Below are 288,358 nucleotides of genomic sequence, written 5' to 3'. Positions count from 1 at the left end.
TGGGGTGTTTTATCATCTTTATATGCAAAGGAAGCTATTAGTAACCAGCTCAGAGTTGCTGAATGTCCTTGGAGAAGGGCCCTGAGACTATGAAGGTCTGAAACAGACTGGATTTGAAGTGCCGTGGGTGTGCTCACTCAGATGTCACTGGGCCCTGGTGCAGGGTGGGGTGGAATGGACTTTGATGCCCAGCCTGTGTCTTGTAAGCCCATTGGCTTCAAATCTCAAAGGCTGAATTTCTAAGCAGAAAGTATTGATAACTGAGAAAAAACTTTCTTGTTCAGAAGACCCCCAGCACTCTAGAAACGATGTAAATGTGAGACAGCCCCTGCATGCCGAAAGCCGCATGAGCTCTGTGCACCGAAACAAGTCTCCCTCCCTCCCTGTCTCGCTCTGGGGGTGGGGCGTCAGTCTCTGTGTTTCTCAGGCCCTTGAACATCCTCGAGATGTGCCTTTGGGAACCACCAGCAAACTGAAGGGACGGGCAGACCAAAGGGAGACTCGAAGGAGGCTGGTAAAGGAAATGGGGCTGGGAAGCCACAAAGGCCTGGAGGCAGGAGAGAAGATGAGAGTGGGTGAAGGAAAGGACGGTGGAGAAATGCACTCAATTCAGAGGAAGAAAGATGGAAAGAGGAAGCATTTTCAAATTAACATTTTCTCTCTCAGTTCAAAGAGACATCAGGGCTGCCAAGCCAAGTCCATTGGGCTCTCTGCCTTTCTCTGTTACCTAATATGGTAGCAACATAAAAAATATTAAACACTCTATCCCCTACTGTAGAAATTTTGTCTTTTGCAGCTCAGGGTCTAAGATTCCCCCCCTTATATTGTATTAATCAGTTTTAGCAAAGGGGTTGGACATAGCATGAGAAGCGAGAGGACAAGTGAACTGGAGACGAAAGCCCCGTCTGGGAAGGTGCAGCTGGTGTTTGCAGAGGCCAGGGTCAGGAGCCGGAGCACAGGGGGTCAGGAGGAGGCTTAATTTGACCAGGGATTTGGTGAGGATCAGAGTGAACTGGGCAGAGAGGCCTTGGAGTGGCTGTGGGCTTTAGGAAAAAGGGTGAGTGCAAAGACGGGGGAAGAAGATGGCAAGGAATTTTTCTGTGTGCTGTGCGTTGGAGGTCCTGGTACAATGTCATCAGGGAACAGCAAAAGCTACAGTTGCCTGTCTCTGCTTCTGGTAGCTGTTTCCTGAGTCCGAGAGCAAAGACCAGATGCGTGAGATGTTTGTGTTCAGATTCCTCAACAGGTGGAAGGGGATGAAGACGTTCAGAGGGTGAATGGGAAGAAGACGTACACAGAAGTAAGAGCATGGTAAAGGAACTGGGACATATTTCCTGTTTCTACCCAAAATTCAAATTTCCAAGCAGGATAATGTGGATTGGATCTAAGTGCACTCCCCAGTTGTAGAAGTTGTTCTGTGACATTGTGTTGATGTTCATATCACTTGACAAATCCGATTCCTGGCATTTTGGGGAAAACATCAACAGCGGCACCTTTCTGGTCCACTGCGAGAGTGTCTTCTGTGCGAGAATAAATTGAGCCGATTTCCTGGCCTTAGCATTCATGATTGAATGATTCAGCACCTTTGAAACAAATTCTAAAATAGTCAATACCAATTCTCCACCCGTATCTCAGCACCCTGCTTTCACTAACTTCCCTCCTCTGAGATGTGTTTCCCATCAGTGTTTCCCACGTTGCTTCTTTCCTATGTCCTGGGCTGCATTTAAAGAGCCTGGCCATAATAGAATCTCCATTCTGTTTCTTTTTCTGTAAATGACCATCAGGGCCTTGCAGGGTCAGCAGTAATCACCCTGGAACTCTGTGGCGATTAGTGTACCAGTTGCGCTGTTAAAGTTCGGTATCGTTTTAAGAAAAGTATCAGCCCTGGCTGGTATAGCTCAGTGGATTGAGCGCGGGCCAAACAGCCAAACAATCAAACAACCAAACAACCAAACAACCCAACCGCGGTTCGATTCCCAGTCAGGACACATGCCTGGGTTGCAGGCCAGTTCCCAGCAGGGGACGCATGAGAGGCAACCATACATTGATATTTCTCTCCTTCTCTCTCCCTTCCCCTCTAAAGATAAATAAATAAAATCTTTTTTTTTTAAAAAGAAAAGCATCAGCACGAGGAATTGTTTCACAACTGTGATCCACAAGACACTGAGCATGCAAGATCCCGTTCAGCAAAACGATTCCAGCATCCAGTTGGTGTGCACACTTGGGGCAATCCTGGCATGAGATGGAAGGCATGGGCCTCAGAGTGGGGGGACTTGGTTTCTAGTCCCGGGCACTCGGCACCCTGTACGACCTTGACAAGCCTCTGAAGCTCTGCAGGGCTGCAGGACGATGGCCACACTGGTTGTCTTCTCTGCATGGCAGGGGTGGAGCCTGTCTTTTCACTGTAGTTAGTGAGTTAAAGTCGTGGATGTCTGGTTAGAGAATGTGCACTGGAATTTCAGCTCTCCTGCTAAGGCCATGTGACTGCGTTGAGGTATTAAAGTTTTCTGAGCTTTAGTTTCTCTTTAGATGTGAACGTACTTATCTCATAAGGTTGTGAGGATTAGATGAGGTAGCTGATGTAAAAGAAATAATTACCCTCATAGTACTGCTTAAATATAAGGCCAGTCACAACCAATAGCAAACTATAATTAGCAATGAGAGTGATTACAATTATTCAACTGATTTTGAAAACACTGGTAATGGTGTCAGTAACAACAGCAGGAACTACTATTAATCAAGCACTTGTTTCTTTCCACAAATTATTCCAAGAACTTTATTATGTTATTTGGTTCACAGAAACCCTTGTGAATGAGGAATCTAATTAGCCCCTTTTTACAGAGAGAGGTGCCCTGGTTCCCAGAGGTTAGAGTCGCTCAAGGTCTCCCAGTCGTAAGGGGCAGAGTGGGACATGCTCCTGCTGTGCCAAGTGCCAGCGACTTTGAACCTGACCTCTGTCCTGAGTTAAATGTTCCTTTTGCCTGGCCCTTGGTGCTGTCAGCCTATCCTGGGGGCCAGGGCAGGGCTCTCTCTGCAGGCAGCATGGTTGGTAACCCTTTTCAGAGGCCACCGGCAAGTTGTCCCGAAAGGAAATTCCACAGGTACAGACAGGATGAGAAGCACTGGAGGCATTTAGACTTTCTAATCATTTTTTTTCCTTCCTCAGTGGCAGGTTTTAAATTTACATGTTAATTGTGATGGAAAGGATAGTGTGCCCTACCCTGACTATAAAGAGAGGATTTGCGTAAGTACTGATTATTGATTCAAAGAACATGGAGTGCACAGCACTGAGCTCTCAGAGGGCGCCCTGCGTGGCCAGAGTGGTGATGGCAGGAGCTGAGGCCCTGGAGGTCTTGGAAGAAAACATGAACAGGATTGCCATCTAGTGGAGTCTGAGTCAACTTCAGCTCAAAAAAATGAGCTGTTTTAGTAAAACTTACCTAAAATGGAAAAGAACACTAACGGCTGATGCATTTAAACATGCAACGGAGGGCAGACACCAGGTCAGACTGACACTCAGGCTGAATTCTGAGTTGGCTGACCTCAGAAGACAGAGGGCATGTGATGGGTTCAGGTGCGCAGGACAGGCACTCAGAGAACCCGAGACTAACCTCTCCCTGCTTTCACAGCCCAGGGATGTGAAGCAACCATCTAGGACCACCCAGGTGTGACGATTTGTACCGGGAAGTCCTCCTAAGTCCAGTGCTCAGACTTGCACCTGGTGTATAGAGCAGGCATTGTCCTTTCTACATTCAGCAGCAAAAAAAGGGACCCATCCCAAATTGTATGAATTGTTCCAGTTAGCCACTATACACTCACAGTTACGGAAGAAGACGGGTGTCAGCAGTGATCAACTTTCCAACTCCTCCGGACACATCTCTGCACATCAGAAGCAGCCCTTACCACACGGTGTTGGAACACACCACTATCTCGTCGAGGGGTCAGAAGTATGTGCTGCTTGGGGGTCTGCCAAGTACACACACATGAGTATACTTTGGGGCTCCGTATGATTTTGTCCACTTTTACTCCATTGCCATTCTTGTATTGACTCTTTCTTCTGTGCCTATGTTTTTCATATAGAAGAATTAGGGAGGAGGGGAATTATAAAGGATTTCCCACAGGTAAATGTCAGCTTAGGTGTTTAAGGCACGGAGATGTCATGCAGCCCCTATCTTGTGTCAAGGCTGTGTTCCTTCCCGGCTGCACGACCTGGAATTGTGTTTGTTCATTTGTTTTTCCTTCATTTCCGGAATAGACTGTGGTGGCACGCCCTTCAGCCCGAGTCACGCGACGTTCCGGAGATGAAGCACAACGTGGTGCCGCTCTGCGGGGGCTCCTGGGCTGTCTCTGTCTCCCTGTCCCTCCCTGAGGGAAGTTTTCAAATTTTAAACTCTTTTCCTGGTCTTTGCTCCTATGATTTCAAACCTGCAGAGAAGTTGAAAGAATAGTTTTCTCTATACCCCAAACCCTTCTCTGTTACACCCTTTATTCCCCGATTCTTCTGCAGGCACTGCTAAAAGTAAGGGCATTTCCCGCTATAACCACAACATCATAAAAAGAACAAAGAAAGTTATTAATATTTTTGTAGTGTTGTCTAATATTTACATTCACATTTCTTCATTGTCCTACAAATGTTTTTACAGAATTATTTTTCAACCCAGGATCCAACCAAGATTAATTCGTTGTCTTGGATCGTTATGTCTCTGGGTTCTTGTGTTCTGGGACAAGTAAATGTTTGCATTTTCATGATGTTGACTTTTGGAAGATTTCAGGAGGTAGATACACCTTTTGGTGATACCGAGTTTGATCACTTGATTAAATTGGTGACAGCCAGCTATCTCTGTTGCAAAGGTATGTCTGGTTATATTGAGTATTTGTGAGATGTTTGAACATTCTGTCCCCAAACAGTTTTGACCCAGAAGTTTTATGCACCACTGATGAACTTTAGCTGAAATGTTAATGCAATGGAGGTTGAAAGTAGTCATTTCTTTTTCTTTTTTTCTACATTGTTTATCTGTCAGTCCTTCAAAAAGAATTTTCCACCTTCTCTTTCTTGGGTGCTATTATGGACCCAAGATTTTTTAACCCAATGGGGTTTAATCCACTGCCATAGTTCTCTGTGTATTAAAGCCCAGAGTGGCCCAAACTTGTCGATGAAAGCCCCTTCAGGCTCCTTCGCGTACTTGCCTACTTCCTCACTCCCTGGCGCACTGTCCCGGGATCATCTGGTACTCTTCTTAACCCAACGTGGCATTAGTGCTGAAGGAACGGGGAATGATATTTAGAAACTGAGATGTGAATGTGTGGATGAAAACTGAGATGAAACGCTCTGTAAAGGTTTTAAAAACCCTGTTATTGATGAAAATAAGGTGGGGGAAAATGCAGCTGGCTTTGGGTAGTTTGTTAAATGACCTTTCTGCCTGGTGAAGTCATGCTTCAAGGTAATGACTCTTTCTTCATAAAATACCCAAATGTCCTGGGTCCCTCAGGATTAAGATCATTTTCCCCTAATATGAATGCCTTTGGAGCCTTAAATTTTTCAGTACTCGCCACACGTCTGAGAGTTCAGAGTCTGTGTCACCTGAAAGCTCATCTGGGGAAGAATCTGCCTCCAAGGTCACGGGGTTGTTTGGCCACACTCGATTCCTTGCAGGCTACCCGACTGATGGATTCAGTTTCTTGCTGGCTGTTGGCCTGAGGCCACCTCATCACGTGAGAAAGGGCATTTCATGACATGGCAGCTTGCTTCTTCAAAGCCAGCAAGGACGTGAGAGTTCTGGCAAGAGACACATTACAGTTGTGTAGTCAAGAACAAATTCAATCTCATCTCCTTTATTGTATTTTAATGGGAATAGTTTCAACCCACGTTCAGGGGAGGGGACTACGCAAGGGTGTGAACATCAGAAAGTGGGACCGATGGCAGCCTCCTTCGGGTCTGTGCTCATGCCTGGGTTTGCAACTGCGCTGTGAGGAAGTGGATGACACACACAGGAACTGTAGTATGGGTGGTTATACATCTATAAAGAAAATGCCTGGAGAGGTACGATGGAGAGTCACTGGAGGAGGCATCAGCTGGAGTGGGCAGGTGAGGCCTCTGCAGGGAGGCGAGATTAGCTGCAATTTGAAGATGAGAAAGGATTAGTTGTGAACGTGCGCAGTAGACAGATGGTCATGTGCAAAACCCTGAGATGATGGTAACTTAGTGATACAAGGAGGCCAGTAAACGTAAGAGACCACAGGAGTGGGTTAGAGAGGTGGGCAGCGACCAGACCATTTGGGATTTATGGGCCATATGGTGAAGGCTTTAGACTCTCGTTATTTCCAGTTCAGTGCCAGTAGAGGGGGTTGATAGGGAAGGTGAAATGATCTATTCTTTACTCCCATAGGATTCATTTTGTGAATGGACTAAAGGGGAGGGTGGGAGCAAGGGAGTCAGTCTGGAGGCAATGACACTGATTCATCTGAGAGGTGAGGACTTAGCCTGGGGTGGAGGCAGTGGATTTGATGGGCAGTGTTCAGATTCTGCACATATTGGAAAGTGGGGTCCAGGGATTTCCTAATGGGTGACATAAATGACAGAGAAGTCAGGAGGTGGTATACACACGGTGTCTGAGCATTTGGGGCGATCAACACAAACGATCAGTGTCTTCCAGGATTTTCTTTTTAACAGACTGCACATGTAAGAGAAACTTTAGGTTCCCAGCAAAGTTAGAGAGACTTCCTTTGTATCCTGCCCTCTCCGTGCACTGCCTCCCCTGCTGTCCACATCTCACATCACACTGATACATCTGTTACAGCCTCTGACACCACCATTGGCACGTTGCTATCACCCGCAGCCCAGAGTTTGGGTTAAATGTTATGTGGGGTTTGACAAATACATAATGACATGTATGTGCCATTATGGTATCACACAAAATAGTTTCACTACCTTAAAAATCCTGTGTTCTGCCTAGCCATCCCTTCCTCTCCCTTATCCCCTAACTCAACAGTTTCACTTGTTTTCCAGGACATCACATGTCTGGAGTCGCACAATGGGCTTCTTTCCCTTCATAACATGCATTTAAGGTTTCTTTGTCTTTTCGTGGCTTGATAGTTTTTGTTTTTAGTACTGAAACATATTTCATTATCTGGATGTTACCTCAGATTGTCCATCATCTATGGAGGGTATTTTGGTGGCTTCCCACTTTCGGCAACTACAACCAAAGCTGTTCTGCATGCCAGTGGGCAGGTTTGCGTGTGGGCGTGAATTTTCCACTCATCTGGGGCATGATTGCTGGACTGTGTGTAAGAGCACGTTTAACTTTGAAGAAACCGTGTGCATGTGATTGTACTAAATTCCATACACAGGTCCTTGAAATTGCCTCGTCTGTCATGGATGTGCCACCACAGCTAATAGGTCACCTGCTACTGCCACTTGCACAGTAAGGCCTTTTCAGTCACATTACAAATTTCTCCTCCCATTCCCCAGTGTTAGTCTCGTGATGTGGGTGCCATCTAGTGGACATAAAGAAAATATGTTTTCATAGAGCAACAACTGCAAAAAAGATTCATTAGGAATGAAGAATGCGAAATTGGATTCTGTTATGCAAAGTAAGAAAGCATTTCAGTGATTTGGACACTGAGCAAGTCATTTGGACTGCAGTGGAGTCCAAAATGAGGAGAGGCATGGTAGAGAAAACAAATCAGCAAACATTAATCAGCAAGTTAACATCCTGAATCTCTGAAATTTATTAATCAAAATGATTTGGGATCTTCATAGATATGCAGAGCTTTTCCAGGGCATGTGTTGTGGTGGTAATGGGGGGTGAGATAAAAAGAGAATTGAAGGCTAAAACATGGCTTTTAGGTCTTCTAATTCTGTTGTGGGACGAGACCAATTGTGGACACCTGCAGGATGTGATTCAACATTAAACCACAACCGGAGCTAGGGGGAGAAGGAAACCCAGAGGGCAGAGTGCTCATGCAAGGCGTCCCGCAAAACTGTGGCCTGACATGGGTCCTGGAAACAGAAATAAGAGATGGGTAGGTAACAGGAAGGGCATCGTGAAGAGAGGGTAAGGTCAGTGCAATAGAAGGAAAAGTGTGAATCACAGAGACCCATCCAGGGTGCCTGTATCTACGCGTTCTAATCCACTGGGACTTAAAAGGAGCCAGGGTTGGAGGGGTAAGTGAAGAACAGAGCTCTCTCTAGTTAGGGGTACTGAGAGGTGATTGGAATAGCAATGAAAGGTATCACCAGTATTACAAACAACGATCACAGCAGGAGCACACACAGAATGTACAGTCACTGTTCTAATGACTTTCACACATATTATCTCATTTAAACTTCACAACAAACCTATAAATTAGGCATTATAATTTTCTCCATTTCAATTTGAGAACACTGAGAGATCAAATTTTTTGTAACTTTCACTACATCACAAAGCTAGTAAGTGGCGGAGCCTGGATTCACACACAAAAGTCAGATTTCAGAGCCGATGCGCTCTTGAATTCTGCTAGACAGAGCGAGAGCACCAGGATGAACAGATTTAGGGACTGAATTGTGGACCTGTTTTATCATTTATATACATCTTGGGAAAATCTCTTTTTGTTTCTGGGCATTCATTTCTTCATCTATTTAGGGAGACTCTTAAACCACACTACTTCTAAGGTATGTCTTCTAAAACACGTTGGTTATATTTAACCAGAACGTTCAGTGTTTTGTGTTGAGAGTTGGGTAACTAAAATAATCTGCAGTTAGAGAATCCCACGATTTAAGAATCCATGTTCGGATTCACTGGTGATGCTCTCCCGTGGATCACATCACACCTCTTTCCGGATCTAAACTGTCGAGTCAGTGTGGCGGGTGGTAAGAACGTTCTGTGTGGAACCCCTGTTGCTCTTGTGGGGGAGGGTGGTCAGCCCCGTTCTGGACAGCGGTACTGTAGGGTCAGCTCAGTGGAAAGGGCGCAGCGGCAGCTCACTGTCCTCTGCTCTCCCCTCCCTCTGCACTTGTATCGGTTGAGTCCGACTGTTGCAAATCGCGCAGCTCTCTGGAATCCATGTGAAGCTCCATTGAATGGACACAATGTTCCTCGAATCTTCCCAGAGCGCTCGTCTCACCACCTTGATCCTAACTCGGGACGTAATCCTTGTCCTTGGGAACTGCCTACAGCGGCTTCCCACCAGGTCTTCCTGCCTCCAGTACCTCCTCCTTCCAGTCCCCCTTTTCACAAGTGGGCGGAGTAACCCTTTCCTGCCACTCAGCAGATGATACCCTCCAGCCGTTTGTTGGTGCACTTGGGACAGTTCCCAGGATTCTCATTTCTCGAACAAGGTTTGGGAGGTATGTCCTGTTCTGAATAGAACTCACTTTCCCCTGGCTGGATCACTCCCTACCTTGAATTTTACCTTTCAGTCACTTCATAACACACAGCCTCTCACCTCCAAGCTTCCATTCAGGCTATTTTGGAACAGGACCCTCCACAAACCCCTACCCAGTGGCTACCCCTACCCATTGCACCTGGCACTAGGCTTCAATTTAGATTTCACTGTCATGGAAAAACACACCTTGCGCTTGTCCTTGAGGCGGCTGCCTGCCACGCCCCCCCCCCCCCCCGCCCCCCCCCCCCCCCCCCCCCCCACCCCCCCCCCCCCCCTCCCCCCCCCCCCCCCCCCCCCCCCCCGCCCCCACACACACACATGCTACCATGCACTTCTCTACACTGCCTGTGGCGCCCGCCTCACTGTGGCGCCGTTACCTTCCTGGCCCAGTGGACTGTCAGGACCACGAAAGCAAGAGCTGTTTGCCTCACTCCGGATTTTATTCCCACTTCCCACTTCTTGGCTTTTAGCCAGCCACCATTTATATTTGGGGCTGATCTTTAAGGTTTTCTCAGACGTTTGGGATCTCCCCCACCCTTTTTCCCTGAGAGCGGCGGTGCACTTCGCATCTGGTGGAAATGTTGAGGGTGAGGTTGGTGATCGTCTGCGGTGGGCTCTACTGAGGCTAATCTAGAGGGACCAGCATTGGCAGGTTCCCAAGAACGTCAATATCTGTAGGTCTTTCCTCTTACAACTCGTCAGATTCCTGAGAGGAGATTCTTCTCATGTCCTCCCTGCAGGCATAAGCCTGGCTGCTAGTTCCCCCTAGCGCCCAGAAGAGGCAGGAGGTGCCAGGACTCAGCCTTCAATGATAACCGTTGGTGATCTGGGAAGGGAGGGGCATCTGAAAAGGAAAAGAACCTGGTGCCCCTCCCTCAGGACCACAGGCAGTCTGCCTATGGCTGGATCCAGCTTGGCTCCTTTAAGAGGCAAGACAACTCATTTTGCCCTAACGATGAACACATGTGACTGGAAACTGTTATTGAATTGAGACCAGGTTTTGTGTTCTTCAGGATTGCCTGACTTTTTAGTACCCAAAAGACAAGAGAAAAGTCTTGCGGGCTGCACCAATTTCATCCGAGAACAGAGAAAGGTCCCCCACTGAGCAGGAGAAGGGAGGAAATTGCAACTTTTATGTTAAATCCTCACGGTTCCTGCTTATTTCAATGCACAGTTATCCATAGTTAAAAATCCAAAGACAGCATACCAACCTTCTCTGCTAAAATGCAAGGACCTCAGTGGCGTTTTTCTCTGCTCACTCTCCCCGCGATTTACAGGTAATTTTCGTGAAGCATTTATCACTCCGGAAGCCCACAGGTTGGTATTATCATTTTCGTACAACATTATGTTTACTTTCACATTTACCAACTTCTTTGCTCCCTTTTTAAAAATCTTCCAACTTTGTAGATCATCTTTTAATTTTTCACAATTATGAAATAAAGCCTTTAAGAATTTCTCTATTAAAGTTTTGCTGCAGGTGGCAAGCTCTTAAGAACTGTCTGAAAAACGTGTTTAAGTAGTTTTATTGGCTGCATATTTCCAGACTGACACTTGCTTTTCGGTTTCCATTTCTGATATTAAGAACCAGTGTCAGCCTAATTGTAATTCATTGCAGGAAATTCATCTCTTCTCACTGGCTGATTTTAAATCTTTCTCTTGGATTTAATGTTTTACAATTACATTACCATTTGCCTAGGTATGTGTTTCTTGAGATTTTTCTCCTACTTGATGTAAAACAGTACTTCATCTTTCTTTTTTTTTTGAGACCTATTTGATATATAACAGTTTCTGAAGTTGAATGTAATGATTCAATTTAATCTATTGCAAAGTGATCACTACAATGAGTCTGATTATCATCCATCACCACAGAGTTACAAGTTTTGCTCTTGTGATGATAACTTGTAAGATTTATTCTTAGCACCCTACAAATGGGAAACAAAAGAGTGTTATACACTGTGGGCATGAGGCTGTACCTCACACCCCCTAAGTTAGTTATTTCATAAATGGAAGTTTGTACCTTTGACCGCCTTTACCCTGTTTTTGCCCTCCCTCTCCCCTCCCCCACCCCCCTAGCACCCCCCACCTGCTCTCTGCATCTCTGAGGCTGGTTTGGTCTGGTTTTAGGCTCCACATATAAGTGAAATCACATGCTATTTGCTTTCCTCTGACTAATATCTCACTTAGCATTCTGCCTTCAAGGTCCCTCCATGTTGTTGCAAATGATAGAATTTCCTTTTTCTCTGACTAAATAATATTTCCTTTAAAAATATTTTGTTTGTAGAGAGAGGGGAAGGGAGGGAGAAAGAAGGAGAGAGAAACATTGATGTGTGAGAGATACATCAATCAGTTGCCTCTTGCAAGCCCCCAATTGGGACCTGGCCTGCAACCCAGGCATGTGTCCTGACTGGGAATCGAACTTGAGACCCTTTGGTCCATAGTCTTGCACTCAGCCCATAGAGCCACATCAGCCAGGGCTGAATAATATTCCACTGTGCTTGTGTGTGCACATGTGTAAATGCATGCACACACACACATTACATTTACTTATTCGTTCATCCATCAGTAGACACTGAAGTTGCTTCCATGTCTTAGCTGTTGTAAATAAAGCTGCAACCAGTGTTTTCCTGAAAGCTTAGCAATGAACTTAAAAAACTTTGTTGTAATTTCTATTATAAATTATCTGGGTCTTGTTAAAAACCCAAGTTTGCCACATTGTTTAGAAGCAAAGCCTATACTGGAAGTTTCCATTTCCTTTGTGAAATGAGCTGAGAGTTTGCATATCTTTATGTTGTTCGATCACATTTTGCGAGTTCCCAGTATTACTGTTGCTGCTTCCATTGTCATATTTGGTTTTGCTTTTTATTACTTATTTCCAGTTTTATTGCAGATACGAGGAAATAAAGTTGATATTCTCCCTGCTCTATAGTTTTGTTTTTTAAAGTTTTTATTTGTGCCTGATACAGTAGTTTTGAAAAAATATTAGTGCTTGAAAGCAGTGTATTCTATCTTTGCAGTGCATACTGACAAAATCCTCTTGAGAGTAGTAAATTATTTTTACCCACTTGGAATGCCAAGTGAGATGGGTTAGTTTCTCACAGCTTTTTGTAAATTTCTCCTTCATTGTCTTCAGATGCTACTTCATGTGTATCATTATTGTGTCTTTTGGTGTCAAAGGTTGATTGATGGCAACTTGTTTTTTTGTAGCTTGTTATCTTATCATTATAAAGAGATCCTCTTTCATGGACACTTTTATGATCTAAGTAGCATGTTGACCACTTTAATACCAAAATTTTGTTTTATTTTTGTCTGTATTTTTATTTCAGACTTGTTTTATTTAAATGGTATAGTTTATAATAATGACTGTATTTTTATGCATATTCCATCACAAATGTCTCTACAATTAAGCAATGCACTGCTTAATTTTACAAAGTTTGGGATTGTGTGGAAATAGAATGCCATTCATTCCTGCAACAAACATTAAGCACCTACTCTCTACCAAAACCCCGAGAGACTGAACACATAAGTGGGAAAGGGCCAGACGGTAACAGAAACTGAACTCCGACCTGCAGTGGCCTTCTTGGGGCTTCAGTCCCTCGTCTGTGCAGACCAGCAGGGACGCCAGCCTGCTGTGGGGCAGCCGTGGAGGAAGTCAGACAGTGCTATTTCTCCGGGCTGCCCCCTCGGACTCATTGTTTTCTGTGAGTGCTCATTCTGCTTTGGGTGACTCCTCGTCCTTTCATTGAGTCCGAGTCGTGCCAGTGTTTCCTTGCTCTGCTGGTTTGCTTTTCCTCGTGTGTTAGGGGCTCATTTCCTGTTCCAGGGCATTTGTGTTTCGCTTTTCTTGAGGGAGAAAGGCATTGGTGCTGGACCGTTTTCTTCACTATCTTTCGCAGTCCGTGTCTCCTCCCTTCTTTCAGAGGTTTGGTGCTGGGTTCTTGCCTTTGCTTGCTCATCTTTCAAAATGGTTCATCATACTCAGTCCAAAACAGTACATATGGCTTATTGAATGAACTGGATTGGGTAAACCTCAAACTGGAAAGCATTCGATCATTTTTTGCCCTCACCATCCCCTGCGCATGTCAAACCTCTTCTCCACGTCCCTGACGATGCCTTGGGCATGTATCATATACCCTGGCTGCCACTTTCAGTGATAATCAACAGTCTTATTGATTGTTCTTATTGATCGCCACTTTCCAACGTTTCCCATCTCTTTCGGTTGGAGCCCGATTCAGCCTGGGGTTCATCCAGTGTGGAGGTCTGGATATGGTGGCTTAGCTTTGCCACTTAACTGGTTTGCCTTTCTCCTCTTTAAACTCCACTCACACAGCTGCTTTGGGCTTCCACAGGACTGCAGAGGGGCTGTGAGGAGAGGAGAACAGTGAAGTTAGGGCCGGTGTGGTTTGTAATCCAGTGTTGGAAACTTAGGTAACTGGAGCCTGGAGAGGAAAGGGGGCTTGCCTATTCTCTTGGTGCCACCAGCCAGGACTGCAATATGGGATCTCAACTTTGGCCTCTAGACTTGGGCCTCAGGGACCGCAGGCTCGCTCCCTGAGGTCAGGTGCTCCATACCTTGATGACTTACTGAGTGTAGAGGGATTTCTGCTCATCTGATCTCACCTGATTCTTCCTGCTGTCTTGGTGGGTTGCCCAGGTGTGGCATATACCCTGATGGAAAATGCACGTTTTTCTCCCAAGACCAAACAAACCTCACTTATAAGCAAGTGCATATTTGTGAAACTTTTAAGAAACAGCCACCAGATGTCACTCTAGACTAGCATTTGTCAAATGAGAGCCCGCTATCCATTGTTTCCAAATTTGCTTGAGAGGGTGGGCGGAGAGAATGAGAAAAAAAATAGATGCCATGCATCCTAATATTTTAGGGCATAAGAATTTTCTAGAGCTGTCTTAGGATGACAACCAACCATGAGAACCAAATGTGAAAAGGTACTACGGATATGGCTCGTGGGTTATCACACTTGGTGGGGTAGGATCAGTCAGGCATGCAAGACACAGAAGGTGTTATCCTGGCCTCGCTGCTTGCAAATGAATAGGCTGAGTCAGGGGAGATCAGAGTGAGTGAAGGAAAAACACAACCTCACAAGAGAGGAAATCATGAGTCTTGAAGGGTGTCCTAGGTTCAGGCCAAACAACTCTAAGACCTGGAAGAGGCCACCCGATGGGTTGGCGGGCAATGGAAGGGCTGGTGGGTTGCAGTCTTAGCCACATGTGTGACTGAGTGGTTGGAAGGTCTGTGAGGAGAAGAGGGAATCATGCTGGAAGGGTGAAGTCAGAGAAGAGCGAGATGGTGTGAAGCCAGCAATGCAGCATGGGCATGAGGGCCTGGGTGCTCGAGCCAGGCTGGTGGCCCAGGTCCCAGCTCCGCCACACTGGCTGCCGGCAATGCTCTAGGACACACTGTGTAGCCTTACTGCACCTCAGTTTCCACAACAGCAAAGTGGGAAGATGATATACCCACTTCAGAGGGTGGTGGAAAGCTGAATGAGTTCATATCTTCCAAGTGTTTAGAAAAATATCCAGCACGTAATAAATGCTACCTTAAGTATTCGTTGAATAAATAAAATTTTGCAGAGGACTAGGGCCTAGGAAATCAAAAGAAGGCTAGTGATTGAACATAGACCTGGGGTATGCCCAGTTCAGTGCCTGTTCACTAGCACAAGAGCCAGTTTTTGTAGCAGATACTGCATGACACTTAAAAATGTAAAAAAAAACAAAAAACAACCCCCCCCCAAAAAACTATGTGTTGACATTAACTTCTACTATGTACTGAGCTGTACCTAGATGCTAGCAACTAGTTTAAGCCATTTAAATGCATTGCTTCATTTAACCTTCTCTAAAAGTCACAGGATGTGTATTATTGTTACTATTGCTATTTTATAGGTTAGGGAGAGAGTAATCTGTCCAGGGCCATACCAACAGTAAGTGGCAAGGCTGGGATTTAAACCCAGAGCCTGATGGTTCAGCCAGGACTCTGAATGCCCTAGAGGCACTGAAGGATCTTATGAAATCCTGTTATTTCAGAGCCAACAGGGACTTTAGTGATGCTTCAGTTTAACTCTCCCATTTTCGAAATGGAGAAACTGAGTCTCATAGATAGTGAGAGATTTATCCAAGGCCATTTGGTTGACAGGTGACAGTGTAAGAGCCTACACGTTCTGTTCCCAGCCCAGTTCTGATAATCCGAGGTTTGGAAAGTAAGCTGAGGGAGCATCCGTCCAGTGCATTAGTAATTGTGTTATTGTTTGAAGAGACTAAGTCCCACAATGTCTCCTTCACCAGGGCCACGAGTGAGAATGCGGCATTTTCTTTTTTCAATATGGCAGTCTGCCAGCCATCAAGCATCTATTTCCACTGTGAATGCAGATGAAATACTCCCGTGTCTGGTCTGCCCAAGCACAGCATGCTGCTCCTTGTTTCAAGCGCTCCTCTGTGTATTATTATTATCTGTTCTGTCATCCACCCCCCCCCCCCCATTAGGAGGCTTGTTTCTAATAGCAGAGCTGAGGGGAGGGTGGGCAGATGTCATCTTTCCACAATTTTTTTTTCAATCGCACCAAATTTTGCCCTTCCACCAATTACACAATGAACAGTGACTTTGCCCTGCACACTCAAATCCAAGGTAAGTCACTTACCTCCCCACCAAGTCCCCACTCGTCCCAACTGTCAGCCCGATTGCCCTGTGTGTACAAATCCTGGAGCTGCCACTGATAGCCCTTCGAGGCCTGGGCAGGGTGTTTTGGTCCCTGTCTGTCCTCTACCAAAGTGCCTGTCATAGACTCACATAAAGGGAGAAAAATGTCTACTGAGGGCTGTCTGCACTAGTTCTGTGTGTTTGGATTTCTGCTGGCATTTTTATCTTGCTCCTGGGCTCCTGTGAGATCTGGTTGTGTTGCAGAGTTTTGTGTTGTTGAGACCTGTGTCTAAGAACAGGAGCAAACAGGTGGAGTGGGAAGCTGCTTGGGGAATGTAGCTTTTAATGCAAAATGTGAGTTTGGTAGTGGACCCGGGTTTCCAAGCTATTATACCCTCAGGGTCACCTGTGCTAACAAGCATTGATGCAGTGAGATTTGGGGAGTAACTTACAGTCTGTTCCATTCTGAGAGGCATGGAGCACTTTAACAGAGTAAAGCCACCGAGAAAATGGTTTGAGTGATGTTTCCCAAACTTGTGGAGAGCGTGGAACCCCTATTACCTAACGTCTTACAGGGATACTGCTTCCTGGAGCACTGTAGGAAATGCTTGTCTGATTCAGTGAATAGCGATTTGGATACCTGAGAACTAATTTTCAATCTTGGCTTTGTACGCTACTTAGTTGCAGTTAGTATTACTCAAAATGCCCCAGGAAGTCTATTGCCTTTGCCAGATTGGGGAAGTTCTTTATCATTAGTTCAAATAAGTTTTCCACTTGTCACTCTTCCTCTTCCCCTTCTGGTACCCCTATAATTCGGATGTTGGAATGTTTAAAGATGTCCTGGAGGCTCCTAAGCCTCTCCTCATTTTTTTGAATTCTTGTTTCTTCATTCTTTTCTTTTTCCAGGAAATCTAGAAAGCTCAGAGAGTACCAAAGAAGTTGGACCCAAGGAGGAATACACCAAGGCACATCATAATTACATTAGCCAAGATTAAAATGAAGGAGACAATCCTAGAAGCAGCAAGAGATAAGGCGACAGTCACCTACAAAGGAGTTCCCATCAGACTGTCGGTGGATTTCTCAAAAGAGACCTTATAGGAAAGAAGGGACTGGAAAGAAGTATTCCAAGTCATGAAATCCAAAGACCTATATCCAAGATTGCTCTATCCAGCAAAGATTTCATTTAGAATGGAAGGGCAGATAAAATGCTTCTCAGATAAGGTCAAATGCAAGAAGTTCATCATCACCAAGCCCTTATTATATGAAATGTTAGAGGGATTTATCTAAGAAAAAGAAGATAAAAAAATATGAACAGTGAAAGGACAGCAAACTCAGTTATTAACAACCACACCTAAAACAAAAGCAAACCAAGAGGACAGCTAGATCAAGAGCAGAACCACAGAAATGGAGATCACATGGAGGGTTAGCAACAGGGGAGTGGGAGGAGGAAAGAAGGGGAGAAGGTATAGAGAATAAGTTTCATAGATGGTAGGTAGGAAATAGACAGGAGGAGGGCAAGAATAGTATGGGAAATATAGAATCTAAAGAACTTGTGACACATGGACATAAACTAAAGGGGGGATGGTGGGGGAGGGGATGTGCAGGGTGGAGGGGAATGAAGGGAGGAAATGGGACAACTGCAATGGCATAATCAATAATATATATATATATATATATATATATATATATATATATATATATATATATTAAAAAACAACCTAAGGATTGCCAGCCAGTTTGCAAACAGCTTGAGGCTAGACTGCATTACCCAAGGAGCATGTGCAGATTGCCAATCAGTTACATCAATTACGTCACTAAGCATACTGTATGGGTCAGCTGATTTTTTTCTTGGCAACACTTTCTTGGTGTGGGGAGCCATATCTGCTGATTTATATTCTATTACAAACCTGGCACTTTGATTGATATTAGCTGCAGTGATTTTGAGTAAATCACTTGACCGTTTTGATCATAATTCTACTTTCTCTCAAATTACTGGGTTAAAAAATAAGCCAGTTCTGTACTTCTAAACTTAGTGATCTTCTGGGAACTCAGTGTTTCGGAAAAAAAAACCCCGAGTACTTCTGTTCTAAACCTCTAATGTAACCTACGAGGACTGTAAGGTTTTGATTTGCAGCTTCACATCCAGTTTGGGAGAGAGAGGCATTTAATATTTTCTTATTCTGTCCTAATCATGTGTCCGACAACAATGACCCACAGTTACTTTCTTATTGCTGTTCAAAGTCCGTGGATATTATGGGTAAACACAGAGGCTGACCATCTACTGTAGCGATGCTGACTAGTATTTAAGTTGCACTCGCTGTAGTGGCGTGTCTAGCATTCCAGATGATGAGCAGATTGTTATAGAAGTTTCTGGCTTGGTCATAATCTGAGCTACAGAATGAAAGTGATTGCAAGATGGAATAGGATTTGAAAAGCAGCATGGTATTCTGAGGAGCCTGGGTTTTTGAGTCAAGTAGACTTGGTTTTAAATTCTGTCTTCATTACTCACTATCTCTGTGACCTCAGGCAGTTTTAATAGCCTTTATGGGCATTCATCTTCTCATCTACAAACATCATAGGTTCCTTAAGAAGATTAAATAAGATAATGCTTATTTAAATCTATAAATAAGTACCTATTTATAGATTTTAAAAAGAAAAATGCTCAGGATGGTGTGACTCAGTTGGTTGGAGCATTGTTCCATAAACTAAAGGGTCACAGGTTCGATTCCTGGTCAGGACATATGCCTGGAGTGTGGGTTTGGTTTCAGCTTTGGTGTGTGCAAGAGGCAACCCACTGATGTTTCTCTCTCACTCTGGTTTTTCTGTGCCTCTCCCCTCCCTTCCTCTTTCTCTAAAATCAATAAGCATGTCCTCGGATTAAAAAAAAAAACAAAGAAAAGGGAAACCATCAGTGAGAAAACAGAGAATACCAGGTTAGAACACAAGAAGTATTCAGAAAGAGCATGTGAGGATCATACAATGATGGCTCTGAAAATTCTGGTTTAACACAGAGAGGGAATCGCCCACTAAAATTGCTCAGATGATGCAATGGGTGAGGAGCATAGCTAGAGGTTTGGGGAGTATGGCACCTATGTCTGTGGGCCAAGGAGAGAGTCAATGGTGGAAGTGTGGGCAGGGGTGGGAAGACAATCAGCATTCTGGGATAGAAAATGGCGACATTAATAGGTCCTATTCTAGTTGGGGATCAAGGCAGATCAGAGCGGAGCTCCTGAAGGAGCTCTAGTGGCTGCAGGTAGGTTGGAGCAATGCTGGAAGGGGGACGGAGAGAGGCGTCCTGTGAGTCAGTGCTAGAGCGCCCTCTAAAGGCATCACCCTGTGTGGCAGAATAGAGCTTGCTTAATTGTAAGGGCAATAGACCTGTAGGGGCCTGTAATTGCACAGTATCTCTCAATGCCACATGGTAAGCTCTCTGTAATTCTTTTCATTTAGCAATAACTCATGTTTATATAGCACTTCTCAATACCCAATGCACTTTTACATGTGTTATTTCTATGAGGGAGTCACCACTGCTAATAGTCTCTCCAAGGTATGGAGGAAGAACCTGAAGCTCAGGGAGGTCCAGCGGTTAGCACAAGGACACACAGCTTATTTTGGGGAGGAGCAGGATTGGTATTCAAATTTCAAACTCATACACTTAGCTATTCTCAGAATGTCATGTCTCTTCTGGAGAGTGAAGGTCATCTGTTACCACCCATCCTGCTCACCTGCACTAGAGGGAAGGAAACAGTGGCAGAGAATTGTCCCTGGAAAGGGTAGCAGAGGTGCAGCTGATGACTGACATTGCCGATCACACTTAAGGGTTACTTCTCAGAAGAAGCCCATTTGTTGCTGTTAGCTCTGAAATAATGGCCCAGTTGAATGCAATTATTTATTACAGAGTTTTGTGTTACCTCTGGATAGTTAAGTCAGAGAGGGTAAGTTCAGTTGTACTTAGGCTACAACTCATCCTTTCCATGACCATGGCAGACATCAATAATCGATCATGATATCTTCTCCCATTAGATCCAGATGGGGCTTCACAGTTCTCAATTTGCTGTGCTTGGCAGGTACTGCTCATTGTTCAGAGTTGGCCTCCCTGCACCCCTTTTTCTTTGGCAATCACCACACTGTTGTATGTCTTTGAGGTTGTCTTTTTACTTAATCTCTTCACCTTTTTCACCCAACTCCACAAGCTCCCCAACCTCTGACAGGTATGTTCTATATCTATGAGTTTATTTCTGTTTTGTTTGTTAGTTTATTTTGTTCATTAGATTTCATATATGAGTGAAATCATATGGTATTTGTCTTTCTCTGGCTGGCTTATTTCACTTAGCATAATGGTCTCCAGGTCTATCCATGCTGTTGCAAAGGGTAAGATTTGCTTTTCTATGGCTGAGTAGTATTCCACTGTGTAAATGTACCACAGATACTTACCCACACTCAGCTACTGAGGGGCACTTGGGCTGCCTCCCAGTCTTGGCCATTGTAACTAATGCTGCAGTGAATGCATTTTGGGGTTTCTTCAGGTATGTTCCCAGAAGTGGAATCACTGGGTCACAGGCAGTTTCATTTTTAATTTTTCTGAGCTAACTCCATACTGCTTTCCTCAGTGGTTATTTGTTTAACCTCTTTGAGGATATTGTCATTTCTGACAAAGGGCCCTCCCTGGTAGTCGTTGGTGAATTTCCTTCTTCAAAAGCATGATTGTTATGCACTTACTTCCTGCAATTCTAAATATTAATTTTATTCCAGGGACCCAGAGAAGTGAATCATTTCCTTTAGGAAATAATTTTTTCACACATTGTTCATTGTTAGTAGCTCAGAAACCAGCTATATTTGACTCATAAAGTGTAAGGCAGTGCTGCAAATGAGTCTCACGTCTACCTCATCATGGAGCCCTTGGCATTCAATGCAACAAAGCGATGTGAGAGCGCAGCGTTGTTCTATAGAGCCAGGCGTGTGTCAACCACTTGGGGAGCTTCCTCAGAGTATACCTGCTCATATTTTCATCCCCACATGCTTTCTCTCCTCCCACCTCCAGTCTTCCTTTAGTCTGGTTCCCTTAGGTGGGAGGGGGAAGGGCAGAGGACTACGGGAGGTCAATGTACATTTCTGAAAAGTTCCTCCAAGTGATGGTGATGCCTAAACCTCTTTTCCCTCCCAAATGAGAACATCCCTATAATGGAAAGAAAAGTTAAATTTGAAGTTGAGAGACGTTGTTGGAATTGACTTTTTTGATCCTGCTACTTCTCCTTGGTAACCTTGGTCTTTACTCCTATGTTATTTGGTTGCAAGTGATAGAAGCCCAAGTCAAAATGGTCTTAGTAGAAAAAAAGAGTATGGGGAGAGTTTGGGGTTCACATGCTGAAAATGTTCCAGGTTGATTCTTTCTGGCTTCAGATACAGCTGGATCAGGAATCCAAACACTATCACAAGGACCTATATTTCTCTGTCTCTTTACCTCTTCTTCCCTTTGTATTGGTACTCTTCTCAAATTCTGTTGGTTAGCCTTAATCACTTTTTGGGAGGGAGAACATTTCTTTCCTAATAGTCTCCCAAAGGCTCCACTCTTTGGCTTGACTTGTCTCTTGTGATGTATTCCCAAACAAGTCACGATAACCAGTGTGGGTGAAACTGCATAGTTTGCTTACTTCTGGGCAGGGAAGTTACCACCCCGTATTTTCCTCTCTCATTTGGGTTGCCTGTGGCTGGCATCTATAATGTTCCAGATGTTAAACACTGTGTATATTTCTCCTCTTCTTGGATGACAGGTTCTCTCTTAGATTTGAGCAGGTGTGATTTCTCCTGAACTTGAAAATCTATTATTGGAAAAGTAATAGGTTTTCCAAGGGAAAATAACACCAAAAGAAAAGGAAATAGGTACACATTTTCTTAAAAAAGATATCACTGCTTTGGGTCCTACTTTTTCCATACGTAAAAAAGAAAATATAAGGCAGTTGATCTTATGAGTGGACAAAATTATTTTCATTGTGCATGAAAAGGACAGTTGAACTTTGTAGCCTTTTCCAGTACATATTATATACATACATGTACCTACATAAAATAAATGTGTGCATGTGCCCAAGCCCGTGTGTGAATGCATGTGCACATGTCACTCAGCTTGCATGGAAGGTAACTGAGACTCAGAGAAGCCCCATGGTCCCACTGGCAGAGGTGACAGTTCTGTGTTTCCCAGTGAGGAGCTTTTTTTGTAACTAGATTATGCTCAAATGTTCATTGCTTACATTTGGCTTGTTAACTCTTTAAGAGGGTTTTACAATTTATGATAGTCTCTTGAGAAATAAGTCATAAAAGTATGCTGGAATTTTAGGTGCTGACTGCTGGAAGTGGTCAGGTGGCCATGACATTGAGAAGGACCCTGGGGGCCAAAAGAGGGCTTGTGCCATGGTTTGGGGAGGGAGTAATTCGTTTATAAAACATCTGCCTTAGTTTAAAAGCCTCTGTCTATTTTGACTGCTTTTTTATCTGTCTGGCCACACTCTTCTTTCCATGAGAGTCGTGTGTACTCTCCTAAATGACCTCTTCATCACATTTTTAACAATATTTTCATCCCAACCCATTATCTAATCAAGCGATGAAAATCGTGCTACTCTTATAGAACACAGCTTCTCCCTGCTCCCTGGCTGTGGCCCTTACAATGATGTGTCAGTATGAGTGAAAATTTAGATTGGAGTTTTTAAATAATTTTAAAATCATACTATATTAGGTCCTTATGTATTTTATCTTAAGTTCATTTGTTGCAATTATTGTATATTCATAGGACTGGAATGCTCTTTCTCTTCTGCATGTTTTGCAAAGGGTTGACACAGAAATTATTAGGTAAAGATTTGGAATCCAAGCCATGGGCCCAGAACAGCACACTGTGCCTGGTTCATGTGGAAGTCACTTACTCAATGCCTATTCTGGGTGAGGCGGCACAGGATGTAAAGATGAATCTCTGTCTTGCAGAGGTAAGTACTGTGCATAAATCACTGCAAAGCAGGGTGGGTAGCGATATGTGTCATAGGAGAGGAATGGATAGATTCCTATGAGAGGTGAGAGGATGGGGAAATTACTTGGCCATGGAGGCGCTACGGGCTGCTGTGGTTTGGCATCTTTGAGCTAGAAGTAAGTGACTTATTTTCAAATGTGTTTAATCTAAAGTCAAAAGCATGTTCACGTTTCATTCTGGGCATAAGAGAAAGTCTTTACGGAGGAGGAGAGGTGTAGGCTGAACCCCCAAGAGATGATTAAGATCCAGAATTAAGACAACTCCAAGAAATCTTTGAAGAAGGAATATTTTAACCCATTTGCCTCCATTTGGTGCTTACCTTGGGGTGAGAGCTATGAGTCAGAATTGAAAGTAGACACCCCAATATTTATGTGGGTAGAAAGAAGAAATGCTGACCTGGAGCAGCAGGTCACCCTGAGGTGTGGGGGAAAGGCCGTGGGAGCTGAGGAGGAAACCCTGCAAGTGCTCCTAGGTGTGTGTCAAAAAGGCACCAAGAGCAGCAAGAGACCTGTGGATTAAGAGAGAAGAGACAAATAAAGTGGGAAGGCAACATGAAGGGCAGTGATACAAGTGGGGATGTTCAGGAAATGGATGCAATCTTCCCTAAATGAAATCGTCACTTCACTTTTACACGTGAAAATAAGTTTATGGGACAGGAGAAGGTGGTCTGGATTTTCTCACCATCAACAGGCTCCGTTTGGGGTGTTGAGAACACAGCAGTGAACCAGAGAAAGCCTTTACCCGGGGGGAGCTTGCACTGCAGTGTGGGAGCGGGTAAGCCAAGCAGCACCAGTGAAGCAGGCGGTGTGCTCCGTGGCGAGCCGTGTCTCAGGGATGGGCTCGAATCCTTCTCAGATCTGCTCCTGCTGTCCATTCTTGTTCTCAGTCCCCAGAGTTTCCTTCCTGGTGGTCATTCACTAATCATTTTATTATTTCTTCAGTTCATTCACTTATATATTTATTCCACAAATATTTGAGCATCTACTATGTTCCATCCATTGAGGTGGGCACTGAAGTGTGACAGTGAGCAGAACAGACAGTGGAGCCTGGCCCTCAAGGGGCTTTTAATCTGGAACAGTCATCCTCTCTGATGGAGGACATGTCCATGTGCGTGCTACCAGCATGGCACCCACAGGCCACTGCAGCCACTGGGCTTTGACATGTGACTAATGTGACCAGGAGACTGAGCTTTTAATTTTATACCAATTAAGTGAAATAGCCACATATGGCTATTGGGTACTGAACTGTACAGCATAGTTTGTGAAGGAGTGCTAGATAATAAACTAGTGATAGTTTAAAGAAATTGTTATGGATTATTTTAGGTGCTGTAAAAGAAAAGTGAGATCCCAAGTTAAAAACAAAGGGAGAGGGTGTATTATTATAAGACGTCTGTTTAAACTTTGACCAGATTTAAGTTGAGATCCAAAGGCTAAGAAAGAGTTACAAAAAAGATTCTTGAGGAGGAGACGGGGAGAGAGTCCACAAAGTGGGAAATTACTTGGCATGTTTGAGGGACAGACAGAAAGAGGCTGGAGCCTGCCATGTGAAAAGTAGTGTGTCCATGGGGAAGCTGGAGGGGAGGCAAGAGCCACGGCCTTGCAGAAATCAGTGTGCGGGCTGCTCCCATGGAGCCCAGTTCTGTCTCCCGAGGCATGGCTGGCCCTGTTTCCCAGCCCTCATGGCTTTCTCATGGATCCTTCTCCACAGAACCCCAGTGCCAAGGTCACCTCATAGCACCTGTTCCTCACATGGGGTCACCTGCCTCCTCTCTTGTGTGGTTTACTATGAAAATATCCTCACCTATCCTGTAATAGTGCGTTAGACAAGATGCCTGCTTGCGAGAGTGTAGCCAACTAAATACTAGTTAGAAATGTTGTTTTAATAAGAGTAATCAAGTAGGATAAGAACTATTTTTTTTAAAAAAACACTGCTAAAAGGTACCTGGCTTACAGGGTCTAGGGACCTGAGACCTTTGAGAGAAAACATGGGGAAGGAAAGAAGACAATAGGAAACTGACCTAAAATCACTTGACTGCATTTAAAGCTGCCAGTCCCTACATGGAGGTCCATTCACACTGCAGATGAGAGATGTGTGCAGGGAGACACAGTCATTACACAGAAGTAACACCCGGGGTGGGGGTGCTGGCGAATAGCTGTGCTTCTCAGCTGCCGCTTTTGTCAACTTCATTGATTTAAAAATTGTCAAAACATTGCATTTTGGACTGTAGTTTACTCTGGGGCAATGTTTATGTACTTTTTTCTCCATAAAATCATAGTACATTCATTTGGGTTCTAGAGGCAAGAGAATCCTCTTTAATAGGTAAAGATGAAGAAAAATTGCAAAATATCATGATGCGCTTTGTTCTATAGAAATAGAACTTTTAGTAAAATAGCGGTATGCACTCCAGCTGTTAATTATTAATCTCTAATGACTAACATTGACTTGAATGATTTTTTAAACTTTATCAACTTGACTAGTCCAGCACCGAATTATACCCGTATTCTGTATTGGCAGATATGTTTCCCATAACTCAATATGATGCTAAATAAAGCATATAAATAAGAGCATGTGCTTTGAGCTAATCATCATATCAAATAGTTCTATGAGGCTGTGTATCTGTCATAATTGTTTTCCAAGCACTGTGTCATTTCACACTCCCAGCAGCCCCTGCGAGAAGGTAGGACACGGGGCAGTACCTGCCTCCTCCTTCCAGGGACCCTGAGGCCAGTCCTCCTGGGCCCAGGGAGACTGAGTGGTGGACGTGCGGACAGAACTGGAAGGCAGGATGCAGGCCACTGGGCCGTGTGCCCTTCCTTCTGTGGAGGGAAGAAGGGTGCAGGTTGGCGTCCACACCTTCGTTAATGTTCAGTGTTATGTGCTAGTAGAGCCATGGACTGGGATCGGGAAAAGCCTTTGGGTGTAGAGAAGGAAAAGTCTATCAGTTAGGAATTTTTGTATTACAAGTAACCAAATTACAACTCATGTGGGTCTAAAAAAATCAGGGGACTGGATTGGCTCCTATAACTAAAAAGTCCCGAGATAGGACTGGCTTCAGGGCTCAAACAATGAAATAATGGGCCCCATGTCTCATCTCCTTGAACTCTGAATTGGTCCCATGGTCAGATAAGCCCCGCCCCCTCACTTAACTCATGCCCTACCAAGGGCATTCCACGTTTTATGGAGCACAGGAGCGGGAAGAGCACAAGAGTAGCAGTTAGGACATCTGATTCGAGCCTCAGCGATGCCCCAGGCTGTGAACTTCAGCTGTCAGCACTGAAGTCGGAGAGGTGAGCCTCAGCTCCTACCCTTGGCATTTCCAGATGGTAAGCTACCATGTGGAGGGGGCATTGGAGAGGAGGCCACCTTGGCCCCAGCATTTCCAGGAAAGATGGTTTTCCGTGTTTTACATGCCCACCCCAGAGCGACCTGTTTGGGTTTGAGCGATGGAGTACCAGCTGCACATCTGTGTCCCCTAAACCATGGAGCAAGTGCAGCAGGGGACACCTTGGAAAAGGGGGTGGCTGATGGCTGGAAGTACAGGGAAGGCAATCCCATGGCCCTCCACCCCAAAGTGCACAGCATGCAACACTGCACCCACTGATGGACAAATCGACCCCCAGTCTCAGCCTTTTGAGTGTCATGAGCTAATCCTTCTGGCTAACTGTTCACAGAACCAGAATTCACCCCTCCGCTCTTCCTCTCATAAGGACTCCCCAGTCGTGAGCTGCCCGAAGGGGAACTGGGCGATTCCAGATGGCTTTGATCCACGCCAGCTCTCTTCATTATGTAAACTTGCCTTCTGACAGCTCACGCAGAACTGTCACATCTTGAAAGAGGAGTTTTCATTAACTACTTTGCCGCTGCCAAATGGCATCAGTGTATTAGGCGGCCCCTGCCAGGATGTCAGGCCTTCCTCAGCCTGCAGCTCCTGCCTGGCGCCCACCATCCAGCCGAAGCCTCCTGTTTTCAAAGATCAGTGAATTTCATGCCTCAGAGTAGAATAAGGGCTCCTTCGGCGGGGGAGGGTCACGTGGCCAATGGCAGCACCGAGGACAGAACCCGAGTTTCCTGAGTGACAGACTGTGCTGTGCTCTTTGCGTGATACTCCTCGATCTTCAAAATCTGAAATGTTATTTTAAAAATACGAATCCTGTGAAGTTTGATAGAGGGTGTGCACTGATGATGAAGAGAAACTTGGCCACCGCCTTACTTCTCTCTCTCACCTCTCTGCCCCTGCAGTCAATCGGTACATTCTACTGTTTTCTGTCTGAAGTAATTCTAAGTGTCTTTTCCTGCCTCCCGCTGTCTGGGCCCCGTCGTTTCTCCCCTGGGCTACCGTGCAATATCATCAGGGGGCTCTCCACTCTGAGCCGACCGAGGTCTTGTCTGGTATATACAAGTCTAGTCCTGCTGGTCCCCCCCACAGAACCGTACAGTGGTTCCCGCCACCTTGGGCTCAACTTTGACTCCTGAAGGCGCTTGCTTACACCTCCCCAGACCCATTCCCCACAACAGCACAGTGACCTTGATTTCTTAGAAATAGCCAACTTTCATCTCTTCTAACTCAGGGCCTTTGCCTACGGGATTGTCCTTGCCTGGAATGTTATTCTCCTCCCATCCCACTTCCTCTAAGTGAACAGTGCCAGCTCATTCTCTGGGACTTGGCCGAGAGGTCTCTTAGCCAGCCAATCATTTCCTCGCCTCTCAGTCTGGCTTAGCTGCCTGTGCGATGTGCCTCCACAGCATCTTCACGGTGCTTTTGCTCCTGTCAGCCTCCTGGCACACACCGCACATGCACGTGCACACACGCACACCCTTCACCGCAAGCACGTTTAATGTGGACTTGGAAGCCACGGGGAAGGAGCACATCGGGGGAGCTCTGCCTTCCACAGGTTCTCCCTTTCCTCCCTCACTCACGTCACTGCAGGGCAAAAGGAAGCCTCCCCCGTAACAAACGCACATGGTCATCCCTCACGTCGTTTCTCTTTTGTTAGCAGTTTCCTTCAGCTTCCACACAAAGGAAGTGTTTCTCCTGGGACATGAATAGGGCAAGTAGCCTCCCTTTCTACCTCCAGTATCGGCTCTTCTCCGTTAAGTGACAATTATTTACAGAGTCTGGGCCCCAGGGGTGATTCACATCTACACCAAAATTGAATTCTTGAAAAGAATGGCTGCATTCCAGCGGTGAAATGTCAGGAAGCACCCTCAGAGCGCCAGGGCGGTGGGGTGGGCAGAGCTGTGAGCCCCGCCCCCCCGCCCCCCCCACGCCCCGGAATCTCGCCTGGCAGTTGCCTACCCAAGGTCCCGGAGCCTGGCAGGCAAGAGAAATGCCGATGTCATATTCACGATCCCATGACTGGTTCTTCCAAAAAAGTCTTTTTATCCCCACTCTCTAAAAATAAATTAAGTCTTTTTTTAAGTCTTTTAAAACTCCAGTCGTGCATGTGTGACACCATGATTGTGAGTCACTATTAATTCTCCACTGGATCCAGTGAATAACCTCTTCAACAAGTTTATGACTTTAACCCTTGTTCTTCCATGGTTGGTTCTCACCGTAGTAGCTGAAATAGTATTTTAAAAACTTACCATAACACTCCTCAGGACAACCCTCCAAAGGCTTCTTACTCCCCTCCGAGTAAAAGCTAAGCACTTAGGGGAGCCTGGAGCCCCCGGGACCTGCCCTGCACTACTACGCTCATCTTCCTCACTACTCCTACCCTCTCACCCTGCCACACCGGGCTGTGTGCTCCTCACACCTGCCGGGCCAGCTTCTCATTCATGACTTACTAGTGGTTGTATCCTTGGCCAGGCAGACTGCACTCTCCGCCCCAGCTTCCACATGGTCACTCCTGCCAGTCTGGGCTCCCTGCCCCTTCTCAATGGGTCTGCCTTGATCACCCTATGTAAAACTCTCTCCTTCTCAGTGCTTCTGACCCATCACTGTTCTGTTTCTCTCATCGCTCTGATCTAATCTATGATACCATTTGCCAGTTTGTTAGGCTTGTTATCTCTTCCCCCAGATAGACTGTGATCTGCAGAGAGACAGGGGCATTGGCTGTTCTCCACTGATGTGGCCCTGTCATCTAGAGTCACTAAATACTGGTTGGATAAATTAACTGAATGTTGATTACTTTATACTTTCACCAACTTATCTTAGCTTTTGAGAATTTATAAAATCCTTCAATTCAAACTTCAGTTGGTCCCAGCTGAGGATGTCACAGCTATTCTTGTATCATTCAGTTCATGTTCAGAATTGACATTCTATTTTGAAAACACTCTCACAGAGAAAGTTCTCAGCTACCTTGTAAATCCTCCTAAGGTCCCTTGTTATTTGCCATCCTATTGATCTTTCCTTTTACCCCTTGCACTGGTTTTGATTTCCTTAACCAGTCTTGCAGGGGCAACTTTTCCCTTGAGCCCCACCATCTGCCACGGATGAAAGTAAACATGGCATGACGTGATCTGCTTGGGGAGGAAAGGTGGCCAGTTTCTTTGAGGAAAAAGGCCTTGAGCCCCTTCTTCCAGGGGCTTTTATTGGGTTTAATACACAGAAATACAGGGAAGCAAGGATCAAACAGTAGATAACATTTCAAAGAAATCTGAGGGCTTAGTCCGAGTCAGAGTTTGTCAGGAAAGGGGGTTTTGCAGAAACTTTGGGAGACATACTCATTTCCTCTCGGACCCTTATTATGTGAATGAAAGCACTCTTACCAGAGCAGATTTCACAGGTTTTTCAGGAAGTCTTTGTGATGCCAGATTGTTCCCCAGGACACGCTGCACCTCTCCCAACAGGTATTCAGGTTTAAGGGGATTAGAGCCAGGAAGCGCTTCTTCCAGAGGGCATGGGGACTTGGGTTTGTCAAAGCCGGGGGCGAGAGTCCATCACTCCCTCTTTGTCACAGCCCCCCAAGTCCTTCCATTATGGCCTCCCAAGTGATCGTGTCTGGCCCAGGTTGCCTCTCTCTGAGGGGTCTTACTCACCATGGACATTGACTAGGCTTTGGGGGCAGGGAGAGGAAACTGAGGCAGTGTTTGCTACCAGAGACAAGCTTTGTCTCCTGTGGCTTGCATTCCGGAGGTCACTCACAGCCTTAGCCACGGGGGGAAGAGGGGTTAGGGTTACAATTCCTGAAACCAGGCAGAGCAGTCCACAACAGTCTCATCTTCCCATCTGGCCTCATACCATGTCCAGCCCTGCCTTTGCTTCTTTTCCTTAGACACCTTCTAAGAACACACTTCTCTCTCCTTTCTAGAAGTTTCCCCATTCATTCAACAACACCAACTTTATAGAATATAGGCATAGCTAGGAAGATGAGGAAATTAGTTTTCTGGCCATTCTAAGTAGATATCAGAGTCTATCACTAAATATAATATGTTTATAGGGCAACCCAATTGTATCCTCAGAGCTTCTATATTTTCATTATATATGATTTCAAAGTGTTTACTACTTGCCCCAAACTCAATGGCTTCAACCCAAAACAGTTAATTTTCATGCACCTGAGCTTTGCTGGACTCACTGGGGTGGGGGATGGGGGGGCTACTTCATGTGAACTGAGGTCACTGAAGTCACTGAGGTTCACCGGGGATCTAGAACGTGGCTGCACGTCCACTAGGATCCCTGCTCTTCCAAGGCCTCCTCTCCCCTGTGGCCTCTCAGCGTTCAGTACTTTATGCTGAGTTTCTTTACAGCGTGGAGGCTGGCTTCCTAGAACAGCATCAGTTCTGGGGAATTCTATCAGTTCAAAGCAGATCGTAGGGCTGAACCGGATTCAGATCTATCTGTGGACGGGAGGAACGGCAGGCAGCCCTAGATGTGGATACACTACCAGGCCTTTTTCTGAGAACCCAGGTGATAACAAGATAAAGAGTACGATTGGAAGGTGGGGCAAAGGCAGGGACGCAAACGGCTGCAGAGGCTTTGGCCAATCAGCTAGTGTGTGTGTTGGTGAGAGTGTGTGTGGGTACGTGGGTGGGTGGGTGGGTGGTGGAAAACAGTAAGTGTACATGAGGCTCAAAGCTTCCAAATCATAGCCCTTTGTGGGGCATTTAGTGTCTCCAAGAGACCCCTGCATCACGGTGCTGCGTAGTGATCACAGTGTGCGGCTTGGATATCAAGTAGGGAGCTTGTCTAGTTACCCAGGTACTCTGTTTGCATAAATTTGGAGAAGTTCAATTCATTGGAGAAACTTTGGAGGAAAAAAAGACTACTTTTTAAATTCAGTTTGGGGATTCAAAGGGATACACTTTAATTAGGTGAATGAAATTCACTCACAGATAATAGTTGATTTCCTATGCACATGAGGAAAAATGAGTCTTCTCTGTAATTTACAAAGTTTACACATTTGCGCACAGGCCCGCACACACACAGTAGGTGCTGGATAAATGACTACTGATGAGAATTGGATCACGAGAAGAAGCCAGAGGAATATGGGTGTTATCATTGTGTCTGAAGGCGAATTTCCTCTCCCATAAAGGTTAATCTTACAGCTTTTAACAACATGAACAATAGACTTTTGCACAGAAGTGGTGGTACCTGGGTGGATTAATGATGTTTTTGTTCCCATTAACTTGTGGCTGATATGCAGGGCCCACTGCACGGAGCCTAGGAGCTGCTATTAGTCACACTCTTGTTGCCAATCATGGGGAAGAAACTGTGTTAATGAGGGGGCCTGGTGCTTGAGCACCAGAGTCTGTGGTGGATTAGACAGTGAGTGATAGGATGGAGGAGGAACAAATGCATGGTCTGAAAAATCAAGGGGTAATTGAGCGATTTCCAACAAAGGAGACAGAAGGGAAATTTTCACAGGAAGAAAGGCAGTCCTATGTTGGAGAACTTGACTTACCTCTGCCGCTCTGCTCAGCTGTTATCAAATGCCTGGAACTCAAGTTCAGCTGACTTTTAAACCATGGACTGTGTCACACCAACTTTCTGTGAGAACAGCTGCAGGCGTCTCCATTGCCCAGCTCCAGCCTTCAGCAAGAATCTCACACTCTGTGTCACAAAGCTTGTTTCTCTGTCCTCTGCTCAGACACACCCACTGACAGTGAACTCACTCCCTGCTTAGTTAAGGATGCAGTTCCTGAGATTAGAAAGGCTTTCCTGAATCCTGGGTTCAGAATAGACTAAGTGCTTTCCTGAGTAAGTGACTAAATATCTCCAAACCTCAGACCGCAAAATGCTCACAGGGGTGGAGGAAGGGACAGTATTAACATCACAGGGTGGATTCAGGGATTAAACAGGCAATGCAATGCAAAGAAAGCGCTCGTAAGTGTGCCTGGCCCACATTCACTTCTCTGTAAATCATTACTAATTTGTTAATTCAATCACCCAAATGTTCAACCTTGTCTTCCCATTGGAATAGCACATGGGAAGGTAGTTTGCATCTTCACCTTCTTAGACTTTTGCAGTGGTTCTGTGTAGAAGTCATTGCTCTTCATCTGCTAATGAGAAGGCCATGACCTTGTGCTAGTGACTCTGTGCACTCTCCTCCTTTTGCTGACAACAAATGACATTCTATCTTGCTAATGAGGCTTGCTAGGCAGCATTGTTCTTGGACAAAATAGTGCCTGCATCACCTGTGTCTTGTCCCCTTGGCCCTATTCATGGTGCCTCTACCCCACAAGTCAAGACATTGCATGGTATTTCTCATCATCTTCACCCAGAAAGACTCGGATGCCAGTTGTATGTAGGTTGGAAAGGTGACCTGTGAGTCCTCTCTCCTAAGGGTTTTAACACTTTAAGTAGGACCCTGAGGGCATTAGGACTTTTCTCACTAAAATGAATTCCAGGCATGAGGGGACAGGTGCAAGTAAAGTCCAGGATCATTCAGGTCCATGGCATGGGGGTGGCTAATACCTTCTACCTGTACAGACTGACATCCCTTTTCCTGGGTAACTGGGGGCCATTGGGAAGTTCTGGCCACTCAGCAGCCACAGGAAAGGAACCAGGATATTTAGACATGAACAGATTTTCATGGAGAGTAGGAAGGTCGTAGAATCAAGAATTACTAGTGCTGGAAGAGAACCATTCTGTTCTAATCTTCTCCTGCTCTCAGAGGGGATAGGTTAGGGGTCTAACCTGAGGTCCACAGGTAAAATCACTGTGCTCAAAAGTCAGAGGGACTGTGTGTCAGAACCTCCTCTAGGACCCAGGATTTTTAGCCCAGGAGCTAGGGACTCCAGACCTGCAATTGACATCAAAGGTCAAAGACCCCAACTTCCCTCTGGAGTGATGAAGAATGTGCTAGTCTTTTCTTTTGGAATAACTTCCTGAGAATGCTTAGGTACCAGTCCCATCAGGAGTGGTTCTGGAGGCACATACAGGTGGAGTGATCTTGTTTTATAAGGAGAAGTGGAAGGCTTCTCCACGCCCCAGCCCTGCTCAGCACCGGGAGGCTGCTTAGGCTGGAGACTGGCCAAGGACATGGCATTCTCTTTGTCTCTGTGTTGCTCACACTGCCCTGCCTTTCGCACGAAAGCAAAAGGTGAAGGAAACGTGGATACGTTCGGAGATTTCTTTCACATAACCAAAGCAAGGCTGGAGCCAACAACCTGAATTTAATTACTGTTCTGACAGCTGGGAGGCAATTAATTTTTCTTTCATTCCTCCTTCCTCTGCCCTAGCTTCAAAGTGTCATTTCTTTCCCCCTCCCTCTTGTACTAATTAGAACATGCTGTAGGGTGAAAGGTGACCAGTGTGAAGCGAGCACAGTGTCGCCGAAAGCCCCTTTGATAGCAGAGAGGGAGCTCACCGCTGCAGGAGGCTGATCCCTCCAACAAGAGGGCATCTGCTTCCGGTGCCGAGAGGAGCTGGGTGGGAAGCTGGCCCCCCTCTCACTCTTGTCCTGCCCACCCCCTCCGTGACCTGAACAACTCACTTATCTCCGTGTGGGTTTCCACGTCTGGGAGTTAGACTCCCAGGTTTTCCATTGCTCAGTGCGTATCAGAACATAAAATAGAAGCGAACATGCTGAGAATAGTGAAAGCATCATCCCGGTGTCTGAGAGGGAACTGATGTCTCTGTCAGCTCAGCTGCCATAACAAAATACCCCAGACTAGGTGGCTTAAACAGTAAACATTCCTCACACTTCTGGAGGCCGAGAGTCCAAGACCCAGGTGCTGGCTGCCTTCTCCCTGTGTCCTCCAACGGCTTTTTCTCTTCAACGCATGTCAGAGGGAGAGAGATGGAGAGGTTTCATTCTCAGAAAGCTGCCAACCACGTTGGATTAGTATCCTGACCTTATGACCTCCTTCGAAACCTTCATCAATTCCTAAAAACCCCGCCTCCAAATACAATTGCATACTGGGGGTTAGGGCTTCAAGATAAAAATGTTTGGAAAACACAATTCAGTCCACAGTGCCTGAAAAAAAATGGCTGCCTTCAAATAAAGCCATAGACTAGACGTAGAGACCCAGGACCCAGACTTTTGGATGATGAAGAATACAGAAGTAATGCATTTACATGCAAGGCTAAGTTACACACTCCTCTCTCTTGGTAAACTGCCCCCTTCATGACATCTTACCAGCAATGACAGGCCCAGCTTCAGCCGCAGGACCAGAACCTTGACAGTACTGAAGAGAGATTCAAGATTCAAGGTCAAGGGTAAGAGGCCCATTGGCACCTCCTTCACGGATCCTTCCAACATGGCATTGAGCTTTCTGTTGTTTGCCTAGGGGTTAGATCACTAGATATCTGTTTTATTTTTTTTAAAAAGAAGTTGAACAATTTTGGAATGAAGAGTGGGGGAGACTAATCACCCGAGGGGAGCTGTAGTGGGTGATTAGTCCCAGTCGCTGGCCAGCTAGATTTCAAAATGAGGCTGTAAATTTCCTAAATCCCAGTTGAAATGATAGATTGTTAATTAGCTCCTCCATAATTCCTTTCTCCTGCTTAAAGATGATTATGGCCCCAAATCTCATTACATTAACTGGATAATTCTTTCCAGATGTAAACTACTTGTAGAAGTGAAAAAAAATAAAAACCCCAACACAATAATTCAGCTTAAATACATCCTTCTTTTCTCCAAGTGCTTTCAATTCATCTGGGCCACATTTCTTATTCACACCAGCAGCATGCTGTGCCCTGCCTGCCCAGCCCCCCGAATTGGTGCTTTCTGGAGAACCATAGGGTCTATAGATGAATTCTCTGCTTGTTTCATTGTAGTTGAGACTTTTCCCAAGTGCCAGAGGTATCAAGAGGTGTGAGAGAGAAAGGATACCACCCAAGAAATAACTCACCAGTACCCCAATATTCTGAAGTGCAGATTGTGCTATTTTCTGCTGCTCTCTTTACTTCTGACCAGTCTTTCAGCCTTTGAGGAACCCCTTCCCCATGCTAGCCCTCAGGCCCCTCTCTTTAAGCTGTGGGGACCCAGCTTGGGCAGAGTGCTAAACAGGAGGTCTGCAGGCCGAATCTTCCTTTCCACTTGCTTTCTTTGGTCTTCACAGTGTTTTTAAAATTTGAGGAATGTACACATTCCAGAGTTCTGGCTTCTCCTGGAACATCTGTAGGAATGGTCTGCATCCGTACATAGAAACGATTGGCCCGTTCCCATCTGTGGCTGTCCGCTGCTGCACCTTGTCCCCACCACCATGCCAGTGCACTCGGGTGTGTTATCTGCCTGGCCTTCGAACAAGTGACCCCGAGGAGGCAGTCCTCAGGCCCCTTGCAGCTCCAACTCCACATTGTGTGACGACTTGCCTCTCTGTCCAGTACACGCTCCCAGCTTAAAGGCCAAGCACGTGTCTCAGGCTAACGTCACACCTGAGGTAGCCCCGACACTGTCACTCATTTTGACCTGACAGGTTTTTCTTGCGGTTTGTGTGCTGACTCTACATGTCATGGATTTCTCTGGGGCTGTGTTTAAATTGATCTGCAAATATAGTAGCATGCTTTGAACCAAGCTTATGAATTTGGGGGCTACCATTATCCACCTGAGGACCATTTTAAGCAGATCGACTCCAAGTAATAGTGGTAATAATTATTACTTAATAATAATAATTATTATATGATTAAAGCATGGACTTAAAAATCATTTATTGAATCTGATGGTGAGTCAGCATTGGTATTGGGAGGGTGGGCACCCTCACCTGCCCTTCCCTGCGGACCTGGCCTAACATCTAAACACGCCCCAGTGTGCAAAGGGAGGGAAAATGTGGTCCTTGGGAATGTGCCAGATCTTTTGAAAGAACACAGAAATACAGTGTGATATGAAAGTCACAGTTCCACTTGTTCTGTAAGAGTGTGAAAACCAGATTTTCCCCCGCCAGATCAAAATGAAAAGCAGAAGTACAGAAGCAGTGGTTTATGGGACAACTTTCCGTTGCCACCTCCGAATGACAGCTGCTAGCCTTCCTGAGGTCCTGCTGCCAGTTGCCTGACTGGACACTTTACTACCTGATCTTTTTTATTTGACTGCAAATGCAAACTAACTTGATAATCTCCATCACGTCTGGGAGATTCAGGCGAGTTGAGTGACACGCACAGGCTGTGCAGCTGGAATGTGCGTCCTTGACACAGGAACTCCTGATCACAACCTTATTTTACTGCCCCTGCAAATGGGAGGGTTTGCTCCGAGGTCTTTCGGAGCCCACCCAACACGCCCAGCACAGCCAGGCTATGGCAGAGTGGCGCAGTGGTAAGACTGGGCCCATTCACCTTCTTTCCCATGCCTGTGAGGAGGGTTCACGATGAACCTGGTGCTCTTCTTTGCACTCAGTGAACTTCAGCCAGGATCATTGTTACAGGGTCCAGCTTAAATAACACTCCTTTTTTATTGCAAAACCTTTTATTACAGAATCATAAGCATGTAATTCTGTAACATAATAATATCACACTCAAGCACACCATATGACATTTTAGGCAAAATGTTCAAATTAAAACCATAAATTATCACACCTATATTATTGCCCCACCAACCACTCTGAAGCAGGCGTTACTTCTGCCAGACCCGGTTTATATTCCTAGGACTCACAAAATAGCGAAAACAAATTAGACAGCAGGATCACATCTGTTTTTCCTATAGACACCTCCAGTGTCCAGAAGAATCCTGCGTTCTTAGTAGACAACTGATAAATATTTATTGAATAAATGTATGTATCTGTGATGAACCAATGAAAAGATTTAGTAACAGGGAAGATTGTTCGCATCTAAAAGAAGCAATGTTATGTTTCTGAGATGTTCACTTTGTCAAACAAGCTTACTGCTGCAAGTTATTGCAATTGCCATGTGAGCAGGGAAAAAGCAGCTTCATAAATCAGCACCATCAATCATGCCAAACGCTTGTTGGATCCCATAGAGGGTGCCTGAGCTTGCTCCTGCTGCGGACACTATTCTGTGGCCTCGTGTGACCACCAGGGGGCAGTGGGTGTTCACGCAAGCCGGTAGTTGAATCCGTTCTGAATGATGCGGTGACAGTTTGTGTGGTCTTAATTCCTCAGAGATATCTTCATAGTGCTTACAAGCACGCAATGAGATTGCTTTTTAACTACCTGCGCTTTCAACAAATTGCATTGTTGTTATTGTTTAATATTTAATTAGCGAGGGTAAGAAGCAGGTTTGATACTTTTGTGAGGCTGACAGTAATATAACACCGTGTGATAAGAAGGCAGTAAATGGGTAAATGACATACCTTCCCCACCGTATACTTCCTCTTTAGGGCTTACTCCGGTGAAACCATCAACATATGAAAGGCTGGCTCGGACTTTATTCCATGGCTGCGTGTAAGCAGCACCCAATTTCAGGAGTGAAATTGGTACCGTTATTTATGAAGTAGAAAACAGAAGGCTAGAATCTCAGGAGTAAGAAGGAGTCTCAGTGTGTGTCCGCCTTCCTGGTCCTGCAGCAGCACTTCCAACAACAGACCCCAGGATGCTTTGCGGCCTGTGCTCATCTCACGGACTTTGGAGGTGTGATGGACGAGGAGCCTCCTCCCTTGCTGTGGAAGGGTTCATTGTTGCTGTTTGGAATTTATGTTCAGTCCCTTTGGTCTTATTTCTACTTTTTCCAAAATGAAAAAAAAAATTTACTTGTGTGCCCAATGCGTTTGGGGAAGTTACTCTCACAAGCAGGATTTTGAAGCGATGCGCAGGACGAGGTCATCGGGCCGAAGAACCAAGGCCTCACTCACAGCTGCTGGAGCACGGGACAGGTTGCCATCCACCACCGCCTGAGCCTGTTTCAGTGGTTTGATTTCTCCTCCATTTGTCCTTAGAAATCTGTGTGTGTGTCTGAGTTTTTCTTATTTCCCTACATGTGTTTTTACTTTTGTCCTGGTTTTTTGTCTGGACTCCTGGAAACCCAGTTGCATGGGAGTTGGCCAGGGCCGCCATGCAGTGCAGCTCCAGGGGCACCACCTTCCGTGTGGGCCCTGTGCCTGGAAGCACAGCTCCAGCTGGAGGGGACTAGAGGTGGCCCCCAGAAGAGGCCCTGGTCTAGATGTTCTCTTGCAAGATCTAGCAAAGGCATCTCAAACTGAGGCCCATAAAGTGTTCATTTTAACAAGCTTTGAGGGTCATTCTGATACAAGTGATGCATGGACCGCCCTATGGGAATTACTGTCTTTCCTAGAAAATTCCTTCTAATAAGACAGGGGAATAAAAGCAGGAGTCAGAAGTACACTGGTACTTATGTAGTACCAGTTTTGTCTCAGGTGCCGAGGTGAGCATGTGTGGTCTTATTAATTTACCTTGATTAAACTCTGTTCAACTTTCAAAAGGAGAACTAGAACCCAATTAATTATGAAGTAGCTCTCCTACAATCCAGTGGTTTCAAAGCTCAAAAATGCCTGTACTAACAGCCAGTCGAGTCCCAGATCTGTAGCTGGCCACCTGGGAACACTGTCAGTCTCTAGGGAAGACACACGTTCCCGGGACCCACCTGCGGCTGACTTCTGGCTGGTCGCAGGCGTGTGTTGTTGTTCAACAGACCAGAGTTTTGAAGTGAATCCACAAAGACATATTTTTTAAATGTGGAATTTCTTGGTTTTAAAATGTTGGCTATAAGATCAAATTTATAAGAAGCACAAGATGGGATACACAAAACCTGTCCGTGGGCCAGGTCCAGTCCTGGCTTGCCAGCCTGCAGTCCTAGTCTAATCTTTGGTAACCGCTGCTGGGTTTTCAGTGCAAAGAGGCCCTTGGGTACAGTGCACAGTGGGAAGCATGCAAACTGCAGTCAGGGGACTTGGTTTTAGTCTCGGTTCTACAACACATTAGCTATGAGACTTCAGTACTTTGCCAGGTCCCTCTATCAGCATTTTATCTGAAAGAAGAAATGAGATTGATAATACCTTCCTCAAAGGATTTCTGCAAGAGCAAAGTAAAATACTGTGTGTCAACATTTTCCAAACATTGGTAATTCACAACCAGCCTTCACAATTTTTGCTGTGTCCAAGTACCACCTCTACTATAATGTACGGAATATTTTTTGACTCACTTTTTAAAATCTAAAATATCTACATTGCTCTCAGTCAAAGCAAGCATATCTGTAGAAAAATGAGTTCAAACTACATGTCTTTCCCCTAATCATATGATAAATGAAAACAATTTCAAAATGGTTTGGCTATGTACCTTTTTATACCTTCACAGTTTTCAATGCTTTCATAGACTAGTGCATTTATAAAGTAAAATACAGTGGAATAAAATAGCAATGTGTGGGAATAATAGCTGTAGTAGTAACTTTACAGTAAATGTTGGGCATTACTTTTAATGAGGTAAAAATAGATTTTATATTTATGAAGCTATTTAAACTAGGAGCACTCAGTTTTATTTATTTATTTTTTTCATCTTCAACTGGGGGCTTGAAATTTCTCTTCTACTTTTAATAAAAACCAACAGAGGGTCAGTAAGATCCAATAACCTAGGACATGTCTGATATTGTAGTTCTCATTCAACATGGATTTGTACATTAATACACTTTTCAATTTTTTAGCATCTCCTTTTATCTTAAAATGGATTTTTGTGTTACATGGTTTGTGTCTTTAAGATTCCGAGGCTGGAGGTGGCTGGTGAGGGGAGGCAGTTACTACGTTTCCGTTCCTAAGCCTGACCGACGGTGTTTGTTCAACACAACTGTGTTGAGATATACAATGGGCGCTGGAGGTACAGTAGGGAACAAAGCAAATTGTTAGTCCTCCTGAAGCATCGGTCTGCTGGGGAAGAGGTAACTGAATATATTTACCCCACCAGACGGCAATAAATGCTATGAAAAAGAAAAGCAGAGGGAAAAAGACCGATAGCAGGGATCGGAGACTCTCCGTGGTGTTTGTCTGGGAGGTACTCTTACCATCGCTGTTTCGTTTGGACCTGAGTAAGGGGAGCAAGTAAGCTGTGAGCTCCCTAGAAGAACGGTCCGGCAGGAGCCAGAGCTGTGAAGGCCCAGAGGGAGGCCCATGCTTGGCGTGTTTGGGAAGATGAAAGAAGCCTGAATAGCAGTAGAAGGGAGTCTGGGCAACGTGAGGGCTGAGTAATGGGGTCAGATCAGGAGATTCGCAGTCTCGTGTGTTTTTCTCCAGTCTGAGTGAATGGAGGGCCTTTGGGGGATCTGAGCAAAGGGGATGTGATCTGATCTGATTTTGCACCATTTGTCTAGTTACTGTGTGGAAAAGGATTGCGGTGGGGGCGGGGGTAGAGTGGAAAGGGGGGACCAGTTCAGAGACCACTGGCCTGGTCTAGTGTGAGGTAATGGACTGAGTGCTGGAGTTGGAGGTGGGGGTGATACAAGTCAGATTCCAGGTACATTTTAAAGGGAGGGCAGATGGTATTTTCCGATGAAATTGCTGTAAGATAAAAGAGAAAGTAGAGTCAGAGATGTAACTCACAGGTTTTCGGGAATGGAAAGAGCATCAGAATAACAGTTTCAGTTTACCAAAAGTGTCATCTCTGCTAAGTCTTTCGGGGCTTTTCCCAGAGGGCACCCTGACATAGCTTGCTTCCCTAGGTGGCAAAGGCTAGTTAAAATTCATGCCTTCTTATTTAAGTGCAACAGGCCAGTGACTGGCTTTTGTTCCAATGGCAAACTCATCAACTGCAGAGCTCAAAATAAGCCCAGGATAAAGTTTGCTTTTGACAATTGTTCTTTTCTGTGTGGTCATTACAATGAGGTACAAGCCGTACCTGCAAGGAGGAGCATTTCCCCAAAAGGCTGAGTATCAAGTGAAATAATTCAACTCAAATTGAGTTATGTGTCCCTTTCTTGCCCACTTCTTACTCCCATAAACCTAATCACTCCGTTTCCTGGCACAATTCATGGACATCAGTCAGGACTCCTCCTCTTTGTCTTCTTCTAAATAATCTGTGCCTTCACACTTTAAATGTTATTAACAAGCCTACTAACCTGTTCCCATCAACAATAACTCCCTTGTATTACCCCCTTTCACAGCAGAAGAAACCGAGGTTCAGAGACTGTGATGGACTCCATGGAGCTCACAGATCCTGGGAACGGTGGTGCTGAGGCTTTGAACTGGGAGTGTCTGACCCCCCACCCCCACCCCAGCACTGGCTCTCAAAGGCCTCGCTGTTCCTCTGTTGCTCTATCACATCAGCAACAATCACGTTCCTCCCACTGCCCCGCTTCCCTTACCTTCCCAGTGGCTTCCATGAAGATGCTTTCTTAGAGAATGGGCAATGTGTTTGGAGCAGGAGACCCATTGCTGGTATTCAGCCTTGGCATTTTTATGAGCCTCATTTTTCCCCTCAAATACTGATATTCAAATATTGTCATTGACCTTCCTAAAATATTATCCCCTTTGTAAAGCCTTCCATGATTACTCTCATTAGAATTTCTCCCTCCTTGCATTTTCCTCTCAGGGTACTTAAGCATTTCTATGATGGTACTTATCAGAGTCTGCCTCTGACAGTACCGGCACTGTGGTAATGTAGTTTCTTATTAGTGTCTGCTCTCCTATTCAATGTGAGCTCCTCGCTTGTGGTCAGGACCATCTCCTTCTATTCTTCACAGCCCAGCACTGGCACTTAAAATATCAAATTCCTAAAGCATAAGAATACGATACATTTCTTATATGGCTTCCCAGTGCCTGGCATAAGGCTGGATACAAAGTCAGTATTAAATATATCTTGAATTAACAAAGGGAAAAAGAGAGTTCCTATTTTTCACATTTGCTTTTTTTAAAAAACGTGGATGGTCATCTTCTCTGGCCTTTGCAGTTTCATGAATTTCCCTTCACACTGATGTTCATATTTGTGTCAAACGAGTTTCTCCAGGATGCACACAGCCTTGCTGAGGTTCAGCTTTCTCTTTCATGCGGCAAAGGCTGAGTCAGCAGGGAGACTCCTGCCATCCACCCCCAACCTACTCCAAACCTCATGCAATTTTTATTGGCCTTCTCCTGGCCAGCCAAACCAGTATGAAGCTTACATAAAAATTCAACCCTCTGGCATCTGATAAATAAAAGAACTCCTTGGCCAAAATATACTTTTGGCAGGAAAAGGACCCAAAAGACATCCAGCCATCCATATATTCATACTTAAGTATCCATGTATCCATGCATCCACCTTGGTGGGGCACAGTGCCCATCGGGAGTCAGCCCTGTGTCATTTGCTCACCTGGCAAGTCTTGGCAATGACAGGGGGCCAGGTAGAAAGGTAAGAATACCAGGCTTCAAATCAAAAGATTTGGTCTGATATTTCCTAACTTTGCCAGCTCTCTGATGGTTTCTGCCTCTGCAAAATAAAATAAAAATAGCTTCAATAAATAACATGGGTTGCTTCTAGAAACAACTGAGGATGCATGAAAGTACATACTCACTAATGATAAGATCCTTTTATTCATAAGAGAATCCTGACTTGATCTCTCTTTGCAAGATGCTCATTAGGGTAAAGTGGCAAAGAGGGGCATGAGTGCAGAGGCCATGGTACATATAAAGCATTCGGCACAGTCCCCAGTCTGTGGTCAGTGATCGATGCAGCTGCAGAAGTTGAGTTGCTGCTGTCACTGATTGAGTCATTGTAAACAAGTTTCTTGACTTTATCCCTACCATGTAGATGGTACCATTTGTAGAGTTGTTAATTATTAGGAATTTGGAGTCCTTTGGATAGATTTTCTCATTCAATGCACATAACAACCATCTTCCTTCTCCTCCTCAATTACAAAGAGGGAATTTATACTGAGAGAGATTGTAAGTTATTTGCTGGTAACTTTTAAATCAGCAGAGCTCAGTTAGTGGTGTTGAGTTTTGAACACAGTCCAACTCCAGAGCTCCTACACCTCTTGGCTGTGAGTATTGACTACTGATGACTGCGTCTCTGACAAAAAAATATAATTCTGGAACTTTATGGTAATAATCTGCCTTTGATCTGCGAGGTAGAGAGGATATGTTTATAAATTGTATATTCATAAATTAAGAAAATGAGGGTTAGAGGCTTGAAACGACTTGATCAGTAAACTGTGCTACTTTTCAGAATTCTAGAATTCTTGGGGTTCACTTTGTTTAAACCTGTCATTTTATTATTTTTTAACCCTCAACTGAAGACATGCTTATTGATTTGAGAAAGAAAGGAAGGGAGGGAGAAAGAAAGCAGGAGTATATCAACATGAGAGAGTAACATCAGTTGGTTGCCTTTTTATATGTGCCCTGACCAGGGACTGAATGTGCAACCCAGGCATGTGCCCTGATTGGGAATTGAACCCTCAGCCCTTTGGTTTGCAGGATGATGCCCAACCAGCTGAGCCAAATTGGCTGGGATAAACCTGTCATTATAATGCAGAGACTTTTGCAGGGAGGTGGTATCATTTATTCAGTGTTATATAATGAGCTGGTATTAGCCTCATGACTAAAACATATTCTCTTTTTAGTCACATTCATTAGCAAATTGGGCAAGGAGCATTTTCTATGGCTATACATTGAATAATATTAAATGATGTATGCACTTTTGAAATATCTAATGAACATTCTAATCCTTCTTAATTTCTTGATTATATGCAAATATGGTAGCAGTTCAGTTATTTCCCCCTGCAATTTTAGATTAAATTGTAGAAAGATATTTGAGGATTCACCAAGAATCTTTATTAACACCTTGAACAAAAAGAACCTTACAGATGGACCCTTTTGCAGGGGAAAGAATGATTTGTAGAGGCCAGCAGGGAAACTGACTCCTTTCTTAAACTGGAGACACAGGAGATCAGAGTTCCATTGACCTTACAGGTCATGGAAATAACGAGGAGGGCTGAGTCTTTGTGATCTGACAATGGGATGCCACCGTTCTGTCTGTAACCATGGATTCTGGAATTATTTTTCCCCTATTGAAACAAGTCAGCAATTACCAGAACATTTTTCCCATGAAAATGCTAACAGTTCTTTTTTTTTAATCCAAAATTTTAAGTCCTGCCAATGATAATTTTGAGATCAGGTTTCCCCCCTGTTTTTTCTTTTCTTTTTCTCTGCATTGACACCCCAAGTAATCATGGTGATACTTAAAACAAGTAATAATGACTCATAAAAACTGTCACTAGGCAAAAATGAAGATGCCAAGTTTGAGATTCTCTTGAGATTTGGCAGCAATTTTTTTTTTTTTTTGCCATTGACTGAGGTGCTTCATCAAGAGCTTGCTGTGTATCTCAGCAGTAGCTTTCAGAGGGGAGTTTAGGGCGTGTGAAATGTGGACACTGAACCTGAAAATGCTACCGTAGTTCTTATGGGAGAGAAAAACATACACTCATGGGAGCGAAAAACATACACTCGGGATTGTGACAACTGCTAGACAAAGGATGCTTGCTCACATCTCTGGGGAGAATGGTACACAGCCCATTGTGGATGAGTAAGTAGAGCTGTCCGTGGTGCTGGACAAAACCCAAGAATCTGGGCAAAGCCATCTGGATTATTTAGGCCTTCACAATGGGGGCAATCAGACTTCCTCTAAGAGGACTGATTGCCGGTCTTGTTAACAGGGAGGAGTTAGTAATCAATGTGTTTAATCACAGCCTGACAATAACTTCTAGTAAACAGGGACTTAAGAAAGGAAAAACATTTAAGACATGAATCAGGGTTCTATTGTGTTTGAAAAGTTTTGTCTCTTGCTTCATCCTTAATCTTCCAACGCAGGCAGGCTTTTTTCCTATTCACTGTCTGACTCTTGTTTTGTTTTGTTTTTTTTTAATAGTAAAATGGTATGGACAAGGGATACTAAAACCTATAGGGCACAGGATGTTCACTTCATGGAAACGTAGCAGTGGAGTCTCTAGCTGTGGAGGTGACTATGGTTAGTGCTTACAGTTGGGCCAGAATAGTCACTATGCATGGTTATCCTAAGTCAATGAATACAAGGACACTTCTAGAATTCTTTTCTTTGGGGCTGATTTAGAAAAATTCAACTCAGAGTTCTAAATAATATTGGAGCTAAAGAGCTATAATGCACAATCCCTAGTGTCAGAATATAAAATAAGGTAAAACAAATACTTGATTACCTAATACATATTCACTGCAAAGCAGAAAATGCTATTTTCTTTACCCAGAGGTGCAGTGAATGTAACAGAAATGTAAGCCAGAGAGAGAGGTTGTATATTATGGTAGAAAAAAAGATTAGATGTAGAAGCTGGAATTAGAGAGGGTCTTTGATAGGAAGACCATATTTAAATAATTATTAATGAGTCATGCCTAAACATTACCTGTCTAGTAATGTTCTATTTTAATTGTGAAAAGAGAAAAGAGGCATTTAGTATTAAGTACTCAAAGTTTAAACCAACAAAGGCAAACTGGTGACTTAAAAGTTTTACAACTACTCCAGGTGTTTTGCCTAAGTATTTTATCACATATATCTATATAGGTTTTCAAAGGCAATGAAACTAGATAGTGTTTTGCTGGGCTGAAGGACAAGCTGCTTAGTACACATTTTTGTATACCCAGCAAGCAGTATGACAAGTTTATTAACCTGCAGGCGTTTGAATTTGTGGCCTTTAGCTTAAATGGTAATGAGTTTATCAGATTTATTTCTTCTGGAGTCAGGGCTAATGTGGGCAGAATGGCAAATTGAATGCTTTGCAGGAAACATTGAGGGGACATTAAAAGAAAGCAAATGGTTATAGAAAGGAGATTATGAGATCCCTTTCTATGGAAGTTACTAGCTTCTCTCTTATTATATAAACAGGAAACTGAAGCCTAAGGTTATAATTAGAAGTACAGAGTGAGCCCATGGCTGAACTTGGAGCTTGGTCAATAGACTCACTACCTGCTGTTTTACACCCTGGAGGAATCTGAGTTCAAAGATATGTTCTTCCTAAATTTAAATCTTTGCTTAAGAACCAATCATGACAGGATTAGCCAACAGGAGAATTTCAGATTCGGGCACAGAATTGATATTTATGGTGATGATGGTGGTGATAACTTGAACCAAGCAAACCACAGGAAAACAGGATGTGAATCAGTGAAAGAGGGTACAGATTAAAAGGTGTCATCAAGTTCACTGTTCTGATTGTTTACTTGAGTGAGGCACTAGGCAATCTATTCAATGATTTCTTCTGGTGTTGCTTCATGTTGAAATATATTAAGCAGAAACATATTTTTGTTCATTATTTTGCACTGAGAGAGAAAACTGTCCTCGCTACTTCCTTGTCACTTGTGCTCTGACCTCCAACTAGCAATGCATTTTTATTGTTTGTTCTCTCTGCAGGCTGGATTTCTGATGTTTAAGACCATTTATGTATAAGGAGAAATGTTGACATTAGCAATGATTCATTGAGTAAATTGATCTAAATTTACTGGGACTGTAGGTCAGTGTGCTGATATCAATTCTCTCAAACAAAACTGCTTTATCAAAATACAGATCAGTGAAGAAAAATTTCCTATTGTTTTCCCCTTGAAGAAATCATTCCTGAATCTTTTGACACAGAGTGCTAAATATTTCTGAAAGTAATTATTTTTTTAGGAAAATCTGGCTTTGATAGTTTCATCAGTTGTCAATAAAAAAAATGCCAGTGAAAAATGTCTGATTTTCTAGCTACAAATAAGACATTCTCTATTCATGAATTTGTAATGTTCTCAGGGTAGACTGAGGCATACACAGTATGGATAAAATATAAAAATAATGTTCAAAATTGATTTCCTAAGGAGGAACTGCTGAAATGCCTACATTGGACCCTTCTGTCATTAGAGTTGCATTAAATGTTTCAATCTCATGCTTCGATCTTGGATAGGTTCTATTGGTACATCAATAATTAGTGGAATAGACTGAGAAACTTCAGAACTACCTTCATTAATTTGGTAACATTCAATAAATATAAACTACATTATGGGATGCTCTTGATAAAATGATGGGAGGAAAAAGCTACTTCCCTCTAAGGCAGAGATTAAGAGACCTTTCCTGGAATGGACTAGGCAGTAAATATCCTAGGCTTTTTGGGCTATATGGTCACTGTTGCATGCACTCAACTTTGTTGCTGTAGTGCAAAAGCATATAAACAATATATATAGACAATATGTCTATCAAAGGACATGACTTTCTTCCAAAAAACTCTTATTTACTAAAATAGGTGGTGGACTGGATTTGGGCTATAATTTGCCTATTTCTTTTAAAAAATGGATTGTAGTGGAAGAGAAAAGATGTAGAATGACAGATAATAATAAATGTCCCAGGACCATGATGGAATCATATAGTGCGTAATATGGGAGTACAGAATATAAGTCTAGCCTAGTCTGGTAACAGTGATGCTTATGGAAGTCTTCCTGGAGGAGGTGGTATCTGAGATAAATTCTGAAGTAAAAGGAAAGTTAGGTGAAGAATTATCTATGGGAAAAGAGAGGAGTTAAAGAATGATCCACTAATGGGCCCTGGCTGATGTAGCTCAGTGGGTTGAGCACGGGCCTGCGAACCAGAGGATCGAAGTTCGATTCCCAGTCAGGGCACATGCCTGGGTTTCAGGCCAGTTCCCGGCAGGGGACACACGATACATTGTGTGTCCTCAGCAGAAGCAACCATACATTGATATTTCTCTCCCTCTCTCCTTCCCTTCCGCTCTAAAGATAAATAAATAAAATATTTTTTAAAAAAAAGAATGTTCCACTAATGGGAAACAATATGAGCTGAGGCATGTATAGAGAATTACATAGAGATGTGAATTTTTTGAAGCTTAAAAGGGTAAGCCAAGAGTTAAGTTTTCCTATGTAGGTGTGGTATTCAAGTGACAGAAGAGGTCGAGAAAAGTTAGATCAATGGGTATCCAGTGAAGGGTCTTAGGCAAAGTACCAGGGCATTCAGGTTTTCATCTTATGTAAATACCTCTGGGGACCATGCAGAAAGGATTAGAAGAAAACCAGCAGAGGCCATGATATCATCAAGATTCTGTCCAGATGAGGAGTTCTGTCCAGAAATAGGGCAGCAGTGGAAGGTATAGAGAATATAGGGATCAGATTGAAGAAGCATTTAGAAGCCGCAATCAGCAGAGTCCAGAAGGGGTGATTAGCAGAATGATTAGACTGCGTGTAAAGGTGAGAGAAAGATGAAAGTCAGGGATGACTCTTTGACTTAACAGCTTTGTGATACCACCAGGTGACCTGGAGAATATTGGCAGGAAAAAGCAACTTAGAGCAGAGGGAGTAAGTTTAGACAAGCTGTGTTTCAGGCAGTTCTGGGACATCTCGCGGAAGTTGTCCAGTCTACAGTTGAATTTATGTAACCGAAGGGTTAAAAAGGAACAAAAGAGAGCAGCTTCTGGAAGGAATACAGTATGTTATTTTGTAAGACTGGAGGAATGAAGGTGAGGGCTGCTATAGATATAGGAAAGTTAATGGTTGGGGTTTGGGAAGAATCCTTTCTGTTCATTCTACTTCACTGCCGAGTGGATCTTGGTTCCCAGATGTTTCAGGGACTCTTCCTACATAGCTAACACATTTCATTGTAAGAAAACCAGGCTTAATGACAAACTAGCATATGACAAAACAGATATAAAAGAGGCATACCATATTTCCCTCCAATTTTTCCCTCTTTTTGTATTGTGGAGACATAAATTCACTTGGCGTTCAGGAAAGCACCAGAGTCAACAGTGATTTGCTGGAGCCATTCCAGCACTTGTGTGGGCTCTCGAGTTCAAACCCCAGCTCCCCCCCTGACTACCTGAGTCCCAATTTAGGTATTTAAGCTCACTTCCTTTTACATACATATGTGGGTAATTTCATGTAAAATAAGTCTTATAGGATTGTCAAAATGCAAATTATATTTTTTAGGTGTTATTAGCTCTCTTAACAAATGAGGAAACCAAGAAGTACAGAAGTTAAGTATGCCATAGAATCGTGCTCTGGTATGACAAGTAGCATTTTTGTACTCAGAAAATAATAGTGTCGAATGTTCTTCTGGTATATTGTTTGTACGGGCAAACAAAATTTACAGTTGATTTATAGGTACCATTAAAAAGCATTTATCTATGTAAACTGTTAAGTCAGGTCAAGAAAATTAGAATGGAGTGAGGTTGACATGTTATCTGCCCTGTAGGAGTTTTTACTTGGCTCTATGCCCCATCCCCCTTGATGTGGGAAGCATGTGCTCATACTAATGTGTGTGGGTGCCGCGTGCTTAGCTGCAAGAAGCCAGGGGCAATCCATGACTCTAGTCAGGGCCACCTCTAAATTCGGTTGCTCCAAGCTGACTGAAATGCATTTACTCCTCCTTTTGGGCAGGGTCTCTATAGAGACATAGTAGCTGTGAGTCCATGGCCTCATCTGGTACAAAACTGCTCTCTAATGAAAGGCCTAGAGCCAGAGACCTCATTTCCTGTCCCCAGAGTCTTCACAGATGGAAGTTAGGATTTCTATTTCACAAGGCGAAAGTCGGAACTACAGTCTGCTGCTCCACGCAGTAAAGCACATTCAAAATCTAATGTCCCCTGCTGCTGACCTTGTTACTGCAGCTGTGTTTTTTCAGCATGGTTATGTCCCCCTGTGGCTGTGTTTAGTTCACTGCAGGGCCAGACACTTGCCGGCCTGGCAATAGCATTGCACAGAGCCCAGGGCTGTCGGCAGCGTCATGAGAGGAAAGGGATGTGCACAGGGGCCAGCAGAACCTGGTAGCTGCCCATGGCTGGCTGTAGGGACCACTATTCACCACTCTGGATGTTCCCTGTATGTCCTGTACAGTAATGACCTCTAGAAATCCATTCATAGATCCACCTTCTTATGTTATAAACAAAGAATCTGAGGCCCAGCAAATTAATCGCTTGCCTAATTTTATACGGCTACTGGTGGAGGTAGATCCCAAATCAAGATCCCACCTGAGAAACTTTTCACAGCTCTGGGCTGTTAGTGTCCATTTACTCATCTCTAGTTGTCACTCAGTTTATTATGAATCAGTGTTTCTTTGAGGTCAGGGTTTCTCCAAGTGTGATTCCTGAGAAATCTGCATCGGAATCTCCTTGTGTGCCTACTGGTATGCAAATTCCCAGGCCCCGCTTCAGGGTTGTCATTTCCATGGCTTTGGAGCCGGAGAAATGTACGTTTTCAATGTGCACTTGAGATGATTCTTGTGGGATATAGTTATTTTTTATTTTTAAATAACTTTAGATTTACACAAGGGTTGCAAAGTTAGTACAGAGTTCCCATGAACCCTTCATCCAGCTCCTCATGATCTTACCACCTTCCCTAACCATATAGTATATCTATCAAAACCAAAAAGTTAACATGAGAAAAATACTGTTAGCTGATTGACTTTGTTCAGATTTCACAGGTTTCATACTCCTGTCATTGCCCTAGGACCCCACTTAGAGCTTCACATTGCTTATAGTTGTCATGCAGGCCAAGTATTACTGCTCTGGGTCATAGTCCCACTTTTCTCAGTTCAAGTCAAGTACTGGTATGGCTGTTTAAGTGAAGGCTGCAATGATAGTTCTGTGTAGTGATGCTGTGAAGACTCAGTTAGAATGAGAAGAGACATAAAAGATCACTCTGTCTTGATCCGTCATTTCACTGATGGGGACACTGCGTTGCAGAGAAGAAATGTGACTGAGTTTGCAGAAAGATTGGAACTGAGCTCCTATCACTGGTAATCTTTGTAAATTACCTGTTTTTGATTATATATTTTTTCTTTATTCTTAAAGTGAGGATTGTAAACAGATTTTAAAAGTCATCCGTGATCTCATATGGTTCCCCAGTTATCCATGAGAGGAATGTGAAGAGTCTAGTTTCTCCCAATTTGGGGGTCAGCAAGCAGGTTCAGAGAGGGAAATGGGGCTCCCCAAGGTCCGATGGGCAGCACACACATGTGCCATGTCCACACCCCTACAAGCTGACTCCCGAGTCAGGGCTGCTCTGCAGTGCATGTGCCTCCAGCCCTGAACTTAGGTAGTTGGCGCTGAAATGGATATTTTGTGTATTCAAATGGAACACTTGGAGGAATGGTATTTATACACAAATTCACACAGAGCACTCAAATGGGGAAACTTTGAGAACCCAGCCTATTTAGGGATTGTAAGTGGGAGGTGTGGCCGTGGGAAGGGAACCCACATGAATGGGTGTGCAACTCTGCACTTGGCAGGAAGAACCAGATAATTTCATTTTTATTTTAAATTTAGGTATCTCGCTGTTTGTCCTGAGAATGAAATGAATGATTCCTATGAATTTTGTCCCTCCTCACAGCTTGGCATCCTTCTGAGAAAACAATTCTTTGTTTCTGGGAGCATAAGTACAATTGAAGACCCTGTCGCTCATGCAGCTACTAGCAAAGTTGCGCACAGGAAAGGCCAGGCTCTACCCCTGCTGTTAGCACTAAAGCTAGTTTGGGCCCATAAGCAAACAGCTTTTTCTTTTGATGCTATGCCTCAGTCACCCTAAATGTAAATGGGTGGGTGGAGTCGGCAATTTCTTGGGTGAAGCCATAGCTAAGATCAGTTACGGGAGGGTGGTGGTTGGAAGGAGCTGGCAGGTTGAGCACTCTCTATACCGTTGACCAATGGACACAAACTCACATAAAAAGGTACCAACATTTTTCTACATTGTCTGTGATTCCCAATGTCTTGCTTAACACTCTTTCCTCCAGGATCTTTCCATCAGAGTATTAACAAAAGCTATTTCCACACATGTCTTTATGTTTAATTCTTTAAAGGCATAATGAGTATAGAAAGGTCCCCCTGCTTCCCATCCAACCATGAGTCCACTCCAGGTCCTGTCCTGAATTCTTGCCCATTCCAAGTTTCTAGGGCTGAAATCTCTCTCAGCAAGCAGAATGAAGTGGCTTCGCCTTCTGGGAGGCTTCCGATAACAAAACAGTGGCCGAGTGGGAAGTCCTCTGGGAGGAGCCATAGAAAGGCAGCTCTAGAGGCGAAGGGAGCAGCCTTGGCAAATTGTGAAATGTGGCTATCGTGTCTAACATATAACTTTGTATTTCAACACCCTGCCCCAAATAACAAATAGGCTTAAGGGGTTGCCCTGCCAATAGAATTTGACTTCTAACAGGGGAAGTTAGAAGACCCATCAGCTCCAAATGGTCCATCTTTAAAGGTTAGTTGGCCCGGACAACCCCCAAATCCAACCATAAGGGGATTTACTTTTCACTATATGCTTAAGGTTAACCCCAGGAGTTGGCTTGGTAAGTTTAATGACACCTGAAACACATGACAAACAAAAATTCACCACCACTCTCTTGTATTATCCTCCATGGGTCCCATATTAACTCCCATCTGTTCAAACCAGGACCACAGTTAGAGAACAGTGATAGCATCAGGTTCTCTGTTAGAGAGTTCTGTTTGGGCTGGAAACCTGTTTGGATGCTGACACACTGTTTTGACTCATATATTTATTTGGGGTAGCTGGAGTAGAAAGGCACCTTGCCAAGGATGCAGACAACCATAGATATTACTCCTTCTGACCTTTCCTTACATCGATGTGAACATCAAGTTTAAAGATGAGGAGTTAATTGCCCAAGAAAACAACTTAAGTCAACAGAAGGACTGAGGTTGAAAATCAAGTGCCAAATATGGAGGAAAGCACATTTCCTATAAACAACTACTTAACTTCATAGCTTCAACAAGAGAGAACCTGCTTTCTTAGATGAGTAGCCTTTTTCCAAGGCCTGTTCAATTCCAAATGCATTGCAATGCATTGATTTTGCAGAATACCCTACGCAAGGTGCATAAGAAGTTCTCATTTGTTTGTTTTCAAATTCTCAGTCAATAGTATTTTACAGGTATTCTGAAGGAAAGGGTGGTTTCTGTTTAGCCTAACAGATATTTTTGAGGGTCAGAAAGAAGCAAAGGTCATTGGAGGAAAATTCAGTTCTCAGATTATTGATGGCATTTCAGGGTGTTGTATGAAACGAAAGTTTGGTGGACCAGCAGATCAATGAGGACTGACAAGGTGGTCCAACCTCATCATGGAAGAGCTGGGCTGTCACTTAAGCACGTGAGGCAAAAATCGAGTTTAGTTAAAATAGCACTGAAAGTGTCCTAGGCAGGTGGCATAATACCTCAAAAGTCCAATAGGACCACTTTTCCCTCTCCAGTGACATAATGCATTCCTATTTTGGGGGGATGAATATAGTAAAGTATTCTCAGAGTTGTGTTATATGAAAAAAGTACAGTGTGTCTTTAATTGCAAATTTTATACATCCTTATACGATGCTCAGTCTGAGAGATGCAGTTGAGAAGGCAACCTGCTGAGGAAACAGTCACTTTGTCTCCCATCTCACACTCTCCTGGGCACTTTGCTCATTGGGGGGGATGGAGTGTGGAGTCATGCCCTCCGGATCCCCCACCCTGTCTCACCTTCTCATTCCATTCTTCTCTCCACTTCTCCAGAATGGGTCCAACTGATTTGCCTAAATGCATGTAAGATATAGGAAAACGTAAAACCCAGGTTTCTGACTATGGCTAGGCTGACATTTCTCAACACCCCTACTTCTCTCTCCCCTCTTCTCTTTCTTCCACATATATTTAGTTCGTGCCAATTTGTACCAGGGACTGTAGAAAGTACTTGAGTCAGGGTCCTATCCCTATGGAGTTTGGAGACGTATAAAGAGAGTGAAAACACCATAATTGCTGATATACTCATTCTGTGGAGAAGAAATAGAAGTCCAGAGTATTAGGGATCATGTAAGTGGACAACTAACTGCACCAGATTCAGGTCTGGGGGAGCAGACTCATGCTACCTGATACCTTTGAGACTTTAAGCTTATCACTTAAATGACTCAACTATAGTTTTCTCAACAATTGCATTAGTAGGTTGCTAGGGGAGTTCAACTGAATTTGTAGGAGTACCTGGTGACCTATGAATTGAAACCTAAATTATTTGTGCTGTTGTCAACCATTTATCCTGTATCTGTATTTGTGTAGGGCTCTACCGGAAGTGCCTGGCAGGTAGAAGATCCAGACTTGCCTTTTTATTCTTGGGAAATCAGATTAGTTCAGGAGAATAATGAAGGGATTATAGTGTAGGACTCAAGCTATATACCATGCATGAGTTCAAAGAAAGGAGGAATCCATCAAGGTGGCTAGAAATATAAGGCAGTCTTCAAACAGGTGGCTGGATTTTGTGAGTTCGTCTAGAGTGAGATGAATCATCTGGCGTATTATTACAGGAGGTGTCGGGGAGGAGCATGCTTCCCTTCTTTCCTCCCAGGTTTTTTTTGGCGGGCCTAATAATTAAATTGACATAAAAAAGATTAAGGGAAGAAAATCAAATTTAAATTTGTATATACAGAAGCCCATAGAAATGTGAGACTCAAGGAAGTGACCAAAGCAGGCAGATTTTATGCTCTTTAGACAAGAGAATAATACACGTGTGAAGACAGAACAAAGAGGTTTGGTTTGGGAGTAGCAAATTAGTGAAGAGGTAACAGGGTTTGTTTATACAGTCTTCTCAGACCTAAATCCCCTCTCTTTCTANCAAGGTGGCTAGAAATATAAGGCAGTCTTCAAACAGGTGGCTGGATTTTGTGAGTTCGTCTAGAGTGAGATGAATCATCTGGAGTATTATTACAGGAGGTGTCGGGGAGGAGCATGCTTCCCTTCTTTCCTCCCAGGTATTTTTTGGCGGGCCTAATAATTAAATTGACATAAAAAAGATTAAGGGAAGAAAATCAAATTTAAATTCGTATATACAGAAGCCCATAGAAATGTGAGACTCAAGGAAGTGACCAAAGCAGGCAGATTTTATGCTCTTTAGACAAGAGAATAATACACGTGTGAAGACAGAACAAAGAGGTTTGGTTTGGGAGTAGCAAATTAGTGAAGAGGTAACAGGGTTTGTTTATACAGTCTTCTCAGACCTAAATCCCCTCTCTTTCTATCTCTGGTAATACAGTGTCTTCTAACTTCCTGGTAGCTTTCACATGGGAGATTTCCTGGGATCAGAGGCACAGAGGAGGCAAGAGTGTCTTTCACTGGCTGTATCTTAGCTAACTTCAATTCAAAATCATCGATATGCCCAAGTGACATCTTTTGGGGTGGCAGATTCTGCTCTCCTTTATAGGGGGCATGAGATGTAATAGGTACCAGTATAAGGATGCTATCACAGCTGATTAACTTATCACGGGTATGGAGAAATGACCTCAATGTCAGCTGAGCAAACTACTGTGGGGCCAGAGTGTCTGGGTTTCCATTTCAATATTTCTTCTCACATTTTTTTTTTTAGAAAACATAAAAAGGCCCAGCTTCCAAATACAGACTGCTAAAAGAAAGTTGTATCACTCTAGTGTCCTTATCTGTAAATGCATATGAGAATGTTTTCTCTACTGGTCTCCAACCATTAGTTCCGAAGTCACGAGAAAGACAGAAATCTATTGCTTCTTTTTGGGACCGCTGTGACTGTGATGAAAGGTTCCACGCGCCCTTCCCTTCTCATATCTCGTTGTTTTCTATTACCTTATTATTCCATAATTCGGCAATTTCAAAAGTAGGTGGAAACAGTTTTTGAGGTTCTTTTATGAGTTCTATATAGCATGTACTTTTTCTTAAGGTAAAATAATTCTTTCTTTCTGATCACCAAATTTCTTCACTGCCAGTCAAGGCATAACTTCGGTGGTTACTGAAATAGAGATTTATAGTCATACCCATCTGGGAAGGTGTTCAAAATTCATTCTCAAGTATCATTATTTTCTTATTTCTCCCAGCAAACATTTTCTGGGCCACACAGTAGAACATGTAATTGTGTGCTACCGTGAATTGTATTCTAAAAGGTTGCTTGGTAATTTTCCTATTTTCAAAGACATTTCAAAGCTAAATCCTATATGATCTTTGTATTTCCCACTTAAAATGTTTAGCAGAGAACTAGGTATATATCTTATTTTTCTTTGCTGGACATTTTGATGGACACTGTGTTCAAGTTTTTTGATTAATCAAATACTTGACATATCAAGCTATATGATATGACATATCAAGCTAAATAAATATCGGCTGAAGGAATGATTGAGGTTGCTCAAAAGACACGAAGGGGCTCAACATGCCATGATCTTGGGTATCTTCATATTGGACGAAACTTTAGACCAATGTGCATGCAGGGTGGCTATGGATAGTCCAGGGTGGACATCTTCATAGTGGACTAAACTTTAGTCCTCATGTGGCCCAGGATGGCTATGAAATACAGCCCAACATAAAAACTGTAAATTTACTTAAAACCTTTTTTTTTTTTTTTGCTCATCAGTTTTTGTTAGTGTTTGTGGATTTAGTGTGTGGCCAAAGACAGCTCTTCTTCTTCCAGTGTGGCCCACAGATGCCAAAAGGTTGGACACCCCTGGACTAAAGGAAAACAGTGATTGTCTTTGAGAATGCACCTTGTGTCTGCTCTGGAGTAAGACCATGTGAAGGTGAATCCCAACTCCACCACTTACTAGCTGGGACACTGGCTCTCTTAGAATGTGGACAATAATGGTAACTGCCTCACGGAGGTATGCAGATTAAATGAAACAATGCACATAGAGTAATTTGCACAGCTTAGAATATTATTAGCACAAATTAAATGTTAATTCTCAATATCTTTGGAGTGTCCTATATAGGATGACTTTATTTTTAATGCCTAATTTGGTAGGGGGATTTTTCAACCCATTATTTTCAGAAGGAGTCATCAATCCATTAAGGTTCATCTCAGGCATTTCCCCCTGAGGATCATTACAGTGGAGGACAAGACCTCTTCGGTCTTAATTATTACCTGTCCTGCACACTTCAGTTAAATTAGAGCATTGCATGGAAATCGCTGAAGGCAAATGGCCTGGAATTCCAGGCCTTTGGGCAGCTGTCTCCTCCTTACAATTGAGGGTTTAATGTTCCCTTGCTTATTGCATGGTGAACCGGAGCTCACTCACTCTGATTCTTTACTTGAATTTCAAGATCTAATCAGTCAATATTTGCTGGACCAGGAAGCCAACCACCCATCCCTTGGATCGTGGGCCTAAATTGTTTCCTCTCCTTCAAGTTGTACTTCATCAGTGTGGGTATCCTCAAAACTTGCCGCGTGAAAGTCTTTAGACCTGTCAGCTTGAAGAAATGTCTTTTTTGTTATTGTTGTTGTTAAATTTTAAGTCCTAGAGGTATCTAACAGAAATAGCTCTTGGGTCAACTTCTGGGTAAGAAGAAAAAAAAATGGTCTCTATTCAAGGGGTCCCTTTAAGAGCAGCTATATTTACTGGGGGAGTTGGTGGGGTTTTGTTCAGTAAGAGTTATTGCAGGTGTCCAGTTGCTCAGAAAGCCCACCCAGCACAGTGCTTTCATTCACACTGTGGGTGCTCTGCTTCAAACTTTATCCCAAATCCTGCTGCTTCTTCCCGTCTTTTTGGCACCTCTTCCAGGCCATCATTTTCTCTTGCCTTAAGGTACTACAGTCACCTCTTTCCCAACTTCCCTGAAACAGTTCATTTCTCACACAGTGGCCAAATGATCCACAATAAAAAATAAAGCTACAGCAGTCACTAGGCACTGGATCCTGTTTGTTTGTTTAAAGTAGCTTTATTGAGACATACACTGCACATATGATAAAATCTGCCCCTGGTGTCCTCAAATGATTCTGTTTCAGAAATGTAAATTCACTGAGGGACAAATCCTGTTTGCGGTGGGGCACACTCAGTTCACAAGGTCTTGGGCGCCTGAAGGGAATGGATTCTTCTCTGTGGAATTACCTTGGAAACCACTGAAGTGTCTGTGGAGTCAGTCCTGCCATGCAGTGTTTATTTCTTTGTCTCCCCCTTCACCCATGAGGGGAGCGGGGCTGGAGGCCTGGCCCTGAATTCTGGCCCCCAGTGAGACTCCTTTGCATTTCAAGTAGAGAATCCCACAAGTCACTCGGTCTATTAACTCATGTAGAAAAGCTTTTATGGCTTACATCAGCCATTCATTGAAGGCACCGTCTTGATTTTATGCTTAAAAGATATACAGATAGTAATAACCTTGGAGAGCAGAAATATATTTGTTTATTGACTTTAAGGAAAATGATTTTAAAAAGGAGAAAAAGTAGTGCAGTGTTTTTCCAATTAGATTAGGAAGTATCGCCCTGGGCAAGTGTTGGGTTCATTTAAAATGTAAATGAGCTTCCACCATCATTCACTCCGAGCCCTCTCAGCCTCCATTATGTGAAATCAAATGGGTTTTTATATTGATAAGCTGTTCCGCTCACAGCAGGCTGTTCCTTCTCCACATACTGACAGTTGTCCTGCTTCACGTTCTTGCTGGCTTCCTGTTAGAGAGGAGGCCTATTCTGCCTGGTGTAACCGGGGCCAGCTCTGTAGGAGGGGGACATTCATACCTGCAAGAGTCACAGCAGCGGCTGTCATTTACCAAGCCTTTCCAATGCCACCCTCTGAGGGGACCCAGGGTGAAAAGGTCAGTAAAAAGAATGCCCCAGTGAGGGACAGAGGGTTAAAAAGTGATGGTTCCTGGGGTCCAGGGTTCAGAGGAACGGGCAGGTGAATCACGGGAGAGGCAATGGGTTGGACTTGACAGTGAGTGATCACAGTGTGTGTGTGGGCAGCACAGAGAGGAAGGAAGAGCAGCAAACTGCAAGCATGGGAACTGGGTGCGCGCCTCCGTGCAGAAACTCCATCTGGGGAATCGGTGCAAGTCGTTCTGCTCAAGTCGTTCTGCTCGTAGGTCCTCAGTTGGTTTTCCCGTCTGTCACGTGGGTGGTTTGGATGAGCTGACTTCCGAGGCTGCTTCCAGCTTCACTGCTCTGCTGGACAGACAAGGCCGTGCATTTCAGTTTTCATCTGGTGACGTGTTTATGGTGTCATCCACATCCCTTGTATTTACATGAGGTTTGTTGTCTGTGGGACAACTTGAATTCATGTCTCAGCACCCTCTTTTGTAATCTGTGGTCTGTAAAAGAGACCAGACTCTGTGTAAAGTAGACAGAGTGATTACTACCTGGAACCTGGATGCCCATGAATTCGACCAGTGCTTCAAGGCAAGGGATTAAGGAAGAAGCACTGCCGGGGAGAAGGGACTGATTACCTGGATGACCTTGGAAAGATCCTTCCACCCCTTTGAAATGCACAGTGGTGATGTCTGCTCTGCCTGCAAGCACAAGACACAACCAGGTTATCATTTTAGGGTGTCCGGAGTACCAAATTCCCTGTTGTGGAACGCATGCATAGCAGTCACTGTGAAGAACTGAACTTCTTCCCTAGATGCCTCTTGCTCTCATTGAAGCCATAACTGTCCGTTCAGTCTACCTGGGGAGGCAACAAGATGCAGTGACTGAGTTGAAATTCCCAAGTTTAAATCCTGATGATGTCACCTACCAGCTTTTTAACCTCGCATCTTTCTGGGCCTCACCTTCTATACCTCTAACACAGGAGCTACAATGATAATAAATGTATGAGTTTTCCTAAGAGTAATCTGAAATCATTCATGCACATTGCCTGTCTCAGGATCTGACACAGAGTAAGAATAGAGTAAAAAAAAATGTAGTTCTCATTCTCACATATTTCAGAACCAACTTTAAATGCTACTTTCTCAATTAAGGCACTTTTTACTACTTTGACCCATAAAGATCTATTCAGTCTTAAATGATAGCAATTAATACTTTTACAGCCTAATTTAGCTCTTGCCTACACACTATCTTGGAATAGCCCTAACGGCAAAACTTTCGAATCATAATAAGCTCCCTAGTGAAAGAGAAGGCGCCTGAGACAAGTTAAGTGTCTTGGGCAAGGTGAAGCAGCTAATAAATTGCTCTGTCCTTATTTTCTGGCTCTGAGGCCACTCAGTCCCTGCTGTTTCTCAGAACACTCCTCCCCTTCTTAACCTGGTTAAGTCTGGTTGTGTTTTCTCCCAGATGGTGTTAAGAAGAAAGCACTTTTTCTGGCCCTTGGTAACCAGGCTCAAGAGATGCCACTGCTAAACTGACTTGTCCTGAAAATGTAGGCCTGGAGATTTCCTCTTCTGAGCCCCAGTTTCCCTTTCAAAGAGGATGGCAGCAGGAGTGACTAGCAGAGCTCGGGTACCAGAGCCAAGCAGAGCTGGTGCTGTCTCCAGCTCTGTGGCACTGAGCAAGTTACCTGCCCTCTCCAAGCTCATTTCTCCTGAGCTTTGGCAAGATATTGACCCCACAACCCACAGGAAGCTGTGAGGCTTCAGTAAAATTGTGCACGTAAAGCACTTGCCTCAGTGGTTGTATTTTTGTTGGTGGTGGTGCTGTTACCTTAAGAGCAATACTATTATCTCTGGTAATTGGTATCACACAATGGGGAGGAGCATAGGCTGTGGGGATAGATCCCACTTGGAGGTCAAGACCACATCCATTTCTCACCAGCTCTGTGACTTTGGGTTACTCAGGTGTAGGATGCGAGGTATGATGATGCCTGCTTTACAGGGTTGGCATGAGGATTAAATGAGGTGTTTTAAGGGTTTTGCACATCGTGTGTATGTGAACATTAAAACATTAGCTGATATACATCACAATGCTAATATCTACCAAGCTTTAACTTCTGTGATCCCCTGGTGATAGAATGAAGGCTTTGGGAAGGAATCAAGTTTATGCAGTAGAACTTGGTGAAGCCATCTGTGGGTAGGCGTGCAGTAAATAGCCTCAGATGTAGCCTGCCAGACATCTGTCTACAGCCAGGGCAGTGGCCTTTGCAAAAAACAAATGGGATGTGGAGGCTTTTGGCCTCCTTCCCCAGGACCTGCTTCTTGGCACTGATGCTCAGACCTTTGCAAACCAGCTGGCTAAATGAAATTTGGCCGGCACTCCCCACCCTACTCCTCACATTAGCAAATGGAGGGAAATGCACAAGAGGGCATTTGCGAGGAGATGTGATGAAGCTGGAGACTCTGTGGTCAATAATGAAATGCAACATTGATGAGGCCTTGCTGGAGGGAATAAAGGAGACCAGGCAGCAGTGGCCAGTAAGAATAAGTGCTCTTTGCAAAAGTACTTCCCTTTTATTACAAGGGGCCTCTGATTAGATGTATTTTAACAAAACCCTCAGGTAAATCATAATAATGTTCAGAAAGCACAGGACTAAAGGATTTCTAAGGTCCCTTTCTGTTATAACTTTTTAGGACTCAAAGGGCTTAGAATAGTAAGAAACAAAAACCAAGCAGCATCAGTGATACTGCTGTTTTATTCCCGCAGAAAAAGGAGAGATATTGACCCTGTTAGGTAGCAGCGAGGCATGAGCAGCCGGGGTGGAAATAAAGCAGGGCCCCGCCTACTGCAATCTAACAAAGAACTTAAAACAGGAGGCTAGGAACAAAAGGGAGACTGTCTCACCAATTAATTCAGCAGCCCTGAGCCTGGCCCAATAAGACTGAGAGGTGTTCTGAAAATCAAAAGAAAAACCATGATAGCACAAGAGGAGGGGAACCCTTGAAGTCCTATATGCATTGTTTCTACTATCTGGGAAAGAAAGCCTTTGAAACTGTGCATAAATCCCAAGGTCTGGAAGGAGAAGGGGGAATCTAGAAGCTTGTTACAATCATAAAATCCCTAAAACCCCAATAGTTGGGGCACTCAGACTAGTTGGGCACCTACTTGCAGCTTTGTGCTCAAGTGTATTTCATAAATAAACTTACTATCTCATTTCCACTATACGTGTCGTCTCTTGCCTGAATTCTTCTCTTGCAAGTAACGCAAGAACTGAGGGGGAAGAGTCCCCTAACTCGCACCTACCCAGCAACAACCCCTGTTTGTGCTATCTATTGCAAGCTCCCTACTGATGCAGTGAATAGATTTTCTTTTTTTTTTGTTAGTTGAAAACTAGGGAGGCAGAAATGTCAAGGGACACAAGATTATTTATTGTATTCAGAGATCTTACAGCTCTGTTGTAGTTTCCAGCCATATCCTTCCTTTTCTGCTCCCTGGATATTCTCATCCATCAGCTACTCAAGGCTGCTTTCAAGAATTCAATTAGAAACAAGCTAAGAGAAGGAAGGTGACCCCTGAAAGGTAGTTCGAGGTAGTGCTGAAAATGACAGGAGTAATGGATGGCAACAGTACCACCAGAAAGAGCCCCCCAAATATGCAAGGAATTTAGGTAAATGAAGCCTAGAATGGTAAGTGGTATTCTGAGTGATTTATTACATGGTCTAATAAATATAGGAAAGAGAGTTACTTTATTCATATGTTTAAAATACTTCTCCCTCTTGGTAGCCCAGTACTTGGAGTCAGTGGGGACTATTACCGGTGAATTTATTCTTTCTTTAGCTTTTCCAACAAATGTTTATTGAGCATCTATTAGGTGTCAGGCATTGTACTGGGAAAAAGAACAGGGATTTCATTCTTTTAATAGCTCTATCAAGATATAATTCACATACTGTTCAATACACACATTTAAAATGTTGGATTCAGTCTTAAATATGTTGAGGCTAGTTTTGTGTCCCAACATATGGTCTTGAAACCCACATAATCTTGTTGACCATTGTCATCCCAATAAGTTTAATTAAAAGTTAAAGAAATAAAGTGTAGAATTCAATGGCTTTTAGTACATTTAGCAATATATGTAACTACCACCACAGTCTATTTTGGAATAATTTCATGGCCTCAAAAAGAAGTCACATACCAGTTATATATGGCTCCCCAGTCTCTGCCAACTTCCATTCCTAGGTGATCACTGGTCTACTTTTTGGCTGTACAGGTTTATCTATTGTGGACATTTCATATAAATGGAATCATATACATGTGTTCTTTGATGACTGGCTCTTTTCATGTAGCATAATGTTTTTAAGGTTCTTTCACATTATAACATGCATTAGCACTTCATTCTTTTTTAAGGTAAAAAAATATTTTATTATTTGGATATGTCACATTTTGCTTATCCATTCATCAGTGGGTGGATGCCGGGGTGGCTACATTACATACAAGTTTTCTGGGTGGACATGCTTTCATTTGTCTTGGGTACATAGCTAGTAGAATTGCTGGGTTGTGTGGTAACTCTATGTTTAAACACTTGAAGAACTATCAGACTGCTTTTTTTGCAGTGATGGCGTGAAATTTCACTCTTGATGAACTTAAAGGAATAGAGTCAATTGGAGGTGGCGGCATGTGGGTGTTTGACAATATGTAGTCTGTCTCTTGTCGCCCATCCACTTCATCCTTCCCACTTCCATCTGTTTAGGCTCCTTAGATCATCTCTTTCAAAATGTCATTCTTCTACTCAAGAATCTACTATGGAAATCCAATCACTGGTGTGATTAAACCCTCCAGGCTGATAATCAAGGCCCCCATATTATGACATAAACAAAGCACAGTGGTTTGAGCATAGCAATTAACACTAAAAAGACTAGGGTTTTAATTCAACCTTGAAACTTTCTTTGCCTTATGATCCTATTTATATAATTAATTTATTTCTGCCTCAGTTGTTTTGTATCTTAACTAAATCACTGTAAAGATTTTAGTACAGAATGTTTGGTACAGTTTCCGGCATATTACAGCTACTCAGTGGGTAGTGACAATATAACAGCAATATAAAATAATAAGTTGTATTCCTATAAATGAGCTACAAACATTTAGAAAATGAAATTAAAATATAACATTTACAAGAACATAAAAGATACTTATAAAATCTAGGGATTAATTGAACAAAAAGATCTGTGAAACCCTTTTGCTACCAGCTCTAAAATGTCCCTAAAGGATTTAAAGAAGACCTAAATCTATGAAGATAAGATGTTAATGAACTGGGAGATTCAATATCGTTTTGATTAAACACAATCTCAAGCTAAATGTCAAGATTTTTTGGTGAAAACATAATGTTATTTTTAAATTTATATAAAAATACAAAGCATATACAGCATTCAAAGACATCTTGAAAAAGAACAAAGATGAGTTATGTTGCTTGATATGAAGATTTATAAGCCACAGTAATCAAGACAGTATTATATTAACACAAGGCTATACACATTGATCAATGGGGCAAAGTAGAGTCCAGAAATAGATCAATACACATATAATTAATTTCAATAAAAGGTCAAAGGCAATTCAATGAGAAAAGTCCTTTTAAGAAATGGTACTGGAATAACTGAATAAACATATGGGAAAGATAAATCTCAATCCAACTTCACACCATTCACAAAATTACTATAGAAAAATTATAGACCTAAACATAAAAGTCAAAGCTTTGAAGCTTTTGAAATAAACATAGAATAATACATTTATGATCACTGGGTAGACAGAGGATTTTAGAGATGAAAGAAAAAGCAGTAACTACAAAAAAGCGATAGGTTTTATAAAAATAATCCATGCTCATTGAAAGAAAATAAAAGGGTCTAGCTATAATCTGGGAAAAAGTATTTGCAGAGAACATTTTACAGTGAACTTGATCCAGAGTAAATAAAGAACGAGCCAGAAATACAAAGATAAGGAATACAATTAGGCAAAAGATTTGGACTCTTCACAAGAAAGGATGTGTGAACCGTCAATATGTCCACAAAAAAGCACTTAAGGGCAGTAGTTATCAGAGAAATGCAAATTAAAGCCACAGTGCAATACCACTTCCCTGTGGCAGCAACAACTGCTGGTGGGAAGAGGGAAGTGGCGGAACCAGAATCCTCCTACTACTCATGGGGGTGTTTATATAACAGAGCATCCCCTTTAGAAAATAGCGTAGCTGTTGCTCCGAAAATCAAACATACTCCTATGTCTGCTGACCCAGAAATTCCTCCTCTAAAATTGACCTCTAAGTATCCACCTCCAAGTTCATTTCTAAGAGAAGTGAATTTATATCTTCATAAAAGGATTTGAACAAGGTTATAGCAGCTTTAGCAGTATATAGCCAAAAAGGCCTTACTAATGATAGCTAAATGACCATAAACAGGGCAATGAGTGGACAAGTTGTGGCATATTCATATAAAAGAATCCTCCTCTGCTACATAAAGGCAACAAACTATTGATACTTGGAAAAATATGGATGTCAAAAAGATTATGTTGAACAAACCAGTAAGAAAAAATGAGAACACATCATCTGATTTTATTTATATGAAGTTCTAGTTATTGGTGATAGAAATCAGAACCATAATGGCTGAGGAGTGGTGGACTGACCAGAAGGGGAAGTAGAGGAATTTTCTACATATCCATTGCAGTGTTGGTTATATGAGGGTATCCATTTGCCAAACTCAGGTGACTGTTTGCTGAAATCTGTGCATTTCTCTTCATAGACATCTTACCTCAAAGAGACAGCTTTAAATTCATCCTTGGAATTTTATTAGCTTTGTGTACTTGGCAATATAATTTATCTCTCTGCATCAGTGCCTTTATTTCTTTAATGGATTGTTACAGGATATAAAGAGTAATGTATGTTAAATGCTTAGCTATTTTTGGCACATTATAGACACTAAGACCCACTGCATCATCAATGCAGCTAAATTTCCAAGTACTCAGATACTTGCTTTAATCAAATAAGCATCTTGACAACTTTTGCACACCCCCCTGTGCATTTTCTCTGTGCATGCTGTTCCGCGTGTGTGTCTTCTGGCTTGGCAGAAAGTTACTCAGTGATAGCGAAGGCAGCACTTGCCGCCTGCTGAGTGCTGAGATGATCTTGAACAAATCCTTCTACTTCTTTCAGCTTTAATTTCTCATCTTGTTTTCTCATGCCTGGCTGTATATTAGAATCACTTGGTGAGATTTTAAAATTTCACTGATGCTTGGTTCTCCCATCTATAGATGCTCATCTAATGGATCTGGGATGTGGCCCAGGCATTTGTATTTTTCAAAAGCTGTCCAGGAATTTAAACATGACATCAGAGTTGAAAGCCACTGGGTCAGGTGGTCTTTAAACACCCTTTCAGTTCATATGGAAGCCTACAAGATGAAAACATTCAATGTGTTGGTTAAGCCACATTTTTTATTATTGTTTATCATTAAGGTGACGTTGCACCTTAGTGAAATGGCAGAATGCAATTTCCATCTGAATATCAATACTCTGCTTTCTATTGCCTCATACCCAGTCTTTTCACCTCATTTTTAAAGTAAAGTATTAGACTTTCTTACTTATGGTATTATTCATGGTCTTTGCTTCTAAATATATTCAGTACCTCCTATAAGGACAGGATTTTTTTCTTTTTATTTTTGTAGCCATTGTTATTTTTATTGTCCTCTTCTCTGAATGGAAGCCATGATCTTACTCATCTGGAAAGGCAGACAGACTGTGATAGTGAATTCTGAATACAATCTTTCATACTGCATTGCCCAGATGCAAGAAAGTTGGCTAGAAAATTGTCCCACGCAGCTGTTGTGTCTACTTGCTGTATCAGCAAAGTAAGGCAAAGGAAATCTGATATAAAGCCTTCTGAAATGCAGAAAGATTTATTTGTTTTTAAATCTGGAAATTACAGAACAGAGAAAAAGTAGCTTTATTCTTTTCTTTCCATGTATAATAAGGTATTCAACTGGTGGAGCAGATGAGATCACTAACGGCATTGCAAATAGCTTCATGAGGTGGACTGATTTTGCAAGGGTAATGATATCAAATTCACAAAGAGAGGAAAGAGTAGGATCGTGGGATTGCTCCTGACTCCCCTTTCAGTTCCAAGGCACTGGGCTATTGGTGCCCACCTTTGAAAAATAATTTGCTATTGTCCAGATTTACCGAATGGTTGACAGTACAATTTATCGCTCGGAAGCCAGTGTGGGTGGGATATATTTTTGCTCTTTCGTAGGGAGAAATAAAGGAGTAAATCCTATAGTGATTGAAGTAGGTGGTATGTGATCTCAGTCATCATGCCCATTCAGTAAAGTGACATGCTGCCACTGTTCTTAATTTTGATTAAAGAAAAAAACCCTCACTCCTCTATTAATTTTTTAATAGAAAAAAAAACACCCCTCTTCCCACCTCATAACTTCTTGTGCTTAGGAAAAAAAGCACACCAAAGCTTTCAAACTGGTGCCTAGTAAAGATGAAATGACAGCATGCATATGATTCTGAATTACTTAAATGCATGATTAGTAAATGCTAAATGTCAGGCCACCTGACATGAAGCATTTACAGAACGATTTGTAAATGTACTGCTCCTTGAACAGCTCAGCTATTAGTGGTGCTCACTACTTCATAGACATCTTTAAAAAAAATTTAGGACAGGTTTTGGAATTTCTACCAAGCCGTCATGTATAATCCCTCTTTAACATGATAGAGCTTTCTCAGTATCAGGTAAAACATAGTAATTCTTTTCCAGGTCTTAAATCTTTCTTGAAGCAAGGCAAGGAATAAATAAGTAGCTGTCATTATTTAACACAGACTTAGATTGCATAAAGCTTTTGGGGGATTGTTTTGGCAACCTCATTTTTTTCTGTTTCTGTTCACTCACTCTCCATGGCTGCTTAATTCTGTCACTTGAGAGTGTGATTCAAATGGAGCCAGGCTGAGTGTCAAGATGTCCCAGGTTCAAGACCACAGCCCTCTTTCTTGACAGCCATCAGCCCATAGGTGTTGATTATAGGAGAGATTGAGACATGCTTGGTGCATCCCGTCCCTCCCAAAGCAAACTGGGGGCCATGGGAAAGATAAGCTGGTTTTAGCAGCTTGGGGTAATAGTTCCGGATCTGCTCGGAATGGCTGGGTGACCTTAGGTAAGTTTCCCAAGTTCTTGTAAACATTAAGTTGACAGCGTGCCCTCATTACCATCTCAGAGTTCAGTATTAAGCATACTGTTCTTTTAGATAGGTGGGTATATCATTGCATTTTTGGACTGGCAGAACTGTGAAACCTTTTCAGCATTAAGTGTTAAAATTTCAACTGCTCATTTCTTTTCTTCTCCACCGAATTTCTTTGAGCATGAAAGTCCCTTTCTTTAATGGTCTCATGACTTTTGGACATGTGTTTCATCTTCACTGCATTGTAAGCACACAGAAGAACACTATTGGTTGTTAAATTCTGTTATGTTTAGTTTTAAACACAGGGATGGGTAGAGGAAAAAATAAAGGCTGCAATTGTAAAACCCTGTTGTAAACTAGGGGATAACAATCTACAATCTCAGGCTACTGAGCTGTCCTAACCATTTAGCTCTGAGCCAGAAGGTCCTCATATAAGTGTTTGACCCATAAAAATGTTGTCAAGAGTGACATCATATTTGATTCCTCACTTCTCTCTCTTCATTTTTGGGCAAGGTAACACATTCAGTTAGCAGTTGCTAACCTTCTGGAAGCCAGGTCAATGTTCAAAAACTCCCTTTGCACATCTGCACTCACCTCCCCACTGGAGACATGCTCACCCATGGGCTGCAGCGCCCTTTCGTGTGAAGCCCCAATGCGGGCAACTGTACTGCTCCATATTGGCTTTTATAGTCTGTTGCTATCAGCTGACAGCTGGCATGGGAATGGGTATCCTCATTTTAGCTTAATATTCTAGAGCCAGATCACCAGGGTTCAGGTTGAAGCTCTGCCTTTTCCTTGGCATAATATTTATGATATTATACATAGTAGGTCCTCAGCATAACTTCTGTGTGTTAGTTCTATTATCCACAAAATGGATATAATAATAGTACCTATTTCTTAGAGTTGTCAGGATTCCATGAGATAATGTGAAGATGTTAGAACAGCCTCTATACATAGTTAGTTCTTAATAAATGGTGGCTCTCAAGTGAACCACGTGGCCCTTTCCTCTATGGTAGTGAACCACTACCTTCAAATATACAACTGAAAGCCCATTTAATCACTCAAGGTGGGATATGGCAGTGGGTGATGCATGTGACAATTACAGATGTTAAGTGTATGCTTGTATTTTGGGTCACGGTTGATTCCTATGTGCATTTGGGGAGAAGACTCTAACAAGATAGTGATTTATGTTTCTACAACTTACTATTTTAGCTAGCGTTTGAATAGGACCAAGATGGGCACCAACCCAGCTAATGATAGAAACTCAGGTAAACAGCTGAGCGCTTTCATCCTCAGTTCTATGTTTAGAAGTGCAGAAAAATTACTAGTTGCTTTAGGAAGCAGGAGTCGGTCATGCTGACCTTTCTACCGGCATTTCATCGGGTCTTTCCGATTTCCTGATTCACTTGTGGTCAGCTAGCTTCTGTCTTCATGTCTGTGTTTAGAGTATGTGTGTGTTCTGTTTCTGCACCTATTCAGACAGCTTTGCTGAGACACATATGGGGGAGTGCGTGTGTGTGTGTTTGTGTTGTGCCTGGACACATGAATCGCACCTACTGAGAAAGATGAGGAGACTGTGGATTTACCCAGTGCCCTCTGTGTGGGGGGGAATGTGCACCCATGCCTCTCTCTATGTTTGCATGTGAGAGTCTAAAGAACAGCCACTCCTCAAGTCGGTTTTTTCTTTAAACTCAGCCTGTTCAATGTGGTTGTTCATTTTCTTTCTCCCTCTGCCTCCGCTTTTCCTATTTCCTATTACTTGTCCTGCCTTGTCTCCACAAAGTTCACCCTCTCAGATGGTACCCCCTACTCAACTATTTGTACTGTGTCCACTTAGAGCTGAGTGCCTCCTTGCATTCACCTGCAGAGGTCTTCCCACATTGGATCCACCTAGTTTCTCAATGGCTCTATGTACAACAGTTCTTGTTTACCCAGCACATGCATCACTTCAGGGTGTCTTGGGTAAAACATACCCGAAAACTTGAATTTCAACTCTTCTCTTCTGCTCCTTGACAAAACATTCCCTGTCTGCCAGTTCCAGCAAGGGAGGTGGATATAATTTTGCCCCTGTAATGGTGGGGAGTCGAGACCCATGGGTGTAGAGTCATAACTAGACCCTGGTGTTCTTTTTACAAAGTCGTGTCTATGGAGGGTGGAGGAGGAGGGAGGGTTCAGGTCAGACATAGCTGTGGGACAGGGCAGCGTCTATCAGTAAAATACTCCCAGAACATTGTTTCACATCCGGGCCCTTTTCACAGTCCCAACGTGGTTGAGACTTTGCCCATCACAGGCCTCTGTTGATCAACTGACATGATGTCAGGGCTTGACTGAGGGGTGTGTCGGTTCCCTGTTAGTAGCTGTCCTTGGAGAATCAGGTTCTGGGCAAAGGAGTCTTCTGTACTTAATACTTAGCACCCATGTTGACAACATGCCTCGCAAAATTAATAGTAATATTAATCATTATGGCAGGTCGTGAACAAAATCTGTCAGTATCGAAAAAGATTCCCGCTGTCTGCAGCCCTTACGTTCTGTTTGCAGTTCTCATAATTAAGTGTCTCAGAGCTCTGTTAGAGAAATAACAACTGAGTTTATTAATGATAAGTATGAATATGAAATTATACAAGGTACCATTTGCATAATGCAAACAATGGAATTAATTACAAACTTAGAGAGGGAGAGGGTTCTGGCCTGTCAGTGAACTCTAAGCCTACCACATTCACATTAGGAAAGTTTTGTGTTTGTTTTCTGGCAACAACATTGACCTATGAGGTGTCCATGGGAGGAGGACACAGCTTGGGAATCTAGAGGATATAGGCTTAAATATGATTGCTTTATGTCTCATTTCCAGGTTGACAAGCATTAAGCTAGTGCCTGAGAGAGGTAAAGCCCTTTGCATTCCACAATACTTTTTTTTGTCTCTACATGGTATCGTTTAAGACTTAAACCACACAAGGGAAGATAGGTCAGGTTTGATTGTTGAGGGCATGAAGTTCCACAAGCTAATGGACACCTGTGAAGATGCTACCTTAGCTCACAAATACTCCCCCTACAATGGGAGCCGACCCACCTCCTATTGGGCCATAGAAGTGGGCCTCAGACGTGGTCTCTCAAATTGATGTACTCCCTTTGTCTGCCTTTTGGGCCTGGGGAAGACAGCTCACGCTAGCTGCCAATGAGATCATTGGCTGGGAGTTAGATGAGGAAAGGAGAATGAATGAGAACTGAGCATCAGTCTTTCCTGGTGGTTGGACTTGTACCGTGAAAACTTGGGTTACCTTGTCCTCCACCATGAGAACGGGGCGGGGGCAGGAAAGAGAGAAAAGAAACAAGCAGGTTGACAGAAAGAAGCAATAGTGAAAGGAAACACATACCACTCCCTCTCAAGCCTGCAGTGTATTTTTTGTTCCTTTTTATTTACTACTTAGAAGGCCTTGCTGTGTTCCTGCCCTTGGCTTCCACAAAATGCCCATGGATCTTTGAAATATACAACTTGTCATATGTTTTTGGTTAAGGGAGCTTTAGTGTGTTTACTGTTAATAAACAGATCCTCAACTAAGATAAATAGTTTGCCTAAGTCACAAAGCTAGTGAGTAACAGTGTGAGCAAAAACTCAGGTTTTCTAGGCACATCTCGGCAGTTTTCTGTAGCTCTGAGGCTGCTGCCCTGGTCCACAGTCCTCACCCTCTAGTCCTGAGGGTGGAGCCCACTTCAAGGTTCCCAGATCTGAGTTTGGGATGATAGCATTCTGCTTGGCTTCTCACATGTCCAGACGTTTTCTATCAGGATGCTCCTCAATGCATTCAAAGTCTACAGGATAGAAATGCAGACAACTGCCATTCTCCTTGTTCATCATCTTTTCCTTTTTCTTAAAGATTTTATTTATTTATTTTTAAAGAGGGGAAGGGAGGGAGAAAGAGAAGGAGAGAAACACCAAGTATGGCTGCCTCTTGCACGCCCCCTACTGGGACCTGGCCCGCAACCCAGGCAGGTGTCCTGAATGGGACTCTAAACTGAGACCCTTTGGTTTGCAGGCCAGCACTTAATCCACTGAGCTGCACCAGCCACGGCCTTGCTCATCATCTTTGCTGGTGTCACTTTCACCTTATTGCATTTGGCAATGCTTTTGACATGAATGACATTAGCCAGAGCACAAATCAGGTAGCATCTGCTGAGGAGTAGGGAAAAAAATTACAAACACATTTATAAATGGGAAAACAAAATCAGGTGACAGCCAGGTTGTCTTTTTGACAATCTCTTTTTCTGAGCTTGTTTTTAGGATGGACAGCTCCAGTTTTTAGTGTTCAGGTTTAACTGTTCCAAAGGCTGTCTCTAGCGTTTATCACAGAGGAAACTCATAACATTAAGTAGCTACAGTAGAACATAGGGTTATAACCAGGATAGCCACATGGTTCAACTTGTCCAGGATTGCAGTTTATAGGTGTTGTCCTAGCAAAATTCTTAGTAGGGCCCTTTTCCTTCTCAAACCGGCCCTGACTTGGATGACAGATATTTGATCGCGCTGGTCATTGTCTCCATTTGACAAACCACCCACCAATACTATTTACTGAGCTCCTACAAGGCAGGGTCACAGGTGGTGTGAGCTCTGTGTGGAAGTACTTGGGGTTACAACAATAGTAGAATGGAAGCATAACTTCTTAATGGTGGGACTGGAGAGAGTCTGGGTAGATAACTTGGGTTCACATCCCAACTCTGCCATTTGCTAACGGGGTGATTACGAGAAAATTAACTCCTCTTCACAAGCCTCTAGTTTCTCAAGTAGACATGTGGACCATAACAGTATCTTCCTTTGGGATGTTGTGGGATTGTTGTGTATGGAAGTAATTAACATAGTGCCTAATGGAAACTAAGAACTCAGTAAACAAGAGCTAAGGTAGGATTTGTAGCAACAGGTCCTTCCTGGATTAAAAATCTTTGGACTCAGCCCTTGTGTCTGCCTGCCATGCCAACTCTGTGACATGTTGGATAGGGCTAATCACAGAATCCCAGAGCTGTACGACTGTGCTCTTATCCAGCACCATCCCTACCACTCACTGGTGGATGGTTGGTAGGTAAACAGCATTCCTCAGAATCATTCATCACATTTCTTCTCCACATTTTCAAATAGAGTTGTGACAGCAAGGCAAACTGTGCCGTGGGCTTAGGAGAACAGATGGTGTCAGGAAAATCTAACGTGTGATGGAAAAACACGGTATGCTTCCTTCCAGCGTAGGGACGGTGGAAACAGTGTGTACTAAATAATTCCTCCTTCCAGGTGGGGAGGGGTGGGCAGAAAAGGGAGATTGTGGGGTACCAACACCAAACTCTTTTACAGAAGAGGTCTAGACTGCTGCCTCTCTAGAATTTCCTCCCTGGACCTGGAAAGTTACTAAATTATATCTGAATATATATTTCTGAATATATATTTCTTAGACATGCACTAGGAACTCTTTCCATGAATTGATTGAGAAGTTTGGGACATCTTAGGACCTTGGCCAAAGAAAATGGATCCCTAAAAAATAAGATATAACATAAAATATATAATTTGAATTACTATTGTTATTATCATTAAAATGAATGACCAACATTTACTGGGCCCTATATGCCAGCTCTGAGCTAAGAGCTTTACAAGCACGATTTCATTAAATACTTACAACCAGACTCTGACATGGGTGCTATGCTAATTCCCTTGTTGCTTATAAGAAAACTGGTTTGAAGAGGCTAAATGTCACGCAGTGAGTCACTAGGAAAGAGGAGAGGCTATTTCCCTGGGTCAATCTGGCCCCAAATTTTATGCACCTATTATGTCATATGCTGTGATAAACTTGCCCTAACAATAATAGGTTATGAAGTAGGCAAGCAAAAAGCCTTTGGTGACCATCATATGCAAGTGTGGAATAATACTGACTAGATGAAGGGGAAGTAAAATACTGAGGGCTAAGGGGACATTTCTGGGTTGCCTCAGTGTTCCTCCTGTTTGTGATCTGAATGACATAAGCCCTGACATTGCACTTGGCTGGCCAGTCTTGTTTCACAGGGAAGACTTTCTACTTTTCCTCTGGAAGACATTCCCAGGTTCCAGCAATACTAAAGTGCCAGAACAGTGTTCTGGATTTTGAACCTAAGGTGATGATATTTAGCCTACCTAAATGACATGAGGCAGGAATTGGAACACAAACTCTTTTTGCCATATTGGGTAACACAGTTCCTTATTTTTCTTCATTTTTATTCTTTAGTTCTATAAATATTTATGATTTGATCTCTATGTCAGGCTCTGTGGAGGCATACATAAGACACAAAGGCAAAAGGAATAGACACAATACCTTTCTTTTTTAAATTTATCTTGCTTTTTGCTAGGAAAACCCAGAAGATTATGAAACCTTGCCCAATAGTGGGATGTATCAATTGCATTTTGCCAATCATCTCTCTTTGAAATTCTTTCCTTGCATAGCTTTCTAGATGCATTCATGGGCTGTCTCCTAACAAAGCCACAGAGACATCAGTAATGGAGTGTTTAATGGTTGATTGCCTTGATTCAGGAAGATAAGAGGGTCACAGCTTTGCTGAGTAACCCAGAATAAATTGTTACATTTCTCCAAGCTTATTTACTCATTTAGAAAATGAACCCCTGCCCTCTTTTCTCTGCAGGCAAGCCACCAAAATCAAATCATCATTCACGTGAAGGTGCATCTGTCCCAGAGTTGAAAAAGCACCCAGATGCAGCCTGAATGGAGAGGATGCTGAAAGCCTGGTGTTAAAGAATAAGCTTCATCTCCTTTTTCCTGTATACCTTCAGGTGAGTCCCCTCTTCTTCTTTTAGAAGAAGAATGACATTCTCTCCTCTGCCTGGTGCAAGGTGAAAATCAAGTGAGATGGATGCAAGGGTTTCTACTGAATGGAGTTTAAATCTGAGCCACTCAATCGATAGGCGTGAAATAATTTCAAAGTATGTTTGTGTATCTTGCAATATTAGGTGACTTCTTTGGGGCTTCTGTGGGACAAGAAGTTGGCAATGTGAATTATTCTCTGAATTCAGATGTCCTTGTACAGAATGCCTTCTGTAATGTAATGTCTGGGGAGTGACCAAGTGGAAAGACAGGCAAAGTCATCTATCAGTGTATGAAATAGACCATGCAATATGAGTTGGTTCTCAAATGTCTACTCTCTCTCCCTGTTGAGGAGAGATGTCTGTAGCTCCTGGCTCCAAGTCCCCAAAGCTCAGCAGTATGCTGAGAGTATGCTCAGCAAGGAGTTGTTCCCTGTCAACAATGAGCCTTAGTGCAGCAGTTGGACTAGTAGGAAAAGCCTTTTGTCTATTAGGAAGCCTGCAGAGCTTGGTTGCTAGGCAACCCAGTTTGGAGGCAGCAACCAGTGTGCAGCACAACGGAATCCAGGGGGGTGCGCCTGGGCAGTCGGGAAAAGCAATGGGTAGAGTCAGCTGGGGCAGAAGAAGAAAAAGCACTGCCTGCTACCCAGGTAAAGAAGTGGTGCATATCCCGAAATGAGTTGTGCGATTTAGCATCAATTTGCTAAGTGTGAACATTCAGTGGTAACTATAGTCAGCTGGAGAACTATGACCTTGGGTAGGTGACTGTCTCCAGCCTCGGGTTATCTGGCAAAAGCAGCAAGCCAAGAAGCCAGGTACCACTACTCTCCCCATTCCTGCTCCTGCAGCAACCACACCCCACTCCTTAAATCAGAGAAACAACATTCTGATCTGTATAGACTGTATTCACATGAAAAGATGGGAAGAGGAGGATATATTACAAGAAACCCAGGAGCAAATGGTCTTTCAAATTCCCTAAGCTTGAATAAATAAAATGACTACTTGTTCCTAAACATAACTAAATATTTACACAGGACAGAATATGCCAAAACACAGATATGGGGGAAGTTATTATTCATATAGCCAAGCTCTTATGACTCCTCTCTCTTAAAATATATTCTTGAGTAGCCTGCCAGCAGACTTAAAAAATGCAAGAGTAGATACTTTGGGGGGAGATAAGGCAGGATCTACTCCTGAGTCCCTTGATAGGTCTGACATTTCAAGTAAACATTCACTAATTCTCAGTTTAAACCTGACAATGAATTTGAACTGAAAGGAATGAGGCACCCCCCACAGTGGAATTTGCTCTTAAGGAGTATCTGGGGTTGAGAATTGGCTGAGGCTGGCGCATACAGGCCCAGGAGGGTTGAGGCGTTACAGAGAGAAGGCAGCAGATCCTAAGATTTGCAGATCAGCAGATAAAGATTTGAAGCAGGACGTGTTCATCATTTTTGCTGTTAACCTCGGACCTGTTAATTAAATTCTTTGATGGGTGGGTTATTGAGAACAAGAATAGTATTTACTTGTATGAGGTGCTATGAACTTGAAATGAAATAATGCGTACGAGTCACTTAGCAGAGCACCTGACGTATCACAAATGGTGACTAGAGGCCTGTGCATGCCAACACTGGGATCAGTGCCACAGAGTAAAACTGGGTCACATTATGTGTTTGGGTTTTTTTATTTTTAAAGAAAATGCACTCACAGTTTGGGGATAGAATGTTGGTATGGGAAGGTACTATCGTAGGAGTCGGGAGACCAGGCTCCTGTGGAGGTCAAGGTCACTGCCAGACAATTAGAGTTTGGGTGCCTAATTGTGACAGCTCATAGGTTTCCCCAAAGCACAGATACACACCCAAGACCACCGCCCAAGCACTGCAGAGCTCTAGTCTAGATGGAGTTCAGGAAAACAGCTCCAAACACAGACACTTTTCGGCGGAAATCTTTGCAGACACCAATCCTCTCTAAGCACGTTTGGAGCCTTTTGTGTTCTTCAGTCTGGGCCTTGCCCTTGACAAGTGGTCTGCCTCTCAGAGCAGCGAATTTGCAGACTATTCCCTTTAGGGTGGGCCTTGCTCTCAATATGTCCTTTCCCTACCAGGCTGACCATTCCCTCACCCATAACAACAACAGCTGGCCTAGATGGTCTTTGAATCTACTCCAGCTTGTTTTTCATATAGTTTTCCTAAACCTCTCTTAGGAGTCTTGGAGCTTTTTATTCATTCATTCACCAAATTTTTGTTGAATGACTACCAGGTGCCAGGCCCTATTGGAGGCAGAACAGTGGCTCATAGAAATCATAGAAAAAGACCCACAAAGACATATACTAAGATGTTAACCATGATGGTGATTCTTGAGTATGAGGTAATAAATAAACATAAAATGATGGATGGAAAGGAGGCTAGAGTAGCAATTGGGAGACAAGGGAGGAAGCCATTACAGATGGGGATAGGTTACTTTTAAAGGCTGATTCAGGTGGAGTTGGTGAGAAGTTGATATATTGGAGGTAAAATTCAGAAGTCTGGGGGCAGGACTAACTGATGTTCTCGGAGAGGCGTAAAGTAGTCAAGAAGGATTCCTAGATGTTTGGTCTGCGATACGGATAGAAGGGGCAGCATGTTCTGTGATGAGGCAGAACTGAATCAGTCTAGTCTGGTCTGGGGGTTTTCTTGGAGGGTCAGGGTCATGTAGACACCCTGTGGATGGGTCATGTGTAAAGAAGTGTGTTATTTTTGGTTTCTCATCTTCTTAGATGAGTTCCCATCAGTCTTCGGAGTTTCATTCAGGCCAAACATTGTCAAGCAGTTACAGGAACATGTGGTTAAGAAGAGGCTGAATGAATGAGGACATGTCTTAAAAAGTCACCTGAGATGCTAGTAGGCTATAAGTAGTGTAGCACGGGATGCTCTGTGGAATAATGGTCGCCTTCTTAAGCCTCTCCATTTTAGAAAGCCAGTGGCCAGTACTTGAGATGGTCCAGTGAAGTGCAACTCAACTGCTCTCCACAGATAAAAACGAGACCACTGAAGAGCAGAAAGAGGAGTGAAGGTTGATATGTCCAGAAAGCGAAATCAGACATTTTGGAGAGAGATTATCAATGTTTATAATCATTGTTTGGAAGAAGGGTTTTTAGCCTGCAATCAGTTACCTGAAATTAACTGTTGAATTACAGTTAATTCAACTTCTAACAGCTCTGTGATCATGAGTACATCATGATAATTTCATAGCTTTGTAGAGCTACCTGGAAGACTTCCCTCTCTATGCTGAAGTGAAGGCAATGTGGATTTTTTCATTAATTGTAGCAAGAAAATGTTTGGTTAGTTATGAAGAAGAGTTTCCCAAATAGTAAGTCAAGACTAGAATGGGTGATTTTTTGAAAGGGATTTCATCCATTGAGACTATTTCCTAATTTACAGTTTTATGGCCAAGTCTATAAAAAGCAAAAACAACCAAACTCTTGAAAGGCAACTCCATCCAGTATATATTTTTTAAAACCTGGCCCATACCCAATCTACCCAGATGCAGCACAGCTGAATCAATCCAGCTGGTTCTGTGAAAGAGCCAAACTGAGCATTTCAGATGTGTCACAAATTTGGACACTGAGATTTCAGACCCTTGACTAAATAGGAAATCTGAGATGCCAGTTACAGGAGCTCATGGGCAACAAGAATGAAAAAGATAGGGGCATAATGTCAAATGGTGAGCAGGTGTGGATTTTAAAGGAAAAAAAATTCCCCAGACTTCAGTTGAGTTTGGGTATTCAACCTAGTTCTTTCAGTAATGCTCAATTAAATTTCCTTAATTAAAAAAAATTATAGTCTCTGAACAACAAAGTCTCTCAGGGTACATGCTGTTAGCATTCTTACTTAAGAAGCACAATGTGTAAAACACTTGGTTGTCTTAACAGCCTGTACAGAATATTTGGGTAGATAGCCCCGAGGTTGGCTTTCTGTAGCAGAGGCAGACTATTAAATTATAACTGCTCTAAACATTTGCTTTCAAAAATACCCACAGAAAGTAATAATTTTTCTAACTATCTCACTTAGAAAATACCTAAATCAGATAAATGGTATTTCATTCCTCAGTTATGAAATGCAGGATTGGAATGGTATAGTTGTGTTACAATAATTCATGGGATTGCATGGGAGCACAAGTCAGGTTAATCACCAGGGCTCCAGATGTTTCCAGTGGGTTTCCTTGGTGAGTGAAGGACCAGGAAACATGCCAGATTGAGTGAGAGGTTGTAAGTAACGCAGATGTGCCCTTAGATGCTGTGTGAGGGAGCCCAGAAATAGGACCCAGCCCCTGAGTGTGATCGCTCCTTGTTGGTAGACCTGTTCTTAGAAGAAGAAAGAGCAATGCCAGAGATGAAATAAGGCAGGTCACAAAAACTCTTCTGACAGAATCATCCAGAACAAAGTTCATGCTCTGACTCTGTCAGTCAGATTCAGTGGGGCTCTAGACAAGGGGATCTTGTATTTCCTTTCTCTAAGTTTGCATGTTCTCATCTGTAGAAGGGCTGAATTAACTATGCTATTTCTATATAAAGTATTTGTACACGGTTTGCTATCTAAGAAGTCTCAATGTTAGCTATTTCTAATATAAATACAATAGTAATAAAGAGAGTAGATGAACCAAAACAAAAAATCAATGAAAAAGTGAACACGTAGTACAGATTTTTCAACTTAATGCCAACCACATTTCTGAGAATGCTACTCAGTAGGGCCCCTGCTCTCCTCTCTGATGGAGACTTGTTCAGACTTTGTTGTTGACTGAGAGAGCTGCTGAGTGATGGATGGGCAGGGAGCACATACAGCGTGGATGTGGGGGGAAGAGACATTTCCACACCCAGGGCAGGTGGAGCAGGATGGTGCAGGAGTTCATCGAACTGCTCACAGTGGTGTGTGGTCTAAAACTTGTGAATTGCTTATTTCTGGATTTTCTAGTAAATGGTTTCAGAACACTGTTAACCATGGGCGACTGAAATCAAGGAAGCCAAGGATAAGTGGGGACTATTACATTTCCCTCAGGTTGGGTAGGGAATGAAATTATATTACTACTTGCATGGGTGTGGCTCTCAGAACATGCATGGTCATCTGTCTTTTTTTTTTATTAGCTCTGAATTTTTTAAACCCATAGTCCAAATGTGATTTAAAAAAAAATCAAACAGTTGTTTTAGAGCTTCATGGGCCCTACAGAAATAAAATGACTAAATCCTATGGTGGATTCACCCTTAGCTCCCTGATTTTCTGGTTTTGTTTAACTACTTTTGGTTGAGGACCCCTGACATCAGTCTGACTCTATCCTGGGGCAGAGCCCCGTCAGGCCCATCACAGGTCTTCTTCATCCCTAACTATGCTAGATCTTAGTTCTGTATCTTTCTCTGTATGCCTGGAATCTGCTTTTACTTTCCATGGAATTGGCATTGAACACCGGTAACATGTCAGCTCTCTCACTTTATCTTAACTGCATTCCTCATAATCTTCCTTCTCTGGTAGGCTGGTCAAGTGTCAACAAACCATACACACAGAAGACACATGGTGTTTGCAACTTGCTGTAGCCCTAATAGTGTAACAGGGCACAGCCAAATGGGGGCCCCCTCAAAAAGGGATTTGGAATGGGGTCCAGAACTCAGGGTGTCCAGGAAATATTAGAAAGACATATAAGATGTCCTCACCACTTACCCCCGCCCCCCCATCGGTGTCAGTTGGGGGAAGGGACAAATGGAGCAGGACCATTGAGAGCTGTTTTGCATAGCAACAGTTTCGCAGATAACCTCTAGAATGGTCATTTAATGTATCTATAACCTTTAACTGGTTTCATAGATAGGTTAAATAGCTGTGGCATTGCTTTGAGCCAGGGAGAAGGGAGGGACTTCCACCCAAGGTATAACTGGGAGGCAACTCCCAGCCCCCCCCCCCCCCATTACAGTACTTGCATGAGAGCTTGGAATTGATTGGCTCCACACCACCGGGCCACACCTGTCCAGACTCACTATGGCAGCCCAGTAAAGCTGGGAGGATATGGGGGTCCTGGCGGGTGTACCCAATTATGGGAGGAGTTGGAAATGGGGCTACAGAGGAAGATTGGTGCTGGGATTTAAATGCAGGCACAGCAGCCCTTGGAGAGAGAACCATGCGCTTTTGGCCAGAATGGGGACTCCTGCGGTCATGTGAGAGAGAATCACCATGCAGCTTTAGCTGAGAGAGCCACATGCTTTTGGACAGAGTGGGGACCCCTGCAACTGGGGGTAGAAAGAATCACCATGTGGCTTTAGCAGAGAATTGCCACTTGCTTCTGGCAGAGTAGCAACCTGACCCTCCCCTGCAGCCAGGTGAAGAAGAAAGCCATGCGCATTTGGCAGAGTGCGGACCCCTGCAACTTTGGTAGAGGAGGCCCACGCAGCTTTGGGGTGTTCCCTTTGGCCCTGTGGCCTGGGAAGCAGGAGAGACTGTGCCTGGAAAATGGGTACAAGCTCTTGCCAGTGGGCCGTGAGAAGGTGCCACACGACTTTAGATTAACTGGAGATCCTGCCTGGATGGTGACACAGGTGACAGTGCCAGTGGCCTGAAACACAGACGTGTGCTTCTTCTCCTGAGTTACGGTACCCGAATTAGGACAGGGGGGGCAGGAAGCTCTATGGGTGGGCATCTATGTTTATCCTAAAGGACTTTGATATTTTTATGGGGACATGGGTCACTACTTTAAGTCTATACAGCTTTAAATAAATCTTTCCTTTTCACAAATCTCTGGCATTGAGAGATGCCTTTCCTCTGGCGGTGGACAGATGAGCCCATTTGGTGGTCAGGACAGTATTAGTACACCATCGTTGGAGTGGCGGGCCCTGTTGATATTGCCCCCCCCCCCGACCTCTGTTCTATAACAATAGCACACACATATCACATGGTATATGATACCATGTTTTACTGATGGGGGACTGAGGGTCAGTGAAGAGCCAGCCAGTCACATGGCAGAGAGCAAGGGAATTATCATCAAGTTAATTGGTGTTCTGACTATAAGTTCGGTGTTATTTCTATTTCGTCATTCTGCCTGAATGTTTCGACTCGCGAAGTGTGGGTACAAAGATGTGAGCGTGACGGGGCTGGTCAGCACCAACTCCGGGCAGAAGTGAGTCTCCAAGGCTGTGCTAGGCAAGGGCTGAGTTGGGAGGGCATTGCCAAGTAGGCCAAGCCACACACATCCCAGTTTGAGGGTGATCACTCACACCTTGTGTTTTGGGGAGGAAAATCCTAACCCTCCCATTTGAAATTCTTTTTATCCTTATGATGGTAATGTTATGTTCTAGCGAGGAATGCTTTCCTGCCCAGTGGGTGGTCGAGCTGCATTCCCTAATCTTTTGTTAAATATAATTCCTCCAATACAGTATCTCAGTTGACAGTTATTAATTGCCTGGTTGACACCAGACATCAAAGAATCGGGAACAAATAGGAGATGCCGCAGATTCATTTAGCAATCAAAGATAACTGCTGGATAAATAATGCCCAGAGCAGATGTGTTTTCAGGATGAATGGCCAGTTGCTGTGTGAATTACAGTTCCTGAATTTCTCCTCCTCATCAGCCTGCCAGAACACTCCAGAGGCACTTGTTTGAGGCATTTCAGAAATTGGCTTTTAAATTCTTACTGCTGCTTAATGATCAATCCTCTTGGATGCTGAAATACGTTTTCCTCTCTCGTGTCTTTCCCCCTCTACTGTGCATAGAGTTTTTCTGGTCATCCTAGCTTGTGTAGCATCTGTTACTGATGAATTCCTGGGCACTGCGAATACCAGTGAAAACAGGATTTGTCAGTGATAGGATCCCGTCCCCACCCTCCATCCCAGTCTCAGCAGCGTCCTTTAAAGAGCAAAGAAGACAGTGGCAGCAGCTCTAGAGGATCAGGCAGTCTCAGAAAACCATGCCCTTTGCTTTGTTGTTCTTTGTGTTTGGAGTTGAAAATGTGGCTAGAGGTCTGCTTTCCCAAATTTCTACCGCCTCACGCCACAGTGCCTGCCCTGTGCTCCATTAGCATTTACAGGAGGTTGAGTCAGTGAAGCTCGCTGTGTGCTGTCTTGGTTATAGAGGATGACTGGCATGTAGTAGGGGGACAAACAGAAATGCCTGCAGAGGAGAGGCAGGCAGCAGGGAGAGAGAGGCTGGGACTGGAGGGACCATGGTGGACAGAGGAGTGCAGGCCCTGCAGAAACCAAAATCCTCCTCCCTCATCAGCATCAGCATTGTAAATCTCTGGTTTTCAAAGGGCCAAACTTGCAACATCTGTGGCCAAGATTAGCCCCGGGCCTCCTTTTTGTAACTTCTTGGTTAGTACTTTCCAGTTTGCAAAGGGTCTCTTTTTCTGTCTGTGAGCCCAAGGACAACCTGAGATAGATAACAAGGCTGGTTCTCTTATGCAAATGACAGCATTCAGTTCCCAGACTTAAAGAAGCCCAGGAAGGGGTTAGACTCAAATCCAGTCTCTCTATCTACACCTCCAGAGTTCTTTTCACTGTGCTTTGCCCATCTCTCTCTCTGTCTCTCTCTCTCTGTCTCTCTCTTTCTCTCTCTCTCACCTTCCCCTCTGGTTCTCTTTTCTTGTCTAGGCAACCAGAGTCACTACAGTGAATCCAAGTCTGGGAGAGCTTGTCTGGAGTCCTAATGTTACAGAACAATAGGAGCCCCTCCCAAGGATGGTATACTAATACCTACTGGGCTTGTCTGTCTGCCGCCAGAGGAAAGACATCTCTCAATGCCAGAGATTTGTGAAAAGGAAAGGAAAGGTTTATTCAAAGCTATACAGACTTAAAGTAGTGACCCAATGTCCCCATAAAAATATCAAAGTCCTTTAGGATAAACATAGATGCCCACAGCACTTCCTTCTCCCCCTGCCCTAATTCAGGGTACCTTATCTCAGGAAAAGAAGCACATGTCTGTGTTTCAGGCCACTGGCACCGTCATCTGTGTCGCCATCCAGGCAGGATCTCCAGTTAATCCAAAGTCATGTGGCACCTCATGGTCCACTGGCAAGAGCTCTTTGTACCCATTTTTCCAGGCAAAGTCTCTCCTGCTTCCCAGGCCATGCAGCCAAGGGGAGCACCCCAAAGCCTCGTGGGCCTCTTCTACCAGAGCTGCAGGGGTCAGCACTCTGACCAAAAGTGCATGGCTTTCTTTTTCACCTGGCTGCAGGGGTCCCCACTCTGGCAAACCCATGTGGCTCTCTCTTTCACCTGGGCAAGAGGGAGTCCTAACTCTGCCCAAACCGCATGGCTCTCTCCCCAATGGCTGCTGTGTCTGGGTGTAAATCCCCACACCAGTCTTCCTTTGCAGCCCCATTTCCAACTCCTTCCACAATCGGTTACACCTGCCAGGACTCCCATATCCTTCCAGCTTTACTGGGCTGCCATAGTGAGTCTGGGCAGGTGTGGCCCCATGGCATGGAGCCAATCTTCTCCAAGCTCTCACATAGGTGCTCTAACTCAGGGGACCAGCCCCCAGTTATACCTTGGGTAGAAGCCACTCCCCTCTCCCTGGCTCAAAGCATGGCCACAGCCATTTAACATATCTATGAAACCAGTTAAAGATTATAGATATGTTAAATGACCATTCCAGAGGTTAGCTGTGAAACTATTGCTATGCAAAATAGCTCTCAATGGCCCTGCTCCATTTTTTCCCTTCCTCCTGGAGGTGCTGAGGACACCTTAATGTGTCTTTCTAATATTTCCTGGACACCCTGAGCTCTGGACCCCATCCCAAATCCTTTTTTAGGGCCCCCTCCTGACTGCTGCCGGTTACAAGTCCACATCACTCAGATTTGAGATGGGCACCTAACTATGTTGCTGTACTGGATGTGAGACATTAGGTAAAATATTTGACTTCTCCAAGCTTCAGTTTCATAGTTAGGTCTCAGTTACTGTTTGTGAAAAAGTTAGCATTGGTTAGCATACCTTGAGTGCTAACTAGTTAATTTCCTTCAAACCTAATCATGAAAAATCATGTAGATGTTAGTTTTGACCTTTCGTGCATGCTCTCTCTCTCTGTGTATGAATGTATGTGTGTGAAAAGGAAAAGCATATTGAACATATTTGGATAAATAACTTAGACCCTGATGCTATGTCCTTCACGTTCTGAGAGGAAGAGTGAGCAAGACAAATGTTGAAGTTGTTAACCTGAAAATGAAGGCAGCATGTATACCTGGGGGCTAGCCCACTCATGAGAAGTTTTCTGTCTCTGCAAGTTTAATACCAGAAGCCTAGATGATTTTTAAGGGCTGTGTCCTCACAGTGTTCCTCCAAATCCCCAAATCAGAAGAAACTGTATAAAGGACTCCAAGGGTCCCCAGGTAGGAGAGCTTTCAGAGTAATCTAGCATGATCCAACCCCAGGGCCCAAGTGCCCCCCTGCAGACCCCCTGTCTGCTGCTGCTTATGTACCTCGGATAGTCAGGGACTGGTTGACTTTCAAGGCTGTTTATTCTCATCCAAACTTGGACAGCTTGGGCTGTTCCATGCAGATCTGGTATAAGACAGACATATTTGACTCCTCAAAACATTTAGAAATTCACTACTTGCTGTCACGAGGCACACAATGAATCTTTCCTCATCAAGGCAGTTGCCTCCTTTGATTCAAAGAGGAAACCACAGACCTTTGCACCTTTTCTTCCCAGTTAAACCACCTGAGGCTGTCCAGCTCCTCTACATGCACCATGGTTTTACGGTCTTTCTTCCTCGTGGCAATTGCCCTCTTAAAGCACTGGCTTGGCAGCCCAGTGTCTTCCTTTAGGCCAGCACCCAGAGAAAGTGCACACGCTGCTAACCTGAATCCTGCACCTGTCTCACAGTCCTCAGCAAGTAGGAGGACAAGTAAAACAGACCTCAAAACCTCACGGGCACATCCAGAGTCTCAGACTCCTCCTCACAGAGGTCCTCCCAGGTCACATCTTCTTACCTCCTTGGGGTACCCTTGGTTAATTTATGTATTTAAGATATGTGTGTCTTTTTGTCCACTGGTCTGGAGATAATTTTTATCTGGGTGTTTTTTTTCCCAGACAGAAAAATAATTGCTCATCTCAAAGGATGTTTTACACAGAAAAGGTTTGGATTTTATAACATTGAGCTAGGTCCTTCCACTCCCTGAGCCATTACTTAAAACAGGCAAAAAGCTAAGAACTACCAAACAACCCCAAACGATTGCTGAGAAGATTTAAAGAGCTATATACATTCTTGTGCAATGCCAGGCCCATAAGTAAGGACTCAAGAAATGGTGCAAATTATACATTAATAGTGGTAGATGGTGACTCCCAGAGAAGTCAAACCCACAGCCCCTCAAGTAAATCACTTTTATTTTTCCATAATTTGCACATACCAGAAGTTATTTGTGTCTACCAGCAGCTTTATTGCCTCTGGTTTCATTCTAGAACGATGACCAACCTCTGCGAATAACCTTTGTCTAATACTTCAATCCTTTATCATCCTGCCGAGGTAAAAGAAATGTAGTTCTTGCCTTAAAATTCATTCTTTGATCTCAATTTTAAGGCACATGAACTTCCAAGAGAAAGAGAAAGGAAACATGTAGGAGTCATGGGAATTTTATCTTCAGCCTTTTGAAGTAACACTGTTCCTCATTTTCTGTCTTAATACTGTAGTGGGAAGATATAAAAATGTTATCAGAAAAAACTAGAACCATCTCTTTAATTATAGAAGATTTTAGTCTATCTATGTATATACTATGTTCACTAAAAAGATTTTCTTCTGAAAGTGAATACTCTTGACATAAATTGATTTAAGAGCCTATGTTTTAGCTTTGCTCTGAAATTACACAGCCTACTTGTCTATATGGAGTCAGAATTTCACAAATATTGTCCTGCTTCAATGGTTTCTGATGAAAAATGGGATTTTATGCATAATTGTAAGTTTTGTTTTTTCTATATGTTCATAATACTTCCCTTTAATAAGCTATACCATATTTTTAATAGAGTGTTTAACTTATTCTTTGAAAACAAGCAGTTATTTTCCCATTTTATAGCTGAGCACATTGAAGCTACTCTAATTTCATAATCCAGAGTTTTTTAGATGGAGTTTATCATGCTCTTCTTTTAAAGGAGAGACACAATGATGACTGTTAAGTGAATAAGAGTCATTAAAACAGTAGCAATCTGGTATTATAATTCAGGGATGATACAAAGGTTCCAATGGTCATAGGACATTTGTTGTGGGCAGTAAGGACCAGCTTCTCTGCAGCATTGTTTCAGTTCCTCAGTGTCCATAATCGACAGAGTGGAGCCACGGACGGAAAAGGAGTTTTTGAAAAGTGATTTATGGTGTGAGATGGAGCAAGCAGATGTTTGTGCATGGTACCCTGATCCAGTCCCTCTATCCTAGCTGAAATTGAAGGTTCTCCCCTCCTTTTAACTAGGCTCGGGTGTCTCACGTTGCTTCACCAAGGGCCTGTATACGGGCACGAACATGGGTGCCACACATAATGTGATGAGTTATATGAGAAATCAGCCTTGCCCTGGAGGTCCCCAGTGTGGGGCGCCCCAGAAAGGATTGCGAACCTTCTGAATGGACAAAGCAGAAGCAGTGTGGGGTGAGGGCTCTGGACAGGGGAACATGCATGTGGTAGTCAGTCACGTCTAGGTGGCATTTACAAACTGAAGTCAGATGAGACCAGTGGGGCAGTAAGTAGAGAGAAAGAAGAGGAGGGAGGCATGGCTCAGTCCCACAATAAGAGGTTGGGGAGAAAGCAGCCTAGGGCATGAAGCTGGAAGGGGGTAGGAGCAAAGCCAGGACCATGTGGTATCCTGGAAACCCAGTGCGGAAAGTGTATCAAGGTGCATCTGATTTCATAGGCAAGAAGGAAGGGGAATGGGACATGGATTTAGTGACACGAATTGAGTGACATGGACTGAGCAACACATCTAGAGCAATGGTGATCCTAAAAAGAAAAGTTTTGTGGGAAGGGTGAGTAGAAATCTAGTTGGAGTGGGTTCCGGAGAACACTGGAGGAGAGGCTTGGAAAGAGGGAGGGTTAGCTCCTTCTAGGATTCATGCTGCAAAGATGAGCAGAGACATGGGGAGGCAGCTGGAGAGGAAGGTAGGATAAAGTGTGTTGTTTCAGTGTTATTGGGCTTTTGAAGATGGAAAAATGTCATGTATGACCTGAGGGAAAACATCCAGGACAGAAAGAGAAAAAAACCGCTGGTGATGCGAGAGAATGCCTGAAACAGCATCGGGCGCACAAGTGTAGGGATTGGTGGAGGAGAACTTGGAGAGAGAGGGGAGGCTCCCATCACCTTGCCGTGGAGTCCCAGGGAAGTGGCCTGGACCAGTCTGCTGTCTGTCATTCAGCACCAACTCTGTTGGGTTTTAGGAGGGGCACATAAAGGTACGCATATAAAATACACAGAACAGTGACTGGAACATGTAAAAAAGCTCAATAATTAGTAGTTGGTATTCTTCCATTATTAGGCAAAAAGTCAGCTTCTAGGATCATAATGGGATTTAGTATGAGGTGTAGCCTTTTGCAGGCTAGCAAGATCTGCCTCAGCTTCTTCTGAACTCTGACCCAGAGAATGGGGATGCTCCTCATCCATGGGAGAAGCCAGGTGTGGCTAGAGCCTGAGGTCTGTAGTCTCATATTCTTACTAACTCTTTGTTAGGCTCAGTCTAAAGACGATAAAATTCTGTAGATGTTTAGCTGCTTTTTACATAGGTTATTTAATTCCCAACAACCCTTTAAGATGAATAGTATTATTTTCCAACTGTTATATGTAAGGGAACGAAAAGTCAGAGAGACGAAGTCCCTTTACAAGGTGTGACATAGGTGATCAGCAGGGTTGTGAATCCATGTGGCTTGATTCTACTGCCTCACCAATTAGTCCCTGAGTAAGTATTTACAATGACCATGATGCCTTCTTGGTCTCAGGCATTCTTACCTGAATGTTCCTGTGCAGAGGAAAACATTAAAGTAGCGGCGGTATGCCTTTAGCAAAGAAGGGAGCACACTCATTAGTCATCAGCAAATGAAACAGAAGCCAAAGAAGGCTGCTGGGAAGAAAGGAAGAGAGAGTGAGCCATGAAACTTTCCCCCAAAGGATCCATGGGAAGAGAAGAATTGTGGAAGAATTATTGGGCAAAAGCTTCCTATGCTGAACTAGTGTCTCTTCCAGAAAGGCCTGGGGATTAATGAGTTAATCATTTGGTGACATTTAATCATGAGCTGGGAATCTAATCAATGGCTGACCCTTAGAAACATTGGGGTACTGGTCTGGCTGCTTGCCTGGACTGTCCACCTGTAATTAGCAATTATCTCAGCTGAGTAACCCTGTGCCCCCTGGGAGATTTCAACAAGGAATAGCTGTCTCTAAGTGGAAATTTCACCCTTTGCCTCCATCACTTGTACTAGGCAGTATGTTTATTCAGTTTTCAGAGTCTTATTGGGCCCATTTGATGGAAAGAGCTGGCATTAGACCAACAATTACTGTAATGAGGAGAAATAATGAAGCCCTCCTAAAGGCAGGTATAAGATCTCAAATGTCCTTTGCTTTCATCTCCTTCGTAGCTTCCTCCCCTTCTGTCAATCTGGAATGTGGCCTTATTTAATTATGTTAATTGTAGTTCTTTCTGGACTAAGCAGAAAAAGGAGCCCAACCCAACATGAAGCAAAATTTTAGCCTCAACTCAAATCTGAGAGTTTTCCACGGAAACTGTTTCCTCGGGATAAAGAGAAACCCTGACTCTGCCTATTCCAATGGCATCTTCACTGGACCCCGCTTTGGAAGGCACAGATTCACATCGTTGCTTTGCCCCTCTGTGTCCATGGCCCAGCGACCTAATCTTTTCTAGGCCATTTCAGAGGGGATGGTCAGGAAAGGCCTTTTGTAGAGGTGGCATTGAGCTGGGTGCAAAGGGACCCCTGTTCATGATAATAGGGAATGAGTGCATTTACAGCAAAGGGAGAAGCTTTGGGTCAGCGTGGCTGAACACGTGAGCCCCAGACAGAGTGGCATGTGCCAGGTCAGAGGGACGGACAAGGACAGGGAGAGATGTGGAGGCTTGTAGTTTCCATGCAAGGGCGCCCTATGATAGGGTGTTAAGACCTGGAGTGACAGGATCCAAGGTATCTCATCAGAAACTCTGTTGAGTTTCTGCATAGATGCCCTATTAGGGGTAAGTGCCAGTACAGCGCTTAGCACAATCTTTGAGAAATGTCAGCTGTTATCATTATCTTGGTGGCTGTTCTCAGTGAGAAGCGTAGTCCCGAGGAGGGCATGTTGAAATTTTCCATGAGAAGGGCGCTCGGTCTCAAACCACCAACTTCTTGGCTCACAGAGCATCTGGTCCAGTTCTGTGGGATGATGCCCTCTCACCACCCCCTTCACACACACCCCTCTCCTGAGCCTGCTGTCCATCTCAGGTGTATTGGGTGGAAATAAGGGTGAGGGCTCCCTCACGCCCATCTCATCTCCTCCTGCACAATCACACTGCCCCTGGGACCATATCCAATTCTGGTTTGGGACGCGGATCATTAGAGAACCCATTTCCGAACCAAATGGAGAAACCCCATATTTGCAGATAAGGCACTTTTCAGGGAACTCATTATAACCTCGATTGTAAAAACTGCATGATGGAAAGCAAGTTATATTTTCTTACTTGTTTATTTGCTGCTGTTATTAATGCCAAGAAGTGGCCTTGGATGACCCTGGGTGCCCGGGAAAGCATCTTAAAAATTTCATCTCATTTGACCTCAGCACTCTGGTGACTCAGGTCAAGTCAGATTGATGATTTCCAATTTGGGGGGTAAACGATAAGAACTCTGTGACATGTCCAGGCCCACAGAGAGCACTGAACAGGGACTCATCTCACAGATCTCATTCTGGCGTGGTTTTCCTTGTCCCCAGTGGCTGCCACGTGCCCTGTGTTCACTCCCTGGCGTTATGGAGAGCAGGGATCATTTAAAGTGCTGCCCAGAGCTGAGGTATCTAAAAATGCCATGTGGAAAGCATGCCAGTATTAATTTCACGGTATTACTAGAGGGAGGGAATTCTGAATTTGTGTTCTTAGTGGAGAGAAAATGTAAGTTTTCCTCATGTACAAGAAGCTCAGGTTTCATTTAGAAGCCAAATGGGTTTGGAAAGGGTTTGCTCTCTCTGGCACCTGGTCAAGCCCACAAGGGGGAGAGAATGAGCTGGCTGGATCTGCTGTGTTTTCAAGCTATAACACCCATTGTCTCTTCCATGAGGACCCCCAAATAAAGGCATGACTGAGAGTTTGAAGAAATTTAAGGAGTAGACCCCCACAGGATTCTCTCTTCTGACATGGGTCACTACCCTGCTGGTTTTTGTGTTTATTTTGTGAAGCATTATGAAAGGGCACTTACAAGGCAGCCCTCACAGTGCGAGCACCTGAATACTGTCTGCCCAGTGAATACAGCCACGTAGTTACACCCAGCTGAGGGGGTAGAACATCTCCAGCAGCCCAGAAACTGTTCCTGAAGAAGGTAAGGATCCGTGTGGTCGAATATGTAGTGGGCTCGGCATCGCCTGCTGAAAAGAGTTCCCCTTCCATTTCAAAGTGCCCCGACAGGAGCGTGATGTACTGGTGAGCCCTGGACCGTCTGTCTGGCCTGTGGACCTGCATGCTTGTCCTTGTGTCAGCACTGCACTGTCATGATTGCAGTGCCTTCAAAGTGAGCTTAGAAAGTCGGGTAGTGTTGGCCCTGCGCTGTGTTGTTCTTTCAGTGTTGTTTTGGCTGTTCTGGGTCCATTAATCCATTAGGGCCAACTTGTCAGTGCCTTCCTGGCTCCCCTGCCCCAACACTCTAAGGCAAAAAGAAAACCTTCTGAAAGTATGCTAGGAATTGCATAAAACCTCGGTGCATTTGGGTAGACTTGCTCTGTTCATCATACTCAGTATTGAAGCCCATGAACTTGGCTGTCTCTCTGATTACTTAGATCTCCTCTAACTGTGGTTGGCAGCATTTTATAGTCTTCAGCACATAGGACTGCATTTAACAACAATGAACAAGCCCAAGGATTTGATTCTTTCAGATTCAACTGTAAATGGAATAACTTTCTTATTTGTATTTCCACGTGTAATTGTTAGGGTATAGACTTGGAATAGAAGTAACACCAGCACCAATTCCAGACGACAGTGTCAGAGATCAGTGACTCCAAGAGGGCTGATGGATACACAAATGAATTGCATTTTTGCACACAAGCAACAGTAGTGAATGCGTGTTTGAGACCCCTCATGACATTACTTATCTAGGAAGATGTCCAAGGACAGATGCACAAACCCCCTCCTCAGAAGACTACACAGCATTCCTGAGGGCCATACAAGAACACCTAGGTAAGGGAGACACTTCACACTCATGGATCCAGTGCCCACTCTTTCACAGATGTCATCCCTCTCCGTATTTCATCCCAATAAAAATTACTGCAGCCATTTTTCTGTGGAAATGGACACTCTGATTCTAGACACCCATATAGTCCCAGAGGCTGGCTTCCAGACATCAACACTAATCTGCCAGCAGCAGAAACTACAAAGAATGATGCTGATGTGGGATGATGGACAGACAACAGGACAGCCTACAGAAACCTCCAACCAATGGACATGTATGCGGTTACCTGATTCGCACACAAGGCACCCCTGTTGACTAGTGGCAAAATCCTCTGTCCAGACATGGTGCATGCACAGCTACCCCCAGCAACACAGCTCCCCCTACCTTACATCACACCCGCCAGCTTTGGAGTGGCCAGAGACATAACTATCAGAAACACAGTGACCAAGTCCCACATGGTAATGGATAGCAGAATGGCTTCATGGCCTGGAGGGAGGGAGGTTGTCTAACAAAACAGAGCCCAAACAGCACTAATCATTGCAAAAAAAGAGCAGTGCATTGGACTTCATTAATATTATGCTTTAGGGTCTCATTTATGTTACTTTTTTTGCCCATATGCTGAGAACCTTTAATTTAAAGATGCTGGAGTCAAATATAAATGATACTCATTTTCTATCCATCCTGATACATTATTTACCAATTTAACACATCACGGAACTTAATATGACATGTGCCTTTAACTGATTATAAAGCACTGCATATCTTTGCACGAAACTTTTCAAATTACATTGCCATGTGAAGTTCATCCCATACTACTACCTATTATGAAGTAAAATACTCTCACAAATGTATCACTATAGCTCCCTTGAAACCATTTTCTCCTCTGCTTTTGGACAGCTGTAGGTTTTCAAAAATTGTCCCTGCATTTATAAAAGAAGATTGAAATTTGACAATAGACATTAGAAAGAAGAAGTCAATTACTGTCTTCTTCTGTCACAACACCCTCCCCTCCACACTCCTCGCTCATTCCTGATTGACTGCCCAGAGAAAAACAACTTTCTCCACAACAACCATACCTGCCATTGACTGTATGTAGTTTGGTGATTCTTCATAAGCAAAGCCGTATTCACATTTAGAAAAATAATTGGATGACAGCTTCCTTGAAGTCAGGCACTACCTCAGATACATCAGGCAATTGGTCCGAGACGAACAGCCATAATGTCCATTATGGACTTAACCTGCAGGGCTCCAAACAGGACAGCCGCTGAGTGAGTCCCACTGGGGCCTATGAAGCTTGGCACCTACCTCTGAGCATCCTTTGTCACTATGACTAAGGATAGGGAAGGTGACTAGGATGATAGGCCACAGGGGCCAGCCTAAAGACTGGTGCCATACCTTGTTTTCTCGCAGCAGAAGAAAAGGAGCACCACATAGGCTGGGCTTGCAGAAGGGCATCTGTGGCAGAGAAAAGGGCACTTCCCTGTCTCACACAGAATGATGGAAGGAGCAAGGGGAAGGGAGTAGGGGTGAAGATTTCCTGGAGTAATAAATGGTAGGAGAGGGGATTAGAAAATTACATTGAGATGCTGGATTACGAAGGGCTTTGTCTAAGCCTACCAATGCATTTGGGTTTCATTCTGGAGGCTGCGTTTTTGAGGAGGGGGTTACTACTTCTAAATCTCCACATCTGATGATTCTTAAAACACAAACACAACAGCCTAAATGAATGCTGGAAGCTGGTATGGGACCCCCTTTACATTAGTTGGCAAACCACATGCTCCCTGTGAAACACTGCATGGGAGCCGGTGTGTTGGAGAAAGTAGATGATGTCCTCTCTCCCCCAGCTGTACCTCTTAGATAACCAATGTTAGAATCCAGGTATTTATCACTTCATACTTTTATCCACAATCAGAAGACATCAAAATATATACATGCATGCGCACTCAGTTCGCTGTATAAAAAATAGATATTATACTTTCCAACTTCAAAAAATAGTCATTACAAATACTGATAATAGTACCTGATATTTTTCAGATTTCACTAGGTACCTGGCCCTATTTTAAGGGTTTTATTTGCATTATCTCCTTTAATCTTTACTGCAGCCCTGTCCTGAGTGCCATTATTTTCTCTACTTACAGGAAACTGAGACTCAAGAGATATTACATAACTTTCCTAAGGTCAGACCAGCCAGCCAGTAAGTGATGGAGTCAGACTCCAAACCCATACCCTGAGCTGCTAAGCCAGGGCCACTGTTCAGGTGTCCCAATGAGAGAGGGAAAGGGCTGCAAGGGATTCTGTAATGATGGAGTCAGCAGAGAAGGGAGCCACCAAGAAAACTGTGGAGGTAAAAATCTCCACGTCCCTGTAATTCACTGCCTGTGTTGATGAGAGGGAAGGGGTTGAAGGTGACGTTCCAGGTTTCTAGCCCCACAGTCTAGCCTGAAAGGGTGTTGATTTTCAGAGAAATCCATGACCTGGAACCAGTTTGAGGGGTATGTTTGGGGCTGGAAGAAAGGCCCCTTTTCTCCACCTCCCTGTATCCCTGCTGGTTCTCAAAACAGAATTAAGGAGGTGTTCAGGAGAAAGTTCCTATCCTTGTTTCCCTCCCCTTAGACTCGCTCTCCTTCAAAAAGAACCTCATCTGATCTTTTCTCGAGGTAAGATGAAGAACTTGGCAAATACTTAGCTCACCTCCCTTCTTGATTTTTTGTTTGGAGACCTGCACACCCACACACCGCCTGATCTCCACGTGCTGCTTCTCCTGTGCCACGTGCTCCTTCTCAGGCCGGACTCCAGCCCCACACCTGAGCACCACTGAAGACCCTGCAGTGCTTGTGCTATGGGGCTTGGGGCTGGGCAGCTAACTGTACCTGGGGGAAAGGCATCCGTCCCAGGCCTCCTCCTTCTATCCAACTTTACCAGGAATATGCTAATACTTTTGGCCTCCTCTTCCTCCTGTTGTTTTTCTCCACTAGTTCTGACCTTGATGAGGAGTTGGGGTGTAATCCATTGCTGCATTGAAAACCAAATAGTTGTCTCCTGAACCAGATGCCCTTATAGGATATTCACATGGAGATGTTCCCATAAGAACCTTCCCACACAAGTGCTAGGTGTTGGCCCAGGAGCACTTGGAAATATGAGTCTATAGTTGACAAGATCTACATGAACAGAGAAGGACTGTGAGAAGACAGATGATGGAGGGTCCAGGATTCCCAAGTAAGTTGTTTGGAATGTATTCTCTGGCTTATTGGAAGACAGGGAGGCTCTAGTGAATGTATATTTTGACATCTACTGAAACTTGGAAGTAATATAGTGATGGTTGATCTCTCTCCTTTCTCATCTGCTGCAGGCCTTTCTCAGGGCTCAGAGAAACATACCTCACTCTGGCATTTAAAGAAGAGGAAAGAGAGGGCACTCACACAGATGTCTGCAAATAAATTGCTATAACACGGCAGCTGTATTAATCTGACATAAACAATACTCCCATCGGGCCCGTGGGTACAATGCTGGCTTTCAGCAGTGTCTCAGCACTCTGTGTAGCACCCTAAATTATGTCTGGCTTTGCCACTTGTCACAGAGCCCTGTGGACGTCTGGGCATCAACCATGCCATCGGAAGCCCTCTGGAATGTCGACAGACATGAAACGTGTAGACACAGTGCTGTGCTGCACACTGATACAGTAAAACACGAATCAGGGGAGAGGCAGCTGTGCTCGGCAGAACTTGGCCTAGGCTGACTTCCTGTGGCTTCAAAAGCCAGGGAGAATCCCCAAGCCTTTCCACTGGTCCACGGAGATGATGGCGTTGCCTGAGCCGGAGGTCAGAAAGGCCATTTCTAGACTCATGTCCACAAATGGAAGATCAGTGGCTATGATACAGGTCTTCTCACCAAGAATGAGGTTTTAGATTACAGGAGCCCTGTGGCAACTTACAGCTCTGAGAGGCTTCTGTCAATGCCAGTGCTGCTGCTGCTGCTGCTGCTGCTGCTGATGATGATGATGATTATAAAATGAATAGGGTTTATATTTCTTGAAGTCTCAGTCTTTTTCTGCCAAACATAATTATAAGAAACTCAAACGCTAGTTCAATACTGTTGGTTTTCTTGACTGTGATGACAGTGGTGTGCTGATGGAAAAAAATATCTTTTTACTTTGTGAGGCAATTCAGGAGTGAGGAGTTATGCTGACTAGCAACTTTCGATGTTCTACGGTATACAGGCCTCTTTTATTTTTAATGGAAAATATTATGTAAGTTGTGTAAATAACAACTGTTCATGCTTTATGACTTGCAAAGTAAAACTTTCACATTCGTATACATTATCTTGTTGGCCCTTGGCTCCCTAAGGCCCTTAGGATTAGAACTAAAATTCTGGACGCACTTACAAGGTTACCTACATCCTCTGTAAGACTAATTAGACTAATTCTTCAGTGTCCTCCTGCACCACTCTCTGTTGACTAGGAGACTTGAGCCTTTTGGGATCTACAGTATCTCATGTGTCTTACTTCCTCAGGGTCTCTGCAGACTCCATTCATACTAAGCCTACGCTCCTACTCTTCTCAACGTAAGCTCACAGCCCTTCAGGAACCAACTGTTACAGCACCGCCCAGTTTTGGCTTGGTTATGCCGGAGTAACAAACAAATGCCCGATCACAACAGCTCCCAAGAATAATGGTGAAGTTGTCCAACTGGTTTGGACTCTCACAACAGCCTTCTAAGGATGGTGGGAGATGTGTTGCCTTCACTGGGCTTTCTCCCTCACCTGTAAAATCCCTCCACGGCATGTTCGTTCTTCCCACTTCATAGACCTTTCCCCTGTCCTCGGTTAGAATTGCGAGCTCTTTGTTGTGGCCTATGTCAGCTGACCCTAGCCCAAAACTCTGGTCTTGCTTTGAATCCCCTTCACTGCCTCAGTTTGCTCCCATGACCGTCGTCTCCTCCTGGCTCTTTGCAAGTACCCCTTCTTTCAGTGATGTTTCCTGTGTCTAGAAGGCTTTGACCTCCACTGCACATCTAACTAGGTTCTCTTCAGGTCCCAGCTGAAGCATGTTCTCATGGACAAGCCTTCTGAGTTTTCCAGTTTAAAGGTGCTTTATTGCTCATCAGAATGAAATTCCTTTTGTAGGAAGAGGCAGTGAGTACTGTGGCCAACCCTGCAGGCTCAGGAGTCAGATTGCTTGGGCTGGAACTTCAGCTCCGATGGTTCCCTGAACTTACCTGTCCTCATCAGTAGAGTGGGTGTAAGAAAGGTGCCCACCTGCAGGTCCAGTACAAGGGTGATGTTAATTACTATGAAGGGGTAGCATAGTGCCTGGCAAATATTAAGTAGCTAGTAAGTAATAATTATTATTGAATAACTTACAATATTTCTAATAATTAACTGTCCTAGCTTTGTGTGTGTATTTCCTGAACACTGCCTTTTCCAGCTGAAAGGCATTTAAAGACCTTAACTGAGCATTCCCCCAACTCAGAAATCCTTTCTCTGATACTTCTGACAAGCCCCTAGACCTTCTTTCAACAATTCCTTTAAAGATTTCACTCTATTACAAGGCGGCCCTCACTTTATGTGGATTTGTGTGCCTGTATATTCCACCTCTTACCTCTAGAACTAAACAATGACACTCCTGTTTCCAGATGACACCTGCAGTTTACCTGGCAGCAGCCCAAGGAGCGGCATCTCTACCCCATCACTCTGCCAGGCAACTGTCAAATCTGGGGTGATCTTGGATCCCCCTTCCCCATGCCATGGGAACCTGTGTGTTTTATGGGGTTCAGAGATGAATGTGTGGAGAGGCAAGGGAGGGGTGAGGATGAGGAGGTAGGTGGCCCTGCAAACGTGAAGGGTTAGGGTTAGGTCTCTCGGGGACTGAGTCCACATTGGCAATGCAAGCATATTGACAAGGTCTGAGGACAGGCTCTCATCCAGTGAGATGCTCCCAGATTCCTCCTCCTCATTTGCACACCGTCATCCCTCCAGGGCACCTGCAGACTGCACCTGATGTGCAAGGCTGTGTTCCGAGCATGGGGTATGGGCACTCTGCACTCCTGGAGACGAGAGGTATGGAAATTTCCAGTCTGGATTGAAGAATGCATATGTGAACTCACAATGGAGTTTGGGCTTTTGCAGGCATTGGTTTCTATCACAAAATCACTGAGTTTTTGTGGGCCTGTGGCCCATATTTGTCAAGTACCTGCTATGTGCTTGTCATCGTCAGTGCTGAAATAAGAAAGGAGGAGGGAGGAAAATGAACTCAAGTCAATGGAGAGGGGAAAAAAGAGTAAAAATGTGACATCTGGAGGACCATCCTTCAGGTGGTGTTCACGCCTACAGAGGGGTGGCAGGGAACTGCCTCAGCTGTCAGAGCAGAGAATCCTGGAACTGAAAGGAACATATAGCCACGTGCCTCGTCCATTCCCAGTCTACAGGAAGGTGACAATCTGCTTTTTCTGTCAACTCTTGTGGCTGACTTAATTGTTCCATCTATTTTTCCTCCTTTCTAACTTTAATCTCTTCTGCTTCACATAAGTCCTTTCTCTCCTATTCCATCTGACAATCATAGAGACAATCTAATCAGCACACACTTCTATTGGAGAACTGCCAGGGCCATGTAGCAGCAGGAACAGACAGTTTCTGCTAAGCAGGGAGGCCTGAGGTTCTGACTTAGCTCCCGAGCCCACTTGCCTCTGTTAACATTGGTCCAGAGAGGTTGCCAGTGAGAAAGCCCAGGGAATAACAGCCAACTGCGCCTGAGTATCAGAGCCCTTAACAAACCCCCATCTTTCCTCCCCAGAGGGAGGGAAGAGTTGTTGCTTTTCTCTCTCAATTATTTTTCCAGGCTATTAAATTGAACAACCCCTGTGTCTTTGTGCGAGGTAGGTGTCCCCACAGCTCATCTCCCAGAGATGGGTTACAGTGGTGCCAGAGGAGTCATTCTCTGACTGTGACCATCACCAGAGATAAGAAGGTGTGGACAGAAAACCTCGAAAGCTTGGCTGTACATGTCCTGGAGAGATTGATGGGACATGCAACAAGCAGAACGTGGATGTGTGTGCCATCAGGTTCTATAAAATATGCAATTTTAAGCCATTAAGCAGTTTATCTTTTGCACAGCTTAGTTGGCTGGGATAATTACTTTCCCGAGCAGACCATGCCATGTATGAGGTAGAGTACATGCAAAATGCAAAAACAGGAGCATGCCATCGAAAACTATGGCAGGGGGAGGCATACTCGCTCAAGTTTTAGAAAAACGTACTGTAGTCAATTAATCTGGGCGGCTGGCTGAAAGTTTCTCTTTTGTTGGGAGGAAAACTGTTAAGCTTTGTTTTGTCTCCTACCAACAGCTAATCAAGCCCCGTGCTGAGTGCTTTTCAAGAACCACCACGGGTTCAGAGAAGTTAAACCGCTTACAGATTTGCAACACGGCATGTGTGGGCTGATTCTGGACCCCAGAGACTCCGCCCTGGAGCCCTGACCCCCGTCCCTGAAAGGAGCCCCCTGTACTTCCATCACAAACTAACTGTGTTACCGCGCGCACCAGCCCGTCTCCTCCTGTCATTCTCCCCAATGCTCTCCTGAAACATTCTTCCTCTTTCCTGATTGGATCTTTCCAGTGGGCGGGCACAGTGCCACAGTCTCCCACATCTGAAAGAACCTCTCAGACTTCATTTTTCCTGTCAGTTATCACCTAACTTTTCTGCTCTTCTTCATAGCAAAACTACTTAAGCGACTTGTTGATGCTTCCTGTCTCCAGTTTCTCTTCTCTAATTCTCCTGAGCCCATTCTCACCAGGCTTTTATCCCACCGCCCTCTCCCCATCCCTCTGATGTTCACCTACACATTGAAGCATTGGACACTGATTACTCCCTCTTTCTGGCAACAGTTTCTACACTTGGCTGCCATCAATCCATATCCTCCTTGAGTTCTTCCTTATTTATGGCGCATTCCTTCATATCATCCTTTGCCAGCTTCTCTCTATCTCCCTGAAATTTTTATCGAGTACTGGAGAACTGATTCCCGGGATGCCTTCTCTTTTGTGCCTACACTCACCCCCTTTGCTATACGTGAGTATCTTCATGTGAGTGCCCAGCAACCATCTCAAACTTATCTAGTGACACCCCTGGCCCCCAATTCTTTGCCAAATCAGATCCATCTGTGATTATCCACATCTCATTGGATGGCAACGCCATCCTTCCAGTTGCTCCAGTGACAACCACGGAGTCATCTTTGAGCCCTTCATTTCTCCTATACCTTGTATCTACCCTTCCCAGAATGCTGTTGGTTCCATCTTCAGGATATACTTACACTCTTATTGCTACTCATCACTGGTGCTGATCCTTCTGTTAGCCACCTCAGCATCACATTTTACCTAAAACACTGCCATTGCTTCCCAGATGCCTCAACGTTCACCCTTACCTCCTGCATCTCAGTCTTAATATTTCCAACACATGATGCTTAAAAATTTGCCAGTCAGATCCTGTCACCTCCCTGCTTGAAACCCTTCAATGGCTCCCATCTAACTCAGAAAACACAGACTCCTTACACAGGTCCACAGGACCCTACCTGAAACTTCTCATCTCTGGATTGCTCTGACTGAGACTCAATAGCTTCCTTTGCTGGGCCTCCTGGCTGTTCTCGCTGCATGCCAGCCTCTTTCTCCAGAGGCCCATGCACTTTGCTCCTGTGGTTCCTTCTTAGTGATGCCTTATGTAACTATTGAAAATTGCCCCTTCCTACATTTGCACACGAAACTTATCCCCATCCCCTGTGTTATTTTATACATACCACCGGTCGTCCTTTACCTTAACATCCCATTTAGTTATGCATTTGGTGTTCCATCTGTTCCCCTCAACTGGGAGAAGAGGCGAACTCCCTGAAAACAGAGGTTTTGTCTGCTTCCTTCACTGCCCTACCCCAGAGCTTAGATCAGTGCTGGAAACCTCACTAAGTGACTGGTGAATAACTGAATAAATCCATAGGTGACTATGTCTTTGTTTTACCCAGAGATTGGTAGAAATGACATCGCAATCACATATTCACGTTCTAAGTGGGCCGCGTGGATTAGTATTAGGAACTATAGCATAACCTATTAGTTATCCTGTCGCTGGTCCCTTGTGAGAGGAAGAGAGTGCAGGGGTTACGTGTGCATTGCTGAAGCCTCAAGACTTGCGTGCGGATTCTGTCTACCTCTGGCCCTCACTAGCCCTTTGATTCAGTTTCTAAAATATCTTGTGCCTCGTTTTTTCTCATCTGCAGAATGAAGGTAATACTACTACTCCCTGAGGGGGTGAGTCAACAAGTTAATATACACAAAGTCCTTATACCAGGGGCTTTCACAGGGTTTAGATCGACACCCAATAAGTAGTGTTAATCATAGCAATGGTGATGCACAAAAGATGGTCCCATTTCTGCTCCTCAGGAGAGGTCAAAGAGCAGAAACTTTTGGCAATGGGATGCATGAGCTCTGGGGCCCAAGGGACACCATGGTGACTAATGCTGCTATGAGAGCGGAGTGCCAATCTTCTCCCCAAAACAACAACAACAAAATGGTAATTATTTCAAGTACAGGGTGTGTGCGCTAACCTCTTTGTGGTAAACATTTCACAGCACACACACACATGTCAAATCAACACGTTGTAAATTTTAGACTCACAGTGTTAGATGTTCATTGTATCTCAGTAATGCAGGGCTTGAAAGCTCAGAGGCACCACAGACCATTCTGTACAAACCCTTCCATTTCTAAATGAAGCGACTTAAAACATATGCCGTAGCCCATGAAATACATCTTAGTAACATTATATGGAGAAAACATCCATATCAAAAAGTGACCTGTGAGTGTAATAATATCAACACCAGTGATGAAGATTATCGAGCACCTGCCCACTTAGGCACTGATCTAAGCACTTGACAGGTGGTGACTCAGTGCTCACAATGAGCCTGTGATGTATGTACTGCTATCAGGCCTATTTTCAAAGATGCAGAAACTGAGGACAGAGAAATTAACTAGCTGGCCAAACTGTCATAAAATTATTGAGTAGTGAAGCCAGAATCTACATAGTGACTCTGATAGAAAAAAAGTCTTCCAGGTGTAAAGAAATGGTATTCAGTTCACGACCCAAAACTCAGGTTACCAGTAACAAGCAGGACAGGCCACAAATGTAAAACGTCACCTGTAGGCCCTGTGACCTGCCCCCTCACCTCTCCCACTGCAGAGCTCTCTGGGTGTCGTGATGACACTGAGGTTTTTGAACATGGTGAAATGGGCTCTTGAATAATTTTTTCTCACAGCAAAGTACTGAAATTTGAAAATGACTTAGGCAAATCATTTGAACAGAAGTCAATAACTACAGATACAAAGAAGCCACAAGACTGGAAGGAGGGGTGGAGATGCAGAATGAGAAGGTTTTATACCCACAGTGCCATAATTAAGAACCCGGAGGGATAACTTGGCTGCATTCAATCGAAGTAAGAAGGTGGTGAGCATTTCTTAGGAGGGGATAAGAGGGCCCCATTGAGGAACAAAGGTCCCAGTCACATACCAGGCCAAGCCACCAGTGCTGCGAAGAGGACTCGCCATACCACCTCGCTGTGAAAACTGCTGGGGATTGCATCTGAACAACATAGAAGGCTATGGGAGTCCCCGGTGGTCCTCTTTAGGGGCTCACATGCACACTTACTAAAAAACTCAGCCTCTCTGGGTTTCAGGGTCAGGACTGCAGGGGCATCTCTGCCCTAGGACATGAATGCTGGCAGCCACCACCGTCCCTTTGTTAAGCACTCCTCCCACCCTGCTGGCACCAGATAAGAGCTGTTCAGCAACCGAGCTAACACCGTTCACCCCACACAATTCCCATGCCTGGCTGAACCTCCTCCAGTGGCTTTCCCATGCAAGAACCCACCTCAGCTCAAGCTGTATACTTTCAAAGGTGCTCAAACCCAGACAAGGAGTGGCTGGCCTCGGCACATCCCATACCTTTGGCTAAGCAGCCCCAAGCCAGCAGATTCAACTTGGATTGTCACTCTAACAGGTGGCCCCAAGGCTGGCATAAGCTGCAGCCAGTGTTGTTGACTTGGAACAAAGCTACTATGCAGCCACAAGCCCAGCAGCACAAGGGCAGCTGAACTCAGCTCTTACCATGGTGCCCAGCACTACAGCCAGCTGGCCAGCCATGGCTCACAACATAGCCTCTTCCAGGCATCTGCAAGCAGCAACCAGCCTCAGGTAGCTCCCAGCAGGAGGGCCCAAGCCAGGCACAAATGGCAGCTGCACTTGAGTGAACTGGAGCCCCTCCTAAGAAATGTTCATCACCTTCTTACTTTGACTGAAACCTGGACAGCCCATGAGGACATTGCTCCTTCTGAAGCCTGCTTACAGTAGGCAGTCTGTCCCCCATCTCTCCTTCCAGCAGCCTAAGGTCGGGGAAGTGCTCTCCTTGCTATGTATTGCTCCTTCCAGACCTTCTCTGCTGTTTCCCCTAAAGCTCCTACTTGAATGTCATATTATTGTGCTCAAATACATGTTATCCCCCTTAATATATCCCTCAAATAAATCTGTGATATCACATTTCTTAAAAATGTGCTTTACTATCTTTTCCCTATTTAACTTTGCTCCTGGATTCCTTTTTAGTGAACTAAAAATTCACCAGAGGAGAATTTCCACACATACCACTTTTCATAGGCTTTCAATTCCAGAAATTTTCTTCTTTGATCTTTTTTCTCCTATTCACTCCTTATGAGTAGCAAAAACCACAGCTCCTCCATAGCCTCACTTTCAAACATTTCACTCACAACTCACCATCCCCTATCCCTCTAGCTCTTTCTACACTGTAAGCCATCTTCATCCTTCTGTTGAGCCTACAGTGACCTACAGCTCCTGCTCTTAGTAAAAGAGATTCCATGTTGCATTATCACTGTGCACACACCTAACTTCACGGGCACTGCAGAAGAAGTATGTGGAAGGGGAAAGTCGAAGGACATCAGCAAAAACAGCAGAGTAAGGATGTCTAAAAATTGTCTGTTCACAAAAACAACAGTATACTAGAGTAACTGGTCAGCATCAGCTGTTTCAGAGCCCTGGAAATTACAGCGCAGTGTAATGGACACCCTAGGAACGCTTACTTAAGAGCAACAGCGGCATCTAGGTAAGAGCAGTAAGTGCTGTGTGGTTCTACCTCACCCTGTTTGCACATTGGCCCCAGCAGCACAGTGGCCTTGAAAACCTGCAGCCTGCAAACACTGTGAAAATGTGTAGCCAGGCAACCACTAGAGGGATAAGGATGAGACTGGAGCTCTTTCAAAACCCCATTATGAGAGAATTTATCATTATTTGACCTGTTTGGTGATTTCCTGGAAGACCCCACTAGCAAAGCTATCTTTATTTGATATAAAGGAAGCTCAGCATTTGAGGCAGTGGCTAAGAGTTGGGGCAAGTAATAGGCTAACTGAGAAGCTTAAAAGTAAATCTAGGGAATGAGGTGGCCACAGGGGGCTTTGAAAAAGCCGGCACATTCAGCAGAATCCAGAAAGTCACACTTGCACACATAGGGCTGGGGGCATGCTCAGGGCTATGTGAATACTCAAGAGACACCCAAGACAGCCTTAACCTCTCACCTGAGGCTAACTGGGAGTTTTAGCTGGAGAAGGATAAGCCAGGGTGGCTGATTGCCAAGCAGCATGTTAAAGGTGTACTCCTCCAACCTGGGCACAAAGGTCCTCAGCGACTGCTAGCAGACTTACGGTTCCAGGAATTGCAGGAAATCTCTATCAATCTTTAGCTGACAACTAATCTACAGAGCAGAGGCTGCAGTGCCTACACAATCAAGAAGTAACTCAGGGAAGTCACTAAACAAATGACAAACCCTGATAATGGGGAAGAATCTGATTGCGAATCGCCACATTTTTTTTTAAATGTCCAATTTTTAAAAACATGGGACATACAGAGATACAAGAAAACTAAAGCCTATATTCAACAAACACTGTCATTCAGGAAGCTCAGACATTGGGTATATTTGAAGAAATGATGCCTAAAATTATATGTAAGAAGTTTCAAAAACTCTAAGGATGAACTCAGAGATGTACAAGCACAGACAAATGATAACAGAACTGTCAAAAATCAAAGAAAGACTTCTTAAAGTAGCAAAAGAGAAGAACCTGAGCAAGTACAAGGATCTTCCATAATGATTACAGCTGATTTGTCACTAGAAACCACAGAGAAGGCAGTGGGATGATGTATTCAAAGTGCTAAGAGGAAACCAATCCCATCCATATCCAGTGAAACCACCTGCCAGGAATAAGCAGAACTGTAGACAAAAACGGAGAGACTTCATCACCAACTTGTCCTGTCCTACAAGAACTTGACCTGTCCTACAAGAAGTACTACAGAGATCTTGCAGGCTACCCAGAAGGCACCCTAGGAGCTAACTCTAACCTAGGTAAGTAAAAGCACTGGTAAGGCAACTACATATATCAATACAAAGGGGGTATGTTTGTTTACAACCTTTTCTCTTCTCTGAATTAAAAGAACACTGCGTAAAGCAATAATTATGAAACCCACTGGTGGGCATATGATGTGTACAGAACTGCTCTGTGTGACCACAGCTGCACAAAGAATGGGGTGAAGCTACAAAGGAGCAAAATTTTGTGTACTATTCAAATTAAATTTGATTAGTATAACTGGAGTATTTTAAATGGACATGATAAATATAATCCCTAAGGCGACCTCTAAGAAAACTCCAAAATATAGTAACAGCAACAATGAGCAGATGAAGTTGGTCCACTAGAAATATCTATTTAATACTAAAAAGGCAGCAGTTGGAGGGTGGGGCACGTGAAAGACATGAACCTTAAAGGGAAGAATGGTGCTACGTCATCTGTAATCCCACTAAACTTGAATTTCTCAAGTTCTCAAGTTTAAGAGGCAGAGATTAGCCAGACGGACTGAAAGGAAGTGTGGTCCAACTAAATGGTGTCTGCCAGTCCTGTACTTCACGTTCAAATGCACACATAGACCAGAAGTAGAAGGATGTGAAGAGAAACCCTCTGTGGACACTGGCTAAAAGACAGCTGGAGTGCTAGCATAGCTAAAAGACTATGCTAACAGCAGGAAAAATAGACTTTAGGACAAGTACTGTTATTAGAGATTAAGAACAATATTTTATAATGATATCAGAAAATTTGTCAAGAATATATGGCACCTAACAACAGGCCTCCAACATAAAGTAAAATGTATCAGATTGACTGGAGGGCTATAAAATAGTTGTAGACTTTAATGTCCCAATGTAAACGATAGATAAAACTAGACAGAAGATCAACAAGGAAATAGAAGACTTAAATGACATAAGCCAATAGACATAAAAACATCTATAGATCATTCCATTCAATAACAGTTAAAATAAGTCTATTCTTTTCAAATATACCTGGAACACTGTCCAGAACACACCCTATGTCGGGCAACAAGATATATTTTGGTAAGTTTGAATGACTGAAATCACGAAGAGTACATTCTCCAAACACAATAGAATGAAATTAGGAGTCAATAACAGAAGAGAATTGGGGAAATTTATCAATACGTATAAATGAAATAATACTCTCCTGAATAACCAATGAGCCAAGGAAGAATTCACAAGGGAAATCTGAAAACACTTCAAGATGAATGCAAACAAAATAACGACATACACAGTTTATGGACACAGCTGAAGTAGTGCTCACAGGGAAATTTACAGCTGTAAATGACTCAATTAAAACAGAAAGATGTTTCTCTGAAGAAGACCCATACAGATGGCCAGTAAACCATGAAAAGACGCTCATCATCATTAGTCATCAGGGAAAGCCGATCAAAACCACAGTGAGCTATCGCTTCACACCCACAAGGATGAAAAAATTTCAGACAATAACAATGTCAGAGACTATGTGGAGAAAGTGGATGTTCACCCATTGCTGTTGAGACGGTAAAACGATGCAGCCACTTTGGGGAATACGTAGTTTGGAAGCTCCTCAACAGGAGCCTCAACAGCAAATGAAAACAAGTGTCCGCTCAAGCACTAGCACACGGATGTCCACAGGAATGGCCAGAAAGTGGACATGACTCAGCTGTCCAACTCCAGTTTTTTATAACTAATACATGGACATGAAAAATAAGGTATATTGACACCTTGGAATATTATTTGGCAACATAAAGGATGAGGTACTGATTTATGCTATAGTATGGATGAATCACAAAAGCATTATGCTAAGTGATGAAGCCAGATGCAAAAGACCATTCATTTTATTTACTTTTAAATGAATTAATGAGTTTACACTGGCTAATAAAATCATATAGGTTTCAAGTGTACAATTCTATAATACATCATCTGTATATCGTACTTTCTCTTTGCAACCCAAAGCCTAGTCATATCTCTTCTAGGAATCCTCACTTTGCAGACTTATCTACTTATTTTTTTCCAGAACATTACCTTATTCTGTCCCTCTGAAAGGATCATCTGGAAAAAAGTAATGCATGACAAACCTTCCATAAGATCTTAACTAATGTAGACATTCTTAGGGCCTGATGCTGGGCTGATCCCAGTGGAGGGATGACCTCATGGCTTCATAGAGCCTCACTGCAAGAAGTCATCCCGGAGACCATTCTCCAGGTGCTGCGAAAACATGGTCTGGATTGCCCAAGGCTCCCTCCAAGAATGACTTGTGGATCCCTTTGGGAATGAGAAGGGGAGAAGGAGGAGCCAGGACTCTGGCTGCTCAGACTCTCCATCCAAACACAGTGGCTTCACCTTCTGGTGCTGGTGATAAAAATTTCCACATAGTTTTCCAGGAAAAAAATGATACTAGGAACAAATACAGTTAAAAAATCACTGATACCATTATCCAACAGTTCAAACCCTGAGTGGTGGGAGAATACCAGCAATTTGTAACTTTCTGAAGATGGATGGTTTCACAGTAGGTGCTAAGAATTACACATAAACCAAAACTCTTATCTATGCCACAGCCTGACACCTGAACTAGCTGCAGAAGAATGACACCCAGAGACTACTGGGGGAGAGTCAAATGGGGAAAGGGGCTTCTTCAAGGACACATGGCAATTTGGGCACAGGAATAGGACCTGTGGCCGGGCCTCCTGACCCCCTCTGCCATGGTGCTCCTGTGACTGAGCTAGACTCAGACACAGTGCAGAAAGCACAGCAGATGCTGCCGAGAAGGAACTATCAACAGCCATTAGCACTGACGTAAAAAAGATTTCCTAAGAAGAGGTGGTACATTTACACAGTGGAATACTACTCAGCCATAAGAAAAGATGAAACACCGCCATTTGCAATGACATGGGTGGATCTTGAGAATAGAATATCATGTTAACTGAAATAAGTCAGACAGAAAAGGTCAAGGGCTATATGATGTCACTCATATTAGGGTTATATAACTGAAAGCAACAAATGAACAAACAAAACAAGCACACAAGCAGACACAGAAACAGACAAGAGCATGGTCATTACTAGAGGGAAGTGGGTGGGGGGTAATAAAGGTAAAGGGGGTCAAATATATGGTGACAGGAGAAGATTTGACTTTGGGTGGTAAACACATAATGCAATAGACAGATGAATTATACCCTTGAAACCTGTGTAAATTTGTTAAACAACGCTACCCCAATAAATTTAATTTTTGTTTTCTTCATCCAAGCTCCTTGAGTAGAACCCTTTTTTAACAGAAAACCTGGTGAGGAGCCACAATACAGCGAACAGTAAAAGCTGAGCCACTATGATTACACTGGGGGCTGGGGACCACCGGAGTGAGAGGCTGCCCATCCTACGTGATCGTTCTCTTTCTTCTCTTCCTGCTTCATAGTGGCCCCTGATCCCTCGGGAGAACTCTTGGCCTCTCAGTGACACAGCTGAATACAAAGGAATGTACCAAAACTCAGAATGGCATGGCCCGTTTGGAGTTATAGGTGGGGTAGTTGTAAAATGAGCTATCTCATTGTTCCAACCCGCAACACAACACTGCCTTTGAAGACAACTGCTGTTAAAAACCAGAAAGTTTAGAAATGGAAAACTGGACTTAGCAGGTACCCCTTCTTGTGACATAACTTTGAGCCAGAGAGCAGCCACTAATTTGAAAGAATCTGTGAAGTTTGGGCAAGCTTTGGAAGTTGACTTCTGCACATAAACTAGTGTGGAGAGGAACCTATCTCCCCAGAGTGGTGGGTCATGCAAATCAGCAAAGCAATTTACATCTGTCGACCCCTTTCCCTCTTTTTGGAGCAGAAAATGGTCTCTCTACTTACTAAGGTGGCAAGAAGCACCAGGTTTGGGAGTGAACCCAATTACCTGCTGAAATGTCTATTACATTTTAACTCCCTCTTATCCTTATGACATAAGAGGATTTAAATTCCATTCTCTGTCTTACTAACAGGCTCAGCTGCTGACCGGTCCTGCAGAGTGAGTCCCTTTTCAGATGAGTATCACACAGCCCCGGGAAGTGTAAAGGCAGTTAGCTGGCCACAGGAAAGCCCTCGCTCCCTGGGTTTCCTACTGATTGCTCTCTCCTCAGCCCTACCTGACCATCCCCACCTGCTTTTACTGCCAGGCTTACACCATCTCACCCCTGGCTCATCAGCCCTCCAGAGATGTGCTCAGAAGGACCATATTTGGAGCTGCTCAGTTTCCCAAGCCAGAAAATCTGATTAGATTTCCACACCTTCCAAATACAATACCACGTGTGGTCTGCCAAGCAGATCGCTGGGCACTTTTAACCAGTCATTTCGTGGCGCAGGTCTGGGGACCTTGGGCAGCAGTGGCCTTCCAGGAAGGAGGTTTAGGAACCAGTTGTGGAGAAGCAGCCCAAGTTGTGTAGGCCCAGGTTTGGGGGATGAATGCCTGAGGATGAAGCAGGTACAATCCCAGAGTACTTTACAGTTTACAAAGCACAGTCATGCTCATTATTTCACTTCAGATTCTAAACAGACCAATGAGGTAATACACAAAAAGAATATTTTTCTGAAATCCTTTTTGTCAGTTAAAAAAATTGTGTTCGCACAGTCGCTAACCCAATTCCATGCAGTAATTGACACAGCTGAAACTCGAAGCAGGGATTCTGCAATCACAAACCCCATGCTGTTGGTATTTCCCTGCACGATGTCAACACCCGCCACCATGGCTAATGCAGCAGTGGACACGTTGTGAGTACTACATGTCAGGTGCTCTGCACAGTGCTTTCCTGAGTTATCAGCACAGACACCCACCCTGTGAGATGGGTGATGACAGGTCCTCTGTCAGAGAAGTTCTGAGAGATCGCAATGTGTTTAAGTTTCCCTGTCTCCAAGCTAACTGCAGTCTTAAACTATGATGCTAAATTCCCCTTACCTATACAGCTATACCTTCCTTAACCTCAGGGAATTCGCTTAGCTCAATTTCTCACGTCCACCATCAACATCACACAAGTGTGTGAGGGTCTCACATACCACACTCCCAGCATCCCCTAACGTGGATAGCTCCTTAGAAGGCTGGAGAGATTGTAAAGGGTAACCACAGAAATGTGGTTATGATTCTATTTTAAGTAACCAGTTAATAAATGTTAGCAATAAGACAGGACTCTTTCTACATTAAAGAAGGATACTGTTCTTCTCATCTTATCCTTTTTTCCTTCTCCCAGTCCCCACAGTCTACCTCAGTGATAATGTCACCACTTAGGAAGAAAGCACAGGGACACAGTGTTCCATGTGTGCCTTTGACTTGGGTGATGCACAGCTGAATCCTTTATTGTGTCCACTCCTTGAGAGGCCCTTCCAGTTCTAACATGTTGGAGTCTAAGGTGGGAGAAGGCTAAGTAGGAAGAGCCAGAGGGGCCATCTAGGAAGAGGATCAGGGGAAGGTGAGTGTTGACCTTCTGTCTGGGAATTTTGAGTGAGGTGCGTGGAAGGGGCACCCTACCACTGTGTTGTCTTGAACTGAGCAGGCCCTGAGAACCAGCGGTCTAAATCTGATGCTGTTTCTTTTCACTCTAGACAGTAGAGCAGGGTGTAAATTGGGGAAATGATTGTCACTGTAACTGTTTTGTAAGGAGACATTTCTTTAAAGAGATGAAAGTATACATTTGAGGATGTTGTGTTTCCTTTCCTCTCCTCACCACAACTCCCCGTCGTGCCTCCATCAAGGTCCCCTGATGCCAAGGAAGCCTTCCCTAACTCTTCCACCTGTCCACATAACCCTGTTAGCACTTACCAGCATCAGAACCTGACAGAGAAGCATGGGCTGTAGGTACCTTCTGTTCTTCCCTAGTTATTCATTTAGTCTTGCCTCATTTAACCTCAGAAACCTTGAGGTTACTGATCACATTTGTCATCTTCTTCCTATTGTATCTTATGCCTTCTGTAATTTACTGCAGTCTGGACACACAGTGATAAATGAACCTTAATAAATGCCTGTTAGTTGTAATATACATAAAATTTTTATCCCCCAGTTGTACATCTTTTATATACCCAAGCACACATCCTATGAACATGAGTTCGAATGTGGGTTGATAAATATTGATGAGAAAAGGAAATTTGCAAGTTCACTATTACTGCAATACAGTGCTTAATTTTCAATTCCTAACACTAATGTTTTCATACCTAATTTCTTTCTAAACCTGAGACTTCTGAACATGTGTACCTTTCCATAGTATTTGTGGATCACATTTTGTTTTCTACGCTGATCAGGAATCCTGACTGAACAAATATTTTTGTCCAAATGATTCCAATTAAAGAAGAAGCCCTTTGTTAAACAAATGGAAAACAGGCTCAAAATACATATCCTTGGGGGTTAAGTCAAGCAAAACCAATATATTGTAGATTAATTTGTGCCTACTACTGGAGGAGAAGGGCTATTGCTGGATTTCACAAGTATTTTACATTTCTCAATTTCAGGGATCAATTAGAAAAACAGAACAATGCATGAAATATCTATTTAAAAAATAGCAGAGAGAAGATGCCAAGGCTAAGTGTTAATTTGCTATTATCATTCAGAATATAAAGCCTTGGTGCTATAGCATGGAAGATCTGTAAGAAAGAGCTTGGAGGTGAGCTAGTCTAATCTCATGTAACAGGTGAGGAAACTGAATCTTGGAAATGTTTAATGACTCCTCAGGGTCACATGATTGCATATTCAGGAAATTGGTTCTTGTTCCAGTCCCATCTCCCATAGATGGAAGCACATTAGGAATACACAGATGACAGACATTAATGTAAGGGAGAATAGCTTAGGAAAACCTGCAGAACCTTTTCACTTATACTCATTTACTTTGTTTCTTCAAGGAAAGGGGAATGACAGGTCTTTTCAATATAGAAAACTCTATTGCCCAGGATGTTAATACACTATAGTAAATAGTCTGAGTGCTGAGAAGCCAAAGAAGGCCTCATCCCTATTCATCAGATGTAAATGTAATGGTTTGACTGCAGTTGTCATTAACTGGCTAATAACTATTTATGACCTCAGGATGCAGTTTCTATCCAGTTAATGGGCTACGTAGTACAGCTATGATTTTATCTTAGCTATTACAACTCTGTCTCAGTTGCTTGCATTAAGGGATGAGCAGGTTCTGCTGATTATCTACGTAATAAAAGATCATGTTCCAAGAGCCTTCTGAAAAAGTCTCATTAGACAAAATTGGAGTTGTGTCTGAGAACATGCCTTAAAGAATAACTTGTTGATTGCCCTAAATAACCCTCACGAATCACACTTACAGGAAACTTATGCATTTTTCTCAGGCACATTTTCTAGCAATTGTGAATCACTAAGTGCTGGGGATTGTATCTGCTGACAGTCCTCAAACAAAATTTTTCCATGCTGCTTCCACTTAGCCTTAGAGATGGCACCCACTTCTTGTAGACACAATTTTAAGGAAGATGTAGAGGGTCGATTCTGGCTGAGCTGGGTTCAGAGTGCAGAGTCTGTTTCCAAGTGGTCGACCAGATGGCTTCAATGGAAGAATAGGCTTGGTAATGCTGATGTCTACTATCCTCACTTTCCTTCAAACCAGTCTGCACCTTCTCCTCCTTCCCCATTTTCCCCCACTCAAGAAACTGTTCTTTTCAAGGGATCATTTCTATTTCTTTATTCTACCTGTATTTAATGACCAAAAATAATGTGTCAGGACTAGGGAAGACATGAAAAAAAGTTAAGGTGGGTCCTTCTTCATTCTGACCTTGAAATTTAGTTTACAAGAGGAAATAGACATGCAGGCAGTTTTCTGGAATCTGCCTGCTACTTCTTACCCCCACCATTTCTGTCTTGTTGCAATTACCATTCCCTTTTGCCTGGATGATTGCAATGGCAAGTCCTAACTGACGTACCTTTGCCTATTTTTGTTAAAACATCAGTTATGTCCTATCAATTCTTTGCTAAAAATCCCCCATGGCTTTGCACCTCATTCAGAATGAAAGTCCAGGTCCTCACCTTGGCCTGATATAAGGCCCTCAGTAAGCTGGCCCCATTTTTCATCTGATATTTCATCCTCCCCCCTGTCCCCTCACTTCATTCTGATTGACTCCAATGGCCCTTTGCTGTTCCTCCAACAGTAAAGATTCAAGCACTTTAGGGCTTTTGCCCTCACTGTTGCCTCTGCCTGGAATGTTTTTTCCTCTAGGCACACACGGTGCTCTCCCTCACTCTTATTAGGTTTCTAGTTCAATACAAACTTACCAGTAAGTACTTCCTTGAGCAACCTATCTCAAACACATTCGTCTCTCTCTTCTCCTTCTGCTTTATTTATCTTTTTAGCATTTAAACCACTCAGATGATTGATTGATCTGCCTCCCCAAACTATGTAAGCTTGATGACAGCATGAAATTTGCACAGTTCCCTAGTATGTCCATAAAACCCAGAACCACACCTAGCACATGGTCAACTGCTAATACATTGGCTCCTCTGGAAAATCTAAATGTTACAATGGTGAAAGGAGATGAATGTATGGGTGGGTGAATGAATGAATAAAAGGCTAAGATGAGCTCCCTGCTTTCTGCTAAATGATGTTCTGTCTCTTTATTCTGGCTTTCCAAGTCATTCTATTAGGAATGCTTCCACATTCAAATAACAATGTATTTAATCAGCAGTGGTTTCAGCCATAAAACCACCCAATTAGGTCATACAACAAGAAGGCTGGAGGGAACCATCTTGGCCCAGGAGGTGCTAAGAGATGCATCACAGAGAGAACCTCTTTTATCGGTATCCTCACTACCCTTTCCATGTTGCCTTGTAGCCTCATGGTTATGAAACGGTGGCTGTACAACCAGACAGCATGCATATATTCAAGGCAGGCCAGGTGGGAGGGGCAGTCACAGTGACATCTAGCCTATTTTTCAGGAAAGCAGGAGCTTTCACAGAAGCTTTTCCTACAAGACTTGTTATGATGTCTGTGTCATGTATCCATTTCTTAGTGCAGGAAAGTTTTCATTTTCCCAGCCTCTACAGTGAGAGTGGGCAAAGGACACATGAGTTGTGCATGGTTATGGTGTAGTCAGTCTCTACTGTCTGTCACTCAACACCTTCTGTGGTATAAGCCCTGTCTGATTTTCCATGACTATACTATATACATAGTCCCTACTCCAGCCCAACTCAGGTACTTACTGTTCCCCAGATACTTCTGTCCCCTACCCTTTTTTCTAATAGACATTTTTAGAACAGTTTTAGATTTACAGAAAATTTGAGAAGATAGTACAGGGAGTTCTCATATACCACCCCCACAGTTTCCCTGGTATTAGCATCCCCCATTGAGATGGTACATTTCTTAAAACTAATGATCCACTACTGCTGCATTATTATTAATTAATGTCTATACACTTTTCACATTTCTTTAGTTTTCACTTTATGTCCCTTTTCTATGCAGGAGCCCACCCAGTATGCCACATTACACTTAGGTGTCACATTTCCTTAGGCTTCTCTTGGCTGTGACACTTTCTGGCTTCCCTGGTTTGTGACGACCTTCACAGTTCTGAAGAGAACAGGCCAGACTTTGTAGAATGCCCCTCCATTGGAATTTTCCTGGTATTTTTCTCAGAGTTTTTATAGACTGGAATCCTCTGGGAAGAAGACCCAAAAGAAAGTTCCATGTGCACCATGTCATATCAAAGTGCAGCATGAGGGGTTTGTCAGGTTTCCCCACCATAAAACACCCTTTTTCATTCTTTACATGCTGTGTTCTTTAGAATAAGTCACTGTGCACAGCCCACATGTGAGGAGCAAGGAGCTATGCTTCCCCTCCCCAAGGGTGGGGTTCTCCTGCATGGGAGGCTTGTCCCTTCTCCCCCACGTATTTTTTAAAAGATTTTATTTATTTATCTTCAGAGGGGAAGGGAAGGAGAGAGGGAGAGAAACATCAGTGTATGGCTGCCTCTTGTGTTTCCCCCGCCGGAACACGGAACTGGCCTGCAACCCAGGCATGTGCTCTGACTGGGAATCGAACTGTGATCATGTGGTTCGCAGGCCCGCACTCAATCCACTGAGCCACACCAGCCAGGGCTCCTCCACTTATTTTTTTAGTCAGTTACTTATATCAGCATGGACATGTTGATATTTACTTTATACTTGGGGTTATAGTCTAATACTTTGTCTTGTTGGTCACATTAATTCTCTTTGCCTGTGGCAGCTCTTTCAGTCAGCTTCTGTGGCCCATCCATGTTGGTGTTTAGTCTCAGGGCACTTTCTTACTTTTTGGCACTACACAATGCCCCAGGTCCATCTTGCATGTTTCCTGCCCTGGTCCTAAAGTCAAACATTTCTTCAAGGAACCTGCTTTAACTTATTGGAGGATGGTATTCAAAACCAAGATCAGAATGCTAGATGTGCTCATAGCTTCTGGGTCTTCTCAAGTAACAGAGCAAGGAAATTTATGTATGTATACTGAACTGTGAATAGTATACAGAGATCTGCAAATATTTCTGCATGTACCCATATGTACTAATACTGAACTAAATATTAGTTCAGACTGATGTCTCCAACTCTAATCCACTACCACATGGATCATTCTAGCCTCCTTCCCTTGCTAATCTACAAACTCCCATGCCTACAGTGAAAAACCTGGCTCCCCACCATCTACCAGCCATGTGCTTAATCATTCAAGTTTACATGCATAACAATATTGGAATTGCTCATCTATTGGCCTGTGTGAAACAACTTCATCAACTACCGTACAGCTATTGTGATGGTTCCTTCCACCTTTAGGCTGACAGACCCTACTGATTCCTAAGTTACAAAGGTCAGTGCCTTGTCCTATTCAGTGAGGCTCTTTTGTGCATCTTTAATACAGGTAGATTCTCCTGATAAAGTTTTCATTCCTTCCCGGCATAACTCAACCTTCTAAATGTTTTTTGAATTTAGATAGATTATGGTCTACTCCTGTATGGGTTTCGACAAATGCAAATCATGTTTCTACAATTACAGTACCATACAGAATATTTCCACTGCTCTAACATAGCACCCGTGTTTCACTTATTCAACTCTGTCCCCTCTCCCTGAAACCCTGGGGACCACTGACCTTTTACTATCTCTATAGTTTTGCCTTTTCCAGAATGTCATATAGATAGAATTATACAGTATATGGCATTTTCATATGGCTTATTGTACTCAACATTATGCATTTAGGTTCCGCCTTGTGGCTTAATACCTCATCTCTTTTTATTATTAATAGACCACAGTTTGTTTACCCATTCACTTATTGAAGGGTATCTTGTTTGCTTCCATCTATTTATCCATTTCTACAAATAAATCTGCTTTGAACACCTAAGAACGGGGATAGTGACTGCATTTATCTGTGTCTTTCCCAGTGTCAGTCTCATTTTGCTTTCTCACCAGTAACACGTGAGAGAGTTCTATTGTTTTACATCCTCAACATTTGGTATTGCCATTTGGGGGCATTTTAGTCATTTTGATAGGTGTGTAGTAGAATTTCATTGTTTATTCACTCTCCTTACATTTTATGTTCCTACTCACAATAGGAAAACACTCTCCCCTACCATGTTCTGTACCCACACTCTTCAAAGCCAACTTCAATGCCACTACCCCATAAAGCACCTTTGTCCTACTCCGCCGCCATCTTCTCCTCCAGTCCTCCCTTTAAAAAATTTTTAAAACCTTTATCACTAAAATAAATTTTAGACATTTGAAAGAGACTATGACATCATATCACTTTTCACATAAAAGTCAAAATTTTAAAATTAAAATAGTTTTCAACACTTTAGATGCTTATTGATAGTTGCTCTAAATGCCAGTGAGTTGAAAGCAACAAAGGGGGAGGGAAGTCAGTTGGGTTCATTCACAAGTGATGCGATTCATTTCCACATCCCAGTCTTACCCTACAGGGAATGCAGTCACTTCAGAGTCTCTCCTGCCGTAGGCCATTGCAATACTTTCAAATGGTTGAAACAATGAATATTAAATCCGTGCATGCAGAGTTTCTACAGACCTTTTGCAGGGCACACTCTTTCTTTTTGCATTATAGTCATTTCTGCTCATGTCTTATTTTCCTTCTAGACTGCTAGCTCTTGAGTATAGAATGTCTCCCATTCATTTTCTATTAATAAAATATTTATCAAATAAATAAATACAAACAGTAGTTCCATAGAGTTGTAAAAGGGAAAAAATATTACCCCTTCTTACAAAAGAATTACCCATAGTTTAATTGATTCCTTGAAATTCTAAAGAAACCTGAAAGAGAATAACAAAACTCTAAGGTAGACCCCAGATTTAGGCATCTTGGAGAGAAGGCAGCCCTGGCATTACTATCAGAGCCCTCAGGAGGGGCATTGTGCCCTTTGTCTTCATGAAGGCTGTGGCAATGGAGTGGGTGATGGTGCCCAATGATCAGCTTGCTCGTTGCCATGGCAATGCAGCCACCCTAGCTGCAGTCAGCAGGTCTCCCTCTCTGCCACCCCTGCAGAGGGAAACTGCTCACGTGTTTTTTCTCTGTGCTTTCCACCAGGCACGCTGCCTTTTACTGAACACAGAGCAGGGCTGTGGCCTTGGATCTCCGCTGTGGACTAATCACATGCCAGATATAGGTAAGTATAAAAGGGTGGCCTAGGGAGCAGGGAGATCAATAAACCTCAGAAGATTTGGGGATATTATCTCTGCCACACAGCTAGGGATCTCACTGCGTCTTTCTTTGAAGGAGTGAGACATGTGCAAGGAGACACACTATTCGAGGAAATCTTCCTCTGTCCCCAGAATGTGGCTCCACCATGTAAGCGTTTCCAGAAGACAAATGGAGAACACAGGCGGAAGCCAGACCTTGCATGGTGCTAAATGGGAGGCAGTTGCTCGGTCAGGGGAAAAGTCAGTGTTCTTGGGGGCCCCCAATGCTTTGCACACACAAGCAGGTGCTGGTTATGACAGTGACAGTGAACACACCTCCAGTGGCAGTGGAGGGTTAGTAAGTCATCTACTAGCTATCAAAGAGCTAGCATTTTCTTTTCCTATTTAAAGTATTTTTAGCATCTACTTCCTATCAGGCACTGGGGACAGAGCATAAATCAAGACAGATAGGTCCTGTCCCTTGTCAATCAAACAGATCTTTAAAATCCAATTTCCTAAGCTCTTCCTTTGAGTTACATTATTATATTTAGACAGTATTTATTACAATTCATATGTTTCCTGGAAATAATTATTAATGCTCTTATCAATAATTCTAGTAACATAATCTCTATACATTTATAGTACTTTATAGCTTTCACAAACTCAACCATCTCCTGAACCACCCTGTGAAACGGGTCAAGCCAGAGTTTTCAGCCCCATTTTGCAGTGGAGGAAACTGAGGCTCAAAAAGTACCTAACTTGTCCAAGTAAAAACATCACTGTTTCAAGGTGTGATCTGAGAATTATCTACATTAGAATGATAGGAGAGGTGCTTGTTGAAAATGGAATTTGGGGGGTCAACCCAAGAGCTACTGGACCAGCCATATGGGTGGACTCAGGGACTTTCATTTTTCATAGTCTTAACTCTCCACTAACCCACTGACACATTCCTTGGTTCATTCAGGATTTTAACTCACATCTTCTGCGCTTGATACATGTCCTGCCCCATCACGCTGACCAGAGTGTGACCTGGGAGAATTGCTGCCTCTTGCTAACCTGAGACAGGTTAGAGACTTCATGTGTCTTTCCCATCCCTTTTCCAGCTCAATGCTTCCATGCAAATGGAAAGGAGGTCTTCAGGATCCTGATTCAATTTCCTCACCACTACCCGTTGCCCCCAGAGGCAGACCCCTTGAAGCACAGAGCTGCAGTGATGCACTTAGACCACCAAGAGCCTCCTGTCATTGAACTGGTGGCAAAATTTTTGTCCCTGGTATTTCCTACTTTGACAGCTCATCAGCAGAGCCACTGGAATGTGGCAGGAGCCTCGCTGCTCAGTTAACACTGAAGTGTCACCAAAGCCTGTGGAGGAGAAGAGGGAGACCTGTGTGGAGGCAGTGGAAATGAAAGAGCTTTAACAAGAAGACTAGCCATCCTTCAGGAGTCAGGGCCTCCCAGGACGTCAAGCACGGAGCCCATGTGCAGTGGGGCACACTGTCGATTCCCAACGCCCCTGTTTTCCTGATTTACATAGATTGCTCTTTATCAATTATTGTGTTCCTCAAAAGTAAGGAATTATCATCAGTTTACCAAATTTGTGTATAACATCTACCCTGCTATGGATTATAGCCAAACAACATGGACAAGGACCCTACCCTAGCATCATAGCACATCAATTAGCAGGGACTACAGACTTAAATGAAATAATTTTAAATAGACTTAAAATAAACAATACGAGAGTCCACGGAGAAGTTAAGAAAGGCACATCCCAGAGCGAGGGAAGTTACCATCACTCAGGGCTTCTCAAAGTGCAGTCTGAGAGCCACTGGTCAGTAACCCCTGGGGATGTTTGTTAGTGAAAATGCAAAATGCGTAGATTAACCCACTTGTACAAGCACTCTGGGTATGGGCCTGGCAAAGCTACATTTTTAACAACTCCTTAGGTTGTTCTTTTGTACAATGAAATTGGTGACCTCTGGGGAGCATTGTAATGAGAGTGGAGGAGAGGGTGTCAAGAAAGGCCTTTGGGAAGAAATGACATGTGGGCAAGGCAAGGCACAGAGCAAGGGGTTTGGGCATAAGTTTCCCAGGAAGGGAAGCATCTGTGTAACATTCAGAGTGCATGAAAGAAGGTATACAGTCATCTGTGGGCTGGGAGAGAAAAGCAGAGATGGAGAAAGGTAGGTATAAAGCCGGGACTAGGAGGAGGAAGGAGTCTGTGGCAATAATTGGGTAACAAGTAAAGCTATCTCGACAATGAGACCAGAGAGAAATGGGTGAATTCAAGAGGTATTTAGGGAGTAAAATCAGCAGGATTTAGTGATGCTAATGGCACCAAATGTTGTGATGACCCATGTTAACTCACCCCTCAGTTCTGAGGAGAGCGAATGACTTGAACTGCCACTGTGAAGATGAGAATTTGTTCTCTCAGGAGAGCTCCTGCCACCAGTCTCTTTTGAGGCCAAGGGCATGCTTTGGTCTGGACAGGGAAAGACTGGCTGTGGTAAAACTCCCCAGTTCAAGAGCTCAGAAGACCTTTGGTTTGTCTGGACTCCACCAGTAAATAAATCCCTTTGGCTTCATCGGGCCCTCAAGTTTCTCAATCTTGCCATTTGTATATACTCTTACCGCATTGTGCAATTTTCCTCCATAGCACTTATAATGACTTACAGTTAAGAAAGAAATACCTCCAATTATATGTTAAATATCCATCTCATCCATTAAACTAAAGCTCTGATGGTTGGGAGCCAGTAGGTCCTTGCCGTTACCTCCAGCTCTGAGTGCACACAAAGGACCTGTGACTCCTGCCCCATGGGATCACTCTTTTCAGTACGAAAAGGTCGATGTGACACCAAGGAGGCAATACGTGGCCAAGTCCACAGACAGTTTAGATGTACAGAGTAAGAATGAGAAGAAAGGGGAAGTCTGGGAGGGTTTCCATGTTTTTAGCTTAGGTACCTGGGCAGACAGCATTGCCACTGACTAAGGTAGAGAAATCTCTCAGAGAAATACAGATCTGAATCATAAGACAAGTTGGAGCATCTCAACTATAATACGAAAGGAAAACTCATCAGAGAAATGCACGTTAAAGTCACACCTGTAAGAATGACTCTCATCGATAAATCAACAAACAAGTACTGGCGAGGATGTGGAAAAAAGGAACCCTTGTGCCCTGCTGGTGGGAATGCAAATTGGTGCAGCCGCTGTGGAAAACAATATGGCAGTTCCTCAAAAATCCAAAATAGAACTACCACATGACCCAGTATTTATCTGAAGAAATCCAAAACACTAATTCAAAAAGCCGTATGCACTGATATGGTCATTGCAGCATTCCTTAAAATAGCCGAGAGATGGAAGCAGCCCAAGTGTCCATCCATAGATGAATGAAGAGGAGGCAGTGCATATACACAATGGAATACTACTCAGCCATACAAAAGAAGGAAGTCTTGCCATTTGCAGTAACATGGATGGGCAAATGCTTTTCAGGACATCTCACTTCTGAACCATTAACCGTGTCGTCCTCATTATCATTAGGTAACTTTTCTTTTTGACTGAATGCCATGGCTTCCGCCTCTTGCCTCTGGTAGAACTCCTCTGTGAGTGACCCATTTGAGAAAGCAATTAGAAATGTTCATGTGTCTTTATGGATTCCCAAGCTTTTCAGCTTATTCCATACTGCCATGCCCATAGCAGAGCCGCACTGAAAACAAAAGGATAACAATGCCCCTCCCCCAATTCAAACTCATCTACCTTAATTTTATGGCATCCTTTCTTCCAAAGTATCAACCATGAAAGATTTCCTGATTACAACTAGCTGCAGCTGACAATTTGGTTTCCTCTGTGAATGAGGAATTGCATCGCAGCAGGTAACTGGATGGAGTTATACAAAAGAAGAAAACATGAAATAATTAAGAAGATAGGAAGCGGCATGTATTTGTTATTGCTGTGATTAGCAATGTTCTGTGCTCTGACTTCTGAATTTTTGAGAAGGATGCTCCCATTAAGAAAGGCACATTGCAGAGCCATCCAGAAAAAGAGACAAAAATAGCCACTGGGGTCCACAATTCAGTGCCTGTGGAATCTATGGGTTTCTTCTAACTGTCAGAATCATAAAACAGCTTCTGTTTAGATGTCACTTCACCCTATAGAAAATTATAGCCCTCTCTGGATTCAGTAACTGGTAACTTTGTAGAAGTTGATAGTTATACGGCAATAAATAAATAATGTACTCTTTATTTTGCAGCCTGAAGCAGAGACTGACACACAGAATTACATCTCACTTTCTCTTCTCCACTTAGAATCAAGTCTATCCTTAGGACTAGAAAAAGATTCATATACAATAAATTGAGAAAGTTATTCTTTCCATTTTCATATCACAAAGGGTAAAATCAGAGAAACTCCAGCTTTTGCAATGCAGAATAAGCATTTTTCTCTTTTATGCTTATTGAAACTTGAGCTCTTTTTTAATCACCATTGTGAACATTTCTTGCTTATTATTTCCTGAACATCCCCTCCCCCACAGGTACAGTGAAAGTCAGCAAATATTTACACAGTGACAAAGACTGTCTCCTCAACCTCACTCTACACACATTCCGCTACTTAGGCCTCCAACAGGATATACATGGACTCACTTGTTTCAGTTGCCTTAGATTTTTAGCATTGCTTCTGACTTGCTCTGATTTTATTATTATGTGATTATGTGTCATCAAAGTCAAATTTACCAACACCTCTGCCCCATTACCTCTCTTCCCCTATGGTTAATGGCTTCTATGTATTTGATAATGCATTTTCCATTTTTATAAATATCAGCAAATATGCAATTCTATTTGTATCTCCCTTTTCCCTTGGATAAGTGGTAATATACTTTTTTTGCCTTTTACACCTAATATATCCTTGTGCTCACACTATGGTCTTTTGCAGAGCTGGGGCTCCTTCCTTGTTACCAGACTGTGAAGGGCAAATGCATCAGATTATTCAAACATTCCCCCACTGATGGATGTGTAGGTGGTTTGCAGTCTTGCAACTGCAAAGTGCTGCAACGCATACTGTGATACATGTATCTTTTCATTGTTTTGTCTTGAATACCTTAGCATCCATTCCTAGAGGAAGATTGTTGGATGCAAATATAACATGCATGTATTAAGACACGCCCCAGATAATGTCACTAACCTCCCCAGAGGATTGCAACAGTTTGCATTTCCACTAACAATACATGAGAGTGACTTTTAAACTCCCCACACAGCCACACCAATAGAGATGTTGTCAGACTTTTAGAAGTTTGCCAATCAGGGAGGCTAATGGTATTTCAACAGACTGCAGAGAGGTCAAGTGTAAACAAAGGGTGGAGCCATAGAAAGATATAGGCATGGCCCAGGGGACAACCGAAACTAACTGGAGTTATAATCTCTTCAGGAGAAAAGAAGGGCAGGGCTTGGTGTATGGTGGAATTCAGAGAGAAAGGGAAGGAAATATTAGAACAACAAAAAATAGAAATAGATATTTTTACTTGTAGAATAGCTTCCTCCCCATCCCTGTTCTTTAAAGAGTAATTTTTGCATATTTCCCTTTCTCTACGTGGACCACTTTTCTCTTTTATTTGTGAACCTGTTTTGATAACATTTTTTGAAATATATGAAAATACATGAATTAAATTGTGCTAAAGAGATTTGAATGGGTCAGGATGAATGTGTAATATTTGAAATGTGTTTAATGTGAATTCCCCAGCTTCCCATCCAGGAGTCTTCCCTCCTCCCCTAATCTTAACTGAGGTAAATAGAAAACCAAAACACACCCTGTGCTCCAAATAGATTGTGAGAGAGTTTCATTAATTAGTACTGATTCTTGGGTAGAAATACACAGTATGGGGTGAATTTCCTGTAGTTGTTTCTGGCATCATACCTCTTTTCTTCCTGCCCTCACACTGTCTGTCCGGCTGTAGGTGCCCTGCCTGGTGGTACCTTCCTTCCTCCGTTTCTATGGCACTTCTCTCGGTTCAACTCTAATTCAAACCCTACCTGCACTTTAAAGTTCATATTTTAAAGGTTCACCTATATTCTTAGAAACCTCTTGATATACCCTTAGTATCCACACAGGCCCTTTTCTTTGAAGTCTAAGGAGCGCATAACGCCGCAGTAAAGGGAAGACAGGACAAGCTGGGAAGGGGACTGGAATACAGAGACCAGGAAAAAAAGATCCTGTTAGAAGAAGAGCCGGGCTTTTGTTGTTTGTTTGTTTGCTTTTTCCTTTGAATCTGAAGATAATTTAGTTTAGTGAACTTGAGACCATTTAACTTTTTGGAACCCAACTTTCTTCATTTGTGAAATATTGAGAAACATACATTTCCTGGTCCTTCCTTGTTAAAGAGATGTGATTGTTAAAGAAAAACTTATGAACATGTATAGAATGGTACAAAAAGTAAACGAATGTGAAGAATGTCTTACCTCCTTTTCACATGTCTGTGTTAAACTTGTTTAATCTGGATATACGTTCAGAGGTTCAGACCAGTCATTTTCAGCCTATACTTCAGAACACAGACTTAGGAACATTTTCTAAAGAATGCAATTTTAGAAGTTAGATTCTGATTAAAGAACATAGGCTTTTGTTATTTAATCTGAACTATATTAGAAATACTATGCATACACACTCTGTGTATGTGTATATGTTTGTCCGTGCATGTGTGCACATGTGCACAGTACAACATAGTGAATGGCAAAATTGTAGAAAACATCTACTAATAGGTGCTAGAAATAAAAGTTAGTAAAAACAATCAAATTTAATCAGAATGATAATTTTTAAAAATTAATGATTACTGGTACTTGAAGAAAAGTGGATTTAATTAGAGGAAGTGTAGGAAGTAGATACCTTTTGCAGGGATTCTGAAGGACATTTCTGAACACTTCAATGCACATATTTATAATTATGCATTATTTGGTATAAGAACCTTCAAGAATAATCATTAACATTAGTTTTTTTCACGTTGTCTTGATGAAAGGTGAAGTGGCAGAATGAGAGAGGGAGGTTAATTCCTAACCCATTAGCAAGAAGTAGAAATAGAAAAAAAGGTTTTAAGGAACTTACTCAATAGGCACCACTCAGGGATTAATATGAGCCAGAGAAGTGGTCTTCTTACACTCTCAAAGTACTGACATTCTTATTTGTTTGCTTTGGTTTATGGTCAGGTTGTTCTATCAAAAGGTAACATACATATTTTCAAAAATGCACACGTTCTGAGTGCTCCATTTGATAAATATTCATAATTTGAAAATGTCTGGTATGTAACTAGCAACCCGATCAAGAAACAAAAAGTGACTCAGAGATGCCTGCTGTTTTCACCGGTCTCAGGCACAGAAACCCGCCAGGACTAAGCACTGTTCTGACTTCTAAAACTGCAGGGCAACGGGGCTTGCTTTTGAACACTGTGTAAATGGAAGCACCCAGTTCGTGCGCTTTTGTGGCTGGCTCCCATTCTGTTTAGCGACTGGTAGTCATCCACGCCTTTGTGTGCAGCTGCCACATACTCATTCTCATTGCTGGATGGATAACGCTCTTTTGAGAAAGTGTCTTCTCACATCTCTTTGATTATTTTGGTTGGGATGTCTGTCTTTTACTTAGCAATTCATAGAGTTCCTTGGAGGTTGTGAGGTCTTACAGTAAGTCAGGACAATACATGACTATGCACGCAGGTGATTATTTTTTCCCACTCCATGGCTCATCATTTCACTTTGCTCCCACTGTCTATTGCCATCACCCAGAAAGAACTTCTTTAGTTTTTGTTTTATGTAATGCTTTATTACATTAAAAGTAGTACATTGCTTTTATTAAGCCTTTATCTATGCCTTGCAGAGTTTTGCTGTTTGAGAAGTTTTGTCTACTTCAAGGTCATGAAATTTTTTAAAAATATTTTATTTATTTATTTTTAGAGAGAGGGGAAGGAGAAAGAGTGGGAAAGAAACATCAATGTGTAGTTGCCTCTCATGTGTCCCCTGCTGGGGACCTGGCCTGCAACATAGGTATGTGCCGACTGGGAATCGAACTGGTGACCTGTTGCTTCACAGGCCCGTGCTCAATCCACTGAGCTACACCAGCCAGGGCTGAAAATATTTTGTCATATTTTCTTTAGGTGCTTGCTCACTTCCTTATTATTTATTTATTTACCTTTTCCTATTTAAATATGCAATTATCTGGAATGAAGCTTTGAGCACAGTGTCAAGTCAGGGACTAAGGTTCATGCTGTACTATACTGGAACTTGTATTAATTTACACTGCTCCTCTAACACATGCCTGCACACTTGGTGACTTCAAACGATACAATTTATTACCTTACAATTCTCTGGGTTCAAAAGCTGACGTGAGTCTCACCAGCTGAAATCACCTTGTTACAGGGCTGTGCTTCCTTCTGGACCCTCCAGGATGGAAGCCCTTTCCCTGCCTTTTCCAGCTCTCATTCGTTGCCTCATAGCCATCTTCCTTCCCCTTCAAAACCGGCCATAGTTGAATTCTTCCACATCACCTCCCTTTTCCATAGTTGGCTCCCCCTCTGCCTCGAACCAGTTCTTTCTCCTTCTCCCACTTCTAAATACGGTTACAATTACATTGGGCCCACCGGATAATTCAGGAACACTTCCTTATTTTAAGATCAGCTAATCAGCAAATGAATTTCATCTGCAATCTTAACTCCTCTTTGCCACACAATGTAACATTCAAATTTTGGAGATTAAGAACTGAGCATCTTTGGGAGGCACTGCCCTGCCTGTCACAGCACCCAGGTCCAGTCCTGCCATCGCAATACAGTGTCGTGTCTGTCACAAACTGGCTTCACTGATTTCTACTCTTTTCTGTTCCAACACTATTCTTGTATATTCCTGTGTTAATAATAAATTGTATTAATTATTATGCTCAGTAGTAAATTTATTTAATAGTTTGGTTCTCCAACTTCATTTTTCTTTAAGATATCTTGGTTCTTTGCCTTTCCACATAAATTTTCATGTCAGCTTATCAGTTTTAACAAATTGATATTGTTTCAGACTGCAGTGAAATGACAAACTTACTGACAAAGAACTAACATTTTTGTTATATCAATATTTGCATCACATGTGCATATCTTCCTAAAATTGGGGAACAAAGGTATCTTCCTTAACTTCCCATATTAATGTTTTGTATTCTCTGTGTACATGTCACTTGCAACTTTTGTTAGATTTATTTGCAGGTATTTGATTGTTTAAAGCAATTGCAAACTGTTTCTTTTTTTTAAAGTTGAATTTTTTATTTTTAAATTGTATCTTGAGATGGTATGTTAACTTATTAGTTCTTATAATTTACCTGTAGATTCATTTATTTTTTGTACATACACTATTGTGTTGTCTTCTAGTGTGATACTTTTACTTTTTTCTGTTTTTCCTATTACACTGCCTAAAATTTCCAGCAAAATATTGAGAAGTGGTGACAACAGGTTTTATTGTTTTATTCTTGATACCAGACAGCAAGTTTTCAATATTTCACCAGAAAGTAGACTAATTTCTGTGTGTACTTTGTAGATAATTCATAATCTGATAGGATAAATGTTAAGAGTTTTATATCTGTGAATAAGCATTGAATTTTATCAAATCTTCCTTCTGCTTCAATTGGAATAATGACATGGCATTTCTCCCTTCTTCTTTTAAGAAGGTGATTTACTCTGATTGGTTTTGAAAAGTTAAGCAAATCTTACATTATTGAAATATACCAGTAGTGTAACCAGCTACATTATCCTTTTTCTATATTACTGAATTCAAATTTCTAATGTTCTATTTAGGATGTTTATACCTATGTTCATGAGAAAGATTGGCCCACAGTTTTCTGTTGTACCTGAGTCTATAGGTACTCAGTTTTCCTTTTGCCTCTTTGTAAGCCTGACAACTTTTTATTGAACGCTAGACATTCCACCTGGAAAACTTCAGAGATTCAGGGTGATGGTGTCTTTTCCCAGATATAACTTAGTTCTCTTACTGGTAGGCAGTTAGACTGGCACAGAGGTGCAAGCACCTGGACTGAACCAGGAATTACAATTGTTCATGGCTGAGTTCTAGTCGTGGCAAGTTCTCATCTCTTCTGGTTTGCTTACTCCATTAGTTTAGTTCTTTAAGGTCGTCAGCTGAAAGCCAAGATGTTTACAGAGCCCACCCCAGTAGCAGACCTGAACTCCGACTGCTTGTCTGACAGTGTTCCCTGTCTTTCCAGTTTCTCCCTTATGCTTGGATTATCATAATGCTGCTTTGTGCATTTTAGGAAGAGATAAATTTATTGATGGGGAGAGTTATGCACAATATTAGAAAAAGTTCTTTGCAAATCTATTTTCTCTGAGAATGGGGTCTCTCAAGTCCTAGGTGCCTTGGTTGCCCTTCAGTGCCTTCAACTGCTATTCATTTTTATTTTATGCAATTTCTGTAATTGTTCTCAGCAGGAAGCCTAAGCTGTTAAACTGCGCCATCATAACCAAAAGTGGAATTCTTTCTTTCATTTCTCCTTACAATATTCTATAATATGTTTATTATTACTTTCATTTGACAGATGAGAAAATTGGGTCTAAAAAAAGTGATGTAACTTATTCAAGGTCACATGAGTGAGTGGTTGAGCTATTCTTATTTTTCTGATCCTAAAAACTGTTCTATTTAGAAAGCAACGTAGTGAGGCAAAGCATAAAGAGTTTCTGGAATAGAATGAAAATATGATGTACAGGAAGTATTTAATGCCATCAAAAGGTTCTTGGAAACTGCTACTTTAACTGAAACAGCATGTAATGAAACTAATTTTCCCCACAAGCTAATCAATACAAGCAAGAGTTAAGCTCCTACAGTGTATTTCTGGCCACAAAAACATCATCAAATTTCTAAATGAAGACCCAAAACACTGCTGGTCTTGAATACTGAAATAAATGGGAGCTATAAATACATTTGAGAAAGATGAATAAAAACAAGTAAGATAATTCTTTCCTGACCCACTTTTTCCAGTTCTGGGTTCTTGGTGGTGGGAGCCAATCCTAGCAGCTCAGGGTACAAGGCAGAATCCAACCCTGGACAGGGCGCCCACCCACCACAGGGCCGCTAGCACACCTGCACTCACTCAGACCGGACAATGCAGACACGCCAGTGCACCCAACATGCACATCATTGGGACGTGGGAGGAAACCGGAGGGGCTGGACGAAATCCACACAGACATGGGGAGAACATGCAAACTCCACACAGACAGTGGCCCCTGCTGGAAATCAATTTTTTTCTCATCAGCATTATAATAAAATGGTGTCAATGAAATTACATGGTTTGAAAAGCTGCTGCACTGTACAAATACGAAAGAAAGTGGTGGAGAAAACAAGGTCTCTGAACCAGTTAGTAATTAACACCTTGGGTCCATCATGAATTGGTGGCAATGTCAAGAGGGAATGACAGTTAATCAAAATTTAGTCAATGCTCATATGACCTCTTCACTCGGAAACATTATAAATTTCTTAAAAATACAAATTATTTACTCTATGTGTCATTATTACCACTAACTAGGCCAAACACAGCATTGTGTGAACTGCAGGCAACTTGAACGGTGACGAGTTTAATTAAGCTGCCATGGCAGCCTTGCCACCTATTCTAGTTCACACTTTACAAACTAAATATATATTCTGGCTATCAATGTTGCTAATCACGAATGTTATGTTTAAATATAATGTCACGTGGCCAGTTACAGAAGAACACCTCAAGTGTCTTCTCATGGAAAATCCAAGCAAATTTTCTGGACTCTGCATTCCACGGCAACAGTAGCTCTGTGTCATCTAACTTTACCTACCCGCAGCGAACCTTAGGTTACATTGGCTGATTGATAGTTGATGGACACACAACAACTTCACATCTACACAAATCTTAGGCAGCGGGGGAAGATACAGCCTTGAGTCAGTGGAGTGACTGCATAGGTAGCAAGAAGACACCAGAGACTTTTGAAAGACTTGATCTTGGTTTCTTCAAATACCTCCTACCTGCCAAGTTCTACTAAGTAAATCATCCTCTAACAAGACAGACTTCTTCCTCTTAAAATGTTGCCAAAGCTGCTTAGAAAGTTAATCTGTTATTGATTAAATGCATGTTGCCAAGAGCAGGCTTATTACTTTATTTACACATTCAGCATATATTTATTTAGTATCTGTTCTTTGAAGTATTAAATTTGTAAATTGAGTACAATATAATCCCTGCCTTCGTGAAGCTCTAGCTCATGATTAGGTAGACTAAAAATAGCTTCATCACAGCATAATAAAGAATTTTGATTTGGCAATAAAAATACTTCGGAATAAAATTCTAGTTTCACTACTTCATAGTTTGAGTTTAGATGATTCATTCAACTTCTCTAAACTTAAGTTTCTCCTCTGCTAATTAAGCAACCTTGGAGTTGCTTTAAGATTTTATTGAGATAAAATATTTGAAGTATTTAGCACTTTAAATATTGTGCTAGCTAATTACAAGCACATACTAAAATTGTGTGGAACCATAAGAGGACAAATAACTAAAACAACATGAGAAAAGAACAAAGTTGGAGGCATAATGCTCCCGGATTTCAAACTACATGACAAAGTCCTAGTTATCATACAGGACTGGGCGCATTCAGGGTGGTGTGGCCATGGACAACAAAGCCATAGTTTTCAAAACAGCATGGTATTGACATAAAAATGGACACATCAATCAATGTAATGAATAGAGAGCTAAGAAGTAAACCCATAATTATATGGTCAATTAATCTATAAGAAAGGAGCCAAGAATGCACAATAGGGAAAAATAGTCTCTTCAACAAATCATGGGAAAACTAGATAGCCACATGCAAAATGATGAAACTCAACTAGAATATCATATCACCCTTACATGGTATGCCTAAAAATTTGAGTTAATTTTAACTCAAAATGGATCAATGATTTGAACATAAGAACCGAAACCATAAAATTCCTAGAAAAAAAAAAAACAAAGAAAAAAAGCTCCTCAAAATAGGTTTTCCCAATTTGTTTAAAACTGAAACCCAAACCAGACAAATGGGACGACATCAAACTGAAAGGCTTCTGCACAGAAAAGGAAACCTCCAACAAGATGGAAAGGCCACCTACTGAATGGGAGAAGGTATTTGCAAATCCTACATCTCATAGGGATTAATATCCAAAACATATAAAGAATTCACAACTCCATGGCAACCCCCCCCCCAAACATCCTGATTAAAAAATGGGCAGACAGTCTGAATAGACACTTTCTAAAGAAGACATACAGAGGGCCAAGAGGTGTATCAGAAAGATGTTCAACATCATTGTCAGAAAAACACAAATCAAAAGCACAATGGGATATTACCTCACACGTTTGAGTAGTGATTAGCAATAAGACAGGAGATGACAAGTGTTGGTGAGAATCTGGAGGAAAGGGAACCCTGGTGCACTTTGGTGCAGGTGGTAATTGGCACAGCCCAAAACAGTACGGAGGGTCTTCAAGAAACTGAAACTAGCTTAGCAGTCCTAAGTGTTCTCCGAGTCCTCACACCACCGTTCGGCTTCTTCAGCCACTCCTGCCTCCCTGCTGTCCCTCCGGTGGTCCATGGGACTGGTCCCACATCTTTTTTATGTTTTGTAAAGATCTCATCCTTTCCATTACCACCCTGTTTAAAATGGCTATTTTAAGAATTCCTTCCCTGCATTGGTTTCCAATAGATCATTTAGTGGCTGTCAAACATGTTAAATACATCAGTTACTTATTTGCTATTTCCATACAGGCAGGGAATTTTTCGTGTCTTTTGTTTACTTCTATATTCCCACTCACTACAACAATGCCTGGAACAGGGAGGAGACTCAATAAACATTTGGTGACTAAATGGTTGGTAGAGAACTCAAGCCTCTGTCTTTTTGGTGATTTTTCCTGTGTTGCTTAATTCACATGAGGCAGATATGAGTCATCGGCACTAAATCTGTGGAGAGCAGAGCATGAACCATTTTTACCTCATCTGCAGTGAGAGGAGAGGAAGCAAATATATTTGAGAGTCAGACACCCAGCTAACATCCCCGTGAAGCTCTTTGAGTAATGGAAATGGTCCTTAAGCGCTCTCAAGCTGAGGCTTCCTCTGCCCTCCCCTGAAACCCGAGGTGATGCAGGCTGTCCATGGTTTGTGGGTTCGGGACAGAACAGACAGGAGCAGCAAGGTGGAAAACAATACATCACAACAACTTAATTTAATCTGGGTGGCCATATGTTGAACATTAAACAAATTTCAATGGTAGTTTAAATTGAAAATAAATATAACTAAAAGTAAATCAAAGAAATTGGAGCACAAACCTCTTGAACTAATTTTTCTATGTGCTTAGAATAAAAAAATAGTATATTTGCTCTAGTTTTCTCATAGATAACCTTTGTCAGGTTAAGAAAATTATCTATTTTTACATCAATGATTTTCTCTATTAAAAGTGTTGATTCTATTGAACACTTACTCTGCATCTACTGAAACAATCACATGTTCTGTTCTATCTGTTAAAGTGGAATGTTTCACAAGAAGACTTTCTAGTTGTGAACAATCTTTTAATTCTGGAGATAATCCCTACTTATTCATTGTATTTATATATTTACTTATACATACATGCATAACTTTACATACAGTGCAAGTCAAAAATAGGTTTCCAGTTATTCATATGGAAAAGAATTCAATAATTAATAACTAATAATAAAAAATAAATTGTCTCATGTACTCAAAACCATAAGCCTACTTTTGCCCACTCTGTATTTAATGACCATGCTTTTGAAGCACCTCTTAGAGAAAGACAAGAATGGTCTTTCTCACTACTTCTTGACAGTGTATACGACACCCAGCCATACAGAATGAGGAAACCGGGAAGAAGCAGTACAGGAGTCGTACAGGAAGATGTCTTTGAGCTTACCTCAAATGCACTGACTTCGTACGCTGATCTACAAGGTCCCATGTGACTGGAACTGCCTGCCTCTCCAAGCTCCTTTCCTAGCACCCCGCCAGCTCTGCCTGAAGCTATGTTTTCTTACTATTCAATTTTAATTTAGAGTCTTTAAACTGAATATATCCCCCTCTTTTTCTAGAATGTTTCCCCCCTGGCTCTATTTATGACTGGCACCCTAGGCTTTACTCCCATCTTAAACATACCTCTTCTACCCCTAATTATTTCCCCCCTTGCACTGGCCACAGTCTGAAATTTGCTTCCCCTATTACCGCATTTTTCGGAGTATAAGATGCACCATTCCCCCACCAATTTGGGAGGAACAATGGTTGTCAGTGCTGCTGTTGAGTTCTGTTTACATTTCCATTGGTGAAATATTATGTTATTTATACTATTAAATATTTTGCCACATTTTTGGCTTCGAAAATTTTTTTCATATTTTCCTCCTCTAAAATCTAGGTGTGTCTTATGGTCTGAAAAATATGGTAAGTTGTCAGCTTGGTATAAAAAGACTTTCTTGTTTACTGTCACGTCTTGAGAGCTCAGCACAGTATGCAGCACAACACATACTGCTCCATCAGGACTGGCAAAGGAGTGAAAGAGTAAATCAACACCTGTCTTGGTGTAAATCCTACCCATAATGTACAACATTTTCTTTCCTGGATATTTTCTGAGATGCATTATCAGACTTTATTCCTCTGTCTCCACTTTTATAGAAATATAGATTAATTTTGTTTGTTTTTCAGACTGAGCATGGTGTCATTATTTGGACATAATTTCTCTTCATTACACTCATAAAATCATAATACCATTACATTGCATTGAAAGGCTGAAGTTACACGTAAGACACCTAGGCTGGATCTGAGGTGCTCAGGAATCATTTCCTGTCATTTGAAAAGTGTCTTCAGAGGACAGCTTCCTGGGAGTGACATGTACTGACTGCATCCTGGTGAGAGGAACAGGGCGGAAATGTAAGTATCATATAAGTATCACATACATGGGTAGCTATGTACACACACACAGAAAAGGATCTACACCTGATTCCTATATAAACTATAGTGTTTTATTTAAACTGGGGCATATTTTATCATTTCTTTATAGATTTTTGGATATTATCTGAAAATAATTTATCATATAGTTATATAAAGCATATAATCATATTATACACAATACATAGGTAGTAGATAACTTATGTTACCTATCTAGTAAATACATCATCTCGTTTTCAGACAAAATGGTTTTCCCTGGAAAGCTGTTACTGAAACAATAGTGACTTAGAGTTGAGAAAACAAGATGACCCAGACTCAGCGAAGTGTTAACCAAATGAACTAGTCACAAGGATCTACAGTTACATATCTTCAATTGGATGCCCCTTCTCCATCAACCCTTTGATACAAGGGGCAAATGGTTAATACTTGTAAGTCAATCACACAACCTCTCACTAATAAATTAAAAACCTCTTTGTAAAGACCATCCAGTTCCTGGCTAACAACGTGACAGCTGACTTGACCAGGCCTATGCAGGAGGTCGATGTCAAACAGTGAATTCAGATTTTTCTCCCCACCTCAGGGAACGTGGCTCAGCTATAAGGGCAACTTACATGACGATATGCTTTGTTCTGCTGTGCTTAATTTTTTTCAACCACTCTCTGTGAAATTTTAAATGAAAATGGCCAGGGGATTTCTGCTTCATTCTCTGATTTGAAGAGACACAGATATCGGGACTTGCAGGAAGAAGCCGACTGGGAATCTGAGAGGTCAGGTGGAACTCACCTGAGATACCCAGAAATGCAGAGGCAGCGTGACTACACCTCTGGCTTCTGGGGCCACAGGACGAAGTGGTTACCACTGGTCTTTCTCTCGATTTTGCACATGCCTAGGGGATGGTGTGGAAAACCCAGGGAGACCACAGCAGAGTCAAGAAATCTGGTCAGGGAGACACAGGTGAGAGTGGAAGAGGTGAGCTCCAGTTTCATGTCAGAATCGAATGATGCCTGCCATGTGCCACACACTTTGTCCCATCACAGAGACACCTGCAGGTTTGCTTCTCAATGAAAGTCATAGCAATATCACATGAGTTTTGGGTGTACGCCCCAGTGATTAGACATTATGTAACCAAGTGATCATCCCGGTAGATCTCGCTCCCATCTGACACCACACATAGTTACTAGAACATTGTCCACAATACTCGTCTGCTGTACTTTACGTCCCCATGACTGTTCTGTACCTACTGATTTGTACTTCTTAATCCTTCTCCTTTTTCACCCACCCTCTAAACCCCCTCTCATAATATTATATGTCAACTATAATTAAAACATTAACAATGATCTAAAAAAAGAAGTCATAGCAAGATTGATGAAGGAACCACTTCAAATAACCTACTAGAGTTAATTCATGGTTCATCAAAAGTCGGTGCTGAGTGGCTGGTTCTGAAAGCTTGTTTTTTCATTCCCATGTGCAGTCTGAGTCTCCCCCGTGACCAGGCCCCTGTGGTCTGATCCGTGATCCTCCTTCAGGGCTTCAGTGTGCACCTCACTCATGCTCACCTGGTCCCCTGTTGAGTTTCACAGCAGGCAGCGGAATAACGTGAGCACGGAGATGATGGTACCAGGTGCGAGGATGGGGCCCTGCCCTGGCCTTCTGCTCTGTGCAAGAGCCATTTCAAATCCGGATGCCCTGGCTTTCCAAATGGGATCCTGTTCCTGCTGCAACATGCAGGTCTAACAGGAGCATAGCCCATCCTCTTGACTTGGGGAGGTTAGGGTCAGGTTGTGCCACATACTGCTTTTATCTTCCATAGCATTGTGTTCTAAATCAGAGCTGACAGAGCATCGGTTTGGGAGGGGGCTCAGGACCCAGTGAGTGACAAAGTTCCTCGTAGCCCTGATATTCTAGGCTTTTGTAGCATCCCCCATGTCACATGGAGATAGCTCACTGGCCAATTTGGTTACTGTATGCCCCCAGCAAGTCACCATAATGATCAGGATTGATGTGATCCTGCATCTCTATAAAATATTTGAGCTCTAAAGTGTTCACTAGAACAGGGCAACTCAGTCGCTGGGTTGTGACGTTGTATGTGGGGGCGGGGTCAAAGAGGGACAATGGCTCTCACTGGTCTTGCAGGGCAACTAAGTCGCTGGGTTGTGATGCTGTATGTCGGGGCGGGGTCAAAGAGGGACTATGGCGTCCTGTCCGCCGCCTGCCGCCACGGCCCTCACCGGTGCCGCAGTTGCTGCCGTCACCGGGCCCGTGCGTTTCGTCCCACTGCACGCGAGTGTGCCACCGCCATCAGCCCTCGCCCCCTGGGGCCTGCGTGGTCTGTCTCACTGTGCGCGAATATGCGCCCGCGGTCTGCCCCGCACCCCAACTGGTTCTCCTCTGCCTGCGCGCCTGGGTCGGGGGCCCTGTCCTGCCCGACCCTGCTCGCTGCTGGCTCCGCCCCTCTTACCGTCCCCGTTGAACGGTTAGATGTAGTTGGACTTCCATATAATTCAATTTTCTGTCCTTTGGCTGTGTCTTTGTTTCTCCAAACCTTTGTTGTATTCAAACTTGGTTGTGGGAGAAGGCACAGTGTTTCCACCTATGCCTCCATCTTTAGAGCTCTGATCCTGCTATGGAACAGGCACGAACAACCCGAAAGATGGCACAAGAAGAACTCAAAGTCCCAGAGCCAATAACTCTAAGCGACGGAGAAATTGCCAGCCTCTCAGAAGCACAATTCAGGACACTATTTCTCAGGATGCTCACAGAACTGGTTGATTATAGTCACAAATTAGAGGAACAAAGTTACAAATTAGAGGAACGTGTGAGGGCTGGACTGATTGAAATGAAGGGAGATGCACAGGAAACCAATAGTGATGGAAAGGAAACTGGGACTCAAATCAATGGAATGGACCAGAAGGAAGAACAAAACATCCCACCAGAAAGGAATGAAGAAATGAGAATTCAAAAAAATGAGGAGAGGCTTAGGAACCTCCAGGACATCTTTAAACGTTCCAACATCCGAATTATAGGGGTACCAGAAGGGGGAAAGAAACAGCCACGAGTGGAAAACGTATTTGAACAAATAATAAAGGAGAACTTCCCCAGTCTGGCAAAGGAAATAGACTTCCAGGAAATCCAGGAAGCTCAGAGAGTGCCAAAGAAGTTGGACCCAAGAAGGAACACACCAAGGCACATCATAATTACATTAGCCAAGACCAAAATGAAGGAGAGAATCCTAGAAGCAGCAAGGGATAAGGGGACAGTCACCTACAAAGGAGTACCCATCAGACTGTCAGCGGATTTCTCAAAAGAGACCTTACAGGCAAGAAGGGGCTGGAAAGAAGTATACCAAGTCATGAAATCCAAAGACCTACAGCCAAGATTGCTTTATCCAGCAAAACTTTCATTTAGAATGGAAGGACAGATAAATTGCTTCTCAGATAAGGTCAAGTTCAAGGAGTTCATCATCACCAAGCCCTTATTATATGAAATGCTAAAGGGACTTATATAAGAAAAAGAAGATGAAAAAGATGAATGGTGAAAGGACAGCAAACACACAGTTATTAACAACCACACCTAAAACAAAAGCAAACCAAGAGGACAGCTAGATCAGGAGTGGAACCATAGAAATGAAGAACACATGGAGGGTTAGAAACAGGGGGGTGGGAGGGGGAGAAGAGGGGAGAAGGCACAGAAAATAGCATAGATGGTAGGCAGAAAATAGATAGGGGGGAGGGCGAGAATAGTGGGGGAAATATAGAATCCAAAGAACTTGAGACACGTGGTTATAAACTAAGGGGGGGAGAATGGTGGGGGAGGGAGGGTGTGGGTGGAGGGGATTGAAGGGGGGGAATAGAACAACTGTAATGGTATAATCAATAAAATATATTAAAAAATATTTGAGTGGGTAAGAGTGACTTTTTTTCTGATTAAAAGGGGATAAAACCTTAAGTGTGAGGACCTAGGGGAAGAAATAAAACACCCTGATGCTGGCCAGGCTATCAGAACCACTCAGGATTAAGATCTTTGCTCTGCTGCTGGTCACCCCAGTGAACCATTTCATCTGTATGTGCCTTAATGCCCGCTTTTTTATAGGATGGAAATAACACACTTCATTCATAGGGTCACTGTAAAATTAAATAACATGCAGTGCCAAGCACTTAGTGTGGTGCCTAACATTTAGCAAGTACTCACTTAAGTTTTGCCATTATTGTTATGTAATTTATTTATTTCCAACTATTTCCCTGTCACACCTGTACTTTTACTTCAGTTCTCTGGGATTAATAACCCATTGGTGTTAAGGTTCTTCTCTCACACAAGCTGATAAAACAAGCTCTGATTCACTTCCTTTTCATGAAGACTGTAGCTTCCTACAGGAAAATAGCAAACTGGAAAACAGTTCCTAATGCTGTGCATTACACGTGTCGAAAACCAAAGGGAGGGAAAAATACTCTGTCAGACCATCTTTAAATTGAGCATTGTGTGTTACTAGATTTGGGTGTTTAACTCAGTCGGTAATTGACATTCCTGAAGCTGTCTAAGCAAATCCAAGGTGTGACAGTTTTTGTATTTCCCCTGTGTTATATGCAGTCATTCACTCAGAAACTATTTTATTATACAGCAGAATCAAATAATTTTGATGCTAGAAGGGAGCTTAGAAATGGTGCATTACAAAGCCTCTTTTTGAAGAGATAGGTCCAAAGAGGTTAAGTGCCCTCTTTTTAATTCCATAGTGACTAGAAAATAAACAAAGCAGAACAAAGCATCCTGCAAGGCAGAATGGGAAATAGGATGATGAGCAGGAGATTCCACTTAGTCTCCAAGGTCTCAAAGGTTAGCAGGAAAATGAGACGTGTACACCGATAACTGTAATACAGGATAGAAAGTTGTCAAATGCTATAGGAATTTTAGTAGGGCAAAATATTACTTCCAGCTAGAAGAAATGATTGAAGTAGAGTCTTTTAAAAAAATCCTCACCTGAGGATATGTTTTTACTGATTTGAGAGTGACAGAGAGCCAGTCAGACAGATGGATAGACATCAATGCGAAAAAGAAACATCAAAGGGTTGCTTTCCATATGGGCCTCGACTGGGGGTTGAACCTGAAACCCTTTGGTTACAGGATGATGCTCCAACCAACTGAGCAACAGGGCCAGGGCCAGGGCCAGGGCCTCAGGACATATTCTTGAGGCTGCTGGAAGTCGTATTTTGCTACCTCAAAGGGTAATCTTGAAATCTATTTATACAAAAGTCATCAAGGATGGAAGATAGAAACATACAGATTCTTAATGACACCATTTGAGCAGCTAGATTCAACTACATTGTAAATGAATGCAATGCTTGATCTTTTTTCCCATAACTATGTAAATTTACCCAGTTTAAGGTGGGATTTTAATTTGCAAATGAGAGCAGTGGTATTTTCACTTGGCCTTGCTGGGCTGGCAGACATTAAAATTCTGTGTACATGAGAAACAGAAAGTAGAGCTATTACGAAGAGGCAGATACAGGGAAAGCATCAGTTTTTTTTTTTGGGGCAATACAAAGCTACTGTTTGGTTGCAGCTAGAGTGAGTGAAGAGACACAGTGGGAAGATGACTTCATAAGTGTGGGACGGGATGAGATTTTGGCAAACCTTCAATCCTACACCAAAGGGTCTGAACTTGGAGGAGAACTATGAGACACCAGAGACTTTCAGGAGTTGACTGGCAGAAACGGAGCTGTGCTTGGAAAGAGTCAGCAGAATACTGTACCCAGGGTAGATTTATAAGGAAACAATTTTCTCCCTTTGGTTGGAGAAGCCATGTGATAGACATGTTATTAATGTTCTTGTAAAGTCTCTCTTCTTTCTCAGAGGCAGCGCTACACTCCTATTTCCTTCTTGACATAAATTTGTATTCTGTGAGTCGATTTTTTCCACTGACGTTTTCAATTGCTTAAATGTCACTCTTGGTTCCTGGAAAATTCCAGGGGTGTCATTTCCCATTCAGGCACACACGTTCACTTCCAATGGTTATTTATAACACCTAATTTCTCCTCCTTGCAATTGTCTTCAACTCAGTCTCTCTAACCCATCACCATTATCTTAGGCTAACATGGGAAACATTTTATCCACCACAAGCTTGACTGCTTTGGTGTATCAGTTTTTAATACTTCATGTTCTTATGAAATTTTTTTCAGTTTTTTTTTTTGTGGAGCCTTAAAAGCTATTCCTTCCTTTGATCATCCAAATAACCTGTCAAATAGCTAGGAAAGTTTTTACCCTACTTTGGACAATTAGGTGACCATAGCCCAAAATGCTAAGCTAAATATTTAGAGACAGAAGACACTAATTACAGAGCCGGGGTTTTAACGCCTAACCTCGGATACTACCCCAGAACTTTCCATGATTCTAACATAATTTTTCTAAGAAACTATGGAGTTGAAAGAATAAATTCATGTTGGGACATTTTTGTTTTGAGATGAAATGTGATTAAGAATTTTGTGATAGCAAACCTTTTAGAGTATAACTTTACTAGTGATTCTTGAGGGTTAAGATTTACATGACCTAATGTTTATATTAACTATGGAGAGAGGGTAGTTTATATTAACTAAAGAGGCATTAAAATATGTTATATTAACTCCTTACCCTGTAGCCACTAATTTGACAATGACCTAAGAAAGAAGGGCTGGTCAGTTTTGCTCCAATAGGGAAACCTTGCGTCCTTTCAAGAGATGCCTAAGAGCATTCCTTCTGAAACAGTGTTGCACAAACTTCAACAGACATCAGAATCACCCAGAGCACCTAGTAAACATGCAGATGCCTCAGGCCACCTGCAGAAATTCTGACTTGGTGGGCATGGTGGGGTCCTGTACTGTGTATGTAGTACATAACTGACACTTTGCAGATGCCAAGGCCCCCTGCCCACATTGGCCAAGCAGGTTCTAGAGCCATGTCATTGCAGTGAGGTTCCTGTGGGGAAAGCATGAACAGTTCCTCCAACCCACATGTACGTACTACTGTCTGCTGAGAGTTTAACAGTGAAAAATGGATTCTGTGGGAGGTATGTAAAGTCACTTTAAAGAGTCCTTACTGACAACCAGAGGGGACACTGGGGTCAATAAACCTAAACAGTAATGTGCCCACCGGAAGAGATCACTCAGAAATAAAAGCACAGGACAACCATGCCCCAGCACAGAGAGGAGCAGCAGCTGTCCAGGGCAGTTAGTTCCTCAGCTCACTCATGGGGCTCCCAGCATCCAGGGTGGGCAGGATCTGAGCATGGACATCAGCTGTGCAAGGCTCTGCTAAGCAACACCATGACACATTTGAAATTAAATTCCTTTTTCTGGTTTAGGCTTTCCAAGAAAACTTTGAATGGTTTTATGGTTTCTCGTGTAGCTTTCTGTATAGAAAGCTAATACAGATACCCTAGCTCATGTGACATTTTATTCATTTACAATGATCAACACCAAGGTCATTCTGGAGTCTATCAGTTTCTACGATCTTGACTAATGATGACAATACTGAAAGTTGGGTCTATACTTTGTTTAGTAATGAAAACAGGGTTTCTAAATTTGCAAGACTGGATCCTCTTCTGATTGGACAATTGGGCTTTTTTTTTACACACTGTTGGTATGTAATTAATACAACTTAACCAGGAAGACAAACAATCCAATTTAAAAAGTAATTTTAGGCCTTCCCCCCTAATTGGTGCCCCCCAATTTTATTATTGCACATCTGTGTGTGTAGTATGTTTATCTGCAATGCACATGTCAAGAGTAAAATCTTTTGCTCCTCCCTTTAAGAATCAATTTTTGCCTCTTTGGTGTCAATATCACACCTACTGAGCATATGTGTTCTCAAGACATTCCAAACTCAAAAAAATGATACTCCAAACTTGATCTCTGTTTTTCAATTAAATGTCAGCAATATACAACATATTTTTCAAATTCTACAGCATGCTTTCATTTGTATGTGCAATTATTTTAGGGGATACTCTTAGACTGATGCTCTAAAAACAACTGTGAGATGAGATTATAGTTATTTTCTTTTTATGAAATAAACTCTTATCCATACTTAAAAATGTGGAATTGCAGATACTGACTTATTATTTAGCCCAATCAACTGATCTGATCTTAGGTTGGCACCTGTCCCCCTTGTTGAAAGTCACTGTCAAAGAGAAAAGGACCTGTTTTGTCTTGCTGCTAGTTCTCAGTTACTAGAACCACACACAAGTCTTTATAGACTTTGTAACTTTACTTTGCTATCACTCAGATTTGTTAAAAATCTCCTCGTCCATTTCTCTGGGACAAGAGACTATTAATGTCATCCTCATCCCAGTACATCATCTATTCCTTTCTCTGTTTTTTGTTACTGCTTCACTTCTTGCCTACATGGTATCCTCTTTTCTACCATCAAAATTCAAGGCATATTTTTTTGTAAAGCATTCACAGCCCACAGTGACCTCCTTCTTGTCTCTTCCAGCAACATGCCATCTCTCTAGTGCTCATTGGTATGCACGTATGCACTCCTCACGGATCAAGAATAGGACCCACGCACACTGCACCAGAGTGAAGATGGAGGCTCTTTCCACTGCTTTACCCACGTCACATCACTGGTCAGTCACCTTGATCCCACTGAACAACAAAGAAACTCAAGAGAGACACTGTAGTGATGCCAAGTTAATATACAAATAAAAGCTAATTGCCTCTTGGGCTTTGTTATCTTTGTAGCATCGGAGCCCCCAGCAAAACCTTCTTCACACAGACTATGCTGAGAAATAACTATTTCTTTGGTGAGCAAATGTACAAATGCATCTAACTAATGTGGATGCCTCCAAGAAAGTGACAGCTCACATCTCAAAATCCAATGCAATCCTCAATGGCAAGGTCAGAGAGACATGAAGGCATTAGGTGGGCAATAAATATTAATCACATCTGGGTGACATTTGTCTGACCTCTTACTGTCTCTGAATTTCTATTTTTTTGAAAAATGCTGAGTAATTTATTCTAGGACCAAATCCTTAAGTTTCCCTATATCTGAATTCTTATAATAATTCTTTCTCATTAGCACCTTGGATGTGAAGACATTTGCAGAGAGAACAGAAGACTTCAGTGGGCCCCAGGGGCTGCTTTCGAATGTAGGGAGAGAAGATTGAGCTCCCCACTCAATGCAGAGAAGAATTTTCTTACAGCAAATGCTGGTCAAGGTCACAGCACACTCCATTTACAGAGCAGGGCCCAGGCACCGGAAGTGCTGAAAACATCTTTGAATCTTTGAGAGGAGCCATTAGGAGGCACTCCAACATGAAAATGGGGCAAGAAGAGACTGGGTCGCCATTAAGTTCTTCTCCAGCCACATGAGGCTGTGACTTGGACGGTCCAAAGGGGTTCAGAACAAGTCTCCCCAGAGTGAACCACTTTGGCATTTAGACTATTTTGAACTGAAGACAATTAAGGCCCCAAAGACCCAGGAAGGGCTGCCTCTTTTTTTTTACCCTCCTCTTCACTTCATTGCTTAAAATACTTCAGAAGGAGGGCCAGGCTCAGGAAGAGAACTGTCATCAGAGAGAATTAAAAAGAGTAAAGGCCGAGTATGGTAAGCATGTGGGGAAAGCTCAGAATGGCCTGGAGCTGAAATTCCTCTCCGTGCCCCATTTTGTCTGCATGGCATGGTAGAGAAGTACCTTCTTCCTGTTAATCTGTTGTATGCCAAACATTTGCTCTTTCTATTTCCTGTACATTGTCTTCCTCCCCTTTGAAGTCCCAGACTGTACCCCCTTCTTCTTAGTTCAGGATGGCATATAAGCCTCCTGACTGCTTGTGGGTCTCATATTTTTCTTGGGCCCCCATATGTTCATAATGAAATTTGTTTTTCTCCTGTTAATCTGTCTTACATTAATCAGATGATTAGGTCAGCCAAAGAACCCAGAAGGGTGGAAGAAAAACAATTTTCCCCCCTATAGGTTAGTTCCAGCACTGGCTATGCAATTTACTGAGAGTGTCATGTTCAAACAGTACAGGCCATTCCTGAAGGGCCCTATTCCTCTCCTCTCATGCAGGCACAAGCTGTACACTCGGACCTCACCACTTCCTATGCTCAGTGACAATCAAACAAAGCAATCATCACACTGCAGAAAAATAGAAAATAGCTTTTAAAGATATTACTGCTGTAAAGAAAAGTGTTTGCTAATTTCCACCTTTGTCCTACTCACAAAATTACCAATATGTTTATCCCAGATATGAAGTAGCTGTTTTGATTACAAGTTGTTCAAATATTACATTTCTCCCCAGACAGCAACTTTGTACTATACATAAATCGAGCCATTTCATGTAAATATAGCCTATGTTTCAGCAATATTTTAATTACCAACTCTAATGGGTACTTGACCTTTTTTTTGCATGGTTTTATACATTGACTTTTCTATAAATGTAACTATAAGAAAGTGAGGGTACAAACTATGTAGGGAGGATCCCTGATAATAAAAATCCTAGAAGAAAACATAGGCAGTAAAATCTCAGACATCTCTCATGGAAATTTCTTTGCCAATACATCATCTCACAGGGCAAGGAAAATAAAAGAAAAAATAAGCAAATGGAACTACATCAAACTAAAATGCTTCTGTACAATTAAAGAATGGGAGAACATATCTGTCAATGATACATTTGATAAGGGACTAATTTTCAAAATATATGAAGAACTTATACAACTTAACACCAGGAGGACGAACAATCCAATTAAACAATGGACAAAGGACCTGAATAGACACTTCTCCAAAGAAGGTATACAGATATGGCCAATAGACATGAAAAAATGCTCAGCATCATTAATCAAGAGAGAAATGCAAACTAAAACCACAATGAGACATCACCTCACCAATGAGACATCATTCTCACACCTGTCAGAATGTCTCTCATCGATAAATCAACAGACAAGTGCAGGTGAATATGTGGGGCAAGGGGACCCTTTTGCAATGTTGGTGGGAATGCAGATTGGTGCAGCCACTGTGGAAAATGGTATAGGGTTTCCTTAAATAATTAAAAATGGATATGCTTTTTGATTCAGCTATCCTACTTTTGGGAATATTTCCTAAGAATCTCAAAAGACTAATCAGAAAAAATACATGCACCCCTATGTTCATAGAAGCATTATTTACAACAGCCAAGGTTTGGAAACAGCCCTAGTACCCATCAGTAGGTGAGTGAGTAATGGAATTTGACATGGCTGTAAAAAAGAAGGAACTCTTTTCCTTTGCAACAACATGGAAGGACCTGGAGAACATTATGCTAAGTGAAATAAGCCGGTCAGAGAAATAGAAGTACCATGTGATTTCACTCATATGTGGAATCTAATACACAAAATAAACTGAAAACCAAAACAGAACCAGAAGTATGGACACATGGAACAGACTGATAGATCTCAGCGAGGAGGGGGGACTGGAAGAGATTAGCCAACAAACACATATGCATATATGCAAAGGCAATGGACAGAGGCAACAATGTGGTAAAGACTGGGGCAGGGGGTACTTGGTGGAGGGGGGCAAGGGGGGAAATGGAGGATATCTGTAATAGAGTCAACAATCAAAAATAAAAAATAATAATGCTGAGAAACCTTGTCCTCATAAATAAATATGGGAAGAGATGTCAAGTTGTCAAACTCCTTCTGAGTCATGTGCCAAAAGTCATACACACATCTACCATAAAATTATGTTAATGATGACAAGAAAATCAAGGGCAGATTGCATTTGATCTCATTTGGCACTTTACTGAGAATCATTTACCGCTTCACCAAACCATGCGATCGACAGCGATGCTGCTCGTGGTGTCTGGCTTGCTGAAGTCACACACACGCATCAGCCTGCTTTTGCAGCTGGGACAGTCATTGGGATTCTAAACCTGTGTGTGTATGTGTGTGTGAGTCCTAATTTCAAAACAGCAACTGTAAGAAAAAGTGTTGATTATATTCCGTTAGATATTGTCTTGCTTCTCTCACATTCGAACACATTCATTACATGTAGATATGTGTTCTAGTATAATTGTACCCAGGCACTGCATAATATCTGTGTATTATAAATTGATTTTCTTTTATTTCTCCTTTATGTTCTATTTAGATCATTATTTTGATTTTTATAAAACTATACCTCAAAGCTGGTTGTATTATCTATAAACTTTGTATGAGGATATGAAAGGAGCACATTACAACTACTTGTTATATAACGAGGGCTTCGGGTCTAGTAAGGTTGAACATGGATGAATAAACGGTGATGTTTGGATGTTTCTTACTCAGATTATCAGCGCCACAAGCCAGGGGTCTGTTACATTTACCAGTGTAGCCCCGATGCCCAGGACAAAGCATCTCGCCTGCTTGGACCCTTTACTTGCTCCACAGACATTGGCCGAGCTCTGGGTCAGGCATCAGAGGGAATATGACCATGGGTGAGGCAAGCAACCAATCAATGAACAGATAATGATGCACACAGATGGCAGGGATGTGCCAGGAGGAAGACACAGATGCATAAAGGTAGCAGATGGGAGGGGTAACTTACAGAGCATGCCAAAGTCCAGCCTCTGTGAGAAGGTAGCTTTTAAACCAAGGCTGAACTATGAGGAGGAGGCAGCAGTGTGAGAACCAGCAAGAGCATTCGAGGCAGAAGGAGCAGCAAACACAAAGACTGGAGCCAAATAGGGCTTAGTGTGATCTCAGCACAGAACACCTGACATGTGGCTGGAGGCTGGTGAGGAGGAGCAGAATTTGTCACCTCTTTGGCACAAGGACTATTTCAGGTTCATTATTTTTAAGAAAGAGCGGACACAGAAGAAGCTCTGGAAACAGAAGTCACCCTTTTGTAAGGGCCATGAACACTTACAAAGGAAACCTCCATTTGGAAGGCTGTCTGCCTGGCCATGAGAGAAACAGGGGGTGACTAAATGTCTAGAAACTTTTTATCAGTCAGGAAGCCAGACACTGACATCTGCACAGCAGCCACGCCCTCCTCCACCTGCTGTGCCAGAAACCCTCCTGTGACTGGCTTCCTCCCTGACATCTTTTTTTTTGTCTTTAGCTGGAGATGGTATTTAAGGTGATGGCTTGGCCTTTTTGGGAAGTTACTAAGTTTTCCTGGGTCCTCCCATGCATACAGGATGTATACATGTTATTAAACTTGTTTGTCTTTTGCCCATTAAACTGTCTTTTTGGTATAAGGGTTCTCAGCCAGGAACGCAGAAGGGGAGAGAGCAAATTCTTTCCCTCCCTAGAGTGGTGATGGAGATAGCGGGGAATGAGATGAGCTGACGGAGGCAGGCAAGGGCCAAATCCTACTTGGCTTCATAGGTCCTGGCAAAGGATTCAGATTGTGTTCCAAGAATAATTTGAAGCTACTGAAGTGTTTTAGAAGAGAAATGTGGAAGAAATAGCAGTATATGAAATGAACCCACTGTAAACAAGCTACTAAAATTATTAACACTGTGAAGGTTGAGGCATGAGGAAACGGTCTTACTCTTTTTCTAACTAGCCTGGGAACTTTACTTTTGCACTTTTCTGCATTATTGCCTGGACATACATCATTTCATTGTGTCTCCATACCTGGATGTACATCAGGCCTCTGATTACCCCCTGAAGGACTCACATAACTGGACCACCTGACCTCCACCAGACGGACACCTGTTATCCAGAGCACTGGGCGTGCCCAGCCCTCCTCGTGTGCATTTTCCAGACCATCTGGGATCTACCATCCAGACCCCTGACACTTGACTGATAACGGCCTTGAACTAATCCAAGGACTAAGAATGGAACACTGATAATTCTCAAGAATGCTTTTTTGACTCTAAGGACTCTAACTTTCCTTTCTCCTTTAGAACACTTCTGGGTTTTCGCCTAGTGGTGTTTCCAGTTTGCAAACTCTAAGACCCTTCAATAAATCTTTATCATTTATTTCTAGCAAAGATTCCAGACTCTTCTTGAGTTTGACAGAAATATGATCCAGTTTCCATTTTTAAAAGATGAATCTGGCTGCAGTGAAGAGAATGGATGGATCATTGTCATTCATAGATGCTTAATAAATAAATTTCCAGTACATACATCCATACATGAGTGAATAAATCTATGACTTCACTGGTGCACAAAAAGCCAAGGGCTGCAGCCCTACACAGGGCTCTTCTGCCTGACCCACTAGTACTTTCCTGAGCCTCAGGTTCCTCACAGGAGAACAATAGGCCTTGAAGATCCCCCTCCAACTCTGAAGTAATTTAGCAACTCCTGCCAAACCATCCTACTGCCAAGGCTCTCAGGCTTCAAGCAGCTGTAAAGAAAAGCTGCTGAATGCCTCTGCTGTTTATCATCCTCCGTTTGGCATTTCATCTGCAGCTGGGGCCCTCTCTATAAGACCACTCAGCATCTATAAGCTGACTAATTTCCATGTTGATTGCAGAGCTGGAAATGTATGCGCTTGTCATTCTTATTCTTGGCCCAAACGCTCAGTGCTGACAGTAGCTCTGACGAAGGGGCATTGACACCACTTGCTAGTTATTGTCTGATGTGCAATTGACATGAGTGGGTTTGGGAGGATGTACAATTTGATAATCAGACCCCATCTGCAAAGTAATCACGAGTCACATCATGGAGAGAATGCAAGTAAAAGCTGGGGGGTGTGGCTCTCATTTTCAACTTCCCTTACCCTAGCAAAGATTGTGTAAAGAGATGCTGCTGTGCAAAACGACTTTATATATTTTTTAATACAATGAGCATCTCTTAGTGTTTTGGATTTATACCAATGTAGCAAGCGGCAGACTATGAAACAAAATGCTTTCACGTTTACGATCTCACTTTGCAAATGCATTATATTAATATGGAGTTATAAAGAAAAGTGTGCTTGATGAAGACATTCAAACCACACAGAAGCACATACGATTTAAAGATAACACACTCTGCTACCCCAGCATGATGCTGGGGTGGAGAGAAGGCTCTATATAATCAGAGTACATGGATTTAGATCCTGCTTCTGCCTCTGGACAATTATCTGTTATAACCTCAGAAATATCATTTTACTTCTCTTACTCCAGTTTTCTCATCTTAAGTAAAAATAATAATAGTACCTGCATAATGAAGGATTAGTTTATGAATGTAATATAAAATGTAGATGTCAGGTTTAGGGTAGTACCTGACACATATTACGAGCTTCATAATATTAGCTACTCTCACTATCTATTTTATTATTCCTCCTCTCCAAAGCCAATGGCACCTGGCAGGTATGCTACATACAGTGTTCAATCTAACCATCTACTCAAGAAACCTTTTATTTCTATTTTCTTTCATTAAAAATGGGACCATAAGCTAAAACTGGTTTTTTACATTTCTTTTCTTCCTTAGTCAAAATGTATCATGGTGATTCTTGTTCCTATCAGTATATAGGTCTGCAGCGTTAATAGTTTCATAGTACTAATTTAATGGATGAGCCAGAACTTACTTTTCTTCAGCTGATGAGTATTTAGGTTGCCTGTGACTTTTTGCTGCTACAAATAGTGTTGCAATAAACTTCATTGTCACCATCTCTGCATGTTCCTAATAGTTTCTCTGCAGGATAGAAGGATAGATCCTGAGAAGCGCAAGATCCTCTGGGTTGTGTATGTGCAATGACTCTAAGGGGAAACAGGGTGAGTGAGTGCTATTGTCCACAAAAGAGCTGAATTCCGGAAGCTTGGGAATTTTGCTAACTCCTCACAGATAGCACTCTAGTGCACTGAGAAAATAAGACAAATACTCGAGTTTTCCGATTCCAAACCCATGGCTCCTTGTATTGGATGACACAAAATTAGATATTCTCTCCAGGTAGCTGATAACCTCTGTAACCTGTAGAATCTTTCATAGTGAATGACTGCACATAGCAAACGGAGCGGGGAGTGCTGGAGGAGGAGGGTGTCTTCTACTCTTGTAGGTTTTATGGCTCATCTAACCAGACAGATGCACAGGAGGAAAAAGCAATTTTAATTTCATATGTACAGAGGCCCCCTGAGAACGAGAGGGCCCAAGGACAATCAGTCAGTTGAGGCTCCTGTGCCAGCCAGAGATAAGGAGAAGATGTAGAAGTCTGAGATTCAAACAGGAAGAAGGCAATTCACAAGGCTGTGGAAAAACAAATGTTTGGTAAACAAATGTCCGCCATGCTATGAAGAGCCAAGGGGACCCAGGGAGGACATTGAACAAGCTTGCTTTGCCAAATTCCCCAGTCCACCATGCTCAGTCACGAATTATACGACAGAAAAGAAGGTGGTGGAGGAGAGGCAAGGAGGCACGTAAATATATTATCACCAATATCTTAGTTAATAGCTACTTACTCTAGGGTATCAAAATAAAATATTTCCTGAGACCTTGCAAGCATCTGAGAGTTTAGCAAGAAAAAAAAAGGAACCATGTGACTGGTTCATTGTAAATTAATCGGAAACATATGTCTTGGGTTTCTCAATATGGGAACATTCACTTACGCTCTGCGGAGCCCATGGGATATGAAAAGGAGCGTGGCAGGCCGAGTATATATCTGTGCTGTCCTGTAAGCCAGACAAATAACTCTTAAATTAAGCCCAGACTTTCCCCCCCGTGGGCCAGGGAACCTAACTGCATGAGAGCAGCTTGCATTTTCATAGCTATGATTTTTCTCCTCAACAATCCTGAAATACTGTGAGCCATGCACCCATTTTCTCTCTCTCTGCTTATACAGCAAGATGGTTTCATGTGGCAGAACAGACATGAAAAACTTATTTACATATGCTATATGTACATATATATACACATATATTAATCTATTCTATATATAGAAAAAATAAATGACATTCAGTTAAGTTCAAATTTCAGATAAACAACAAACAATATTTCAGTGTAATATTTGGGGTCACATTTTTATTTTAAGAACTGTTTAAAATAATTTTAGTATAAATATGCATCACGCAACATTTGGGATATGCTTATACTAAAAGGTATTTGTTATTTATCCATAATTCAAATATATCTGGGTATTCTGTATCTGTATTTTCAATATCTGGCAACCCTCATTCTTTTGCTTTCCCTGATTAGATCAATGAGACAAGAGATGTGGTTTTTGAATTAGAGAAGGTTGTCTTCCTTTAGTGGAAAAAACACCTGGAATAAGGAAGAAGCTGGAGGTGGCAGAAACTGTCCATCAATTAGTGGGGTCAGGAAGAAAAGGCATCCACAACTTGTACCATAGTTTTATACACAAGACTTGACTCGCGTTCTCCTAGAAGCTCCTTCCTACTTTCAGTACTAGTATGGGATGGTCAAGTATGCTTAGAAGGAGCATGGCGTGCATTCTATTTGTGGGACTTGTTAGGAAGGCAGAGCCCAGAAGGTCACTGGACAGCTGAGTGGGCAGAGAAGGACAAACTTTGAGTGAAGAAGCCTGGTAGGAGTGTGGGTTCTCCAGGGACAGTGGTGTCTCACAGAGGGTTGCAAGGTCAAGAGTCCTCGTGAGGCTCTTACCCTCTATTTTGTTACAGTCTCAGTTCTCAGCACAGAGCTTGACAGGTAAGTACTCGGTAACTTTGCGCAGTAGATGAATAAGTGGACTTTCCTGCCTACAAAGTCAAAAAGTGGAACCAAGTCATGTAGAACTGTCACATTTTGAACCAAGTCATGTTTTGAATGGAACCTCAATTTCCAAAGACGTTTCTCTGGGTTTCCCTAAACAGAAGAAGAAGCAGGCAGAGACACGGGCACATGGCTTCTATGTCAGCTGGAGCACCTCCTTGTCTATTTTTCTTTTGCATTGAAGTTCCAATGAGATTTAGTTTAAATATGGTTCTTTGCAAAAATTAAATGGTTATAAAACTATGTGTAAGATTTAGAGGAAATATCTCAGTGCTAAGTTCTTTGACTCCACCCACATCCTCTTCTTCAAAACAAAATGATCCCCATGTTTGCTCAAAGCAGGAGCTGACTGAGAAGACACAGCCTGGAGAACAGGAAGAAAGAGCAACCTGCAAAAGGACTTCTCACTCTGGTCTCCAGCTTCCCAAAACGGTTCCTCTCAGTAACAGCAAGTCTTGCCCGGGGTGATAATTACTTCCTGAATCCCAATACAAAAATGAGGAAGAAAAATAATCATGTGCAATCTCTCCAGCAGTCTGTCATACTGAAAACGCTGCCTAATTGATTCTGCAAATGCACCCAGGGAATATAAAACTGTAATCAGTTTTTCCGTAGTGTTTATATCCATAGTGACGGAAGGCTAATTGCAAAATTTATCATTATGCAATAAACTGTAGGGATCACAGGTATACATGACAGTTAGCAGGATGGTGGTAGCGGCTTTTGTGCAAATCACTGTTGGCATTTTCTGTGTTCAGTACACAAGCCAGTCTGGGACAAGCTCAGTTTTGACCACATACAATAATATTCCAATTACTAAGTGTTCCAATGATCTGTGTCATCTATTAAGTGTGCTTTTTCTGTCCCCACCTCCAGGGAAGCTCTACATGTCTCTAGCTTATCAGTTCAGGTAAGGATGTTACAGGGGGGAAACCCTGAAAGTGCCTTCGAGCTATGCTCTGGTCTGAGCAACAGGCCTCGATGGCTGCCCATTAGCACAGGAGAAATCCAAGCCATGAGAGGTCCTCGCCTGTGGCAGCTTCTGCTTTGGTTTCACTGTGCACCCATTTCTTCACAGCTCTATTGGAGTGCTTGCCCATCCCTGAAAACACAGTTATCTTTTTCTTTTCTGGTCCTTTCTTCATATTCGCTGAATATGCCTTAGGACTTACAGGCACATTAAAATGTCTGTGTGTAACCATTTTGACATCAGGCATTCTTCTAGCTGCCCTTCAGGGTAGGGTAGCAGACTTCTGCTTGGGTAAGAACAGAATAGATGTATTTTTCCCCTATTTCTCCAGTAAGGACTTTATATTAGAAAAACAACCAGAAGATGACTCTGAAAGGTGAGGAGAGGAAGGCAGGGCAGGCAGGGCACAGTGAGTTCCCTGGGTTTTCCTTTTGCCTCTGTATCCCGGACTGGGTGCTGGAGCAGCCTGTGACTGGGAAGTGCCAATGGATACAACAAGAGAATAAGACACAGAAAAGTCAGCCAAAGGGAGGGGGAAGACAGGCCAAATGGAAAACTTCCAGCCAATAATTACTCGACTGCAGCCCAGCACACAAACCACATACAAACCGTGGCCTCACCTGTACCTGAGGCTGAGTGGGCGCCTACTGCTACCCTCGCCAGGCTGTAAGAGCAGCCCTGGCCCACCCCCTCACCCTCCAAACCCCACCCTGACAGGGTGGTATCTGGGAAGGTCAAGCAGGAAGCTGGGGCTTTCATCCCTGCTGGCAGCAATAACCCCCCACTTTACATCAGTGCCAGAACAAACCCCTGGGGAGCCTGAATGAGCACCCGCACATAGCAGTAAGGAAGCACTCACGCCTTCCCCATCTGGGCGCTACAGCAGGAGGCCTGATGGAGAGTCTGGATTCAACACCACCCAGTGGTAACAAGGCCAATCCTCCACCTCGGTGTCAGTGGGAGCCACTGAGGAGCAGTCAGGGGTACTTACTCCTCCAGGAAGGGAGATCTCAGTGGAGGCCTAATGGGGAGCTGAAAGTCCCAACAGTGCCCAGCCAAACTGAGAGGGTCCCTCCCTTGGGCATAAATGGAGGCCATCTGGGAAAGCTGGACACCTACTCCTACCTGGCGGCAATGGGATAGAACCTCTGGCACTGCTCTGCCAGACTGATGTCAGAAAAACTAGTTAAAGCAAAAGGCGTAAGTAAGATCCAGAGACACACAATATCATATTCCAAACATTCAGATTTCCATTAAAAACCACTCATCACACTGGGAATCAGGAAGACCTCAAACTGAATAAAAGAGAATTAACAAACACCAGCAATGAGATAACAGAGGTGAGGCTTGTCTAGCACAGGCAAGACTTACCCGACAGTCATCATGAAAACGCTCGCTGAGTAGTTAAAGACACACTTGAAACAAACAAAAACAGTCTCAACAAAGAAACAGATGTGAGGGAGAAGCAAACGTAAATTGCAGAACTTCACATACGATAACTAAAAGGAAAAGTCTATGACTTGGCCCAGACTAACATGGAGGAGAAAGAAGGGAAAATTGGTGAAATGGAACCCAGAATAACAGAAATCACCCAACGTGAACAATGCAGAGAAAACAGGCAAAAATAATAATCAGAGCCACAGGGACTCCTATGTCCTTGGTCCCAGAAAGAATTCACGTGACGGGTTTTTTTGTGACTACAATGAGATCAAACTACACATTAATACTGGAAAGACACCAGTGATGTCTCCAAACACATGGACACTAAACAACATGCTTCTGAATAATCCATGAATCAAAGAGAAAGGTGCAGGAGAAATAAAAAAACCTATTAAATTGAATGAAAATAAAAACCACAACACATATTATCTAAGAAGATAGACTGATGACGAATAAGCATCTGAAGAGACTGAGGCTCCACGGCATATGTACGTTGTCAGGGTAATGGACGCTAAACCACACGGAGACGCCACTAGACGCCTAGAAGCACTGCGTGCATCCGGCGCCGGTGAGGAGGAAGAGCGGAGGGGACTCTCATTCATGGCTGATGGGAATGCAAAATGGTACGGCCACTTTGGGAAATTGTTTGCTGGTTTCTTATAAGACTAAATATTCCTGACACACAATCTCATAATCACATTCCTTGGTATTTACCCCATAAAGTTAAAGACTTATGTCCATACTAAATCCTGAACACAGATGCTTTTAGCAGTTTTGTATCCATAATTGCCAGAATTTGGAAACAACCAAGGTATCACAAACTGTGGTACATCCAGACCGTGGAATATTAGTCAGCACTTAAAAGAAATGAGCTATCAAGTCATGCAAAGTCATGGAGGAACCTGGAATGCATATTACTGAATAAAATAAGCCAATGTGAAAATGCTACATATGGTACAATTCCAACTATATGACATTCTGGAAAAGGTAAGACCACGGAAAAAGTGAAAAAGATTGTTAATTGCCAGGAGTAAGGAGGGAGGATGAGATGAATAAGCAGAGCACAAAGAATTTTTAGGGCACTGGAACTATTTTATATGACACTACAATGGTAGATACATGTCATTATGCATTTGTCAAAACCCATAGCATGCATAACACTGTGAGTGAGTGTAATGCAAACTCCAGACTTTGGGTGATGTATCAGTTCATGAAATGTAACAAATGAACCTACCACTCTGGTGGGGATGTTTTTAATGAGGAGATTACACAGGCATGGGGTGAGGAATGTATGAGAAATCTTTATAACTTCCTCTCAATTCTACTGTGAACTAACACTACTTTTTAAAAAGTCATAAATAAATACACACAAGCATGAGTGACCACACACATACATACAGGCCCCATGCCAAAAATTTGCGTAACACAGCTAAAGCAGTGTGGCGAGGAAAACTTGTAGCACTAAGTGTCTTCAGTAGAGAAGAGAAAAACTCTCACATCAACAATTCCTGCTCCCACGGAAGGAAGGAAATAATGCATGTAAGGGCAGAAGTAAATGGAATCAAAACCAGAAAAAGAGAGAAAAATCAGTGAGGTGAAGCGCTGGCTCTTTATGAAGATTTTAATGAAATTGATAGACTTCTCGCAAGACTGACAGGCACCCAGAAAACATGAATTACAGTGATCAGTTTTGCCATGGGCTGTTCTTACAGACTACACAAACAAATCTACACAAACAAAGTTGGAAATTTAGATGAAAATGACTAACTCCTTGAAGCTACCATAATACTCAACACAAAATAAAGATTTTGAATAGCTCTATAACTATTAAGATAATTTCATTCATAGTTTAAAAGCTCCCAATGCAGTAATCCCCAGGCTCAGATGGTTTCACTGGAGAATTCTACTAAATTATTAGAAAGAAGTAACACCAATACTGCACAATCTCTTCTAGAATCCAGCAGAGGGAAAAACACTTCAGTTTCTTTGTGAAGCCAGTGCCACCCTGATACCAAACTAGACAAAGATGATACAAAGAAAGAAAATGATAGACAAATATCTTTCATAAATATAGGCACAAAACTTCATGCCTGGATATTAGCAAAAGAATTCAGCAATATATAAGAGTAATCAAACACCGTGACCAAGCAGAGTTTATTCTGGGGATGCAAGGCTGGCTCAATATTAAAAAAAAATATCTCTTAATATAATTCACCATATTAACAGGTTAAAGATGCAAAACATGATGATATCAATCCATACAGAAAACACATCTGACAAAATTCAATAGTTATTCATGATTTTTAAAAACCCTCTTAGAAACAGGAAGAGAGAAAGATTTCTTCACCTGATTAAGAGCATCTAGAAAAAACCCTATGGCTAATGCAGAACTTAGTGGCAAAGGATGGAAAGATTTCCCCAAAGATGAGGAACAGGCAACAATATTTGTTCTCTTTTCTCTAATTCAACATGGGGCTGGAAGTTCCATCTACTGCCATAGACGGCAGGGAAAGGAAATAAAGGTCATGGAGATCAGAAAGAAAGAGATTAAACTGCCCATATTTGCAGATGATAAGATTGCCTATAAAGAAAATTGCAAAGATTCTACCAAAATAAAAACAAAAACAGACAACACCTAGAACACATGAGTTCACATGAGTTCAGCAAGGCTGAAGACTATAAAATAAACATACAAAAATTGGTTACTTTTCTCTAGTTTATCAGTGAGCACATGGACATCAAAATTAAGAATAAGATGATTTATAATAGCTCAAAATGAAATACTTAGATGTGTATCTAACACGGCAAATATAGGACTTGCATGCTGAAAACTAAACACTGTTATAAATCAAAATATACCTAAATGAAGAGACAAACTGTGTTTCTGCATCAGAAGACTCAATAGAGCAAAGCTGTCAATTCTCCCCAAATTGATAGATAGGCTCAGCGTAATTCCTGTCAAAACCCCAGCATGGTTTTTTTTTTTGTAAATATAGGCTAATTTTTCTAAAATATATATGGAAATGCAAAGGAGCCTGGATAGGTAATTCCATTTTGAAAAGAAGAGTAATGTGGAAGGAATTGGTCTATGTGATTTCAAGGTTTAACATATAGCCTCCATAATGAAGACTGCGTAGTATCAGCAAAGGCACAGACATACAGATCAATGGAACACAACAGAGAGCCCAGAAATAGACGTACACAAGTGCGCCCAGCTCGGGTTTGACCGAGGTACAAAAGGTATTCCATGGAGGTGAGGGAGGCTTTTTAGCACGTGGAACTGCTGGGTATCTGTGGCCAAACAAATTTAGTTTTTCAACCTGCATCTCAATCTCACACCTTATAAAAAATTAGCTCAAAACAAATCACAGACTTAAATGTCAAACGTAAAGCTGTAAACATTTTAGTTTAAAAAATAAGATAAAATCTCTAGGATCTAGGTCTAGGCAGAGTCTCCACAGACTTGACACCCAAAGCATGATCCATAAGAGACAAAATTGAGAAAGTGGACATCATCAATATTAAAAACCCTTGCTCTGTGAAAGACTGCATTTTAAGAGATAAAAAAGCAAGCTATGGAGCAAAACTTTTATCTGACACATAACTCCTATCTACAAAATAGGAAGATCTTTTAAAGGGTGCCACTAAAGTATTAAACAGTCAGATGAAAAAATAAGCAAAGTGTATGAATAGACACTTCATGGAAGAGGAGAAATGGGTCACAAATAAGCAGATGAAAAAACTTTCAATATCATTAGTCCGTAGGAAAATGCAAATCAAAACCACAGTGAGGTATCACTACGCAGCTAGCAGAATGGCTGAAATAAAATACTGTGAAGCCCCCAATGCTTGTTAGAATCTAAAACGATGTGATCACTTGACCCCATTATTGGTGGAATGTGAAACAATACAGCTACTCAGAAAAACCTTTTGGCAGTTTCTTAAAAAAAATAAAACATGAAACTATGGTACTGCCAAGCAATTGCAATCCTGGGCTTTGTCCCAGAGAAATGAAAATTTGTGTTCGCAAAGTCCTGTGTATGAATGTTTACAGCAGCCATATTCATAACTGTTTCAAACTGGAAACAGCTCAGATGCCCTCCAACAGGTGAGTAGTTAGACTGTGGTAGCTCCGCACCTTGTGATGCTGCTCAGGAAAAAAAAATACGAACAAACCCTAAAAGGAACTGCTGATGCCTGTGACCCTGTGACAACCTGAATGAATCTTCAGAGATAAATTCTAAGTGAAAAGCCAGTCCAAAGTGTTTGCACATATGGTGTGCTTTCATGCATCTAGCATAATTGTAATGACAAAATTACAGAAATGGGATACAGATGAATGGTTTCCGGGGTTAAGAAGCATCTGAGGATGGGAATCGAGTCGGGGTGGGGTAGACGGGCAATGTGCTCCCTGAGGTGGGGGGAAGGCTCTGTCATCTGAGTGTCAGAGGCAATGCCTAAGCCATGAACCTGGGCTACAGTTTTGAAGACGTTAACTTTGGGGTAAACTGAATAAATAGTACATAGAATCTTTGTCTTATTTCTTAAAACTGCCTGTGAATCTAATTATTTCAAAAGGAAAAGTTCAGTTTAAACATCCAGTAGCATGGCGTAGCAAGAGGGGTGTATTTCTAAAGAGCAATAAGGGACGGCCGGTGTGTTGGAAGGAATCCACAGCACCCTTCCTCTCCTACCCGTTATGAGACCCTAGTGCGCGATCAGACACCCTGACCGCCATCAAGCCTTCCACGTGACTGCTTTTCTGTGTTCTTCCGGCCCTCTTTGGTGCTCCTCTCTCCTCACTTTTCACCGATCTCCTCCACCTTCTAGGCCCACTGGTCAATCCCTGTTAATTTGCTCTCTGCCAACAAGTCTTCCAACAAAAATTTCAATTCGTGTACTGTGATTTAGTTCCTGTCTATTACGTTTAAGGCCATGAAGAGACAGCCGATTTTAGGGGGCTTAGCCTCAGAACAGACACCTTGGCAGAAATAACCCTGCCTTGGGGTGGGCATGCTCCAAGGGCTGAAAGAAAGGCACAGCCTCAAGGGAAACAGAAAAAGTGAGAGCTTGCACGTCACTGACAGGTCGGGGGAGTCNCTAGTGTGCGATCAGACACCCTGACCGCCATCAAGCCTTCCACGTGACTGCTTTTCTGTGTTCTTCCGGCCCTCTTTGGTGCTCCTCTCTCCTCACTTTTCACCGATCTCCCCCACCTTCTAGGCCCACTGGTCAATCCCTGTTAATTCGCTCTCTGCCAACAAGTCTTCCAACAAAAATTTCAATTCGTGTACTGTGATTTAGTTCCTGTCTATTACGTTTAAGGCCATGAGGAGACAGCTGATTTTAGGGGGCTTAGCCTCAGAACAGACACCTTGGCAGAAATAACCCCGCCTTGGGGTGGGCATGCTCCAAGGGCTGAAAGAAAGGCACAGCCTCAAGGGAAACAGAAAAAGTGAGAGCTTGCACGTCACTGACAGGTCGGGGGAGTCCTCGCGGTGATGTGGGGAACGTCCCCCCATCTCCAGGGTGGAGAGGACGGGAACTGCCAGAGGTGGGAGAGAGAACCGTCTGCTCCCAAAGCAAAGGCAGTGCGTGGAGGGGCTGCGTGGCGCACACAGGGAGAAACATGCTTTACTCTGACTGGTGCACAGGGGTCTGAGGAAAATGGCCAGGGAGGAAATGGAACAGGAAAACAGGGGCCAAATCTGGGAGGACTGCAGATCAAACGAGGTAAAAATTGCTGTGCTTGCCAACGCCCTCCGTGTAGAGATGCGGCAGACTCATAAACACATCAATTTTAAAGCCAGAAGAGATGTTGAGGAAGGGACCTTCTCTTTACTTTTTATACAGAGACTAGGTATCTGGGTCAAGTTCAAGAACTGGGATGAAATTCAAGGATCCTGCCACTTATTAAATACCATGATTTTCCCAGTTCCCACATATCTGCTCCCGGGCATAGAAGCAGCCAGTAAAAATGACCTTGGTTCCTCCGCTTGAATGCCACTTTCCCCAGACCCTGCACCAACAGCGACTTTCTCCTCAGAGTTCAAGTCTCAGCTCAGAAGTCCCCTTCCTGGGGTGGCCTTCTCCGACCATGCTGTTTGAAGCAGGCCCCTCCTCACAGTCCAGCCCACCAGCCTGATGGTCTTCACAGCTGGAACCACACTTTGAAACTACTTTTTACAAAATACATTCATTTACCGATGTATTTTTTTGTTTGTTTTCTCCTTTCGGAAGCAAACTCCATCCTCTCTCTGGTTCTGCCATAGTGACATCTTGGATGACCAGCATTATTCTGAACCTAGGAAAGAGCAAGAGCGAGAGACCAGCAGCAAGGCTGAGAAGGAGAGAGGAAATCTGCAAGGAAGTTACGACAGGTTAGCTGGTTCACTCCGAAAATTGTGAGCACCCACGGTCTGTGAAACACTGCGCCAGAGGGTATCTAGAGGAATACAAGAGTGAGCAGACATGACGGACACGCTCCTTGCTCTCAAGAAGATTAAATCCCAGGGTGAAGTCAAAATGCACCCAATTCATTCACCAGATAAAAATAAAACTCCAGCTAGGATTAGGGCAAAGAATGAGGAATATAAGTTGCTATGATTGCATATGATAGCAAGACTCGACCTTATCAGGGAGGGGCGCACTTGGAAAATGATGCTTGAGCTGAGATCGGAGAGCAGGGGTGAGGAAATGAGGTGAAGAGAAGAAAGAGTACACCCGCGGGGGCGGGGGTGGGGAACAGCATCCCAGCCTCTGAGTGTACACGTCTTCTTATGTTTCCAGCAGCGGTTCCCCGGGCAGCCCAAGTGCCCCCACAGTCTGGGGCATGTCGGTCTAGCTGGGTTCCTGGACAGATCAGGGCCATATGAGGATCAGCGATGCCAATTAATTACCATTTTTGCGCTAAAATCATCATTTGTTAATATCAGAGTCAACACTGACTAGCTAATGCAGCTTTATCTGTCCACAGCAGAATTTTAATTTGCATGCTTTATGACATTAATAATTGTACAGTATCCAGTAGATAGCTCTTAAAGTCTGCTTTTTCTCTCCACTCTTTTAATGCAAAGTGGGAAGAAATTAGATTTTTTTCTCTTCTCTCTCCCCCTAGAATTTCTCTTTCCTCTGGGCATTACTGTTTTCTTTTCACATTTCTGTTCATTTACTCAATTGTTAACTTAACTGACGTTTGCTAAGTCCACAGTGGGCAAGGTCCATGGCAGGAATAGGGGGAATTCTAGCTCCCAGGAATCAGGCACATTCACAGGTTGAACATTCTCTTTTCTTTTACGCTGAAGACAAAAACCCTCCTCTACTCGCCAATCCCCAAACACGTGCTGCTGCTCCAGGCCGTGGTGCGCGGGCCTCGCTGCTCCCTGTGCCGGGCTTTTCTCGCCCCTCCATGGCACACCTGACGGTCTGTACGACTGGGCTAAGTTCTGTTTCTTCTTTGGAGCCACGAGTCTCTCGGGGTTATTTTGATTGCAACTGACAAAACGAACCAATTCTAACTAGTTTATGTTTTAAAAGGAAATTTATTATCTTATATAGGTGAACAGCCCTGGGGAAATCTGGCTTCATAAATAGCTTGTTTTAAGGTAAACTAACATCATTAGGAACCAGGTCTCTCTTTTTCTTTCCTATTTTGGTTCTTCTGTTACACATACCCCAGCCCCTATAAAGTGCTGGTTTCACATCTGATAGGGAAAACAAGAGTATTGTCTCCTAAACCTCAGAGGAAGGTTGCGTTCTTTTCCACCGGCCTGTTCTCAGGACTGGTCTTGCACTGATTACTGTTACCAGGGGAAGCTAAGGCTCTGGTTAGGCAGGCCTGGCCCACGATGGTCTTGTTGGCCTGTGGGGATTTCTTCAGTCCCTCTTCATTCCTACCATGTGGCCCTGCTTTTCTCTAGCCCCCCAGGCAGGTGAGTTGGAGAAAGGGATAGGAGTGCCGTGACAGGGATGGTAGAGTCTGCAAGAGACTTAGCTGCAAAAATGTTAATAAAGCAGTATTCCTTTGTTAGTGGCTTTCTCTGTTCAAAGTATCATAGGAACCACACAAAATTGTAGTTTTAAAGAGGAGATATTGTCTACTCTCAAGAATCTGGATGACAGTGTTACCAAACATCATTATAACTAAAACATCATTAGCACATACATTATGGATCAGATATTTTACTGAGGGCTTTAGTGACATTTTGCATCTAAAACATAACCATACATCGATTCGTAGATGGAAAAGAGAGACTGGAAGCTAATAATTTTCTCCATCTTTCAGCACCTATATGACTATATTAAAATGTGAGTCCCATGCCGAGAGATGAGGATGCAGCCATGCACACAACTCAGAAAGGCACTGCCCTCACAGAGTGATGCAGCCTCGGCGAGAGGATTAGACACCATTCAAACGATCATGCCCATCCAGATCCACGCACAGAGAGAGCAGTTGACGGCAGAGAAGCACAGGGCGTCCTGAAAACACACAGCAGGGCCTCTCTGGGGCGTCGAGCGGATTCTTGTTGAGCAATTATGTATTCATTGAGGTTCTGGGGACAGTTTAGGGTTAAAAAGATGAAGAAAGGAGGAGTATTCTGGACAGAGGACTCAGCGTGGTCAGATGTTCCGAGGGGCAAGGAAACGCAGTGTGTCTGAGAACCTGAAGCAGGCCAGAGCAGCTGGGGCACTGAGAAAGAGCCTGGCCTTGGAAAGGACTGCTGTGAAACCAAACTGTGAAGGCAGTGGCTGACTGTGCAGGGCTCTGGTGGGCTATGACATGTATTTTAATTTCAGAGTAACCAAAAAATATTTGCAGGGTTTGGAGCATAGCAGTGACTTGATTGTATTGAACTACAGAGCAAGGAAAGAAAGCTAGGGAGCAAAGTAACTAGGGATGTGTTGTATGATCTGGAAGGCAGATTGCTGTGTGTTAGCAATGGAGGTAGAGACATGGACTGACTCAAGAAAGTACCAGGGAATAAGATCAGGGGTACTTAGTCATGGCAGTAGGTTTCAGACTGAATAGGGGAGGGGAGGCTAAGAGGGAGGGAACTGTTGGCAGGAACCAAAGGTGATAGGAAGGCAGCTGAGTCAGGTGACCACTTCTACAGGGGAACTGAGGAAGGCAAAGAGGACCCTGAAGGGGAGGCAACTGTGTAATTAGTTGAAAGGTGAGCAACAGGCCCATCTGGGGTGATTTCATAAGCAGAAAATTGGCAGGGGCCTTTTGGCGAGCATACACAGTGGGAGATAAAACAGGAAGGCAGGATGGGACTAGACCAGGCAGGGTCTCAGGAACCTGGCTGAGGTGTTTATACATAATCCGGTAGCAGGAGAGAACCTTCGAAAGTTGCCAAGAAGAGGAATGTCTTGACCAGGTAAACATGTCAGGAAACTTCTTGTTGCATCGTATAAAAGAAGAACAGAAGGGCCCAAGGAAGGGGAGCAGAGGTGACCTGGTGGGGAGAGGGACAGTTAAGGAAGCTGAAGCCACATGTTCAGAGAAAGACAGAAAAGGCTTGAAAAAGGATAATGGAGACAAAAACAGACAATCGGAACCAAAGTCTAAAGTGATGTGTATGTTCTATCACATGGGTACTGTGGGGTTTATAGATAAAAAGAGCTATTCTCTGCCTGAGGGAGTTTAAAATTTAGGGAAGAGTAGATTTGGTTTCATTTCTAGAAGCCCAACTAAGTCGTAAGAGATAGAAAAAAGCAACAGGATTTCAGAAGACAGAGGCAGAGGGGTGCCTCCCCTTGAGGGGGTCATGGAAGACCTCAGAGAGAGGCTAAAAGAACTCAGAATGTGGTTTTACCTGGCTGGTGTAGCTCAGTGGATTGAGCGCAGGACTGCAAACCAGAGGATCGCAGTTTGATTCCCAGTCAGGGCACATGCTTGGGTTGCAGGCCAGTTCCTGGCAGGGGACACACGATACATTGTGTGTCCCTGGCAGAGGCAACCATACATTAATATTTCTCTCCCTCTCTCCTTCCCTTCCCCTCTAAAGATAAATAAATAAAATCTTAAAAAAAAGCTGGCGTCCCAAACATCACAAACTACAAAAGAAATAAATAAATACATAACCTAATATTGTAAAAAAAAAAAAAAAGAATGTGGTTTTAGTTCGGTGACGGAACAACGAAAGTGGTTTTCGAGGTCCCAACTCCAATGCCATGTCTCCAGAAGGCGGTTTTGACATTGGCTTAGACTTGTGCCCTAGCACGTCTGATCCCTTGGTATGATTTTGCACCTCTTTGTTTTTAGCACCTGCCAAATAAGCACCCTCTGTAAATCACCCTGAGACGTGCAGCCCTATTCTGAAGTAGTTAATGAAGACGGTAATGAGATCGGGCTGTACTCTGATCCCAGAAAGGCCCCTGTGGACACTCTGACCTCCCTGCAGCCTGGGAGGCCGCTCATTATCACGCTTTGCTAGCTTGGCCGTTACATTCTTTGACAGTTTTCAATCCTGACAACAGTGCTTATATCCAAGCTGATTTACAATTAATCTCGGAGGCGGGCTCCCATCAAACTCTATCACACAATTTCTTGAGATGCCAACATGCAAAACACAGTGCATTTGTTTTATGTATGACAATTATAATTGTGTCGGAAAACCAGTTAAGGATTTCTAGCATTTCTGTCCTCATAACTCTAAGTAGCATATCCATTTACATTCATAGCCATGGGTCTGATGGCTTTGTTAGAAAACGAAGTCCTAATAACCAGTAATTTTTCTAGAATCATAGAAACAAAATATTTTGCAGTTGGAAGGGGACTAAGAGGTCATCTGATAGTGACACTGTAATTTGTTCAACAGTTTTGCGGGTCTTCAACCGTTCTTCTTATCTGCCCACGGGACACCCTGGGAGAGAACTGGGGTCACCACTCTGCAGTGGGAGGAACTGTGTCCTTAGAGAGGCAACACCGGCCCGTGCGCCTGAGCCCAGGTCTTCTGATTCCTGGCTGACTGCTAACCTGAGTACATCAGCGTGCTGTCTACCAAGTGTGAACACTCTCAGAGGGCTGTCCGGTCAAACAGCATCAGGGGACCGGGAAGCAGAAGCATCTGAAGCACGTGGGTGTGAGCCAATTTGGGAGAGATAGAACTGCAGCCAATGAGGAGAGCGCACGTCTTGTCTAAAGACAATAACACAAAAGAGTCCAAACCACTCTTCCAGCTGAACACACCTCATCCGTGCACTGGATCTGCCTTCAGGCCGCTGGGCCCTGGCCCTCACTCCAACAACAACAAGCTCACTCAGTTCCAATTCCCTCTGCTTCTAGGATTCTTATATAACATTTTGTTTACCTTTGTGAGAATTTTTGATCACTTTCTCCCTATGTTTCTTTGTCAAGTATTTGCATCTTCAGGTTTTTATATGAGCATTGTAGAGTCACATTTGTATCAGGGAAGCTCAGGCATGTGGCTGTCAAGGTCATTAAGACGGTACACAACATGTGAAATAAGAGGCGCAGCTGAAATGGCCAGAGGAGCCCAGCAGAGCTCCGAGGCCCTGATGTGATTGACACGGGCTTCCTGGAAAAGGCAGCCCTTTGGCTGAGCTTTAAACATGGGTAGCTCAGCCAGTAGCCTCTCCCATGCAGTATAAAGTGAAACAGGTTTGGGGCAAATACAAATATGGAACTCGTGTTGAAAATCAACTATGCTCTTTTAGAAGGTGCAGCACAGGGTCCGTGATTGGCAACCGGAGAGGGCCCTAATAGCAGATTTCTTTGTTTTGACAGGCCTGTCTGACATGGCTGCCACAAAACCCTTAATGACCACAGGCAGCAGCCACCTCAGGAGTGTGTGTCACAGCACACTCTCAAGGACTCCTGGCCGTTTCTGCAGGCTCAGCTGACAGAGCAAGACAACTGCATGCGGGTTGCTGATCTCACTGTGCATCCAGGGCCCGTACACAAGCAGCGGCGAGAGCAGACCCTCATCACCCAGAACCAGGACTTATCTCCCTACAGTTACTGCTGTGAATCCTCCTGTCCCCCAGAGTCTGTGTCCCACAGGCCTCAAATTGCATTATTTTCAGTTTGATACACTGAAGTTTGAGAGGCTAAGGAGCCCTTAAAAACACACTGATCGCGTAGGTTAGTCTATGACCCCCGGGAACTTACATGGAAATACAGTCCAAAGAGTCAAAATTAATTTTTAAACATTATGTTTTTTGGGTATGTTGCTGAAGAAACATTAAAAGAAGACTCAGTTCCTATTAACCTTCTCATATGACTCTGCCTCTTCTCCTGCCTTGCAGCGTAGCATGCATGCGGAGTTCTTAGAGTCTGGATTTTCCTTGTCTGTAATGTCAGTGACCCTAACATATTTTATTAAATCTTTCCTCTCCTCTCTCTTCATTTCGGTTTTATCTCTCTTGGACCATACATTTCCTTGTCTATTACAGAACCCTGAGACTCAGCCCAGGAAGGCAGGACATTCTTCGAGAGCAGTGTGGAATAACTTGGGGGGAGACTGTGAACACACTTTTGGATTTCACCATGGCTACCAACGCTTTTAGAGAATTGTCTATTTCTAGAGAGTTAGCTTTTTAAAGTATGATACTTAATGTAATGGAAAACCAACACCATTTTATCTTCCAGCAGCTCAACATTAAATAGACACTAATTAATAGAATTTCTCAATGCCTCACTCCATTGTAGGCATGGGTAATGTAAGTGCTATTTTGTATTCAGGACCCAGAGGGCAGAAACCACACATTTAAACTTGGGCAATATGTATCCAGTTCCCAACACTGCTGAAGAGCTGTCGGAACCGGAAATGATCTCAGAGACCACCAGGCCCCATGCGGCTCAGCCTGGAGTGAGTGTACTGCTGGCTCCCAGTGGGCGCCAGGGCACAGACAAAGCTACAAGGAAACAGTGCATAAGTTATGGGAAAACAATTGTATCTGACAGTGAGTACAGAATGTAACAATAAGTTTCAGAATAAAACAAGCACAGATACATTTTTTCCCAATGAAATAAACAATTGGAGGCTACTTTTAAGATAAAGAAATTAATATTTTGCACTGGGATATGCCCCCACCCCTGACTGGAGTGTAAATCCATGCCCTTTTCACTCAGGGCAGTGGTTTCCAAATCTTCGTGCACACTGCAGTGACCCGGGGGTGCTCTGAAGGGGGGGGTCCTGGTGCACATGAATCCCACCCACCCAAACATGCTGGAATCAGGATCTCTGGACAAAGTGCCTGGGCATCTGGGTTTTCTTATTGTTGTTGCTTGCTTTGTCTTTAACATTAAAGCTCATTGGGCACTCTAATGTGAAGTCAGCGCTGAGAACCCCTGCCACAGGAGACAATTAGCAGACCACAGGAAAAGCACCATGTAGCAGAGTCTTTTCATTTCATGCCCACAGCACCTAAGGCTCAGAATAGGAAGAATCTTAACTTGAGTCACACAACACATTGCTGTCAGTGCTGAAGCTGAGACACAGATTTCCTGTGGCCTATGCAGTGTTCTTCTCTCTAGTACATTTATCATCACAGCATTTGTAATCAGCTGGTGTCAGTTTCATAGACATTAGCTACATGGCACTACTTAGAGAAAAAATCTCAAGCTTAAACCGTTGAAGAAAGCATATTCCTATATGAAAATAATTAAGCAACCAGAAGTATCTGGGCTGATGCCCACAGATTATTTCCATGGAAAAAGCCTGACTTAGAAGAAGTACGGTATCTCCCCACTTCCAAGTATATGTTTATTTTTTTAACTGAATAAACATGCATTCAGGCACACACTGCCCAGTGCTAGAAACCCCAAGGAAAGCAAAGAGGATCCCAATGTCCAGGGCCATCAAGGGCCTTTCTAGTCCAGTGGACGTGGCAGGCATGTCCACGCCTGATACCAGTTGAGGCAAGGAACAATGAGAGACCCAAACCTCAGATACAGGCACAGGTGGATGCTGGGGGGTCAACAGAAGAATGATGCTTTAGACTGGGGCAGGGGACCAAAAATATTTCCTGGAAAAGGGGCCTTTGAAGTTGGCCTTGAAGACTGAGGAGCATTTGATTTGGGTAGACGGAGTGTGTGTACCCCACCTACAGTCATCAGAGAGAAGCTGGGGGTGGGTAAGTGCAGGACTTACAGCGGAGCTACATTTCACAAAAGGTTTTGCTCTTAACCAGATATAACGAGAAAAATCACATAGAAAAAAAGTGCCCTTAAAATTATTTAAATCTCCCACAGAGTAGGATACATATGACATTGTGCAATTAAACTCATACAATAATTCTCATGCACAGGTGCAGAGAAGGAATGCTGAGCAAGCCTAAAGAACAAGAGAGGAGAAGCCTCTGTGATTTCCTGGTCATTCAAACTGTCTACCTTCAAGCTAAGAGTCTTAGCAGGGTGGTGACTCCCTAAAGGTTCTTGCTTGCCTGAAGGGCTTGTGAGGCTGTGTGGTGCACAGGACAGCTATGTTTGCTGGGGCGAGGCTTACGTGGGGTAGAAGAGTCATACTTGGCTCAAGAAAGCGCAGTTTGCACTTTTCCTATGAAATAAATATCGAGATGAGTAGTGAGGGCAGGATCCTAGGGTGTGTGAAGCACTGATACGTACAGAGTCTATCCCGAGGAATATGCCTCAGAATCTGTTACAAGGAGTCAATGCAGAACGTGCAGGGGAACAGAAGGCCCGGGCGCAGCATCAACCCAGCTATTTCAGGAGGTGAGATTTATCACAACCAGCAAATGTGGGACTCAATGCAGAGTTGACTGTGAGTCCCCTCTACTAACCAGAATGACCTGTTTTATTGTTTTTCCTAGAAGTCAAGGAAGTGGGTGTGGCTGAGCAAGGTGATGGCTGGGCTAAGGAGTGAGGGGTCTGGGAACAGAAAGCAGAATCCGTCAGGTAAGATGGTTCCTGACACAGTGGCGTAGGACTGCTCCCCACCACCCAGGAGAGCTGCAGAAAAGGAGCCGGTGTCACAGGACCCGCGACCGAGGCTGCGGTTGTCAGGAGCTCCAGACTTGTCTTTCCCTCACTTACTTTTCCCCTGGCCTTTAAAAAAATGTTTTTTTATTGTTGCTCAATTACAGTCATCACTTTCGTCCTCATTTTCCCTCATCCTTCTCTCCTGCCCTGCCACTCCCACCTTCCACATTCGATCCTCCTGCGCATTGTCCCTGTCCAGGGGCCCTTTACACATGTTCCTTGACTCTCCCCTTGTCCTTCTTCCCCCACTATTCACCTTCCCCAACCCCTCTGGTCACTGTCAGTTTGTCCTTTATTTCCCTGTCTCAGATTCTAATTTGCTCACTTGTTTGTTTTGTTGATTAGATTCCACTTATAGGTGAGATCATATGGTATTTGTCTTTCACTGCCTGGCTTATGCCACTTAGCATAATGCTCTCCAGTTCCATCTCCAAGCACCTAAGATTTAGAAGCAATCCTGGTGCCCATCAATATATGTGTGGATACATTTACACAGTGAAATGGTACTCATTCACAAAAAAGAATGAAATCTTGCCTTCTGTGACATCATGGACGGACCTAGAGGGTATTATGATAAGTGAAATAAGCTCATCAGAGAAAGAAGTACCCTATGATTTCACTTACATGATTATGTGTGGAATCTAAAGAACAAAATAAACAAACAAGATAGAAACAGGTGCACTGATGCAGAAAGTTGGTGGTTATCAGAAGGGGCAGGGGTGGGGCAGCTGGGTGAAAAGGGTGAGGGGACTAAACAATAACACTGGTCGCTACAGAATCATCATGGACTTGGAGACTCCAGCACGGGAAGTGTAGTCAACGATACTGTGGCAGCTACACGTGGGGCTGGGGGGCAGTGCTGGACCAATTGAGGTGACCACTCTGTAAAGCACATGATTTTCTAACCACTTTGCTATACATCTGAAACGAACACAGAATAATACTGAATGTAAACTGTAATTGAATAATTAAAAAAAGAAAGAACCAAGCTCATAGAAGAAGACCACATTTGTGGGTACCAGAGGTGGGGGTGGCGGGAGGCAAAAGCGGCAGAGGCGTCACAGGTGCAAACTTCTGGTTAGAGGACAAGTCAGTCACAGAGACATGACACGCACCAGGATGGCTGCAGTTATCACTGCCGTGCTCTGTGCGAACGCCGTGAGGGGAGTAAACCCCAAGAGTTCTCATCACAGGGAAGCTCTTTTCTTTCTCTTTTGTACCTATAGGAGATAATGAATGTTCACTAAACTTACTGTGGTAATAATTTTACAAAATATGTAAGTGGAATCATTGTGCTGTGCGCCTTAATCTTACACAGTTGCTGCCTCCCATCAATTATATCTCAAGAAAACGAGGGAAAAAACAGCAAGTGAAGGTTCCAGGGATCAAACCCTCGGAGGCAATTGAGAAGAAATGTTGATAAGTAGCCGGGAGGAGAGTTGAAACACAGATTTTTTTTCCAGCTTCATGGAGATGACTGGGGGAAATGTATGCCTAAGGATCAAAATGAGTACCAAGAGGAAGAATCGTGGAGACACAAGACATTCTGCAGGAATACGTCACGTGTGTGCATCCTAATCTGTCACACATGCCCCTAAATACAAGGGTGTGTTGTTCCAAGCGCTGTGCCACCACTAGGGGGCCCATTCCTCCTACCAGGCTGTGACACGTTTCAACCCCCAAGCCCCACCCCTGCCTACCCCCCCCCTCCCCCGCAGCAAGGGTAGGGACAGAGCCCTGAGATNAAAAACAGCAAGTGAAGGTTCCAGGGATCAAACCCTCGGAGGCAATTGAGAAGAAATGTTGATAAGTAGCCGGGAGGAGAGTTGAAACACAGATTTTTTTTTCCAGCTTCATGGAGATGACTGGGGGAAATGTATGCCTAAGGATCAAAATGAGTACCAAGAGGAAGAATCATGGAGACACAAGACATTCTGCAGGAATACGTCACGTGTGTGCATCCTAATCTGTCACACATGCCCCTAAATACAAGGGTGTTTTGTTCCAAGCGCTGTGCCACCACTAGGGGGCCCATTCCTCCTACCAGGCTGTGACACGTTTCAACCCCCAAGCCCCACCCCTGCCTACCCGCCCCCCGCAGCAAGGGTAGGGACAGAGCCCTGAGATTCTTTGTATTCTCAGCTTGGTACTGAGAGGTGTTTGTAGATGTTGGAAAGAAAGAAAGGAGAGAAGTAGGAAGATTAGCTGACTAAACACCTGCTTCCCAAGCTTGTTATACAAACAAAATATTTGTGAATATGTTTTATACTGTGTTTTATACACAGTGTGCCCATAATAAATATGAGCTGAATTTGAATGTGACTAACTCTCTAGAAATGCTCATCAGGAACGGGAAGAACGTTGCTTCTCGCATCTTTAAAAAAAACCCAGCCCTCGTGGAAACCGGGCATTCCTCATCCCGATGGAGCCCAGCGTTGCCCAGGGACCTGATGTGAGCTCTTCCTTTGCTCCTGGGCCTCTGAACCAAGAAGGCAGAGCCTGGCACCTTCTTTCCCCACGTACCTTCCTCGTCAGCACAAGCATCGTGTTTGCTTGTACGAGAACGCTCGCCTACCATCTTCCCAAGCACTCAGCTCTCTGTCTCACTTGTATCCTTTAGACAGCTTCAGTTATAACTAATGCCTCCTTCCCGTTCTGAAAGAAAAATTGTTACAAAGCTTTCTAAGAGCTAATATAAAAAATGCTATTCTTTTTTTTAAAGTGAGGTGCTAGCGCTCACATTGTGCTAAACTATAAAATGTTCCATGTATCCTTTTCTCCTCATGCTGCTCCGTCTTGTCTCTGGAGCTTCCTGAGTACATACGTGTCTATTATGCAGATTGCCTTGGGCATGATAGTGACATATGCAAATGGAAAAACTGCTGGTTTCTCGGAGCTTTTATAGCCAAACTTCAAAAAGGCAACAAATGAACAAACAAGGCACACAGACAAAAACTCGCAGGCACAGACAGCAGGATGGTGGGTACCAGCGGGAGGGCGGTGGGGAGAGAAATAAAAGGCAAAGGGCATGAAACATATGGCGATGTAAGAAGATTTGACTTTGGGTGGTGGGCTTAGTGCAAGTACAGGTGGTGTATAATAGAGTTTTACACTTGGAACCTATATAATTTTATTAACCACTGTCACCCCGATATTTGTGAGAACACAACAACAAAGAGGTACCACTTGAAAGATGGCAGGGGAATGCAGGTAATCGAAAGGCAAGTGAGGATGAAAAAGAGGACGGCCTGGGTGGCACAGATGGGTGGGAAGTTGCCTCGGATGTGGCACATCACAGCTGCGTGAGCGAGCATCCAATGGTGGGCCTTCTGAAGGAAAAGGAGGAAGCCCCTCACAGGTCAAAGTGCTTGGGAAGGTCAGGGCACAGAGGCTGTCCTTTGGGGGTCACCCTGACATAGCTGCCATTGGCACCAGATTGGATACACGCATTTGAAAAGCTGGGGGATAGGGAAGAGAAAGGCATCCCCTAGCACATTCCAGCAGAATGCTAGCAGCTTAATGGCACATGAACTGTAACTGCAGTCAGGATTGGTTTGGGGAATTCATTAAGACAGATTACATGTGGGTTACAATTGTCTGGAAAGGCACAGATTTGAATGTCTAAACTCCCCAGTGTTCCACATTCGGCTCCCCTGACCCTGACCTCTATCTGTCTCCTCTCACTTCCCTTCACTGCTCTGAAAACTGAACTCCATGCTCCAAAGCCACTAAGCTTTTTTCAGGCCCTTATTACTGGATTTTCATGGCTCTCTCTCCTGTGATCGAATCTCTCTCCTTCTTTGAAGAGTCAAAAAAAAAAAACAAACCCATAGAAAGAGAAAGAGGTTTTATTTTATTCATGCATAACCTTAATAAAAACATTTTTAAATATATCAAAAGTATAAGATCTAGGTTCTCCTTTGATTTTTTGTGCCTGTCAGGGATCAACTTTTTCACATTAGTCAACTATTTTTTAGAGCAGTTTTAGGTTCACAGCAAAAATGAGAGGAAAGCACAGAAACTTCCCATACACCCCCTGTACCACACAGGCACAACCTTCCCCACCCTCAACATGCACTAGAATGGCACATTTGTGCAGGCACACACAGTGAGGCGTTGCCACCCAAAGTCCGTAGTGTACAACAGGGCTCACCCTCAGTGCTGTGCATGCTTTGGGTTTTAATAAAGGCATAATGGCACATAGCATATAAAAGACTTTTAGCGCCCTAAAAGTCTGCACTCTGCTTATCCCCCCTTAACCCCTGGTGGTTTTACTGTCTTGATAGTTCTGCCTTTCCAGAATGTCCTCTAGTCGGGAACATACCGTAGGCAGCCTTTGCAGACTGCTTTCTTTCACTCAATAATAAACATTTAAGGTTCCTCCACGTCTTTTCATGGCTTAATAGTTCATTTCTATTGCCTAAAAACATCACAGTTTAGTTATTCACTCACCTACTGAAGGATGTCTTAGTTGCTTTAAATTTTTGGCAATTATGAATAAAACTGCTATAAACATCTGTGTGCAGATTTTTGTGTAGGCATGAGTTTCCAACCCACCTGGGTAAATAGCAAGAAGTGTAATTGCTGAATCGTATGGTACAAATATGTTTACTTCTGTAAGAAACTGCCGAAATGCCTTCCAAATGGCTGCAGCGTCGTGCACTCCTACCAGCAGTGAAAGAGCTCCTGCTGCCCCACACCCTCCGCAGCATTTCTGGCTGTTTCCTTTGGATTTTGACTTTACTGATAGGTTCGTAGTGGTGTCTCATTGTTGTGAGCTATCTGTTCAGATCTTTTGCCAATGTTTAATAGAATTCTTTGCTTTCTTAATGTTGAATCTTAATGATAATTGTCTTCTTCTGCCTGCTGAAAGATAAGAACATTTTCTAATTCGAGGGCCTGATTTTTAATTTCCAAAATTAACAAACACAAAATTAAGTTCACATTTGGACTAACACATGGAACTTTTATCTGAAAGCAAATGGAGATGGGTAATCACACACACCTGTGTGTGTGTGTGTGTGTGTGTGTGTGTGTGTGTTTGGGGTCATAATAAGTGATTATTTCCCATACAACAGAGGTGTGCACATGGCTCAAGAGGAGTCTGGCAAAGCAGAGGATGCGGCAAATGAGAGAACAGCCTGTCACGAAGCAGGAGTGAGTCCTCTCCTTGAAATCTATACTTCCACGCCTGCCCACTGATTCATGTCAGTCTCTGTAACCTTGTGGTCCTGCCAGGAGCTTCCTCTCGGGCTTTCCTGACTTGGAATCTCATAGTTGTGTACTCTCTCATTCCAGACAAGAATGGAAAATTAATCAGTGAATTATTAATTTTACTAATAACATAAAATCAAGAAAACTCTTTCTAGGCTAAGGAGAAGCTGCCTTCTAATTAAAAGAGCAATTGCTGCTACCATCTTAAGAGAAATGGGGCAGTCATTTATCAGGAGGAACATTACTGTTTTAGTAGAGGCTGAAATGAAATCACTAGAATACAATGTCCTCCTGAAATTGTTTTTATCTTAAAGAAACACTACCATCCAGTTCCACTGAATTTCATTTTTCCTGGCAACGCCTAGAGTAGATGTGGTATTAATGTAAAAAGCAGTGATGCAAGAACAAGAAGAAAATAATACCCAAATTTATATTTTCTCTATGCTCTCTTTACCATCCACAACAGAGGAATTGTGGAATAAGGGATTCCTGTTTGAATCTTTTGAGACATTATCACTGACAACTGAGAAACCAAGATAATGTCATCATTTTTTAGACCTTTTAAGTTGGTGTTCTTTTCCTTCCAATTTGTAGAAACTGACTTCAAATATCTCAAACCAAGTAAGTGAGATATACAAGAAAAATATTTGTCGATTTCTTAAAAGCCAAGGACAGCTAAAGATCTAAAGGCACAGACTGGTAAGTGATTCAGAAGTGTGGCTATAATCTACCTGCATTTTCCCCCATCTTCTTCCCGGGTCCTTGGATGAACATAACTTCCTGAGAGTTCCAAGATATATATTTCCTCTATTCAAGCAAACAAGCCAGAATGAGACGTATCTCAGTCCAAATGCCAAATACCTAAGAAAATCCAACTGATCCACTGCAAGTCAGGTGTGTATCCTGGTGTGCTCAGTGGGTTATGGCCACGAGAAGGGGATGGGATCACACCATAGCCACATGGCTGTGAGGGCTCACCCCCCGGAGTGGCACTGGCGGCTGTCCGAGGTACAAGTCCACTACGGGCTGCGAACACACTCACAGATCCACCGAGGGCTTTGCCCTGGGACAGGATTTCTCTCTGCAGAAGTCTCTACCCTAGTCAAGAGTCATTCTAACACCACAGGGACCCAATGGTGTGCAGAATGCAAATTAATCCAACAGCTCTCCATGGTAACCAACTTACCACCCATCTCCACATATTTATTGTGGTTCTTTGATTTCTCTTTGGTTGCTTTTTCTTATTTTTTTTCTTTGAGAAGCAGATGTGCCCTCTGACAATAGGTTTGATATAGTATTGTCTTTGGTTTATCTCCAGATGTGGCCAATTTAACAGCTCAGTCATAGAATGGCAAATAAACGCTTTTCAGGGAGAAAGCAAATGATGACATTTAAGCCTTAACTGCTGCTTATAATAATACCCTTTTTAATGTTTGAGTCAAATAAATTGATTCTTGTGTTTTTTTTAAAGTTTAACTTAAAAGAATTGAGTAAAAAATTATAACAATTCACTTCTATAGCATTTCTTCTATAGCATTGAAACTAAAAGAAATGTAATTTGAACAACCATTTTTATATTCATGAAGCATGACTAACATGTATTTAGTTCTACCATAGCTTATATCTCCCACATACTTACTGATGTACAAAATGTATTTCTTTTTGTAACACGCAATCCTGCAAACATCTGTCATCCTGTGCACCCCACACCTACGTAACAATAAGATCTGGCATTTGGGAAGCAGGAGCTTAGCATTCTTTTCTCTCTGCCAGCCTGGTGCCTGAAATCCTGCCCTCAAAATGCAAATTATTTTTATTTAAAGGATGTGCTTTTAGGAGCCTCCTAAATATCACTGGAAGGGTCATTCCATTAATTCATTAGCTGAGTAATGCAATGTAGTTGAATATATGGTGGAAATGCGCAAATCCGTGCTAATGGTCCTGCCCAAGGGGAAAACGGGACACCTGAATGGGAGATGAATTTCCTCTTGTAGGAGGCTCCCAAGCAGAGGCTAAACACCACCTGGAAGAGATAGTAAAGATAACTATTTAGGCACTGAATCAAATACCATGTTAATAAGTATGATGATCGCTGATATTACTCCCACACATGAAATCCTATTAGTTTGCTTCTCTGTTCATGTATCCACCCTGTACTCAGTGTCTGCTACTATTATGAGCTCTGGCCCATCAGTTGTAAACAGGAGGCAGAGCTGAAGAGATTATAATCAAAGCTCTATGATTAGCCATTGGTATTACAGCATGAAGTAGTTTATGAAAAATTTAGGCATGTAACTGCTCAAACAGTTGCAGATAATTATATGGTGGGAAGACTGCTAAATTTGGTCCAGCAGATGCCTGACTACATCATAGGGATGGGGGTCCTAGGATAGAAAAGGCCAGAAAAGAACAGGACAGTAGTGGAAATGTACTGGAGGTACCTAGAGAATGATGCTGGGCAAGTGCTTTTAGAATCACAGGGTTATGAACACGCATGACCTATGTTCAAATCCCCTCTGAACCTCATCTCTCCTCACTTTTAAAAATTAATATCCAGTGACAGCTACCTTATTTCTCCTTGAAGCAGCCCCATTTTTAATTATATTCTAGAGCTAACTATTAATAGCACTAGTACATCTAGCAATTATTGAGTGTGTACTATGTATCAAACATTGTTATTAATTTGCATGTATTATTTTACTTTAATCTGTATGAGCACTCTCTGAGGGAGAGTCTAATATTACTCCCACTTTACAGATGAGATCACTGAGGCTCAGGGCACTGAAGCAATATAACAGGATAACAGTAAGTGGCGAAGCTGGGACTTTAACCCAGGCCCATCCAATATCACAATCTTTTCTCTGTGATTTTAAAAAAATACAGGGTTGCTCTGGCTGGTGTAGCTCCATGGATTGAGCATGGGCCTGCAAACCAAAGGATAGCAGTTTGATTCCCAGTCAGGGCACATGCCTGGTTTGCAGGCCAGTTCCCAGCAAGGGATGCACGAGAGGCAAGCATACATTGATATTTCTTTCTCTCCTTCCCTTCCCCTCTAAAGATCAACAAATAAAATCCTTTAAAAAATACAGGGCTAAAGTTAGTTTCTTTGGAGCTTCAACCAGTGAATCTGATTCTGTTTTCTGGATTTTCATAAAAGGTGTTCTGATCGTATACTCGACACTAAAGACGTGTTCCCAAACTACAGTGGTCTTCTCTTCTGATTCAATGTTACCATTTCCTTCACTCCATATCTGTAGTCTGTGCCTTACAATCGCCTCCCCTGCCTGGTCTCCTGTGTCTCTGTCCATTAGGATTCAGTGACACTCTCCTCTGATCCCCTAGAAGTGTGTGCGAGAACTGAGCTGACGAGCCCCACTTGGAGGGGAGTCATGGTTGTCGTCATCACCACCCATCGACCATTGTCCACTACCACCAGCACGAGAACAAACAATACTCAAATTCAAATTAGAATTTACAAGTGGATTGAAACACACAATAGCTCTTGATCTACGCAACTTCCTACTTGGTTCTAGGCACTTTTTGTGCAACTGAAGAACATTTAAGCTTTTTTTTTTTTAAATAGAAAATTCCTCCTTCTCATGACTTGAATCAGCCTATCTTCCTATGGCATTCAATCTTTGGTCTCGATTCTTCCAGAAGATCACAATGATAGTGAGTGGAGGTGCTTGGCCTCCCGCCTAGGTCTGCATCTCTCCAAAGCCTGTACTTTAGCCACATTGCAGTAACGTGTTTAGCGCCATGCGAGGATGTAGTCAGCATGCTCAAATCACTAACAAAAATATCAGTAGAGACAGGCTGAGCAAACAAACACTGTTAGATAATCTTCACGTGCTTTTGTGTTTCACGAGGGGCTGGGCTCTCACACAGAACTCCCTTTGTCCAGCGGAGAGCTCGTGAGCGCAATTGAAAAGCCAGTTAGACTCTCTCCGTACCACCTGGCAAATTACATGTCCCTGTTGCCAACAAAGTGGTAAGAATGGAGCCTGCCATCTATTAGACACAGTGAAACAAGCCTGTTCTCTGGGGAGCAGCGTGCTGATTGCCTCCCACTCAGGTGAGAAACACCGAAACCAGAACCTCGGAACAAGACTGCGCCCGGGTTTTAGATGCTTTTTTAATCTCAGTGCCAGATACTTATTTAATAATTAATTACTCACCCCTTGGAGTTATGTTTAGCTCTTCTAATACTAATAACTGAGAGTGGCATCTAAAATTATGTTATCTCTTTAATTTTATATCTACAGCTCCCTTTTTTCTCATAACAAAACAGGTACAAGAGGTATTATTTCCCCCCAATGACTATGAAGGAATTGAGACACGGGAACAATATTTATAACTTACAAAGAGTCTCATGGTAACAACATTAACAAAATTCAGGTGACTTGCAGCAGGGCAGGTATTACTTGAACTGAGAGCGATGACAAAATAATAAAATCCATATAATTAGGATATGGGGAAGAGTATCACTGTGGAAGAAAACTCACACTAGCAGGAGCTACCACTATTTTCCTTGGACATTAACTCCAGGCTTATTGGCAGCCAGAGGGAATGAAGGAAAACCAACCTTCCTTTAGAAGGTTTGAATAATTCCAGAGGGAACATCATTTAAAGAGGAACAGACAACATAGCACTGGGCAAGGGATATGTGAACCATAGAACTGATTACATGAAATATATCATTTAAATATAGAACCATACTTTCAAAATGGGGAGGAAATTGGAAACTTCTTGAGTGACCTAATTTTATATATAGACACACCTGGGCACACACATAAAGTTCCCAAGATTGCTAAAGGCATGAGATGGATATTGTTAGGACCAGGGGCTCAGCCTCTGTCACACTCTCTATGTTATTACTTTATCTACTTAGGTTGAAACCCACACAGCGCCTCTCTGGGGGAGGAAGGAGGAACCACACGGATCCTGATTCTTAGTCCTGTGTGAAGAACTGGAAATACAGAACCAAGCTAGGTCAGATTGAGAAAAGGCTAAAACATATTCCCCTTTTTTTTCTCTTTTAAGAAGTCTAAGTTTAGAGAGCTTTCTTTAATTATGTCTTGGTTGATGCATAGAAATGAATTAAAAATTACAGGGTGCAACGACTCTGTAATTCTCAAGGAAATATATGACAAAGGAATAAGAACAAAAAAAATGGTGTATACCAATTTTAATCACAGAAACAGAAACAATAGTGTTCATAGCCAAAACCAATGGTAAGTGGATGCTGAGTATATGCCAGGCACTGTATTAGGTATTTTAAAAATTATCTAATGTAATCTTCATAGATTTTTTCTCAAGTAGGATCCCTATTTTTAAAAAAGATTTTAAAAAAACAGGCAAAAAGATTATAATCATTTTGTGGATAAGGAAACCGAGGCAGAGGTTACATACATTTTCTAGAGATAAATAACTTAGGGATGAAACCAGAACCTGAGCAGAGGTCTGCCTGACTCAGAACCCCCACCTTTCTTGCTTCTCTGTGGCATGACAAGAATCTAATTAATGGGAGAGATGGAGTCTATCTATGGAGGGGGGGGGAGGCTGAGTCGGGTCGGAAGCAGCAGGAAGAGTCTATGAGGAAGAGATTCCTAAGAAAACATACTAGGATCCTTGGCTTTATGACCACAAATGGATGTTTGCTCGTTTTCGAACTACTTTTTAGCTTTTTGCTTTTGCTTTCAGTTTTTACTTCTCCTCATAGGGAAACTAAGTTTCTGTTTCCAGTAATGAAATGAATGCTGACCCACGAGGAAGCACCTCTTTGTGCAGGGGAAACAGTTCTAACGTCACAACCCATACCTCCACAGAAGCAGGACTGCTGCTTGAAGAGCAGCAACCCGCGTTGGCGCCGGTTCGAAGCCCGCCCACTCCATACATCCTCTTCCCCACTGCAGTCATGGCTCTTGCACGAATTCTAACCACCAAGAAAGGACATTGCTTCCTTATGTCTGTCCTACCCATGTATGCACCTTGCACGTATTTTACATAATTACAAAGTGAGAATGCTTTTAATTTCCAAAATCAGGAGGAAAAGTTGACGAATGAACTCCCATGTGCACGAAGTGTGCATAAGCACACAGAGAGGAATGTGACAAGGACAGTGATCTGTCAGCACAACCTGTTCTTAAACCTACATTTTAAGAACAAAGGAAGCTGCAAAGATGTCTCAGCAGCTTTTAATTATCATCCTGTCGGTGTACATACTATGGCAATGTAACCCTGATCCAATTTTAAATGAATTATAGGACAGAGCAAAGAACATCACAAGAATCAAGAATTTCAGCATAACAGAGATGAAGTATAAATATAAAATCAATGAACTTCCAGTCCTGTAATTCTAAATTTGAATTGGAAATAATAGTTCATAGTCAGGAAATGTTTCCTTTCTTTCTTTTTCCAGCGCTCACTTCCTAGCTCTGTCTATGGAAAAGACCTATGTATGACACATTAGCCTCATAGCAGTGAGCACCCTACCGCCTCTACTGTGGTCTCCAACAGAATTTCCTAGCCGAAAGGAACCGGGGCATTTTTGAGAAAAGGCCGATTCTGGGTTTGAGATAACAAATGCTTAAGAAGGCCCTAGAATTTCTTGACATATCAGGTATCAAAGAAGTTTATCAATTACTATGAGTATCATGTCAAAAAGACTCAGAAGCCAATTTAAATAGGCCCAACTAGGGGTATTATGGGACATTATTCATAAGAGTAATATCTAAAAGTTAATTATAAAAATATCACACTAGGAAAAAATCAGTTTCATTAGAAAATATGAAATACATAACTCATAAAAATTAAATTGGGAACAGCATCTTCTCATATTTTTACATTTGAGGTTTGAGTAAGTAATATATTCACAAGATTCAGCAAAAAGTCAGTATGAAGAGTCGGAGTAACAGCCTTCCTGTCATCCTTGTTCCTCACCCCCCAGCCCCACCTCCTGTCCCCTGTGGAGTCACTGTGTTTCGTCTCACGTATCCTTCCACAGTCTCTCTAGGTGTACACAGCAAATTTAAACACAGCTTTATATCCCCCTTTATATTGCTGTTGCAATAATTGCAACAGCTTTAAACATATCTAATAAATTTACAAACATATCTAATAGAGAGAAGTATAAGGGGACTAAACAGTAATGGAAAAAATACAATAAAGATTAAATAAACAAATATCTTATAAACGTGTAAGTTCATAATCAAACTAGACACCAACATACAAGAAAAATATAGGATCAACTTTAGAACATGATAAAAAACAATAACAACAACAAGGCTGAGTTCAACAGCTTGAAAACTGGTAAGTAACGTAAAAAAGCATCAAGTGTTTGCTTTGCCTTTCCTCTCTGAACAGTAACTGCAGAGTCAGCGAGTTGAAGTTTCCAGCCAACCATTACCAATGCGATGCACACAGTAAACAAATAAAGTCACTATTTTTTTTCTGTTTGTAAAGTCACTATTAGGTGTCACCTGAGTGATCTCTACATTCCACTTATGAAGATTCTTGCCACCCCAAATACTGATCTTATTCACAAATCACAGATGAGAGAAAAATATGAAGTCATAAAATCAAGAGATCATAGGAGATTTTATAAAAACCCAAATTGTTTCTTTCAACAAATTAGAAAACAATGTAAGAGATGACATGATGGGGAAACTATTGATTAGAAAACTTAAGGAACATAGCAATTGATTTAAGTGTATAGACCTTAGATTTATATTTTGAACAATTTGTGAAAAACAGCAAAGTGAGACACAGAGACAGCTTTGGGGACAGTCAACGGAGAAAAGTTGAATAGTTCAGTAATTATTGTTTGTACAGTATCTATTTAGATGTGCTACCAATATGGTAGTCATTACATTTTTTTGAAGAGTGATTTTTTTACAGATATTTGCAGGTATATTTGTAGATGAGATGACATGATAGTATTTGGTTAAAATTTACTCCATATGGGGGTATACATATAAAACAAGATTGGCCATGAGTTGTCTTTTTTTTTTTTTGACTTGTCTTATAAAAATAATTTGGGAGCTTTTCTACATTTTCCCATTGCCTGAAATAAGCACCAAGGTGATGTGACCTTTACGTCCTTGACATACTTTTGCCATGAATCCACTGGGTCTGGAGCTGTGTGTGTGCGTGTAAGGAGGAGGAGTGAGTAGTTTTAAGAGAACACCTATGGAGGCTGCTCATGACTTCGATTTGGTCCTGCTACTCCCCATCAGAATGACCCTACGTCTGTAGTTACTGAAGCGCACCTAGCTCCTGGTCAACAGCAAACTGAAGATAATAATGCCTAGATCCCAGGACAGTTGTCAGGATTCTAGGTTCCTGCAACTGCTGGGTTCCTTCATCATCTAGGGCATTGATGTGTAATATTTCTTTGGTCTAGATTTCTCTTTCTCTCCTGTGCTGAGTTAATGCTACTGAGCCTTCTATGTCAATGTCCATTATTACTTCTTAAGGAAAGTAATAATTCATTCCTTTTTTTTTTCCTAGCCAGGTCAAATTCCTTTCTTACATGTTCCTATAATACCATACAGCTCTCCTTTGTAGCTCTTATCACAACTTCGAGTTTGTATTTGTTAGTTGATATTTGATTCGTATTCCATTTAGACCCTAAATCCCCTGATGTCAAGGGAAGTGTCTGTCTTCAGCACTGAATCTCTGGCAGTCCACATGGTGCATATTCAGCAAGTATTAGTTGATTAGATAAGTGAAGGAATAAATAGGCCAGTGAATAAAGTGCTGGGCATAGTCACTACTCAGAGCCAGCTCAGTCAATGCTGATTGTTACTGTTACCTCTATTGTTATCGTTTTTCTGGTGTTAGACTTTTGTAGTGGCTGAGAAGAAAGGGAAGGGCTGTCGAGAAAAATATAGGATGTTAAAGGCAGGGCATCAAATGCAAGGTGATGAGATTTAAAGCAGTTCTCCAAGCTCAGTAGGAAACAGGAGTTTAAATGGTAACTGAACAAAAACCCTGTTGTTTAACCTGTTCATCATGGACCTGTGGCTTGGAGGGGCACTAGCCCCAGCCACAGAGGTACTGGGCAGGTTAGGTACAATGGGAAAGGCAGGGGGGTGCCTTCTCCACCTTGGTTGCCCTGCCGAGGGAAGCGTGGTTTCCTCTAAGTTGTAAATGAGCATGTGGAGTCGACTATGAATGTGTTGAACTCAGTGGATGCAGAGCAATGAAATTTCATCAGAAAATGCTGATCACAAAAGAACAAAAGCTTCGGCTTTTGATTTTAAAAGTTTTCTGAAATAAATGGATTGATCCAGTTTCATTAGGACTATTATTTTCCCAAACTTCACCCCCTGCTTTGAGATATAGAGGAAATAAAATAATGAATATAATTTTTGTAAACTGCTAAGAACAGAACTAAAATATATCCCCGTTCCATCTGCTAAAAGTTTGTTTTAATTTGGCAAGTTGGGAATGGTTTGTAAATATTTTATAAAACATCTCAGGCAGCGTTCTTAAATTTTGCAGGTTACAGTTCTCTTTGAAATTCCAAAGACAAATAAAGATACTTCTCAGAAAAATTCCAATACCAACACATTCGTGTTAGGTTTATTGTGGAATCCTTGGAGCTTACACAGAGATGCTAGGGCAGGGAGAGCTACTGTGGCACTGTGGCCCTGCACACGTGTTCCGTAGGTTAAATCTAGCTTTCCATAAGCTGATGGCTTTCACGCCTGTCAGGTCTGCTGATAATGGTCAATGTTCACTGAAAACAAAAACACAGGAAAAATACCTGAACATCCTGCTGAACTAACAATTGTGTCATTTGGTTTAAATGGATTATTTTAATTCCTTGCAACAATAAAAGTACTCTGTATCTATAGGTATTAACATGTTTTAAAATCATTTAGGTGAAACAGCATATGATTTGTTGATTGTGGCTTAATGTTTTATATACAATAAAATGCAAAACAAAAGGTATAATTTTATGAATATATAAATGTGTAGCAAGAAAATAATAAAACTTTCACAGAAAATGCAAACACTCAAATTCATAATAATGTTTACTTCTGATCAGAGAGGAAGGGAATTGAATACAAGTAGAAAATAGAGGATTTTAACTGCAATGTCTTTTTCATAAAAAAGAGAGAGAACTGGGACAGATATGAAATTAAAACTTGATAGTCGTGGCTGATGGGTCCGAAGTGGTCCGCTCTGTTATTGCTCCTCCTTGTCTATGAAGATTTAAATGATAAAAACAACACACGGCCTGGCTCACAGGGACGTCATTAAAAACCCATGAAAGAGTACGTGAAAGTGCTTTGGAAAGTGCAGATGACACACAAAATTTAGACAAGTGTTTCCTCCACCGAAATCCCACTCACTAAGTCTAACCCAACAGATACTCATTGAGCAGAGTTAATATCCCCGTTAGACCCAAGGGTCAAATGAATGTAAGCTAACAGTCAGAGACTCCAGATTCTACGAGGCCTTACTATTCGACTTTCTCAATAGACTCCTAAGTGTTCTCAGGCTCTTAGGGCGATATATAAATTGGAGTAAAAAAATGTTTAATTTGTTAGATCCCTGGGCACTCATAATGCTTCAACCAGAAGAGCATCCCTTCTTACTGTACATATTGTGTCAAATATTTTGTTGGCAACACTGATCCACTGTTAAAAATGCACTGAAAAGTGTTGATCTAATCTCATCACTTCTCTAGGACTCAAGTTGAAAACTTGTCGTGTTTGCTGCCAACCCTTTCCTTCTCCTCATGCCACCAGAGCCCAGATTTTATTCTGGGTGATGCCCCTCACACAGGATACTGTCTGCTGAGATACTGGAGACACTTCTAAGCCGGAGTGGGAAGCTTATCCAGACATGGGAATCGGGCCATGTTAAAGGTCATGGGTTGCAAACTTCTTTACCTCTGAGCCAATCCTGAAACTTCTACATGAGCACTTGGCAAAGAGGGTTGCTTATTTCCCCTAAACTCAAAACTGACTGTGTCACCTGTAAATCTGAATGTTCCAGAAGCCATCTTGCCAATATGAGGGGCCAGGACTTGCTGGAGACAATGGAGCTGACAAATAGAAGCTCCATGGAAGATAAGAGAGTCAAGAAGCAGGAAGACATTAGGTCCTAATGTTTTGATCCCCTGGATCCAGCAGGGACTGGATTATTTAGCCACTTGGAACGATAAATTCCCTCTTTGCTTTACACAGTCTCTTCATTTGTTGTTGTTGTTATTTTCACTTGAAATCGAAAACAATCCAAATCAAGTGGCTTTCGATGCTGCCTTACCCCCATTTTACCCCAAGTGACGGAGAACTTAGGGAGTTCCACCTTTTGGCTGACTTTAGAAAGTTATTTATGTTTAGCTAAAATTTATCCCCTCTACTTTATGCCCACTGCTCTTGTTCTTTCATTTGGAGTCAGATGAGATATGTCTCACTATTCATGTAGGTCTGTAGATATTTGGATATAACGCTATTCTTTCTTCCTCACCCATCTTTTCTGCCTATCCCCTGTCCAGAGTTTCTTACATGCTAAAACTTTAAGCCTACCTTATCCACAAAATATATTTAATAGGGCATCTTAAAATGACTATTTTTGTTATGTTGCAGAATTGTTGGAATTAGGATTCAGTTATCTTTAGGTGTCTACACACACGTTGAAATTTTTCCCTTTTTCTAACTTCTCAATCTGCTTATAAAATGTAAGCAGTTGAATGGGGAATGATTAATACATTCCATTTATACAGAATAGCGCAAACCCACTTATCACAAAGCAACATGGAAACAGATGCTAAAACTACTCAGTTCATTTTTCATGGAATGAGAACAGCTGCTGAGTATTTCATAAATTTCTAGGGCAAGACATAAAGAAATTGCAATGGAAACCCTTTCAAAGCAGGAAGTATATGTTCCCAAATCCTTGAAAAATAGTCTTAGAAAGAGATAAAACCAGGCGAGAACTTAAAAGTTAGCACATGAGTTCCAGAGGAGAGACTGTACCGAGGTCAGAAAGATCTCAACTCTGAAGATCTTTGCATTCTGTTTCAGTGCCAATTTCACACCACGACATATAATCAATTATCAGATAAACCATTCAGATACCAACTGTATTGAATCTGAAGGAAAGAGATAACAATACCACATGTCCTGAAAAAATAAATGAAATCAACAGGCAATTTGTGAGTTTGGCCAGTGGTTGAGATTTAGCCTAATCTCAACAGTAATCCAAGTACAATGAAGTTGTATGTACAAGGGAAATTCTGAGCTGAGTTGCTCAAGCACTCATATGGACGCTGATTCACCAAATATCTTTGAGAACCAGAGACAAGGCACTGTGGTAAATGCATCACGAATGTTTCAGGGGCAGAAGGTGTGGAGGTGGGAAGGAATGAGCCTGGTCTTGAGAAGTTTACAAACTCTGAGAAGGTTCCTAAGATATACATATATTCTCCATGTTAACTAACAATAAATGCAGTGTTACATTTGCCCCAGTCTCTCTACTATAGTCATGGGGATCTCCTTCTGTCCTGAGAACACAGTAGAGCACACTGGCCTTAAGCGTTTGCTAAATGCATGTTTGGATGAAAAGTTGAGAATCTTAAGTTATGATGGTAAATGCTGTTTCTCCTCTGTTTTTCCAAATACTACCCATGTTTAAAATCTATCCCAGTTCTCTTCTCATCTACAAAGCCTTCTTTGAAGTCTCCTCCACTGACATTGACCTTTCCATGAGCCCTTGCAACATGTATTACTGGCATATTTTTTTTTATGCTCAAAGCATATGCTGCCTAATGCAGTTATTTAACTGCTTTCTACATTAGGGCTTATTTCCCAAAGAGACTGAGCATCTGGGAAATAAATGCCTTACATTTTTTTTATTTATTTCTTTTTTCTTTTTAGTTCCCAGAACAGCATAATTTAAGTGCTCCACATATTCGAAGGAAAAAACTGAGCAAATGCTACTTCCCTTTGCTTTTCAATGGCCAGTCACGTCTACGCCAGAAGCCTTTGCCTGCTATCCATCTAAACTGGGTCATGACTCAGTAACTAGAAAATGGACTGTAAGGACAGGGGCTAATTTTTATTTCAGTTTGCCACAGTTTCCCTGGATGAGGAAAGCCATTTGTTTCACTTACTTCATCTTCTAGTAGCCTGAGGGATGTGTGGGAAAGAATGAAATCTGGTGATCAGAAATAATTAGAATCAAATTAGTCAAAATGGCATAATACTGTCTGGTATTGAAGCACAATGTATCCTGGAGAAGTCAAGTCTGAACTAACGAAACAGCCACGGGAAGCTACAGCTTACTCACCAGACCGTCGTACCTGAAAATGTAGACTATTCCGACTGTGCAGGGAATGGAGAGATTTTCAGTGCTGCCAATGGAAGCGTGGAGTCCACGCTTGGAGGAACAGACAGAGAGATCAGTCAACTGCTAACGCAATGGCGAAAGCAGTTGAGGAGGAAAAAGAGGTCTAAACTGTAATGACAGTTAATAGAACCTTAGTAGGCAGGCTACTGTAAGTTTTAGATGTACAAATGTCAAATATACATCTCTCTCTCTGTGCATATACACACACATATATATCTAGTTTTTTAGTGATATCATGACTTTTACCCATTAAAAAAGGGGTGCTTACACATTTGGTCACTAAGGTCCCAGTGGAAGATCTGCTTTGCAGGTAAGTAACCAACCTGGTGAATCTCCTCTCAGACAGAGGCAATTTTTAAAAAGACATCAGCCATAATTAATGCTTGTGAACTGCCCTCAAAGGAGCCACCATTATGGAGAAATTTTATCTCTTTTTGACCTATTTCATTTCTGACATAGTGAACATGTTAACAGAAATAGAGTAAGAAGGAACAATACAATCTCAAAGCCCTATTCACAGCTGGAGCATAGCCAGAGGAATGCTAATCCAATTATTAAATGCAACATGTATTTGTTCTAAATAAGTAGCTGGGTTTTATGGAAGTAGCAGGTCTTTGCAGACTCGAACCTGCTAAAAAGAACACCCCTGTTTATAAGGAGATGCACATTTCAATCTCCCAGTAAAGAAAGCCAAGACTGTAACTCATCTAACACCTCGTAGCAAGCAAAGTTCTCACCAGCTTCCCTCCGATTTCCAATGTCCCATGTGCCTCTCTGCCTCTCATCCTCTGTGCACATTGATACTTAGTCAAAACTGCTTTCCCTTCAAGCTGGATGACTATGGAGACCGTGCTTCCAATCAGAAAAAATGGGATAGTGAAAGGTAATGTTAAAATTATAATTTAAATAACACCGAAATATTACTGACCCTTAAATTGGCTTTACAGTATGCTTAGGGTTCAATCCCAAAACTATTTTCAAAAATACAAATATTTCTTAAAATTATAAAATCACCTATCTTTGTATACATAGGCAATTTTTTAAAACTTTGTTATTTAAACATTAAAAATAAAGTGAGCTGAATTAGCTTTCATTAAGTACTTTCATCAGTTTCATGGCCATATTTATCTTTAAAAATGTGTCACTGGTATTTTTTCTGAGAAATGTATTTTTCCTCAATAATATGGTTTCATTATTATTGTTTTCATAAAATTGCCTGTATCTTCTTCAAAGTTGCACTATGTGTTTTAATAGATTTGAAATTTTTGACAATTCCAACTCCCTCCTCTTCATAAAGCATATTTTTAAAACTATTTTGAAAATTCTCTTTCAGATGTTGCACAAGCTGTTTCCATTCTGCTAAATGGAAAATGGTCTCTTGTACCCAAGTATTTTGTGCTCTTTTAGCTTCAATTTAGAGTTTACTGCTTCTCAAACAGTTTGATAGAATACAATCTTATAAATAACTTATTTCTATGATTGATTTGATACTTTGTTGATAAAGCAAACTCATATTTCATCTCAATTTTATTTTGTTCCAGGGGAAAATAAAAATCTATTCAATTCAATATAGGAGCTCCATAAAAAAGTTTTTCTTCCAAACGAAAATCTTCCCAAACCTAATTGTAGATTTTCAGGTTTAAGTGCGGCATAACATTTTAGCTCAATCATTTAATTTGTCTGCATCCTTTTTGTTTTAGAGGAAAAGTTTTCACTATCAGTTTGCAAGTATAGTTTCAGTAACTGTAATCCACTAAGACATTTGTGCAAGTCTATGTGCTGATGCAGCCAGTTTAGAAAAAGTATGGTAATGTCATATATGGTTAAAAACACCTACACGTAATAGTCAGCCCAGTAACTGCCCCCCCCACAGATACTTATACAATAGAAATAAAAAGTTATATCACAGAAAAGCCTGCACATGAATATTTATAGCAACTTTATTCATTATTGCCAAATGCTGAATACAACCCAATGCCTTCCAAATTTCTAATGGATAAAACAAGTGTGGTGCGTTCACACCAGGCAGAAATACTCAGCAGTACAAAGGAGTGAACCACAATGCATATACAGCACGGGCGGATTTCAAACATGTTACTCTAAGTGACAAACACCAAGCTCAGAGGCCACTGCTGTGTGAAAAGGCAAAATGAATACTAGCATTAATGTTGAGAAATCCTGACAAAAATTTATAGTATTTTCCCAAAGTGTTTTATTATAGGTAATACTCAAGCCACAAAACAACCCAAAATTCAACCTTCTGGGGTTAAAAAAAAAAGCTGATGTGCTTTGTGTTCCACTAATTGAATGCTTAAAGATTTCCTACATATTTTTAGATAATAGGAAAATTTAGGATGATCAATAATACCATAATACACTAAAACTGACCTTAATAAAAATTCAAATATATCTTAAATCAAACTGAATTTGAGCAGCAAAGAGAAAAAGTGAATATGAGCACATTCAAGATTTTTAAAAAATATATTCAATATCACTTATCAAGTAAATGTTGTGGTTTAATTATTCTAACTCTGCCTGTATAAAAATGCTTGTAAATTTTGACAGTGGTGTGTCTATTTTGATTGGTGACAATTGCATCTTTTTTAAGGCAATTATAAATGTGGATATTTCACAAACAACAACAAGTACATTTCAGCTCCATAAATATAATCTAAGGTAAGAATATAATGGTATATCCCAGTAAAATGTACATTTTTATTATCACTACAAAAAATACCCTAAATGGTAAGTTTTATATTGAATTTATATCAGTAGTTAAAATAGTGTCACATTTCACTAGTGCCAATGCAGTTTAAAAGCTTCTATTTTGACGCCATGGACGGGCATCAGGTTGGATTGTGATCAAAACGAACTGCTTTTGTATTAGCAGCAGATGATAATGGTGGAAAACAGGCATCATTAGCTGCTTGCAAAGTCTTTCTTTTTCTGCTAATAGAGGCCATATTATCCATTATTTTGTCATTTGATGTATATTCACAAAAAAGACTTAGAAATGAGAATGAGGAGAATAAAATTTAGAAGAACATTCATTTGATTTTTTATTAGAAATTTGTTAAAAATGCAAATTCTTTGACTGCTCCCCCACCACAGCCCAGACCCCCTGAAGCCGAAACTCTGGAGTTGGACCTTAGCCACCTGTGTCTCAACAAACCCTCTGAGGATTCTAGTGCAAGCCTGGGGCCCAGACGGCTCAGTGAAGAGTCACACTCCACAGAGTGCTCTGTACATGTGCGTACACACCTTCGGTAGCTACCAGTGTTGAGTCACTGTCTTGGGCAAAGTCTTCACAAAATAACTACTGACTGACTGTCACAAACAAGAAACAGAGCCCCACGTATGTGTGTGACTTTTCAATAAAGGCACCAAGGCAACTCAATAAAGGAAGGGCAATACTTTCAATAAACGTTGCCATAACAATGGGATGGTAATGTGCAAAACAAAGGCAAAAATCTCAATCCACATCTCATACCATGTGTAAAGACTAACTCAAAGTTGATCACAGACCTACAAGGAAGTGGTATGGCTATAAAACTTCTAGATGAAAAATATAGGAGAATATCTTAGTAGGCTTAGGTGTGAAAAAAATTTCTTATACAAGACAGAAATAGCAAAACTATAGAAGAAATCAGTAAATCAAATTTTATCAAATTAAACACTTTGCTCTTTAAAAAACAGTGTTAAGAACATGGAAAGCCAATCTACAGACTGGGAGAAAATACCTGCAAAACATGACCAGCAAAGCGCTTCTGTAGAGGAGATATAGATGTATTATTAGATATAGACAGATGTAGATGTTGATACAGACACAGATATAGATTCGCTTAAAAATAAAAAATTGGTCAAAATCTGAACAAACATTTTACCAAAGAAGATACAGAAATGGCAAACACATGAAAAGATGCTTACCGTCATTCATCATTAAAGAGATGCAAGTCAGAACCACAATGAGGAACCACTACACCTCCACTGGAAAAGCTCCAGGTTAAAAAAAAGGAAGTTACTGTACCAAGTACTGGAAAAGATAGGACAGAATGCTCACACAATATGTTACAGGTTGGGTTATGAAACGGTACAAGCACTTTGGAAACGTTTGGCATTTTCTTAAACATACACTACCACAAAAGGTAATCACTCTGCTCCTATATATTTACCTAGAAAAAAGGAAAACATATTTTCACAAATGTTCATAGACTTTTACATAAATATTCATAACAGCTTTTTTTTTTTTGTTAGAGCCCTGAACTGGAAACATCTCACATGTTCATCAATAAAGAGTGGATAAATACATGGTATAGAATACTACTCAACAATAAAGGAATGAACAATTGATACATGGAGCACATGAATGAACCTCAAATAATTACGCTGAGTGAAAAAAGCCAGACCCCTCAACACACTAAGAGTACGTATTATATGCTTCTATTACACATGAATCTATAGTGACAGAGAGCAGATCGATGGCTGCCTTGGGACAGGGTGAGGGTGGGTGACGGGCAAGGAAGGGCTGGGTCACAAAGATGGTCAAGAAAACTGGGGAAAATGGTACATTCGTTACCTTGGTTGTGGTAACAGTTCGGAGAGTGTACACATGTGTCAAAACTCATCGTATTCAATACTTCAAATGTGTGCAGTTTATTACACCTCAATTATTCCTCACTAAAGCTGAGAAAAGTTTTAAAAAGAAAAATTTACTTAAATGCTATACCAGATGGCATAAACCAGGACTGTCCCAAGCAAGCCCAGGTATATGGATAATCCAGCTTTATGGACACACACACTTGCTGACCTGAGTGATTTTCAACATTCTTTCAGCTCTTAGATTAATCTGCATCTCCTACTCCTTCAAACAACCACCTTCTAATCATTCATGATTAAATCTCTCTTCCCTACATTTGCTTTCAGCATCACAGACATCTCTTTCCTTTCACGATTTATCACATTGTACATTAGCATTCATTTCCATTGAATTAATGTCTGTCTCACTCCGCTGGATGGTAAGAAACATGAGTTCTGGAATCTTTTTTCTTTTCCCCCTCATTATTGTATTCTCAGTGTCTGGTAACTACGTCTAATTAATATCAGTTCAAAGAATAAATGAATGTGGCAGCAAAATAAAAGATCTGATAAAAGGTGAGAAACATATTTTACTCTTCTAATTAATTTATGCAGTCAATGAAATAATAATAACATGCTCACTTGCCCCCTTTGAAAGCCTTTAAACTTACCATACAACCTCTACCATACATCCCATAAACCAAACTCCAGGCCTGAAATAAAGACCTGCCCACCCAGGAGAGTCAGAAATAACTGATTCCAGAGCTGGGAGAGTGCAAATGTAAGATGAGTTCAGAATATCTAATTTCAGGAAGAAGAAGGCCTAAGAGAAAACGACAAAGGCCTATCAAAAGGCCACAGGAGGCAGCTGGAAGGGACTCCCATGGGCTAATTGGAGCCTTGACATTAATACTGACAGTGATACGTTATAACCAGTGATCTGAATAGGAATCTATGATTCCATACTAATAATAAGCAAACAAACAAAGGAAGGTAAAGGGGAAGCCCTCTTTATGTAACAGAATGCTAATTAACACATTGAGGAAGAGAGACAAAATTGGGGAAGATCAGCATTTTAACCATTACACTGATGACTGACTCAGACCAAAATGTATACATACACTTCAAAGGAGGCTAAAATCAACCGGGGAAAGTTTTCTAAAGAAAACTGGGTACTGACATAGTCTGAAAGTGTCTCTCGTAAGTTACTTATTGTAGCATTACTTTATTGTGTTTGCACAATAGGGAAGAACAGTAACCTTATGGCTGCAGGACACACCTCCAACAAGGGGCCACAGTGAAAATCAGCAAGGGCCTCCTGGGCCCGGACGTGATGCTGTGAGGAGGACACAGTGCCACTCATGCAATATTCCTGCCAAAAAAGTGTAAAATCTAATCACAAAAAAAAGAAAAAAAAACAGCAGACAAACCCAAAGTGAGAGACAGTGTACAAAATAACCAGTTCTTACTTTCCAAAAATGTCAACAGAAGCTGAGGAACTATTTTGAATGAAAGGAGACTCAAGACACCTAATGATGACTGAGTGCAACGCCTGGCCTGGACTGGGCGCTGAGCTGAGGGAGGGCGGGGACCCGGGGTCTACGAAAAGCACCAGAGGGTCAATGGTAAAACCTGAGCGCAAAGTGTGGACTAAGGATTGGCACGGCATCCATGTTAAATTTCCTGGTTTCAGTAATTGTGCTGTGGCCATAGGTAAGAGAATATTCTTGTCCTTAGGAAATATAAACTTAAGTGCATGAAGAGTTGAAAAAGAGCAGCGTACCTGTAATTTATTTTTAAATAGACCAAAACCAAAATTACAGGGTGAGGGAGAGGAGAGGGAAGGGAAGGGGAGGGGAGGGGAGGGGAATGGAAGGGAGGGAAGGGGAGGGGAGGGGAGGGGAATGGAAGGGAGGGAAGGGGAGGGGAAGGGAGGGGAGGGGAAGGGAAGCAAAGAAGGGAGAGGTAGAAAGATCAGTGGGCAACATGAAGATAATAGTATTGTTCTTGGCACCATTCTGACGACTTTTCTGTAAGTTTGAAACTTTATCAAGATATAAGTGACAAAAATTAAACAAAAGAGAATGGAGGGTGCCTGCCTTTGCACCCTCTGCTCTCCCAGAGCCCCATCTTCAAGCCTATGCTCACACTCCACTGAGACCCCACTGTGCCTCAATGTCACTGGGCTCCTTTATGAGGAACCCGGGTCAACCACCTGCAACATGGCAGGCAGGCAATTCCTGCTCATCCTTTCAGACTCATGGCAGGTATTCTGTCCTCTGTGGAGCTTCCCCTGGCTTTCCCAGCCAACCTTCCCGGCCTTGTGTGCTCTCCCCATGTTCCCACGGCAGGCACTGTGCCCTCCTCTCTCCTTGCTCTAGCCACACCATCCCACTGTCCACCTCCTCTCCTGGGCAGCCAGTGCTTCATCTTATTGTTCTTCGCAACCCATTGAGCCCCACTCTCTTAGACCAAAGAAGGCACGCTGTAAAAATTACTGATGTGATGGTTGACTGAATGCCCTCCATTCAGCAAAATACCAGAATCAAACACTGTATGTATTTTAGCATATCTTTTAAGAATGGAAAAAAAGATTGCTGAATTAACTTATTTCTATGATTTTCATTCAGTATATATTATCAAAGCATTTTTATATGCACTTCACTGTATAGATGCTAATAGACCCCTCAAAAGTTGCTATCTTCTGACAAAAATAACTATTTTCCTCTTGCAGTTTCTAAGAAGACAAACTTCCTAACAACTGAGAGGCATTTATTGTATTTTCAGAATATAAGACACACTTTCCTTCCCTTGCATATTTGGGAGAAAATGGGGGTGTGTCTTATAGTCCGAATGTAGCTTACCTGGCTCACTGTGGCAGGGGTGGGGGCAGCGATGGAGTGGGGTCACGGGTTATTAAATATTTTAGCACATTTTTTTTGCTTCAAAACTTTGTTTTCTGTTTTCCTCCTCTAAAACCTAGGTGTGTCTTATGGTCCGGTGCATCTTATAGTCCTTAAAACATGGTATTTGATGAGCACGAATAATTTTTCTGCAAACACCCTCACATCGAAGCATGTTTCAATGATGGGCATGGATGTACTGTGGCAGAGTTGCATCGCTTTGCTTAGGAGCAAACCCAAGGAGACCAAGAGCTTGGGAGGAGCGCCTGGGAGGAGGACCATCAGGCTGTGCATGGAGAAGGAAAAGAGGGAGTGATCCAGAGATATGAGCTGAAAACAGAACTGCAGGGAAGAAGAGACATACTGATGTGTTGTAGGTGCTCAAGAAAAATTCGCCAAATGAATCATGGGAGTGAGGTGTACTTGGGAAGCAGTATGTGGTGTACTGTAAAATCCTCACGTATCTTGCTGTAAAACCTTCAGTAAGATAGCTGCTTTCCTTAGTGTTTGGTAGAGCACATTGGGGTGAAGGGATGGAGAGACTTGGTGACCATGAGGTTCTTGGGGGGTCGGGAAACACAGAAGCCTGCTGCCTGCTTCACTTGGGGCTATGACATGGACATTCAGCTGAAAGGCATGGATAAAGCTGTAGTGATTTTTATGGCTACTGTCCATTCTCATTGGTCAAGGCCTGTGCTATATACCCATTGTTAAATATTTTTAATGTCCCTGATAATATGACAGAATATATACAATAGCATAATATGCTAATGCGAGAAGAAGCGTGCACAAATTAATTTAGAGGATGAGGTATACTCATTAAAAAAGCTACCTGGAATGAGCAATCATGGAAAATGAACCGAATTAGGATTTCACTCAGTGAGTGCTCTAGTATCCAAGTGTCACGAACTACAGGGACCAGGACACCGAAGTGGGATCACTTTATAAGCTTCTTTTCCACAGGCAGTTTCTCTAGATATGTGTTCCAGACTGTGATTACAGTTGTGTTAGACACTTGCTTGCTGAGTGACTTTGATACCCTGACCCTGAGGCTCTACCCTCAAGGAGCCTGTAACCTACAAGAAGAAATTAATGTATAAACAAATAATCTAACAAAATAGTGTATTCAAACTTACAAACACAAATGCTTTTGACTCTGCAATTATTCAAACCCTAGATTCTAAAATAAATGGAGTCATAGAAACAAAATCTAAAGAGAAAAGAAAACTTCACTGATCTTCTAAATACAGACAATGTCCAAAGTAAGAACACTAAAACGTAGCCGCATGGTCAAGGGTTCTACCTTAATTCGGGGGTCAGATGCCCAGGTACAGGCTTTGGTTTAGTCACTCCCTACACGTGTAGCCTTGGGTGGGTCACTAAGCCTATCTGAACAGCCATTCCTCCTCACGGAATGAGAGGCTGGGTACGGTGAGGGGTTTCAAACCCTCTGCCAAAGGCCCTGCGGGTGAGAGAACATCTCTTAGACGGGAGGCTGTGTCCTCCCCTCTGCCACCCAGAGCAGCTCCAGTTTTCTCTGATCTCCATATTGGAATTCTGTTTCTGTTTCGTTTGAAAGGTTCTGCCATTGAAAAAAAGACTAGATTTCCTCTAAGTCATATTCTGTGTCATAAAAGACCCTGCTATTTCTTAGGGGAAAGCATTCAGAGCTGCAAAGTGGTGAATGTGTTCATGAAGAATGCCACTTCATCTTTAGGATATAATTCTATAAGCTCCCACGGAAATTATTTTAGGTTGATTGTGTTATGTCTTTTTAAACCGTCCCCCAATTGTTCACATTAAGTTGCTTCTTTTTTTTTCTCCTTTTTTCCTGCTAGGAATGAAATATCTCTATTGCTCCTCTCTGAAGTTCTAGCCAATTAACAGACAGGATTTCATGCAAGCTTAATTCAATTAACATACTTGATGTATTAATCAACTATTAATTTAATTAGAACATTTAGCAAATTGTCATCATTGCATCCAAACTGGCTGAGGGACTTGGATACTTTGGGCAAGTCAGGACTGCAACACAGGTGCATTTTCATATCTTTTTGGATCTAACTTTGCAAGAAAAAAAATAACCTGTTTTTTCCATCTTCTTCACTCTCAAGCAATTTGGAAAGGTTGACCTCCTTAAAAAGAAATTCAGACCACCAACTGGGTTTTCCAGTTGCTAGAACAACTCTCTCCATTTCATATTCTCTCCAAACAGTATTTCATATTTCTCTAGTGACCAATACACTCTTAGTGAAATCGGGAATCCAGCAATCAATCATAAGCTTACATTTTTTAACTTTATTGATCTTGAGAGAGAGAAAAAAACATTGATTTGTTGTTCTGCTTTTGTATGCATTCACTGGTTGATTCTTGTATATGCCCTGACTCGAGATCAAACAACTTTGGTCCATTGGGACAAGGCTGTAACCAACTGGGCTACCTCTCCGAGGCTCATGAGTGCTTGTTGTAATAAGCCAGCCTTGGTTATGTTGTGCTGTGTTAAATTAGATTAGGGATAAAAAGTTATTTAAGGGTTCATTCTGGTAAGTAACTAATACAAGTCCGACTCTTCGACACCCTGCCCATAGCGGGCATCACTCCCTCCCTGATGGCAGCACTGTTCCCCCTGCATATTCTCACATTCAGCACCAGAATCCACTCATTTTTCTTTTCTAGTCCCATGTGAAACCCCAGGACTGACCGCTTTTCCAACAGTACAGATGCTCAAACTCTTCCCTGGATGCCATGCCTGGACCGTTCTACTCCTTTTTATCATTCTCTACTTAACCCAGAAATCATTCGATTTTTGGGATGCTAGCACAACCTTTACAAATGTAGTTAGAAGGAAAAACGTAAGCATATTATCCCAGGTCCAAATTAGTAAGATGCACTATAATTAAATCCTTTTTTTCCTATCAAGCCCCCTCCTTCTATACCCGCCCTTTACCCTTCCCTCTGACTCTCTTTTCACCAGGGATGCGCTCTTCCTGAAAGCTTCAGTGTGGGCGACAACTTTATCCAGGCCCTGGTGCAGAAATCACCTCTGCTGTTTCCCGCCCCCTCTTCAGGGCAGATGTTAATTACAGAGCTGTCAGAGGCAACTAGTAAAGCAACTGGGGTGGGGAGCTCTGGGATTGGGCAACCGGCTCTGCGGGCTCTTCTCAACACCCATACACATGGGGTGAGGAGTTCAACTGATTCTCAGGGGAGGGAAGCTACCCAGGGGGCGATACAGCAGGAGAGTTAGGAGGACGGGCCGCTCAGACAAACCTGCTCAGACACACCCTGTTCTAGTGTGACCCCTGCCACCCACTAGCACAGGGACATTCGTCATTTCTCTTTCTTCTTGTACAAAACATTATTAGTCATTATTTCACTAAATGTAGCTGCCTCAAGCAGTTTCCTGAAATTAAAGATGCTGGCTCTGGTTTTGAATCCCAGCTGTGGAAGCTTTCTGAACCTCAGTGTCTCCACCGTTAAAGTGAAGTTAAATCTGATCACTCATGCACATATTTGGCATAATCCCTTGGATACAATAATTGTTCAACAGATGCCTTCATTGTCATTGTCGTCATCACCACTCTTAGCTCAGCGCGCCCTCACCCCGCATTAGAACGCCTACTCACAGGCCACGCTGCAGCTCACTCACTGCCTCCTTCAAGGAGCCTCCCCTGACCCTTTCCACATCCTCACTTATTAATGTGATTGTAACATTTAATGTGCAAAGTCAGACTTCATATGTATGGTTCTAATATGCATGTACAAATATTTTATACTGTGTATGAATATGTTCCCCACAGATGTGAGAAATATGACTCACCCAGGGCCACCCAGATATGAGCCTGGAACCCAGAGGTCCTTAGTTCCATCTGGCAGCTTTGAAGACCCCTACAAGGGGGACTGGTCTGTTCTGAGGTAACCATTTCCCAGATGAATGACTCTGGTATATAACCCCTCACCTTCTACTGAGTTCAAGTCCTCTTTTCAACAATGTATATAGTTACTAGTTCAAATTCTTTTTTTTAAATATTTTATTTGTTTATTTATCTTTAGAGGGGAAGGAGAGAGGGAGAGAAACATTAATGTATGGTTGCCTTTTGTGCGTCCCCTGCTAGTAGTTAGCCTGCAAAGAACCGCCCTGCAACCCAGGCATGTGCCCTGACTGGGAATCGAACTGCGATCGTCTGGTTCACAGGCCCACGCTCAATCCACTGAGCTACGCCAGCCAGGGCAAATTCTTAAACCACTCAGGGTAAGTCTCATCCTTCACCCCCCTGACATCCCTCCAGACAGTAGCAAGACACTGGAAGCCAATGGTCTTCTCTGCATTTATTCTCCCTTTGAACCTGAGCAATGCCCCAGGTCTATAGGAGTGCAGTGGAGACGATCAGAATGGCTGGGGAACGGTAACAGGGAGGATTCCAGGTCGGGGCAAGGAGTTCGTCTCTTCAGGAGGGGAAATGCAGAGAACTAAGTGTTACTTGATGTGATAGAGGAATCTAAATGAAATGTCACAGGGCATCCAATTGGGTGTTCCTTACTACCTGGTCCCATGGCCTACCCAGAGGGGGCAGCAAATAAAATTGGCAGTGTCTAAATTTAGAGAAGATCAAAGAAATCCTTCTCCACACAATGTGCAATTATCCTGTACTGCAGGATATTATTGAGGCAAATTAAAGCAAGAAGAATTGGGGGAAGAATTAGGTGCTTATATGAATAAGAACAGCCTGTGTCGGTATCAGCAAGGATGACGATTACATGGCCAATTAGTTCCCCGGTGTCAGGGCAGGTGCAGAGCTCAAGCTGGGGTCAGAGAATGAACTGCCTACAGCACAGTGCAGCAGCAGCCAATTTCCTAGGTGCATTATCGGATTTTCCTTTGATTCCTCTGCAGAATCTGAGGGAAAACACTTCAGTTGGTAAAGTGCTTCAGTTTGCTTCAGTTTGCCTTTGGATCTGGAGAAGAAATAGAAATGGCCTCTGAGAAAACTCCATCTAGAGAAGGGACATCAAAATTCTGAAATAGCGTTTCAAGAGTGGTGGTGGAAAGGGAAGGGGAGCACACTAGTTATTTGAAAGGTTGTGCTTCTGGCCTATTTCACAGGAGCTGACTGACTCACAGAGATCACCGATGTGTATGAGCCTTGGCTTCCTCTGAATTAGAATGATATGTCTTTATTTCCTAGCCTTGTCTGCATAAAATAAAACCAAAGCCTTGTTCCTCAGGCCTCACAGCCTAGAGGAGCATAACCAAGAATAAGTTGATTTTTAAATTAATAGAGAATCAAGGAGCACATCTATATGAAGTACATTAAGGCAGCGAACTTTTCCTCAAGTCTCTAGAATGGGAAAGGCACACCCTTGGATGTGTGCAAACTTTTCTGTTTGACATGTTCCCCTCGGGTGAGAGCGAAGGACAATGTGTACCTTAGTGTAAAGGTGGGGAACGAGGACCTGCTTTTAGCTTCAGGCACTTCCTTCCCTCTGTTCTGCCTTCCCACCCAAATGACCAGAAGATCACAGCAAAGGGCAAAATCCACACCAGCAATGGAAACGAGGGTAAGCTTGTACCTCTTACAAAAAATTGGAAATGGTTTCAAAGAAAAACTATGGGGAACATCAGAATGGGAGACGAACAAATTGACTCATGACTTACTGCTTTTAAAAGATCTACTGGCTTAGAAAACAGAGAATCTCCGGTGGACACCCACCTAGCTATATGCTCCATGTCGCTAAGGGACTAGAAGAAAAGAATAATGAACAAACGACATGTTTACTCCAGCAGTGCATTGGGGAAGCGCCTGTGTGTCATTCTGATGCTCATCTGTGTTCTACCCAGAGGACACAGGACAGCAGTGACCTTCCTCCCAAGGCCACTCCTCTGTCAGAGACGCCCTGACCAGTTAACTTGGGGCAACTCCAGCAAGCACAGAGGAGGAATCTGGGGCTGCATGCAAGTTCTCTGGTTGAACCACCACCAATCAACCTCTTTCCCCACAGGCTCCTGGTTGTGGAGTAGAACTCCAGTTCACTGTCTGTCGATTGGGTAGGGTTTATTTTTTTACACCTGGGTTTAGAAGATCCAAATGCAGAACTTATACACAGCCTAAGGGAGTTAGTGTCCAGTATCTCCAGCACTCAGACTCACTTCGGAAAGAAAAGAGACAAATTTCCAAACAACTGGAAAGTTAGTATGGCTCAAATGAAAAAGTACAAACTAGAGACGCTGAGGGACTGCCTCCTCCGTTTCTACAGTGCAGTCTCAGAGCGCACCCTCAAAACGACGGCTCTGCCCAGGAAGAACACGGACGGCTGCTTACCCATCAGAAGGGGTGAAGAGACGGAACCGTGGGCACAAGGCATTTCATCTTCCTACTCTGGCTCAAACACACTCACAAGTGGAAAATCTTCCCACTTATCTCATTAAACTAACATAATTCTAATAAAAATATGAAGATATATATTTAAAAAATGCCTCTAAGTATCAAACCCCCATCAATAAAATGTGGGGATACTAAATAAATTGAAAATAAATCTAATCTAAGGCCAGTTAAAAAGAATAATATACCATGAAAGAAAAGAGATTATTTAGGCATGCAACAATTATATTTGTCAATAAGTAGACCGCAGAAAAAAATAACCTCTTAATGGAGGCCAAAATGATGAAACTCAATGCACTTTATATCTAAAGCCTCTTGCTAATCTATGAAAAGGATGCCACTACCCATAACCTGGAAAGAAAAGGGTTATCTTACTCTTTGCAGCAGCATAGAAGGGCCTGGTATAAGAAGGATACATGGTAATGAAAAAGTACAATAAAAAATAAAAATAAATTAATGTAAATAAATATTACACATAGAAATAACATAAAGTCAATCGTCGATATTGCACTGACATAAAATTCCAGTAATACCTGCAAAAAGAAAACAATGCTATCACTATAAGGTTTTAGAAATTTTAGACACCAAGTGTGAACTCTTATAAGATAAATGGAATAAAAATATGAAAATTATTACAAAAGACAAAACTAAATCTTCACAAACTACTACAGTACTGGAAACAAGATGATTTGTATAATGAGCATAAGGGAAATGGAATAATTATTAAATATTATTAGTTTGTTAAGATGATTTATTAGGAAAAAAAGTAACTTGCCTGGGATCCTTGTTAAAAAAACAGAAATATAATTTTTAAAAATCCTATTTATAGAGCAATCAAAAGAATATTCATTGTTTGAAACCTAACTAGAAGTGCGGATGACTTGTAGAAGTAAAAAGAATTAGCATGTTTTTTAATAAGAAACTTCAACATTTCAAATATTTTAATTTTCTCCAAATGAATTTAAAATTCTGTATTACTCTCATTGAATCTCAGTGGAAATTGTTTTCTTTGTATCAGAACATAATGATTATAAATAGGAATAAACAAGAAAGAATAGCTAAGAAAACTTTCAGACAAGGGTGGTTGACGTATCTCCAGCCATTCAAAATTTGGATAACAATTCAGTTATTAAAGTTTTGGGTTTTTTTTAAAGATTTTATTTATTTATCTTTAGAGGAGAGGGAAGGAGAGAGGGAGAGAAATATCAATGTATGGTTGCCTCTCGTGTGTCCCCTGCTGGGAACTGGCCTGCAACCCAGGCATATGCCCTGACTGGGAATCAAACTGTTATCCTTTGGTTCACAGGCCCATGCTCAATCCAGTGAGCTACACCAGCCAGGGCTCAGTTATTAAAGTTTTGATATTGGCTATAGAATAGGCAGACAGAGGAATGAAACAGATGTGAAATTCCAGAAAGAGACACATGCATATAACAGAATTTACTTTGAGATATACGTGACACTTTAAATCACCAATTAAAGGATGGGTTGTCCAATAAATTGTGCCAAGAGAAAAGGAGAGCTGGTACTTGTCTCAAGAGATATCCTAAAATAACCTTAGACTAATTGAATAGATAAATGTTAAAAGAAACTAGAGAAAATATTGAGTTTTTTTCAAATAATGTGGGTATAAGGAAATTCTAAACATCAAATGCAAAAACCACAATTGAAAAGAATGACAAATAGGCTACCTAGGAATTTAAAATCACAGAAGAAAGATTATCTTGAAGAATATTTAAAAGTAACTGAAAAAGTAGGGTATTTGCAGTATAAGGGACAGAAAAGGTTAACACCGTGAACAAAAAAAAGACTCGTAACCTGAAAGTAAAAAGAGAGCCAGATCAGTAAAGTGCACACACACAGAAAGAAGAGCACGTTGTAGGCAATTAACAAAAGCTAAAATAAAAATGTTAACAGAATGAAAGTCATTCACCTCGATAATGTAAAGCAAATAATAAAGTACTATTTTTCATCTATGCCACTCGGAGGGATTAAAAAACATCCGCACTGAACTGGCACAGGGGTAGTCAAAGACTCATATACAGACATGGGCATTTTAAATTGCATCAAAAACATCCAGAATATGTGCAGTGTTTAACCCATCAATCTGACTGTGGGGAATTCTCCTAAGAAAGTTATTGTAGGCATTCACAAGCAGCTCTTTGCTAAGCATGGTTAAAATAATGAAAAAATAGAAACTAAGAACAGAAGATTGGAAAATTATATACTGATGCATTAATATTACCATTGTTATTGACGTTGGAAACAGAACAAAGTAAGGTTTACAGTGACTTTGAAGCTTTAAAATTATGTTGTAAGTCAAAGCATATAAGGTTTGAATCATGAAACTGATAACATTCAATTGCTTGGCCTGCAAAGATGGCAATTTTATTAGCTTTAGTCTGATAATAAACTATTTTATGGTTCTTGGAAATTACACATACATGAACAGAAAATAAAATTTTGGAAGAAAAATACTCAACAGAATTCTTGTACTGGTTGGCAGATGAAATTCCCCCCACTCCCCGCCAGTTTTTTCTTTCCTGTAGCTTATAATTTTCTGTAAGCTTTATTCTCATGTTAAAATATTTTTAAAATTAGCATGGAAATAAGGATAATATTAAAATGTCCTTTCCTACCCAACTCTATGAACTGAAGCTCCCACACACTGTCCTTTTTCTAGAGTGACACTAACATCACAGGCAGTTGAAGGGGGGTTGTTTTTCCAACTGTGACATCGGCTCCAATCTGTTTAGCTCATCTTTTCACAGTAACAGAACCTAAGTGCCCAGAGGAACAGAAAATTATGCACTCCAAAATTAACTCCCATCGGAGTCCGTCATTGCACACACACACAGGTTGCCACTGTTAGTCTCAAATGACTGAAAGTCTTGTTGATAAAGAGATTTAAATATGTCCTAATGCAAAAAAAAAGAGAGAGAAAATGCCCATATAAAAGAATCCAGCACTATAGATGCTCACAGGAACTGGCATTGAGGAGATAACAGGCAGGTAGTAATTTTTTTTGACAGCTAATGCCAAAAGGAGGGCTTATTGAGTTGTAGAATCACCATTTCCTGGCAGTAGATGTTGTATGAGTTTGTCTGCGCAGCCCATTTTACTTTTTGCAGCACTAAACTAAAGCAAACTTGGCACACCAATCTAGGCATAGAGGACATGGAGTGATGTCGTGCCTTGTGCCCTAAATGCCGTGAGGACCAGCAGCATCATGTCACCCGGGAGCTTGTTAGAGAGACACCCAGAAAATCACACCTCACCCCAGACTTGCTGAACCAGAATCTTGATCCTAACCAGGTCCACGGGGGAGGAAGATGTATACTCAAGGCTGAGGAGCACTGATGCAGTGGGTGTAATGTCTTCAGCCCTGGTTTCATAATAAAGTGGGAACAGTGGTCACCCAGGGGTCAGAACTGTTTCTTAGTGGAGAAGAGCACGTAACACACCGGTGAGGCCCAGACACTGCACATCCAGGGCAGGGTCATCGCATGTGGGTAAGTGTTGAAGGAACGGACCCGGAGAGAGAGAGTTGACCAGAGGCAGAAAAGACCTTAAATATGAGAAGAGGCCTCTCACACGGAATAAGGAGTCCAAGTAGCCCGTCATTAAGAAGGACACGCCTAACACAGATTGCTGGAAATAGAAGTCAGAGAAGTAGTTCTCTTGATAAAAGTCAGGATTTTCTAACAAATGGGTATAAATGTCATTAGCTGTCAGAGAGCTAAGGTCACTACTCCTATTCACACCACCATCTCTATCAGCAGAATCTACTGAGTCCTTATTCTGTTTAGGTTTGGTTTTGTTTAAGGTATTTTGCCTTACATCACTAAGTTTTTCAACCCCCTGTCAACTCATGTGGAACTCAGAGATACTAGGTACTTTGTCTAAGGTTACCCAGTTAGCCAGTGCTAAACTAGCATTTAACCCCAAGCCCAAACTGGAGATCCTGAAGAGGGTCTTCAGACCTCAGATGAACCAGGGACAGCCTCATACTCCCCAGACCTCCCTGGCTGAGTAGCAGAGCCACCCTGAGTGCATTTGTAAAACTGGAGATTCTGGAAGCTTCATTCTTGAAGAGTCTATGATAGTTAGCTGGGGGGAAGGGGATGATGGGAAAAGATGTGCATTTGGAAAGGGTTTTTAATATTAGGGAGAGTCTGGTGCCCTGTCTGATTTAACCCGTGTGTGGCACATGGGGGTGGATTCATTACACATTTCACAGCTCTTCCCACGCCCACCCCTGGTCATGACTGGTGGGAGAATAAGCACCCAAGTTTGAGCTGTGGCTTCCCCACAACCCCCAAAATAAAGCAGTAGGACTCGGAAGGGCCTCAGAGTCTGCATTTTCTGTGAAATTGGTCATCTACCCAGGAGACCTAGTAACCCACTCTGTGCCTCTTTATCTGAAAAAGGAGAGTAATTATGTCTTGCAATTCCCTAGGGATTTATGAGGAACTGTCAGAAAATGAAACAGTTTTATCTTTCTGTAGAGAAGCAGGAGGTGTTTTTGAATAATAATGGTAACAAAAATAAAAAATAAAAATAAGTCTGCAGGTCCAAACAATTTCTCTAAGGAAAGAGGTTCTTCAATGCATCTGTTGTCCAGAAGGAAAAAGAGAGAGTTGCTTTCATTTTTCTAGTTTTCTTTATTCTCATGAAACTCATTAGCCAGCAATTATGCAACAAATACACACAAAAAATAGCTAGAGTCTCTGAATTCTGTCTGACTGCTGAGATGTCTCAACATACTAATGAAGAGAAAATGAAAATTCATGTGAATGTAAACATTCAGTCAGTCTGAAGCCGTGAGTGAACAAATGAGTGCAGTGTGCCATGCCAAAATACGTCCTGAGGGAGAAAGTGCATCTAGTATATTTTAAAGAATGAATAATGATTTAATATTCCAAATAATCATCACCTATGACTAGTTTCATTTTCTTCTCAAAGGAAGCCTGCATCTCTCTAGATAAGTGTTATTTATTTATTTTTAGTCCTAATGGTTCAGAATCAACATTATCATCACAATGTATAACTTCTTACTGAAAGTAGATACAGCAGGAGGAATATAGCAATTTGAAAAAGACAAACCTCTGTTACGTTCCGGTTCCCCTGTTTATTAACTATTTAAACTTGGACAAGTTCCTTAACACCTCTAGGAAGATAATAGTTCTTCTTCAAATAAATGTTTTAAGCCTCATAGATAGATAATTTATGTAAAACTTTTGGCACAGCACTTGGTACATTGTAACCACTCAGCAAATGTTGTTTTCTGAATTCTCCCTTTTTATTATATTGCCAGAAGAGTAGGAAGACGTCTCATGTGTGGAAGTCAGACCCTCTGAATAAATGCAGCTCCATTCAGAGGCTCCCTGCCTTGGGTCTCCAGACTGGTCCTATAGTCTTTAAGTTCTAAGCAAGATGCTGCATATGATAGTTTTAGTTTATGCACAAGTGCTATTTGAATTCTAAGTGTGCTTGGAGAATTGCACACAGACCTGAAATACAAGCGTCAAGGGTGCACCTTTCAGCTTCGTGGAAGAAAGAGTTTGCAGCTGGCCAGCATCCTGACAGAGCAAGGTAACCATGTCAGTCTGTGCTGAGGCACCAAGTGGGACTCACGGACAGCAGGGTCAACTGTGCCACGGCGGGATGAGGCTCTGGAACCTCCATGGACCTGGCTTCATGAAATGGTGCCCAATCCCTCCACCTCCTGTCCACTGGACATGCTGCTCTGTCTGGAGTGGGGAGAACAAGACCTGCCCTCCCCTGCGCTTGGTGTCCCTCCCTCCCTCCCTCCTACTGGGTCTGGAACAGGCAGAGGGTATCATTTAACTTTTCCATCTGTGCTCCCTAACTCTTAACAATCTTCTATATTTTCCATCATTTTTAAAAGATTTTATTTATTTATATTCAGAGAGAGGGGAGCGGGGAAGAGAGGGAGAGAAACATCAATTGGCTGCCTCTCACATGTCCCCAACTAGGGACCTGGCCCAAAACCCAGGAATGTGCCCTGACTAGGAATTGAACCAGTGACCTTCCGGATCACAGACTGGCAATCCACTGAGCCACACCAGCCATGACATAGTCCTAAGTGACTTTTTTTAGTCTTATCTTTATTTTATTTTTTTAAGATTTTTATTTATTTATTTTTAGAGGGGAAAGGAAGGAGAGAGGGAGAGAAATATCAGTGTATGGTTGCCTTTCATGCATCCCCTGCTGGGAACTGGCCTGCAACCCAGGCATGTGCTCTGATTGGGAATCGAACCTTGATACTCTGGTTCACAGGCCTGAGCTCAATCCACTGAGCTACACCAGCCAGGGCTAGTCTTATCTTTAAACATTCCCTATCTTTAAACATTCCCTTGATGAGTCCTCTCTTTCTAACATGCTCCTTGCAATGTCGTGATTGCGCGAGCTGGAGTCCGCCTTCGTTTCTTCCACTTCCACGTGATTTTGGCGTATCCAGATTTTTGAATTTTATAAGTATCAGTATAAACACCACCTCCCTCAGCCACTCAACATGTGAAGCACCAGATGCTTGGCTCATTTCACCCATCACGTCAGTGTTATTATTTTCCGCTAAAGAAACCCTGATGAGTTACACAATTTTGCTATCTCGAAATTGGTATATGGTCCAGGCAAGACTCGATTCCCAACCTGTTTGCCTCTAAAGCCTCTGTTCCTAACCCCTATCCCATATTTATCCTCTGTCCCTGAATATCAATGTTCTTTGTATCAACTTCCTGAGGCACTTTTCACTTTGTGGCTTGCAGGAGCACTCTTCGGACTGGTCTTCTCTCCCCTGCTGCACGATAAATACCTGGGGACACAGGATTCCCTCCCACACAATTAGACTATCCTGCTGTTCGTACAAAATAAGTGTGCAATCTGTCTTCTGACGGCTGAGTGGACGGCCGAATCAGCACAAGGAGGATGATTTCCGCAAGGAGTTAAATTTCGCTTTTTTAAAAAAGAGCCTTCCTCCATGTTTGGTATTTCCTGGGCCTAAGTACTTTGGGTTCTTTCTGACTGTTGGTGAGATTTCCACGTTAGCTCCATGCCAGTTGCTTTCTAAAAGGACCTTCAGTGGTGCTTTAACCACTGATTGTCAGATAAGCCCTGATCAGTCAATGATGATCTAAAAATTGCAAAGACACTGTAACTGGTGACTGGGCACTTGGAAAGAGCTCACAAAACTGATTTTTAATGTATGTTGGTGTCTAACGCACAGTGGAAAAACAACTGAAAGTCATCCGTCCAGATACCAATTAGTCATACATTTAATGTCTTAAGAAATGTTTAGTAACTGGCCACATCACGTGCTTTTATGATGGGGAATGCTGCAAGAAGTCGCATAGTTAACAAGCAAATTGGGAAAGAATGGAGGCAAGAACAGAGGCTGGGAGAATTGTAAAAAATCATTAGGATCTGTCACCACGCTTGTTATATTGTATATACATCATTATGTTAAACCTGCTGGTGGTTCTTCTCATAAATATCAGAAACTAACTTCTCAGTAGGGAAACACAGAGTCCTGGCCTCTAAATTTACTTATAAAACCTTATGAGGCATCGTTTGAAACAGGAACTTGGTCTCTAATTAACACACCATAGTGATGCTCCTATTAAGCTGGAAATACAACCATTTAGAGAGACATTCAGATGAACACACTGCCTCTTATCTTGGATGCACAGGTAGCCACCACCTTTAATTTGTAAACTCTCCAGGGAGACTCTGGAGGAGCACAGGGTTTGTATGCTCTCGGAGGCTGTGCCGCAGAGTCACAGGCCCCCAGCAACACGCCTGGGAGGCTGCGCTGCTCATTCTCCTGTGAGGGTGGAGTGGTCTCTACTCTGGGCCTTAATTTCCTCATCTCTAAGAAAAAAAAGGAATTCAAACCCAATAATCTCTAAGTTTCATTCCGGTTCTAAATTTGTGACAAGATTGTTTGTGGCACATTTTCATCAGTAGGCTCTTCTTTGGTTGCTCTAATTATAATAAACCTCAGACCCCTTTTGTGACCAAGCAAATGGCCTTGAGGCAGAGCTGAAAATGTGGAGAGAATACCATATATACGGGAAATGTAATACGACAAGGCTAACTGCTGAGGACTGTGGTGGAAATGCAAGTGATATGCTTAAGGGAGGAAGGGGAGGAGGGGGTAGAAGAGCAGGCAGAGGGGAAAGGAGGAGGGGGAAGAAAAGGGGAAGAAGAAGAAAGGGGGAGGGAGAGGATAAGGAGGAGGAAGAGGAAGAGGAGGAAGGAAATGACACGATACACATTTGCTGAATGTTTACTATGCTCTGGCCATGGCTCTCAGCATTTTGGAGTTATTATTTTAATTAAATTCCCAGACAACCCTACAAGGCTAGCACTATAACTACCCTCATAACACAGCTGAGGGAACTGAAGCCGAGACGTGTTCGACGACTGTCTTAAAATCACATGGCTGTAGAGGGGCAGAGCGTGGATTGGAATCCAGGGAGTGTAACTTCAAATGCTACTCCCTTCACCAGGTCAGTTTTCTGCCTCTTCAAAGGTGGGCGGTGTTCAAAATAATGTAAGGGCTTTGCTGGTATTAAGAAGACATTAGGGAGCACAATTACCACCTGCACAGAGCCCCAGGGAAGAGAGACACAGGAACATCAGCACACACAAAGCAAGCCCCCTCTGCTGCAGTGAGCTATCCGTGACGCAGGGAGCCTCTGGTAGGAGGGGCTGGAGCACATGCACTGAGACGGAGGGGGAAGGCTCCTAAACTGTACCCTGTGGACCTACCACTCAGATCCACAACCTCAATGCATGCAGGGAAAGGCTCAGGACAAAAGAGAAGGGGGTCCCTGGAGAGCCATCTGGGCCATTTCCTGGGGAACATACCTAACCCCGTTCGTCCTCTTCCTGTGAGGATGAAAGATGGTGTAGAGACACGGGCACATCAGCACACATACCCTTGAAAGTAAAGCGATCTGCCCTCAGCAAATTCACCCAATAAATCTCCTAGGATTTGGCCAAAAAGACTGTGTATAGGATGGAAGAATGAGACGTGGAGAATAACAAAGAATTTCCTTTTCTTTTGAGAGGCTTGGAGATCCCGATGCACCGGGGAAATCCAGAAAGGCTCTGGTGGACACAAAAGTCAACGTGAGCCCAGAATTTGTCCTGGTGGAGATGAGAGGCGGGTATTACTGAGAGGAAAGACCACAGGTAGTGACAAAGAAGCTGGGGAAAATGAGAGGACTCAGGAGTACATACAAGGCAGCATTATGAGATAATACGGAAGACAGAAGGCGGGATGAAGAAATGACTACACCAGATTTATCTCTACAAATCCAACCGAAGTGTCTGAAAGAAGGAGAGCCTGAGATTCGGAGAGCAACGGCATTGTCAGAATCTCCCCAGTTCGTTTCATTTGACCAGCTTCTGTAGACAGTTAACACAGAATCGACCTGGCCGCTTCAAGGCAGCCCTTTGGCTGGTTCTAAATGTCATGCTCTGGGCCCCTGCAGTCTTTCTCCTTTCATGCTGCTCTTTGTCACGGTGAGAGGACATCCCCAAGAGGTCAGCTACAGTTGGCCTTCCTCCCTCCTCTTCCCTGCTCATAAACTGCTCTAGTAGAAAGCTCTTCACTGACTGCTTGCCTCCTTGCCTTAGGCCTGAATAATCAATTGTTGCCTCAGGGTGGTTCAGAAAGCACCCTGCAAAGCACCCAGCGTTTATCAGCAGCCAGTGAGAGCCAGGAAAAAGCCTGAAGACTTGTTAATAGTCTGGCCTCTAACAAGCAGTAGAATCAGGGCTTGTAGGGAGGGAGCAATTAAACAGGCTAGCTGGTAAGGCAGCATTTCAAAAGTCAGACAGACAGAAGACTTGGAGGGTCTCTGTGACCAGTCAGCAGACAACAATTCAGGGAGAGGCTGCAATTCCCATCTGATGCAAAGCAGTCATTGGGAGGACAAGGGACAGGAACGAGGAGCAGGCATTACCCTCCCTGACTGGCTTTTCCTTACTGCAGCATCGATGGCCTACAGATACCAGTCTTGGCAAAGGGCAGAGTAGGAGTGTGAGTGACAGCTTTGGGTTCTTTCAACCCGAGAGAGTTCGAGAGGTCAGTAAGTTTGTGACCTTCAAGCCAGGAGGCACTGAAAGAGCCTGGGAACCAGAGGTCAGTCTCTCGGGCTAGACTTCAGGATCCACTGCTTAGCAGAAATTCAGGAGTCTTAATTAAACTGACAACTTACAGGCCAAGTGCAGCCTGAAGGTATTGTATGTTACTTAAGTCGCAGAATTTTTTTAAAAAATCACATTAGGTGCCAGCAGGTAAATATTGGGAAAAATTGCACCCTAATCTGGTTTTCCAGCTTCCTTTGGCAGCACCTGTCTGGATAAGAGCACAGTCTTTCAGCTCCTCTGTCCATGGTTCTCATCACTGTCTATTGTTCTCTGACAAGTCAAGGTCACTTACATTTACTGTGCTTACAATGGGCCTTTTTTCGCCTTTATAGTTGAAAAGTGCTTTCTATCTTTGTGTTTTTAATACAAAGTGGGAAAATGAAAGATAGACCAAAAGAGCTTCATTTTCCTTTGTACCTGACTCATTTATACGCTCTGTCTGGACGCTGTAGGCACTGGAGTTTGTGCCCCCCCCCCGCCCCCCGTGGCAGTAGCTTGTGCTATTGAACACTCTCCGTGTACTAGGGATTCTTCTAGCTGCTATGTATTAATGGCACAACAAATACCCTAGGTAATTTATGGCACTACAATTATATCCATTTTGCAGATGAAGAAACCAAGGTGCTAAGACACTAAGTAAGGACCAAGGTCACACAGCTATTGTGAGCCAGGGCTCAAACCCTGATATTCTGGCTCCGGAACCTAGTCAGAACCTCTTTAACACACTGCTTCCATCCTAGCAGTCCAGTGGGAGCAGAAAGAGAAACCACCCCACGAACACTGAACCTGCCCCTGCCTCTGGAGAGCAGCTCAGTCATTCTCGTGATGGGCCGTGTGTTACAGTGAGGAATGTGCTCTTAGTACAAGCAGGCATGCGACAGAAGAAAGACGCGGGTGATAAAGTACATTTTGCNAAGTCAAGGTCACTTACATTTACTGTGCTTACAATGGGCCTTTTTTTGCCTTTATACTTGAAAAGTGCTTTCTATCTTTGTGTTTTTAATACCAAGTGGGAAAATGAAAGATAGACCAAAAGAGCTTCATTTTCCTTTGTACCTGACTCATTTATACTCTCTGTCTGGACGCTGTAGGCACTGGAGTTTGTGTCCCTCCCCCGTGGCAGTAGCTTGTGCTATTGAACACTCTCCGTGTACTAGGGATTCTTCTAGCTGCTACGTATTAATGGCACAACAAATACCCTAGGTAATTTATGGCACTACAGTTATATCCATTTTGCAGATGAAGAAACCAAGGTGCTAAGACACTAAGTAAGGACCAAGGTCACACAGCTATTGTGAGCCAGGGCTCAAACCCTGATATTCTGGCTCCGGAACCTAGTCAGAACCTCTTTAACACACTGCTTCCATCCTAGCAGCCCAGTGGGAGCAGAAAGAGAAACCACCCCACGAACACTGAACCTGCCCCTGCCTCTGGAGAGCAGCTCAGTCATTCTCGTGATGGGCCGTGTGTTACAGTGAGGAATGTGCTCTTAGTACAAGCAGGCATGCGACAGAAGAAAGACGCGGGTGATAAAGTACATTTTGCTCAAGCTCTCAAGTTATAGCTCATTTGCATCCTATTATTTACAGTCAATTTCCCAAATTTTCAGTAATCAGTTTTCTACTGTTATCATCAGACAAAATAAGAAGTTACAGTCAAGAAAATATCGTTGCTGTTGTAACTCCGAAAATTGACTCCTCCACGTCTCTCCATCGAGTGTGTTAGAGATGAGCTGCAAGTGGGCTGGAGGCACCTGTCCACAGGCGTCTACAAAAATTGCTCAGATCCCTAGATTCTATTTTTTTCCTTTTGGTAGCAAGGAGTTTGGAGGACAATGAACTGCAGGTAAGACTGGTAGCAGTAATACCGAAGGCTGAGGCCCAGAATTACAATAACGTCTGGCTGACACATTCCTGTGTTTCTGGATGTGCAACGACCCCTGGCCTCTTTCTCCAGCACAAATAATTGTGACGGCTTAGTTTACAAGTGAATAAAGAAAAGGGCTTTCTTTGGGTGTTTCAGAACCATTTACTAATCTTGCTTGCTGAGAAATAGCCTCCCTGTCCAGAAAATTACCTCGTAGTTCCCATTCTCAGAAATTCCTCAAGCAAGTCAGAAATGACCGTGCTGTCTTCCTCATCCTGTACCCTTTGCTCCACCTCCCCACCCCACCCCACCCAATTTTGTCCAATAATGTAAGACATGTTCCAAGTCTGATTCCTCAGTGCCAAACCTTACATCTATTAAATGTGTAATAAATACAGTGGGTGAAGGTAAAAAAAATGAGCAATGTTGACTGTGCTTTGCAAGATGAGAAAACACCTTCCCTGTATGCTTTTGCTTTTAATGAGAGCAATCATGTAATTTGGGGGTGACAACTAGAAAAGAGGCTAAAAGATTCTGGGTTCTGACACAGCTACAAACCTTAGAGAATGTTTAATTATTGCAAGTGTTGGGAATCGACATTTTCTAATGCAAATAAAATCATGTCACCATATGGGAGGTTGTAAGAGGAAATATAAACCAGAATGATCAAATGTAATACAAGGGCATACTGAATTAGGGCAAATTAAGACATACCTTATAACTTTAAAGACAATTCTAAGGAAAAGGAAGACAACCAGAAATGAGTTAAAAAGAGTCTAGATATATGTAATTGATTAAAGTGCATTGTAAAAAATAAAAAAACAAAAAGAAAAGAGGAGGGAGAATACCATGCCTCCCACATTTGAAGATCAGCAACATTTGACCTGACACTTCCTCCACGAAGCCCTCCCAGATGTCACCTTTAGGTTTCATCTCTCTTGCACTCTCACAGAGCTCTAGTAACTCTGCTGCAGTAACTCTGTTTTGTGCACTTACCTATCCCTACCATTAGCTTGTAAGCCCTATGATTCTATTGTAAAATGTATTTCTTCAGAAGTGACATATGCCACAAACCGAGAGATTTAAAGAGAGATCGAAGAGCTGAGCTTGTGCTTTGGGGAACTGCGGGGCTGAAGGAGACAGCAGTACTATCAATCCAGTCCAGATGTCCAAGCAGCTCTGAAGGGCTCACTTGGCTTGGAAATGTAGGCAGGAAGCCATGCACAGGAAGAGGGCTGCTCTGGAGCATGCTGGTCCTCGACTGCGCCTCATCCCTCTGACAGCTGTGTCCTGCTCCGCTAGCAGGATGCTTGTTTGCAGGAGGCTGTTGACTACCGTGCCAGGCTGGCTGTATGTTACTTTCCCCTCATGTACTAGGCTCCACGATCCTGGCCTTCTGTTTGCTTCTCTAACACTCCAAGATTTTTGCCTTAGTGCACTTCAACTTGCAGTTCCCTTTGTCTGTAAAGTACGTTTCCAGATCCTGCACCTTACGTTCCATGTCTCATTTGTGTTCCAACTTTGGTGTCACTTCCTCCAAGGCAGGCTGCTTTACATCTTTGTTTTTATCTCTGTAACATTCAGCACTACCAGGAATTACCTTGTTTGTTTGTATTCTTGTCTATTTCTTGTTTTGCCTACCCAATATAAACTTCAAGAGAGACTGCTAGGTCAATGGTTCTGTTCTCCTCTGTTCCTGGCCAGTGTCCAAACTAGTGCCTAGAACAAGAAGGCATTCCATAAATGTCTTTGTAACAATGAATGGAAATGGGGAAAATGCTTACTGAGTATCAACCATGTGCCTGGGGGTCTACTGAGTACTTTCAAATACATTATTTCATTTGATTCTTACCATAAGGTTTGAAAGAGGCACGACTGATTCACAATTTGCAAGTGAGGAAAAAGCCTCAGATAGGTGGAGTCACTTGTCCAAGGTTACAAAGCAAGTGCTCAATAAATATTTATTGAGAAAGAAGGCAGGCAGGCAGGCCAGGCAGGCAGGCAGACAAGCCAGCATCTAGGACGTGGCAGCTCCATCTAGTTGGTGTGGCTCCAAAGCCCATGTTTCTTTTATTTCATCACAGTTTTAATGTACAGCAGCTTCGGTTGTGACAAGGAGAGTAGTATATTCTGCGACTCCCAAGGCTGACCTTTTGAAATTATCTTGCTGACAGCTGGAATCAATGCTTTTGTGTGCCGAGCTGTAATTTTCAGCACCGATCTGACATACGACTGCCATATAATGCTACCTCCTTTGATCCAAGCCACAGACTGTCACCTTTTATTTGGGAGAGGATGAAATTCAACGCGAAGATTGTTTCCATTAACTCCCTGCTGCAGTCTGGAGTCTATTGGAGAGGAGTCATACCTTTCATTAGAATTTTTTTAAAATGCAAAAAGCAGGCTCCTCTCCTTTGGCAACCTGACACTTCCAAAGTCTTCTTTCCACAACCAGGTCACAGTTGGATGCTGTTCTCTGCCTTGACTCTGGATGGAAGGTCGCATTGCTTCACGTGGCCTCCAGGGTCCAGCATGGCCTGGTCCCCACCTGCTTCTCCAGCTGCGCCTCCGGCCGCTTCTTCTCCTCCCACCCTGTCTGGGCAGCTCGTTTATATTTTGTTTTTAGTTAGTGCCACGTGGTCTCCAACATCGTCCTGCTTTTGCTTTCTGTTGAAATACTCTTCAACTTCTTCTTTATTTGTAGCAATTTCACTTTACTTTTGAAGATATTTTTTCCTAAATGTGGTTTTCTCTGATCATCCATATTATCTTGGTCAACGTTGATATCTCTTCATCTATTATATGTACTATCTCTAAGATAATTACACTGCATTTTAATGAATACTCATTGGGTTTTCTCTTACCAGATTACCAGCAATTTGAGGCACAAATCTCTTTTATGATAGAATTATTAGCACAAAGAATGATCATTTATGTAGTTCTTAGAAAGTGCTAGGCACTGGAACTGACACTTTACATATATTATCTCATTTAGTTCAAATGTTAGTGCATGCTGAGCATATTATTTGCTCAATTGGGTATATTGTTTTGGAGGAATCATACAGACCCTTGACTTCAATTTCTTGTGAAACTATGTACTATGAATCATTATTCCTATTCCACAGGTGAAAAACCAAAGTCCACATGGGTTAAATCATTCATTCGGAGCACAGAACTATCAAATAGCAGAGGCACAGTTCCAACCTGAATCTCAGTTATGCAGGCTCTGTGCACATGGAAACATCTGCTTCTTTTTGTTAATGTCTGGAGAACGGATGAGTGTATTTCCCTTTTCTGAGGCTGGTACTTGAGGCCACCCATAAACCAGTGTCATCTATTTAATCGCATCTGTCTGAAGACCCTCTGAACAGCCAAACTAACATTTGCACATTCCCCCACTCATCCTCTCCACGCCTGACACAAATCTCACGTGGCTCATGTGGCCTGAATTGTCGGCAGTCTTCCTCCTTGCCCATGCAAAGTCCCCCATAATCTCTGGTTCGTATTTTAGAACCTCAAGTTCAAAAACCATAGCCAGCTTTTTCGAACCTCAGTATCACGCTCTGTATGTCCGATGTTGGCACATCTTTATAAGAAATCAAGCAATAGATCATATAGTACCTTGAGTACCAGGCCTATGTTCATTGGCTATATGACTTTGGACTAGCACTTAAGCTTCAATTTCCTGATCTATAAAGTGAGAAGAGAAGCCGCATCTTACCTCATAGAGTAGCGGTGAGAATTAAACCAGAGAAGCTTCTGCTTCATATTAAAGGATTAATACATACTACCTCATATGATTATCTAATAAGACAAGAGATTGTCAATACTGAAAATTAAAGTAAATTCTTGAGTTTACAAATGAAACAATCTGAGAAAGAGAAAGCTCCTGATTCAAGGTCACAATATTCAACTAAGAGCGTTTATGACTTCTGACTTCAAGTGATTGTTTATGCAGCTGTTTATATTTGACAAGTATGCACAACTTCAAGGTATGAACATTTACTTGATTTTCTTTTTCATTCTTCATCATTCCTAACCAAGTGCTTATTAAAATTTTGCCAAGCAATGGATTACAGAGTTTCTAGAAGGACATTATTTAGATAAGTCTTAGTGTTTAGTGGTATTTTTTTCTCCACCACAGAGTTAGCTTCCTTTGAGATGGAGAATAGGGCTCATAAGTAGCAGCAGTATATTCAGAAAGGAAGAGAAAGAAATGAGAAGGAAATGAGAAAATGTTATGAATAATCCTAGAAATAGAATCACCAGGCTTGCAAATTCTAAGCATCTGGGAGAGAAATCAGACTTGTTACAGGAAATGGCTATTTACTGAGAGATGAAGGGACCTTGTTTCCCTAATCCAGGCCTGAGAAGCCTTATGTTTCTGTTTCAAAGAAAATGCAAATTGAGGAGAGAACAAAATAAATTTTCTTTTTCAAAGTATCTCTTACTTAATACAAGACAAACTCTTTCCAGGCTTACAGACCATGATAAACTGTTTCCTTTTTTAAGCCCAGGGACCCAGGGTCTGAGGCATCTGTCAGCACTGTATGGCCTCAATTTACAACTCTTCTTTTGTGGGATCATCATTAGCAGAGTTGTGGAGGAAGTGAGGCTTATCATCCTGCATTTAGACATCACTTCCACCTTCCTCCCATCTCAGGAATTCATTTACCATCTCCATCAGGGCCCTCAAGTCATAGCCACCCCGTGGTTGTCCAAAGCCTTCACCAGAGGGCAATATTGTACCCTGGTCAGTTTCTTGGAGCCTGGCACTCACTACTTTCCCTCAAAATTCTGTTCTCTCAGTGTGAGAAGCATAACTCTGCTGTAAGCTTCTTGACATTAGAGCCTTGTCTTCTGCATGTATCTCCCCTAGAGGAGCAAAAAGAGTGTACACAGTAGAAAGTCAATACATATTCGGTAGATGTGTGGAAGGATGGGAAAACAAAGAAGAAATTCATTAAATGTTAGAAAGGAAAATCTACACAAAATAGCTTGTTTCATGGCTAATGTAGTAGCTCTTTGATTCGTTTTCTCATTTTAGCAAAGTATTGATTTTTTTCCCCAAATGCAGTATTTCTAGGAAAGCTATGTGGGGCAAGTGTCTTTCTTTATATCCTCCAGTAATACTCTGTGGACAGCCTGCATGTGTCTGGGAGGTCTGTACGTGTGGTCTACAAGCATCTGCCTGGTTTCCTTCTTGTATTTAAATTGGGGGTGGGTATTGGGATCCACTTTGATTTTAATGAGCTCAAGCTACCTTCCTGCCACACCTAATGAATGCATGAAATCAGAAGAACAGTAATAACTAATAAAAATAAATCCAAACTGTAGGGGTAGAGGGAAGAAGATAACTTGACAAGTTAGGAAACTTGAGTTTGAAATATCTGATGCAGAACAGGCTTTGTCTGCAACCAACTGATTGTGCTCATTCTGCACGAAATTAGAGTTAAAAACTCTGTTGGGGAAAAAAGCTAAGACATACCTGTGCTAAAAGGATTGCAATGGGAGATTGAAGACTAATGTAAAGAAACTTTGCATCATAAATGTGAGGACTTGAATTTGAATTCTGTTTCGCCAAATAATTTCCTTCTAGGGCCCAGGGTCTTTCATTTCATCCCTCTAAACCATTTTTCTTGTCTACAAGATCAGAAAGTCAACTGCACAGTTGGAATTGCTGGAATTGCTCATTTTAGTGGGAAGGAGACCATATTCCATGTAGGAAGGTCACTACTAGAGCAGGTAATGAGAGCCCTGTGTGGAGAGCCATTCTCTGCCCTCAGCTCCCACAGTGGGAAGAGCCAGGGGGCCGGGTGAGGCTCCCCACTTGCAGTGCAAGCCAAGTTTTCTTTCATCAGTTCTCTGTGGCCTTTGGGGTTTTGCAGTACCCAAAGTTTTGAGGAGACTAGTGATTCACCCTCTTCCTGCATCTAGCCGACAGATCACACAGTCACTGTGGCTCTGTGGTGACATGGGCAGTCGTTCAAAGTCAGAACTATCCCAATTTATCCTTTCCTTTTCCATTCGGGCTTCTCTCCACAGGGGCCATGAACTATCCTGGCTGAAGGTGGTCCCTTTCATCAGGGCACCCTCAGATGAGAGAGTAGGTAAACACTGGCTATATGACAATGCTATTTTGGTGCTTTGCTCTCTTTCTTGTTGCAAAAGAATGGTGAAATCCTGCCTAAAGACCATCCAATAGGACCTCCAGGCTGGTCTCGTATGGTCTTAATATTTATATTGGAAAAATTTCCAGAGCAGTGCCATTCCATAGAAATATAACGTGGACCATATACGTTATTTAAAATTGTCTAGTAGCCATATTAAAAAGTAAAAAAAAAAAGGCGATGCTAGTTATATTTCATCCACTATAGCCACAATATTATCATTTCAAGGTGCAATCAATACCAAAATTATTTGTGAGGTATTTTTTCTGAGTCTACAAAATCAATGCATATTTCAACTTACAACTTATGTCAGTTTAGTCTACACTTGATGCCCAGTAGATACATGCGACTAGTGGCTGCCTTACTGAACAGTGTCTTCAGACATGACTGCACTCCTTATTCAATACATTTAATGGGAAGGTTAGCAGAACCTTTACCCAGCAGAAATAAACAATGTAACACAGAATGGGCTATCAATTTGGATTTTGAAAGGCATGTTAATTAGTTATTTTATAAAGATGTTATAATTTCTTAAATTATTTTTTGGGGGAGCAAATGACATAAGACTAAAAGGCCTCTATCCTACAAAGGAATGAAGAGAAGAGTCCACCACAGAAATGACTGTTACAACGGAAATAACAATGTCATAAGAATTTATATTCTCATAGGAAAGACAGAACAAATGTTTTCAAAGATCTTTAAGTGTCAATAAAAATCTATAAATAGCTAGATCCCCAAATAAGATAACCAACCAATCAATATAACTTCCAGAAATTGAAGACACACCACTCTACCTCTCGGATCGCTGAATGCCGTGAAGATGGCTGACATGCATGGCTGGAGGGAGGGAAAGGATGCCCGCACTCCCACATGTTACTGGGAGTAAACGTGACATTTAGGAACACTTTTTTCAAATATCCTTGCCTCTTTCAACCTAACCATTTTAATTCTGTATCATGAGCTAACTACTAGATAAAGACATAAAATGGACATAAAGAATGCCTACTTCAATGATACGGGACTACTGAACATTAAATGAAAAAATTCGGGGTTTGAAACAATACATAGAAGACAACATAGCAGTGGGGATATTTAAATGCTGCTTTGTACTTTCTGGAAATAACATTATTTTAATTAGCATACAATCTTCTAATCAGAGCTAATAATAAAGTGCTACCTTTTGAAAAAGAACTATACTCTGGAAACTTTCAGAGTAACCAAAAGAAAAAAAAAGTAAATGAAGAAAAGAGTATGGTCTGTAATGGTTAGGAAAAATTTCTTCAAAAAGCAAATGGCATAAGAAGAGAATATAAGGAGAATATTTTCACCAAACGTACTACATTTCCCTAGGACTCATTTATCTTGAAAGTGGTTTATTTAGTTGCAAGCCCCGGATCTTCTTTAACTTGAAATGTAGGAGAAAAGATTCCTTATTTGAGATCTTAAAGAATACAACCTTTACATGGACATGCACTCAAGTTTACCTGGGGGCAGAATGGAACTGCTGAACTGGGAAATAAAATTATAGCAAAGCAATTAGGACATAAAATCAGCTCTGAGCAAGGTCAGCTGAGAATGCGTAACACTGGGTGAAACATGGCCAGGGCCTTTCAGGAGGGAAGAAAGGAACACAGTTTATTTCCCAGGCTCCGAGAAAGACTAAATCTTACTGCATTTTCCTTTACTATGTGCACCTTGCCCCATATCCTGCCTTCCTATCTCAAAGAAAAGCCTTAAGTTGTGTGTATAAAATTTCTACCTGGCCTTCTGGATTTTCCCGACCATCTGCCAAAGTCAACTCTTTCTCTGGATTTGGTCAGAAACTAACATCTGCATCTTTCATTTGGCAACTATGAATTACCCTGTGTGTATGTTCTGACATTCTGGAAGTGCTTTGCCCGATAACTCTGTTCCCAGAGAAAAGAGTATAATGACCAACAAATCCTTGTTGATTGATCCATATACAAATTGGGCAATCTATTTCAGCCCCTTACCACCGGGAAGCAGAGAGCAGTCAAATCTGGAAAACGCTATCTCAGTGATGGATGGATTGACTGGACAGCGGCCACAAAGTCACTCCAGTGATACTTAGTGAAGTTCTTCTTGGTAATAGAGAAAAGATTGCTTTGGTAATTGCCTAGGTCCTTTCAAAAAGAAATTAGTGTTATGATTACAAAAGGACTTTCCTACTAAACTCAGAAAAAAAAAGCAGCTTACTTCTGAAGTCAATTTGTAATATTAATTTTTTTCTAGCTCCCTTGCTTGATGAAGAAAAGTTCTCGTGATTTGTGCTTTCAACAAAGACAGGCTCTTTTTCTAAGAAACAGACACATCAATTCTCTCTTGTACAAATCAGCTATAAGTAGTCTTTAGTAGTTCTGGTTTGTATCTCATGCATGACCTGTTGGCTTTCACTAAACTTCTACTTTGCTCATTCGCTCCCTAAGAGTTAACTATATCTTATCTCAACCAATTATTGAATAGGTCCTCACTGAGTCTAGGAAAAAGAAACCCAGATTAAGATACAGAAGCATGGAGAGGTTCATTGATTATCCTTGGTCATAGTTAGCAAGAGGCAGCTCTAAAATTCAGTCTCACCCTTAATTAGAAGTGTTTCCTCTCCATTGCATTGCCAAAAGGACTGTCTGCATGTCAGGCCCTGAAGGCTATTAAGCTACTTGTACCAACTTTAACCAGGAATGTCCTGAAATATCAAATATTTGCATTAAATTCAGGATGGCTCTGCTTCAGGGTCAAATTTGGCCCACCACCTACTTTTGTAATTAAAGTTATATGGGTACATAGCCATGCCCATTAGTTTATATATTGTCAATAACTGCTTTACATGGGAAAGTATTAGATTAGTTGTAACAGAGACCATATGGCTACATAACTTAAAATATTTACCACGAGGCTCTTTATAATTTTGTAGATGCCTGCCTTCTTAGTTAAATGAGTAAATTGCAAATAATACCGAAGGAAGATAATTCCCCTTACGACCACCAAGCCCTATCTGATAGATCCACAGATAGAGAGATAATAGGTGAATGAATGAATGAGTGATTAAAACTCCTTTGAGGATTAACTCAGAATATCCAGGTCTGAAGCAGTTGAGACTGACCTCATCAAGGCCAAAGAGATGGACATTGAATCCAGGAAGTTGGATTTTTCTTAAGGTGGTTCTTCTAGTCTCTAGGCTGTTAGTTAGTTGCTTCTTTGTAACTGAAAGTGGAAAAGTTGCTTCCTATTTTGTCTACTCATCTTTGGTTCTCTCTGTACCTTAATGGGAAAGTGGTCACACTTTCAGTGCCTGAGGGTTTGGTGAGTCATGTGGATCTAGGGCCTGTGCAGAGGTATGGTCACATGTCTGTCACCAGAGACTCTCCAGCAAGCCCCATTGACTCTACTTTTTTTAAACATCTCTAATTCTTTCAACTTCTCTCCCTCCGAAGAGTCATAGCCTTAGGCTACTTTCATCTCCCACTAGAATTTCCAGTGGAGCCTGCTAATTAGTCTATCTTCAGTCTTAACCTGCCTCAAACCAGTAGTTTAAACTATCAGGAAAATGAAGAACTTTGGATATACACAACTGAGCATGCCTCTTCCTTCCTTACATTTTCTTCTGTGGACTTCTAGGAACTTTAGGCTACAGTTGCTATTCCTATGCCTGGTACACAGACCCCTCATGACCCGGCCCCTGTTTTCCTTTCTCATTTGACCACACTCAGGAACTGCCCTCCCCCTTCACGCTCTGCTCCAGGTACAGAGAACTACACACAGCCTCAGGAAGCCCATTCATAGCTGTGTTCCTCTCCTCTCATCACACCACAGTGTGTAATTATAATTTTATGGGGTGACTTTAATAAAGGCTATCTTCATACTACACTGTAAGCCTCACGAGGGTTGGGCCACATCTATTTGAACCTCATGTCTAACATATCATCTGACCTTACAAAAGTACTCTTAAAAGTGTTTTTACATAGATGAATAAAATATATGGCACTGTCAAGGCTCCATGTCTAAAAATATGTTTATTCTCTTGCTTGGGATTACTTCTTCTCCCTTCAACTTTTTGCCTCATCCTATCAAATCATTCAAGCCCTAGTTCAAGTGTTCTGAGCACGTTTCTTCCTTCCTTGCTTTCTGTATTTTTTTAAAGAAACCCCCCCAGTCAAATCATACCCCTTGATATGACTGAAGAAAAACATACTGGTCCCACCAGTATGTTCTCTTTACACATGTCTCTCATTGCACATATCACATTATATTCCATTGTTGACTAGAATGTCTCTCTCTGCTATGAGACACCAAAGACCAGGGACTGTATTTCATTCAATTTTGAATTCCCAACATATAGCTTAGCACCTGACATAGAGCAGTTGACTAACAAATGTTGGTGAACAAATAAGCACACAGTAGTGTGGACAGTATGGACAACTGAGGTTGTTGTCCATAACACAAGCACAGTATGGGCAACTGAGGTTCCAATGCAAGCCACTGCAGCAGCCAGACTGGCTCAGGAGAGCCTGGGTTCATACAACTAAAATATAAAAACAATAAAATCAAAGAAATCTTTTTTCATTATCTATTTCTCAGGCACCCATTGATAATTTGCAAAGTGTAGCACTGTGACTGGAACAAATAGTAGAACCTACAGGGACTGTGCATCTCAAAGTATATCCTACACCAAAGGCTTTAGGGGATGAAGTTAAAGCTGAGTGTTGAGACCCAGTTGGCATCGGTCTGCACTTGCAACAGCTCCACTGACCTGGCACACACTTGAAGGGCTTCTCACTCCCCTCTGCTGTCTCTTCTATTCTTGGGGCTCATTTCTTTGAGCTCACTCAGAGCTCTCTGCTGTGTTAGGAACCCTACCTACAGGTATTTAAAAAACAAAATCAGTTGCAACTGTTTAACATCACAACCACCTGAGGTGGCCTTACCAATATGTTTAATAAGAGAATGCCTAACAAACTGAAAGCTGAGCAAAGAGGTATTTACAGAGGACTTTGCAAAGCTTTGACATACTCTAAAGAAGAGGCTTTACTAAGGAAGAGGCTTTACTAAGGAAGCCCAGGAACTGGACTTACTAGGCTTTAAATCAGCTATTCTACACACATTAAAAAAGCTAAAGGAAATTGTGCTTCAAAAGAATTTAAGGAAAATATGAGAATAACATCTCACCATATATTTAATATAAAAAAGGAAGCAGTTATAAAAATCCTAAAACTGTAAAGAAAAATAAGTGAAAAACATTTACTTGAGGTGCCGAATGGCATATTTGAAGTGGTAGAAGAATCAGTGAAATAGAAGATAGGTAAATTGAAGTTGTCCACTCTGAGGGAAAGAAAGAAAAAGGAATAAAGAAGAATAAATAGATCCAGATCCTGGCATAATGGGAGAACCCAAGGAAGGGAGAGAAGGGGGCAGAAAGAATGACTGAAAAACTAATGGTCAAAAATTTCCCAAAGTTGATTTAAAATGTTAGTGTACATGTTTTAAAAGCTTAATGAACTCCAGGAGGGATAAATTCAAAGGGCCCCATCCCTTTGAATGGACATCAAAGTCAAATTGCTGAAAGTAAAAAGCACAAGGAATCTTAAAGTCAGCAAGAGAAACAGGACTCATCACCTGTAAGGGATCTTCAATGTGAGTAACAGCTGGTTTCTCATCAAAATTCATTAATACCAGGAGGCAATGAAACAACATACTGAAAATGCTGAAGTGAAAACAACACCTGACAAGAACTCTATATACAGCCCAACTATCTTTTCACAATAAAGGAGAAATCATGGCATTCCCAGGAAAAACACAATCTGAGAGAATTTATTTCTGATAGAACTCCCCTGCAGCCCAGAGTAAAACAGTCCTTCAGACTAGAAGGTGAGGATGCTAGAGAGCAAGTTGAAATCCCACAAGTAAATAATGAGCACCGATAAAGGTAAATGCATAGGTCAGTATAAGCAGCAGCACGGGTGTATTTTGTTGATAATTCTTTTTTCTTATCTGATTATAAGAAACCTGTATAAAGCAATAATTATAACTGTGTTGTAGAGCTTATACAAAGGATGGAGAAGGAAATGTAGATAGGGTTCTAGTACAATTACAATTAATTTGGTATTAATTCAGATAAAGTTGATGGTGACATGTTACTTGTTCCAGGGCAGACACTAAGAAAATAACTAAAATATATCTATTGTAAAAAACAATAAAAATTAAAATGGTATGCCATAAAAAACCTAGTTAACACAATAGAAACGGAATAATGGAAGAATATTGGGGCAAAGAATATAAGATATTTAGAAAACAACAGCAAAATGATTAAATTTAAACTGACAAAACATTCCATTTGAAATATAAAATTGGGCAAAATAAATTTAAAGAAAAACATTACCCTCCTTTATGCTGTTGGTGAGAGATGCTTTAAATTCAAAGATGCAAGTTGAAAGCCAAAAGATTTAAAAGCATATGACAGGCAAGCAGGACCCAGAAGAGAGTAGGGGATGCCGTACTAAAACCAGAAGTAACGTACTTTAAAACAGAGTTATTTTTACAGACAAATAGGGATATTTTGTAATGATGAAGTGTCACTGTAAGAGGATGACTTAACCATTATAACATGACCTTTTTTTTTATTAATAAAAACATTTTATTTATTTGTTTTTTTGTTTTTTTTGTTTACATATTTTTATTTTTTTATTTTTGACAATTTATTTATTTATTTATTTATTTATTTTTTGGTCTATTACTCCCATCCCGTACCACCCCCNGCCACCCTCCCTGCACACCTAGGCAGACAGGTCTCTGCCACCCAGCCCCTCCTAGATGGTGAGGGAGGGAGCCAGCTCTTCCAGGGACCCTGCAGCCGGCCCAATGCTCCACTGGGTTCTGGTCTCCCTACGAGTCCTCCGTGGCACTGGCCACAGACAGAAGCCTCTACACCCCTAACACAGCGGCAGTGGCGGCTCTGAGGCGTTTTGGGCTGGCCCAGGGCAGCCGGTCCTGCCACTGCCGCTTTTGTCTTTACTCACAGGTACTGGGGTCCCGATGAGTCCTCTGTGTCAGACACCCCTGTCGCTGGGCGCAGGGGGAAGCCTCTGGGCCCCGACCGCTGAGGCAGCCAAGGCTCCAAGGTCTTTATTCGCCGGCTAATGGCTGCCGCCGGTCTGGCCGCCTCCGTCCTTACTCGCGTCCCTGAGACCTCAACGACCTCCAGCGGTCTGGTTAGTCACTATCTCTGGTCTCTTATTTTCATAAATGCTGGGGAATTGTTGGTTGGGTAATTGATTGCCCTGTTCTTCTGTAAATCTGCCAGGATTTTCCCCCAAGTGTAGGAGAACTGCAGTCGCTCCGTCCTACTCCGCCGCCATTTTCCAAGATAACATGACCTTTTAAACCAAGTAGACTCACTGGAAATCCATAGAATAGGGTCACCAACAACAGCAAAATACACATTCTTCTAAAGAGCATGTGGAATTTTCTCCAGGTTAATTATGTCAGGCCATAAAGAAAATTTCAATAAATATTAAAATTAAACTTACAGTGAACATATGTTCCTTGACTAAAATGAATTGAAATTACAAATTAATAACAGAAGAAAATTTGGTAAACTCACAAATGCATAAGAATTAAACCACAAACTTCTAAATAACAAATGTCAATGAAAAATCACAAAACAAATAAGAAAACATTTTGTGGTGAATAAAAATGAAAATAACTTAGCTAAATTGTAGCTAACACAATGTGTAGAGGGAAATTTATAGCTGTCAATGCCTATAATAAAGAAGAAAAAACTCAAATCAATAACCTAATCCTTGACCTTAAGTAAAAAGAAAATGAAACTAAATGCAAAGCGAGCAGAAAGAAAATAACATAAGCTGAGGAGAAAATAAATAAAACAGGGAAAACAATCAAGAAAATAAGAAAACCAAAAGTTATGTTTTTGAAAAATAAACAAAGCTGACGATCTTTAGCTAGACTGACCAAGTGGGTTGGGGAGCGAGAGGGAAAGCAGACTCAATTTGCTAAAATCAGAAATTAGACAAGAGGCTATTACTCCTAACCTTTCAAATGTTAAATATTGAATGCCAGAAGATTGAATAACTTCAATGAAGAAGGTAGTTTCCCAGAAACAAACTACTGGAATTGAGTTGAAAATAGAAAATATAAATAGACCAATGAAAGTAAAAAAAGCTAACAAAGTTCTAAAGGAATAAAGAGTTTGAATTAGAAAGAAACAGAACCTTCCCACAAAATCCAGGACTATGTGACTTCACGGATGAATCCAACCAAATGTTTAAAGAAGGAAGCACAAATCTTACAGAAAATTTTCCAAAGCTTAGAAGAAGACTGAACACTCCCCAAGTTTTTCCTTGAGACAGTTTTACTCTGACACCAAAACCAAAGACAGGACAGAAAATAAAACTATGGGCTAATATTTTTTATGAATATAGATGTATAAAATCCTCAGCATAATACTATCAAACTTATTCCAACAAAATATAGAAAAGACTATATGGTATAACTAGGTGAAATTAATCTTAAAATGTAAGATGGCTTTAACATTCCAAAATTAATCAATGTAATATAATATATTAGCAAAATAAGAGACAATGAAATCACATGATCATCTCTCAATTGATGTAGAAACAGCACTTGACGTATTCAACTTCTTTTCATGGTAAAACGAAACAAAACGAAAACCTCAACAATCTAGGAATGGAAAGCAGCTTCAAACTGACCAAGGGCATTGTAGTGGGTTGGGTCGTGGCATCCAAAAGACATATGTACATGCTAACCACCAGAACCTCTATGTTTTACCTTACATGGCAAAAGAGTGAATATTCCCTTATATTACAAAACAGGTAATTAAGTTAATGACGCTGAGAAGAGGAATTTACCCTGGATTATTCTTGTAGTAAATGCAATAACATGTATCCTCAGAAAACGCAACTACACAGTAGAGAAGGTGATGTGCAGAGGGAGGCAGGGATCAGAGTGACGTGGACCACAAGCCTACGGGGGCTGGGCAAGCACCAGGAGCTGGAAAAGGCAAGGAACAGACCTTCCATTCGAGTCCCCTGAAGGAGAGCAATGGTACCAGATTCTGGACTTCAACCTACCAGTCTGTGAGAAAACACTTATTGTTCAAAGCCACCAAGTTTGTGATAACAGTACCTTGTGGTTCCAAACACAGGCAACTACAAAAATAGCTAAAATCCTATTTAGTGATGAAAGATGGAGAATTCGGCTGCTAAGATTAGGAACAAGAAAGGAATATACACTCTTGCCACTTTAATCCACACGGTAATGGGGGTCCTTGACAGGAAATTGTGGTGGGGAGGGGAGAAGAAATCATAGTGTCTAGGTTAGACAATAGAAGTACAACTGTATCTCTATTTGCAGATGATATGATCTTGTATATAAAAATTGTAAGGGATTGACAAAACACATTAGTGCTAGTATACAAGCTCAGCAACGTTTAAAATACAAGGTTTTAGGATATACAAAATTAAATATATTTCTATACAATAACAAGGTACAATTTGGAAATGAAACTAAGAAATTAATTCCATTAATAATGGCAACCAAAAAATACATATTCAGAAATAAAGTTAACCAAGAAAATGTAAAATCTTTACACTGAATTGTGGACCATCACTGTGTGAACTTAGAAACTGCTGGGGTTTTTTGTGTGCATAAATTGACAAGCTGATTACAAAACACATATGGAAATGCAAGGGACCCTACGCAGTCACAATTTACTACAAAACAACTGTCACCAAGACAGTGTGGTAACTGGCATAAGAAATGACATGTAGATCAACTGGACAAAACTGAGAGTTCAGAAATAAAACCTCGCATTCTGGTTTATTTTTGACAAAAAATACCAAACGATTCAATGGTAAAAGAATAGGTTTTTCTGCCAGTGATTCTGGCACAACTTGATAATAGATGCAAAAAATGAAGAAGAAAAAGGAGGAGGAGGAGCAGGAGGAAGAGGATCTGGGCTCTTTCCTTATCCCACGCACAAAAGCTAACACAAAATTAATCCTAGACCTAAATGTAAATACTGAAAGTAAAGCTGTTGGAAGAAAATACAGGTAAATCTTCATGGCACTGGATTAGCCAGCTGCTTGTTCGATATAATACTTACAAGAGAAGCAACAAAAACAAAAGAAATATAAATTGGACTTTATCAAAATGTTTAAGAAGCTTTTTTGCTTCAAAGGCTATTATCAATGAAGTAAAAAGACAACACACAGAATGGGAGAAATATATTCAAATCATGTATCTAATGAGGAATTTTAACCTAGAATATATGAAGAATTTTTACAATTTAACAATGAAAAGAAACAACGTAATTTAAAAGTAAGCAACGTATTTGAATCAACATTTGATTCAAAGACATACCATGTCCATAAAGCACACAGAAGATGCTCAGTGTCGTGAGTCATTAGGGAAACACAAATCAAAACCACAATATACTTCTGGCCAAGATGGAGGCATAGGTGGAAACACTGTGCCTCCTTGCACAACCAAGTTTAAAAGCAACAAAGTTTTAGTAACAAAAACACAACCAAACACAGAAAATTGAACTATATGGAAGTCAGACAACAACGAACTGTTCATCCAGACCAGTAAGAGGGGCAGAACCAGCAACTGGTGGAGCAGGGTTGTGCAGGAAAACTCTGCTAGACCGACTCAGGGACTCAGACGTGCAGGCGGTGGTTGGCAGATTACAGGCATGGGGTTGCAACAGGCAGACCCAGTGAGGGTGTAAGGTGGCAGGCTGACTTCGGTCACACATTTGCGCACAGATAAACTAGGCGAAGGAGTGAGCAGTGAGATAGACTGCTCAGGCCCCAGTGGTGGGAAGCAGCAGAGAGGACCGCCATTGCCCCTCTTTGACCCTGCCCTCACATACAGCATCACAAACCAGCGACTGAGTTGCCCTGCCCTGGTGAACACCTAGGGCTCTCATAGGCAACAGGTGTGAACAGACCAAAACATCATGGCTCAAGAAGAACTCAAAGCCCCAGAGCCAATAACTCTAAGCAACCAAGAAATAGCCAGCCTATCAGATGCACAGTTCAAAATACTGGTGATCAGGATGCTCACAGAACTGGTTGATTTTTGTCACAAATTAGAGGAACAAATGAAGGCTAAACTAATTGAAATGAAGGGAAATGCACAGGAAACCAATAGTGATGGAAAGGAAACTGGGACTTACATCAAGGGAGTGGACCAGAAGGAAGAAAAAAATGACCAAACAGAAAAGAATGAAGAAACAAGAATTCAGAAAAATTAGGAGAGGCTTAAGAACCTTCAGGACATCTTTAAATGTTCCAATATCTGAATTATAGAGTACCAAAAGGGGAAAAGAAACAGCCACGAGTGGAAAACTTATTTGAACAAATAATAAAGGAGAACTTCCCCAATCTGGCAAAGGCAATAGACTTCCAGGAAATCCAGGAAGCTCAGAGAGTCCCCAAGAAGTTGGACCCAAGAAGGAACACACCAAGGCACATCATAATTACATTAGCCAAGATTAAAATGAAGGAGAGAATCCTAGAAGCAGCAAGAGATAAGGGGACAGTCACCTACAAAGGAGTTCCCATCAGACTCAGCTGATTTCTCAAAAGACACCTTACAGGCAAGAAGGGGCTGGAAAGAAGTATTCCAAGTCATGAAATTCAAAGACCTACATCCAAGATTGCTCTATGCAGCAAAACTTTCATTTAGAATGGAAGGGCAGATAAAGTGCTTCTCAGATAAGGTCAAATTCTAAAAGTTCATCATCACCAAGCCCTTATTACATGAAATGTTAAAGGGACTTATCTAAAAAAGAGAAGATAAAAAATATGAACAGTGAAAGGACAGCAAACACACAGTTATTAACAACCACACCTAAAACAAAAGCAAACTAAGAGGACAGCTAGATCAGGAGCAGAACCATAGAAATGAAGATCACATGGAGGGTCAGCAACAGGGGAGTGGGAGGAGGAGAAGGGGGAGAAGGTACAGAAAATAAGTAGCATAAACAGTAGGTAGAAAATAGGGGGGGCAAGAATAGTATGGGAATTATAGAATCTAAAGAACTTGAGACACATGGACACAAACTAAAGGGAGGGAATGGGGGGAGGGTGTGTGCAGGGCGGAGGGGAATGAAGTGGGGAATGAGACAACTGTAATGGCATAATCAATAAAATATATTTTTAAAAAACAAAAAAAAACCCAACACCACAATATAACACTTTACACCTACTTGAAAGGCTATCATAAGACAAACAGAAAATAAGAAGTGTTGGTGAGTGGATAAATTATAACCTTGATACATTGGTTGTAGGAGTGTAGAATAGCACAGCCCTTTAAAAAAATTGGGCATGCCTTGAAAAAAGTTAAACGTGGAGTTATCATCTGACCCAGGAATTCCATTTCTTGGTACATGCCCAAGAGGACTGAAAACATGTCTGCCCACACACTTGTACAGCATACTCAAAACAGCATTATACAAGCAGCCAAAAAATGGTAACAATCCAAATGCCCATCAGCTGATAAAAACACAAAGTGTGGTATCCATACAATCAAATATTATTCTGTGGCTGAAGGAATGATACACTAACATATGCTACAAAATAGATGAACCTTGAAAATACTAGTGAAAGAATCCACACATGAGAGGCCATATAATTTACGATACCATTTATATGCAATGCTCAGAACAGACAAGTCGCAGATTCGGGGCTCTCAGGAGCAGGACCAGGGGAGCTGGGGTCAGAGTGGCCGCTAATGAGTCAGGGTGTTTTTCTGAGATGGTGAAAACAGTCAGAGCATCGATGGCGGTGACAGATTCACATCTGGGACTTTAAACACCACGGAACAGTACACTGTTCAAAGGTGAACTTCTGGTGTATGAATTTTATCTCAATTACGTTGTTATTTGAGAAAAGAATAAGAAATGGAATAGCTAGACAGTGTGGCAGTTCTTTTCTAAAGGGGAGAGTGGAGGGCGGGCAAAATGGATAAAGGGGGTTCACTGTATGGAAAGGATGGAAACTAGGACTTGGGGTGAGCATGATATAGTATATACAGATGCTGAATTATGATGTCATATGCCTAAAACTTACAAAATGTCATAAACCAATGTTCCTCCAATTAAAAAAACACACTCTCTCAAGAGCATATCCATAACTGGTAAAAATATTCATCCTGGATTTGAAATAAGTTTATATGACTCAAAATCCTGTGATTATTGGACCGCCCAGGTTTGCTAACTCTGCCTGGGAGACTGGGGGAGAATGCAGTGCTCACGTGACCATTCTGTTCTATGCTGCCAGCCACCATGCACTTCTGAAGAAAATGGCGTGGTGCTGTTTTGGAGGAAGGGAGCTTCATAGAATTGTAGGAGATGCTCAGAAATTCCAAGGGGTGAGTCCCTGAAACCCAAAGCCGAAGAGAGAGAGCCAGCTCCCCCAACATTTTCCTGCTGAGAGGACAAGAAACTTTGGCATGGAGACAAAAGTCAAGCTTGGTTGTGTAAACCAGAGTTCAGAAAATCAGGAGAGAATAGGAAGATACTCCATTAAAGTGCAGAAGGTCAAGTTATGCCCTCACACTATGTGATGACAAGAAAGAAAAAAAAATAGAAGCTCTAGGCTGAAAGCCAGGTGACTGGGGACAGAGGAGCTGAATGTTTCCTGGTTGCTCTCTTAAATTGGAGCCTTTTCATTGAAGAAGCCAGAACATTAGCCATTGTTGGTTTTTCTAAAGGTAGGTGAGCAGTTTGACAGCTCAGGGTAGGAAGAATAAGAGAACTAGTAATTACTGCTATTTGGAGACAAAGGCGTGTGTGTGCGTGCACACTCCCGTGTGTTTGCCATTCTCTGGTTTCAGTTCATTATTTAACTTCTTCTTTCCTGCCCACGGGGGAGGCAGCTCTCTCCCCGACAGTGGCAAAGGGAAGTTAAAAAACTGAAAACACATCAAAGCTCACTGAGGGGTGGAAATTTACCCATTGCATAGAAGAGCTGGTTTCCAAAGTGAAAAAATATTTATTTTTTTCTAAAGAAGTATTTATATTTTTAGGTGTATATCTGGGATTCCTTCCCCCAATCTCCAGGACCATATTCTTTCTCTCTCTGTTCATGGTCTCCCATATAGTTGATTGATGCATCTATAAATGCTTTAAACCATAAATGAGCTGCTCCTTTTAGATGTTCTAAAAGGGTGGAGCTATGTTCAGAGCATGGTCATGAACCAGAGAAAAAAGAGGAGGAAAAGTCAGAGAGAAGCATGGCCAAACACCACTAAAGTTAACACAATCTCCTCCTATGAAAGCTCTTCACTCTGAGGTCATTCTTACATTTAGTTGAGATACAATCGCACCGCATCTGGCATAGCAGTCATGTGCAAGTGAAAGGGGTCACACTAGGAGAAAATGTGAAACTTTCCCCCAGTCCTACAGCATAGAGCTAGAATTATATTTTTATCGTTTGTTGGCTATGTGGTCTTAGGGATGTTTCTGAAACTCCCTGAGACCAGTTTTTTCAAATATAAAGTGAAGATAATAGCACTTTACCACCCTACAATAATTTGTGAAATTTATAGTGTATGTATATATGGCTTATATATATATGTATTCACACACACAACTAGGGTAGATCAAGGTACACAGAGGTGTTTAATACATGAATACCATAGCCATTACCATTCTAACTCAGTGGCATTCACAACTTAAAACAAAAAAGTTGTGGAACATTTCTCTAAGAAAATATTCAAGATACAAAAGATAAGCTAGGATCGGTTGGTTAAAGCGTGGTGGGAGGGAACACAAATAGCTGGGAGCCCCTTCACTGAGCCCCAGTCTAACACAGTCCCTGGAAAGTTTGAAAACCATACACCATGGCATCCAGGCTCCTTTCCAACGGAGAAACCTGGGACTAGAGGGAGAAGGCAACCTTCTTGAGGTTCTACCGGCCATTTGTTGGTGAAGCTGTTAATGACCCCCATTCTCACGACTCATGGTGCAGCCCCTTTCCTCCTACACCCCCAGCCTCCTCCAACCCGTTTTATTTTTACAGCTAGGGGCATAGAAGCGACTGTTCAGAAAAGAAAGTTGTTTGTTAAAAACAGATACCCAAAACATTGGGATATATAACAAGACACAGTGAGAGCGGAGAGAGGGAAACTAAAATAATGGAAGAAATGCATCTGTATTGCCATTGGAGGAAATTGATTTGAAAGACAAACAGCTATTCAAGTGTCAAGTGTTTGGAGTACAAGAACACTCATTTCTTATGGTAACTGAAGGCACTGGGAGGAGGCCAAAAATTGTGTGGTAACTTCTATATAAAAGTGGAGTCTCAAATTTATTATACAATGATTTATATACAAAATGAGTAAAGTTAAAAAATAGTTTTGATTTTAAAAGGGGAAGCTTCAGTAATTTGAAAAATTCACTTTTTATTAAGCACTCCATGCCTCAATGATGTTAATTCTTTAGGGAGGTTTATCTATTCGTGTAGTATATTTATCAATAACTTTCTATTCAATGATTTTCATTGTTTGAAAAGACAAAGGTTGTTACAGAGCAGATATACAAGGTCTGTCCAGAGAGTATCTAGCTCTGTAATAGGAAAAAAGAGACATTTACTGGAGAAGATACAAGAAACATCATACAAAGGGCAATGACGCTTTGGTCCCCTTCAAAGTAGGCCCCATGGGACCTCACACAGGTCTCCCAACTGCCATCAGCTACCCCATTGTATTTTCCTTAATCTCATCAATGTTCTGAAATCTCTTCCCTTTCAAAGGTGATTTTAGTTTGGGGAAAAGGCAGAAGTCACAGGGCACCAAATCTGGGCTGTAGGGGGGCTGAGTCACCTGGGTGATGAGATGTTTTGCCAAAACACTCTGAATGAGATGTGATGTATCAGTGGGCGTGCTGCCAGTTACTAGTTACCCAAAGCTGTGGCCTTCTGAATCATTGAAATAGTTTCCACAGAGTAATGTTTAAGCTTAACCCAAAATGTGATGCAGATTCATTACTCTGCTTGCTCATTTTCAGTATGACAGCCACACAGTACACATGCTCACTCAATGGCATCTACCACCCCCACTGACTAGTACAGTGAAGTCCTCATTGTTCATGCATGTGCATTCCAGTCCACTCTCCTTGGCTGCCTGGTTACATTGATGTCCTGTAAACCATTCTTGTTACCTTAACAATAGATGGACTTTTTCTAGATAGACCTAATACACAGTTAGAAAGAGAAAGAAAAGTTCTTTTGAAGGACAGATGAGGAGAGAAAAATTTCTCACTGCTTCTCAAAATTGCTAAGTTCATATGCATCAATAATATCTCCTGCCATTCAATGCCCTTCACCATCCCCTCAATACCTGGCCAAACAAAATAATCACCTCTTCTGTGAAACATTCTCTCACCAGTCTCCATGGACCTCACTTTACCCACTGCACTAATGTAGCCATGGAGTGCCTTGTGACTTTCCTCGAATCATTTGTCTTATACTTTATGATAATTATAGATTATTAATACTCCATGTGAATGCATCTCACACAAATGTTTAAATTTAAAATCATTTGAATGCAAATTTAATGTTGGCTATTTTATTACATCGACCAGAACACATAATGCTCAATAAATATGATGCATCAATAAAGTGAATAGATGTATGAATAATTAGATAATAAAGAAATTTAGGAACAGTATTGAAAATGCTGAATAAAAGCAACCCAAACCTAGTGAATGATCTTAAAATATTTATATGTGAATTAAATTAATTTTACACATTTGATTCATGAGACATTAGCTTATTCAATGTGGTCTCTACATTGTAATGGAGAGAATATATAATGGAATTAAAAATGTATGTTGAGTTCTTGACCAGATAAGCTGCTGGCTCAATTTTAAGGAGATTGTATCACATCTGGGCTAAAAGTTCCCCATAAATTAAGTAAGCAGACAGGATTAGGACCTCTGAGGCCACTTCCAGTTTCCACCATATTTGATTAATCACATGATGGGCATTAAGGGAGAAATGACCAAACATCCTCCAGCCACGTAGAAAGAAGACCTGGTTTGTTGGTTTTACTCAGTCTATTGGTTCTTAACCTGAAGGCCCTTGAGAGTCATCATGGAATATCCAGAAACACAGGTGAGCAGAGAGAGCTCACAGTGTTTGCAGTCCTGGTGTAGTCCATGTTCGGAAAACTACCAGGGCTCTATTCTAAGCTCAATGAAGTCAGGACTCTCATCTGCCTACTTTTCTTGCACTTTACTCAAAGACCAGCACAGAAAGGTCTGCAATAAATTTCTCTGTAGTAATGTAATCCACAAAGGGACACAAAACCTTCCAGTAAAACACACTAGATGAAAACATAATTTGGTGGCAGAAAGACTTGGTCTGACAACCAAGAACTACCCAGGAACCTGTGAAAAAGAAAAGCAAGGAAAAAAGAATAGTGTTATATGATATTAAAACCCTATAATTAAGATTATATCGACACATGAATAGATAGAAATACCCATAGAAAAGAATATAAAATCTAGCATCACCCCTCAAACATATGAAAGTTTGGTATTTGCTCAAGGAGGCATTTCTGATGAGTGGGCTCTGGAGGTAGCCTTAACTAAATGATACTAAGGAAAATGTGTGTGTGTGCATGGGTGTGTGTGTGAAATGTGCAGGCCACACAGTAAGAGATGGTCAGTGGAGGCAGAATAGCCCCAAAGTACTGGAAGTCTGGGGAGAAATGCTAACTCCAGAAAGGGGTTGTTTTGGGGGTGGGACTGTGTTTTTGTCAATGATGCTCCCAAACGAGCTGAGGGAAGTCCCCTTGGACCTTGCCACTCTCACTGAAACCTTCTGCTCTAATGTACTACACTATCTCTGCTACATGCTGTCCCCCTGCTTGGGCTGCTCTTTACCTAGTGAATTATACTTATCCTTCAGTTAGCAGCTCAGGAGCCCTTTCATCCCAGAGGTCATCTGAACCATTGCCCCACAGGGCCCTTTCACATACACTCTCAGAGAACTGAAGTACCTCCCTGTAGAGCACTGGTTGGTTTGCAAACATATTTGTCTGATTTTTTAATCAATATCTATCTTCTGATGTTTGTGATTATACCTTCAGCCACTGGCATAATAGATTCTATGAGGTTCTTTATAAATATCTATTTAAATGGCTACACCTCATGTTCCAAGACCTCTAGATATGTACAAAACCCATATTTCTAACCTTATTTCTCAAACATATTTAACCACAGAGCCCTTTTCTCTATGTGAGGGTCTATTGATATCTGCAGAAGTAGTACTTTCCAGGACACACTCTGGGAAGACTGGGATGTGAGAACAGAAGACCTAGATGCTGGTCCCAGACGCTGTTAGCCGCTCTCTGCAGTATCCAAGGGAATTGAGACTCTCTCTGTCCCTCCCCTCATGGTCTCATCTGTCAACAAGTTTGCCTATTCAAACCCGACTTCACCACAGAGTAAAAAGCAAACAGTCTATTTGGTCCAAATTGGAAGACAGAAACTGAGGCCCCAAAAGACTATGGGATGTAGGCAGACAGTGGCAGAACATTTGCTTTTAGAATTAAGACCCGAATCTTCAGGCTTCTCCATGATCATCTTATCTTGTATTTTACCACTGTCCTAACTCATTCAATTCCACCTTTCCATTCCTCCACTATACAGTGTGGCGGACCCTGGGCAGCAGAGTCCGCCTGTTGTGGCTGATGGTGAGAATGAATGCACAGGCGATGACAATCCTGTGGAGAGAAAGGGAACAGACACGACTACTCTTTCAAGGGGAGAGTGCCTATGGGTGCCTTGGCCACTCTCTCAAGAGGGGAGTGCCCCCACCCTTGCCTAGACAGGCTTTTATTGTTTTCCTGGGGTCTTACATCATAGAAAGATTTATTATCTATTACATAGAATATTATTGTCTACATTTTAGGTACAATCAAGAAAATAAAAATAACCTGCAGAGGGGAATGACGATGAGCTGATTAGCTCTTTCCTTGGGAGAACTCGCACAGGCTTTGGAAATTACCTTGAAGATAGACAATACATACTTATTGTTTTAGACCAGGGTGATGGAGTTTTAGCAAGAGCAAGTCATAACAATCTGTAAGCATTTTCTAGGCCTGCTTCCCACGGGAAAACTTGGTTTGAAGGTCTGGCTCCTGCCCACCACTTCGCTTCTGTAGGTTTTCCATACAGAGCTGAGTCACATTTACCAGGCTGAAACAAACTTGTCCCCTACAAAACAGCACGTCTCAACCTCTCTCATAGCGCAGACAATAATAATGTTTTAAGTCATGGAGGTAGGGAGATATATACAAGGCCTCTGACACAAAAGGCCTTGCACATATTTTTTATACTTATAAACACATATGTGCAGGCATTTCCTCCAATGTTTAACCTGTCTCCTTCGTATGCAGTATCTATATATGTCCTTCTGAATGTGTCAGTTGGGTCTGTCTATTCCCAGCATCCCTCAGATTCCCTCCCTTTCAAAACTAACTTGCTCCACTTACTTGGAGATTCTGATTTCTCCTCCTGTTACTCCATTGGAGTCATTCATGTTTAGCTTAAGTGGCAGCTAGTGGCTGGCTGAGTAACTCAGCATAGGGAAGCATCATCATTTTAATAAGTGCTTTTGGCTTCTTAATCCAAACTGGGATAGTTCAAGTGCCACAGCAGGGTCAGTAGACCAAATATTTTGGACCAGGAAAGACCTTTCACTTACTTAAGTAGCATTTCATTCAGCCTTCTCTCTTCATACATGCTGAGAGCAGGCACCACAAGAGGTGAATTAATGAAATTGAGTTAGTGTATAGTTCTGTGAGCTTTCGTAGTCAGAGCTCCAACTCTGCTGTTTCCCCAAGGGCAGGCAGGCACCCAGAGGGCAAGCCCACTGAGCCAGCAGGAAGATGGATTGGGCTGCTGTGGGTCCAGCAACACCTGCAATAGCACTGCTGAGGCGAAGATTGGTGCCAGCCCTGTTCAGAACACACAGCAGGAACATCAAGGCTAGTGAAGCAAAGAGGAGAAGAGGGACCCAAGCCAGATGCCTCACAGCTGGAAGAGAAAGCTCTGTTCATTGCTCTAATGCCATTAAGCAAAGGCTGCACGGGAGTGGAAATTCACCAGTCCCTAGAGAGTAAGAAGAGCACTTGCTCCACCACTGAACTCCTGTTTGTCAGTCTCAAGGGAAATGGGGTTTAAGGAATTGGAAAGAAACTTTTTCAAATATCTCATCTGAAGCAAACTTATAAGGTCAAGAAACCCCTCAGCCCTGTAGTAACTAAGGCTCTATGTGGATGTGAACCCCCTACAGACACCATCCTGAAGAGTACTTTGCAGATTTCAGAGCACAATCTACTCCGAGATCTATCCTCAGGGACCCTTCCTCAATATCATAGGTTGGCAAACTTTTCTGTAAAACACAAGCGGGTAAATGTGTTAAGCTTTGCAGGTCATACTCTCTCTGTTGCAACTAGTCAACTCCACCATGTAACATAAAGCAGCCACATGTAACCTGTAAATGAATGAGAATGGCTGCGTTGCTATAAAACTGTCTCTACAAAGGCTGGAGGTGAGTTGAAGTCGATCCGTGGAATGCAGTTTACTGATGCCCACTCCAGAGCAGTACCAGGAAAACAAGTCCACACTCCCCTCTTCTCATTTGCTTATCCCTGGTTCTCCAGCAGGAAAGCTCTCTGAAGTCTCCCAGTTCATGGAGCTGGACTGCCTCTCTTATGTCCCTGAGTTCTTCCCTCCTCCAGGTCACACCTAATCTATTTTCCCCAATAAAACTGTACTGCCCCCAAGTCCTTGGGCTTGAGTCACCCGGTGTCCTACTCTCAGGATATAAGACAACAGACATAATGGCCCAGGGGGAAGCACGCTGCAGACTAACCAGCGGATTATCAATGGTTTGAGTAGTTCTGCAATAACTTCTGCCAAGGAAATTGGACTCAGGAGCCTTACTTCTCAGCTTTATGTCCCATTATACCAGGGGTTAATGACAAAGACAACATGATTGCAACCGAGGGAATTACTGGCAGCCTTTGTTGATTAAAACATGTAAACAAAAAACACAAAACACAAACCAGGAAGATGGCAACACCTTGGACCTGAAGTCAGAAGGCCAGGGGCCTGCGGATGGGTATGACTAGTTGTCTAGTGTTTCTAATTAGTGGTGAAGTCTCTCAGAGGAATTTTCCTCCCTATTAGACAAGGACAACACTCTCCCTGACATGTCTTGTCAACACACTAGAACCTTTAAAGATGCTCCCCAAGCTTCAAACAAAATCCAAATTCCTTGCTCCCCTCTCTGGCCTCACCGCTTCTCACCTGGTCCTTCAGCGTCCTCCCTGCAGCCGTAGGTACGAGACACAACTCCTCTCACACAGACCTGCACAGAGCTTTTCTCTACCAGCAGATCACAAGCTCTCTCCCACCCCAACCTCCTTATGTCTTAGTCCTGTTTACCCATCTAGTCTCCATATAGACATCAGTCATTTTCACACCTTTCATCGCCCTCTAGACTGGGTTGGGTATTCTTGTTACACAATCTCCTGTGACTCTGTCGCTATTCCCATCACACATTCCTACATGGACTTGTCCACCCTGCTAGATAATGACTTTTTAAGCACTAGAATTTCATCATAGTCACACTTGTATCATCAAGCCTAGTACTCTTCCTCACATACAGCAAGAAATCAACATGGCGAGCTAACTGACAAGATAGTGCACTTTAGAAATGCTTTGAAGAAATGTAGACGAATCTAGTTCTCAGAAAATAAAATGTGGAAGAAACTTATCAAACTCTTGCTTTGATATAAATGGTTCCCTTTGATAAATAGAAAATATTTCATTCCCCATCCCCCAAATTAAATCTATTCCCCAAACAACATTTTGAAACTCTAGAACTTTGCTTAAAAATAATCCAGAGAGTCAGGGGTAAATAAAAGACAAATAGAGTGAACTAATGACTGTTGAAAATGGGTAATGGGTACATGGGAGGCTAGTATAATACTATATCAGATACTTTTTTGTGTATTTGAAATTTTCCATTTAAAAAAGCTTTACAAAAGACAAGGATGTCTAACAGGCAAAATGAAGTGAAGATCTCTAGTGGTTTTACCCTCCCAAAATAGTCGTATACATACATTCCATTTAAAACTGAATTCTATAGGAAGAATTACTTAGGATTTTAATATATATTGATTCAAATGTAGGATCAATTTAAAACTCACAACTTAACACTATAATTTAAAATTGCATGTGATGCTTTGCCTTATAATTATATTTCTGAAATTGTGTTATCTATCATTAATCATAATTATAGAAACTATAAAAATTCCATTATAATTTAGGTCATTTTTATGAAAAAGTATAAAATACATTCACTCTTTCAAAGACACACAAAAACCCACTGCTTTCAAATGAGGGAGACTCGCTTAGGAATTCAAAATGCCCTTTGCACGATCAGTGGTCTGTTGAGTGTCAGAAAGGTTCGCAAAAGGCTTTTGTGTAAAAAGAAGGCGATGCTCTGTCAAAGCGGCATCAATCAGTCGCTGGTGTTTACAGACTGGGGTGTCTTGGGGAGGCCTCCTTGTTGGTTCACAGTGATGAACTATAAGATTAATCACCCAGTGCTGCCTAACAGGGCATTCACCAACACAGCAAGCAGCAGCTAGAAAACCTAGGAGTTTTGTTTTCCTTAATTGCTCCTCTTGTTTGTTTTGTTATGAATGCATAAAAACTAGAGATGTCCTTGAAGAGACACACAGTCAGCTTCTGAATGTGCTAAGGATGTGTGGATGAGCAAAAGAGAACCCTGGACTGGCTGGTTTCAAGAACTAGATGCATGTCCTATCTAGTACAGCCACTCCTTGGTCTGGGCTAAGTCACATGATTCCTCTATGTTTCAGGTCCCTTGGGTAGAAAGCAGAGGATGACAACATGGATGGCAACAAGGATTGTGGGAGATGATGCACGGTGTATTACATTCCCATTGCAGCTGTTACAGTCTATCATAATCTCAGTGGCTTAAAACAATGCAGATTTCTTATCTTGTGGTTCTAGAGGCCAGAAGTCCAAAGTAGGTCTCACTGGGCTAAAATCAAGGGTGTGTTTCTTCTGGACACTCAAGGGGGGAAGAATCCATCTCCTGAGTTTTCTAGCTCCTAAAGTTTGCCTCCTGCAGCTCATGATTTCTCTCTCCCTCTTCAAGTCAATGGAGAACATCTTCATAGATGTATTCATTCACTTGAGTAAGTGTGAATATGAATATATATATATATATATATATATATATATATATATATATGAAGAGACACACAAAGATGCACAAATGCACACACAAGAAAATTTATTTCAAGGAACTAGTTCATGTAATTGTGGGGGCTGGAAGTCTAAAATCTGTAGGACAGGCCTGCTAGCTAGAAACTCTGGGGCAGGAGCTGAGTTTGCAGTCCAAAGGTAGAATTTATTCTCCTTCAGGTAAACTAGTTTGAATTTGCTGGGTACCACCCATATTATCAGGTTAGTCTCTTCTTAAAGTCAACTCATTGTAATGTTAACCACATCTGCAACATGCCTTCATGAGTATTAATGTAAGAGTATATTGTTTCCTACTGAGAAAGTACAAACTATGATTACATTTTCTTGTATGTTTGTGTGCATTTCCTGAAGTTAATAATTACCTTATTGTTTTCTTTTGCTATCTCTCTTTCAGCATAGCCAACTGCACTGGGTAATTATTTGTTTCATCCTTTTCTCGCAAACCTGTTTCTGCAGAAACTGTGCACTCTAGGATTGCGGAACAGTTTTTGCCCTAGGACATTTCCTTTGCTATCTTTCAGAAAAACTTTTTCTCTTCTGTGTCAGGTCCCCTCTTTCCTGGATCCCAGGTCTTCCCTTTCCTAACTTGCCCCCCGTTTTGTAGAATACACCTTCCACAGCCTCCTGAGGAGGGTGCTCATAGGTAAATTCCTTGTGCAACTTTACATCTGTGCCTTTTCACTTGGTTAATAATTTGGCTTGATAGAGAAACCTAGGTGAAACTAATTTGCCCTCAAATCTTTTAATTTTTAAAATATTTTTTTTCACTTTAATGCTAACAAATTTTACATAATTCATTTTTCTCTTTAGTATGCAGATGTTTTAAAAAGCATATTATTTTATTCAAAATATTTATCAAAGTATAGTTGATATACTATATGTTAGTTGATAAACTAACATATTATTAGTTTCAGTTGTACACTACAGTGATTCAACACTTATCAATACATACCTTACTATGTTATTACCACACTAAGTCTAGTACCCATCTGTTACCATGCAAAGTTATTACAATATTATTGACTATATCCCCTGAGCTGTACACTACACCTCCGTGGCTTATTTATTTTACAAATAAAAGTCTATACTTCTTATTCCTTTATGTGCTGTTCTAACTTTAGCTAATGTCTGGTGTTATTTCTATTTCTATTTCTGAATTCTCTACTCCAGAAACTATGGGTTCTTTTTATCTTACTGCTTTGGAACTTGATAATAATGAAGTAGATGATTTGATCAGCAAGCAACATCTTTATGTTTAGGAGCTTTTTTTTCCTGTATTACTTCTTCTTCATTTTTCTCCTTTGTGGTGTGGTGGCCATCCTAGAATGATTAATTCATTCTCTCATTTTCCAACTTGGTGTTCTTTTTCTACTTTATAGATGTCCTTGACTTTATCTTCCAATTGTCTAAGTTCCCCTACAGTAATGACTGAGAACACAGGCTACCTGTGTTTCCTGAATCTGCCACTTAGTATTTGAGTGGTTTTCAGCTAGTTATTTAAATTTTCTAGGCTGTTTCTTCTCATGGAAAGTGGGGATAATAGTACTACCTAACCCTGAGGACTAAATGAATTAAGATTTATATTATAGAGCACTGCCTGACACATGATAAATGCTACCTAGTTGACTTAAATAATATGGGCTTCTCCAGTCATAGTTTTCTAAAATACTGGGGGACAACATGATTTAAAATGTTTTACCTTACATTAATCCCTACTTTTTCATTTCTTCTAAAACCTTAAAGAAGCACTCGCCTCTCCATTTTGACTGTTCTGCTCCAAGATTATAACAATTATACCCATCACCTCACATACACACACACCCCCTAAGAAAACTCCCTCCAGCAATTTCTTACTTGGTCTATACATCACTCAACATCTTGGTCACAATCCTTTAGAGGAAACACAAACCCTTTAAAGTTATTCAGAGAAGAGGGCTCTGAATCCTGTCATTTGAAAAACTAAGCTCTTGATCCCAGAGAAGAGATGATTCAAAGTTGAGTAAGTGTTTCACCCTTGCCTGTGTAGCATCCTGCAGTTGGTACTAACTTCCCCTCTAGAAAACCACCCTCCCTCATGGTCAGTCCAGGCCTTTCAAGTGCTACTGATCAGACCCTTCAGCTACAGGAATGGAGGGGACCCAAGACCTGGCCAATCAGGGTGCTGAATCGTCTTGTTTCAGTGACAAGGTCAGGAACAGACCGGAGCCCACTCACACCAACAATGATTTCAGGACTCTTCTGGCCTTGCTGGGGAAGGTGTACTATGAAGCCAACACCGAGCAAAAACAAGCACAGAGAAGGACAGACACATAGAAGCAAAAACAGCAACACTAACCACACTGTACATAATGAAGGTTCTCATTATGGGACTTTTCATTTATTTGGGCCAAAGAATTTCCACCTTTTGTTAGCCAATTCGAGTTGGGGTTCTGCTTTTCTTTCAAGCAAGGGAGTCCTGACTGGCTCAGTGAACAGGAGAGCTGCCTCTACGGGCGTAAAGTAACAGCTTAGTGGAACTGAGTTTATTTGCTTGGAAAATATTTATCTCATGTTCACGCTGTGCAAACAGGTTTCAAGATTTCTGAAAAACTCTAGTTGTGACAGATGACCAACTTACAAATTGACCTTGGCCTACATAATAAAGGAATATTTCATTTGGCTTAACACTTGAAAGAATATTCTTTAAGGGGATCGGATTAAGTCAAGGATAATCTCCTCTACTCACATAAGTGTTGATAGTCATTCATTCCTTATTATTTTCAGTAATGTAGATGCTATGAAATTTGTATGTCCTCATGACAGGTTAAGAAATAGTTACTTAGGAAGGAAAAAGGGGACTTGTTCAAGAAACTTAAGAGTGCAACAAAGAAAAAAATGGAGTGTAAGGCCATATATCCTGAAACTAGACTGATTACATGTTCTTTTCTTAGCACTGCTGACATTGACTAGATGTATATTTTTGAAACACATAAAATTATGTTTCAGGTTCCTCAGTTATAAATTACCAACTGTCGCAACCCACAAATGGTTGTGAGGGTTAAATGAGATATCACATGTAAGGAATTTAGTCCATTTCCTGCTACAGATCATTACTGATATCATTACCAATAAATTTGGTTGGAATCTAAATATATCTGTCTTTTAAAACAAGGCTAGACTTGATTATTGTTTTTCCCATTATATTCTTCCTTAAGTTGTGTTTCTTTTCTCTGAAGTATTTAGAGAAGATCTGCCCGCTCTCTGTCTTATATGGTTAAACTTGATAGTTACAGGGGCTTTAGACAATAACCTTGGCAATCCTGAAAACCTCTCATCAAGAACACGGGTGAAAGTCATAGGAAAGAAAGAAATTGGGTGAAAGCCCAATAGGAAAGAAAGAAATCATCTGTGTGATGGGAATTTTCATATCCACCTGACTGGACTGTGGTGGTTCAGGTAGTTGGCTAAACTATGTCTGTGTGTTGGTGAGGGTGTTTCTGTATAAAGCTGGTATTCGAATTGGGGGACTGAGTAAAGCTGTTCCCCCTAGCCTAATGTGGGCGGTCATCATCCAATTTTCAGAGGGCCAGAATAGAACAAAAAGGCAAAGAAAGGAAAAACTCAGTCCTTCCTGCCTGATCAATCGAGCTAAGACGTGAATCTTATCTGAACCCTCCACACTCTTGATTCCCAGTCCTGCTGACTTGGACTAAATCACATCTCCCACATTTCTGGGTCTCCAGCTTGGAGAGGGCAGATCTCAGGATTTCTCAGCCTCCACAATTATATAAGGCAGTTAAAATTTTTTTTATTGATTGATTTTTGAATAGGAAGAGAGAGACAAAGGGAGAGAAAGAGAAACATTGATTTGTTGTTCCACTTACATATGCATTCATCAGTTGATTCTTGTATGTACCCTGACTAGGGATTGAACCTGCAACATGGGCATATAGGGACTCTCTTACCAACTGAGCTACCCATCCAGGGCCTGGACCAGTTTACGATCTATCTATCTATCTATCTATCTATCTATCTATCTATCTCCTATCTGTCATCTCCTGTTGGTTATGTTTCTCTAGAGAACCCTGGGTAAAACAATAATTGATAGAGAGAGTTGGGTGCCACCATGAAACAAACACCTAAAAACGTACAAGTGGCTTTGGAACCCTGTAATAAAGGGAGGCTAGAAGAATTTTGCAGTGTGTGCTAGAAAAAGCCTACATCGCCATGAAGGAAACTTTAAAGGCAATTCCAGTGAGAAGTCAGACGGAAATGAGGAACCTGTTACTGGGAACAGGAGGAAGGGTGATCCTTATTATAAACTGGCAAAGAACTTGGCTGAATTGTGTTTGCCTTCTAGTCACTAGTGTTTAATAGTAGGGAAAATTTTCAAGGGCTGCAATCAGGTATTTAGCCGAGGAAACTCCTGAGTGATGTGTTGAAGGTGCAACTTGGCTCTTCCCAACTGCTGAAATGAAACAAAAGAGAAATGACTGAGAGATGAAACTGGCAATCACAAAGAAAGACCTTAAAGATTTGTAAAACTGTCAGCCTATCCACACTGAAAAAAACAATGGTGTGGCCAAGCAGCCATTGGATGAGGAGAGTAATCTGTACAGCCATCTGAACACCTGGCAGAGGCTATTCATGGCAACTCACCCCAGGATGGGTCACGCCTTGAGTCTCACTGTTATCTGTTGTAGGTGATATTTGCATGAGAAGTTGAACTTCAACTTTAAAGTTGGTACTGGAACAAGTTAAGACCTCTGAGGTTATTCGGATGGAATTAATGTATTTATTATTCATTAGAGAAGGATATGAATTACGGGGACTAGGAGCAGGATGCTGTAGACTAACACTATTTGTGTGCCCCTAAATTCATATGTGAATTCCAATGTATGATCATATGTGGAGGTGTGGCTCTGGGGAGGTGATAAGGTCATGAGTATGGAGTCCTCACAAATGGGATTAGTGTCTTCAGAGAATGTCTTTGCCCTTTTGCCAAGCAAGGACATGGCCAAAACACAGGAGGTAGGAAGTAAGTCTTCACCAGACTCCAACTGCTGGTGCCTTGATCTTGGATCTCCAAGCCTCTAGACCTCTGAGAAATAAATATTGTTAAAGTCTCCTAGTCCATGGTATTTTTTAGTGGCCCAGACTAAAACAAACTAAGGCAATCCACATGGAAATATTTTTGCCAAACAAACTGATGCTAGAGACATTTCTGTGGAATACTTATCCTAGAACCTCTCCAGCCAGCAGAATAGGTGGCCATGCATTCTGGCTATAAGTAAAAATCAAAAGCTGGGGGCAGCTTCCAAGATGGTCATGCTTGTGGGTACCTAAGAATTAACACACAATAGACCAACTGCCCACAGCTGTCAGAAAAGTGGTCTTTCACAGGGAAAGGAATCGCCAAACAACTCTGGGAGCAATTAGCCCAAGATATCACCATAAATTTCAGACCTGCAAGGATTACCAAAAATTAGCAGCATTAAGGGTATAGAGCTCCTTTTGGGGGTAATAAGGATGTTCTAAAATTGTCCATGGCAATGCTGCACATATCTGTGAATTTTACACTGTACATGTCTGACTTGTATGAGCTTTGAATCATCACTCAATAAAGCTGCTAAAAAAAACTGCCAGGCTTGGTTCTCTTGGCCCACATCTGTGTAAATATTGTACAACTGTGGGCAGAACAGGATGACAAAGGGACAACAGCAACTTACATTTGAATGATTACTTAACTACATACCAAGTAGTTTGTTAAGTATTTCATATTATTCATTTAATTATCACAAGTCAGTAGGTATTGTTATTTTTAATCCCTTTTGTCAGAAAGGGAAATCAAAACTCAGAGTGATTAGGTAGCTTGTCCAAGGTTACAGTTAGTTAACAACACAGGTAGTGCTCAAATCTATGGTTAGTCTTACCCTCTGTGAAATGTCTATCTAACTACCTAATCTCCAGTTCCTGGCACAAAAGCTCCCCAAATCCTCTCCTAAATGATAAGAGCACAGAGACATCTTTTCTTCTAAGGCTTGGTCTTTGATTCTGGTTTCCAATACAGATCTCCTAAAGCCTTTGGAATTTCCAGGGTGAAAGGGTATTGTTTATTCTAATGAGGTGATTCTTGGTGGGTTCCTGGATAGTTTGAGAGTGGAGGTTGATCAGCAGAAAGAACGAGCTATGATGAAAATCTTGGAACTTCCAGCCCCACCCTGCATTCTCCAGAGAGGAGAGTGAGGCTGGAAACAGGATTTATCATTGACTGTGCCCATGTGAGGGGGTCTGTATAAAATCCCAACAGCATGGGAACTGGAGAGCTCCCCGGTAGTCAGAGACATCCGTGTGCCAGTGGGGACAGAAGCTCCTCCATTCAGGACCCTCCCAAACCTTAGCCTATGTATCTCTTTATCTGCCTGTTCATCTGTGTGCCCTTTATCATCTTCCTTTATAATAAACTGGTAAATGCAAGTAAATAGTCCCCTGAGTTGTATAATCTCTTCTAGGAAATAATCAAATCCAAGGGGTGGTGTCACTGGAATCTTCGATTTGTAGCCAAGACGAACAGGAGCTGTAGAGAGCCTAGGATCTAGTACTTGTGACTGGCGTCTCAGGTTGGAGTGGAGGAGGGCAGCCTCACAGGACCCAGCCCTTAACCTGTGCGGTCTGTGCTAAGTAGCTGTCGTCACAGAGAATAACTTGATAATGTGGGAAAAGCCCCTACCTCTGGTTCAGAAATATCGTGTGGTCATAGTGTGAGAGTAAAGGGGAAACACATGGGATGGAGAATGAGTTTTATGTTTGGCTCAACCTCAAGCCCATATTCTTCATCACCAATTAGACAGTATGTGGGGAAACAGTATCTTGTCCAGTTCATATGTATGAATAAAACCATGTATTGTGCAATTAGTGTAGGCCGGAATCCCAGGATGGGCAATACCTTAATTTGGGAGTAAAAACACTGGTTTCTGCTGTGGAAGAGATGGCAAACACAAACACAAACACACACCTAATGCTTTGAGTCAGGAAAGGGAATTTTTTAAATGCTTATAAATAACATAAATAATGTTTTTATTTAACTTGTTTTTGATTATCTTAACTAAATCAAAATAACTTAAAATGATCATAATTGTTCTAAATCTAATCAAGTTCATTTCATCCAACAGATTATATTTCTTATATCCAATTTAGCTGCTCTGCTGCTTTAGGCAAATTTTATCAACTAATTTATAATTTATGTTAATGAAGTAATTTGTATGTGTGAAAGCACATGAGTTTGTAAAGAATGAGGTAATTCCTCAATCTATCAAATATTAAACCTAAATAAACAACCTCAAATGATTTAATTTATTCTCTTTTTATTTTCCGCTGAGCGAAGTGAGGGCCAGAGAGGCAAAGATATTCTTGAACTTATTGCTTAAAAGGACAAAGTGAAGAGCCCCATTTATCTAACTCTAGCAGAAGAGTGAGTTTTGGCAACGTTATGTGGAAGCAACTCTTCTGACTTTTCTCACACTCAGTGTTTCACGTGTACGTTTTGGGCCTGTCATTTTTATGTTCTCCAACATGTCCATCACAGAAGACCCAATTTATACTTTTCCCACAGTGTGCATTTCTTATGTTGTATATAATTTTTACTTTAAAATATTTTGACATAGATCATGTGATTTACATATACATGGGTAAACTAGTTCTAGTATGTTTTGCATGTTACTGTAATGGTGGATATGTCATTACAAATTTATTTAAACTTATGGAATGTATGGTACAAAGAGTGAACCCTAATGTAAACTATAGACTTTAGTTAATAATAATGTAACAATATTGGCTTATGAATTGTAACAAATGTACCACAGGGATGGAAGGTGTGTTGTAGGGGAAACTTGTGTATGTGGGGTGAAAGGAATGAGGCCATGTATGAACTCTTTCTATTCTCTGCTAAATTTTCCTGTAAACCTAAACTGCTCTAAAAATAATGTTTATTAATTAAAAATTATATACGTTAAAAAAATCAGTTCTAGCATATAACCTGAGAATAGCTAGTTAACATTTTCAGTATCTTTATCAAGATGCTTGCTGTAGGGATAGAAGCTCACACAGGGTTTAGTGACTTTCATCTCTAATCAATACAAACAGAATGGTAAATTAGCATGAGAGATACCGGAATCATCCTTGCAGGAAAAGAGGTAAGAACCTGGCAAGCCTAGAGATGCCCTTCAGAATGCTGCCTAGGATGAGGATGCAGAAGAGCGCCAGTGCAGACACCGATGTGGAAGAGTTGTGCCACCTGCGTTCATCAGATTAGAGATTCCCAGGACTCGAGAAGCCTGGCTCATCTCCACGGGCTTTCACATGGCCAGGACTGGTCTGTATAAACAATACTTGTTTATATCTGTGGATATATCAGTCTGTGGATTCTTTTCTATAGCATCCAACTCAGTTGTAACACCATGGAAGAAAACCTATAAGCCCATACTTACCTTTAAATCATAGAGGCCACTGATATTAATGAGAAGCACTAAATAATTTTAAGTGATAAAACTAGCTCAGGTCAATGTGCAAGAGCACTCTTTCAAATATTTTGGTGTTTGGACAGGGTGGTTAGAGCACTCTCAGAATGTACTGGAGCTAAACTCAAGGTCAAATTTTTTCCAGCTATAGCAATGGTTCCTGAGTCTAGCTGGACTGGAATCACCTGAAGAGGTTTTAAAAAACACAGGGGACAACTGAGCTCCAAACTATGGAGTCAGAATCTCCAAGGATGAGACCCATGTACCTATATTTCTCATAGTTCTCTAGGTTGTGCTCAGAAAGCCAACCTGGCACTAGTGAGTGAACCAGCTGGACTTAGGAGATCACAGAGCAAAATGACCCTTAGAGATTCTTCTGTGATTCTTTTTTTAAAAGAGTTTATTTATTTATCTTTAGAGGAGAAGGGAAGGAGAGAGGGAGAGAAATATCAGTGTATGGTTGCCTGTCATGCGTCCCCTGCTGGGAACTGGCCTGCAACCCAGGCATGTGCCCTGACTGGGAATAAAACCACGATCCTTTGATTCCCAGGTCCACGTTCAATCCACTGAGCTACACCAGCCAGGGCTCTTCTGTGATTCTATGTCTGTATGACTCCTGGTTAAAGGAGCCTTTGCAAGATCATTTGAAATATCCACAGAAGAGAAAGCAAGGTAAAGAGACAGGAAAGAAACCAGATGATGCTTCAGAAGAGAGAAGGTGGGTATCGAGGGATGGGGAGATGCTACTAGAATTCTAATTAAGGTTCTAATTAAGGACCTTATATTCTGGGATAATTATAAGGGCCACCAGACAGACACCATTTTTTCCCTGGAACTGAGAAATCAATCATAAGCTAACAGCTTACTTTTGCCAACTCTCAGTTAAATCCCTGGCTAGAGTTTATCTCAAGCAAATGAATTCTAGTTATTCCTCCTAAGTCTTGTTGGCAGAACACAGGACATCTACCATCTGCTCAGCTTTGCCTTGGCAACAGGTAAATACTGCCTATTTCTCCAAGGCAAAGCACAGAGAGAGGTAACAAATCACAATAGAGGCTCGGGTAGGGCTCCAGTGCCGTGTCTGTGTGCCGTGTGGTTCCACCAAAGAGTTCTGGTGCTGCTGGGGCCGGCCTCCCTGGGGGAAGGACTGGACTCCTAGGCACCACACCAATGCAACTGGAGTACTCCATGATGGTGGAAATTAAAACAAATCTTTCCCATGTTGTTTTTTTTGTCCTTTACAATTTCTTCAACGTTTGCACTATAAGCCTAAGGTTTACTGAGACGTTACTCTTTCTCAAGCCATCTGTTGAGGGGACTAAGATCCAAGGTCCCCTGCTCTTGTGTGGCTCACAGTATGGCAGTGTGAGCAGTGTTCTCACAGTTTCTCACAGTATGACAGTGTTCTAAGTCTACAACATGGATGACAGGTGCTCTGTAGGCACCTAGAAAGTACTTCGTCATGGGACTGGGTTGCATGTTGTCAAGGAAGGAATTTCTAGGAAGTTTTATTTTAAAAATAACCTGAAGGGTGAGTATGAGTTAGCTGGTAGAAGGAAGGATATTACCTGAGAAGTCACACATACACTTAGCAAGGCCAATGTGCCCAAAGCACAGAGGCAAAGGCAGACAGTGGCAAGAGCTGAACCTAAAAAGGATACTCAGAATTTGGTTAGCAAAGGCCTCCTAGGTCAGGCTATGGAGTTGACATTTTATCCTGATGGCAAGAGAAAGAAACCCCAGGGTCTTAAATCTGGGAGTAAAAGATGAGACCTATTACTGGGTCACAGTTTGCCACCTGAAATCTCTTCATATATTATTCAGTTGACAAAGATGAATAATGTATTTCCCATTTGATGGCACTGCTACAGGATGAGATATGGTGATGAACAAACAGAAAAGGCTTGTATTCTTACAAAGCAAGAGAAACCAGACAACACAGAGAAGAGAATCTCTGTGGGGCGATATGTACTCTGAGAGTAATTCGAATGGAACGCCATGACTGAGACTGACTAAGGTGGTGCTCTCAGAGCTGTTTGGTTTTTGACCTTGGAGTCCACAAAGACCTCCCTGTGGAAGTGATATTGGAGATAAGATAGCCACATGAAAATAAGGGTAAAGGGTGTTCCAGGTATCCAGGATATTTATTGGCAACAGCCTTGACCTTTAATTAAAAATGAATTATTGAACCACTATACTGCACACCTGAAACTAAAGCAGAATAATATCGAATGTAAACTAACTGGGAAAAAAAGAAACCTGGACCATTAAAGGGAAAGAAGGCATGTTGGAGCAGCGTCAGTTCACGGAGCACGGATGAGAATACAAGGCTAGACTGGAGAAGTAGTGCTGAGCACTTACTCCCTGTAAGTGCTGGAATACAGTATAGACATGAGAAAATCTTTTCTCTTTATGTACTTCTTACTATTCTGCCCCCTCTTCGGACTTTTCCTAACCTACCAAGTCTTGCTTTAGTACTTTGTTCATCCTTCAGGATCCCGGGGTCCTTCAGGAACAGAGTGACCAACTCACTCTGGGTTTCCTAGGACTTGCCCAGTCTTTGCACTCAGTCTTGTATCCCAGGAACCTTCTCAGTTCCCAGATACCAGGACAGTTCATTGCCCTTTTGGGGGAGCCTATGCTGTTCACCTCAGGCCTAGAATATCACAGACAATCAATACCTATTTCCTATACCAATGTCTTTCAAGAGATGGGTGTGGAGAGGCAGGATCCAGATCACTAGGGCCTTATGGATCATGGCAAAGAGCTTGGACTTTATCAAAGAACAGAGAGGTTCATCCCTAAAACACCAACAATGTTCTATTGGTTATCTACTGTTATGTGACTAATCCTCTCCAAACTTAGTACTTATAATAATCAGAATCACCTATTTTCTCTCATGGTATTCGTGGGTCAAGAATGGTTGGTTTCATTGGCTAGTGCTGGCATGGGTGTCATGTGGGCTACGGTCAGATGCCAGCTGAGGCTGTGGTCATCTGAAGGCTTCACTGGGCTGGCAGTGGTGTTTCCAAAGCAGCTCACTCCCACGACTGTCAGGTTGGTGCTGGCATCTTGGCAAAACTGAGGGCCTCCCCACAGGGCTGCTTGAACATCCTCACAGCCTGTTGGCTGGCTTCCTCCAGCCCAAGTGTTTCAACAGGTTGAGGGAGAAGCCCCATGCCTTCATCACCAGTCTCAAAAATCACACCCTGTCCCACTTTGTCCATTGTATTATTTCGGTTATGGCCTTGACTCGATGTTTGATGGAACTATGCAAGGGCACAACTACCAGGAAGTGAAGACCACTGAGGACCGTCTTGAAGGCTGGCTACCACAGATGTCTCTCCACATCCTGGCTTGCTAACTCACTAAATAATGTTCTTGGTCATAGAGATAAGTGGATGAGTATCACAGTTTACTACAAGTTGGTTTTAACTAATGGAATTGCAACTTTATAATACACATCTGTAAACTGTAAACTATTGATTCTATCTTTTCACAGGTGCTTGAGGGCATCATGATGTCCAGGCCACGCTCTTAAATTAATTTTGCCTTCAAGAGTTATCAGACTTTCATTCATGGCATTAACCAACCATATAATGCTAATCCATGCACTCGTTCTACTGATATTAACTGGCCACCAGATATATAGGAGGTGGAGCCAATAAAGAAGAGCCACACTCACCATGACTTAGAACTCTGCCACTTAGCTCAGAACACCTGGTAGTGAAAGAATTTCGCATGTGTATCTATACAAAAGACTCATGGAAAGCTTGGAGTCAGAAGGTAGGTTACGGCCCTGCCTCTACCTGAAATAATTCAAAAATAAGAAATACCTAACAGCATCCCTAAAAGTACAAATCTCTTGAGGTAGAAGTATTTGCCAAAGCAAAAATATAGGATAGCTGCAGTGGAATGAATAGGAAAAGTGGAGGAGTTCAGAGAGGCAGCCAGGGGCCAGGGGCCAGGGCTACAATAGAGGTTAAGATTCTGGAGGTATTCTAGCGTCATGGAAGACATCGGAGAGTTCAAGCAGGGGGAAAACTTCATATGGTGACTTTTAAAAACAGCGCTCTGTCTGTTCTTGCTTCTCTGTAATAAGCCAGAGAGCACTCTGTCTCAAATGCTACCTGCGGTGTTCGCATCATCCCCCTTAGTCTGACCAGGTCTCCAATGTCATCTCTTCAAGTAGGACATCCCTAACCACTCTTTCTAAAATAATGCCTCCAATCCCCTCTCACCCTCAGCATCCTTACACTGCCTATGGTCCTTACTAGCACATGTTATCTGATGTGACAGTATATATCGATGTGGACTCTAAAAATTATCTACTCCCCCTTCTCAAGAGCGGACCCTTATTTTAGGCATTGCCACATTCTTACTCAGCATAAAGTAGGAAGCAGGTTCTCAACTGATATTTGTTGAATGAATGAATGAATGAACAAAAGAATAGATTTCAAACACCAACTGAGGTTCTTTTTCTTTTTCATGCCTCTGTGGGAAATGGCTCTCTCCCACCTCTCTAGCTCATTGGTCATAAATGACAAGCAATTATTTCAGATGAAAACTGATCAGTTGGCACAGCTAAAAGAAGGCTTTATGGAAAGAAATTCTTCAGTCATATTTGGGACCTAAAGTGCAGAAAAGAGTAGACAAGAGTACTGTGATGAATTAGCAGAGTCTGTCCTACGTGTGGGAGGAGAGCAGGTGATCTATCTGCTGCGTGCCTTCCACTGCATATGATAAATAAATAGATATTTAATTTAAATTAACCTTGGATATGACCCTTATCTCCCCTATCAAAAGGAATGGGGAGGAAGGTACCCATTCCTTTTCTTCCCAATGTGACAGGCAGCTTTTCTTTTATCCTCTCCTGAGGATATGTTTATTGATTTTTAGAGAGAGAGACAGGGGGAGGGAAGGAGGGTGGAAGGGAAAGAGGGAGAGAGAAATGTGAAAGAGAAACATCGACTGGCTGTCTCCTGTACGTACCCTGACTGGGGATCAAACCTGTAACCTAAGAATGTTCCCGGCAAACAATGGAACCTGTAACCTTTGGCTGTATGGGATGATGCTCCAACAAGCTAAGCCACATGGCCATGGCAACAGGTAGCTTTTTAAGGCCAGGAATCATGTGTCTGTGCCTGAGTTTGCACATCTGCACAACAGAATTGATCATGGAACCTTCTTCATATTATAATTTAAGAATTATAAGATATATGCATTTTTATCACTGAGACTAGCACCTGGTTCATGGGTTGTACTAAAAATGTTAGTTGCTTTTGTTACAATAATTGCAATAATAATAAGTACAGTCATACCTCGGTATTCATCAGCTTCGGAACTCGCCAAACCTGTACTCATTGCACTTGGATGAGAAAAAAAAACGTTTCATCAATCAGTGCTTACTCAGGGCTCATCACACATGCTAGAACCTGTATGAATCACAATGCTGCCACACAAGAGAAAATGCTTCACTGTTTGGTACTCAGTTTTGGTAGTCGTCATGAGTTCCAGAGCAAATTAATAACAAGTACTGAGGTACCACTGTATTTTTTAACACCTGATACTAAATACCAAACCTCGCACGTGGTATGTAAAGTGGTTATTGAATAAAACCAGTTAAAAGCTGTTTCTGAGGCTAAGATCAGTAAGTGCGTTGCTCTGATACAAAAGCATTAGCTGATTGTAGGGACACAGTTAAAAAAGCGTGAGCACCGTTTTTCTCAGTTGAATGGGATCTCAGCCGAAACTGGAGCAGCAGATTTGAGAGGCTCATTGAACAAAACTCTTAGGGGTGTCTCCATGCCATGTTAAGAAGGTGCGTGACAAAAAGATGAGTTGTCTTCACCTCAAATGTCTGGAATGGGTGCTAGTGACAGATGGAGGAAAGACCTTCAACACCTTGTACCTGGATTCATGCTGTCCCTCTTCCTCAGCCAGATTCAACAGAGCACGGTGACAGTGTGTGCGCAGTGGCTCCTGCCGGCCGAGCGATCTCTGGACAGTGACCTTCGGAGAGAAGCACGAAATGTCCACTTGCTCTCTGTCAGAAGCACCACAGACACAAAAAGGCAGCCTTCACCCCAGCGTTGCAGCGTGAAAGCTGTTTCACCTCTCTTCACCAGCCTGTCCCCAGCTGGCAAGAGCCCCGGGTTAATTAAATGTGAGGCCTCAGCTCCATCCAAGCCCTTGAGGTACCACCTGTAATTACTCTGCTATTTAGAGATGCCAAGTCTTTGTGTTCACAGTATTCAAAGTGCATTCAGTTCCTGAGGACAGGGAAATGGTATTACAACAGAACGAGAATCAACTCCATTTGGAGAAAGATAGAAATCCCATGTGGCACTAAAACACACAGGAAAGAATTCCTTCAGTGCCAGTCAAGTAATGTCAAATATAATGTTTGTCTTCCACTCTGTGCTAAGCATATGGCTAGGCAGTGTGCGATCAGGGGAAATGAGAAATGTCTCCCTCCCTTCAGGAATCTTATTCTCCATTAGAGTAAATAAAACATATTCAGAAGCAAATGAGAAAGCAGAGGTTTTTGAAAAAGAAGGAACCATACAAAAAGGCAAGATAATAAAAGAGCAAGGAATCTAGGCTTGGAATCTAGGTAGACCAGGGTTTGGATCTGGCTCAACAATGTGACTTTGGGCACTCCTCCCCGGACCTGTTTTGAGTTTCCCCATATGCTAGTGGCAGATCCTACCCGCAAGAGGTGTTGTTAGGACTCCCTAAGAAAATATACGTGAAACGCCTGAGTGTAATGACTGGCACAGAGAAGGCATTCAGTGCATCCACTTCCTCAGCAAATAGTTAACGGTCACATTGTACAAGGAATTGTTGGATGCTGGGAACAAGACAGACACTGTTCAAGCCCTCGTGCAGCTTGCATTCTAGAAGGACAGATGATTTGTAAGATGATGGTAATCCAAGCATCACCTGAAATCCTACTCTGTGTGTCAGGTACATCAATAAAGCAAGTAAAAGCTGGTAAGCTCCATATTGTCCCATCAGTAAGATTTACGAAGAAAATGAAGAGGTGCAGTTTTAATGACTTGATTGAGTATTTGGGGAAGGTGATATTTGAGCTGAGGCCTGAATACCTTGCAATGCAAAGATCTGAAAATAGAACTTTCTAAGCAGAGCAAATTCAATAAATGCTCAACACAACTGCTAATGCCAAAACTAGGTTCCTGGTTTCCTGGAGCAGGCTATTTGACCCAGAGGAGTTTGGGAGAGCAACATGCCTGAACCGAATGGAGAACGGGGACTTCTCGGTGGAGGAGGGTCTTCAGTGGAATGCTGAGAGTGAGTAGTTAGCAAAGACGACCATGTAAAAACACTAGCACTGCATATTCACACAATACTTAGACAAGGGCTCAGAGGATCTGAGAGTCCCTCTCATCCATCCAGAAGTTGTCTATGACTGCCTTTGCACCATAATGGCAGAGTTGAATAGTTGAGATGAAGATCCATGACCATTTAGCCCACAATGCCTAAAATATTTACCGTCTGGCTCTTTGCAGATTAAGCTTTCCAAGCCCAGTATTAGGGTTTTAAAAAATGTAAGTAAAAAAAATGCAGTGGAGACAACTCAAGGAGATTTGAGATGGGCTTTCAATGGAAGAGAAGTCCACAGACATCCACCTGGGTTTCTCTCTGAACTCAGAGTGTCGCTGAAGATACCTGATTGGCACTCACTGAATATGTGAAGGAGTGAATCAGATGTCTCAGAGGGCTTTTTCTCATAAAAAATAGTTGCGGTCTTCCTCCCTCACTTTACAGACGAAGGAATTAAAGACCTTAAGCAGATCCAGTAAAAGCTAAGACTAAAACCAGGTATTTCGTAACTCCCGGTTTGATCGCTCTTTTCCACCAACATGCCTCCAGCATATTCAAAGGCACAGTGTCCACCTGCCAGCCTGTAACAACCTCAGGTATGAAGGGTGCCTTCTTGCCTTGCCATCGGCAAAGCCCCAGCCAAACTTCAGGTCTCCGATCACTCTGACACCTGCTCCTAATTAATCACCATATGGCATGACTTCTGCTGGACCAACTGCTCCCATTCATCCAAAACTCTGCTGGGTCCCGGGAAGACACCGGGGCAGGTTCGTGGGTGTTTGCTAATGATCACTCCCAGCCAGCAATCACTGGAAGCCCCATGGTCAGACACAATGTTATGCCCTCTGGAACGTTCCTAAATGCCTCTTCTGCCTAGTCTATTGCACTGGAAATGTAAAGTCCTACCATTTAGGAGTTAATTGCTTCTTCACACATATTAGGAAGCTTTAGCAAGAGAAAACTATCCTCAAAACCTGCAGTGGTTAGAGACAGAATGGTGACACAGCATGGTGACCAGGAAGCTCAGGGTCAGGAGTCCAAGTCAGCCCAGGAGTTTCTGTGGAATCGGCGGTTAAGAGTTTGAGCTCGGGCAACCCTGCCATCAAGTTGAAGTCTTGCCTCTGCCCCTTGCCATGTATGACCCAGGATGAGTCATTTGATCTTTCTGAGCTATAGTCCCTTCCCCTGTGAAATGGGGACAAAGCTATTACAGATTTCATTGTATTCTCACGAGAACCAGAGCTAGAGCAACTTGTGCAGAGTGTCAGTGAGGGTCCTTGTCATGGAAAGCATCTGCTGATAAGAGAAAATGATGGCGCTGACGTGAACAACGCAGCACAACTCCTCCTGACTCTGATCACTGTGGGCCACATGACTCCGGCAAGCCATTGAACTTCTCCAAACCTCAGGTTCTTCACCTCTAGAACAAGAACCATAATATTCTCTAGCTTATAGAGCTTCTGCAAGGACTAAACGGCATTTATTAATGGGTCATTAAATGTCACCAAATGAAGACGCATGGAGCAACTTGTGAATTCCTGCCTGGGCAAGCTCATACAACTTTTTGCAAAATAAGAAAACAAAAAGATTATAAATATAAAGTGCCTATGATACACTGAACTGCTCTGCGTGTATCATGTATTGTCAGGATGACTGCTGGGCTGAGGAAGCCTTTTACTGTTTGTTTACTTGGCCTGTTATTTGCAGGCCATTCATGCGAGTTGAGTGCCTTGGTGGCCAGGTGCTATGTGAGGCTGGGGATTAATTAACCCATGATCTATGACTTTTAATTATTGTTCTCAAGTCTCACCTAATATTTGCAAGTGACTCTTCAAAAGCCATATGGCCTAGTGAAAGCACTTGGGACTGAAACATATTGGCAGAGACTCATCTGGATTATTCACTCCTCTGATTAGGTTTCTGGAGAGAAAAGACACTTTCTGAGCTGAGGGCTGGTCAGTTTCCAGAACAGAACTTTAAACTGCTGTGTTTAAACACACACAAGCACACATGTGTATACACCACACATATGTCAGCACAAGCTCACACTAGAGCAACATGCCAGGCAGCATGACAGATTAGTGATAACATGGGCTCTGAGGTCAAATACACTCCAGGATTCCTCACTCACTAGCTTCATGAACTTGGGCAAGGCACTGGCCCCCGGGAGCTTCAGAGTCTTCACTTAACAAGAATAATAAAAGTCCACCTGGTAGGGCTGGAGCAGGGCTAAGGGATGAAGGTGCCTCGTCATAACTGACAATCAATATAAAGTTATAGCTGGGTCAATGCTATGAGTTTTTAAATGAGCCCTGATATTTTTTGTGTAACCCTGAGTCATTGAGTCCCAAACTCATCATTAATAAAACGGGACTAATATGACCTACCCCATGAATTGATTTTTTTAACCAGTATTTATGGGCATCTTCTCTGTTGCAGACACAGCAGTAATTACTGGGAATACAATGATAAACAATCAAAGCACTGTCTTTCCCTTAATGGAGCATACAGTCCCGAGAGAAATAAACATTAAATGAGTGTAAATATAGGATGACTACTTATGGTTTGTTCTGTAAGAGAACGGCTAGTGTCTATAAAGGGAGAACCTACTACAGACTGAGGAATCAGCGAAGGACCTTCAAAAGAAGTGACATTTAAGCTTAGATCTTAAGAAAGAATAGGCGTAACAAAGTGAGGAATAGCATAAAGCATGTCAGAAAGAACAGCGTGTGTTAACGTCCTGTTGGTGATTCACTCATTTTATTGAACAAAGTCGAAGAGAACAGAGTGTCCTCTAGGTCCTGAGGCTATAGAGTCATGCAGGGATGTCAAACTCATTTTCACTGGGGGCCACATTGACCTCATGGTTGCCTTCAATGTGATTTAGGACTGTATAAATGTAACTGCTCCTTAACAGTTCAGCGAGAGCTCAGTGCTGCTACTGGGTAGAAACAAGGTGCCGGGTGGAATAAAACAAGGTAGAGGGCCAGATTTGGCCCACAGGCCTGGTGTTTGCCACTTGTGATACAGTGGTAACAATATCGATCATTTCAGACTGTGTGTTGCTTATGTTAGTGAAATAATAAGGAAGAAAATGAATTTGACTCAATTAGCATAGAGCATGGTACAAATGCAACACTACACATATTGAAAATAATTAATTAAGATCACTTCAGCAATGATAATAACTATAAAAGTAGCAATACATGCTCCCAGGAGAAAAATCAGCTCCACCCATCAGGGCTAAATACTGTAATCATGCTTTTGGCTTATGGGGTGGTGGGGAAATCCGTCCAACTTTCTGTTTTAGAAAAAAAACCTTCCTCCAGGATTCACATTCAAGTTTGAAGAAACTGATTCCTGTTCATTCTGCCTTTAGATGTGACCACTCAGTAGAGGAAGGATTTGACATTAGGGGTGGCATTTGGTCCCTCCTCCCTTCCTCCAGTGGGAGCAATGCCAGAGGGACCCACCTCCAAAAGGCTGAGTGTTCCCTTTACGGAAGGTGCGAGGGCCACTCACTTGGCAGGGTTGTAACAGCAAAGGTGCTCAGCCTCCCATTTGACCTCTGCGGTTCCCCAAAAGTCAGAAGGAAAAAACAGATAGAACCCAAAGGCCAATGAAGGGATGTCCTTCCCCAGAGATGTGGGTGACATGTGGAAAAGTCTTCTCCGGCGAAGACCAGGTCCCCTGCGAATGCCTGAACTGCCATCGTAGATAGGTGGTCCTTTGGTTCAGGACAAACTTTCTTGTGAACGTGCGGCAGTTGACATTAGGAACCTCGTGATCATATGGGCAAAGAAACACTTTTCATTATTTAAAACTAGAAAGAATTTTAAGTGACCTATTCCAAGCTTCCTCTTTCTTTTCTCCATAAAGAGGAACTGACATATCCAAGGTCACACATCCAGACAATGACAGACCCAAGACCAAACACAGATTTCCTGATTGTGATTTCTTCTCTTGGACCTTCTATCTTTGAATCCGTATGTTCTAAATCATACTGTTTTCCCTAAGTTATCTCTCCACTATTGGAACTTGGGGAACTTCTAAATCGTTAATTCAGATAGCTGAAACAGAAGAAAGACTAAGAGGGAACAAGGTATTCAGAATAATTAGCCACTTTCCCTGGTGTGGGTCTCTTCCCAGCAGGCTCTGCCAAGCCTCAGGACGTCTCTGGCATCACAACCAACTGATGACAAGTAGCATGAGCATTGGCCTCTCTAAGACAGTGTCGGGGGCTCAGGATCATCAAGGCTTTAGGTTTTCCCTGCTGGCTTCTTCCCCCAAAGCGCACTCCCAGAACGCAGCGTCTTAGCAGAGAGTTAGTTGTCCCTTTTCCCCTCTGAGTTTCCAAACATTTTCTCCCGAACCTTCCTGTACTCTCTGAGATTCTAGAAAATGAAGCTCTTTTCTTTGGCCAGCAACCTCTGAGAATTCTGTTTCTTGGGAAGGTAATGCAGTAATAGCGGCAGTCTTTTTTATTGAAATGTATTTGACATATAATGTTGTGTATGTTTCAGGTGTACAACATGCAGATTTTACACACTCGTATAATGCAGCATGACTGCCGTTGCACATTAGCTCACACCTCTATCACATCACATAATAATAATTTTTTTGTGGTGGGACTAATTAAGATCCAGTATCTTAGCAAGTTTGCTGTTCCTAATACAATATTGTTGTCTATAATCACTATACTGTGCCTTAGATTTCCAGGACTTATCTACTAGTTACCAGTTTGTATCCTTAAACAACGTCTTCCTTTAAACAGGCTTTGAAGAAGAAACTGAGCCAAGTTTTATTTTTTCAAGACTTACAGTGTGTATATGATGCTAGGTACTGGCTTCCTACCAACTGTTCTTGAGCCTGTACACATCTATCTAAATGGCCTTACCTGGGACATAAGTACTTTGCCTTTTTTATAGGGTGAAGGAAAGAAGAGAACACAGATGATTTCTTTCACAAGAGGCAATAGTGAACTCTGGCTGACCCAGTCACTTTGGGCAAGCCCCTTCTTCTCTCTGAGTCTTAGTATTATTGTATGTTAAGAACAATTTTTTATCTGACCTACATGGTGTTGGGTTGGGTTTTTTTGTTAGTTTGGGGTTTTCTTTTTTGGCTTTTTTCCTTTTATTAAAACCCAAATTTTAGAAGGAATACTTTTCATAAAGCTATCCTGACCTCTACTGAAAACTAGAAGAGCTAACCAACTGAATTAATATTCCCACATGACAATCTGTGGTACTCCTCAGAGGCCTCCTCACGTAGAAGGTCATGTCCACTCCGCTCCAGTTCCCACCAGGTCTATGGCCCTCAGCTAGGTTCATGGTCTGGAACAAACAAGTCTTTGAATTTTTGAACCTGAGCTCAGTAGTAAGTAGGTGCACCAGGCCAAAAATATCTCTATTCAGGTAGAGTTTATGCATTCATCAAATATTTTTTAATTGATTTGTGAGAGATAGAAGGTGTGAGAGAGAGAAGGGAGAGAGAGAGAGAGAGATTTGTTGTTCCACTTATTTATGTATTCATTGGCTGATATTTGCTTGCATATGCCCTGACCAGGGATTGAACCAACAACCTTGGTGTACTGGAACAATGCTCTAACCAACTGGCACAGTTTGGGCAGGGCCCATCAAATGCTATTGAATGAGTGTGATATGACTCTTTTCCTAACACCTCAAATTGTAGCATTCTCATGTTAACTCATTTTCTATAATATGTTTTTACATTCTGATTAAGGCTACTTGACTCTTTGAGCTTAGTATCTCTATTTAGTCCTAGGGTATTTTATTTGCCTCATTTCTAAACATACTTATTCTTAAACCACCTTTGCCCATATTAATAATCACTATCTTCCATATTGATCTCAATTTATGTGAGCCTTATCTAAAGTCTCTTATGTACTTTCTCTACCTGTCTCAGGAGTTCTTACACATATTGACCCAGTTCACTTTCCTTAAGACTTCCATGTGTCTAAGAAAAAAGTATTCAAAATGTACACAATTTTTGATGAAGTAAACAGACATGTAAACATGCATTTTATCTTTATTAACAATCACCTTTTTTTCAGTCACTTTTCACGCCAACAGATAAAATAAGCAGTAAGAGCATTGTCTAGTCAGTGGAAGGTTGCTCATTAGTTTCACCATAGAAACTGCCCCAGCCAAACTTTGGGGATACCTACAGAAGCATTAGCACAAACCAGGGCAGACATTACTAGTTTTGCTTTGTGGTAGAAGCAACAGTACATGGCCTCTCTTTCAGAGATCCCCTGCTAAAGAGCCACCACAATGCTCAGTACCAGATTTGTTGTGAGCAAGTTACGGGAAAGGTACCAACAGAGCTTCTGAGGAAGGTCCCCAGAGGTCTCTCCTCTCAACATTCTGATCAGATAATGAGGTCACTGGATGAGACATTCAGTTATGACCAAGTCATGGACAGTCAAAAATTCTATCACATTGCTAAAAACCAATTGTGACTCAGTTACCTGCTTGTCTGAGCAGACTGAACAATTCAGTCAATCTGATTATTTCTTGGAGATCCATCATTTGGGGGAACCCAGCCACTGAAACTTGTAAGGCACTCTGTTGCAGATGAAGACTTTCAGTTGTTAGAATGCGTCCCCACTCAATCCAGGGAGGTCAGCATCGCACCCAATTTTTGTAGAAGGGCACTTCCCGAGGCCAGCATTCCTTATGCTTTGTAAGGAATAAAATTAATAATATAAAAATTCATTTGAAATTCACTAAATTCCTAGTGGGCTTATTAAATCATTGCAGGTTTTTAAAAAAGTATAATTGTAGTGATAAAGACAGGACTGGGGCCTCAAATATCTTGATGTTAAAAGACAAAAAGAAAAAAGAAAGAAAGAGAGACATCCCTTCTGACTTAGAAAGGTTGGGAGCAAATGATGTAGTTTGGTGATTCTCAAAGAGAGGTCCCTGGGCTAACAGCACCAGCATCACCCAGGAGGTCGCTGGGACATGTCAGAATGCAAATTCCCAGGTTACTGAGTCAGAAGCTCTCTGAGTAGACCCCAGAAATGGGTGCTTTAATTAATTCACCAAGTGGTTCTCATGCATGTCAGAGTGTGAGAACTAGCCCAGTCCAATCTGGTTGTGCTGATGAAGTATTGGGTTGGCCAAAAAGTCTATTCAAATTTTTCCATGCAATGGCTCTAGCAGTGCTTAATTGTCTTGAACTTCATTTGAAACAATTTTGTTAGACTGTATTGTGACAGCTTTCACATCAGTGTGCATTTAAAAAAAACTTTCAGCCCTGACTGGTGTGGCTCAGCAGATTGAGTGCCAGCCTGGAAACCAAAGGGTCAGTGTTTCAAGTCCCAGTCTGGGCACAAGCCTGGGTTGTGGGCCAGGTCCTCAGTAGGGGGCACCCGAGGTGCAACTACACATTGATGTTTCTCTCCCTCTCTTTCTCCCTGCATTCTCCTCTCTAAAAATAAATAAATAGAATCTTTTTTTAAAATGTTCAAAACTGGTGAATTTTTGTGTAGCAATTTTAATATTGAACATGGAAGAAGATATGCAACATTTTCAGCATATTATGTTTTATTATTTCAAGAAGGAAAAATGTAACTGAAATGCAAACAAGATTTGTGCAGTGTGCGGAAAAGGTGCCGTGGCTGACCAAACATGTCAAAAGTGGTTTCCTGGTGCTCCTGACATTGTGGCCAAATAACTCTGCGGTGGGGCTGTCCTCTGAGAGGTTCAGCAGTGCCCTGGCCTCTGCCCACTACAACCCAGTAGTGGAAGACAGCAGACACACTCAAGTACCCAGATCAACCAAGTTATTGGTGAAAATAAAACCTGTGTCTTTTATTTGATGGAAAAAAAGTCATGGATTTTTGGCCAACCCAGTATCTGAGGCCCAGGGAAAGAAACATGACTCTATTGTTGAGTTGTGAGAACAGGCAACACTTCAAAGGTCTAAAATGCTGTATTTACTTGGGGCCTGCTAAGCATGCAATGCACTCATTTAGTCATCACCACCGTTCTATGAATAGTTTTTTATTTCAATCTTACAGATGAGAAAATGCTTGGAGGGAGTAGGGTGCTCAAGGTCCCACTTTACGAGGGGTTGACTTTGAATTAAACTTTTTCAAATTTCAAATTCTGTGTTCTTTTAACCAAACTGCAGCGCCTGATCCACCTAACCACACCAGAAATTCTCAAAAGATAGAGATACACCTTGTTTGTGTATGTTTTCTTCATTACATTGTGTCACGGTTGCAGGGGCTGGCTTGCCTCTTGGTGAAGGAAAAGCACAGTGTTTTGGAAAAAGACTATTTCTGTCTCCATACATCTGTAGGCACAGTTGATTAAATATGTTACTTTTCTAAACTTGAGCAATAAATGCAAGAGCCAACCTATGTCAGATTAGCCGGGATGGCTATTTTTACTCTTCATTATTATGTATAAAATGCTTCTCCTTATTAGACATTTGGGGGTGGGCTGTTGTTTGGATTTTTTAATATTTTAAGTGGTGCTCACTTGTTATATTTGTGACTTCAGGCTATGTTAGCAAGTGGTACAATTTTAGAAATCTGAAAAAAATTTCAAATGCCATGTGGTAAGAGAATAATATGTTAAAATATAGGTTCTCAATATACAAGTATTGTTTTCCTTCTAAAACAGGCTACTGATAATAGTTATCATCATCAATAACCATAAATACTTCTAGAGAGCGTAATACCTTCTAAGGACTAGACTGGGCGCTTTGTGCAACTTCTCCTATGATTTCCATAATAGCCTTGTTACTGTCCCCATTTGATCAATGAGAAAACCAGCTTTCAGAAATTACATACACTGCCCAACAGGACAGAGCCTATGTATTGCCTCTCTAGGACCCACTACCCTGGCAGCTGGACCTAATCCACCACAGTGTGCTGCTTCTCAAAGCGATGACTTCCACTCACGGCCCTGTCCCAGGCTGCGCAGTTTCTTTGGAGCCCCAGATAAATAGGCTGATAAGTAAAGGTCCACAATCTTAGCTCAACCTACCACTTTCCAGATTTATGTTTATTTCTTTCAGCAGCTGCCATCCAAATCAACTCATATTTCCACACACGTTAGCCATTTCCCAGCTCTAGGCAATCCTACTGGTCCTCTGTCTCTGGTAAAACTCTTCCCTCTCCCGCCACAACCTATTCCAGGCCAGTCCAATACTATTCAGTTCCCTGAGAGTTTTGAACTGTGCTAACAACTGTAAAAATAACCACCCTCACTGCGGTGCTCCCCCAAGAATGTGAACCCACTCCTGGTGGTGGGGACTGTGTCTGGGAAGCCGGCAGTGATGATGTGGAGCGGTGACGGTGACGCTCTGGTTTCTGACCTCTGCATTGCTTCTATGCAGGAGATGGCAGGACCTTCCTGGGGTGGGCATGTCTGAGGTAGTGGCAGAAAGTGTCGTGGAAAGGCTGTCCATCTAGTGAGAGGATAGGGTACCCAAATTCAGGCCACAAGGAGTGACACAAATATGATATTTTGAGATTCCGTGTTGAAGTTTCTCTTGAATGTCCGCAGTCCTTGTCTTTATGACTCAATTGGCACCTGTAATTATTATCTTGTATTGTTGATGCTTCTTTTATGTGTCTGTATTATACTTCCCTTCTTAACTGAATATGAGGGTAAAAGGAGTATTTTAATGTTAAAATTTTTTAGAAATCAATGAAACAACTGGGCTAATAGGAAAATGAGCAAAGGCTTTTCAAAGAGACAGACAACACAGAAAGATGCTCAGCCTCAGTTGTATTTGAAGAAAAGCAAATTAAAAATGGCTTAAAGTTTTTACTTAATTGGTAAAATACTTTAAAATTTTATAATAGTCACTCTTGAAGAATTGTGGCAAAAATCACCCACTCCTGAGTATGTGTGTATAGTAGTACCACCCATAGGCAATATTAGTACCTTTTTACTTTTTGCATTTAAATTTTTTCAACTCGGTATAATCTTTATTAGTTTCAAGTGTATGGCATAGCAGAAATAGCCTATGCATTCATCCATACACAACTGACTAAATACTAAATACCTAACTAAACCCTTCCCCCAGGAAGGGACATTAGGAAGGTTGTAGGGAACTTGAAGGCAGAGGTGGCAAGTGATCCGTTCCCCATTTGGAGTTCCAGAAGGCGACTTCCAGGCTGGCTGGAGCCACACCAGTGGGGTGACCACAGAAAAGTACACAGAACAGCCCTGGAGGAGTGGGATGGAGGGGGTGTTTAGCTCTCCTGCTCTCCCTCTATAGCCACCTCAGCTTCCTTCCAAGTGCTCACCTCGTACTCACAGTGCCTTTGCACAGGTCACCTGTGGACATGCGCGGGGTGGCACAAACTTGAATCACCTAATATGTGCATGCTCAACTGACATCTAAAGGGATGACACCCTACCTTCTTGTCCCAGATCTTATACTATAAACAAGTGTCCTTTCACAGTCTATTTAAGGTCACGTTTTCTGCATATTTGTGCTTTAATTCTGATACCATTGTTTAAAATGGCTCCCTCCCCAAACACAGAAGTGTTGTCTTCACTCCCTCAGCACAAGAGGGCTGTGACGTGAATTAGGAGCAGCTGAGAGCCTGTTGGTCCCTCCCATGGGGCCTTTGTAAGAACTGAACAGACCCCGCCACAGAGGACTGGTAGGTGGGGGTGAACAGGCAGCCTAATTCAGGGGCTGGGTGGAGGATGCGTTCAGATTTAAGATCTATTGCACCAGCTGGAGGGGAGATGGTCCAAGACAGCAAGCAAGTCTGCCTGGGTCCTGGCGCAGCTGGACATACCTTCTGGAACACCAGTACATAGACCCGGGAACCAGACTAGCCAGCGACCCAGGAGAATCCAGAAAGTGGTGTTAGAATCCCTCCCTGTCACCATGAAGTCCTGACCTCTGACACACCAAAGGCCTTCCTGGGGAACAACAGGGAGAAATCCCCAAGAGACAAACCATCTACCCAGATGAGATGAAATTCACTAAAGAGAGACTTTTTTGAACTAAGAGAAACCATCTTGAATCAAATAGGCACTTCTCGACATTGACTGGACAAATGTTTCCATTTTATTTCCTTTTCCACACCCCACCATGCCGCCCACCTACCAAGCTCGGGGGTGGGGTGGGGTGAGGGCTCACTAGAGAATAAGGTGAGTCATAAAAAAGTTGCAGCTCCTCATACTGTTGAGTGTATCATAAAAAAATCAGAGTGCCGCCATAATTCTATGAAACATTTAAAGGGAAGAGGCCTAACATGAAATTATGTCCAAAATTTATATTTTAAAATTTAAAAAGCCAGTTTCAGAGGATTATATACAACCTATATAAAAAACCTGTAAATTAAAAATATAGCCATACACACATATTTCTCATAAATGCATACACTATTTCTGGGAAAATGCACAGAAAAAATGTCATTAAAATACTTTAGGCTGTAAGCTTTGTAAAGGCCAGGACTATATCTTTCCCCTGTGTTAGCTCTGCCCAGCATGCTGCCTCGCATGTATTGTGTACTTTTAAAATATCTGTGGCATGAACAAAGGAATTAGTAGGTAACTAAATAAAAATGAAAGCAGTATCATGAGGCTTTTCTTAATATTTTCATATCCTCTGCTGGCACCTGTCAACATGAGCATCTAGTACATTCAGAATTTTAAAAATCTGTTTATTCTTCCCAGGCTGCTAAGCATCTGCCCTGACTGGTGTGGCTCAGTGGGTAGGGCATCGTCCTGGTTCGACTCCCAGTTGGGGCACATGCCTGGGTTGTGGGCCAGGTCCCTGGCTGAGGGCGTGAGAGAGGCAACCAATGGATGTTTCTCTCTCACGGTGATGTTTTTCTCCCTCCCTTCCTCTCATTCTAAAAATAATAAATAAAATCCTGTTTTAAAAAGGCTGCTAAGCCTCTTTCAGTGTCACGATGATATTCTCCATTCTCTAGTAACCACTCTATCTGCTCACACCCGTTTTTCTAACCCACAAACAGATGCAGAGTGGATTCTCTGAAATCACGTTCGTCCATTGGGAATAAACTTTGACCAGAGCTCAACCTGACTGCAGAGATATTAGAGGTGGCCTAAGCTGATCTGATTTTCTCCCTTGTAAACGTGAACTTGTTTGTGCCTGAAACATTAAACATCAGAGTCACCGCATAGCTGGAATCAGAAGTTGTGTACTTGGGGTTATGGATGGGCTTTGAGTAGCAAAACAAGCCAATCATGGGGCAAAGAGGCTGAGCAGACAAGAAGGGTGAAGTCTGGAAGCCGTCAGAGGTACACGGAATACTCAAGTCCTGACGTAGTCCTATTTTTACGTTCTTTTTGAGGGCCAGTTGCATCCCTACTCTAAGGTCCCCTGAGATCCCCTTTTATATTCATACCAAAATCACCAGCAATATAGCACAGGCTGGTTTCTGTTAATAACCCCATTGCCTCAACAATGGAGACCAAGCATGAGTGCCCGTGAACAAAGCCAGGTAGAAGACCTGTCAAGATGTGGCCCCCTGCATCCTCTTCTTCCCTATTCCCTCACACACCCCCTTTCTGCATTGGCCAGGGACACTATTCCACCCTCTTCACTAGGTGACATTGACTCAGTTCGGGGTTCATTTCTTCGGAGAAGCCCCGTACCTCCAGTGTGTTTTCCATCACCACCACATCTGGCTGAGGACCCCTGTGTGCTTCCCTTTACAAGGGGGGCCCTCCTCATGTTGTAGCACATCGGTCTTCCCCATATTCCACACTCCGACCCGACTGCCGCTTCCTTGAGGGTGGAATCCTTTCCCACTTGTGGCTCCATCATCAGTATTTCACGTGGTTAGTGCCTCTGACACTCAATACATCTTTACTGAATGAACTGTACTTTTTGTATTCACATCCTATAGAATCTTAGATTCTGATGTATTAGAAATTCCACATTTTATTCATTTAAAGTATCTAAAGAAATGCCCCCCAAATGAAAAAATTGGCAAGTCCTGATACTCTTCTAGGCCCTAGAGTCCAAACCAAACAGATACAGGTAGGACCAGCTGGTGGATGCAGCGACCACATGCAGACCCAGATAACCCAAAATGCACCACGCTGGAGAGTGCTGGGGAAGCAAGGCAACTGCAATGTACTGGAAACCATTAGAATGACAGGCAGACAGGAAAAACAGCTTCCCTAATCACAGGCTTTCCTAACTGAGAGGAAATCCTCTTGAATCCAAAAGGTAAAAACGACCAAAAAAATCTCTCAAATCGAAATAATTCTTTCCTCCCTGCTTTAACTAAGTTGTTGCACTTTTTATCTTTTTCACATACAGTCTCACTTAAAGATGTTTTCTAACCTACTTATCTTTCTGGTTTAGTGAGGAGGAAACACAGATTCCAATGAAGTGATGTGACCCAGGTCAGAAACGCCAATTAGCAGCTGAGCTGGGACTAGAATGCCCTGCTTTCAGCTTCCTTCTTTGATCCAGACTTGTTTCCATCATGTTTTATCGAGAGTTTGCAGCTCCAGCCCAGGGCTCCCTTAGCCCCTGAGCCCGCCTAGAATTTAATCATGCAGGCTTGCTGCCCACTAGCCCCTGGATAGCGGAGGTATGTAAAAACCCAAAGAAATTGTATTGGAAGCTGATCTCACGGGCAGAAATCAAAATGACATCAGCTACAATAAATAACCACGGTGTAATCTTGGAGGAAAGGTTGGCTGTGTCTCGAGCGAGGTCAACTTCTGGCATCCGTGGGAAATAAATATCAGGCAGCTTATCTTTTTGAAAGCAGGGGCCTATAAAAACACAATTGCCAGAACGGGAGAGAATTGGAGCTGATTTCCATGGCAACAAAAGAGTTACACGGATGAAATAAAGGCCCATAAAAATCTACGTAGGCTACATTAAAGGAAGAGAAACGGAAAGTAAGCAATGGGGAACAGGCATTCATCAAAAATGTCCCGAGAGGGGAGGTGACCACCAAGACTTTTGGAGTCTGGGCGTCAGGAGGGACCATGCTGGCAACCAGAGCCCCCAGGTCTGGTCCCTGCCATCTACAAACGCCTCCGTGGTCGGGGCTCCTCTGTCCAGGTCTGAGGTGGACTCTTCATTTGTCACTTGGATATTTTCTGCAGCAAACTTTTGTACACTCATTTCAGCTCTTGGTGAAAGGTTTGGGGCGAGGTTATGAGACACCTTAATAATGTTGGGAACCTCTCAAAAACTGTCCCTTTTCTCTGTTTTCCTACCCTTGTCTCAGTTCAGTCCCCCTGTTGCCTTCCTGCTCAGGTTCTTTCCCACTCAAGTATGTTCACTGCGCTAGTGGATTTATTATCTAAAACTAACCTGAGTCTGAATCCACCTACAGCTCTTTCTATGTTTCCCCACTACTAACCTCCTTAGCATGACACCTAGCTCTTCATATATGACCCCTAACACAGTCTCCATCTAACATCATGTTCCTAACACGCATGATCTGCCTTTGCCATCCTCTCATGTTCTCTTGGAACACTAGAACTTTGCACATGCTATTTTCACCATCTGCACCATCTATCTCTCCATGGTCCTCTACCCCTCTCTTCCCTAGCTTTCCCTCAGGTAGAGTGGGATCACCTCCTCCTGGAAGCCTTCACTGATTGCTTCTCTGAGGAAAATGCTCCCTTGATACTCTGCACACCCTGATTACAGATGCTTATTATCCAATACTGCAATCACCTGCTCACTTGCCTGTCTCCCCTGCGAGGTTGTGAGCTTGTTGTGATTTGTCTGTCATCACAGCCCTAGTGTCTGGCCCACAGTACACATACTGTACATTTTATGCACTGAAAGGAACGAAAGATAAATGTCCTCTATGATTGCCTGCCCAGGTTCGTGTTGATGTCATTCCTAATTTGAAGCTCCTTTGCTTTAAAACCCTCACTCACTCTTAAGTGGTTTAAACAGTTAGAAGGTTCTTTCTCACTATCGCATGTTAGGTTCATGCATTACAGCCTTCATATAACTTTGTATGACTTTGTGTTTCATTGATCAGAATTTCCACAACCTCCAAACAAGTTCCTGAAGGTCTTTTCCTGATACTCAATTGCTCAGAAAAGAAAACTTATGAAACATGGAATTAAACACTCTGTATGTCCTATTGGTATTTATCCACTACTTGGTGCTGCCTCTCAGATTATCTACATCTACCGAGAACTTGGGTGAAGGCAGACAAATAAAAAGACTGAGAGAAAAGAAAGCCCATAACCACACAAAGTCTCATATGCAGGTGTTCACAGCAGCTTATTCATAACAGCCCCAAATCAGAAACCACCCAAATGCCCATCAAAAGGTGAATGGATAAACAAACTGCGGTATATCCATATCATGGAATGCCACTGAGGAATGCAAAGGTAGAAACTGTTGATACACACAAATAATCCTCGAAATAATGTTAAGTGAAAGAAACGAGGCAAAAATCTCCATTTACAGAAGATTCTAAAAAATGCAAACTAACTTATAATGACAGAAAGCAGTTCAGCAGTCATGTGGTGTCAGGGAAGAGGGTGGGAAGGGAGGGAAAATTACACAGGGCATGAAGAAATTTTGGGAGGTGATCAATGTATTAATTATCTTGATTTGATGAAGTTCTTGCAGGTATATACATAGATCAAAACTCAACTGACACTTTAAGTGTGTGTGCCTTATTATATGTCAATGACAGCAGAAAGAAGGAAGGGAGGGAGGAAGGGAGGGAGGGAGGGAGAAAAGGAGAGTGGCAGAACATCAGTTGAAGTATGCAACTATAATGTTGCCCACAGCAAAAGTAACACTCTACCAGCTAAAAATACGCTTACCCAGGGATACACATCCCAATGTGTGATTAAAAAATGGAGCCCGGTGGCATATTTCTGTTCTCTAATCACACGGGAAGATGTTGACAGGACTGTAACTTGAGGCACTGACAGGGATAAAGCAACAGACTATTACCCCTTCCAGTGCCAGTTTCTCTTTGGCCTTGGCACTATCCCATTCAAAATCCCGGATGGCCCTCCACCACAGAGTCCAGCCTGCTCTCAGCAGGGACTTGAAGAAGCTCTGAAATGTGGGCCCAACATAATTTATGTTTTTTCCTGTTATCCTTTCTCTGCTATCTAATTAAAATACTCCACATCATGTCATGCCAGACTTGTCTGTTTTCTTAGTAATCAATTCTTCTTTACAACCTCTGTACAAGCAACTACATAGATTATCATCCACTTTGCATATGCAAATACTCAATTTATAAAGATAATTAAATTACTTGGAGAGCCCCACTCAGCTCAGATTCCACCTCCTTCCAGAAATTCTTGTCACCGTCTTGTCACTCCTTCCAGAAAGTCCGCTGTCTCGTCACTCCCCCCTGCTCCCACGCACAGGAGAGGGGATCAGTGTGCAAGGTGGGATCACAGGCCACCCCACCTCTGAGCTGTGTGCAGACTTGGACTCAGGCAGGGAAAGTGCTGTCTTTCACGTCTTTATTCCTTATGCCGGCTAGCACATAGTCTTTAGAAACATTTTGTTCTTCGGTAGTGAAAAAAGGATTTGTGTACTCAGAAAAAGGAGGCTCATTTTGGCTGGACTGCTGTTGAACTAGCCACTAGACCTTTATATTTTATGAGGACAAAGACTGTCTATTCTGTTTACACTGCAAACTCAAGGTCGAATGCAGCACTCAGTGTAGGAGGCACCTGGTAAGTGCACATGGCATGAAATGGGACCATAGCGTGGATCTGAAGCCCAGCCATGCTGCTCACATAATCCACCATGCGTGCTGGGACCTGCTTTACTGTCCCTGAACCTCACAACATGCCAGAGAGGTTGGTAGAAGAGGCACTGTAGTTTCTAGATTAGGAAATAGAAGCTTGGAAGATTGGCAAGTTTTTAAGGCTTATAATACCAAAGGAAGAACTCCATCTAGGCCCGACATCTTTCCTCTCCCCAAACACAGATGAATCTGAGCCTGTGCCAAGAGATGAAGATAATAGTGAAGAGGAAAGGCACGGCCGCCCTACCTTTCATGGAATTGAGAGAAAGATGAGCAAAATGGGCAGTTAGCAAGAGTGGGAGAACAGGTCACAGAGTGTAGACGGGGGCAGGAGAGGGAGAGGGTGGGAAACACTTCCCAGGGGAAGGATAAGCCACTGAGGCCCAAAGGATGAGTAGGAATTGGCCACTCACTGAAGGGGTGAAGAAGGCAGAGTTTCAAACAAAGGACTTCTGACTTTTTTCTGTATCACGTTTATATACATTAGTTTTCCTCAGAATCCAGCCTGGCCATGTGGGTAGTGCTGACCATATTTCTGACTCTCTCTGCGTTTTCTCAGGTAATCTGTAATATTATCTAAAGTCACTTCCCATTCCCAAGGTGAATCAGGTCCAATTACCTATCTCTTTACATAGAGAAGAAATTCAACATGCTAAGCATACAATTGTTATTCTGAAGTACACCTTCGTGTACACAGAGCTGCAATTTTTAGATTTAAAAGTTAATTTCTATGATTTTTTAAGATGAAAAAAATGTAAAGAAAAAACAAAAGATGATATTTACTGTTATTTTAACACAGCGTGCAAGTGTCTTCTATTTATTATCTCATTTAATTTGTGAAACAACCCAAAGGAGAAAGTACAATTATGATCCCATTAGTTAACTGAGACTTAGATAACTTGCCCAAAGTACAAGGCAACTAAATGCAGGAATCAAAACTTAAACCACATGCCCTCCGTCTATATTATCTTTCTATTGTGGTTGTAAAAAAAAATTAATGAGCACCTAGTGAGGCAAAACCACACAAATTTTGTATCTTACTGTATCTACCTCTAACACGTGGGCCTCGCACCTAAAAATCAAGGTGAAGGCAGTGCTGCAGCCCTTCGTTGACTTTAGCAAACAATTTTTTTCCTGCCTTTTCCAGCTCCCAGAGCAGCCTGCATGCCCGGCCCTTGGCCCTCTGCCATCAATCCCATCAGTTTTATTATTAACATATTGGTCTGTGGCTCTCCTGCCTCCTTTCACTTACACAATCATCATTACCTTGGGCCCGTGTAGGGGGTCCGAGATAATCTCCCCATTCCAAGATCGTGAATCGCACCTTCTAAGGCCCTTCTGCCATGAGAGGCAGCATGCCTTCATGCTCCATGGATCAGAAAATGTGGACATATTAGAGGGGGCATTAGTCTGCCTACCCTATTCTCCTTTTCCATTATGCTATTGGGTACGATTCAGGTTGGTGACACAGGGATATGGTTCTACTTAATGATGCTCTGTGCAAAAAGCGACTTAATTTCGTACCATTGCTAAGTCACCTCTCTCTCAATGGCTCTGGGTTTTGGGGAGACCAGTCAGGTGTCTGGCCCCATAAGAGACACTACTGACCCTGTGTCCCCTCCTTTCACAGCAGTCATATTTGCCTCCACATTCAGTGCTGTGTGATTCTCTTCCTGCTCAGCCCCCTCGAGCCCACTGCTATGACAATCCATGTCCTGTGGTAAATGGTAGAGGTGTCCGCAGAAACCCTGAGTGAGCCTCCATACCCTCTAAGACTTGGGCGTTTACCCTGTCTTCTGACCACGGCTGGGAGTCCTAAGATGATATATATTCAATCAACCAGTTCCAGGAAATCAGTTCCATTCAGATTAAAATTTTAAAGTGTGTTAATGGAAGGAACACTGCATTAAGAGTCAGTGACCTACATTCCAGTTCCAGAATCAAATTTTGCCATTCTGCTTCATCGGCTGGACGAGTCACACTGCCGCTCTGGGCTTCCACATCTTCAGGTGTGAAATAAGGTGAATGGCCTCCTCCTCTCCTCCCTCCCTCCGCCCTAGGAGTGGTCAAAGACCCAATGAGATCATCAGTGCAAAAGTGCTTGGCAAGCTGTGAAATTCATAGCTGGATGAGCCATCTGTATAACAATTATTAGGAAGACTCCGTAAGGTACAGTGGGTGATATGAAGATGCATAAGGCCTTGCTTTTGCTCCTACAGGAAATACGTGACTGGGGATGTGTCTTGGACACAAATTAGCTTGTTCAGGTAACCCCTGCCTGACAGCAGAGTGTTTTAACACCATCTAAAAGGCAGCCTCATGATACTAACCTGAAGCAATATTTGGGGATTTGTGTCACTTCGGAGGCATTTTAGTCACAGATGTTTCAGCATACTTTTAAATCTCCTACTTGATCATAAACATATGGAATTGCTTTAGATATTTAGCATTCGCTGGTCCTGTATATGCCAGCAACTTCTTAATGCAGAAACCCGGGATTCGATCTAGCAGCTGAAGTATGTTTAGCCCATACACAGGGCAGGGAATTCATGACCCTGGGAGTAGCCCCCAAACAACGATGAATGAGCAGGGGGCTAAATAGTCCTGCTGTCTTCCACTCCAGATATCTCAGCAGGATTGAACTTGTTACCCAATGGTTACCTGCTCACTGACCTTGAACTGGCCTGTCCTCCCACTTTCATTTTTCCACATACCAATGGGTGCTTTCACTTAAATTCTAGTCTTGGGATCTACTTCTGGGGGAAATCCAATCTAAGATGGTAGTGTATGCATTTTCCTGTCACCAGCCTTTTACGCTGTCTTTAGTTTTTCACTGTTACAAACAAGTCTGCAAAGTATTTCTGTGAATCTCTTGATATATATGTAGAAGATTTTTGTTGGTATTTATCTGCCAGTGGAACTGCTTGGTCAAAGGGTGTGTGCGTGCTCATCCTTCATAAAGGTTGTCAACATTTTCAAAAGGCTGACAGTGTCAAGAATTTGTGAGAATGTCACATCTGGTACATGTGGAAAATGGTAACTTTCAGCAGTTTTAATTTGCATTTCCCTTATCACTAATGGAATATATGTTTATTCCCATATACTGTATGAAGTATAAAGCCATGCATGGTTTGTTTGAAATATTTTACAATTAAAAAAAATACAGAAGCAGAAAGACCAATCAGAAGTGTGGGTAAGGGATGATAGTAACTTGGACCAGGGGGCTGAGTACAGTGACAAAATCGTGATTTAGGATACATTCTGAAGTTGGAGGGAATGGGATTTTCTGATGGAGTTTGATTTTGGTTTTGGACCCATCAAATTTGAGATGCTTGGCAGGAAAGAAGGAAGGAGAAAAGGAATAAAAGAGAAACAAAACAGTAGAATTAAGCCTCAAATTCTGAGAAAAAAAGGTATTTTCATCTGACAAGTCTATACTCAGCCAAATAATCAACTGAGGACAGTTGAGGTTGGAAGAGACAGAGCCTCTTTAGTTTCCACCTAGACTTTTGGGACCATTTGACTCCATTTAACCATTTTCATGTATTTTTAATAGAAACAATTATTTCTTAATTAAAAAAAATTCCCACTTGAACTCCAATAACAATAACAGCTAAGATTTATTGAGAAACTATGTTAGTGGTGAATATCTCCTAACTCTTCATACTCATTTCTCAAGGCTGGATCTCAGTATTGCCCCTGGCCCATCTCTGCTCCTTCACTTCATTCCCAGAGAGACTTCTCTGATGCACACATTTGGCTAGGGTATCTAAGAACATTCCACCTAGCCTTTTATTTCCCTTCTTGGGGAGCCAAGTTCTCCTCTGCTCCTCCATTCACCCCTGGCACAGGTGGCTGCTTTGGGAAGGGGCCTGCCTTGGACAAGCACTGCCGTGACTAGGGACCAATTCCCAGCTTGCTTATCAGCAAGTCCATTTGGCAATCAGACCTAAAGCCACATAGTCCATCCTGGCCTCTATCAGTAAATAAAGTAATATTTTGGTCTGTAGTTTTCCTCCCCCTGCACCCACCAATCTACTCAAAATTATGTAGGAAGGTTACTTCCCAACCCCCATAAATAGTATGCTGTAGGGGCCGTGCTAAATATTTTCCATGCTACATTTCATGTAATCTCAGTAACTCCCCAACCATGCATTATTAGCCCATGTGATTAAGAAAACTGAAGTAGTTTGTGTAACCTCTCCAAGGTCTCCCATCTAGTAAGTGGCAGAACAGGAGTCAAACCCAGATGTCTCTACACCTGAAACCTGCACAACTAGCCGAGCTGGCTGTAGAAAGATCAGTCAGGGAGGGAATTCTATAGTTTCTACTCAAGACAACTGAGAGCCCAGAAGAACCCAAGCAATGGTCTCAAATTCAGGAAACCTACCCTCTCTTCTTTTTTGAAGCCTGCATGCCATGTGACCCCTAGATTTTCAATTCCTTACATGTAAAATAAACATAGTAGTAGTTCTGGGACTACTTAAGGCCCCTAGTTATCGTAATGAGCACAGGAGAGGGTAGATGTATGGATCCTTTGAAAACTTGAGGCTGTGATACCAACAAAAGCCATCAGGGCTTTCAGAACTACTTCTTTAAGATGTGATGGCAAAGAGTACCAGCAGGCACAATGTCAGGAGCTGACTGTTGACATGGCAATTACAGTTCAGCACAAATCCCTGACTGGGTTTTTGATGCAATGCTCCTAAGTGCTACTGTGCCACTTTCCGCCCAGGTCCCAGCCCCATGGCTACTGCCTGTTGTCTGTGGGCAGAGCACTTCGGATGCACGGCTGAGCCACAGTGCCCCAGTCTGAACTTAGTGACAGACAGCTCCACACTCCAGATGCAGGTTTAGGCACGCGTCTTCTGTGTGAACTACGGAGTTCTCCACGACAAAGGGAATTCTGAGGATTGTCCAAAAGAATTCCTACTTCACAGGCACAGCATTTTAAAAGTCTCTGTGTGTTCTTTTCATAAAGATTCATGAAGCCACAATCCTCACCTCAGTCATAATGATGAAGCCCGAAATTAGATTCTGACATTGCAAATGGGTTATATGTCGTGACTGAAGCATCTCTGAGTCACAGGAGAATTAAACACTCAGTTAATCAGGGAGAAATAATGTCCTACCAAAAAAATCTTAATATTAAAGCTAAATAATCTATTGATTTATTTACTCTTATAATCTTTGCTTTAAAAAAACAAGTGGAAAAAAACCTGCAAGCATGATGAAGACAAATTAATACTTAAACACAGTAAAATGGCTCAAGGCACAATTTGATTAAGATTCAAATTGGTTCTTAACTTGAACAAGAAAAAAATTTTAGACAAAAATATAGCAAGCGTACTTGGTTTCATACCTTATAAAGACTGAACTATTAACTATAGGTAAACTGATTACCTGACATCTGCTATTATCCAACAGATTCTATGACATTCCAAGCAGGCACTCTCTCTAACTCAACCTTGAACACTGGCTCTGGACAGGATATCAGAGATGTAGGAATGGAATCTGTCACCGCTGCAAGTGACAAACTCCAAGGCAGAATTAGACGGGGGTGGTGGGAGCCTTCTTGGGGTAAAGCGCACTTCCTCACATCTATGACCTTGGGCTTGGCCATGGGACTTGCTTGACTCATGGAGAGTGGCCACGTGCCGCTCCCGCTGGAGGCTGTAAGAGGCACCCTGTGGTGTCCGTGCAGCTCCACAGCCTCCTGCCCTTTGCTCTGGGAACAGCATGCCTGGCACTGGCTGCTCCCTCACCCTGAACCCTGAACGAGAAAGACACTGGCAGCAGAATTGGCTACAGAATTTATTCGGCCTGTTGAAAAGCTAAAATCTAGGGCCCCCTGTACAAAACTTAAAAAACTGAAGACAGTGACAACGGGACATTAAATCGTGAGACCCTTCTTAGCATAAGACCCTACAGAACTGGACAGGTTGCACATCCATGAAGCCAGCCTGCCTCAAATGAGTAAAGCAATCAGCTTTAAGAGTGTTTGTTCTCATGGCAAACTGGAGAGCCCAAGTCCCATCCAAAACAGGCAGCAGCTACTCAGTNTGGGACTTGCTTGACTCATGGAGAGTGGCCACGTGCCACTCCCGCTGGAGGCTGTAAGAGGCACCCTGTGGTGTCCGTGCAGCTCCACAGCCTCCTGCCCTTTGCTCTGGGAACAGCATGCCCGGCATGCCTGGCTGCTCCCTCACCCTGAACCCTGAACGAGAAAGACACTGGTAGCAGAATTGGCTACAGAATTTATTCGGCCTGTTGAAAAGCTAAAATCTAGGGCCCCCTGTACAAAACTTAAAAAACTGAAGACAGTGACATCGGGACATTAAATCGTGAGACCCTTCTTAGCATAAGACCCTACAGAACTGGACAGGTTGCACATCCATGAAGCCAGCCTGCCTCAAATGAGTAAAGCAATCAGCTTTAAGAGTGTTTGTTCTCATGGCAAACTGGAGAGCCCAAGTCCCATCCAAAACAGGCAGCAGCTACTCAGTTCCCGCCAACTGTTGCCCTGCCAGCGTGTGCCCCCTGCCAACATGCACCCCCAGTGTTGCCAATCTCCCTGTTTTTCAGTGCTAGGTAGAAATCAACACTTTACACGAAAGAGCTTTATTTTGGTCTGTCTTTGGTGGGGTGGGGGGAGGCAAAGGGTCAGATAAAGCATGGGTAACTTAGTATTTTAAGATATCATGCAGGGAAACAAAAATATGTCTGTTGTCTAGATGTTGCTTGCCACTAAGCCATGTGATTTCTTTTCTGGAATTGTTTGTTGTAGTAAACATAAGGTGGTTCAAAACTAGGCGAAGTTAAAATGAGCACTACATTATATACTGCCCCAGGTTACAAGTGGGTTCCTCCAAGGTCAGAGCTTACTCTTCAGGTAGGAAAGTCCAGGGTAAGAGGAGAGAATCCTCATCTAAAACATCATGCAGGTAAAATGGACCTGTCCCCTGAATCCTGAGGCCTTCCAGAAATGTAAGAGAGGCTGAGAGAACATAATAAAAGACACCCTGCTGATCAGAGTGAGGCCAGAGAGCTCATTTATCCAACAAGCAAGACAATTCTATCACATCTGTGTACCCACACATTGCTTAAAAGGATTCGAACAACACTTGGCTTAATTCTTACCTTTATCACCTTTGCCAAGACACCTAGCTTTGTCAAGATGCCCAGTTTTCACATTAAAAATAATTGTGATTCTAACAGAACTTATCCTATAGGGTTGAAGATTAATTAAGAGTTTTCGCCCCCCACTGCCCACATACTAGTGTAGCCATTATGTTCGTAATGGCAGGGATCCCATCTGATTTCACTTACCATTGTATAGCTAGCTAACCCTCACAATAGTGCCTATCATAGAGTGGATATTTAATACACATTTCTTGGATAAATTAAATCAGTGAATTGATTGTGTCCAATAAGCATATGTTATGATCTTACCAGCCATTGTGAGAAATGCAGAGATAGCTAGGTCAAAGCTACAGCAAATATTATTTCATCTACTGAATATAGATGCAATGTATTCAAATATTCTTGACTCTATTTAATAGAGCCATTTCCTCCTTGATTGCTGACAGAACTGCAGTTTCACTCAGCAACCGGGCAGATGGCAATGTGCTCAGCAAAAATGGGCCCTTCCCCCAGCCCTAGGGGATACATTGTGATTGGTCTCAATTTTTACTGATCTAAACCACTGTTGACAATCCCATTCCCCTCTGCCAGTCATTGGTATAAGGCAGACATGTGAACCAGTTTGGTTAATAAATAAACGTGGACCAATTCTAATAAAGAACTCTTGGAAAATATTTGCTTCCCAGATTAAAACAAACAAACAGAACCCCAGGTACAGGGAGGCACTAGACCTGCCTCCTTCTTCCCTCCTCAATGTTGACCTCCGAGGAGCTGCTGTTGTCACTGCAGCCTTTATCTCCAAGACCAAGAGACTCACAGAAACAAAGTCTCCAGGCCCAGAATTGTTAAGTAGTTGAATTAAGCAACTCTGGAACTCTCTGATAACTCAGAACTTAGTGTTAGATAACACTTTACTGTGTAAATCAATTTTGGTTGGGTATTCGGTATCTTGCAAACTCAAAGCATTCTAATTACACAGTATACAGTGTTAAATGGCTCAGGACACATGCAGTCACTCCCAGTTATTTTGTTGGTCTTTGCAGGGGATGGGTGGAGGTGCAGGGTCAGATAACAGGATCAAGGAAAGCTTTCATCTCCAAAGCCTGAGATGTCTTTTGAAATGAAAATAGAGTGATGGATAAAAATTCCACAGCCAAAAGCCATGCACTCATTGCAAGTAGATAATACTTTAGAAGTAAGATGTGAAGATAATAAAATGTAAATCTTGCAAAATAAGTTCATGCATGACACAGATATAATGGATTACTGAGAACTTCAATAGTATTTTTGTAACTACAGCTTCCCCAAGTTATGATCAATCTCAGGAAGATATTCACACTGAAAAAGCATGGCCTTTCTTCATAGTTAAGCGAACTCCTACTCATTGGAATTAATTATAAGAACCTGGGATGTCTACAACTCAGAGGAAAGTCCTAACATTTGAGATTGATAGCAAGGAGGACAGTTGCTGTCCGAGAGTATCCGCATAAGAAGAAGAATCTAGGAACCAATGGTCCATTGGTCTGATTAGGGATTAAAACGAAGGTAAATTATAGGCTTTTCTAGAGTCCTAACGATACCTCTGAGTGAAAGTGACAGTACAGTCACTATGATGGTTTGGGTCTTTTCCATTGGCTTTTCAGCTTGACCCTTAATTGTGGAAGGGTTAGGATTCTGTCTCAAACAAGTAACCAACTCCACAACAGTTACAGATGACAAAATAAAGCACTATGGGTCCCTCCTGGCCTTTGGCACAGTGGATAAGATAGTATGCTAGGGTTCAAAAGGCCCAGATTTCAAATAGTGACTCTCTCTACCATAAGCCGTGTACCTTGGGGTAACTTACATAATCTCTCTTAGTTTATTTATTCACCGCAAGAGTGGAGGTAATGCTGACCTTATTTTTCTTCTGTGAGGTGAATAAAGTCATTATGTGAGGGGGAATGCAGAAAAACCCAGAATTTATTTATAAATAATTGTGTACTTTATTCTCACATGTTTAAACTTCAGTCACCTTCAAAGCACTCTCCATTTGAAGCAATACGCCTATTGAGATGTTTTTTCCACTGCTCACAATAGTCTTTGAACTTGTCAATTTCAATGCCTTTTAGTACTTCTGTGGTTTTTTGTTTCACCTCTTCCACATTGACAAAACATTTCCCTTAGAGGACTTTTTTCACCCAGGGAAACAACAACAAAAAAAGGAGCTCAGGGCGTGATGAGATGGGGTGATGAGGGAGGGTCCTATCCTGTTGAAGGAGATACTGAGTCATTTTTCAGAGACAAGGGACCAAAACCGCACATCGTGCAGCTGAACGGCTTGCAGAGGGGAAACACTTCAACCTCCAGCTGCACCCAGAACCAAAGTCTCCCCCCATACCACCCCCTGCACAGAACCAAAGGACCAGGACATAACTGGAACTTGAACATGGGAACTTTTTCAGAAGCCAAGGTTCCATTTTCTAGAAAAATCAGGTGTTGATGCCCCTTTACCATAAATGACCAAATTCCAAGGTCCTCCAATTGAAACTTGCACCCACTGGCACCTCTATATGCCTGTTCCCCCAAACCCTTAAAAACCGGTAACCTAGCAGCAAGTGAAGATGGACTTGAGGCCCCACTAGGTCTCCCAGCTTCTCGGCCAGAGCTTTCTCAGCCAATAAACCTTTCTTTCCTCAAAACTTGATGTTTTGGGTTTTGGCCTTTTGAAGAGTCAGACGAACAAACTTTGGTCAGTGATAACAAGTTTTGCTTAAAAATGAAGGAAAAAATGACATCTATTGAAACCTAGAAACACAAAATAATTCTGTATTTTCTAGGTTAAAAATCATAAATCTCTAGCATTGAAGAGGGAAAATAGTATATAAACCAGAAGGCTTAAAAACATCTGTCATGGACGGTTTAATGATAACGCAGAGGAAAGCGGCAGTCTGAGGGGGAGGGGGACAGCTGGCATTTCTTCAGTCCACCTGGGTCAGGCCCAAAGACGATCACTTGTGAAGCACCTGACAACTGCCCTCTGGGGTCAGCCCTACATCTGCCCACATTTTACAAATGAAGGACAATTGGGCTCAGAAAGAAAACATCTCCCCCACCCCCGTTACTGAGTCCACTATCACTCACAACCCACCACACCACCACTCCCGTGTGGCGCGATCGGGAATAGAACGGGACCTGCGTTCCCTGTCATGGGCTCCCAACGCTGCCCCTTCCCGCTATAACATTCGCGGACTCGATGCACTTTAATAGATTTCCCTCCACTACAGCTGGAGCCTCGGGTGCCACATAGTTTTAATCTCCACGGAAATAGACCGAGAGGGAAAATGCCTGTAAACACATTTTCCTTTTCAAACAGTCATTTGTGTTGTGCTGACAAATTCTATCCTTCCATTATTTTATGCACCAACTAAACAACCTCCCCAACCAGGGAACGAGGTACAACACTGATGTGAACTAATAAAATTTGTAAACTGAGGTCTCTCCAGGGGTGATGAAATTGCTATTTAAAAACCAGTCAGCACCAGGTAGCCAAAGGGGAAAAAATAGGAGGATCTGGAAGATATATGTCCTTCTCCCTCCCTATGAAAACAATCTTTTGTGCTGCATATTCTAATATAATTCTTTATTTAGGCAATAGAGATGGAAATATTCATTTAAAGGGATAATAGACTTGGGGTTTACTTGTAGAGTTGTTTGACCTTATAAGTATATGAAATCCAATGTTAAAATAGGCTTTAGAATTAGCTGCGGGCTTGAACCCCGGCTCTATTACCCAACTAGCCGTGTGGCTTGGGGCACAGCTGTAAAACAGGGAGAGTCATAGCACCCAGGTCTCCCGGTGAATGTGCAGATTAAATGAGATAACACGTGTAAAGTGCCCACTAGACAGTGAGGACTTAACAAAGACTACCTGCTCGGTAGGTGGGTTAGTGCATCAAGGTTCCTTAAACAAACAAGCATGCGGAACTACAGGTCACGAGGAAAAGTAGACGAGGAGTTCTAGCAGCGAGAGCGCCAGTACTCACAACCGTGTGATGTTCACACAGCAAAGCCTGCCCTCCGGAGATGCACACAGAGAAGTAGTTGGACGCACTGACCCAGGGCTGGGGTGTACTGGGGATGAGTGTGGATAATGAGGTCCACGCAGGGTAAGAAAGAAAGAGGAGCCCACAGGGGTGAGTCAAACAGAGCTTCCCGAACTTCTCACAGTGTGGCTCACAAAGAAAGAAGTGATCATCTACTGTATCAAAAGCAAAACACGGTAGCTTAAGAGCCTGGAAAATGACCAGCAGAGAGAATAGATGCTCTAGATGGTGGGGTGTGAACTGCCGCCCCCCTCCCTGCCCCCTGCAAAGAATGGCATTTAAGATGTGACTTCACTAATTAAGACCCATCCATGGAAAGGTTCGAGAGAAGAGCTTTCAGACAGAGGGGGTGGCAAATACTAAGACCCAAGGCAGGACTAAACGTGGCTGCTTTCTAGGAATAGAAGGAAGGCAGTAAGGCTGGAGAGCAGAAAATGAGAGGCACTGTTCTATTATGAGAGAAGGTCTGGAGGAGGCGAGTGCTCCATTGTACATAGGGTATGGGAGGAGACATTATGAACTTGAATTTTAGCCTAAATTCAATTAAACAGCATTGGGACTTAAGTATGGGAATGACATGATGGAGTTTATGTTTCAAATGCATCACTTGGAGAACTGACTTCAATCAACTAGAGTAGGGGGCGTATAATGAGAGAGGGAACTTCAGGAGACTAATACCACGTTTCTTATGAAAGGTTATAGAGGCTGAACCAGATAATGGACTCAGAGAAGAGATACAAACAGTTCTTGGGTATATTCTGTAGGTTATCCTGAAAGTACTTGATGATTGACTGGACATAAGAAAAAAGGGGAAGAAGAATCAAGATGGAGCTCTAGGTATTAAATTCAGCAACTGGATGGATGGTTGTGCCCTTTACTGAATTATAAGAATGTGGGTTTGCAAGAGTTCCCCTTTTCATAGGTTGGATTCAAGGTTCAACCAGATTTCCATGTGGACACAGTTGCTAAGAAGGCAACTGGAAATACATACTGATGTCGAGTTCCACAGAGAGGGCACACTAGGAGAAATAAACTCAGAAGCCAGCACATGGGTGGTTCAAGCCAGCAGTTCAGGTAATGTAGAAAGAGTATAGATACAAATGGAGAAACCTTAGAACAGAGACACGTGGAAGAATAGCAACACAACAGCCAGGGCCGGAAGCACACGTCCTTGCTACTCTCACTCCATGCCCCATATGTATTTTTTACTGCATCTTGACTCATCCTGGACCTAGTCCCTAAAACAGCGCGTTAGCCTTCACAGATGAATAATTCACCCACACTTTACAGACAGGCATGAGGCTGGAAGACACCACCACCCAGTGATCTTTCCAGCCTCCCATTTCCTTACTGATAAGGACAGAAAGGCCCACCAATTGACCAACTATTAGTTGCTATGCTTGCACTGTGTTCACCTCTTATATTCACTCCTTTAATTATCACATTTCAACCTGTGAGATACTACTATTAT

This window comes from Sturnira hondurensis, unplaced genomic scaffold (assembly GCF_014824575.4).
Source record: "Sturnira hondurensis isolate 20B ecotype Veracruz unplaced genomic scaffold, ASM1482457v3 Scaffold0004152, whole genome shotgun sequence".
NCBI lineage: Eukaryota > Metazoa > Chordata > Mammalia > Chiroptera > Phyllostomidae > Sturnira > Sturnira hondurensis.
Note: the sequence above shows the minus strand (reverse complement) of the source record.